Source organism: Callospermophilus lateralis, chromosome 4 (genome assembly GCF_048772815.1).
Source record: "Callospermophilus lateralis isolate mCalLat2 chromosome 4, mCalLat2.hap1, whole genome shotgun sequence".
NCBI classification, from domain to species: domain Eukaryota; kingdom Metazoa; phylum Chordata; class Mammalia; order Rodentia; family Sciuridae; genus Callospermophilus; species Callospermophilus lateralis.
This window is the reverse complement of record NC_135308.1, coordinates 126,631,233-126,919,590: the sequence shown is the minus strand read 5'-3', so window position 1 is coordinate 126,919,590 and position 288,358 is coordinate 126,631,233. Positions and strand designations below refer to the sequence as shown.

General features: G+C 35.4%; 2 protein-coding genes across 8 annotated transcripts; both read left to right on the top strand.

The window, feature by feature from the left end:
* The first annotated feature begins 65,270 nt into the window (after nucleotides 1-65,270).
* On the top strand, nucleotides 65,271-257,722 carry Osbpl8 (oxysterol binding protein like 8). 7 transcript variants are annotated; one of them, XM_076854889.1, is made up of 24 exons: nucleotides 65,271-65,669; nucleotides 128,131-128,239; nucleotides 153,059-153,095; nucleotides 158,799-158,936; nucleotides 199,591-199,661; nucleotides 207,516-207,593; nucleotides 209,418-209,519; nucleotides 211,920-212,123; nucleotides 213,365-213,449; nucleotides 223,235-223,406; nucleotides 225,253-225,490; nucleotides 226,170-226,354; nucleotides 226,965-227,046; nucleotides 227,320-227,418; nucleotides 229,777-229,873; nucleotides 234,810-234,908; nucleotides 237,471-237,568; nucleotides 239,391-239,480; nucleotides 240,934-241,070; nucleotides 242,889-243,074; nucleotides 243,377-243,464; nucleotides 249,210-249,315; nucleotides 251,506-251,608; nucleotides 253,541-257,722. In XM_076854889.1, exons 2-24 carry the CDS (start codon nucleotides 128,198-128,200, stop codon nucleotides 253,674-253,676), a joined length of 2,673 nt encoding a protein of 890 aa, XP_076711004.1. In that variant the 5' UTR covers nucleotides 65,271-65,669; nucleotides 128,131-128,197; the 3' UTR covers nucleotides 253,677-257,722. The 7 variants fall into 7 exon arrangements, with proteins under 7 accessions (XP_076711004.1, XP_076711010.1, XP_076711008.1 ...); XM_076854890.1 differs by lacking the exon at nucleotides 65,271-65,669 and adding an exon at nucleotides 86,518-86,578; XM_076854891.1 differs by lacking the exon at nucleotides 65,271-65,669 and adding an exon at nucleotides 122,031-122,108.
* A 1,968-nt stretch (nucleotides 257,723-259,690) lies between these two features.
* On the top strand, nucleotides 259,691-263,554 carry Bbs10 (Bardet-Biedl syndrome 10). The gene is made up of 2 exons (XM_076853134.1): nucleotides 259,691-259,937; nucleotides 260,242-263,554. The coding sequence occupies exons 1-2, from the start codon at nucleotides 259,753-259,755 to the stop codon at nucleotides 262,211-262,213; spliced, it is 2,157 nt and encodes a 718-aa protein (XP_076709249.1). The 5' UTR covers nucleotides 259,691-259,752; the 3' UTR covers nucleotides 262,214-263,554.
* Nucleotides 263,555-288,358: the final 24,804 nt, after the last annotated feature.

Below are 288,358 nucleotides of genomic sequence, written 5' to 3'. Positions count from 1 at the left end.
GATTAGAAAATTCCTGGTCACAACCACTGGAAACCGAAAGACAATTAAAAGTTCAAAATTCTAACACAAGGTGATTTCTAAGTCAAATCCTGCACCTGTCCACACTCTACATACAGAGCAAAAATAAATATTTTTCAGATAACCCAGGTCTCAAATAATTTGCCTCCCATACTTTCTTTTTTTTTAAAATTGGTTGTTCAAAACATTACAAAGCTCTTGACATATCATATTTCATACATTCGATTCAAGTGGGTTATGAACTCCCATTTTTACCCCAAATACAGATTGCAGAATCACATCGGTTACACATCCACATTTTTACATAATGCCCTATTAGTGACTGTTGTATTCTGCTACCTTTCCTAACTTTCTTCTCAGAAAGACATTGGGAGTTATTGGCCTCCACTGAAATAAGAGTAAACAAAGAAAGAGGGAAAGGGGGCCCAACACCAGAGAAAGACCAAGGATACACCATGATGGTGCAAAAGTATAGAACCTGATTAGCAGATTTTATAGGAGCCTCAGAAAGAAGCCATATCAGCAAGGAAAAATGGGATTGATAGACTATCAGATGTGATTGGCCATTTCAGAGAGGTTTCATAGAACATATTCCAGGAAGGGAGTGCAATGCCATACATAAGTGGATGAGATAAGATTCACATTTATGGTTATAATAATGTAATTATCTAACACTAATTTTAATCTAAAACAAGCTATATGACTGTGTTTGAAGCATGGAGATTAAAAAAGCTTCTCTGAGTGGGGTGGGGAGAGGACGGTTGGGTCTCATCTTTCCTAACAGAAGGTTGTTCACAATCATTGAGAGATGGATGTGAGAGTCAGATAGATGAAGATCAAAATATCAGCTTTATTACTGAGCACCTTGGGTGCACCAAGATTTGGGCGAAGTGATCCTAGGAAGTATAGTGAAGAAGGAGATCAGGGCAAAGGACAGGGAGCTGATTATCAAAGAAAAGGAAAAGGTAGATAGCACTTCCCTATTTATCAAAGAAAAGGAAAAGGTAGATAGCACTTCCCTATCACCAGGTTGCTAACAGCCTCCAGGGGAGGGGAAGGATTACCTTTCCAACACAAGCAATCACTTCCTGGATGGCTCTCCTCCTGCCTTTTGGTCACATAGACAGGAGAAGAAAGGAAACCTAACATCTAAAAGGGACAAGACACCCCACTGCCACAGGCACCAACTCTGGGCCCCTTTCTTTCTGGAGCTCTCTCTCTCTCTCTCTCTCTCTCTCTCTCTCTCTCTGTTCTGTTTCTTAAATAAAATTTACTTTCTTCTCTTGCCTTGGTGTTTCTCAGGTGTTTAATCTTCAAAACAGGGGGACAAGGACCCAATCCTGATTTTCAAGACCGATATCAGTGATCCTAGGAAGTATAATGAGGATGTAGGAAAAAGAAACAGAGAAGGGTGAAAAGCTAGTAAAGAATGTGTCAGTGAGATCAGTCCCACTGAGGACCTTCTGAGAAACTGTGTGAAACACAACTTAGAATGGCCCCACTGGAAGACAGGGAGATTGTCCCATTGGTTGAAGATGGTGTTTATTAACAGCGCCCCCTCCTTACTTTCCTTCTCCTCTTCCTCCTCCTCCTCCTCCTCCTCTCCCCCTCCCCCTCTTTCTTCTTCTCTTCTTCCTCCTCCTCTTCCTCCTCCTCCTTCTTTTTTGTACTAGGGAATTGAACTATTGAACCCGGGGGTGATTTTTCCATTGAGCTACACCCCCAGTCCTTTTTTTTTTTTTTTTCAATTTTGAGACTGGGTCTTGCTAAGTTGCTGAGACTGGCCTTGAACTTGTGATCCTCCTATCTCAGCCTTTGAGTTGCTGAGATTTACAGGAGTATGCCACCATGCCTAGTTTCCTCTGCTCTTCTGATTCTACTTGTACAACTAATAGCTTCTGTAGGACTGGAGAAAAGTCTTCTGCAGTGAAATAAAAAGATGCTAGTCCTCAACAGTGAGCTTAGAGATGTATGGAGGCATAGGTGGTGCATTAGTAGCTTGCTGTCAAACATGGGAGGGGAGGAGAAGGGGTGTGGGGATAAGAAAGGTAGTAGAATGAAACAGACATTATTACTGTATGTATATATGTGCTACACGACCAATATGATTCTGCAACATGAACACTCAGAAAAATGAGAAATTATATCCCATCTATATATGATATATTAAAGTGCATAAATTCATGTATAACTAATTAAAACAAATAATTTTTTTTAAAAAGCTGGATTGGAGCATGGAGGTTCCTAATATTCAACTATGAGCTAAGTGGGCTCAGTCCTTCCTTCACTGGCCTCTTGCACAGAGCTGACTCTACCCCTGTACATTCATTGAATGGAAGAAGAGCTCAACTGAAGGCACCTTTCCCAGGCAGGTGCATCCAAGAGAGAGAGGATGAGGTGGGCATTCTTACTACCTAGGTAAGTCACTCCTTGGAGAATGGAACAAAGGATGGAAAGAACGACTCGAAGTTATTATAACTGATGTCACTCCATGTGAAAGCATAAGGCCAGAGAAATGGAGAGCCCCACTAGAAACTGGCGAATGTAAGTAAATACTAAAATTAAACAAACAAACAACAACAAAAAAAAAACACAAAAGCAGCCTGGCACCGTAGCTATAATTCTTGTGGCTCTGGAGGCTGAGGCAGTAGGATTCCTTAACATTCAAGGCCAAACTCAACAATTTACGAAGACTGGTCTCAAAATAAAAAAATAAAAAGGGATAATGTAGCTTGGTGGTAGAGCACCCCTGGTTCAGTCCCCCAAAGGCTCAAGTGTGAGAAAATGTGAGGCTTAGAGGGGAAATAATTGGGTTATGAGAGCCTAGACCAACTAGGTGGTAACCACAGGCAGGTAGGTGTGGCTGGAGGAGGTGGGTACCTGAGGGTATGGGGTATATATTTTCTCCTTGTTGAGCAGAACTCACTCAGCCTTTCTCCTCCCTCCCCCTCTCTCCCCCTCCCTCCTTCTCTTCCCCTCCCTCCCTCTATCCTTCTCTCTCTCTCTCCTCTCCTCTCCTCTCCTTCCTGGTGCCATGTCCTGAACTGCTTTCCTCCACCATACTCTTCCTCCATGCCGTTCTGCCTTGTCTCAGGCCCTGAGGAATGGAGCCTTTGTGAAAGGTGGTGATCCTGGCAATCTTTTGTGATAGTCACCATCAAGTAGTCCTGCACAAGAATCCTCCCTTTACAACCTCCCATTTTCTTCCTCCCTCCCTCCCCCTCCCTCTCTCTCTCTTCCTTCCTTTCTTCCTCCCTTCCTTTCTCTGTGTGTTTGTGTGTGTTTGTGTGTGTGTGTGTGTTAGGGTTGACACAAGTGACTATATTTTGACCGTGAAAACTTTCACACTACCCACTAATTCTGTGAATTTGTGGTTCCTTAACATCTCTTAGCCTTGATTTCCCTCAGAAAAGGGGGAAACAAAAACCTCATGGGGTTATCGTCTAGATTAAATGAAATAAAGTAAAATGACTGTAAAACATATATATATGTTTTATAATATATATATTATAAAATATATATTACATATTATAACTTTATTATATATATTATAATATATATTTTATAAAATATATATATTTAAAATTCTTTAAATATTAGATTTTAAAACTAAAAAGCTCATTTTAGATAAGATGTTAAAATAAAAATTGTAAGGGAACAAAAAATGAAAATTTCATTAGAAGGAGACATTTTTAACTTAAGGTGTATCTGAAGATAAATATTACCATTAGTTATAAGTATGCCAACCATCATTGACTGGTGTGTTGGCATACTTAAAACAATATTATATTTTTCATGTATAATTTTTATCTGATTATAAAAGTAACACATATTTGTCATAAAAAAGTAGGAAAATAAAGGAACATATAAAGGAGAAAAATTCCTCCTTACAGAGATAAGCCCTTTTAATTTCTGAACATATTTCTTGTAGTTGGTATTCTAGTTCTCTCCTCTTTCTCTTCCTCTCAAAACATTTAAAGTATATTATTAATATATCCCCAGATATGTCTCCCCAAAATAACTTTCAACAGCCACAAAACATTTCAGTGAAGCAGCTGTGCAATAATCTATCACCTTCCTATTGCTAGTTAGATTGCTTCACTTCTCATTATTATGATTAAACTGGGTTCAGTAAACTCATACATACATGAATTAGTACATTCTGAATTATAATTGATGTTTACACATCTGCTTCCTACACTACACAATAAGCTTTGTGAGAGACTATTCCTTTTTGCCATTATTACTTAGAACCTAGTATTTTGCCTGGCAAATAGTATTATAAATATAAATATGTGCTATGTGTGAATGAACAAGGGAATGAGAGTGTGGGTGAGAGAATGAATGAAAAAAAATGAATGAATGAATTTTACAGGGAAGGCTAACAAAAGATAGCCTTTATGAAAGTTCTTTGTATTTTAATCTATTTTATTTACATTTTTCAGTGCTGGAGATCAAACCTAGAGTCTTGCATATGTTAGGCAAGCGCTCCACCCCTGACTTACACTCTTAATTATTTTAATCAGCATATTATTTTTATATGACCATAAACCAGAGCAGTAAGATAGACATTTGAGATGCAGGTGGCAGGCAGAGGGGAGGGCTAAGAAGTGGGGTTGCAAACTCTTGCTCTCTGGAGCCTCTTGTCTGTCCTTGGCAAGGACAAAGTTTTCATTTTAATAGAATCCTCTGTTGGCTGCATGGTAAGTGTTTCACAGTAGGAAGGAAAAAGAGAAACAGGAAGGGCGTGAGGTAGGGGAAATTATGGCAGGAAAACCTTTTTCTCATTTAACTACTCACAATACGAATTAGAAACATACAAGCGAAGTATATGGAAAGAAATGCCGAATGCGGCATTGACTATCTTTGTCTACCTACATTCTATGCTTAAGCCAATGAAAATGCACATTGGCTACAATCCGGATATGATGTGCTGTTCTCTGGTGGCACACTGAAACAACTCTAGAGGTGAGAAAGCCTAAAGGCCTCGTGTACAATACAGGAGGAGTGCTATCTTTGGGTACTTTCTGACTTAAAAGGGTACAAAGAAATCTTTCCGGTGATGGAAACATTTCATATTTTGTTTGGAGCAGTGGTTACACAGGTGTATACAACTGTCAAAGCTCTTCAAACTGAACACGTATGATCTCCCTGCATTTTACTGAATGTAAATTACACCTCAATTTAAAAAAATTGTTAATTAGCAAGAATTTTTTTCCCTATAGAGATAACATGCATTCGTTCTAGAAAGTTTAGAAAACACAGATAAGTGCCAAAAAGGAAATAAAAATTTCCAGAAGTTTTAACTGCCCAGAGATAATCACCCTTAACATTCAGGTTGTTGCTATCTGGGTTTTCATTAGCCTGACTGTCCAGTTATGTTACCAAAGAAAGCAAATAGTTATCATAATAGAGACACACTCACTAATGACCAGATCCAATTTGAAATCAGCACCCACCCAAACGCCCTCCAGCTGCTTGGCTTCCATCCCCACCCATCCTGTCAACATGCTCCAGGAAGCTGTTCCCAGAATATTGGAAGTAAACATGCACAAAGGTACTGACCATTGACTCTAAAATGGATTTTGAGTTTCTAAAAACAGTTATGTTTCATGAAGTCAGTGAACATAATGTTGGAAAATTACTGGGTCATAAAAAGCTGTTGACAAGTGAGGTATTAGACCCAGGAGCATCTAGTAAGAGAAACAGGGAAGATGATGGCCACTTCAGAAGAGAATGGTATGACTACCAAAGATGAAAAGAAACCCTCTGGAAAATAATAAAGCCCTCAAATGTCTTTTGTCACAAAAGTTATGATAGCACCACAGAAGTTGAAGGGAAAATGGTGAAGGGTGTCATTTCATACTGTGATACAATTTTGTCCAAAAGAAACTGCCAAAGTATCTTTTTAAAAATTAACTCCCAAACATTTTAAAGTTGTTTCCTGTAACCAAGCTTCTCGAATGTTAATGTGGATAGAGATCACCTTGAAATCTTGTTAAAATGCCCATTCTGATCCAATTAAGTCAGGGTGGGGAGCCTAGCTTCTGAATTTTCTAGCAGGCTCCCAGGAATGTTGATGCTCCCAGGAATGTTGGTCTCTGGACTTTGAGTAATAAGTCTGTAATATTGTAGTTTACGTGGATTTACTTCGAATGGTTTTTTAAAATATATATATATATATTTATTTTTTAGTTCTAGGTGGACACAATATCTTTATTTTGTTTTTATGTGGTGCTGAGAATCGAACCCAGTGCCTCACACATGCTAGGCAAGCACCCTACCACTTGAGCCACATCCCCAGCCCTACTTTGAATGGTCTTTAATCAATACTGATTATCTCTGAGTTTTAAAAAAGTCTGCCTATCATTATAATTATTTCTTATTTAACCATTGTAGATCAGGACAGTATGAGGTTACCAAATAAAAAGCAATATCAAACTTAGACTTAACTGACATATATAGATTATTTCATCCATTAACAAGTGAATACACTTTCTTCTCAGCAGCACATGGATCCTTCTCTAAAATAGACCATATATTATGCCACACAGCAACTTTTAGCAAATATAAAAAAGTAGAGATACTACCCTGCATTCTATCAGACCACAATGGAATGAAATTAGAAATCAATGATAACATAAAAAATAAAAGCTACTCCAACACCTGGAGACTAAATAATATACTATTGAATGAACAATGGGTTGCAAGAGACATCAAAGAGGAGATTAAAAAGTTCTTAGAGGTAAATGAGAACACAGATACAACATATTGAAATCTGTGGACACTATGAAGGTAGTACCAAGAGGAAAGTTCATTGCATGGAGTTCATTCCTTAAAAGAAGAAAAAGTCAACAAATGAATGACCTAACATTACATCTCAAAACCATAGAAAAAGAAGAACAAATAAACACCAAAAGCAGTAGAAGACAGGAAATAATTAAAATCAGAGCTGAAATTAATGAAATTGAAACAAAAGAAACAATTTTAAAAATTGACAAGACAAAATGATGGTTCTTTGAAAAAATAAATACAATTGATAAGCCCTTAGCCATGCTAACAAAGAGAAGGAGAGAAAAAACTCAAATCACTAACATCCATGATGAAAAATGAAATAGCATGTTGAACACTACATAAATACAGAAGATAATTAGAAATTATTTTGAAAATTTGCACTCCAATAAAATACAAAATATCAAAAGCATTGACAAATTCCTAGAGTCATATTATTTGCTCAAACTAAATCAGGATGATATACACAAGTTAAACAGATCAGTTTCAAGCAATGAAATAGAAGACGTCATCAGAAGCCTACCAACCAAAAAAAGCCCAGGACCGAATGGATACACAGCTGAGTTCCACAAGACCTTTAAAGAAGAACTAATACCAATACTCTTCAAACTATTTCATGAAATAGAAAAAAGAGGCAACACTTCCAAATTAATTCTATGAGGCAAATATCACCGATTCCAAAACCAGACAGAGACACAACAAAGAAAGAAAACTTCAGACCAATATTTCTAATGAACATAGATGCAAAAATTCTGGCAAATCAAATGCAAAAACATATCAAAAAGATAGTGCACCAAGATCAATTGGGGTTCATCCCAGGGATGCAAGTTTGGTTCAACATATAGAAATCAATTAATGTAATTCATCACATCAATAGATTTCAAGATAAGAGGCATATGATCATCTCAATAGATGCAGAAAAAGCATTGCACAAAATATAGCACTGCTTCATGTTCAAAACACTAGAAAAACTAGGAATATCAGGAACATATATCAACATTGTAGAATCTACCTATGTTAAGCCCCAGGCCAACATCATTCTAAACAGAGAAAAATTGAAAGCATTTCCTCTAAAAACTGGAACAAAACAGGGATGCCCTCTTTTACCTCTTCTATTTAACATAGTTCTTAAAACTCTAGCCAGAGCAATTCGGCAGATGAAAGAAATTAAAGGAATATGGATAGGAAAAGAAGAACTCAAATTTGCTGACAACATAATTCTATACCTAGAAGATCCAAAAAAATTCCACCAGAAAACTTCTAGAACTGATAAATGAATTCAGCAAAGTAGCAGGATATAAAATCAACACCCATAAATCAAAGGCATTTCTGTACATCAGTGACAAATCCTCTGAAAGAGAAACTAAAAAAACCACTCCATTTACAATAGCCTCAAAAACAAAACAAAACAAAACAAAAAAAAAAAAACTTGGGAATCAACTTAATGAAAGAGGTGAAAGAATTCTACAATGAAAACTACAGAATGCTAAAGAAAGAAATTAAAGAAGACCTTAGAAGATGGAAAGATCTACCTTGTTCTTGGATAGACAGAATTAATATTGTCAAAATGACCATACTACCAAAAGCACTAAACAGATTCAATGCAATCCCAAACAAAATCCCAATGACATTCCTCTTATAAATAGAAAAGGCAATCATGAAATTCATATGGAAAAATAAGAGTCTCAGAATAGCCAAAGCAATCCTTAGCAAGAAGAGTGAAACTGGTGGCATTACTATACCAGACCTTAAACTATACTACAGAGCAATAGTAACAAAAATGGCATATTATTGGTACCAAAATAGAGCTATAGACCAATGGTACATAATAAAGTATACAGAGAAAAACCCACATAATTACAGTTATCTCATATTAGACAAAGGCACCAAAAACATATATTGGAGAAAAGATAGCCTCTTCAACAAGTGGTGCTGGGAAAACTAGAAATCCATATGCAACAAAATGAAATTAAGCCCCTATCTCTCACCGTGCACAAAACTCAACTCAAAGTGGATCAAGGACCTAGGAATTAAACCAGAGACCCTGAGCCTAATAGAAGAAAAAGTAGGCCTAAATCTCCATCATGTCAGATTAGGCCCCAACTTCCTAATAAGACTCCTATAGTGCAGGAATTAAAACCAAGAATCAATAAATGAGATGGATTCAAACTAAAAAGCATCTTCTCATTAAAAAAAAAATTAGTGGGGTGAATAGAGAGCCCACAAAATGGGAGCATATTTTTACCACATGCACATAATATAGAGCACTAATCTCTAGGATATATAAAGCACTCAAAAATTTTAACACCAAAAAAAAAAAAATAACCCAATCAATAAATGGGCCAAGAAACAGACACTTCTCAGAAGAGAATATACAATCAATCAACAAATATTTGAAAAAATGCTCAACATATTTAGCAATTAGAGAAATGCAAATCAAACCTACCCTGAGATTTCATCTAACTCCAGTCAGAATAGCAGCTATCAAGAATACAAACAACAATAAGTGTGGGTGAGGATGCAGGGGGAAAAGGCACACTCATATGTGGCTGGTGGACTGCAAATTGATGCAACCACTATGGAAAGCAGTATGAATATTCCTTGGAAAACTTGGAATGGAACCACTATTTGATCCAGCTATTCCACTCCTTGGTTTATACCCAAAGGACTTAAAAACAGCATACTATAATACCCAAAGGACTTAAAAACAGCATACTATAGTGACGTATCCACATCAGTGTTTTTGGCAGTACAATTCACAATAGCTTAATTGTGGAACCAATCTAGATACCCTTCAGTAGATGAATGGATAAAGAAAATGTGGTATATATACACAATGGAATATTACTTAGTATTAAAAGAGAATAAAATCATGGCATTTGCAGGTAAATGGATGGAGTGGAAAATATTATGCTAAGTGAAGTAAGCCAATCCTAAAAAAAAACAAATGCAAATGTTTTCTTTGATATGAGGATGCTGATCCATAATAGGGACAGGGTGGGGGGAGCATGGGAGGAAACTTTAGATAGGTCAAAGGGGAGGGAGGGGAAGGTAGGGGGCAGTGGTGTAGGAAAGGCAGCCGAATGAGATGGACATCATTACCCTAAGTACATGTATGAAGACACGAATTGTGTAACTCTAGTTTGTGTACAACCAGACATTAAAATTGTGCTCTATATGTGTACTATGAATTGAAATGTATTCTGCTGTCCTATATACAAATTAGAATAAATAAATAAGTAAATTTTAAAAATAGGCATCAGTTTGAATTTGCCCTGGGGATTAAGAGTTTGCTGATCTCTAATCTAGCACAATGCGAGCACCTAGCAGATAATGCTAGCTAGATTAGACATATAAAACTGATTTACAGAGTTGTAAAAGTCATTAGATACACTTTTTGGGGAAACTTTCTTATTCTTCATTGTGCTTAAAGCCTACAGCTGTTTTCCCATGAGCACATCAGTCCCGCTGGATTTGTGGATTTAGAAACATCTAATGTTTTGAGTTGAACTCTTAATAAATATTTTGCCTATGTCAAATATTCCTCGTTTTTCAATAAAACAGTGTCTTTTTTAACTGAAAGAGTAGCCCTAACTCTAAAGATTTCAGAAAATAGAAAAAAGTGGAATTAATGAAGATCTCTCAAAATTACATAGTTCAGGCCAATTCCTGCTTAGTTATGTTTTCCACCTTTCACTCTGAAGGCCATTTTATTTATTTAAGAAGAAGAAGAGGGCCAGGGACATGGCTTAGTGGTAAAGCACTTGTCTATCTTGTGTAAAGCCACGAGTTCAATCCCAGCAAGGCTAGGCATAGGAGAAGAGCAGAGGAAGCAAAACAATAGTTAAGTAGTTAGACTTTCTCTGCCATCTGTCAGCATTACATCATATTCTTGCTCTAAACATGGTTTAAAAACAAAACAAACAAACAAAACCCTGCAATTGTTTTGTTATCCTTAACCACAGAGGATGCTCTGCTTCCTTGTTGTGCATTCTACTGTCTGTCATCCCTGTATATCTTGATAGAGCCCATTCTCTCCAACCACAGGTGTTTCTTTAGTATTTTCTTCCTCATTAGTGATTGGAATTTTGTATAACCCATGTTTCTCTAGTCACACCAACCTAAGGGTAAAATAGAACCATGTTAACAGCAATAAATGGTATGCTCTATGGTAGTACTTCTGGCTACCCTCAAAGTCTCCATATGTTGTCTCTAGAACACTTTCTCAGGTGGTATGATGCAGCTGTTCTGCATAAATAAGTCATAACAGCTACCACCTCTGTCTGCCATGATTCCCTCCTACTCTGGGCCCTTTGGTATGTCTGTGGTCCAGATCTATGTTTTCCATGGAGTCATTTGACAGTGTCTGACCACTGCCACTGCTGCTAGTGTCCACCATCACAGTGGAGTGTGCACACTAAGGAATCCTGAAGCTATTAACTATTAAAATCCCTCCCACTCTTAGAACTGGTTACCACCTCTTGCTACCAGCCACACAGGGCTGGTCTCCAGTGCAGTCCTGGGTATTGAAGTGATGGGTAGCGGGCAGTAGTTTTTGGACATATTTCAATGCACTTAGGCCATGCTGTTCCTAAGTGAGATCAAGGCATTTTTCCTTTTTGTGTTTGCATTAGCAGATGAGTAATATGATAGGATTGTTTTTTGAATCTAATATCTTACATAGTTAACTGGGACAGAAATTTTAGTTCTTGTATTTCCCTCTCCTTCACATCTTATTATGGGCGTGTGGAGGCTGGACCAAAGGCTAAATCTGAGAGTCAGGTGCCATGCTTACTGCTAGCTATACCCTCTGACCAGTTATTAGTTCAAACTTAGCAGGCCTACTCTCTTTTTCCTTGGAATGAATTCTCCACTAGGAGAATTCCACTTCTTAGGCTTTCTCATTCTTCTGAATCTGTTTTCCCTTTTTAGTGATGTTAGCCATTGGATAGTTATCTTTACTCTGGGCTCTTGGGAAATCCGGGGTTTCTAAAATTGCCCATATGTTTCTGAAGTAGACATCTGTTGTTTTTGCATGTCTCCTCAAGAACATTGTTCCGTTCTGCCTTCACTCTTCTGCATCAAAAGCTCCCCTCCCCTCTCCCTTGGATCAATCTATCTACAGTCAAATTTCTCCCATCAGAAAAAATATTTCTCTAGACCCAACTAACTAGCCAGCTAGCTTTCCTAGTTATTGCCCCATTTCTCTGCTCCCTTTTTTTTTTTTTTTGCAAAACACATACAAATAGACTGTGTGTTATTGTTTAACATTTTCAGTCTTCGAGTTCCTTTATTTTCTTTCTGGAGCGGACTCCAATGGGGCTTTCTTTACTGTCCACCACTTAAATTGCTCATGTTAAGGCCTCCACAGAGTTAAATGCAAAGGTCAGTTTGAGGTAGGATAGAAGACACAGGGATAGGTAGAAAGGAGACATGGAAAAAACAGGAGTGGACATGATTTAAAATCCACTTTCACGTGGATTAAAAATCCAGATATATGTGTGTGGCGGGGGGTGGGAATATATTTATTTAGAGGATTTGAGGATTGAACCTGGGAGTGCTTTACCACTGAGCTACTTCTCTAACTCTTTTTTTATTTTTTAATTTTGAGAACAGGGTCTTGCAAAGATGCCCAGGCTGGCCTTGAACTTGCCATCCTTCTGCCTCAGCCTCCTGAGTCACTGAGATTACAGGTGTATGCCACTGCACCTGGCTAAAATCCAGATTTAAACTCCACTTTCACATACTTTGTCACAAGCTGCACTACTGAGTCAATAGGTGAACCTTATCCATGGGTTTATAAATAACTTCTTTCCTGACATGGACCTAAATGAAAATCAGGTTCAAGAACACCTTTGCTCAACAAGTAGATGATTTTGATTTATATTTTTAGGATATGATTTCTTCATCCATGTGTCATACTTTTGATCAAACCCTCAGTGTTAATCCAGGGTGGTATTGTTGAAGTTCACAAAGTGGATTGATGAAATCCTCTGATGGGGAAATTATTAGGGATTTCTTTTTATCAAAAACAAAAAGAATAGAACCCCTAGTAAGTATGATTAATGTATTCAATCTCCAACACTAAGGAAGACTAAAATAACCTCTCAGATCATGACTCTATACTACAGATTTTACATATATAAATATGCCCAGATATGGTATAGCTAACATGTTGCTCTGCAGCACCCACCTTCTACCCTTTGTGTGTATTTCTTAGAGTGTATACTTTTTGTTTTCTCTCAATAAAATCAACCTGTGCCGCCCTTTGACCAATTCTTAAATTCCTTTCTGAGACAGTCAAGGATTCTCATTACCTCAGTTGAGGTCTACTTTCCTTTGGGGGCTTTCTTGTCACCTAGGTCCTGACAAGTTCTTATTTTTAATTGATCTCACTTCATTTGACCTTGATTGCCTTTGCTTCCAAGATATCTCATCCTCTTAGAATGCCTCCTGGTCACTGGTTACTTCTTCTCAGGATCCAATCTCATTCTTATAACTCTTATCTTCAACTATCTCCTTTAGTGATCTCATCCAGTTTCACTGCTTTAAATATATATAATATATATATATATATATATATTATATATATAATATATATATAAATATATATATTATATATATAATATATATATATATATATATATATATATATATATATATTGATAACTCTCCAGCCAAGGACACTTGCTTACATTTCAAATTCATATTCAGCTGCCTATCAACATCTCCATTTTTAGTTGTAACAGGAATCTCAAATTTAACAGGTCTAAAATTGATCTCTTATTCCCCTACAAAACTATTTTTTTTAAATATTCATTTTTTATTTGTAGTTAGACACAATATTATTTTATTTATTTCTATGTGGTGCTGAGGATCGAACCCAGGGCCACACACCTTAAATAAAATTGCAGCCTCCCTCCTCCCTAGCAATCTCTAATCCCTTCCCTGGGACATTTTCCATCATTGTGCATATCACCACTTGAAATATTAAATGTTAATGTAAATATTTATTCTCCACCCTCAACTAGAACAAAGCAATAAATCAAGGATGTTTTTCTATATTATTCACTATTAGATATTGGGAATCTAGAACAGGCCTACATATAGTAGGAACTCAGTAAATATCTGATGAGTGAATAAATGAATCTCTAGCATCTCTAAATCTTGTCGTAGCACTTCAATTTTTCCTCGTGGAATTATTTCTTCCTTTTCTTTCTCTATGGTTTGATTATTGCTGACTTCACTTCCTAAACTTTGGACCTGGTATATTCCTACTCCCACCATCACCCAGGTCACATAATTGGCCTAGGGGTGGTCCTGTAATACAAGCCTGTCTAATGTTTCTCAAATCCCAGACTTCTGTTGAAACTATTGAGAAATGGGTGCTCTCTTTCTAATGAGGGTACTAACTTTGTATTCAAGTCAGATTTTTCTGCTGTTATTATTGCAACAGAAGAGCTCTTTCAAAGCTTCACAGCAGGCCACACCTTCTAGTGTTACTACTTAGCAGCAGACACCAGCAATTCCTTTCTGGGTTCTTGTCTTGTGAACTCAAAGAATGAAATTCACATACAATAGAAAGTGAGAAAGGGGGGCTGGGGCTGTCCCTCAGTGGCCGAGGGCTTGCCTAGCACGTGTGAGGCACTGGGTCTGATCCTTAGCACCGCATAAAAAACTAAACAAATAAAGGCATGCTGTTCATCTACAACTGTAAAAAAAAAAAAAAAAAAAAAAAAAAAAATTAAAACGAAAGTGAGAAAGAGTAAGATTTTTTCAAGTGAAAAGAAACAGTTCTTACTGAGCGGGAGGGGTCCTAGGCCCTGATAGAGGGCCTAGGAAGGGTTTGGGCCTAGGAGTTTTTATCTACATGTTTAGGAGTTTTTATCTACATGGCTTCCAATTTTATAATAATTAGTTTTATGAAAGGTGACTTGTCATCGATTGAGCCAGTGACATTCTGGTTTGTTGTGCCCTTTTAGCTGTTGAGTTTGAAAGTTCTCTGTGGCTTCTGCTTAGGTCCATAATACCTTCCCTTTTCTCTCTTCTCTGGGCCAAAGGATTTTGGTGATTGGATTGTGTGGAATATTTCCACAGAACAATCGATTTGGGGCCCATTGCCCTAATTGCCTGCCTGTGTCTTACTATGTGACTATCCTACCTATTCAGTATGATATAAGGTCAGAGCTATTGGAAATTATTTTGCCACCAAGAGAGGTGATCTTGTCTTGAGAATGAAGCCAATACATAAGAAAGCAAATAGTACCAAGACATAGAGAAATAAATACCAGTTCCCAAGGACTTCGTTTGAGAACCTGGATCCAACTGTGGCTGAGCCAATTTGAACAGGATTTCTGCCTTTTACAACTAAAAGAATACTTACAAAATCAAACTTTACTCCCAATGTCTAACTCTAATTTGTCACTGTCTCTTTTTCTTAATGTTCTTGTAGCTTCTATTTCTTCCTAGCCAGCTTTTTCCTTATTAGCAAAAGTCAAGTCTCATTGCTTCTTCAGTCTTCTAAGAAATGAAGTTATCAGGGAGGTAAGTAAAGAATATTTCAAATTCTTTAAGTAGAATGAAACTTTCAACAGACAGTGCCATGATTGCAATTCCTCTTCTTTAACTTGCAGCTGTGCTGGTTTTATAATTGGATTTGGAAAAGCAGCATCTAGATCATCCATGTGGTTAGGTGCATGCAACATACTTCTACAATCAAATCACTAGCATATCCTTGCTGTAGCCTGACTTTCATTACTTCTGTCCTTGGGCTTCTAGTTAGTTATCCTTACAGGTGAAATTTATAAAGTCAGGAAACATTTTTTTTTTTCCACTCCAATTCCATGCCTGGCACTTTTCTAGAAGCTAGGAATGTAAAGATCAAATTTTATTTTGTTATCCAGTATTTTCTTGTCACATAATAGTTGAGTTACTAAGTAAGTGGATACATTGATATGTGGAACTACTTGATGTGTATTGGATCTGTTTCCTTTGAACAAGATGTATCTTTCTGTTGACATATTTTAGTCATACAACCAAGACTTGTTAGAATGATAATAACAATGATTCCAGTTTACAAAGTACTGATTGACGGTATATGCCATGACTAATTTATATTCACTATTACAGTCAGTGATCTTTAGGTGAATAGCCACAAAGACCAATTCAAGTAAATAAAGCAGAGTTATTGTATTCAGCAATAAAATCATTGTCATATCAGTGCAAGAATACGCACAAGTAACTGCTGTAACAAAGACTTCCAGGGAGGAGTTCTGAATTCATGGCATTTCTGGGTACCAGGAATTCATGAATCAGGACCTGTTTCCATTATCAGTACTCAGTAGTGTACCACTTGCCTGCACCTTTCCCTTGTCTCTGGCCAACCAGCCCCTCTTGGTTCAAGCAACTTAAGGCCAAACATGCATAATGATAAATATCAGTTGGCACCCAAAATGGGAAAGATTACTGGGAGTGTTAGAGACTGGAGATGGGGAGTCTAAGGGAAACTGCAGGCTCATCTAAATGAGCTACCAATTGTTGCTATGTGGGAAAACAAATCTGTTGTTGCCACATATCTGATTTTTATTTTTCACAAAAAAGCTAGAAATCCTGAGTAAAAATTCTAAATTTTTACAGGATGGCAAGTAAGCAATAAATAAATAAATAAATAGAACTTTTTAAAAACCTTCAAAGGGAAATCCCTGCATAGGTCCATGCAGAAAAGACTTAACTTAACAGTTATAATGTTCATCCTTAGAGAGGCTTGCTTGCCCCAGCTGGCATCTAGGAGGCTAGATTCCAGGATGGGTTCTACTATTCCCAGAACTGCTAAGAGTGTCTCCTTACCAGGCATGGTGGCGCACACCTGTAATCCCAGTGGCTTGGGAGGCTGAGGTAGGAGAATTGTGAGTTCAAAGCCAGCCTCAGCAAAAAAGTGAGGCATTAAGCAACTCAGTGAGACCTTGCCTCTAAATAAAATACAAACTAGGGCTGGGGATGTGGCTTAGTGGTGGAGTGCCCCTGAGTTCAATTCCCAGTACCGCCCCACCCCTCAAAAAGAGTGTCTTCTTGTGCCAAAGCTCTTTGTACAGACAATATGGTTTATTCTGACCTCCTCCTTCCTTCTGGGAATCTAGAATGTGGGAAGGTTCCTGACAGAGCCCACCTAAGTGCCTAGTCCTCAATAAAACTCTGGACACTGAGTCTCTAATGAGCTTCCTGGTTTGCAATATTTCTCACAAACTATCACAACTCATTGCTGGGGCAACTGAGCACATCCTGTGTGGCTCTGGGAGTGAACTCTTGGAAGTTTGCATCTGATTTACCCTGGTCTTTGCCTCAGGTGCCTTTTCCTTTGCTGGTTTGGCTTTGTATCCTTTTTCTCTGATAAATCATAACCATGAGTTTACATTCATTGGGGCCCCTTTAATAAAAAGCCCCCAAATAGTTTTTTTTTTCTTTCTTTCATTTATTGGTAACCTATATTTCTTCATCCCAGCTTCTTCATGCTAAAATTATTAACTGAGGAGCTGTCCCCCAACCCCTACAGCCAGGGTAGGTATGCATGAAACCACAATTATTACATCTCTGGCTAGCATAGCCTGGCTAAATCTACAAATGTATACTTCCTGGCTTTTGTTCCTATAAATTATAACAACATTTCTATAGAATGAACTGAGGCAGATTATCTGCCTTCCCAGTTTGGGCCAAATTTGCAATTCATTTTTCTTTTTTTTATGGTGTTTCCTCTTATTTCTGATGTGGGAAATAGAATCCAGTCCTAGACCCCAGCAGGGCCTCTGGCCCTGTATTACTATATGGAGTCCTACAAATCCTCCTAGTGAATCATGGAAACTGGGATGGTCTTGGGGACCCCCTGACACAAAGCCAAACAAAACATAGCTTTGAGGCACATTCAACCCACAGAATATTACTTTTCCACCTCTAATCTAAGGATTGACGTGGGCAGGACAGGCACCATCCATAAATGTGGCATTTACAACAATCCCTGCAAAATGGACATTGTTATAGCTACATTGTGTAGAAGAGGAAACAGACTCAGAGAGTTGAAGCTTGCACAAAGTCTATAACCTGTAAATTACGAAAGGCAGGATTCAGACAGCAAAATTCCAATTTTATTTCCATATTTCCACTATAGGAAATTATATTTCTTTTCTTCTGTTGAGATTTCAGAGTCACTTTATTTTCCATGTTCTATGCATTTATATTTCCAGAGCCAAAAACATTCACTCCTTTTCTTTCTAATATCTACTTTTCTCTATTCCATTTCAATCTTCCCTTCCTATTAGGCATGAATGAGATTTTCTGAACTAGTAGAAAATGAAAGGGAGGTGGAAATGGTCACGGGCAAGGGAAAGGTCCTTGGCCTGCTCCCCCTAAAATAGTATCGAAAGAGATCAATTTTAAAATTCAAAGTGACTTCCTGATAACTGCTTCTCTGCAATGTGGAGTGTTCTCCTGCTGTGGAAACTGAGCAGGAACCTTCTGGCTTAGTCGGTAGCCAGGGAAACTTGATTAGTAGGGCCTAACTGAATCTACATATGTATATTTCCTGCCTTTTGTCTCATTGTACTCCCCTCTTCTTTTATAAAAGCTGTTCATGCCCCTGAGCCCTGTCCCCTGCTCCCAAAATGGAGCTTGGAAACAGAAAAGATCTCTATATTCCTCAAGGTTAGCTTGAGTAACCTGTTTTCCTTCACCAACCTTTGTCTCGCGAATTGTAGTGGAGCCTAGTGATGGAACTTTCAATTCCTGGTTACAGTGGCACTGAAGCCAGATTTAAAATTAGGTAGTCAGTGTAGTTAGGTAAATTGGGTCTAATATGGAGTGAAATCTAAAATGGAGGCCATGCTGGGAATGACTCAGGGAAAAGGCAGGACAACTCATGGAATGTTAATGAAGTCCTGAAAAGGCCCTAGGCCAAAGTCCACCTCAAAGAAATGTTAATGGAGCCCGGAAAACAGCCCCAACAGACTTGGAGATAGCCCATCCCAAAAGGTGATAATTAAGCCCACCTGTAGGCCTCCAACCTACATTCCATCACTGAAAGAACTATAAAAAGGGGAAAGAACAGCCCTTCCACGGATTCCCACCTTTTGGGTCCCCTTCTTCCTCCGGGAGAAGTCTTTTCTGCTGTCCTTTAATAAATTTCTAATTTCTACTCTGACCTTGCCTCGGCGTGTGCTTTCTGGTGTTATTCTTCAACACTGGGGAAGCAAGAACTCGTCACCGGTCAACAGCGGTTTCAGCACCAGTAGTAAGTCTAAAGTGGTGTGAAGGATGCAGAATTAATCTGGTTTGGGGTTTACTTTCCAGAAATAATATAACAACTACTGTAGTACATAGGAGGTAATGATTGTTTTAGAAAATCTGTGTTTTGAAGCAGAATATCATTCAGTGCCTGAGGGACAGTGGGCTTCTTCAGATATCAGGATAATAGGGTAATAGATATGCAGATTGTCAAGGCTTTAGCTGGGGCCCAGGGCACAGCCACATTCTCAGGAAAAAAAAAAAAGGCATGAAAACCTTCAAGATAAGTGGAAATCCTACTCCAAGTTCAAACTTGCAGAGTCAAAAGTGGGAAGAGTGAGTTCGCTTGATGGCTGCAAGAGTACTCAAGAGCTCTCCTCTGGTCCACTAAATATTAAATTTAGATCAGCAAAACTAATTCCAGCCTCTCTCTCTCTTTTTTTTTTTTTTAACATTCTGCTCATCTTTAATGGACTTCTAGGTAATGACGGAATGGAGTTCATAAAACGGTAAGCCTTTATTACCTGTGTTTGGGCAGAGCTGAACATGATTTATACTGACACTTCTTAGCAGAGGCATAAACCAAAATAAGTTTGCCTAGTTTTTCAATATTTATTACTGTTTTAAGTTTATCTAACCAACTCATCCCTGGGAAGACTCAGTGAAATATACATAAACTCTAAATGAGATTCAGAGATGCAATAAACTCCTGAGGTTATATACTTATTAAAAACAAAGTGTTACATTATCAATGTAAATAATTATTCCTATACTAATCTGTTTTATGAATGTTTTAATAATGGGTAGTCTCTGAATTATAAACATTGGTCTTGTGAACATCCCATCCCATTAATATCTAGTCCATTTCTGCTACTTGTGCTTCATGAGCATTGTGCAGAGTCATGATGACTGATATTTATTGAGTGCTTACTCTGCAATTTGCATTGTTGCGTTCGCATGCATTAACTCACTATTGTTCATAATAACCCTATAAGGTGGGCATTATTATAATATTTATTTTTTAGGGAGGAGTCCAAGGCAGAGTGATTCAGTACAACTTATACTTGTACCTGGAAGTGTCCCTTACTTCAAGCAAAGAATAATTTAAAAAACCAGATGAGACATATTCAAATATAAGCAGCCCTGGTGCCTCCCTGCATTTTCACCCAAAGGTGGCTTGTTCCTTTTGACTTTTATTTCCTCCCTTTGTTCTATTTGGCATCCAAGCTACTCTAGTGCCACCTGTTGACCAGCATGGGGAACTTTCCAATTCCGGACTTCCCTATAATTTTATTTCTTCTAGTAGGATTCTGTTCAATATCTCATTTCATTTATGGTTTTAAAATGTCAACTTTATACAATAAACACCTAATATATATCATTTATATATGGGGGAGATATACCTATGAGACTAATAAATGACAAAACATTCTAATTTGTAGTATAATTTTATATATTTCTAACATCTCTAGATAAGGGTACCACTATACAAAATATGTGTACCACCACTACATTGTACATAAGAAAAACTATCAATAAGGGAACTATCAATAAATTTCAGAAAGTAGTGAATGAATCTTAGGTGTCTCAATCTCATCTCCAGTTTGCATTATATTCAGATGTAAAAGAATCCTGCATCATAACCTAGCTTCTCTTTTAGGTTACTTCAAGGGATATTCTTTCTGGTTGATGACTTTTGTGGGTGATATTCTTTGTGGGTAATGTGGACAAGGTTAGAACCCTTCCTAGTTAGAACTCTATAAACAGTTTCCTTTTCTACTTAGTTTCTTCAGTTTCTTCTAGTGGATATAGGAAGGGGAAGGACATTTTTTAAAAAATCTAAAAACATGCTCTACCACAACCTTTCCTATGCTTTCATCTGACAGATGAAGAAATTGAAGGATGGAGAATTATAATGATGTAGTTAGTCACACAGTCAGAGAGCAGCAGAGCAGAAGACTAAAACTTTATTTTTCTGTTTTATTTAAAAATTAACATAGCAGGGGCTGGGGTTGTGGCTCAAGCGGTAGCACACTCGCCTGGTGTGCGTGCGGCCCGGGTTCGATCCTCAGCACCACATACAAACAAAGATGTTGTGTCCGCCGAGAACTAAAAAAATAAATATTAAAAAATTCTCTCTCTCTCTCTCTCTCTCTCCCACTCAAAAAAAAAAAAAAAAAAATTAACATAGCATCAGGTTGGTTTTTTTAAAAAAACTGTCTTTTTATTTAAAAAAAACTTCACTTTTCAACTGCCTTATAGATTCAGTCAATAGATTTCAGCTCATAAGTGAATCAGTATTCAAATCTAGTTGTCTATGGGACAATGCATTTCTAAATCCAAATATTCGATTTCCTTATGAAATTATGGAATTGTGTATAATGCCTCACAAAGATTTCAAAAGACCAGTTGATGTGGTTAAATTTATGTGTGGAAGCAAAACAATCCGAGGCATCTTCTGGAAGCAAAGACCATTTACAACAGATGAGGGAATCTAGTGGTACCCATTTAGGCTGTATGGAGTATAGACTACTCCATCATTAGCCCATGGTCTTGGTTCAGTGTTCAGATTCATAATTGGGGTAACTCAAATTATTTATTTCCTTAATAGGCTCTTTAAAATATATTCTTCTCATTCCTGTTTTGCTGTAACACCTACCTTCTGACAGTAATGGTATTAAAATTAGAAACACATTCTTGACAAGACCATTTGGAACATTAAGTTATCTGAATGCTAATTAATAAAAACAAAGACAAAAGTTCCCAAGTTGGGAAACATTTCCCTAATGAATGTCTGTGGAGCTGAGGAAAAGACAATCCATCTTCACTTTACCTCAAGGCTTCTTCCACGGACATGAAAATAAGAACTACTACTACCACCAAGATAAATCTGGCATTTAAAAAATATTGTTAATAATAAGATATAACTAGTTTTTTTTTTTTTTTTGTTGTTGTTCCAGGGATTGAACCCGGGGTGCTTGACCACTGAGTCACATCCCATCCCTTTTTTGTTTGTTTGTTGGAGACAGGTTCTCTGGAAGTTGCTTAGGACCTCACTAAGTTGCTGAGGCTGTCTCTGAACTTGAGATTCTCCTGCCTCAGCCTCCTGAGCCACTGGCAAGATATAACTATTCTTAAATAACTGTTTAATAATAAGAACAACTACCATTTACTGAACACTTAACACTTACCTTTTGCTAGCTGCTGCACTGACTACTTTACAAACATGTTGTTTAATCATCTTCACAATGAGCACGGAGGGAGGCAGGTGAGGAAACAGAGTCTGAGAGGTTAGAGTATTCCTGAGGTCACACAGTTAGTGGGAAGAAGACCTGGGACTTAACAAAAAAAAAAAAAAAAAAGGTCAATCCAATGGCAGAGTAGGAACATTTAATCCTCATCCATCCTACAGTTTAGTGCTTTCTAATTCCTAATCCCCAGCCTGTGTTCCTTGCACGTCTTCCAAATCTGTTTCTCAGTTTTCTGAAAAGGTAGAAATTGGCTGTTGGGACGCTACCTCTCTTCCCCTTTCATAGCAGTATACCCTTTGGTGCCAGTTATTCCATTTCTTCACTTTCTGTTTTTCTTCCTTCCATTCTGAGTCTAGATCTCATGGTCCCTGAAGCACCCTTCTCCTATCCATCTCCATTCTCTCTCTCCAACTGAACCATGCTCAAGGGAAAGCTGAAAGGAAAGCTCTCTGTGGAAGAAAGCATACCACCCAGAAGAGGTTCCAGCATTTATTTATAGTGTGGAACTGTGCTCATCCGTTTCTTTGTGATATGTGTCACTCATCCAACCACCTACATCATCAACTCCTTAAACAAACTGTATTATTCAGTGTTTTGGGAAGTTTTGTCAAATGTATTTATCATTGTTAAAAATAAAGTGAACCCAAAGGGCTTAAAATCATACTACAGTAATGCAACCACGTCAATGTTTATAGCAGCTCCATTCACAAGAGCTAAACTATGGAACCAACCTAGGTATCCTTCAATAGAGGAATGGACAAAAAAATGTGGTATATATATTTAATGGAATATTACTCAGCTTTAAAGAAAAATGAAATTATGGCATTTGCCAGTAAATGGATGAAGTTGGAGAATATTATGCTAAGTGAAGTAAGCCAATCCCCAAAAAACAAAGACTGAATGTTTTCTCTAATATTCGGATGCTAATTCACAATAAGTGTGTATGCGGGCACTAGAGAAGAATAGTGTTACCTTAGATTAGGTAGAGAAAGTGAAGGGATGGAAGGAGAGGGGATATGGGGTTAGGAAAGAGAGTAGAACAAAACAGACATTATTACTTTGTATATATATATATATATATATATATATATATATATATATATATATATATAACTACATGACCAATGTGATTCTTTAAGATGTACACTCAGAAAAATGAGAAATTATATCCCAACTATGTATGATATATCAAAATGCATAAATGTATTCTACTGTCATTTATAACTAATTAAAACAAATAAAAATTAAAAAGGTAAAAAAATAAAGTGAAATGCAAAACTTGTTTGAATTCATTTTTTTTTTAATGGACTAAAATTTGAAAAGAACAACAATGTAAATAATGGAGATTTTTTTTAAAAGAGTAATTGGCCAGTGCATCAGACAGAGTTTTGAAGTAGGGGACTTTGAAGGTTCCTTTTGGAACTATGATTCCATCATCACTCTTATACCAATTGCGTGGTAGAATGTCCTGGGATCGCAGCAGGACTAAGAAGGGTGGATTCAAAGAACAATGAGACACATAAATAGTGAGAGACAGATGTTGAAATGTAAAACAAAGCAGAGATGGAAAGGTGAACAATAGCTATATTTCATCAAAATAACTAAACTCATGTCAAACACATACACATAGCACGAACTCTCCAGATCCAGAAGATCCAATATATTTTTCTTTTTAATGGAGGTCATCTCATTACTATATGTTTTTTTTTTTTTTAATAAGACCAAGGAACACTAATTCTTTTTAGATCTAAGAATCTTTTGAGGTTTTTGGTTTGGTTTGGTTTGGTTTAAAGATTAAAAGGAGAGTGTTTGTTGTTGCTTATTATTTTACTAGTGAGAACTACATCAAATAACCCTTATTAATAGACTTGAAAACAGGTCTTGTTGGCAGCAACGTGGAAGCATTCGTGTGAAGCACAGGACCAACACAATGAATCAGGAAGAGGCATTTCACTTGGTTCCACAAACATTTTGCTAGAGCAGATAGAACCAATTCAAATGATATTGGGAAGGAAAAGAAAGCTCTGGAGGAAAAAAGCAGACATTAACTGTTCAACAGAGTGTTAAGGAAGAAAAAGCACACTTTACCTTCTTCCCCCTGCCCCCCAGAAGTAACTAAAAACTCTGGGCAGATGCACAGAGCAGTTACCTGAGGCTTCTGGAAAGCATATAGTCATGGCAGACTGGGGTACCAAGAACCAAGCTGGTGCTGAGTTTTCTGTTGTCTCCCTGTACCATCCTTGAGGAAAAGGGGGACATAAAACACCAAGTTCCTGAATGTTCCCTTTTTATTTTCAAAAGCCTAGCCAAGGTAAGGGAGCAACGAGAGCAAGCCTGGGATGGAAAGTCCAAATACCTATTATCTTGAAAGACATTGGCTTTCTCTCTTGCATTCTGGGAACCAGGGCAGGTTGGTATTATCTGTATAAAGTACTTTACTGCATGTACACCAGGACAGATGCTTACTCCTTAGGATGCTGGTCATACAAGCAAACTAAGAAAATCAAGAAGCTAATGCTGATAATGTTAGTGCTTCTGTAGTATAGCATATAAAATCCCTCTCTGAGAGGGGATGAGTGCAGAACTGAAGGCTCTGTGGAAAAGATATGTCATTCATCCAGTCAACCACCACTGGACAAAATGTCATGAGGGAGAAGGTGCACTGATTGGTGGAACACCTTGAGGAACAGAGACGCTGTCTTATCTGTTCAGTCTGTCACTACTGAACTCTTCTTAATCTCTTGTCCTCTTTCCCCAATAAATCATTGGTTTAAATAAATGGTTTTGAATGCCATTTCTGGGCACTTTATTTGGCCTTTTTGCAACCTACCCCACTGCCCCTGGCACAACAGGGCAAGACATCGGGTGAGACACCCCTGTGGTCTTCTGTCCAGAACTTGAAGGCAGCCTAGAATCTAGGACTGCATAGTTAGTACAGACAGAAATGGTTCCTGGAGGAGTCCTATATTTTGGTCCAAGAACCAGGAAGGAAGACCTTTATGGATCAGAGAGACTAGAGAAATTTTCCTTGTTTTTTCTCTTTGTTTCATACTCTTTTGCACCAGCCCCCTAGGAATATTGTAACAGCAAAAGTAGCCAAGCTGGTGCCTAAAACTTCAAGGGAACTTTTTATTATGACACAAAAGATCTGTAGTCCCAAGAGTAGGAGTAATATATTAGAGATAAAGAAAATGATCCTATAAAATTATACAATCTCCTAGACTAACCTCCAGACCACACATACATGAATCTGACCCTAAATAGCAAACTAAGAAATCTTATAATGAACTAGACCATGACACAAGTCCAAGCCTAGTCTCCAGATGGCCTAAACCTGAAACAAATCTAAATAACACTACAAAGCCTATAAAAGTGAACTAAAACCATTGCCCATAGGTTCTAAAGAAGATCTAGAATGGTAGTAATAGATTATTTTTATTCTTAAGTTTAAAAAAAATATCTGGGATAATTGAAAACAAACAACATTATCCGATCCTCCTAGAGCTTTGTCGCATCAGTAGTTCAGATCTGGGCAGGCTTATGGCTTGCTTGTAACTAGTAGGATGCAATGTAAATAACCCTTGACTTCTGAGGCTGGTCATTAAAAAGGTGATGCAGTTTCTGTCTTTTTGGCTGGAACACTTTGTAAAACTGAACTGCCATACAAGAACCCTAAACATCCTGAGGCTGTCATGATGTGAAACTAATCAAACTAACTCATGGAGAAACGCTGAGCAGGGGAATGAGGGAGGGAAGGGAGAGAGAGAGAGAGACAGAGAGAGAGAGAGAGAGAGAGAGATGCCTATCCAGCCCCAGCTGCTTTAGTTCTCCCCATTCTCTGACAATCTGCTATTTTATCTTTAATCCCTGTCTGACTTCACCAGCACAGAGTCCCTGAGACTGATCCATAAAATACATAAGATATAAAAAAATTAGTGTCGTACTTTTACACCAATAAATTGGATGGTTTGTTGCAAAGCAGTTTTACGTAAAAGAGTTAACATTGGCATTACTGGAAGAAGTGAGCAGAGATTAGGCAGACCTGGGAGGGAAAGAACTGAAAACAAGAGTTTGCACCCTAGGGGATCCAACATGGCGGCCGGCGAGGAAACAGCACTCTCAATATCTCCACATTAACGGGATCAGAAACACTCATTAAAACAGCTACATTCTACCTACTGAGGATCATCTAGCAAAATTCCGTTGAAAGAAGACCTGCCGAGAATTAGTAAGTTTATTAGACGTGACAGTTTGCCCCAGACAAGTGAAACTTGACCCGCGGGCGCAGAGTCCAATCCCGCGGCCACCGGCCGCTTCTGCAAGCGGCAGGCGGCCCAGAGCAGTGCGGCAGAAGGGTCCCCGCCCGGCCAGCAGACAGCTTCCACCATCCCGGCTACCCTGGCGGCCCCGCTCTTGCCCTGCAAACAGCCACCCCGCCCGCCTGGTTCTTAGCCACGCGGCGGCAGCCACCCGGCTTTACAAGCGGCCACCGGCGGCCCTGCTTGGCGAGAAGGGTCCCCGCCTGGCCGGCAGACAGCTCCCGCCATTCCGCTCTTGCTCTGCAAACAGCCACCCCGCCCGCCTGGTTCTTAGCCACGAGGCTGCAGCCGCCCGGCTTTACAAGTGCCGCCGGCGGCCCTACTCGGCGAGAAGGGTCCCTGCCCGGCCGACAGACAGCTTCCGCCATCCCGGCTACCCTGGCGGCCCCGCTCTTGCCCTGCAAACAGCCACCCCGCCTGCCTGGTTCTTAGCCACGCGGCTGCAGCCACCCGGCTTTACAAGCGGCCACCGGCGGCCCTGCTTGGCGAGAAGGGTCCCTGCCCGGCCGACAGACAGCTCCCGCCATTCCGCTCTTGCTCTGCAAACAGCCACCCCGCCCGCCTGGTTCTTAGCCACGCGGCTGCAGCCACCCGGCTTTACAAGCGGCCCCCGGCGGCCCCGCTTGGCGAGAAGGGTCCCCGCCCGGCCGGCAGACAGCTCCCGCCATTCCCCTCTGGCTCTGCTAAGATAACAATGCAAAGATACAGCGCTACGGATTCTGCAGGCTCCCGCCAGCTGTGCAAATACTGTACTCAGAGCTGAATTCTGGGCTTGAGACGGGGAAGGAAGCCATCCAATTCGGTTCTCCACATCGGTCAGACCACAGAGGAAGCCAGCGGCCACCATCTTGGAGAGCTGACGTCATCATCTCTGTTTTTTTTTTTTTTTTTTGACTGATCACAGCTCTTTCAGCTATAGATCAGCGGGGAAAACTTAAGGGCCCCTCCCAGCTCTCCTGTGAGCGCAATAGCCAGACCGAGGGTGGCACGGGAGCCGGCGGCAGCCGCGGCTGCGGCGAGAGAGCCGGCGGCAGCTGGGGCAGCGGCACGGGAGCCGGCCGGAACCGGCGGGAGCCGCAGCAGCGGCGCGGGAGCCGGTGGGAGCCGCGGCGGCGCTGGCACAGGAGCCGGCAGGAACCGCGCGGCACGGGACTCCCAGCTACCGCTCCCACCAGTGCTGACAACTGAGGTCTCTTGCACCGACTCACCTTGGCGTGGGACTCACGGCTACCGCTCCCACCAGTGCTGACAACTGAGGTCTCTTGCATCAGATACGGGGGCGTGGCTACCAGAAGGTAAGCAAATTTGCTGGGGGTTCTCAGCCCCAAGCTCTACAAACTTAGGGCCTGAGGGAGGCAAACAAGGAGAGTGTGCCCAGGCACTAATGAAACAGCTGCTCCACGCGTGTGCAAGGTAGGCGGAACTGTGACCACCGACAAAACAGGCCCAGTGGACTGCCAGACACATCGCTCAGATTGGGGGAGGGGCAGAGCCGCCGGGCGCCTGCAAGTTACGCAGACCTGCGAATCACCAGCAGATCAGGCCCAGCAACCGCGGAGCGGCAGAGCCACCCCCGGGCCTGCAAGGTAGGCGCACTTGCCACACACCAGCAGGTCAGGCCCAACAAACTGCGGAGGGGCACAGCTGCCCCACGATCCTGCTAGGTAGGCAGTACCCTGACCACCAACAGAACAGGCTCAGAGGACGGCCAGACACATCGCCCGCCCCGGTTGGGGGAGGGGCAGAGCCGCCAGGCGCCTGCAAGGTAGGCAAACCTGCGTCTCACCAGCATATCAGGCCCAGCAACCTGCGGAGCAGCAGAGCCACCCCCGGGCCTGCAAGGTAGGCGCACTTGCCACCCACCGGCAGGTTAGGCCCAGCAACTCTCGGAGGGACACAGCTGCTCCACGCACGTGCAAGGTAGGCGGAACCGTGACCACTGACAAAACAGGCCCAGTGGCCCGCCAGATACATCGCCCCGGTTGGGGGAGGGGCAGAGCCGCCACCAGCGCCTTTTAGGTAGACAGACCTGCAACCGACAGACAGAACAGGCCTAGTGGCCAGCGGAGGGACAAAGCCGCTGCTCACGCCTGCAAGATAGGCGGACCTGTGACCACCGAAAGAACAGGCCCATCGAAAGTACAGGCACAGCGGCCTCCCGGCGTGGTAGACACATTGCCTCAATTGGAGGAGGGGCAGAACCACCGCCAAAGCCTGCGAGGGAGACTTTGCAGCTATACAAGAGCAATATAAATATATAGGGGGAAAAATCAATAACACAACAGTTTCACCAAGCAGAAAGAAACGCGATCAGTATGAAAAGACAAGGAAAGAAAGGACCACAAGCAATGCAGGTCAACTCAACTTTAGAAGAGGTAATATCTGCAGCAGATGGAATGTCAGATAAAGAATTCAGGATATACATGCTTCAGATGATCTGGAGTCTCAAGGAAGACATTAGACAGCAAAATCAGACAATGAAAGACCATCAAAAGACTACCAACTAAGAAAAGCCCAGGACCGGATGGGTATACAGCAGAGTTTTACAAAACCTTTAAAGAGGAACTAATACCAATACTTTTCAAGCTATTTCAGGAAATAGAAAAAGAGGGAGAACTTCCAAATTCATTCTATGAGGCCAACATCACCCTGATTCCTAAACCAGACAAAGACACTTCAAAGAAAGAAAACTACAGACCAATATCTCTAATGAACCTAGATGCAAAAATCCTCAATAAACTTCTGGCGAACCGGATACAAAAACATATCAAAAAAATTGTGCACCATGATCAGGTAGGATTTATCCCTGGGATGCAAGGCTGGTTCAATATACGGAAATCAATAAATGTTATTCACCACATCAATAGGCTTAAAAATAAGAACCATATGATCATCTCGATAGATGCGGAAAAAGCATTCGACAAAGTACAGCATCCCTTTATGTTCAAAACTCTAGAAAAAATAGGGATAACAGGAACATACCTCAATATTGTAAAAGCAATCTATGCCAAGCCTCAGGCTAGCATCATTCTGAATGGAGAAAAACTGAAGGCATTCCCTCTAAAATCTGGAACAAGACAGGGATGCCCTCTCTCACCACTTCTGTTCAACATAGTTCTCGAATCACTGACCAGAGCAATTAGACAGACGAAAGAAATTAAAGGCATAAAAATAGGAAAAGAAGAACTCAAATTATCACTATTTGCAGATGACATGATTCTATACCTAGCAGACCCAAAAGGGTCTACAAAGAAACTATTAGAGCTAATAAATGAATTCAGCAAAGTGGCAGGCTATAAAATCAACACGCATAAATCAAAGGCATTCCTGTGTATCAGCGACAAATCCTCTGAAATGGAAATGAGGACAACCACCCCATTCACAATATCCTCAAAAAAAATAAAATACTTGGGAATCAACCTAACAAAAGAGGTGAAAGACTTATACAATGAAAACTACAGAACCCTAAAGAGAGAAATAGAAGAAGATCTTAGAAGATGGAAAAATATACCCTGTTCATGGATAGGTAGAAGTAACATCATCAAAATGGCGATATTACCAAAAGTTCTCTATAGGTTTAATGCAATGCCAATCAAAATCCCAACGGCATTTCTTGTAGAAATAGAGAAAGCAATCATGAAATTCATATGGAAAAATAAAAGACCCAGAATAGCAAAAACAATGCTAAGCAGGAAGTGTGAATCAGGCGGTATAGCTATACCAGACTTCAAACTATACTACAGAGCAATAGTAACAAAAACAGCATGGTACTGGTACCAAAACAGGCGGGTGGACCAATGGTACAGAATAGAGGACACAGAAACCAATCCACAAAACTACAACTATCTTATATTCGATAAAGGGGCTAAAAGCATGCAATGGAAGAAGGATAGCATCTTCAACAAATGGTGTTGGGAAAACTGGAAATCCATTTGCAACAAAATGAAACTGAATCCCTTTCTCTCGCCATGCACAAAAGTTAACTCAAAGTGGATCAAGGAACTTGATATCAAATCAGAGACATGGCGTCTGATAGAAGAAAAAGTTGGCTATGATCTACATACTGTGGGGTCGGGCTCCAAATTCCTCAATAGGACACCCATAGCACAACAGTTAATAACTAGAATCAACAAATGGGACTTACTGAAACTAAAAAGTTTTTTCTCAGCAAAAGAAACAATAAGAGAGGTAAATAGGGAGCCTACGTCCTGGGAACAAATCTTTACTCCTCACACTTCAGACAGAGCCCTAATATCCAAAATATACAAAGAACTAAAAAAATTAGACAATGAGATAACGAATAACCCAATCAACAAATGGGCCAAGGACCTGAACAGAAATTTCTCAGAGGAGGACATACAATCAATCAACAAGTATATGAAAAAATGCTCACCATCTCTAGCAGTCAGAGAAATGCAAATCAAAACCACCCTAAGGTACCATCTCACTCCAGTAAGATTGGCAGCCATTAGGAAGTCAAACAGCAACAAGTGCTGGCGAGGATGTGGGGAAAAGGGTACTCTTGTACATTGCTGGTGGGACTGCAAATTGGTGCGGCCAATTTGGAAAGCAGTATGGAGATTTCTTGGAAAGCTCAGAATGGAACCACCATTTGATCCAGCTATTCCCCTACTCGGTCTATTCCCTAAAGACCTAAAAAGAGCACACTATAGGGACACTGCTACATCCATGTTCATAGCAGCACAATTCACAATAGCAAGACTGTGGAACCAACCTAGATGCCCTTCAATAGACGAATGGATAAAAAAAATGTGGCATTTATACACAATGGAGTATTACTCTGCATTAAGAAATGACAAAATCATAGAATTTGGAGGGAAATGGATGGCATTAGAGCAGATTATGCTAAGTGAAGCTAGCCAATCCCTTAAAAACAAATGCCAAATGTCTTCTTTGATATAAGGAGAGTAGCTAAGAACAGAGTAGGGACAAAGAGCATGAGAAGAAGATTAACATTAAACAGGGATGAGAGGTGGGAGGGAAAGGGAGAGAGAAGGGAAATTGCATGTAAATGGAAGGAGACCCTCAGGGGTATACAAAATTACATACAAGAGGAAGTGAGGGGAAAGGAGGAAAAATATAAGGGGGAGAAATGAATTACAGTAGAGGGGGTAGAGAGAGAAGAGGGGAGGGGAGGGGGGAGGGGGGATAGTAGAGGATAGGAAAGGCAGCAGAATACAACAGACACCAGAATGGCAATATGTAAATCAATGGTTGTGCAACTGATGTGATTCTGCAATCTGTATGTGGGGTAAAAATGGGAGCGCATATCCCACTTGAATCAAAGTGTGAAATATGATATATCAAGAACTATGTAATGTTTTGAATAACCTACAATAAAAATTAATTAAAAAAAAAAAAAAAAAGAGTTTGCACCCTGATAATTTTTGAAGAGGTAATTCCAGAATTTGTCACATAGAGAAGGGATTTGTGTGTGTGTGTGTGTGTTTGCATGTGTGCCTGGATGTATGTGCCATATTGGTGGGGAAGGACATAAGAATCTTCATACCCTAATTTGGGAACTGTGAAAAAAAACAGATTATCTAGGAATTCTATTTACATGAGAACCCAGAACTCTGTAAAAATACAGCATAAAGAAGATTTGGAATTGATAATAAGATTCAATGGTATACCATGATTAATGCCAAACCTAAGACAGTGATGAAACATAATCTATATCTACCCTACCCATTTTTTTTTTAAGCCAGCCTGACTGTATTACCCCACCAGCTCTCAAGAGAAGCCCTCAAATAGTGTTTGGGAAAACTGCATTGGAATCTCTTTTCTATCCTGATTCTCTGCCTCATCCCTATTGCATGTTCATTTTTAATATATATGTACTACAATAATTAGGATTCCAGCTCTAAAAACAATTGCCTAGTTTTGAATTCTGCTTTTCTTGCCCTCTACGTATACAACTACAGGGGACATGGTTTCCCCCTTTTTTTTAACCCTCCTCGCCCCCCCAAAAAAATCAAGGGAATTGCCCAGAGCTTACATGCCCAAGTGAAAGAGTGACCAGTTAAAAGAAGCTTCAATGGGCAAGAAACTGAAAGGATGAATATACAGGATGCCATAAGCTTTGACAAAATGAACTTCATTCTGAACTCAAAAGTTAACCTAGAAAACAAGGGAGAAAATACTCACTTCCATAGAAGTGAGAAGTAGGAGAGACTTTATATGGACTGGGAAAAAAAATCAAGGAAATTAGAGAATCAGATTACCTTGGTGTGTATAATGTGTGTATAAAGATTTTCCCATGTTTATTATAATAGCTTTGACCTTAATGGCCTGGATGGGTATTATGAGATATAAGATAACACAGATCAAGAGTAAAGACAAGGCAAGACCCATTCTTTTTGAAATAGTAACAGAAAAATGACCATCTGAGGAGTCCTAGGGAGGCTTCATTTAAAGAATACCCTGTACCAGTTTCATCAAAGACACAAGTTTCCCATTCACCAGATGGCCCACTTCCTCACTAGTATTGCTGAGTCCTGTAGTACCCACCAAAAAACCCCTAGAACCAGGCACATCTATAAAATCCAGAAGATACCATTTAAACATACCAGATAAGATGATTATTTGAACATGCACTCAAAAATGAGTTTGCTTTCTTCTCAGTATGATTTTGTAGAGAGTTTTCTGCTTCCCTAAGAGACCACAAAATCAAATTATTATTTCTTCAAGTTTCACTCATGCTTCACCTCAGCCTCTAAGGAGTCTGATAAGCAGCAAGCCTACCCTACAGAAATGAAAACCCTCATCTTTTAACTATTATTTGGAAAATAATAGGAAATAAAGACCCATGTGTTTCAAATACTTGTATTGGGGATCAGTTAATAAAAATAAATTGGGTAATGACAATAAGAATAGGTTTGGAATGGAAAGTAGTTGCAATTCTGACTGATTCCAGCTCGTGAATCAAAAAGCTCTCATTCATCTGTTTACATAAGAAAACCAAGAGTGTCATGAATGTGCAATTCATTGTGCATAAAGGAGGGGAAAGTTCTAAACCTCTTTTTCTGATTTAACAAAGAAACCTTGCAAACATTTAATTGCCTTTTAAAAAGTAGAGATGTTGCCTGGCTGGTGAGGCACTGCTTGTCATCCTAGTCACTAGAGAGCCTGAGGCAAGAAGATCACAAGTTAGAGGCCAGACTGAGAAACTAAGTGAGACCCTGTCTCAAAATCTAAAAATATTAAAAGGGCTGGAAATGTCGCTTAGTGGTGAAGTGCCCTGGGTTCTATTCTAGTAGCACCACAGAGAGAGAAAGAGAGAGCAGGAGAGAAAGACAGAGAGACAGAGAGAAAAAGAGAGTTGTCAGTTTTGCTCAAGAAAAGCAAGTTTATGAGAACCTTAGATGGCAAGTGATAGAGACCCACTTGAACTGGATTAAGGGAAGAAGACTCCCCTTAAGACTACCCTCCAAGTCTCCATTCTTCAGTCCCTCCACACTGTGTGTCTCTGTTTTCCAGGCCGTGGAACAGAAGATATTTACCACCAGCAACTTTCTCCTTGGGTTATATCTCTTGTGCTCAAAAAAGTTGAAATCTTTGGACTCATTTTCAATACTCCAGGGAAAGAGTCTCACTGACCTTTCTTGGTCCCTTGAATGAATGTCTATCCTTAATAAAGGGAATAAGTATCCTCTTTTGGAAGAACATCTTCATATGGCTTGGGGAAGTGAACCCCAAAGTCCCAGTAAATGAAGAAGGAACACAGATCTCAGGAAAATAGAGGTATGGAAACATCAAATATTCTCCAGATTTCCCTCCCATTCATAAGTAAATTCTCAAAAAATTATCCTATTCCAAATGATTGCATTTATACCTTTCCTAGATAAAGTCACCTTATTGTATTGGAAATATAATGTGCTTGCATCAGTACATTTCAGGCTTATTATTGGCACTAATGTGTGATGGTGTTTTCTAGGCAACGTTGATAGCTCCACTCAAATAAATTCATGTTCTCATTCCAATTAATTCATTTGGAAGGAACAGGCTCAAATGCTAATATATAATTCTGACTGACATGAACTCTCCACTAAAAAATGAAAAGTGTGAAGGAGGCGGGGAGAAAACCAAGAACTGTGTTTTCAAGCTAATAAGCACTGAGGAGCAATGACCTTATCTTGTTTTGTGAGAAAAACTAAAAGAGGGAACCAAGAGAAAATAAACATTTTTAAATTAAAGGTTTGAACATGCATGTTTGGTTTTTATAAAACCAGTGATCTATTTTTAAGCTATTTTGCCATAGTGATCTATTTTCTTGATTTTAAAAATAAGAAATAAAATCCAATTAGAAAACATTAAGTAAATAGTTGCCTATATTTTCCATATCTGGGGGAGTTTAGAATTTCTACCAGAATATAGAGAATGGGAAATTTTTTTATTACCCAAGCAAATATTTCATTAACAAAATATGCATTTACTCCGTGTTATTGCTTTGACATATACGATTAACAGAAGAGACAAATTCCCTGCCCCTCCAGAGACTACAATCTAGTAAGAGAGCTGGTCAATAAACAAATACAGAAAATTCTATCAAGTGGTGATACGCAGCAGAAAGGGAAATAAAAACAGGACAAAGGGAAAATGAAAGGGGTGCTAGTTTAAGCAGAGCCAGTGATCCAGGAAGACTCTTTGAAAAGGTGCTACATGAGCAAGAATTGAAGTGAAATGGAGTACACATGCTAATGTTTGGGAGACAGGGGATTTTGAGACTGAATTCTGGTTGCTTTCCCAGACAGGCTCCAAGGAGCTTTGAAAAGTCATCAGGTGGATTTTTCTATGGGACAATCTTGGTTCTAGGCAGTGAGTTCACTGGTTCCTGTGCCCCCCATGTCCTACCACTTGGGTTCTGGCTCTGTTCCATGATAATTCTCTTGTTCCTCGTTGGTGACAGTGACTCGGCTAAGTGCCTCAGTTCTTTATGAGAACTCATTATGTTCTAGTCAGAAACATTTGTCTTCGGATCTAACCAGCATCTTAAAGTTCTCTTCAAAATTGCTCCGAAGGGACTTTCAATATTTTGATATGAGATGTGCTTTTAATATTCCTCAGGTAGACAAGTAGGTTCTTGTGGTAGGTAGCATGCTGATTATGACGCTGCAGACTCTAGAGGTCACAACTTATTTTCTGTTGAGAATATCCGCACTGCACTTCAGAGCCAAGCAGCTGTGTACAGTGTTATAATACAGTTTATTGCTTTGCCTTTTTTCCCGGCTCATATTGACTGGTTCATTCTGAAACCTGCTATAATAAATAAAGTCAATAGTAAAATAGCTTTAAAGAAAAAAAGTCAATAGTAGAAGTTTTTTTTTTTATGATCAAAAGTTTTCTAAGTCCAGTTTTTCATGTGTGATTTAATTTTACAAATCCTTTGTGAGGGCAATAGTATGGGAAGGAGTTTGTATTTGAGCCAATCATTGTGCTAGATGCTGAGTATATTTGAGAACTTGATATGATCACTGAGCCGGAATGAGTAAGCAAGCGTGGCAGAAGATGAGTTTCCCTAGGTACAAAGAGGTCAGATCAAGCAGGGCCACTTTAAAGAGGCTAGATTTGATCCTAAATAAAAGGGAAACCATGGAAGTGGTTAGAGAACATAATATGTTCTAAATTACATTTTAAAAACAATGTAATGTTTTTACAATTTAATGTTTTTACTCTGTGGAGGCCAGAAAAAGAGAACTGAGTTGGGAGGCTTTTGCAGGCATCCTCTGAAAAGATTATCCATCAGAATCAGGATCTGAGCTTAGATTAGACATGGAAGATAAGAAAAATGAAATGATCAAGGATGATTTCCCATTTTCTGGGATGAGCATCTAGAAGGAAAGTCTGAAAAGAAGCAGAATTGAAGGGAAGGGAAAGATCAAAAGTTCTCCTTTAACCACGTTCAAATTCAAATGACTCCATGAATGAAAATGTTGGAAAGAGCATTAAGATACAGCCTCTTATACTCCCAAAGAGAGGTGTGGGCTGGAGGGGGGAAAGTCAGAGTGTAATACAAAGTTGCAAATGTGCTTCTGCATTTGTTATTTAATCAGAAGTGATTTAAAACATTCCAAAGATTATTTATTCAGCATTTGCTCATCTGTAATGTTGCTGTGAATTGTCTGCCATCTGGTGGACACATGGAGAACACTATAAATGGAAGATAACCTTACTGACAAATTGAGTATAACACAATTTTTTTTTTTTTTTTGTACCAGGGAATAAGAATTTAGGGGCTCAGAACCACCAAACCATATCCTCAGACCTTTTTATTTATTTATTTTTATTTTGAGACAGGGCCTCACTAAGTTGCTTAGGGCCTCACTAAGTTACTGAGGGTGGCTTTGAACTTGTGATCCTCCTGTCTCAGCCTCCTGAGCCGCTGGGATTACAGGAGAGTACCACTGAGCCTGGCTAGCACAAATCTCTTTAATATTATTGCATTACTAACAAATGTTTACATTTTTATCTATATTTCTCATTAGGGATAATTTATTGCCATGTTTATTCTTAAATCATATCATAGCATGCAGCTTACAAAAGATTTTTTATCAAAGGAAACTTAAGTTTTAAAAAGTATTGAAACCAAACAATTAAAAAAAATAAATATAATTCCTGATTCAGGATTTTCTGGAAGCTACACAAGTAGCTTCAAGTAGAAAATAGAAGATGTAATCTTCTGCATTCCTAGGAGAAAAATATGTTAATATTTCTTCCCCCTGGGTTATAGGCAGTGGGTGCTGGAGATGGCTTACACAGGCTCATGAAAGTCAAGGGTACACATCTCTTTCCAACTCTACATTCATTGGCGTTAGGTTGGTAGTGTGCTATTGGTTAGAATAGGAATATTCATACTACAAAATCAACAAACACTTAGAATTGGAGTTCTCCCACCTCTGAATATGGTTTATCAGCATATGTGCCTGTTTTCTCTCTTGACTTGGCCAATTAAGGTAAAGAGTGTTCCCTGTAACACCTATTACAAAGCTCAATTAATTATTTAAGTGCACATTTTCCAATTTGGAGAACAAGTACACATTTTAGGAAATGTTATTTGAGTTTTTTATTTTTCCATTCTTACAGTTCAAGGAGCCCAGAGTGAAGTTTTAGGTAATTTAGTATTAAAACCATTAAACAAAGGAAGTTTTCTCATAGTGTTGGTGTTACAAAAGAACCATTACCAATCCTGGCATTTGGGTTTCTTATAATACTGTGTCAGCTTATAAGTGCCTATACAGCTCCAAAATTAGAACCAGAGATCTAAAAACTCTATACAAACATCAATGGAGAAATACATGCCTTGCAACCTGTTTGGCAATGAAGAAATAGTCCCTCTGGTGTATTTGAGGGCAATATAATCAGTTCATCCTTGCATCCAGTTGCATTGCCTTAAAGGGACTTAAAATATAAATGTGAGGCAATTTATTTTTTTTTAAATCCAAATCTCTTATTAACACAAAAGGAAAAGTCCCAGACCTAAAGCCATTGAACAGAACCTTTATGTTCAGTTCTCTACTGTGCCATATTCTAAAACAGGATTTTCAGACCTTGTGGGGTTCATAAGCTTGCAGGTCTCTGCTTTCTGAAAACACAGCTCTCTGCTTTCTGAAACAGGAATGAATTTGCCTGTTTCATGTCAGCTAAGGCACAACATGGTGGGGAAATTCTCTTCAGTGGGAGGACTCACAGGTTGCTTTGATAGCCTTCCTGGTAAGAGGAGAGGATATGCTATAATTGGTGCAAGTGGAATGAGAGGCAGGGATGGTTGCTAAACAGAAAGTAGGTTCAGGTTGGATCACATCAGGAGCAAAGGAGACAAAGGGACAAAAGGGTAAAAATGGGAGGTTTTACTAAAGTAATATATTCACAGTCAAGTGGATCAAATTTTGACTTGAGAAAAGTCATTTTTGTATCTCCTACACCTAGCATAAGACCTCAAAAGATATTAGTTAATTTTTTTTTTGTAAGGTAAGTGCTTAGATGATATTTGCACAAAAGAAGTTTATTTTAAAAGTTACATAGGTAAAAATAAATGTAATTATTTATTTAATGCCTGTGTTCCCCAGGAGACTTCAAGTTCCATGAGGTCAGTGGTCATGTCTGGCTAATTCACGATTTTGCAATCGTGAATTAGATAATGTAGATATTAGATTAATGTAGATATTAGATGTGATGTAGATAATGAATCTAATACAGGTCTATTTAAGTTTGTTTCACAGGTATTTTGGCTTACCCAGAATGTCATTTTGTTTTTAATTTTTGTTTTATTTACTTATAAATAGTGGGGATTGAAACCAAGGGTGCTTTTACCACTGACCTACATCCCCAGTTCTTTTTCAAAATTACGTTTTTTTTTCTTTTGAGACAGGGTCTAAGTTGACCCTGTCTAAATTGCTGAAAATAACCCCTGAACTTGTGATCTTACTGCTGCAAACTTCCAAGTGGCTGGGATTACAAAATTGTACCACCACACTGTCCTTTTTTATTATTTATTTTTAATAGATGATTATATGAAGGAGATTAAAAGTATTTATTCAACTATCTCAAGATATAGTGTTATGCACTGAATATTTGTGTCCCACCTCCCCATTCATATGTTCAAGTTCTAACTTTCAATGTGAGAAAAGGCTTTGGGGAAGTAACTAGGGTTAGATCTGAAGTCCTCAGAATGGATTTAGTGCCATTAACAAGAAATGACACCTAAGAGCGCCCTCTGACCCTGTGTCTGAACAAAGGGAAAGTTATGTGAGCACATATGTAGGGGAGAAGGCAGCCTCTTGCAATCCAGCAAGACAGCCCTTTCCAGAAACAAATCATGCTGGCACCTTGATCTCAGAGTTCCAGCGTCCAGATTGGTGAGCAAATAAATTTCTATTGTTTAAGCCATTCAGTCTATGGCATTTTATTACAACAGCTTTAACAGCTTAATACATACAGCATTCTCCTTTTGACCTGTGAGATGCTGGTTGAGGGGAATACCTGCACAGTTTGGGGGGCTGTGTTCACTACTCTACTTTAGGGAATATGAGGCCTGTGGTTCTGCCGAGTTTTTAATCCTTTTCTCCTTTTCATAGAAGGAGGAACCTGAAATAAAGGTTTAAAAACAGGGCTTGACAAAAGTGATGTGGATTTACTTGTAAATATTTTTTTCCCTTTTTAATAAGCAAATGTTAAAAAAGGTTGGATCACATCAGGAGCAAAGGAGATAGGTCATAGGTCCTAAATAGGTCATAGTCAAAATTTATAATCTTTTTGGTCAACATCCTCCATCATCTGAACTTTGAAGATCCACTTAGCCTGATTTCCTTGCCGCTTTCCTTCACAGTGCTAGCCGACTGGTCTCCTTTGTATGACATGATCAACCATGCTTTTGCTTTTCTTCATATCTAACAAAACTTTAGAGCTTTTCTGGCTTTTATAAAGCTTACCTCATGTCTGAGATTTTCCAGGAGGCTTTCTTTGATAAATCTTGTCAAATGATACATTTCGTACATCTTTGTTTTGTAAGATGTCACCCACACAACCTTAAATAAAAAGGGATTAAGAGAAGTGTCCTTGGCTACTGCATGAGGGAAGTTTAACCGTATTACACAAGTAGTGATATGGACTTTTTCTTCTGTGGGGTCCAGGTTCAGTTTGAACTTCTAAGCAGGAAGTCCCCGCCTACCTAAAAGATCTTCCTTTGCCTTCAAGTTCAATAGTCAGAAGAATAGATGATCAATTCCTCCAGGGAGAGCACAACCCAGAACATTCAGGTTGGACAGACCAAGCTGCAGAATTATCCTGGTGTATTCAGCTTCAATGAGTCAAGGCTAGGTACCTCTAACAGCGGGGATATTATATTATTCCTCGGGTTTTTTTTTTTTCATATTGAAAGGAAATGAAATAAGATGTAGGGAAACATTTTTGGTAAAATGTAAAAGAAGAGGATAGGAACTTGCATGTGTGAAGCATTCACCAAGTACCAGGCAGGATACCCAAAGCATGTAGCACCCATGTGTCTTTCCTCTGTTCTGGAACATCCAACAGAAATGTGATCCTCCAAGACTTGTCAGCCTCTGTCTTCCCTCATGTGTACATAGAGTGCCACACTTAGGTTCTCAGATTTGATATTAAGAATATTCTCTGCTGTTTGTCTAAATTTAAAGTGGTTTCAAAGGGCCTTGCCTAGTGTTTTATTATTTTTTAAATACATTTTAGTTGTAGATGAACACAATACCTTTATTTAATTTATTTATTCATTTCTATGTGGTGCTGAGGATTGAACCCAGTGCCTCACAGGTGGTAGGCAATCATTCTACCACTGAACTACAACCCCAGTCCTTTTTAAATTATTTTTTAATGCCTTTACTATAGCTACATTTAAAAACTGTTATACCAGTTCTTTTTATGGGGTGATTTTTCAATTAAATGAATTTTATTTATTAATTTCTCACTCTCAGATAAAGTGTAGGAATTTTCAGTCCTCAGGGAAAGTAGTTGTCCCCAAAAGGAGCACAGCCTTTCCTAACATTTCCAGCTGGTCTGAAATGGATCCCTGGATATGATCATATAATAAAGACTGTGCTAAGAGGCACCATTTCTTTTTCATTCTGTGGAAAGCAATAAAGAGAGAAAAAAAATTAGAGGGGCTGGGGTTGTGGCTCAGTAGTAGAGTGCTCATTTCGCATGTGTAAGGCATTGCATTTAATCCTCAGCACCACATAAAAGTAAATAAAATAAAGATACTGTGTCTATCTACAACTAAAAAAATACTTTTTAAAAAATAGAAGGATTTTGAAACTTTACAGAACCTGCATTCAAATGTCATTCCATCCCTTCCTGCTTGATCTTGGGAAAATTGCGTACCCTCTTAGCACCTCAATTTCTCTTGTGAAAATCCAGATAATGTCTAGGAACTGATGTGAGGATTGACATGAAATATATAAAAGTAAGCATAAGTGATAATACAGTTAATCAAAAAATATATATTACTTTGTAAGAGCTATCTTTGTGATATACAGATCAAGAAGAGCTATACATCTCTGTTAGATTTGTGTAAAAATAAACTCGACAGGAAATTAAAATACCAACTTCACTTTTCATTTTCTCCTTACATTTGTATTGCAAAGAGCTTATAAAAGCCCGTGCAGCTATAACCATATTCTTCTATTAGGTTGTAGTTCTTGTAAATGTTATATTATTTTAGAATAGTTCTACTTTGAGTAAAGATATTTATGTGTCTAAGATGTAAAGAACTAAACTCATTCTCTTTTTTCCATATTTTGATTGGTGCTTTATAATTACACATAATGGTGAGATTTATGCACACAATATAACAATATAATTTGGCAAACATCATTCCCCAGTATTTCCCTTTTCCCTCCTCTTCACCCTCCTCCCTGTCATCCCTTTCCTCCACTGATCTCCATTAGATTTTCATGAGATTCAGCCTCCCTTCTTTTCCTCCTTCTTTTCTAGCTTTCACATATGAAAGAAAATACACAACTCTTGACTTTCAGAGTTTAGCTTATTTATTTAATATAATGCCCTCAAGTTTCATCCATTTTCCTGAAAATAACGTAATTTCATTCATTATGCCTTCATAAAACTCCATTTTGTATATATACCCCATTTTCTTTATCCATTTGTCCACTGATGAGACACCTAGGCTGATATCATAGTTTGGCTATTGTGAATTGTGCTGCTATAAACATAGCACGTATCATTATAGAATGGTGACTTTAATTCTTTAGAATAAATACCTAGAGGTGGTATATTTGAGTCATATGGTGGTTCCAGTCCTAGTCTTTTGGGGAACGCCATACTGATTTCTACAGTTATTATACAAATCCACAGTCCCATCAACAGTATAAAAGTGTTCCCCTTTCTCCACATCCTTTCTAGTGTTTATTATTCTTTATGCTCTTGAAGGCTGCCATTATAACTGGAGTGAGTTGAAATCTCAGTGTAGTTTTGATTTGCATTTCCTTAATTATCAAAGATGTTGACAGGACATTTATATTTCTTTTTAAAAGTGTCTGTTTAGTTCATCTGCCCATTTACTAATTAGGTTATTTATTTTCGGTGTCAAGTTTTTTGAGTTCTTTATATATTCTCGATATTAATCCTCTGTCAGAAGAGTAGCTAGCAAAGATTTTTCTCCCATTCTGTAAGCTCTTTCTTTACCTTCTTGTTCCCTTTGCTGTGCAGAAGCTTTTTAATTTGATGCCACCCCATTTCTTAATTCTTGGCATTATTTCCTGAGCTTTTGGGTCCTAATGAGAAAGTTGTTACCTAAGTCTACACATTGCAGTGTTTTCTTCCAGCGGTTGCAAGATTTCTGGTCTAATTCCTAGATTGATCCATTTTGAGTTGCCTTTAATGCAGGGTAAGAGATGCTGATCTAGTTTCATTCTGTTACATATGGATAACCAGTTTTCCCTAAGCTACTTGTTAAAAAGACTGCCTTTTCTCCAGTGTCTGTTTCTGACACCTTTGTCAAGGATCTGAATCTATGTGGGTTTGTCTCTAAATCTTCTATTCTTGAACTCATCCTCCTGATTCACACAAACTGTTCCTTTTTCTGACTTCTTGATTTCTTTTAATAGTATCACCATTCTCCCAGTAACCCATGCTTGCAACTGTAATCATTTCCTTCCAACAACTTTCCCCTTTACTGTCACATACTGATCTTACTCATCATTCTCAAAATTTATTTTTTCTGCATCTCTATGGCCACACCCTAGATCTGGACTTCTGGTTTTCTTGTTCTGAGTTTTCTTTCCCTCCATCAAATTCTCTGTATAGTTGCAAATAAATCTTAAGAAAACTGACTGAGCCTGTTCCATCCCACCCATTATTTCTGTCTCTACTCAAATGTCTACAGTAGCTCTCCATTGCTCACCAAATAAACTTAAAGCATTCAGCATCTTCCATGAGATGACCTTGTACTACCTCTCTGATCTTGTCTAAATCTACAACATGCATTCTCTTTGCCTTTCCCCAAGCAATCTGCCTGCTTTTTTAACCTTTGTAAATTCTGTAAATCGGATAATACTTCTTATGTTCTTTATAACTTATACATTTCACCTTTCCAAATAATGTCACCATTTAAGACCAAAGGCAAATGCCTTCTTGAAATGACAACAGATTTACAGAAAATGTTTCTTTAAATAAATAAATTAAAATTACTGCATGAATAAAAGAATAATGAATAACAAAAAATTCTACCAGTTCAAAGCCAGCCTCAGCAAAAGTGAGGTGCCAAGCAACTCAGTGAGATCTTGTCTCTAAATAAAATACAAAATAGAGCTGGGGATATGGTTCAGTGGTCGAGAGCCCCTGAGTTCAATACCTAGTACCAAAAAAAAAAAAAAAAAAAAAAAAAAAAAAAAAGAAGGACTACTTTGGTAGCAAGATTTAAAACAGAATCTTTAGTGTGAGATTTGATCACATAGATAAATGAGAGGCAAGTAATCTTTACTTTGGCAAGAAGAATGAATGATTAAAGATGGGGAACTGAGTAGAACCAAGGACAGAATGTGATCGGTCATAACATCAGCAAACAGAAAGTCAATAAGAAAGTAGTTATATTAGAACTGCTTATAATAGCACAATTTTCCCCCCCAAAAGGGAAAAATGGTGAAAAATGGGTGATTGCTATCACACAAGACTTTGGTTTTCCCTAGCCAGTGGTTCTCAAAATGTGGTTTGCAGACCCCAGGGAAACTTCAAGACCTTTTCAAGTGTCTGCAAGATCAAGACTATTCTTGCAATAATACATTGATATTGTCTGCCTTTCTCACTGTGTTGACATTTATATAATAAGACAAAGATAATAGTGGGTAAAGTTCCTGATGCCTTAATAGAAATCAAGGTAGTAGTACTAAACTATACCAATAGTCACTTCAGTTTTCACTGCTACATATTCACCAAGAATGAAGTGAGAGTGAGAAGATGAGAAAGAAAAAGATTCATTTAAGAATATTCTTGAAAAAATAATAATTATTAATTTTATTAAATCTCAACCCTTGATTATATCTTTTTAAAATTCTGTGATATAGAATGCAGAATGTATTTCTAATGCATACTAAAGTACAAACTTTGTCTCAAGGAAAAAATACTTGTGTGATTGGTGAGTCAAACAGGCCACTTCCTCTGTGGAACACCATACATCCTTAAAAGAATGGCAATTAGACAAAAACTATAGTTACTCAGATCAGACTTGGTTATTTGGCAGATATTTTCTAAAAAATGAATAAAGTAATAGCTTGGTGTGTTAGCACACACTTGTAATCTCAGTGACAGAGGCAGGGGAATTGCAAGGCCAGCCTCAGAAATTTAGTGAGACCCTGTCTCAAAAAATAAATTAAAAATAAACAGGACTGGGGATATAGCTAGTGGTAGGAGGACTATAACTTCAAGGAAAACTACTGACAGCATTTGTCACCAATGATAAGATTGGAACTTCCAAGCAAAGTTAGAATTTTGGAAAACCTACATCTCTGAGATGAGACAACTTCTTAATTCTTAAAGACTTTTTTGATAAAATCAGTCCTAATATTAAAGTGATTTTTTGATACTTCAAAATGAAATATGTCAGCAATTAGGAAACATCAATGAAGTTCTATTTTCCAAATGACCAAAAGTATGATGCTACAAAACAACACATGGGTAAAGGGTCCATTGGAAGTTCCAGATATACCAATGAATTTTAACGTAACAATGTACAATATGTACATGTGCATGATTCAATTCCATATTGATTCTTTTAGAAAACTATCACCTATATAGTTTTGGTGGCAATATAAAAAAAGAATAATCACAATTACCTTTTTTGAAAACAGTACTCCTTTCTCTTCCAGTTACGTATACACATAGGCTGGATTTTCTACACTTATATCAACCAAATCAATATATCACAACAGATTGAATACAGAAAGAGATACAAGAATCAAGCTGTCTTTTATCTAGCTAGTCATTAAAGAGATTTGCAAAAACATTCTTATCAGTAAAATATTTTGGAAAATACAACTAGTTTTCATGAAATACGTGTTCTGTTAAAATATAATGGATTTATTACTATTTTAAAGGAATTAATTAAAAATTTCTTTCAATTTCTATTATGATGAACATTAACAGATGTAAGCCACATAAATAAAAACCACTTGAAATACTTCATAACTTTTAAGATTGTCAACAGATCTTGAGACCAAAACTTTAAGAAATGTTGCTCTGAACAGCTTTCTTGGGTCCATCAGGAAATAGCCCTAGGAATAGGTAGCTCCCTGGGTGAGTGGCTAAACTTTCTTGATCCAGAAATTGTTCAATGCTATGTAGAGTAAAAGGAGCAAAGAATCTGAGAGTCGAATGAAGTTAAGATTATTTGTATCCCTTGGCTTAATGATGTTCAATCCAAACTTGAATTTCTTTTGGTCAGAGTTCTGATGTCCATACTGATGGCTGCGGCCTGAAATCAATGGCATGGAACCCCCAAACTAGTTGTAGTGGGGGTTGAGTGTAGTGGTAGGTTATTAGGTGTGGTCTGAATTACACCTCGTCTAGTTAATGCAAATACAATTCAGCTGCAGTAACTTAGTGAGGCCCTAAGCAATTTAGCACAAGCTGTCTCAAAACAAAACAAAACAAAAGGGCCAGGAGTGTGACTCAGTGGTTAAGTGCCTCTGAGTTTAACACCTGGTACAAAAAAAAAAAAAAAAAAAGGAAAAAGGAAAAAAGGAAGAAATATGGGATGGTTACTGAAAATAGAGAGAGCTATGTATGGTTCCATGAATTTGGTGATGGGGAGAAATCTTAAGGAGAGACTGGGTCATGTTTAGAACATTTTAGGAATGAACTCTTATGTAAATGTCCCAAATTTAGTCCCTTGTCTAAAATAATTTCCTTCATATAACTTGAGTTAAACTTGTGGGCCTGCTTCAATTTGATGAATGAGTATCTGTACATTAGTTTAAATGGTTTATAGTTCTCCAAACTAGTTGTGCTTGACTAAAGTATAGTGAGAGAGATGAAAAACCAATACTAAGGAAAATGGAAAACAGTTTATGTGGAGGGGAGGGTTTGACATTATAAAGTACAGTGCCATATTATTTTTATCAGAGAATTTGGTAATACAAGTAATGAGAGCCTCAGGAGTTTTTTTGGCTCACTGTCAGTCAGAAACTGCTCTCAGCTTCCCAAGGCTGTGTGAGTTCCTTGCTGTCTGACCATCACAAGCAGTTCACAACAGAGCAACTTGCTTCTTTTTTTTTTTTTTTTAATCTCATTTTAAAAAATTTGTTCTTTTTAGTTAAAGACGACAGTATAATGTGTTTTGACATATACAACTTGCTTCCTCAAGGCTAGTAAATAAGAGAGAGACAGAGGGAGGGAGGGAGCGAGGGAGAGAAGAAGGGAGGAAGGGAGAGTGTCAGCTTGAGGGTGTATTCTTATATACTGTGATGTCACCATGAGAGTGATATCACATCACATTTACCATAGACTGTAATGTAATCATGGGAGGAACACCTTGACACCTTCACTATATTCTTCTGTTTGCAAACAATTCAGATTCCCCCCAGACTCAGAGGGGAAGAACTTAATGAAGATCATTAATATCAGAAAGCAGGGATCATTGGGGGTTATTTTAAGATCTGTCTGTCACATTGACCAATGGAAGAAGGAAACTAATGAATACATTTCCCCCTCTTCTTCATTTAGGCACAGAATTCTTGGTGAATTCTAGATAGCTATTCTAAGGTCTAACAAAAGGAGCCCACATTGTTTACAGCAAGGCCCAGAGTGATAAAGTTCTCTTTTAATTACTTTCTTTCTCTGCTCTGGTTTTACCAGTCTGCACTCCAATTCACTTGAATCTTTTCCCAAAATCAACTATGTACACATAAGGTATTGTTTCAGACTCTGATTTCTGAGAGGGAACCAAAGATAGGAGTGAATCCATGTGTGTGAAGTGGTATGTTACAAGATAAGAGACATGGTAGACCAGAGATTCTCATTCCCACGGAAGAATTGCCCTCTTCCCCAGGTATTCCTCAGGGCTTTCTTTAATGATGCAGAAAGCATGCTAAATGTACTTTCCTTATATGTTTTCAATTTATAGCATCTTAACTCTTGCCTCCATACAGTTAGAATCAGTTCCAGATTGGCTAGTATGGGATAGGCTGGCAAGTGGAGCTAAAGTAGTTTCTGTTGTAGGGAGAAAACTTTATTAGGTATGAACTTGACAGAATGTGACAGTTCAAAAAGAGTAACAGCAATACTTAATATAAAGGAGAGAACCATTAAAAAATGTTTATTACAAAAAACACCAGTTTCTTATTTATCTCTATTTCCATGGTACCTGCCACCTTAATTGGCAATTATCATTCACTCTATTCTGGTTGAATTACTATCATTCCACTCTTCTTTGGCCACTATTGGTCAAATCACAAAGGTGAAATGAGATGACTATCAGGTCATAATGTTTGGGGGATGGGATTCTAAAGAAAGGGATATAGTGACAGTTAGGGAAAGGAGTTATGAGAAAAGAAGCCCAAAAGAGGTACTTAAGGACTTGAGTCAGAGTCAGCTGGATACCATGTTTCAAAATTGATCTACAAAAGTCCTCATGTAACATTTAAAATGATTGCCTTAAAATTAACAGAAGCTGTATGGTCAGGGTTTTTATTTCCTTTTCTCAGACTTGTGGGTGGTGCTCTGTGAAATGTCTACCATTGGTTGAGTACTTTGCTTGTACAGGCCCAGTCATGAGCTAAGTGCTTATATGCAATTTCACAACCTCCTTATGAGGACAGATGCTATTATTATCTATTTCCCTAAGTATGGGGAAACTACTAACCCCAGTTTGAATGTTGAGTAACTGGCTCAAAATCATGCCAATAAATAACAGAGCCAAGGTCCAGGCTCATGGCTGATGATTCAAAAGCTTGAGGCTTTAACTACTGTATCACATTGCTACCTCAGGTTTCAAGATAAGGAAACTCATTTTTTTTCTCCCCAGTCCTGGGGATTGAACCCAGGGTCTCATGTATGTAAGGCAAATACTCTATTAGTCTTGGGAAACTCAATGTTGTTGTTCTTAACATTTAAAAAGCATTTAAGTGTTTCTATATTTCATTTTGAGCATGGTACTGGTACCAAAACAGGCAGGTGGATCAATGGTACAGAATAGAGGACACAGAAACCAATCCACAAAATTACAACTATCTTATATTCGATAAAGGGGCTAAAAGCATGCAATGGAGGAAGGATAGCATCTTCAACAAATGGTGCTGGGAAAACTGGAAATCCATATGCAATAAAATGAAACTGAATCCCCTCCTCTCGCCATGCACAAAAGTTAACTCAAAATGAATCAAGGACCTTGATATCAAATCAGAGACTATGCGTCTGATAGATGAAAAGGTTGGCTCCGATCTACATATTGTGGGGTCGGGCTCCAAATTCCTTAATAGGACACCCATAGCACAAGAGTTAAAAACAAGAATCAACAAATGGGACTTACTTAAACTAAAAAGTTTTTTCTCAGCAAGAGAAACAATAAGAGAGGTAAATAGGGAGCCTACATCATGGGAACAAATTTTTACTCCTCACACTTCAGATAGAGCCCTAATATCCAGAGTATACAAAGAACTCAAAAAATTAAACAATAAGAAAACAAATAACCCAATCAACAAATGGGCCAAAGACCTGAACAGACACTTCTCAGAGGAGGACATACAATCAATCAACAAGTACATGAAAAAATGCTCACCATCTCTAGCAGTCAGAGAAATGCAAATCAAAACCACCCTAAGATACCATCTCACTCCAGTAAGATTGGCAGCCATTATGAAGTCGAACAATAACAAGTGCTGGCGAGGATGTGGGGAAAAGGGTACTCTTATACATTGCTGGTGGGACTGCAAAATGGTGAGGCCAATATGGAAAGCAGTATGGAGATTCCTGGGAAAGCTGGGAATGGAACCACCATTTGACCCAGCTATTGCCCTTCTCGGACTATTCCCTGAAGACCTCAAAAGAGCGTACTACAGGGATACTGCCACATCGATGTTCATAGCAGCACAATTCACAATAGCTAGACTGTGGAACCAACCCTGATGCCCCTCAATAGATGAATGGATAAAAAAAATGTGGCATTTATACACAATGGAGTACTACGCAGCACTAAGAAATGACAAAATCATGGAATTTGCAGGGAAATGGATGGCACTAGAGCAGATTATGCTAAGTGAAGCTAGCCAATCCCTAAAAAACAAATGCCAAATGTCTTCTTTGATATAATGAGAGCAACCAAGAACAGAGCAGGGAGGAAGAGCAGGAGGAAAAGATTAACATTAAGCAGAGTCATGAAGTGGGAGGGAAAGGGAGAGAAAAGGGAAATTGCTTGGAAATGGAAGGAGACCCTCATTGTTATACAAAATTACATATAAGAGTTTGTGAGGGGAATGGGAAAAAAATAAGGAGAGAAATGAATTACAGTAGATGGGGTAGAGAGAGAAGATGGGAGGGGAGGGGAAGGGGGATAGTAGAGGATAGGAAAGGTAGCAGAATACAACAGTTACTATTATGGTATTATGTAAAAATGTGGATGTGTAACCGATGTGATTCTGAAATCTTTGTATTGTTTTGAATAACCAATAAAAAAAATAAAATTAAATTAAAAAAAAAAAAAAAAAAAAAGAAAATGCAAACTATTTCACAGTGACAGACAGCAGATTAGTGGGTACTTGAGGATGGAAGGGTCCTGAGAGGGGCAGGGAAAGGATTACAAAATGGCATGTATAGGTTTTTGGAGAGATAAAAATATTCACTATATCTTGATTGTAGCGTTGGTTTCACAGTTGCATGCATATATCAAAATTTGCCAAATTATATACTTTATGTACAGTCTGTTTTATGTCGATTATACTTTATTATATGGACAAAGAAGAAAATATGAAGAAAAGGTAAAAAGTGTCTTGTCCAGGATTGGTCACAGAGATGGTAGCAGAGACAGGATAAATATATGATTTTTAAGATTCCTGAACAAGTCTTTTTCCCCCTCTTAATTTGGTAAATTATTTATGCATGGTTTCATAAAAGGATGTAAAGAGACATAAAATATGACATGTATATTATAAAAAGAACTTTGGATTAACTTACACATCTCAATTGAAGCACCAGACACCCATTAAGAATTTATTTGATGGGGCTAAAATTGTGGCTCAGTGGTAAAGCATTTGCCCAGCATGTGTGAGGGTTTGATTCTCAGCACCACATATAAATGAATAAAATAATGCCCATTAACAACTAAAAGTACATATAAAAAGAAAAATAATTTGTTTGATGAAAAAGTTGACTGTATCTCTTCCGAAGTTTATCACTATCATAAGCAAATGCAATCTAGGGAATTTTTCTTTTAGGAATTCTGTAATTGGGTGGCCAGCAGGGGGCACTTAAATACTTCAAAAAAAGTATCTTGTACAGGAAAACAACTTAAAATTGTGTTTATCAGTCAGCATTATGCTGTGTAGGAGAGGTGAATTCCTTCTAAAATGATAATTAAAATCTAGCAACACATTCTTACAATGTGAAAATAACTGAATTTGTGAAAATAATTGAAACACTCTTCAAAGTATACAGATTATAAAACCACATTCTGAGGTTAACATGTGGCAGATTATTTTATTTCCCCAGTGTCTTATATATTTTACAATTAATTTTAAATATTTCTTACATTATAGAAAAATAATAAACATGTGCTTTTTCTATAGTTTGTTATAGGATTCCACTCTTTTCCACTCAACATTCTGTGATCAAAATAGGGACTGCATTGTTTGCGTGTGCGTGAATGTGTGTGTGTGTGTGTGTGTGTGTGTGTGTGTGTGTGTGTGTGTTGCTGGGGATAAAACCCCAGGGCCTCACGCATCAAGTGAGCGACAACTGAGTTACAACCACACTCCCTTTTAAATTTTATTTTGACACAGGGTTTTGCTAAGTTGATGAAGTTGGTCTCAAACTTGCAATCCTCCTGTTTCAGCCTCCCAAGTTGCTGGAATTCTAAGCCTGCACCACCATGCCTGGCTTTTAGGGCTTGTTCTTAACCTATACAGATGATATTCCAATCAAAATAGTTCAACTTAATGATTTTTTAACTTTACAGTGGTGTAAAACTGGTACTATTCAATAAGAACTATACTTAAAATTTTGAAGTTTGATCTTTTCCTGGGCTAGTGATTTGTGGTATGATACTCCTTTGAAAGTTGCTGGGAAGCAGGCATAAAGTAAGAGTAAGCAACCAAAAGGCTTTAGTACTCTGTGTTGCCAAGTGACAATGGTTAGTAGGGTTACTGACCACTGAAAGTATTGTGCATTTTCAACTTAAGGTATTTTTGATAGTTTTGTTGGAATATAACTATCATAATTCAAAGAGCATCTGCATCATTTTCTAACCTTCTCTATGGAGGCTAAGTTTTAAGCTTAGATGTGTATGTCTTTATTTTAAAGAATTGCTATGGAGACTTAGGGAAGAGTTTCAGTTCAAGTCCAAAAGCAAGATATTGGCAGAATTACTTCTTGCTCTGGGGAGGTCAACCTTCCATCTATCAACGCCTTATTCAAAGCCCACTGATTTAATGTTAATCTCATCCAAAAACACCTTCACATAAGCATCCAGAATGTTTTTTTTTAAATATATTTATTTTTATGTGGTGCTGAGGATTGAACTCAGTGCCTTACACATGCCAGGCAAGCACTCTACCACTGAGCTACAGCCCCAGGCACAAAAAAAATGTTCAGCAAATTATTTGAATTGAATTAAGTTTATATGAGCTTATTTAAACATCCCTATTGGTAGCTATGTACCGCCAGGGTTCTACTTGGTGCTGGGAGGTCTTGTAGGATAGAGATTAAGCACAAACTCTGGAGTCATACTGCCCAAGTTTATCTAAAGGCTCCCCTTCTTATCTTGTATGTAGCCTTGGATGAATTCTTTAACTTCTAAGTTTCCATTTCCTCACCTATACGAAGAGAACAGTAATAATTGCTCTTTATGGTATATTTTACTATTGTTAAACAGCATTCCATTCTTTCCCTCTACTGTGTGTACAGTTGATTTACTGCATTTCTCAGAGATCCTGCAATTAGATGGAGCCATGTGACTCAGTGCATTATTAAGAATTGATATGTATCGCTTTCAGGATAAGGCAGTGAAAGGCTGGTATGAAATTTCCTATCGTTCTTCCCCTACTGTGGCAATCTGGAAAATAATTAATGTTAAAAGTGTAGTACCACAAGGTTGAAGCAGGCTTGATTATCATGTCATGACCTATGGGACAGTTGCCTGGAGAGTTGCCTGCATAGAGAGCCAACTTTTTGAGAATAAGAAATTAATCTGTTCAGTTAAACAGCTGACTTATTTTTTTAATTGTAACATAACCTAGACTTTCCTGATGTATTGTCTCATAGAGTTGTTTTGAAGACTTTATCCATTATTTTATAAAAACTTCTTGCCTGAGAAGTAGTAAACACTCAAATGTTATAATACTGATTGAATTCTATCAACTCTGAACAATATATTACTCTGCCTTTGATCATTATAATAATTCAAAAATCAAACAGTCAAATTAGAGTACTAAGTAACTTTTATTTAAAATACTCCAACTTTATAATCTTCTATTTGGAATACTACCTCACATATAGTAGGGATTCATGAAGAAATGAACAAATTCCTTTTTGCATATTTTGAGTGTGTGTGTGTGTTTGTTGACCCTCTGATATTTACGATCATTCTTTACTGGTATCTTTTATTCTTTTATTGTCAGAATGGCAATATTTCTTTTTCCGGTTATTTTGCTAGACTTAGGTTCTCATGTAACACTTTTGGATACAGTTGGGCACAAAAATTTAGTATTTTTCTATCATTAATGGGGCGTAGGCAGTGACAGCTGTTCTTGTCTTAACTCTTCTCTCAATTCAGAACCAGTTGATAGAAAGCCAGAAAGAAAGAGATAAAAAGAAAACCAATGTCTTACCAATAAAACTGCTTGAACATTATAAATTTAATGTGCAGCCACAACCAGGGTTTTCAATACTTCTTAAGTCCAAGTGGGATATGACTCACCACTGAAGAATTGGGGTCTTATAAGAAAGACAGGCAGAATCAGAATAAACATTCAGAACACAGCAAAGATTTACTTCTCAATGTTAAGGAGAGCCATTTTTGCCTTAGTTTTCCTACTTCGTAAAAAAGAAGTATGTTCTCTGGGCATGGTGGTGCACAACTGTAATCCCAGTGGCTCAGGAGGCTGAGAAAGGAAGATTGTGAGTTCAAAGCCAGCATTAGCAATATAGCAAGACTCTAAGCAACTCAGTGAGACCCTGTCTCAAAATGAAAATTAAAAAAGAGCTGGGGTATGTTGACACCAAAATCATATCTTCATACATGTATTTTGTATAATGATGACTGTCTCCTTCCACCGTCCTTGTTATGTCAACATACCTTATATACAGAGATATGATAAATTGTGATAAAAGGTGTATTAAGAATTGTAATGCAAAAAAAGAGAGCTCATGTATAATGACATAATTTGGCGTGAACATCCTTTTTATACAGAGTTACAAAAAATTGTGCTGTGAATGGATAATTATGAATGTAATGCATTCCACTTTGTCATATATGTAAGAAATAAATTAAAAAAATTTTTTTAAATTAAGAAATTAAAAAAAAAGGACTAGGGATGTGGCTCACTGTTAAGCATCCCTGGGTTCAATTCCCAGTACAAAACAATAATAATAGCAGATAGTTCCTTTGAGAACTATAGAGAAGAGTAGCTTCCATTTTTCTTTCTACCATCTTCCCCAAATAGGAGTATTTTGTCTAAATGGTAATTTGAGGAGAAGAAAATAAGACTCAACCCTTTTCTTGACATCTTTTTTTCAAATTTACCCACCAACAATGGATTATGTTCTTCTGTTCCCCATTATTTGTAATAAACTAAAACCACATGGGTAAGGGCCCAGCATTGACTTCTAGAGCAGGCCTCAGACTTAATTTTCTTTCTTTTTATTGTTGACCACTGAGCTAAAATCCTAGCCCATAATTATCCATTTTCTGCTTCTTCTTTTCAAACAGAAATTCAATCCTTTTTTTTTTTTTTAAATAGTACTAGGGATTGAACTCAGGACTTGGTACATACTAAAGCTATATTTCCAGCCAACTCCAATTTGGTTTTGGACGACAATATAAACAGTTTTAAAAGTGTTGTGTCTCCCTTGCAACTAAAGGTGATTATATAGGTAACACATTTCTTTTTATGAACATAATTCTCATAAAAGCAGTGCTCTACCCGGATTTTAGAGGAGATTTTGCCATATTATGTTTCCTTTTTGTTAATCAGCATGTGATAACATACTTCTATCAATTTCACTCCTTAGTACTCCCTTTGTTCTCTCTTTATCCCCTATTGGTCCGTCTTCTGTTTTCAAGAGATCCATTTTTTTCCCCCCTTTTCTCTCTAGTTTCCACATATGAGAGAAAACACAATCCTTGACTTTCTCAGTCTGGCTTATCTTGTTTAACAATATGCTTGGCTGTTCCATCCATTTTCCTGAAAACGATATTTTGTTATTCTTTATGACTGAATAAAACTAATCCTTACCCTAACCCTATATTTATATATGAATATACAACCAGTGTAACTCCACATCATGCACAACTGTAAGAATGAGATACTAATTAGAATAAGTTATATTCCATATATGTATATGTCAAAATACACAATACTATCATATATCTACAAAGAACAGATAATAAATGCTGTGTCAAATAGTATAAAATACACTATATAAAACTCTACTTTATTACCTATAATCTACTCATAAATGTTATCTTGAATTCTTCAGGTCTTTACATCAAGTTTATTTGCTTCAAAAAAAAAAAAAGGTTTCAAATAGCCATTTTAAAATCAGAGATAAGCCAAATATAGTAAGTAGTACATGCCTGTAATCCCAGCTACTCAGGAGGCTGAGTCAGGAGGATTGCAAGTTTGAGGTTGCCCTGAGAAATTTTGCCAGGCCCTGTTTAAAACAAACAAACAAACAAACAAACAGTCCTGGGTATGTAGCTTAGAGGTAGAATGTTTCTGGGTTCAACCCCAGGACTGTCCTCAGAACCCTAAATCATAGATAAGATATTCTGGGTTGCTAAGTGTACCTGTGAAGAAAGAAGCACAAGAATTAATAAGGAAATGTATATATTACTGCATTGTTCATAAATGTAAGCTCTGTTTTACTGTGATTTATTATACTAAGAAATAAATTTGGCAAGAGTGTTGACCCCATGTATTGTAAGAGCAAGTCTAGCTAGAGGTTTCCTTGAAGAAAAACAACTCTGTAATTGCTCTCTCCTGATTGCTGAGGAAGTGGATTTCATTTCATAGCACATGAGAAATCCTGATATTTACATATTAGGGGTTGTACAGATAATTAAATATATCTGCTTACATAGCCTGAGATTATGCCTGTTTAGGCATCCTCTATAATCCTTAGGCCAGTTGTTGCAAAAGGCTTGGTATCAGTGAAGGGTTGATGGAGTATATTATCTGTTTATAATTTTCTGCCACTTGAGTGAGGTGAAAATGTGCAGAATATTGCATTCCCAAAAGATGGTAATCATACTAGTTTCTATCTCTTGAGTTCTTTAGTTTTTATAACACTATGAAGTAGGTATTTTTTTAAAACTCCATTTTATAGATGAAGAAGATGGCTAGATGAGGTCACATAGCTAGTAAATGACAGGACTGGGATTATAACTGAGATCTGTCTCTGATCTTTTGTGTTGGAGATCAACTCTCTACACTATTACATTATAAAATATAAAATTCATATTAATGAACTTTATAACACCGGTTGAAGTTATTTTCAAATTTTCTTTGGACATAATATTATTAGTAACTCAGTTTCCGAGTTATCACTTAACCCACAAAGAACATCTATGCGTGGAATGAATGCACTTAGTTCTTGTCAAATATTAGCACTGAAGAAATAAAACATTAACAGAATTCTTTTGATTTTTTTTCCTTCAAACAACAGTCATTGCTATTCAAGGAGAAGTCTAAACTTTCACTTGACATTTTTTGCTACTTCTTATGAATTTGACAGTAGTGCATTTGGAATCTGTTCAAATCTATTTGTAGCTGAATCATGTGAAGGCCAAGGAGATCAGTACATCTGCTTCTTAGCATCTCTAGAGTGCTCTGTATTTGGAGATTGCTTTATATAAATTTGAACATGTTAGCATGTTCAATCAGAGATTTATGTACCACAAGTCACCATGTCAGGCCTTTCAGTGGTCTAATAGAGGTTTGGAGCAAATACCAGGTAAGTAGTATGGGTTGCTTTTGATTCAAATAGTTTATTCAAAGATCAAAGATGTGATAAGGAGGAAATTATTATTATATTTGTATATTGAATAAGGGTATAAAATTTCATATGCCAGTTACAAAGTACATTCCCATGACTCTCATCTATAGGTAAAGAAAATTATTTTTTCCACTAAAGGAAGGGCTTGCTGTCTTTAAGAAATGAGACATTAAAACAAAATAGAATCATGTATTATTATTACCCTTGAGACAAAATAATTTCTTAATATCAGTTAAAGTCCAGTCAGTATTAAAATTTTCTTGATTATTTTAAGGTCTTTTTATAAGTGATTTGCTTAAATCAAATCTAAAAAAGGTCCATACATTGTATTTAATTGATAGGTCTGATAAATCCATTTTAATCTACAACAGTGTCCCCACCCACCCTTGCCTTTATTTGTCTGTTTTCCTCCAAAATTTTCACTGCTCTTAGTTTAGATAATTATACTCATATGGTGTACTTTATTAATTCCTGGAAAGGGGGTGATGGTGGCTAGGATGCAAATGATGTCCAGTCAGACTTCTGGGTGACTGCAAAGTGAAGTTAGTGGGAAGTAAGCAAAAACATGAGATCACCAAAGGTGGAGTCTGTGCCCATCTCGGCAAAAGAGTTGACATTCAGAGATGGAGTTTTAAATAAAGGCGTTATCAACCACAGTCAATTTTCAGGAAGGTTTTATAGGGATTAATGGTTAAAAGAAATGATTAGGAGAGGGGATTAGAAATCTGGTCTCAGTGGTGTATGTAAGAATATCAGGCAAAAGTAAGACTTCCATATGAATTGACTGAAAATAACCAGGTAAGAATATGAATAGACCCAAGAACGGGATAGATGAGTGAATAAACAAACTTTATTGAACACAGGGTATATGCTTTCTTTCTCCACCTTGTTACTTTTGGGATACCTGTGTTCAGGAGGGACGACGAGGGGCACGTAGATGGCTGCTACTTATGAATGTTGCAAACAAGTATTATAACTCCTAGCAGAGAACAGCAGAAATTACAGTTTTGAAATACTAAGTGTATACAGTGAGGCTTTTACTATCTATGCATTTATTTAGTACAAAGGTGGAACAACATACAAATGCTTAAATATACAAATATATATATATTTGTAAACAGATGGGCTAGTACCCAGTGAAAATGTATAACTTATTAAATTGAAAAAATTAATGTACAACCTGGTTTACACAAATTGAAATACTGTGACCTCCCAGGAAGTTCACAGTGTTGTATAAATACAGGTTGTACAAAGTTAACTGAAATAATCTAATAATTAGCTAGTAATTTAGTAGCTAACTGGAATACCAGTGACACTTAAATTTGTGTGTGTGTGTGTATGTGTATGTGTGTGTGTGTGTTAAAAGATACAAACAAAAGTCACTTGGACACTTCCAGTGATTTATCAATTCAGTTTTATCAAAGTATTAAAGGAATATGTTTTGAATATTCTCATATATTTGTGTAGGAAAAAAGTAATGTTTTGGTTTAAGGAAAGCACAATTCCTTTGCATTATAGCTTTGGATAGCTAAGGAATTATGATGGGTCCCATAATTGTGATAAAGTGTGTTTTATAAACTCGCCTGAAGTTGAAATGAAAAACACACAATTGGGAATGTACAGTCCATGTACTTATCCCAAAGAGATGGGTTTTTATTCTCTGTAGAATTTATTTTGACTTTAGGATGTCCTCTGCGTTGAATTAAAACTGAGAAGTCAATCCTTATACCTAGAGCACAAATTTTCAGCTATTTCTAGAGAAGCTGTTAAAAATCACAGCACGCACCTAATTTTGAATAGGCAATGTGGGTGGAAAGAGTAGGTAGAGCTTTTCAATAAGACTAATTGTCCTTAACCTGTGAATACATAATTATATAATTTGTTATGATGAACCTTCACTTTTAGCCTTCTATGGTAGGAATCATTAATAGCTTCATAGTTTTGTGAGAATGGTATATAATTCTGCTTTTTTATTATTCTAAATCATGATCTCATAAATATATGCTAATTTATGACTATATAAAAATTATCTTCATTGGTACATTATACAAATTTGAAACAAGGAAGTCCTTATGAAGAAAAATGTTTAAAATTCTGCACCAGTACACTGATTTAAAAAGAAAATACAAATAAAATATTAGTGTAGAACTGTGGCTGTGGCTCAGTGGCACAGTGAGGCACTGGGTTCGACCTTAGCACTGCATACAAAAATAAGCAAATAAAATATCAGTATAATTTTTGCCTATATGGATGAGGAAAGAATAAAAAATAAATGGAGATATATACTGCTTTTGCTTTTAAAGGCATATTCCAGATGAAGATAATAGTACAGAAGGTCAAACACTTACCCTGATGGGGTTTGTTTAACAGCAGGTATAAAATGAGAAATTGGTTAGACTTATTCCTAATGTTAGTCATATGAATAAAATTATTTTTTCTTTTAAAAATATTAACTAATTTTAAGTTAATACTATTTTGTACAGTATTCAATTGAATTTTTTGGACTTGTGCAAATATTTACCACTTCCAGTGCTCTTATTAATGCTCAGATCTTTCACTGGGAATTGTTTCCTGTCTGGAAATTTCTTTAGTCTTTTCTTTAATGAAAATCTATTCGTTGCAAACTCTGCCTTTGCTTGCATTAAAGTACTTTAACTTTGACCTCATTCTTGAAAGAGCTTTGCAACAACCATAGAATTTTAGGCTGACAATCATTTTCTTTTAGCCAACAGAAGGCATTACTCTAGTCGTCTTGTTTCTATGGCTGCTAATGAGCTCAGTTACCTAACACGGAAGAAAACCTATGTTTTCTCTACTAATTTTAAGGTTTTCTCTTTGTATTTGGCATTCTGCATCTTTGTTATGATGTATATAAGTTGGGTTTATTATTCTTTAACATGTTTAGGATTTGAAGGGTTTCCTAAATCCGTAGGTTAGAGTCTTTCATCGGTTCTGTAAAGTTCTAAACCATTATCTTGTCAAGTATTGCCTCTGCCTCATTGTCTCTTTTTCTCCTAAAGCTATAATTAGATTTATTTTAAACCTTATCCTAGTGTCTTCCATGTCACTTAAAGTCTCTTTAATATTTCTTATACACATTTATTAAGAAGTTTTTTTTTTCTGTTACATTTGGGTCACCTTATCTCTATCTTCCATCACATTAACTATACTTCTGCTGTGTCAAGTAGACTTATGAAACTTGTCCACTGATTTTTTTTAAATGTCATTTAATGTTTAATGCTTCAAATTCTATGTTTTTCCTGAAATATCCTCATTGTTTATAGTTTCTCATTCTTTGTACATAATTTTAAGCTTGTCTTTTATTCTTTTGTTCATATTAAATATGGTTATTTTATAGTCTGCACCTGATAAATCCAGTATCTGAAGTCCTCCAGAATCTGTTTCTGTTGTCTTATATTAGCAGTATTTCTCAATAATAGTGTCCCATTCTCTTTTGTGCTTGTTCTTTTAAAAATACGAGCTGGCCATTTTCCTCAGAATTTTATTTATAGTCATTCCTGTGATGAATAAGGAATGTATAAGGCCTAAGATGAATATGGGTTCCTCCAGAGAGAACTGGCATTTGCTTTAGCCAGATGTTGAAGAGCACTATCGGTAAAAAATCATTACATTAAATGATCAGCTTGAGGTTTTTATTATCCAGGTCTATGAATTCAAGTAACATTTTGTGTGAGAATTGGATTGTGGCTTCAAATTCTAAAGTATGATTCTGCTTTTCCCCTGTTGAGCAGGTACCAAGATTTATTATTTTCTTTTGCAGGCTCTGGGAGAAGAGTATGTACATTAGTAGGGTCAGGTTTATTTCTAGTAGATACTCACACCAAATGAACAGTCCTTGAAAATGCAGTAGATTTCCCTGAGTGTGTGTAATGCAGGTCATGGGTTTGTCTCTCATTAGGCCATGAAAACCAAAGCTCACATTAACTGGATTTAGCAACTCTTGAGGTAAAAGGTTAGCTGTAGGCTCTTGTGAACTCTCTGGATTTCTGCCTTCATTTAGGTTTTTGACTTAAGAATCTCTTGCCTCATTGTCATTTAATTATTTAAGATGATTTCTTAACAATGTTTTTTTCAGGATTTTTGTTTTCAGTGTGACCACTGATTAAGGTAACTCATTCATGATATTGCCAGAAGAGAAGCCTATATTCCTTATATTCTATTATCCAAATTTTCCTTAAGAGATAGTTCTTTTAGACAAGTACTACTAAACAGAAATACTTAAAATCTATGAGAGCATTTTTGCATGCAAATCTGTAGATTTTAAAAATATACTTTTAATATAAATTTAGATGGATTTTTATCAACTATCTGATTGACTAGTTTGTAGATGTCTATTTTTTTTATTAAGTAGATGTTTATTATTGTTCTATAGTACACTTAACTTCTGAACCTCTAATTTGTTGGTATGAGATTATGCTACATATAACATACAATGTCATTCATCTCTGTGATTTACAACCATTTTTTTTTTGTTTTATTCTTGTTTCATGTCAGTAGCTGCATGTTAGTGCTGCTTCAGGGTGAATCAGTTTTATATTTTCTTATTCTTTTATTTGATTCTAGGGATTGAACCCAGGGACACTTTACCTGTAAGCTATAGCTCCAGTCCCCCCCTCCTTTTTTTCTTTTGAGGCAAGGTCTCACTAAGTTGCTTAGGACCTTGCTAAACTGCTGAGGCTGGCTTTGAACTTGTGATCTTCTTGCCTCAGCCTCCCAAGGTGCTCAGATTACAGCTCTTATATTTTCTTATTCTGAGATTTTATATGGAACACACCTTTCTCATGGCAGGTGGCAGAAGATACAAAAGACTGACCTGAATGTTGCATTCAAATTTAAAATTTCTTTGATTTAGTACGTGTCACATCTACTAAAAAATCACTGGCAAGTCATATGATCAGCAAGAATATTACTATCTACTGCAGTCTTCAAAGTTCTGTAAATGTTGCTTGAGGTTTTTCTATCCCAATTTTCTCCCAGAAAATGTGGATTTTAGTCTAGAATCCTGACTAGCAACATTTGGCAACATATGTGTCTAACTGGATAGTCTACAGGGATAAACAAATGAACTTCAAGCAGAGTCTCCTCATTCTAGGTCAGGGTGAAATATATTCCGTGGGAAAGATTATCATGCCTGTTAGTGCTTAAACTGATTTGGAAAAAAAGAACTCATTCTTAGAAATGTATAATTAATTAGGCAGTAGCAAAAGAGATGAGTTCCAATTAGAGTTAAAATTGGACATTTATAATGAAAAGTTTTATTTTAAAATGTTATTCTTAAAATCACTTAAAGAGCCTTGTAGTTTATCTCTTAACAGCAAATGGAATCATCCCACATTTATCAGTTACAATGCAGACTCATGTATTAAGTTTTTGTTGATGGTGTTGTAAAAGTGTGTATGCTGCCAAAATCAAAATGGAGTTGCTTGTGTCAACCCTAACACAAATAAATAAATCTAGGAGATTATGAAGGAAGGGTTCTTATATATGATGCCCTGATAACAACCATCATAAAAGACTATGCCAGAACCAAAAGCTTGTTCAGAGGCCACTCTGACCTTTTATAAACAGTACTTTTACAAGGACATCTATCCAGCAACTGTCAGTTTAACCTCAGAATGATGCCACTCTTGTTACTAATCATCAGGGCCAAGAATTATTGTTTCAAAATATCTTACGTAATTCTCAGTTTTGTCTTTAAAATCTTCCCCTTGCCTCATCTATTTAAATGTGACCTTTATTATGGTATGTGTATTACCATTACAATGGTCTTCTATGTCCACTATAATGTTTTTTCTACTCCCAAATAAATATAATTATTCTTTGGAGAATATTTTATTTAGCTTGATGTTGTTAATAAACTGAAAATGTTAGATGGAATGATAACACTTGGAATCACAGAAATTAGATTTCAAAGGATCTGCAAATTAGATATTTTTTCAACTGTATTATATTGATACATTATTGTGTTGTAAACATTTGTAACATGTGAAAATCATTAGCTATTCCTGACAAAAATCACTAGCCTTAATTAAAGTTTAGAAGATGATGAAATATATACAAATATATACTTACATTTGCTTTCCAGTAATATTTTTATTGTCAGTCACTTGTATTTTAATTTTTTTTGAGTGAGGCTGAAATGAGTTAGTTTGTTAAAAATCAGCATATTCCTTGTTATACTATAGCTGTTTCCTATGTGAATATCATCTGCTGGGGGAAAAAAAGGTTGAGTATCATTCCTTAAAAGAGTATGTAGTCTAACTCCCTACTTTTATCAGAACTTGAAATGCAGAGAGCAATTTATATAGTCACATATCTAATTAGCTATGTCTATAATGGAGGCTTCCTTGTTTCTAGTTCAATGCTTTTCACTCCAACAAATAACAAAAATTTTAAAAGCCTATATAGGATATTAGGGCTGAGGTAGGAAAGGATTAAGCAAAACAATTCACCTCCTTTTTCTAATCTTTAGTCTCAGTTTCAAAGTAAAAGAAAAGCACCATGGAAATAGAGTCTATGGTATATTTTGCATGTTATCTATGCTCTAGTAACAATCTTTTCCAAATATTTATTGACTGCAATTTACAGCAAGAAATAGTTTAAATCACAGCATAGAACACTCTTGCCCTTCCCTCCTCGAATAGGAGTTTTGCCAGGCACATCTTGCCCTTATTAGCTAGTAATGAACTCTGATCTTTTAAATTCTATTCCATTCTTGTCTACTTCATTAAAAAATAAAATTGTTTTTTTTTTTTTCAGTCACAGTTTGAGATAAACTGCTCCAGAAAATGAGTCAGGTTTCAATTTGTTGAGAAACTCCAAAGTTACTAGCTTCACAGAGCCATAAACTTCCCTCATGTTTATCAGAAGTACAAGTTCAATCTCAGATTTTAGAACAGAACCTGATAGAATCTTTTCCTCATTGGAACATCAGTTCATTACAATATCTCAGGGATTCTAAGACTCATTGTTTTTCACATTAACATCTCTGAATTCAAGATGTGTCTCAAAGATCAGTGGCATGGCATAGTTTAACTGGCAGCATTTTTTTTTTCTTTCTTGGATAACATAAAATAATGGTGAGTTTTAAAATCTATAGTTTTTTTTTTAACAACTACTATAAATTAAGATTTGTACGGTTTACTCATTTCAAAATATGCCATCTGACTCCCTATCAGGAAAATGTAATGAGAATGGTTTTAGGGAAAAAATACTTAGTTCTGGGCTAGAAGGGAAAAGAAGTAACTATGAGTTTAATTATTGCAGAAGGCTCCCTCATTTGCCATGTCAAATGGGTCTAAGTATGATTCTTCCACTTTTATTAATATATTGGGATTCCTTTTGACTAGCATTTTACCTTTTCCCTCTCGCCAAAAGTGTGGGAGGGAGGGAGAGTGGACTCCTGGGGTCATGGGTAAAAAGGAAGGTAAAAGGTTAAGTCCAAGAGTGCAGGTACTTAAAAAAATAAAGAATTGGGCATTATTTTAAAAATGAAAAGGAATTGTTAAAATCCCTGTTTAAACCTCCACCAACCTCACACACTGTAAAACGTAACGACTGTAAAACTGGCATGAAGGATCCTGAACATGACTAAGATCAAAAATTACTTTGCTAGGTTATTTTCATGCCAGCGTGATTGAAACACACCACCGTCTAACCAAAAATAAAAACCTCTAATGAGGAAAACAGTAAATTAAATGCCACAATTAACGTGCTAATAGAAACAAGAACAAGCAGCTACTGAAAGCTCTTCGAGCCAGATACTATACACCATGATGCCCTCTTTTTGCCTGTTTGCATGCAACTTTCCAAGCCCAGGGTTGGAGAGGTGGGGTCCGAAGTTCTGCGGAGCAGTATCTGCAGGGTGGGAAGGGCCCGGGAGGTTCAGTTTAGAAGGCCTCGCCTCCGCTGGCCCGCAGGCGCGGGCCCACGGCGGTGTCCCGAGTCCCGGGGCCGCCCTGGGGGGGTGCGGAAGCGATTTGGCTGCGACGACACTCTGGCACATCAAGGTGTTGTCAGATGCCACCGCTTGGTTAGCGCCAGCCCTGCTGGGGAAGCAACTCTACTGGCCGCCTCCGCGCGCAGTCACGTGACGGGAAGGGGGTGTGGCCGGAGCCCGCGAGCCGGGGGCGGGGCAGGGAGGGGGAGGGCGCTAGAATGTGAAGGATCGTGGCGGCTCTGGGTGCCCAGAAAGGCGGCGACGCGGCGGATGACAACATTAGGCCGCGACGTGTTCCCAGTAGGGCGGCGGTGGTAGCGGCAGCCGGAGCGGCTGTCGCGTTAGCCTTGGCAGTGGCTGTAGCCGCCGCCGATAGCGGGCAGACGGAGGGAAGCAGAGGGCCCGCCCTGGTTGGTGGACCGCGGGGCCGAGGTCCCTCCCGCTCGTGGGCCGTGCCCCCGCGGCAGCTACACAGGCAGCGCCCTCCATCCTGCCCGCGCCGCAGTTGCCGCCGGCGACCCCTACCGAAATAAGTTGGGGTCCGGCCAGACGCGTGTAGGGCCCCAGACCCCGGTGCTGCCCCGACGCGGGAGGAACCGGCACCCTGCGTGCCGCCTCTCCAGCGGCTACGCACCGGTGAGTGTCGCGCGGGTCCCGAGTCCGGGGGCGGCGGGCTAGCCCCCCCTCTGGGCGACTGCGCTCCCTTCTTCCCACGTTCTGAGCTCGCGCCGTCGGGGACTCCTGGCCACCTGGAGCAGAGGAGTTCCTCTTTGGCTCCTTTGTCCTTTTTGGAGTGGAGAATCGGAAAGGCGGGCGGGGGTTGAGTGTTTTGGGGCCCACAGTAGGTGCGTCTGCAGGCTTACTAAGCCGCGGCAGAGGGACGGGGTAAGGGGCACTTGGAGCATTTTGATCGCCCGGGTGTCTACTCCTCCCGAAGTTTGACAGGCGCTTGGCTTGGTCTTTCCGGAAGCCCCCGCGCCCCTGAGAGCTGGCGCTTTGTCGCTCCGCGCGGTTAAGGCGAGGCTCAGGTTTTCCGGTGACAGCCCCAAAGGCTGTGCCGCGCACCGCAGACCGCACCCGCCCTTGCACAGTGACACTATGCTGTTCTCTAAACCTCAGTTCCTGTGGCCTTGTAAGTAGGAGGAAAGGTGAAGCCTTTGCTGTACTTTTCAATTTAATATTTGTTTCTCAATTTTCTCCAGAGTGGAATCAGGTTCTAGGAGCTTCACGGGGAGCGTGCTTTTGGTTCATTCAGCCACCCACTCAAGACCAGCTGAGGCTAAGCAACAGTATATGCAGATTTTCCATTCACAAAAGACATTTAATACTTTACTTTATGAGAGACATCTGTGTTGCGGAACATAACCTAATTTCATTTTATCTGAATGCTCTCTCAAGTAATAAGTAACTTGGGCTCCTCCCTAAACATATGGGAAAACTTATCTGATAATATAAGCTTATTTGCTTTGAGTAATTTAATGAAGTTTTCGCCTTTCTGCTGCTGGAAGATACTTGACTTCTGAGTAGTATTAAAATATCCTGTGTAGGGCTGAGTTTTTAATTCACGTGAAACATAGCTCCCACTTAGTACTACTTTCGGTCTTTTCAGATAATCGTGTGTGTGTGTGTGTGTGTGTGTGTGTGTGTGTGTGTGTGTGTGTCACACTTAGGGTTCCAGAGAGAGCAAGAATTATTCAGGAACAGGTGATTTGCTCATTAGTTTGTGTCCATTCCATATACTATCATTTAAACTTGATTGTGTCTCTGCTCAGTTTCTATGCTTGCTAGAACCTGTTTTTCTGTGAGATTATTGAGATTATGCTAATTTTATAAAACAGGTTGGAGAATGAAAAGTTCATGCAAGTTAAAATATCCTCTATTAAAAGTACAACTAATATCAAATATGTTACTCTGTTTTTTTCTTTTGATAGCAATTATGTATGGAATGACTATAATATGCCAGTTCAAAGAGAATAGATGAAACATAAGAGCTACCTTTTAGATCTTTAATTATGGAGATTAAGTTGTTGTGGTCAAATTCCATGTGAACAGTTGGAGCCACAATGTTCAACACAGGTGTTTAGAAATACTTTTAATTAAAAAACGGTCATGGTTTATTTCTTTCATTGAATTATAATAGTTATTAGTTTATCTGTGGGAAGATGCTGCTCTGTTTTTTCAGTTAGAGTGTTACTGCATTTTAGAAGCAATGAAGTATGTATTTTTTATAACACACAGCACAAAGACATTTGGCAAACCTTATTTAGTTCCTGGATTCATTTTTAAATTTAGTCTTAAAATATACTTTGGGGATAGTTATCCAATTATATATAATGAAATTATGTTTCAATTTGCTTTGATTTAAGACAAGTGATAAAATTTTTGAATTTATAGAATGTGCATTACAAAAAAGGCCTTTTGTTAAAAGGATGAATTGCAGAATTTTAATTAGCGAGTGCTTAGTACATTTCAATTTGGTTTGTTTTATAAATAATCCACCAAGAGCACATTATTAAGAGCTTTTCCCCCATGCTCTAGTAACTTTACAGTTTTCAGTGTTACATTTGTTTTTAATCCATTTTTCATTTACTTAGGGGTATGGTGAAAAATAAAGGTCCATTTTCTTTTCTTAAAAAAAAAAAAAAAAAGAGCAGGTTACTTGAATTGAAACATGAAAGACAAAGAATTGATACTTACATGTAATTTTGTACCATCACTTGGGAACATTTTTGCCCTAATTGCAATACTTGAAGTTTTATACTTTAATATTTATTTTATATCCAAAGTTGAAGACAATTTATATCAGTCATTTGGAAAATCATGAAATTCAAAAGTAGAAGATATAGATCTTAACTTATTCTTATGAGTACGACTTAAAAATGAGACATAAGAACAACCTAAATAAAAACACCTCTGAGAAGTGTACTTCTTTTAATGAAGGTGGCCGAGCACAAGGAAATCAATAGAAGTGTTTTTTGATTGGAGCTGTTGTGACAGAGGTATGTATAGTTTCCTGTGGATGGGACACAGGAATAGATGTGTGGACTAATATGTGCATATTTCATGTCAGTATGTGGGAGTCTCCTGAGAGAATTCAGATCTTCTTTCCTCCCACTTTATTCCTCACCATTTATATCTCCTTGCAAAGTCATAAAGTTGAAAGTTTCGTCTGGAAGACATGATAAAAGGATTTTTTCTTCTTAAAAAGTGTTGCCAAGCTTGCAAGGCAGAGAGCTAGTAAGGAAGAAATCCTTGTTCTGGAACATCATACTCTTATACCCTGTTATTTTTCCCTTTGTTAAAGTTCCAGACAATGTAAGCTCTCACATGATAGTTAAAAACCTTGACTGTTTTGTTCACTCTTTTATCTCCAAGTGCTCAATAGTTGTAGAATGAAAAAAAATTCCTGATACATGATTGAAGAACAAAAGGAATATGTGGTAATGTAGTGTGAACTAGATGTAGACCAGTGAGATGAGGTTAGCTTGGGAACAGGGGAAAACGTCATTTAACCTGGGAAACTTTTTTATTGGGTCTTGGTGTATGCTGTGTATGTGAAGATAGCCTGGTGTCAAAGGGAATAGGAAATCTGTCCCTTTAGTTTTTTCTTTCCTACAGAATTTGTCTTTGAAGAAATTGTCTGCTTATTATGCCTTCTATTTATTGTCATGAAGAAACAAGAAGTTTTCCAGGTATTAAGAAAACTTTAGCTCTTAATATCTCTGGTTTTAGTGATAGGAGCGAGAGTGAACCATAAACATTTCTACCTTCTGTGTTTTATTATAGTATTCAGTATTTTAAAAGCAGAACAATTGACTTCTGTATCACTTCTTATCTAAATTTTTTTTTCCTCCAGTAGCTGTTCTTTTATGAATCTAAAAATTTCAATATATTTTGTCAACTCTTTGTATTGTTCCTGATGTGTGGAGCAACCTGTTCTTTGGATAATATTTGGAAGGAAAGTTTATTATAAAAAGAGTAGGAAGAGTTTTGAGTTTTCAAATGATAAAGAAGCCAGTTACATAAAGTCTTCTGTATTCACAAAGGACTGAATAAAAATGGAAATGGTTTTAAAGCTTGACTTTTTTTGAAATAAAAATGAGGAGCTTTTTGATTTAGGACTGTTAAAAATTGATAGGTTCAAAGGGAGAGTCTTGGAGTCTTAGAGGAATGTTTGGTCATGATGATAATAACTTTTGTGTGTTGACTTCTAACTATATATCAGGTACTACTCTAAAAGTACTTGACACATGCCATCGTATTTAATCCTCACAAGGACCCCAAATGTCAGGCTATTTTCTTCTTCTTTCTTAAACTGGAAGCACTGAGAAGTGGTAGGTAGTAGAGCCTACCAAAGAATTTAAACTTGAAGTTTAACTGCACTGCTGGCTTTGGAACCTTTTTAACAACCATTATTATATTGCCTTGAATAGTTCATTTGTAGTTGTTCCTTGTGACAGGTCTTGACCTTATGATGTTTCTAAATCTGTTTTTTTTTTCTGTGTGATTTGATTAAAAATACATTTCTGATGAAATATATAGTTTTTTTCATTTCACTTTTATTTGATAGATATCATTTTTTTGGGGTATTGGAGTTTGAACTTAGGGGCACTTGACCACTGAGCCACATCCTCAGCCCTATTTTGTATTGTATTTAGAGAGAGGGTCTCACAGAGATGCTTAGTGCCTTGTTTTTGTTGAGGCTGGCTTTGAATTTGAGATCCTCCTGCCCCAGCCTCCCAAGCTGCTTGGATTATAGACATTCTTTTTAAAAACCATAAAAATACTTGAAATAAAGCAAATATAGCAAACCTGCTGTTTTCTCACTGGGAGTAATCGTTGGACTAACCAGAAATAAAAAGAGCATAGTGTTTTAGGATGCTTTGTTAAAATTTTTTTTTTGTAAAGAATAAGATTGATTTGCAGAATTTATATGAATGGTTTTTATGTAGTCATATTTGAGGTACATGAATCTATATAATTGAAATCTATCTCATTGAAATGACCACCATTAAAAAAAACCTGTTTTTTTTTGGGGGGGGGGTGGTGTAGGTGCCAAATGTCTACATAATAGCAGTAGTTTTTCAGGTTGCAAAGCTTCTTACAAAGAAGGATTAGATCCCTGTGAAAATTATGAAGTTTTGTAGGTATGTGTTGGTGGAATGGGAGCCTACCAGATCTGGAAAGAGAGCAGTTAAGTAATATTGTTATTGGGCAGTAGTAATGAGGTGTGGGGCTGTTGACAAGAAGGAATAGGTACTTTGTTCAAGTGGGGAGTAGGGTGAAGGACTTCTTAGAGATTAGGCTTGTTTACTATTTAATTTTTGTGTATCATGACCATAATAACATTTAACATGAGCATTTAGAATTAAAGAAAAATAGTGCTGTGCCGTCATAGTATGCGGTTTGTAATCCTTCTTAGGCTGTTTTGTAAGATGTGAATGCTTTATAAAAATGTATTGATAGTAATGGAAGGACTCTGTTATCACCTATTATTTTAGAAATCTAGAGAGGCAGAACAGCATAATCTTGGAGTCAGATTGCTTGAGGTCAAAACCTGTAAGCCATTTAACCATTTATTACCCTGTGCCTATCCTTACACTGACAGGGGTGGCTGCAGGGGAAGATAGTTGTGTATTTAATCTGAGGGGGGACCAGAAATGGAACCCTGTGAGTTTCTCATCGTTCTAATGTGGTATGAAAGAAGATCTGGGGGTTCTCAGATACTCGTAGTGAAGGAAATAGAAGTTAGCAGTGAAGGCCAGCAAGCCTGTTTTGAGGTTCCCATTTTGGGGGTGAGACCATGCAGGAGAAATAGTGGGAATGGCGGGTGTAGCTCATGCACATCAAAATCTGTGCACCTTCTTGTTCGCAACTGAGTTTCACTAGTGCCATGTGAGTGAAAATGATAGTTACTCCAGGGTTGAAGCGGCAGAGAAATAGGTCTTCTTTCTTCATCTTTTCCAGTCTGAGGCCAGATGCGGAGTCTGGAGCTTTTACCTGGTGGTAGATTGGAAGGATCTAGAATCCCCAAATTACTGTGTAGAAGAAAGCTATGCAACAAATAGGAACACCTACAATAGAATGTAAATTTAATTGTGAAGCTACTAAAAACTTGGAGTTTATATGTTAAGAATCTAATGTTGTCTTAACTATAAGTCATGGTTGAATAGAGGAGGTAGTTGAGGTTCTAAGAATATCCATACTAATAGGAGCTGAGGTGATTGTGGCCAAGCGAGAAGATCTAGTGGATAAAGCATACTCATTGGCATATGTCATAGAATCTTTGAGGGCTTATAGCTAAACCTCAGAGGCCTGTGAGGTTCCAGAGGGCAGTCCATGAATCTGTTTAGACCAGTCACAACACTCCCTATGCTTGTGAAAGCTTTTTTGTATGTTCAGACACTATCATAGGAATGAGTGTTTCTCAATTTGTATTTAGTATTTTAGGCCGGGTTATTCTTTGTTGTCAGTTCCTGTACAATGAATAGTCCCATCCTTGGCCTCTGCCACCTTGAAGACTGAGTGAATCTGAAAGAAATTGAAAAAACCTCAATTATCTTTAAAGAACTTTTTTCCCTTTTAGAGGAATGATAGGGTTCATGAAGGTTGTTGATGTATATATAATAAAGGAAGTAATGCTGCTTTTATAAAACATCCTAGTTTAAATTGATTGTTGACCGTACTTATATTTCTGAACTTTAGACATTACCTGAATTTTTCATATTTTTCCTCCTTTTTTCTCTCCTCCTCCTAAATTTGTGGCTCTACCTTTTATTGTCTTTGTAACATGTTTTCTCCTCAATTCCCAACCCATACATTGTTTCTAAATGATGAAATGGTTGAGTATGGTGGTGCATGCCTGTAATCCTAGCAGCTCAGGAGGTTGAGGTAGGAGGATCCCAAATTGAAAGCCAGTCTCAGCAATTTAGCAAGGACCTAAGCAATTTAATGAGACTCAAAATAGGCTGAGGCTGTGGCTCAGTTGTTAAGTGTCCCTAGGTTCAATCCCTGGTACCAACACACAAACCAAACCAAAACAAAAAACCCAAAGCAACCCAATGTGGTTGATACTTTATTGGACTATGTACATATTTTTCAATGCTGGGCCAGGTAGTATGCTTAGATTATAATTCCTTATCTACAGATCTTTATTAAGCAGCCCCTGTGCTATCAGAAGAAAAATGCTGATATTATCAAGGTTCAGCAATTTTATTTGGATATGACCAAAATCTTACCACTGAATTAAAAAGTATTTGGATAGGACTTCCTGTTTTTCTTGGCTTTTCTAATTACCTTCTTTCTTATTCTATATGCCTGTGTTAAAGTCCTGGCTGCTTTCCCACACCCCAAACCTACATATTACCTATTGTACTGTGTGTTCTATCTGGAGTTGTCTGTAACCTAGACTCAGTTTGTACTGCTACCTTTTAGGTCTCTTTCTCTGACTTCCTTTCATTATATTCTTTTATATATAACATTCTATTATATATCTTTCTTTTCTTTTTCCTTTTTCTATCCCACGAAGTACATGCACAAGTAACTTCTGAAAAAGGTGTGTATGAAAGACAGACTTTACAATGCTCTTCTGTGCAAAAATGTCTTTATTTTTATTCTTATATTTGATTGATAGTTAGGCTGGATACAATATTGTTGGTTACAAATAATTTACCTTTAGAACTCCAAAAGATTGCTCTGAGTATCCAGACGCTGATAGAAACCATATATATCAATCTGGTTTACTATCCTTTTAAGGTGATTGGTTCTTTAGTCTGTCTATACATTTTTAGTATCATCTTTTTTTCTTTTAAGTTGTAATTAGGTGTAGAGGTTATTTTTGTTGTATTTGTTATGGACATTCAGTTCCCCTGAATTAAATTCTTTTTCAAACTCTACGAAGTTTCTCCTCTGTAGTGTCCTTGGTATTGTCTTTTCTTCATTTTCTTGTTTGCTTGTTGGTTCTTCATTAGATAAATGTTTTTTCTCTTAGATTGAGCCTACTTATCTTGTCTTTACATTTTGTGGTTCTTTTTGCTCTGTGTTCTGGGAATTTTTTTTTCCCCTCAGTTTTCTTTTGGCTGATTTTTTGGAGGGCAGTCAACAAATTTTCTTGCTCTCTTTTTCTGCATTCTTATACAATGTTGTAATACCATCTTGAGTCTCAGAATGTGTAAAGTAGATTTTTAAAATACATCTTTTGTCTCCTTAATTACCCTCCTTTCCCCTCTGGTCAGTTTTCTTGTTTGTTTTTGTAACCGTTTTTTTTTTTTTTTTTTTCAAGTTTACTTTTCTTGATAATGCTTGGTGATTCTTGCTTCACCATTCAATAGGATTGGGTTCCTATTCTGGGTCTCCCTCCCTCCTACGCTTTTCCTTGGACTGCTTTCTGTACTAGATTTTTCCTTTGAGTAGGAATTCTGGCTAGAGTACTTTGGGGGCAGGGCAGTACAGAATAGGGTCCGTCCCTTGGCAGGCCTTATTTTAGGGGAAGACGGAGGTGAGCTTGCTGCCAGGATGTGGGTTCTTTAAATGCCAGATGAGAAGGGTTTACTCTGTGCCAGCATTCCCACTTAGTCCCTAGACAGTTACTCACTTAGAAAGGATTTGCCTGGGGTATGTGTGTGGAGGTAAATGTCAGTTATTTAGGTTTTGCTTCGAGATAGGGATGGAAGATAACAGTTGTTCTTTATACAATCAAGTAACAGTTCTTCTATTTTTAGCTCTAGTATTTATTTTTACCCTCTGCTATATCCTTTACTCAGCAATCATACTTCTTTGGGATCTTGTTAGATACATTGATTTCCATCATTTCTGTATCACTCTTAAAGGATATAGCAAGGCTGTGGCTTTTTCTGCTTGTTAGGTATGTCAACTTTCATATATACTTTCATCTTTCAGAAATGCATTCCCTGTCTACACCTATCCCCGATTTTAAATCTTTGATCTTATGGTTTTATTTCTGTTTTTATGAATTGTTTTTATCTCAAGTCTAGTATCTGGAGTAACTGGGGAAAATTTATATTTAGTCCACCATTTTTTTTTTTTTAGAAGTCCATTTCTAGCTTCTTAAACAGGAGATACAAAACCTATTTTGAATGCAGATTTATCTGTAGAAGTTTTGGTCAAGATACAGTATTAAAATATAGTGATGTCCTTTCATTGTTGTTTTATATCGCTGTTTGTGTCTGAGACAATTGGTCCTAAAACTTGAACTTCTTTGAATTTTTGTTTGCTTAGTTTTTCTGTTTCCTCTTATCGTCTAACTTGAACATGTCACTATGATTCTCTTGCTGTTTCTCATTTACTATTTGAAAATTCAGACCATTTAGAATTATGTGTGAAATAGTAACTTTGCTCCAGAGATTGGCATTAGAGCTTTAAATGATTGACCCTGGTGACATTTTGATTATTTAGAACTTCTGTTTCTCAAATATCCAGTCAGTTGAGATATTATTATTCTTTTTTCACATGGGAGCCAGAGAAGTAAATGAAAAAGAATTTTCCCGTCTTCTATGATATTGCTGCATTTGCCCCTCAGTCCTGTTCAATTTTTGATTGTGAGACTTTGAAGTTCTTTTTTCTACAGTTGTGGTTTTGACCATTGGAATGTGTGTCTTTTATGATTGGAGTTAGAATTTCTGCTGCAATCAGAATTTTTTCAATCCATATTTTTAAAAATGTTGATTTCACTGAAGTTGAAATTCTAATCAGCTTGCGATTAGAAGGCTTAAACCCCAAGATTTGGTCTGATTATGTAAGGTATTATAGAACCTACATGGTAAATACTCCTTCCAAACTTAAAGTAGCTTAGAATATAAGTCAGCTCTTTTGCCATTTATTTGCTCATTGTGTAAAGGAAGTCAAAGCTGTAAATATTCCCTAATGCCATGGATTGATTTCTGATGATTTTTATGAACTTTCTCTATAATATGTTCTGTCAAACTCTTGATTTTAGAATCCAGAGATTGGATTAAATGTGGGCTATATGTCTTTTGCTTTACTTTTTCATGTGTTCTGATCATTTACCATTTCAAATGTCTGTTGTCATGATTAATTTTCTTCTCTATTGACTGAATCCTTTATTGTTTCTATTTTTAAAATTTTGGTACCTTTTCAAATATAAACTTGTATACTTTAAATATATCTACTTTTTATGTGTCAGTGATATCTCAATGATGCTATTAAAAATGGAATCTTTTTAGCATTATATAGATAACATTTCAAATATTTTCAAAGGCTTATTTGGGAAATTGTGGCTATTTATTTTCCCAAGAATTTATGATTAGGATATCTAAATTTTAAAAAAAAAACCACAAACCTGTCATTACTGAGGAAATATTACTCTATAAAAACAGAGATTAATTTAAGAGGTTGATTGCTTAACATATTTAGCATGTTAACTAGCAAGGTATTTTTTGTTTGGTTATTTTGAGGGTTTTCATAATTCATGATGGTAGTAATTAGCCTCTTCAAACTCTTTGTCTGAAATTAATCAGTGATGCATTTTGTGACTATAAAACAAATGTGATTTTAATTAATTGCAGAAAAAAATGCCTTCTAAAATATTCACTAAGAATTTCCTCTGTTATGTTGATTAGAGTTTTCTGTTAGAAGTAGGCTTTTAATATAAGAGTTATCTTCATTGTTTCTCATTTGATAATTATTCTTAAGTATTAAAAATTGTGTCCTCATAGATCCTTTTTGAATTGGCACACAGAAGTGTAATTACTTATATTATAAATTAAAAATGGTGAGTACTTTGGTTGTAGTAATTTATACCTAGAATTTAAAACCCAAGAACATCTAGGGCAGAATTAGGTTCTCAGATACTCATTTTTCTTTCATGCCCAAATTAGAAAGCCATTCTTAGTCTTTACTAGATATGAAGAAATTGCTTTTGGGATTGAATATCAGTAATAAAACTTCATAAGACTGTCTTGGATTAACTTTAAAGACTTTTTTTTGGAGGGGTGGGAGAGTGCTGGAGATTGAACCCCCAGGGCTTTCTGTCACTGAGCTTAATCCCCAGCCCTTGAATTAACTTTAGATCTTGTGTTTCAAACTTTTTGATCCTTAATAATGAACTCTCAGCCAAAGTATGAGTATTAATTTTTACTTGTGAGAAACTGGATAACTCTTCTGGTTTATTATAACCAGTTGCCATACTTAATAAATGAGAAACACATTTATTTTTTCTAGCACAATAATTAAAAACAAGGTTCATATTTTCTTTAGAAATAACCTTTCAGGGAGCGGGAATCTCATGAAAACCTAAGGGAGATCAGCAGAAAAGAAGAAGGGGATAAGGGTAGAGGGAGGGAAAATAGAAATATGGAAGAATGATATTGGCCAACTTTTATTGTTATATTGTGTACATGTAAGAATATATAACAAGTTTCACCATTATGTACAACTATAATGCACCAATAAAAAATGTGGGGAAGAAACAAAAGAAATACCTTTCAGCCAGGCATGGTGGCATAGGCCTATAATCTCAGCTACTGAGGAGGCTGCGACAATAGGGTCCCAAGTTCAAGTACAGCATTAGCAATTTAGTGAGACCTTGTTTCTAAATAAATAAATAAATAAGTAAACAAATAGGGCTGGGGATGTAGCTCAGTGGCAAAGGACCCCTAGTTCAGTCCTAATACTGGGGGGAAAATAAAAAATAATCTTCCAGGAAAACACCAAAAATTTATGTAGAATCCGGTGAATTTTAGGCATAATTTAAAATATAGAACTTTAAAAACAGACAATATGTATGACTAAATTATTAATATATATTTGCCAATATCATAATTGTAAACACTCTCCCTATAAGGACTTGAGTTGTAAGGGATCTCATAAAAATAGAAGGGAGACCAAAAGAGTAGAAGAAGGGATTCAAGAGGGAGCAGGTAGTAGGAGAGGGATGGGGAAGTACTGGAAAACAAAATCTACCAAATTACACTAAGTCCATGTATGAATATGCTGCAATGAATCCTGCACGTGCATGCTTTCTCACTATACATATAATTATACTCTAATTGAAAATAATAATAATGATAATAATAACAGTAGAAGGGAGATCAGTAGAGTAAACTAAGACGAGCAGGGAAAGGAGGAAGGGAGAAAAAGGGAACTTTCTTGGGAATGAGATTGATCAAATTATGTACATTTATGAATCTGGCATAATCCTGCTATTATGTATAATTATAATGCACCAATAAAAAATTAAAAGAGGACTTGAGTTACTCTTTGAGACCTCTGTCATAAGGCTGTGGAACCAAGCATTAAAAACACCAGCTGATTGAGTAAACAGATGCAATGGGAAAATAAGAAACCTGCCAGAAGTATTATCTTTCCTACTAAGTAAATGTATGACCTTGGCAAACCACTCTGTCTCTCTGGGTCTTAGTAAGATGGAGAGTTTGGAACAGAAAAGTCTTTAAGATTCTTTTGAAGGAGTCCTGGATGATTTGAGAGTCTAGAATTCTAATCAGGTAATATATTATGCAATATAATCCTTATAATAGCTCTGAAATAGATGGTATTATTATATTTTACAGATGAAGTTATACCAGTTTGACAAACTTCATTTTTAAGTAATGTGCTCAGTCATGTAGCTACTAAGGAGCTAAGTGAGAAGTTGAACCTTGCCCTAATTCATTCTATAGATATGTTCTTTTTAATATACCATACTGTTTCCCCAGCCATATTGTTAATAGTTGACCACCAAATTTTATTAAAACTTATTCCATTTTCATCTGTAGCTTATAATAAATCAGGAAGACTAGAAGTCAGATATCAGGTCTGCTATGAATTTTGCCTTGAGTAGAAATATAACCAGTTTTTAAATAGATATACCAAAACTTATGTGTCTAAAAGATGATTAGTGTGTTCAAAGTTATCTTGAATTTATTTCAGTAATATCATTATTCAAAATATATTTTCAGAACTATTCTTTTGCACTTCTTTAGTGCCTTTAACTGTATTCTCTTAACCTACATACTGTAGTGCAAATTCTGTCTTTTGAGAATGGATTTGATATTTGGAAAAGCAAGAAGTCATTCAGAACCAAGTCTCATACCTCAATTAGAGAACAAAAGGAGGAGTGTCATTTTAAAAATAAGCAGTGATGAGAGGGATGAAACCTATTCTTGTATCGTTTATAAGGTAGGTAAGGAAGTGATTAAAAAGAGGCATTCCAAAATTGTTTTGTGCAATGACAACTTAAAGTAGTCTCTAAAAGCAGATACTCTGAATAGCAATGACCTTTATTTGGATATAAATTCTGCTATATTAGTTAAAGTTACATCCTAGGATTGTTATTTTTATTAGTTCTGTTTCCCATTTAGGTTGGTGGTGTGCTGATTTAGCACTGTACTTTGGAGAAAGAAGTTGGTGAATGAGTTATTCTTTCCATTTTGAAGAAGATCAGAATCTATAGAACAATATTTGCAGAGGTTTGCCTGATATGTAATTATTGATTTTATTAATATTCATTAATTTGTGGTTATCTATGGCTCAGTTTAATGGCCATCAGCTACCCCATGTAATTATACTCTTTGATGCAGGCTTATGTGTAAACTTTTTGCAAAAATTACTTTAACTTATTTAATTATTGGTTATATTAGTATTTATATAGTTTGTGATTATCTGTGGCTAGGTTTAATTCCAGGAAGCTATCCCATTGGAGTGTATTCTTTCATTCATGCTTAGATCTAAGTTAAATTGTTTCTAAAAATTATCTTTTTTGTATTTTATGTAACTGAATAGCTTTTGGATATGAATGCTGTACTTGGTATAGATAACAAACAATAATATACCTATTTATCCTATTGCAGATGAACTTGTGATGTGAAGATTTCATTGTGTCTTTTGAAGGCATTAGTTTTCTTTTTTTTTTTTTTGAACTTCCAGAAGACTAAAGTTTAATAAAGTATCCTCATTAGTAATAGTTAAAAGGATTCCAGAAAACGCTTCTAGTTCTTTTTAAAAATACTACTTTCCCTTTGAAGTTTCAAAACAATTTAATATTGTAAGACCACTAATTTAACAGATTTGAGTGCAGGTTACTGTGCAAGGGGCTGGCAGTTCAGTAAGAACCAAACAGATATGCTCTCTGATTTAGTTTGTATGTGGGGACGGGGAGGGAACAGACAGTAAACTACTAATTGCACAACTTATTGTGTAACCTATTGTAGAAAGTGCTAAGAGGAAGAAACATAGGATGATATAAAAATTTGCTGACCCAGAGAGGAGGAAAGTCAAAGAAGGTGACAAAGCTGAGGGGGAAAAAAGAATATTTCTGGCAGAACATCTTGTTTAAAGATTCTGGAACAGCAAGGAACTTGGCCTTTGCTAGGAACTGAAAGAGTCCACTGTGACTGTGGAAAAAAATGTGTAAAATAAAAAAAAAAAAAATTGAGAGTTAGCAGTGAGGTACAGGAAACAGGAACTAGATCACCTGAGGCCCGAGACCACAGTAAGAGTTTGATTTTAATGTTAAGACCCTTGGAAGCCATTAGAGAATTTTTAACAAAGCACTGAAATGATCAGGTTTAGAATGGTTCTCTGGATGGTGTGTAAAGAATGATTTGAAGAGTAATTAGGGTAGATGCTGGGAGACCTTTTTGTTTGAAATTAAAGTACCTGTGGCTCATTCAAGGGGAGAATGCTGTAGGCCAGTGGTTCTTAAAGTGTTTGTCACCTGGGAACTTATTTAAAATGCAGGTTCTTGATTTCTACCCAGACACAGAATCAGAAACTTTGGAGGTGGGTTCTGTTTTGGAACAAGCTTTCCAGATAATTCCAACGCATCCTTATGGTTTTGAATTTCTACTGTAGATCATTAGTTTTTTTTTTTCTTCTTTTTTTTTTTTTTCCCCTTGTGGTTCTGGGGATCAGACCCAAGGCTTTGCATGTGCTAAGCAAGCATTCTCACCACTGAGCTACATCTGTAGCCTTAGATGTGTGGTTTACAAATGTGGGAGAAAGTTCTAGGCTGATGAGTTTGATAGAAAGTAATAATGTGAAGATGGTAGTTGAGAGCATTGTTCTACTGCAATGAAATGCTGAGGTATTTTTACACACTAGGCAGAATGAGGAGAGCTAGTGAAAAAATCAAAGGATTGACTAAAAAGGTAAAAGAAAGGACTAAAAGATCAGGAGAGTCTTTGAAGAAGGGAGTGGCAAAATAAGTATTAAATTTGGCATTGAATCTCTTTGAGAAGTTGCAGTGATATTACAGATATGGGTTCCTGCTTTCCACATGTTGAAAAGGTATTTAAAAAAGGAGTGACAAAAACATACTTTGCTCATTTAAGACACCCTTTACTCTTTAGACAGAAACTTAATAGTCCAATATTGTAAGAAATTAAATAACCTTGAGGAACAGTTACCAGCGTAAAATTCTATTGACAACTGATATGGTTTGATATGGTTTGTCTTCTCCAAAACTCATGTTGAAATTTGGTCCCTAGTGTAACAATGCTGAGAGGTGGTGGGACCTTTAAGAGATTGTTAGGAGCAGTTAATGTCTTTCTCATGGGGATTGAAAGCAGGTTGTTATGAAGTGAGGCTGCCCTTCAGTCTTGTCTCCGAAGTGTCCTCTTGCTCTTCATTTTTTCACCATAATGTAGCACAAGGCCCTCACCAGATGTGGTCACCTGATCTTGGACTTTCCAGACTACAGATACATAAGTGAAATAAACTTTCCTTTATAAATTACTCAGTTTCAAGTATTTTGTTATAGCATCTGAAAACAGTCAAAGACAACAGCTATATGATAAAATTTCATTGTTGGACTTACTGATTCTGAAACTCATAATTTACATAGAGATCTGAGCTTGTTTACTATTGTCTTTACTAGCTTGCAAGGAACACTATAACAGTTACACATACAGAGGGTTGGGTGTGGGAATGTTTAGTCTATCAACAATGCTATTTTTAACATGATTTAAACTGCTTTAGCAATATGTATTTACATCTAAATAATTATTAAATTACAAATATTCTTATTCAATTCAAATACATTTATTCACTGGTACTATTATGTATATAAAGGAAAATGCCTTCAAATTCATTTATAACTCAAATTCATTTATAACAAATTAAGATTATGCTATTCTTATGGGAAGACTGCTTTTTTTTTTTTTTTTTCCCCTTGTGGTACTGAGGATTGAATTCCGGGAGCACTGTACCATTGAGCTACATCCCCAGTCCTTTTTTAAAATTTTAAAAAATTTTTAAAAAATTTAAAAAAATTTTTTTAAAAATTTTGAGGGCTGGGATTGTGGCTCAGCGGTAGAGCACTGGACTAGCACTTGCCTAGCAAGGGTGGGACCCAGGTTCGATCCTCAGCACCACATAAAAATGAAGGCATTGTGTTGTGTCCATCTACACCTAAAAAATAAATATTAAAAAAAAAAAGAAAAAAATTTTGAGACAAAGTCTTGCGAAGTTCCTTAGACTGGCTTCTAACTGTTGATCCTCCTGTCTCAGCCTCCTGACTTACTAGGATTGCAAGTGTATATCACCACAGCTGGCCTCAGGAAAACTACATTTAATGTGATTTCAGGGTCAATCCCAGGTACAAAGTAGTTAATTCAGAGCCATTTTGGAATGGATTGGCTCAGGACATGGAATCAGAAAGCAGAAAGAAAGCCTACTCTCCTCACCACGGACAAAATATAAACCCCAAAGGCATGCCTCCAGTGACCCTCTTCCTCTAACCATATTCTACCTGCCTGAAGTTACCACCCAGTTAATCTCTGTCAGGGGATTAGTGCACAATTGGGTTAAGGTTCATAACCCAATCATTTTACCTCTAAACTACTTGCATTGTCTCATGCATGAGCTTTTGGAGACATCTCATGTCTAAACCATAACATTGGCAGATCTTACTAAACTTATTTAACTCATTTTTGTTTCTTAGAATAATAAATGCTTTGAAAATATTATAGGGGCTGGGATTGTGGCTCAGCTGTAGAGCGCTCGCCTAGCACGGACGGGACCTGGGTTCAATCCTCAGCACCACATAAAAATAAAATGCATTGTGTTGTGCCCATCTACACCAAAAAATAAATATTAAAAAAAAGAAAAGCTGCTTAAACTATTACTATGAGAAGAAAAATTTTTAAAAATCATTAATGGTTCTAAACAATGTATCTCATCAATAATTTTTTTTCTGTGTGTGTTTATAAATATTTCACCAATTACATGTGTAATAGATGGGCCCAAGAAAGAAAAAGTCGATAAGGTAATGCTTTAGCTTTTATGAGCTCTGCTAAGTCAAGGTCTCTAACTGATGTAGATGGATCAGTTAAAACCTCATTTGTTAGCTGGCTATCACTACATGATATCCTTTCTCAAAAAAAAGCAATCTTATAGTTTGTTTTCCTCAGCATAGCTCCATTGCTGCTACTGTTTAAAGGTCAGTATTAATTACCTTTACTATTTCATTTGTCATGTATCTCATACCCATACATTTCTATACATCACTCTCACCCTGAGAACTAAATTAGCTAAGTTATTTCTAGCCATCTTTTCGCCACAGTAAGACATTGAAAAGAACATTTTTCTGTTCTATATATAAAATACGGAAAGGAATTATCCTGTAACATATGTAAAACTCTTAATAAAGATTTAGTTAAGTACCCTGAGCATGCTAATCTGGTATTCATTCATCAAATATTTTTAAATGTATAAGTGTAAAAACACTTCAAAATTAGAAAGGCCTAAGAATTCTGATTTGGGTCATATTAGGTCTCTTGAAACAAAAATTTAGCATTCTGATGCCTTTTAAGTAAGCTCTGAGATAATTCTTGTAGCTGAATAGTTATCTGGGGAGATTTTTTTGTATCTTGTTTTCAGAAATAACTATCACAGAATTTAGATTTTGAAAAATGTAAAGGCTTTTTTAATTTAGGAGTACAGTGACAGTTGCACAGCCAGTCCATATGTTGTTTAGTTATTATATTTTAATGTGTTTTCTGATCAACCTCCAAGAGACTGAAGCTGGTGATTCTAAGCATTCACATTTTTTTTTTTCCAACAGAAAGAACTCCCTGCTGCCCCATTTTAAACAGTTTAATATATCTTTAGCTTAATATTAAGATATCTTCTGGATAAAGTTACAATTCTGGATCCTACTGTAAAACTTAAACAAATACTTGCATCAGATGGAAAGATTACCCGGATTTTTTTTTTTTTTTTTTTTTTGTTATTGCCACATATGGATTAGTTGCCACAGGCTAATTTTGCTGTCTCCTACACAGGACTTGCTCCTCTCCGCCTCCATTCTTCTGTATATTGCCATTCCCTCCACCTGCAGCATTCGCCTTTCTTTCCTTTTTTTTTGCTTCAAAATTTGCATCTATATGATTTCCTGTAGAAATTCTTTCATAATTTACTCCATGTAACTGTTGCTTATATTCTTTGCTTTACCTTAAGATTTAACGCTGATAGATACAGATTCAACTAACGTGAGATATATGGCTGTCATGTACAAACATCCATATAGTGTTAAGATTAACTGTCTCAGGGGCTGGTATTGTGGCTCAGCAGTAGAGTGCTCGCCAAACACAGGCAGGACCTGAGTTCGATCCTTAGCACCACATAAAAAAAAAAATAAAGGCATTCTCAGCACCATATAAAAAAAATAAAGGCATTGTGTTGTGTCCATCTATACCTAAAAAGAAAAATATTAAAAAAAGATTAATTGTCTCATCTAATTTTCATAGATGTCCTATGAGTTATTTCAGTTGTATAAATGAAATTAATAAATTTCCTCAGTTATAATTTTAGGTTTAGCTATTAAAATTTGAACTTTCTTCCAATTTTAAAATACCTTCTTATGGTATATCGTTCTGTCTTTCTCTATTCTGCAGTCATTCATGCTTTCTACCCTTCAACCCATTAATATTTCTTATGACATATATGTGCACACACAATCAACCCAAACTGCTTTATTCAGGTATAATTTACATAAAATAAAATGTACCCATTTAAAGTATTCAGTTGCATTTTGACAAATGTACACACTCATGCACCTACTACAATTTAGATGTAGAACATTTCCATTGTCCCCTAAATTCCTAAATGCCTCTTTGTACTTAATCTGTTCCTCTCTCACCCCTCCCCTAGATAATAACTGGTCTGGGTTCTGGCACTGAAAATTATTTTTGTTTAAGAAGTTGTACAGGTGAAATCATAGAATACGTATTGTTGTCTTACCTTTGCTCAGTATTATTTTCAAGATTGGTCCTTTTTCTGTTTTGAATTTTGTCTCTCTTTGTGGGAAGCCATTCTCACACGTGATTGGGCACCTCCCTGATTGGGTGTGAGGTGTTCTGGCTAAACTGTGTCAGAACGAATCCCCACCCTCTCTAGGTGCGAGAGCCCATCCGTGTGGGGGTGTGACTGACCATTGACCCTGAGACCAATCACTGACCCTGACCTTGGAATGCTGTCCCCCTCGACCTTCATTGGATGGAATTTTCCCCTGAATTTCTTGTTCCCCAATAAAAGGCCACTCCCTGGCTTGCTCGCTCTCTCTCTCCTGCTAGTCCTGAGTAAGCCTCGCTGCCCCACTGGTGGGGTGGCTGGAGGCAGGAGCCAGAGGGAGGGCCTTCTCAGACCTGGTCAAAGAAAAAGGTAAATTGAGTTTTGTGTGTTTATTTTGATCTCACTAGTTAACTTCTATGCTTCGAACCTCCTGTATGAAGCTAGCGTGCTGGTCGCGCAGTGGATCTCTTTTCTAGAAGTTTTATAGTGCTGGCTTTTGTATTTGGGTCTGTGGTTCATTTTGAGTTAATTTTTGAGTTTAATGCAAGAGCCAAGTTTTTATGTCTAGGTTTTTTTTGTTGTTGTTGTGCTGGGGAGTGAACCCAGGACCTTGTGCATATGAGGCAAGCATTCTACCAACTGAGCTATATACCCAGCCCCACAAAATATCTAGTTTTTATTGAAATATTTTTCTTTGCCATTTTGGTATCTTTGCACTTTTGTTGGATGTGAATTGATCACATGTGTATGGGTCCATTTCTGAACTTTCTTTTCTGTTCCGTTGGTATGGATGTATGTGATATGTCAATACTACACCTTTTTGATTATTTTTATAAGTTTTGGAGATGGAGTAAATCCTTCCAACCTATTAGTATTTTAAAAATAGAAAAAAAAGTCTTTGTATTTACCTAGTTGGCCGCATTGCTTTTTTATTTATATTGTGTTTATGTTATTGATTTTTATTTTCTGGATTTATTTACTATTTAGGTTTATTAGTATTTTTTTTAGTTTCTGCTTTCGTAGGCATTACCACCAACAGGAACTTTGCTTGTTATTTTCCAGGCCAGCTATTGTTTGTATTAAGGAAGAAACAAAATACTTTTAGCTGTTCAGAAGGGATTGTCAGCAGTTGGTATTCTTTCGCTGCACCATCATTGGTAGTATGCAATTTTTATTATGGCATAGTTAACTGATTATTTTTTAGCAGATCCTCAACTGGAGTTGCAACAATGAAATTATGTACCAGAAGTAGAAATCTGATATTTGACAGGAAATGAAACTGTAACCTTTTTATTTACTTTAAAATCACCTCTCCCCCGCCTCCATTTCCTGTCTTTGACAGAAACATCCAAGCCTTGCATAAAGGTTTGAGGAACCCTAATGGCTATTGCCATAGTGTGTACTTAGTGTGAATATGTTTAATGGAAGAAAAATGTTAGATACAAATTGCACTTAATTAAGTTTCTGACTACATATAAGTGAAAGTTAAAACAAAACAAAAAAAACCAATCTTGGATTAATACAATTCTTGATTTCCAAATAGCACCTGGATGCTCTTCTCTTTCTTCTTTTCTTAAACCACTTTAATTTATAGTAAAAATAATAGGAGAAAAGTGTTGCATATTATGGCTGTTTTTTTCCTGTGTATTTTTGATCCTCCTAGTTATATTGTGTGTTTTCCTAAGGAGAAGCTAGGAACTTTTCTTCTGCTTATTTTTTTGTCCTAATTCTTTACTTCCCATGTATTGGAAATGTTGATGAATCTTGTATGTGCATTTTAAATAATTTGCTCTGGTGAATAATAAGGCCTGGTCTATAATAAAAATTTGATATATATTTTTTTCCTACTGAAATTACATTACCCTTTGAAAAACATTTCTAAGCTTTGCACTTGATACAGCTTAGAACTTTAGAAAACACATAGGTGATGAGGTAGAGATGAAGTTAATTGTGTCATTTCTGAACACCTGAGTCTCTCCTTTTAAAGTTGTTGATGTAGGTTGATTGTGGTCAAGTATCTTTGGAGGGTGTGTCATCACTTATTTGTGTCCACTCCTGTATTTGCTTCATAAGAACTGAGTAGATTGTAATACTGGTCAGACAAATGGAAATGTCAGTCAGCTGCTCAAATAGATATTTTTAGAAATGTCTTTCCTCTTCGTACTAATTGTGTAGTTGACCACAAATTCTTCATTTGATAGTGGGTAAGAAGAACTGAAGTGGGAGCTCCAGAAGAAGAAAATACCTTGTACTATAGGATCCAAAATAAAACTGAGGTAGAGATTACATTGCTTATTAAGGATGATTTTTTTTCTCCTTATGATTCTAATGAAAACCTGATCTTAAAAAATGCATGTGACATTTATATGATAGATTTTATTTAATGGCTAAAACACCCCATTAACAAACATAAGTGAATATTATGGTATTGTATTTTTTCTTGTGATAGCATTTAGGGTATTTTATGTTCTAAGTTTGACAATGATTTTGCTTTTATAAGTTCATTTTAAAATACTTTGAAACTAACTTTCATTTTGTTTCCTTATTCAAAGATAGCCTATTTTGATTTAAAATGACTGAAATAGTATCTATATTTATTTAGAGTTCTTTAGAAAAAGCAATAGGAAGCTTTGACTGAGAAAATAATTTACAACTCTTCAAACTTGAAAAAGTGAATTTAAAAAAGTTTTTTTTTTTAGTTGTAGATAGACACATACCTTTATTTTTATGTGGTGCCAAGGATCAAACCCAGTGCCTCACATGTACCAGGCAAGCGCTCTGCCACTGTGCCATAAGCCCAGCCCTGAAAAAGTGAATTTTAGAAAGAAGAGATATTTGAGCAGCTCCAGGATTTAGAGAGCAGAAAGAATAGACAGCCTCCATAAAGGAGACTCTATTAAGAAAATTCTTTTCTGATTATTTTTGATTTAAGTGATCACTCTGCTCATTAATCAGATTTCTCAGGGTGAGATAGAAAGGGACTGGTTGGCCAACTTGGGTTTTTTGATTTTTTTTTTTTTTTTTGGTTAGGCGAGAGATTGTGGTATCAAGATTGCATAAGTTGGAGGAGGGATGCTTTCCTCAAAGTTCATGGTGCATGTTATCAGAGAAAGGGGAGGTAGATTTGGATAGGTTAAAACAGAAATCTGTGACTGCTGTAGTTTTTAAGTGCATGTGGTATTTCTTTAATCTCATAACACAATATTAACTATTTTTTTCTTTTTGGCTGAACTCAGATCTTGCAGCCTTTATACATTTGGCCTGATATGATATGGCATTTATTAAGTGTCCATGAAGCCTATTCTGCTTTACACTATAGTTGCTTTCTATCAGTCTTTCACTAATATTCTTAATTGAATAAATTATTTGAATATATAGACTTAATTACTTTTAAGGAAAATTTTTCTTTTTTCCTTTATCTATTTAATGAATTCTTTTTTTTCAGTGCCTGCTTTGGCCAGGTATTACATAAGATGTCAATGTTTCAAAATCCAGTAAGAACTAATAAGCTTTGTTGTTTATGGAAATTACAGGGCTGTTACAAAAGTTTATTGAAGGACATACGCTAAAAATATAAAGGAGAATCTAGACTTCCTCCCCACCCCCCTGAATAGTAAAAACTCGAGACAGTTGTGATTTGTGAAAAACTTTAGGATCAAGTACTTATTGGAACCTAGGGAAGGAGAATCTGTCTCATTCTGGAGGAGTCATCTTTTTACCAGAAAGGGGAATACTTGAGCAAAGTCTTGAATAAGAAGTAGGCATAGGAAAATGAAGAGTGGAGAATATTTTTATGGCATAGACAGTGGCATAGGAGCTGAGTACTAGAAGTAAGAGGGGGCTTCAAATAGTTTATCATGTCTGGGGATAAGAGCACAAAGTGGCTGGATGTGTCAGATCATGGAAAGGCTTAATGGAATAACTATGGTATGAGGAGGAGTCTTTGAATAATTTTGAGAAGGGAGCCACATAAGATTTATATATATTTCTGAAAGATAAGAGATGGTACAAACCAAGAAAGCTATTTGCTTTTTTTTTTTTTTTTTTTTTTTTTTTGCCAAGTTTTAAATTCTTGGGGCTTGAAGTAAAGAGTAGCAGTAAGAAAAGTGTTAAGAGTCCAGAAGGCTAATTGGGCTGTGGAGAATACAGATGAAGAAGCACCCTTTAGGATAAAGAAAATGAGAGTTTCTTTTGGGACAAGTCAAGTGGTATGTTTGAGAAGGACTTCCAATGTAGAACTGCTCAGGAGGCTGTTGGGTTTATGAGGCTAAACAGACAAAGGACTAGGAATAATCAACCTGTGATGGCAGTTGTAGCCATTGATGTCCAGTGAGAAGAGAGGAGAAGATGACCTATGGGGAAACATCTTTGGATGGCACAGAGGGGATAGGAGGCTGTGAAGTACTGACCAGAAAAGTGGAAGAAAAAACTGGAATATCTATTTTAGAAATCTAGGAGAAAGAATATTATAGAAGGATTTATTTAATACTGTCAATTCAGAATTTTCTAGCCCTTGAGATTTTTTTCAATGGATAGAATGCCTTTATTTTATTTGTTTTTTATGTGGTGCTGAGGATCGAATCCAGTGCATGCTAGGAAAGTGCTGAGCTACAGCCCCAGGCCTAGCCCTTGAGATCTGATGGATGATGAAATTACTAATGAAGATCTGTGTCACTGTTAATTTAATGACTTAAAAAAATTAAATACATCCTTTAAAACATTCAGTGTAACAATTTATTGTTTATACCCATGTTACTATCCTATAATATGACTTACAGGAATCTAATTAGTCAGAATAACTGAAAGTGACTGGAGTATAAACTAAAAGCTTTCCCTTTGTGAATTTTATAAAAAATTGATAATTTTAAAGGTTAAAAAAACCCTCTAAGAAGTGAAACATTTTAGTTTTCTGATTTTTAAAAACAAGTAATAATTTAATGAAGGGAAGAAAACAGAACATTGTAATACAAGAGAATATTGACCCAATCTTATTATATTTCTAGTACAATGATTCTATTTTTTTGTTTATTTTACTATTTTAGTTGTGACCTTTAAAAATGAGAAAGCTATTTTATATCTAAATATATCCACATGCTAAAGACCTGGTGATGCTTAAGATTTGGAATCAAGTAGAGGATTGCATGTAACATTAAAGAAATAAATTATAAACTTGCGAATGAATAAAGGATGTATGGAAAATTTGATGTCTGCTTTAACACAATCTCCTGATTTTATTTTTCAATATAAAAATGATTTTGTTGAATCCTACACTATTTCTCATGTATATTTTTTATAAGATAGGGTGTAAATATTGTCAGAAATACGTACATTATTCGTATCTATTGGATATAGGTAGATTATCTTTTATCCTTTTTGCTCAATTTGGACAGCTTTAACATAAAGGGACTGGTTAGGGAGAGAGGTTTCTCAGTTCAGCCCCTTACATATTTTATAGATAATTTATCTTCTGTTCTAGATTTATTATTGTGTGATGAAGGGAGTTACCTATTAACAAGTAAAAGTGAGAGTATCTAATTGCTATAATTGTTTTTAACAACATTGAATAGTTCTGCTTAAAATAGGTAATTTATAGTAACTTTCCCACCCAGCCTTGTGTTTTCTTAAATACATTTTTCTTCCTTTACTGATAGTACCTTGCTTAATTGGAGCAAATATCAGATAAATTAGAATGTTACCTCAATTTACTGCATTTCAATTCATTGTACACAAATGGAGCACAACTCTTCATATCTCTTGTTGTACACAGTGTGGGGTAATGATGTCTGTCTCATTCCACCATCTTTCCTACTGGCTTCACCTTTCCCTCCCCTACCTCCCCTTTGCCCAATCCAGAATTCCTCCACTCATCTCATCCCCCATCCTGCACCCATTATGGATCAGTATCCACTCATCAGAGAAAACATTCAGCCTTTGGTTTTTTTGGGACTGGCTTACTTCTCTTAGCATGATATTCTCCAACTCCATCCATTTACCTGCAAATGTCACAATTTTATTTTCTTTTAATGCTGAGTTATATTCCATTGTGTAGATATACCACAGTTTCTTTATGCATTCATCTATTGAGGGCATCTAGATTGGTTCCACAGTTTAGCTATTGTGAATTGGGCCAGCAAGTTACTTTACTTCTTAGAACCTCAGTGTCCTCATTTTGAAAATGAGGCTACAATGAAAAATTACTTGCCTTATAGTGCTATCCTAATGACTACATGAGGTGATGCTTTTGAAGATCTTATCGTCTCTTAGAATGTAAATTGATCGTGTTCCTGCCTTGAGTAGAACCTTTGTTGGCTTTCTCTTTCACACTGAGTAAAACTCAGACTCATTACTTGACAATCTCCACAGCCTCATCCAGGACCATTCTTCTTCACTGCTATGCTTTAGACATATTAGCCTTTGAGTAAAGAGCCTGTTTTCACCCTGAGCCTCAGTTATGCCTTTCCCCCACCAGCTTCTTCATTTCTTATCTTCACAGAGAGTCTTTATGTGATGTACAAGTTTAGATGTGGAACTGCTATTTTAACAGAGCCAAATGCATGATGTCTTAATTTTTTTTAACAGATTATATTTCCTTTTTAATGTAGTGGTAGGTAAGTAATAAAGAGCTGGAATGACACTGCTATTCTAAGGCAAGAACAAACGGCATCAGACAGTTTGAGCTGGTTTTTCCAATTTTACATATACTCTCAGAGTTTATTAGGTTTCTACATATCTGCTACAAATTGATTTGTTTTAGAAATAGTTCCTTAAGAGGGTAAAATTAGGTATTCACATTTAAAATTTTTAATTTTCACTTGTCGAAGATTCCCCATTATTTTTAGTGTTATGGTATGCGCCTTAATGTCTAGTTTTTGATTGTAGTTTGTAAATGCTTAAAAAAAATTTTGTCCTAGGTGGAAACAAGAAACAACTTGGAATCTTTTAAGATATTTATTAAATAATGAATTTCCTGATGATATTTGAGTTCAAGCATTATTTATTTTTATTTATTTTTTTTGGTACTGAGGATTGAATCCAGGGGTGCTTATTCAATGAACTATATTCCTCTGTCCTTTTATTTATTTTTTATTTTGAGGCAGGGTTTTGCTGAATTGCTGAGTTTTTCCGAGGCTTGCCTCAAGTTAGTGATCCTCCTGTCTCGGCCTTCTACATTGCTGGAATTATAAGGATATGCCGCCGTGCCTTGCCTGGCATTATTTACAAAAAACAACTAAGATTGAAATGAAGTAGTGATATAATAACTTCATACTGCTTTTTCAGAGAGGAAGACCACATTATTAACTTTTTAGACTTGGCCTTTTTTGTGGTTCTGGTATAAGATTGTGGCATAACTCAAGAAGGTTGGAGAGAAGAGAATATGTAGTGAAATTTAAAGTTACTATCAATTTTTAGGCCTATATCGGACTTTTATTGGCTGAGGTGACTTAAAGAATGGCATGTGGGGGATGTTTCTCTTACACTCTGTGTCTGTTGTGGCTTTCCAGGTTGATTTGACAAGTATCTATTACTTCAGGATGTACCTTTCTAAAGCAGCCTCTTGATTCATTTCATAATTCTGAAGCTTTTGTTTGATGGTTAACTACAGTGCAAAAAGCATTCAGGAATAAAGATGAGACTTTATGATGTATGATTTATGTACAAAGAGTTTCTTCAAATTGTTTAAAACCAGGTAGAAAAGATTCTGCTTATCATAATTCTCAGACATTTGTAAAAGTGAAGTCTCCTTAGGAATGTCCTGTGACTCACTGTTGATTTGATCTGTTTTTAACAACACTTAAATAGTACAGGTGAAATGTTACAGGGTGTACCATTGGGTAGGAGTGAAACGGAACAGGATGAATAGACTTTTAGAAGACAATTCTCTATTAATCTCTTGTATTTCTGCTTATCTTGCAAGTAAAGAATTGTCTGCTTGTTCTAGACTTTATTTTCAAGGATGTTTGTATAGTAAATATCTGATGGAGAGAGACAGTATCTTCCTGTGGAGGAAAAAGAAAGCATGCTTGTTGCCCATTGTAAAATGTTTTCTATTTTACTGCAACCCCCTGCTGTCTTCCTGCATTCACTTAAGTCTGTTTATATTACTTCTTTGGAACTCAGTATGAATAAGATAGATAACTAGAAAAGACAGGAAAAGTAATGGTGGAAATTTAGGATTTTCTGAACTGCTGACTTTGCAAGTGTTTTAGAAGTTTTGTTTCACTCTAAGGGAATAATAGCAGAGATCTCAGACCATGTGGTTTAAGCAAGGAAAATGATGTGAAACTCTAATCAGCAGATCCATACTCAATGAAAATGCCTTTCCATCAAAAGATTGGAAATATGTTTGCATTCTAGTTGTGATAAATATTTAAGATATAAATTTATTTATATATAAATACTACTTTGATTCCATATAAGAAACAGTTTTTCTTTAGGAGATATTTATGCTGATCATGCAGGATAAAAACATTTGCACTGAATTTGAAAGAAGCTGCAATATACTTTATTGATTTGCTGTGTTATCGTTGTTACCTTACATTCCCCTAACCCCCTGGCCAATATATTACTCAAAAGACAGGTCCTAGTATGGACTTTAAAGTTGAGGTAATATTTTACACCTTATTTTCTTTTGCATTGTGGTAATTGATGCAAGCAATATTTAGACAAGAGTTAAAACAGGCTCTTAGATTGTAGAATATTAGAGTTTTAGGGAAATCTCAGTAACTGTCATCTTAGTCTCATAATTTTACTTAGGAAATTTAGGTTCAGAAATATAAAATAGTATAGAGGTGTGGACCTCTAAATGATAGCAAGTGTGTAATATCATTTATATCTTATCATGCTACATTAGGATAGGGGAAAGTAAAATGCCTTGGGAATGGACATTTCATGGCATAGTACAGTTTTGTGGCAGGATCTTCTAATATTTGGTATGGTGGTGTACATTGATGAACATTTTTTATTTTTTAGAATTATTATATTAGAAAAATGAAACTTGGGGCTGGGTGTGGAAAAAAATGAAACTTTTGATTTAAACAAGGAAATGTGTGTATTTTATTAATTAAGCTAAAGTTAAAATAGAGAAGGAGTAAAAACAAGTAACTATATACTAGTGGTACATGGAAAACATTTTGAAATTGGTACTATAGAGAAACACTAATAGAGGGAGAAACAGTTGCTGGGCACAGTAGTACATGTCTATAATCCTAGCGGCTTGTGAGGCTGAGGCAGGAGAATCCCAAGTGCAAAGACAGCCTCAGCAATTTATCCAGACCCAGTTTCAAAATAAAAAGTAAAATGGGCTGGAGATGTGGCTCAGTGCCCCTGACTTCAAACCGTGATGTGTACACACACACACACACACACACACACACAGAAGGGGGAAATAGTTAAGTTGATATCTTGCAGAATAATTATGTGATTGATAGAACAATAAACACTTGAAAAAAGTTCAGTTATTTCTTTTGTGTTGTATATTGATGAGTAGATCCTACTGATTTAGTTGAGTATTTGTGTGTTAATGGGAGTGTCCTTATTTTTTTATAATGTATAACTTTATTTTTTTATGTGGTGCTGTGGATTGAACCCAGTGTCTCACATGTGTTAGGCAGGCACTCTACCACTCAGCCACAACCTCAGCTCCCCCCCCCCCCCCCCCAGAATGTTCTTAAAACATTTTCTCCTCTTGGACTATTTAAAATATTGGTCATCATAAAGAGACATGTAATACTCTTCAGTTATGCCAGCAATTTTTTTCAAAGGTTTTTGAATTAAAATGAAACAGTATATATAAAAACATTACAACAGTGTCAACTGTTTAAAAAAAATAGTCGTATTTAAAAAAAAGTAGTCGTACAATTTGTATACTCTAAAGTGCGTAACTCTTATAGGTCAATGAATTCTTACATGTGTATACACAAAAAACTACTGCTCAGGGCAAGATACAGATGATTTCAAGGTCCACAGTGGTCTCTGCCTTCCCACCTCTGGTCAGTGGTACAATGATAACCACTATTCTAATTGTTCTTAAGTTTCTAGAACAGTGGTTAGCACATAGTAGGTGTTCAGAAATGTTAAGTGAATGAATGTGGTCTTCAGATCTTATATGCTGTCATAGATTCTTTATACATTACAATTTTTGCCCTTATAGTTGTTTTCTCTTTATTTTTATTTTTATAAATGTTTAAAATGTGTTATATCTGGCCAATTTTTCTTTTATTTCTTATGCTTCTTCAAAGACAGGTATTTCTTCATGCACTAAACAAATATTCCATTTTCATTCTCCCCACCCTTGCCAAAAATTTGAAGTAAAATATTTGTCTTATTTGAACTGCAGTTAATTTTGTTGTGCTCATAAGTTTTTCATTTTAAAACATTTTAAAGTTCAAGTAAATCAGCTCTCAGTTGTTCAGTGCATATGGTGTTGTCATAAACCTGAAAAGATATCACACTTGTAAAATATTCAGAAAAAATTCTTTTTTTTCCTATTTTTTTATTGGTTGTTCAAAACATTACAAAGCTCTTGACATATCATATTTCATACATTTTATTCAAGTGGGTTATGAACTCCCATTTTTACCCCCAAAACAGATTGCAGAATCACATCAGTTACACATCCACGTTTTTACATAATGCCATATTAGTGACTGTTGTATTCTGCTACCTTTCCTATCCCCTACTATCCCCCCTCCCTTCCCCTCCCATTTTCTCTCTCTACCCCATCTTCTGTAGTTCAATTCTCTCCCTTTTTTTTCCCCTTTCCCCTCACGACCTCTTATATGTAATTTTGTGTAACAATGAGGGTCTCTTTCCATTTCCATGCAATTTCCCTTCTCTCTCCCTTTCCCCCCACCACTTGCCTCTATTTTATGTTAATCTTTTCCTCATGCTCTTCCTCCCTGCTCTGTTCTTAGTTGCTCTCCTTATATCAAAGAAGACATTTGGCATTTGTTTTTTAGGAATTGGCTAGCTTGACTTAGCATTATCTGCTCTAATGCCATCCGTTTCCCTGCAAATTCCATGATTTTGTCATTTTTTAGTGCTGCGTAATATTCCATTGTGTATATATGCCACATTTTTTTAATCCATTCATCTATTGAAGGGCATCTATGTTGGTTCCACAGTCTAGCTACTGTGAATTGTGCTGCTATGAACATTGATATGGCAGTATCCCTATAGTACGCTCTTTTAAGTTCTTCAGGGAATAGTCCGAGAAGGGCGATAGGTGGGTCAAATGGTGGTTCCATTCCCAGCTTTCCCAGGAATCTCCATACTGCTTTCCAAATTGGCCGCACCATTTTGCAGTCCCACCAGTAATGCACAAGTGTACACTTTTCCCCACATCCTCGCCAGCACTTATTGTTGTTTGACTTCATAATGGCTGCCAATCTTACTGGAGTGAGATGGTATCTTAGGGTGGTTTTGATTTGCATTTCTCTGACTGCTAGAGATGGTGAGCATTTTTTCATGTACTTGTTGATTGATTGTATGTCCTCCTCTGAGAAGTGTCTGTTCAGGTCCTTGGCCCATTTGTTGATTGGGTTATTTGTTATCTTATTGTTTAATTTTTTGAGTTCTTTGTATACTCTGGATATTAGGGCTTTATCTGAAGTGTGAGGAGTAAAAATTTGTTTCTAGGATGTAGACTCCCTATTTACCTCTCTTATTGTTTCTCTTGCTGAGAAAAAACTTTTTAGTTTAAGTAAGTCCCATTTGTTTATTCTTGTTATTAACTCTTGTGCTATGGGTGTCCTATTAAGGAATTTGGAGCCCGACCCCACAGTATGTAGATCGGAGCCAACTTTTTCTTCTATCAGATGCAGAGTCTCTGATTTAATATCAAGCTCTTTGATCCATTTTGAGTTAACTTTTGTGCATGGCGAGAGAAAAGGATTCAGTTTCATTTTGTTGCATATGGATTCCCAGTTTTCCCAGCACCATTTGTTGAAGATGCTATCCTTCCTCCATTGCATGCTTTTAGCCTTTTTATCAAATATAAGAAAATTGTAATTTTGTGGATTGGTCTCTGTGTCCTCTATTCTGTACCATTGGTCCACCCGCCTGTTTTGGTACCAGTACCATGCTGTTTTTGTAACTATTGCTCTGTAGTACAATTTGAAATCTGGTATCGCTATGCCGCCAGATTCACACTTCCTGCTTAGAATTGCTTTTGCTATTCTGGGTCTTTTGTTATTCCATATGAATTTCATGATTGCTTTATCTCTTTCTACAAGAAATGCTGTTGGGATTTTGATTGGCATTGCATTAAACCTATAGAGAACTTTGGGTAATATCGCCATTTTGATGATGTTAGTTCTGCCTATCCGTGAACAGGGTATATTATTCCATCTTCTAAGATCTTCTTCTATTTTTCTCTTCAGGGTTCTGTAGTTTTCATTGTATAAATCTTTCACCTCTTTTGTTAGGTTGATTCCCAAGTATTTTGTTTTTTTTTTTGAGGATATTGGGAATGGAGTGGTTTTCCTCATTTCCATTTCAGAAGATTTGTTGCTGATATACAGGAATGCCTTTGATTTATGTGTGTTGATTTTATATCCTGCTACTTTGCTGAATTCATTTATTAGCTCTAGTAGTTTCTTTGTAGACCCTTTTGGGTCTGTTAGATATAGTATCATATCTACCGCAAATAGTGATAATTTAAGTTCTTCTTTTCCTATTTTTATGCCTTTAATATCTTTTGTCTGTCTAATTGCTCTGGCTAGTATTTCAAGAACTAAATTGAATAGAAGTAGTGAGAGAGGGTATCCCTGTCTTGTTCCAGATTTTAGAGGGAATGCCTTCAGTTTTTCTCCATTTAGAATGATGCTAGCCTGAGGGTTAGCATATATAGCTTTTACAATGTTGAGGTAAGTTCCTGTTACCTCTAGTTTTTCTAGTGTTTTGAACATAAGGGGATGCTGTACTTTGTCGAATGCTTTTTCTGCATCTATCGAGATGATCATATGGTTCTTATCGTTAAGTCTATTGATGTGGTGAATAACATTTATTGATTTCCGTATATTGACCCAGCCTTGCATCCCAGGGATGAATCCTACTTGCTCATGGTGCACAATTTTTTTGATATGCTTTTGTATTTAATTCGCCAGGATTTTATTGAGGATTTTTGCATCTAAGTTCATTAGAGATATTGGTCTGTAGTTTTCTTTCTTTGCAGTGTCTTCATCTGGTTTCGGGATCAGGGTGATGTTGGCCTCATAGAATGAATTTGAAAGAGCTCCTTCTTTTTCTATTTCTTGAAATAAATTGAAAAGTATTGGTATTAATTCTTCTTTGAAGGTTTTGTAAAACTCTGCTGTATTCCCATCCGGTCCAGGGCTTTTATTGGTTGGTAGTCTTTTGATGGCTTCTTCTATTTCCTCCTTTGTTATTGGTTTGTTTAAATTGTGTGTGTCTTCCTGACTCAATCTGGGCAGATCATATGACTTAAGAAATTTATCGATATCTTCACTATCTTCTATTTTATTGGAATATAGGGTTTCAAAATACTTTCTAATTATCTTTTGTATTTCTGTAGTGTCTGTTGTGATATTGCCTTTTTCATCCCGTATATTAGTAATTTGAGTTCTCTCTCTTCTTCTCTTCATTAGCATGGCTAAGGGTATGTCAATCTTATTTATTTTTTTGAAGAACCAACTTTTAGTTTTATCAATTTTTTCAATGGTGTTTTTTGTTTCAATTTCGTTGATTTCCACGCTGATTTTAATTATTTCTTGTCTTCTACTACATTTGCTGTTGTTTTGCTCTTCCTTTTCTAGGGTTTTGAGATGAAGTGTGAGCTCATTTATTTGTTGGTTTTTTCTTTTTTTGAGGAATGAACTCCAGGCAATGAATTTAGCCTCTTAAAACTGCTTTCATTGTGTCCCATAGATTCCGATATGTTGTGTCTGTATTGTGATTTATCTCTAAGAATTTTTTGATTTCCTCCTTTATGTCTTCTGTAACCCATTGATCATTCAGTAACATACTGTTCATTTTCCAGGTGATGCAGGATTTTTCCTTCCTTCTTTTATCTTTGATTTCCAGTTTCATTCCATTATGATCAGATATGGTGCATGGTATTATCTCCACACCTTTATATTTACTAAGAGTTGCCCTATGGTATAATATATGGTCTATCTTTGAGTAGGATCCATGTTCTGCTGAGAAGAATGTGTATCCACTTGATGATGGTTGATATATTCTATATATGTCGGTTAAGTCTAGGTTATTGATTGTTTTATTGAGTTATATAGTTTCTTTATTCAGCTTTTGTCTGGAGGATCTGTCCAATGGAGAGAGCGGTGTGTTGAAATCACCCATAATTATTGTGTTGTGGTCTATTTGACTCTTGAACTTGAGGAGAGTTTGTTTTATGAACGTTGCAGCCCCATTATTTGGTGCATACATATTGATAATTGTTATGTCTTGTTGGTGGATGGTTCCTTTTAACAGTATATAGTGTCCTTCTTTATCCCTTTTGATTACCTTAGGTTTGAAGTTGATTTTATTCGATATGAGTATGGCCACTCCTGCTTGCTTCTGAGGACCATGTGAGTGGTATGATTTTTCCCAACCTTTCACCTTCAGCCTGTGTATGTCTTTTCCTATCATATGAGTCTCCTGAAGGCAGCATATTGTTGGATCTGTTTTTTTAATTCAGGTTACTAGCCTGTGTCTCTTGATTGGTGAATTTAAGTCATTAACATTTAGGGTTACTATTCATAAATGGTTTGTACCTCCAGTCATGCTTATTTATTTATTTATTTTAATTTGGCTAGTTTTTCCTCTTTGGTTATTTTTCCCTCTTTTACTGAGTTACCTCCCACTGTTAGTTTTGGGTGCTGTTTTTCATTCCTCTTCTTGTAGTGTTTTGCTCAAAATGCCTTGCAGTGCTGGTTTTCTGGCTGCGAATTCTTTTAACTTTTGTTTATCGTGAAATATTTTAATTTCATTGTCAAATCTGAAGCTTAATTTTGCTGGATACAGTATTCTTGGTTGGAATTTATTATTTTTCAGCGTTTGAAATACGTTGTTCTAGGATCTTCTTGCTTTCAACGTCTGTGATGAAAAATCATTCGTTAACCTAATTGGTTTACCCCTGAATGTAATCTGCCTCCTTTCTCTCGTAGCTTTTAATATTCTCTCCTTGTTCTGTATGTTGGATATCTTCATAATTATGTGTCTTGGAGTTGGTCTATTACGGTTTTGTATGCTTGGAGTAGGCTTCCAGGAGTTGGCAGTCCATTCCATCTTTCATATCTGCGAAGTTTTCTAAGATTATTTCATTCGACAGATTGTCCATTCCTTTAGTTTGAACCTCTATACCTTCTTCTATCCCAATGACTCTCAAGTTTGGTTTTTTTATGACATCCCATATCTCTTGGATGGATTGCTCGTGATTTCTTACCATCCTTTCTGCATTGACTATATTCTTTTTGAGTTGATAAACTTTGTCTTCATTATCTGATGTTCTGACTTCTATTTGATCTAGTCTATTTGTAATATTCTCATTTGAGTTTTTAATTTGGTTTATGGTTTCCTGCATTTCTAGGATTACTGTTTGATTTTTTAAAAAAAATCTCTATCTCCTGGTAGAGTTCATTCTTTGCAATTTGAATTTGGTTATGCAATTCGTTTTCAAAGTATTCTTTCATTGTTTCGACTTGCTGTCTAATGACTTCTCTAAGATTCCATTCCATCTGAGTCAGGTATGCCTTGAGTTCTTTCTCTGTCCATTTTTCTGATGCCTGTAGGTTCTCCTGTAGATTTAAGTTGTCCTGCATTTTTTTGTAATCCTTTTTTCCCCTTCTTTTTTCATGTTGTTCATGTTACTTTCCAACTCTGTTTAACTGCTGTGTTTCTGTTTTCTCCTATAAATTTGTTTTGGTTTTGTATATCTCTGTGGTCTCTCCTTTGTGGTGGGAGACTATGCCTAGAAATGTTGGGCTTTATTGTACTTCAAAGCTGATTCATTCAATTCATAAAAGGCTTCCTGATTCTGTATGCATATAGTGATTTGTTGTTTGGTCTTAGGACTTTATGTTTAGGTTAGGTGCTATGATGATATGAGGGTTGGTATGTCTTGGCTACTTTGGAAGATTGCTGTACTGAAGGGGGATATTAATAGGCGATTGGATCAGGGTGTTTGGTAATAGCTAGGTATTTAGGAGCCCTTTAGACAGCCTCGAAACATTCACCTATTTGCATTTAGACAATAACACATAATGGAAGACGTAATGCTTGGGATGAAAGTTGAGGGGAAGGGGAAGGTGCTCCTAAAAAGAAAGAGGGAGAGAGAGATAGAATAGAGGAGAAGTGAAAGAACAATAAAACTTGAAAAGGGAAAGAAAGAAAGGAGGAAACGGGGAGAGAAAAACTAATGAAATAGAAATTAAAAAAAAAAATGAAGTCTTAGAGATCCATTTTCTTCTCTTCCAGTAGGCGGAGCTGTGCCCTCTGAGCCGAGCTTCTGCCCTCTATGTGCCAACAGCAATCCCTGTAAGGCGGCTCCTGGGAGTCTCTCAATCCTGTTAGTCCAGAGCCGTTTCACTTCTCTGGCCCCTCCCCCCCCTCCTCCTGCCAGCCAGCCAGGCCCCGCTCACTGGAGGCATTCCCCAAGGATCTGGTTACACTTGCAGCCCCACTACGTGCCCTATTTCCCGAACGACTGAGTACTCTCTCTGTCATTCATCTAAGCCCCAGTGCTGTGGAGCAGTGATCTGGGAACCGACAGTTTAATTTTTCTGGACCCGTGGGCACGCCCTCGGAAACTGGCGGCTAAGACCGTGGGTTTCGCCACTGGTGGTTAGGGAGTTGGGGATCTAGAATTCCCTCTGCTTCCCTCCGCCCCTACATTCACGCCCACGCCACTGGCAGTAGGGGGAGTTGGGGGTCGGGAGTCTTCTCTGCTTCCCCTACAGACACGCCCACGCCGCTGGCAGCAGTGGGAGTTGGGGGTCGGAAGTCCCTCTGTCCCTACAGTCACGCCCACGGAGAGATTTTTGAGATTTCCCTGCTGTTTGTATCTGGTGGGGGTGGGAGTCACACACCTGCTAAAGCGGATTCTGCTGGGAAGGAATTCCGTCGGCCGAACTCTGGTGACATACGTCACCTCTCTGCTCTGATGGGCCCCAGGCTGAGGGAGGGGTGGGACTGGCCTGTCTCTGGTCTGACCCGGTCTCAGTTGTTTTCGGTTCCAGGTTTGCTATTTCACGAAGGCTTGGTTAGAGACCTCTTCATAGGGTCCCTGCTCTGCGCCTGCTGAGCCACCTCCGAGGCTGGTCACTGCGCAGCAGCGACAGGTGGTGGGTCTGGACCTCCGCACCGCGTGGCCCAGATTCACTCGTCTGTGGGGCAAACTGTCACCTCCAATAATCCTACTAATTCCCGGCAGGTCTCACTTCAGCGGAATTTTGCTAGAAGTTTCTCAGCAGGTAGAATCTGAGCTTATTAATGCGACTCTCTGACCCCGTTATTGAGGAGGTACTGAAAGCGGTGCCTCCCCGCCCGCCGCCATGTTGGGTCCTCCAGAAAAAATTCTTAACATCACATATCCATCCAGTGTTCAAATAATACTAATTGAGATTTTTTTAATACAGTTTATTTCTATCAGGATTCAAATAAGGTCCATCTAGTACAATGGTTTCACTATTTCTTATGAGTATCTTTTAATCCAGATATTTCTCCTACATCATTTTCCTTTGAAGTTTTATTTATTGAAGTCTGGTTGCTTTGTAGTTTACCTTGTCGGTTTTCAGATTGTATCCCCATGGTATCATTTAAAGTTGTAATCACTTCTAGAGGATTGATATAAATGTGTTTTATTTTTTATTTACTTTTACTGAGAATATTTCACAGTGATATATACTTCTATAAGGAGGCCCATACTATCTGGTTGTCCTCTGTTTTTTTTTTTTTTTTTTTTAAAACACCAGTTTCCAAATATTACACCCACTTTTCAGGATGTATGTAAAGATTAGTATGATGTATGGAAAGCAGTTAGCAAAGATGCATAGAAGGCACTTAGCGAAGCCCTGACCTTTTATGTTTTTTTGTGTTTAAATGTGCTTATTTGGTTTTCCACATTAAATTTGTAGTTGTGACATCAGTAGTTATAGGATGCTAAAAGATCATCAGAGTTGAATTAATAACTTTTAACAAATATTTATAATCTTTGAAAGGTTATTTATATTATTTTGTGCCTGCTTTATTCGATGTTGTCTGGGTTCATAGCCAGTTTTTAATTTCAGGTTATGACTCAATGTTTATGGACATTTTCCTTCTTCCCTAATTTTATTTCTCCGCAATGCCACTTTTCCCCATTTCATCTGTCCTTGTTGTTTATATGTATATTTTAAATGGTTGTAATTCACCATAATATCTAAATATTTTATTTTGTTTTCTTAAAAAAAGATAATATCCTAGCATAGTCTCTCTTCCATATTGCTTTATATTCATCATAACCTTTTTAAGTCGAATTGTCATGCTTTTCCAGTAAGATGATTTAGAATATTTGTAAATGTTACTTTGTTTTTGAATTGGACAAAGAGGTATAATATATTGGTCTTTAAAGCACACTATTTCAAACTTTCTTTTTCTTGAGAGTGAATGAGTGTGGGAATATCTTGTTCTCTTTGGGCTGCTGCACACAGCGCCATAGATCAGGTAGCTTAAACATAGGAATTTGTTTCTTAGTTCTGGAGGCTAGAAAATCTAAGATTAGGACACTAGTATGTCAAGTTCCTGTGAGGGCCTACTTCCTGGTTTTAAGACAGTGGTCTTCTAGCTGTTTCTTCACATGATAGAAACTTAGAGAAGCATCAAGCTCCCTGTGTATCTTCTTTTTTAAGAGCATTAATCCCATCAGAGTGCTTGGCCTTTAAAATCCAATTATGTCTCAAAGGCCCCATCTTGAGATATCACATCAAGGATTAAGGTTTTAACATATGAACTTTGGGGAGGACACAACTATTCAGTCATAGCATGGGGGAATCAATTGTTTATATAATGCATATTATTTAAGGTCCTAAATATACTATTGACTTAGGACCTTGTCTGTGTACTTTCACCATATCACATTTTATTGTTGGATTTTATGTAAACATCCTTTTTTTTCATTAAAATTTTGAATTCTAGAACTACTTAATTAATAGGCAGTCCTTAAGTAGCAAAATTATAGTGAAATTTACCTGAAAGACTTGAGATTTAACCCTATTAACAGGAAGGACAGATTTATTTTCTCACAAGTGAGAGAAAAGATCATTAAGATTAAGTGATACAGAGTTCAATAGTAGAGCACTTGCCTAGCATGTGTGAGACACTGGATTCGATCCTCAGCACCACATTAAAAATAAATAAATAAATACAACAAAGATATTGTGTCCATCTACAACTAAAAAAATATTTTAAAAAATTAAATGAGATTTTTTTTATTTTTTTTATTTTTTTAAAATATTTTTGTAGGCTTCTGTCCTGGATCCAGAGCCCAGGTGTCTGTGCTATGCAGAATCTGAAAACAAACCACAGGGAGAACACTGAGAACCCTGAAAGCCAGGAAATGGAACTGTTAACATTTATGGATATAGCCATTGATTTTACTGAAGAGGAGTGGGAATGCCTTCAGCCTGCTCAGAAAAATTTATATAGAGATGTGATGCTAGAGAACTATAGAAACTTGGCCTTCCTGGCCATGACTCCTGATCATATCCAAGAATATTCACCAGAAAAGGGCCTAAAACATATATTACATGAAGTGATAAGTGCAAAATATGGAAGTTGTGATCTTGACTATTTACCACAAAAGATAATATGGAAAACTACAAGTGAGAGTGAACACCAGAAAACATATAAAAAAATCGGGCCTTGTTCATCACCAGAAAATTTATACTGGAGAGAAGCCCTACGAATATAAAGAATGTTGCAAAGCTTTTAGTAAAAAAAAAGGTCTTATTTACCACAGAGGAACCCACACTGGAGAGAAGCCCTACAAATGTAAAGATTGTGGCAAAGCTTTTGGTCAAAAATCACACCTTATTTACCACAGCAGAACTCACACTGGAGAGAAGCCCTACAAATGTAAAGATTGTGGCAAAGCTTTTGGTCAAATATCACACCTTATTTGCCACAGCAGAACTCACACTGGAGAGAAGCCCTACAAATGTAAAGATTGTGGCAAAGCTTTTGGTCAAATATCACACCTTATTTGCCACAGCAGAACACACACTGGAGAGAAGCCCTACAGATGTAAAGAATGTGGCAAAGCTTTTGGTCAAAAATCACACCTTATTCGCCACAGCAGAACTCACACTGGAGAGAAGCCCTACAAATGTACACAATGTGGCAAAGCTTTTTGTCGAAAATCATACCTTATTTGCCACATCAGAACTCACACTGGAGAGAAGCCCTATTAATGTAAAGATTGTGGCAAAGCTTTTGGTTGAAAATCAGACCTTACTTGCCACATCAGAACTCACACTGGAGAGAAGCCTTACAAATGTAAAGAATGTGGCAAAACTTTTGGTCAAAAATCACTCCTAATTTGCCACAGCAGAACTCACACTGGAGAGAAACCCTACAAATGTAAAGATTGTGGCAAAGCTTTTGGTCGAAAATCAGACCTTATTTACCACAGCATAACTCACATTGGAGATAAGCCCTACAAATGTACAGAATGTGGCAAAGCTTTTGGTGACACATCAAACCTTATTTGCCAGAGCAGAAATCACAATGGAGAGATGCCCTACAAATGTAAAGAATGTGGCAAAGCTTTTGGTCAAAAATAGACCTTCTTCACCATAGCAGAACTCACTGGAGAAAAGCCCTACAAATGTAAAGAATGTGGCAAAGCTTTTACTCAAAAATCAGGCTTTATTTGCCACAGCAGAACTTACACTAGAGAGAGGCCTTACAAATGTAAAGAATGTGGCAATGCGTTCAGTCAAATATCACACCTTATTTGCCACAACAGAACTCACACTGGAGAGAAGCCTCACAAATGCAAAGTATGTGACAAAGATTTTACTCAAATATTACACCTTATTTGCCACAGAAGAATTTACACTGGAGAGAAACCTTACAAATATAAGGAATGTGGCAAAACTTTTAGCAATAAAACAGGCCTTATTCAGCACTGCAGAACTCACACTGGAGATTAGCCCTACAAAAGTGAATAATGTGGAAAAGCTTTTAATAAAAAATAAAACTTTTTTCACCACAGCAGAAGACATCCTGGTGAATTTAAAATGTGAATAAAGTAGTAATACTTTTAAAGAAAGACTAAACCTTGGGGCTGGGGTTGTGGTTCCGTGGTAGAGTGCTAGCCTTGCATATTTGAGATCCTGGGTTCGATCCTCAGCACCACATAAAAATAAATAAGTGAAATAAAGGTATTGTGTCCAACTACAACTAAAAAATAAGCATTAAAAAAAAAGAAAGACTAAACCTTATTAACAACAGAATTTATACAGAAAAGAACCCCTACAAATTGAAACAATGCAGCAAAGCTTTTAATAAGAAATCAATTCTTTTCACCACTAGGCTACTTATTCTGGAAAGAAGACATCTAAATGTAGAGAATGTAGAAACATTTTAAATTATATATTATATATTACTAGGCAACAGAGAAAACACACTGGAGAGAAGCTCTACAAATGAGACCATTGTACCATTACTCTTAAGAAAGGGACAACATTTAATCCTCACCACAATAACCATAGCGTAGAGAAAATTTTGAAATGTGAAAATTGACAATGTCAATTGTCAAAACTCATACTAGTAGTGAATGTTGAACAGATTTTGTCCAAAATGTATGCCTTATATAACAATGAAACATTTATAATAAATGTGTGAGTATAGAAAAGTTATTATCTATATATTGCACCCTGATGTATATAAGGATGAGTAAAATACAGAACTCATTTAAGTTTAGAAAACAAGTAGTTGTCTTTAAATTTTGCTTAAATTTATTAAGCATTATCAAGTTATTTTGTAGAAATATCAGTCATAAATATCATATATACATAGTGAAGAAACCTCATCTTTGAAAGAATGTAATTGTTTTTCTAAATCAAAAATTACTATTTTCACTTTTGAATACTGAGAAAAGAATTATATGAAATCTATTTTTGATGTTTAACACTCAAGTGTAATATTTTAAACTTTAATTTTATTTTTGTATTTCAGTTTAAGTTCAGGTATTTTTATACACTGAGCCACATTCCTAAGCCCTCTCTCCACTTTTTCAAATTTTGAGACTGTCTTGCTAAGTTGCTGAAACCACACTAAGTTGCTGAGGCTGAATTTAAATTTCTGAAATTACTCAGCTTCCCAATTTGCTTGGATTACAAGCATGGACCATCATTCCAGGTTTACAGTGCATTTTTTAACCTATATTTAACTTATGTAGGCAATATGTCTTTATAACTGAATATTTGTTTATGTGTTAACACTCATGTATTGCATCCTGTTGTTAAATGACAGATATCATAGTGTTCCACTTGACTAAATGTCCTATGTAACAGTAAAATATACTGTTGAGTGAATAATACTCTAGCATCTGTTAATACTTTTACACATTTTAATTAGACTTAATGTGGAATACAAAAAAAAATTAAATGATGCATTACGAATAACTACTTCATGGAAAGAGGTCATGTTATTATATTAAATTAATTATTGCTGTAATTAATTTCTTTTTAAATGGAACCAAACTAATTTGTTGTCTTTGAGACAAATTGGTGTGTGTTGAATCTGATCTTTAATTATGGTATTTCTAAATAGGAAAAATTTACACTTTATTTTTAGGTTTTTAATATTGGCAAAATGCATATAACATAAAATTTACCATCATAATAGTTTTTAATTGTGCGGTTCTGTGGTATTAAGACCAGTTGTCCATTAGTATCTGTAGGAGATTGGTTGTAGAACCCCCAGATGCTCAAGTCCTTTATATAAAATGGCATGGTATTTACATATGACTAATGCACATCCTCCTATATGATTTAAATCATCTCTAGATGACCTGAAAAGCCTAACATAATGTACATGCTATATAAATAATCATTGTAGTCTGTTGTTCAAAGAATAAGAGAAAATGTCTATACTTGCTTTCCCCTCCAAAATTTCAGTCTACATTTGGTTGAAACTGTAGATGTGGGACCTATAGATATGGAGGTCAACTACACACCCATGTTGTTGAACAATAATCAGCACCTTCCTTCTTCAAAACTCTTCTTATCTTGCAAAACTGAAACTCTGTACCCACTAAGCAATAACTTCCTACTCACCTCTCCCTCAAATTCCTGGCAACCACTATTATACTTTTTATCTTTTTGTATGTGGAATCATCTAGTACTTGTTTTTTTAAAATTAATTAATTAATTTTAATTAGGTATTTATGGCAGTAGAATGCATTTTGATTCACTGTACACAATTGCAGCACAACTTTACATTTCTATGGTTGTACACAATTTAGTGTCACACCATATGTGCAGTCAAACATGTACCTAAGGTAATGTTGTCCATCAGGAAAGTCCACCATATTTCCTGCCCCCGTGCACCCTCCCTTTCCTCCCTCTCCTTTGCCCAATCAAAGTTCCTCCAGTTTTCCCATGCCTCCCCACCTTCCCATAGTACTGGTTTTTTAATGACAAGCTAATTTTGTCCACAAGGTTCATATGTAGATAGGTTATAGCATGTCAGAATTTCCTTCCTTTTTAACACAATAATATTCTGTTGTAGGTATACTTTGCTTATCCATTCACCTGATGATGGGTTGCTTTCACATTTTACTTACTGTGAATCATGCTGCTGTGAATCTGAGTGTACAAATCTCTCTTTGAGACTCTGCTTTCAAGTCTTTTTGGATTTTTACCCAAGAGGTAGAATATGGTAATTCTATTTTTAATATTTTGAGGAACTGCTGTACTGTTTTCCACAGTGGCTGTGTACATTTACATTTACATTCCACTTATATAGTGCACAAGGTTTTCAATTTCTCTTCCTTCCTACCACATTTTTAAATGCACTTCTTTTTGTAGGGAGAAACATTAGTCTTGTTATTTATACCCCTTTATAGTTACAACATGTTTGCATAACTAGAAATTGAGTTTTGACTACTGTGAAAACCCAAGGTTTTTGTTGGGAATGTTAAGGATATTATCTTTCACACTATGCTAAGTGCTGATTTAGTGGCTTTAATGAACATTTGGACTCTGTTGTACAAGAAATGGTTTTAGAAAGAAAATGGCAGATAAGTAAGGCAATTGACAGACATGTTTTACTCTTTCTATCCAATATATTAATTTTTTTTTTTTTTGGTATCAGAGACTCAACCCATGGGTGCTTAACCACTAAGCCACATCTCTAACCCTTTTTATTTTTTGATTATGAGACATTCTTTCTACGTTGCTTAGGGCCTTGCTAAATTGTTGAGGCTGGCTTTGAACTTGTGATCCTCCAGCCACAGCTTCCTGAGCTGAGTTTTCAGGTGTGCGGCACTATGCCCAGCCATTATTCTTTTGAGAGCTTTCTTGTTCGAGAGCAGAGGAACATCAACATTTTACCTGTTGTAATTTCTTCTCTTCTTATACTAGCTGATAGTGACCAATGGAAGTAGCTACTGAATGGACCCCCATTGGGATTATTTTTCACTTTTTAAAAAAGCTCTAAGTGGTAAATTTAAATGTGAGTTGTCAAACCCCAAATAAACAAACTTGAATAAAATAGAGCTGCTCTTATATTGACTTAATTTTTTTGTATATTTCCCTCTTCTCACACTTTGTCCCCTGTCATCCCATTGTCACTGATGGAATATATGTGCCATGCAGTGTGAAACACTACTAGAAATACAGAAGAATATATGAGTGACCTGCCTGTGGTTCATTTGTATTTTCTGCTTAGGCTACATTTCTTGCCAGTCTTTGCTTAGCTAACTGCCTCTCATATTGTTTTGATCTCAACTTAAACATCACTTCCTGTGAGAAGCTGCCTATGACCTCATGTAAAGTTAATGAGATCATGTGTTTTATGCACTTTGATTCTCTAGAGCTAGGATAGTACTTGATGTCTGTCAGGCACTCAGTTGTTGTAAACTGTCACCATGGGGCTTTGGATCTAACAGAGGAGGCAGATTTATAAACCAGTGTTTAGAAATACTGTGTGATCAGTTCTGTACTAGAAGCATTTTGGGTGCACTGAAGAGGAAACAGCATTGCACTAGAGGGGAAATGGAGTCTACTTTCTCTTTTCCTTTTTTAGAACTAGTCTGCTAATTAGTATATATTTTCAAGTTTATTCATTTGTTTAAAAACATTTAAAGTATCTGTGCCAGATAAGTTTATAACAAAGCTTTTAAAACAATTAAATCATCCATATTTTGAGCCTCATTGTCTTTTTTTTTTTTTTTTTTTTTTTGTGTGTGTGTATACGTGTGTGTACACCAGGGATTGAATTCAGGGGCACTCAAAGATTGAGCCACATTCCCAACCCTATTTTGTATTTCATTTAGAGACAGGACCTTGCTGAGTTGCTTAGTGCCATGCTTTTGCTGAGGCTGGCTGGCTTTGAACTCTTGATCCTTCTGTCTCAGCCTCCAGAGCTGCTGGGAGTACAGGCATGTGCCACTGCACCTGACTTCTTATAGTCTTTTGTTCAAAGTTTTGACAGGGTCTGGTCTTAGAGATATTTTATAGGAGGAGATGTGGGAGGTAGGTGAGAGGGGAAACCACAAGTCTTATTTCTGGTGTGGTTTTTATTAAATAGGTTGCTTATATAGCAACTGGATTATTTAGATTCTTAGAGCCAAATATTTGTAATTTGTCATAGTTTAGCAAATATAGGCTGTTTATTGTATATATAATATCCACCCTCATCCTTGGGGGATATATTCCAAGACCCCCAGGGGATTCCTGAAATTGTGGATAATACCAAACCCAACATATACTATGTTTTTTCCTATAAATACATACCTATGATAAAATTTAATTTCTAAATTAGGCACAGTAAGAGATGAATAACAATATCTAATTATAAAATAAAACAAATTTTGAATAATGTAAAAAATGGTTGCTTGAACATAAAGCACTTTGATATCACGATAGTGAATCTGATAACTGAGCTATCTAAGAGACTATTGGATAGGTAGCTTATATACTGTGGGGATTCTGGGTAAAGGAATGATTCATGTCCTGGGTGGGCAGTGTGAGATTTCATCATACTATTCAGAGTACCACACAATATAAAATTTAAGAATTGTTTATTTCTATTTTTCCATTTATGTTTTTAGATCACAGTTGATTGAGGGTACCTGAAACCTTGGAAATTGAAACCATGGATAAAGGGGGTGCTACAATTTGAAATTCTAAAATTATATTTATTTGTGGGCCTGGTGTGTATTAAGTGCTGAAGTACTTCCCTAATATATGCAAGGTCCTGCATTTAGTTCCTAGTACTGCAAGAGAAAAAAATTATAATTATCTATAAACACGCTAAAAAGAATATTAAAAATTATTCTTCTGTCATCAGGAGGATTGCAAATTTGAGGCCAGTTTCAGCTATCATCTTGCATATTATAGTATATTGTATTAGATTTAGTAGGCCAATCAACGTTCTTCCTAAAAAGTGATTTTTATTATAAATTTAGATTTTGAGTTCTAACTGAACTCAAAATTGACCCACCATTGAACCCAGGACCTTGTTTGTGTCAGACAAGTACTCTACCATAGAGCTACACTTTCAGCACCAATTCTTTAAATTATTTTTTCCTTAGAATGGTTACATTTTTTATTGTGAAGATGAGACATTTACATTTATGTATGATACATTAATGTAGAGTTCAGTATACTGTTAAAAAGCCTGGCAGTTGACCTTGTATAATCAACCACTGGGTCAAGAAATGAAACACTGATAGTATTCAAGAAACCCTCTTGCATCCCATCTTAATTTTGAGACCATCCATTCTCCTTAAAGATAAAATTGAAATTTATCTGAGACTTTCTTTTTGGTCCAGCATATGGTCAGATTTGGAAATCTGTGTATTTGAAAGCAACATGTATTCTGTAGTTGTTGAGTGTGGTGAAATTTATAGGTTAGTTGATCAGCTGCATTATACCTTGCTTTACACCCCTGCCCCCAATCCTTGGCTAGTGGGAGCCCCTTCAATCTGGCACCTGAGTTATCCAAGATAACCTAGCCTGTCTTATTCCTTTGTTGTCTTGGACCTGAAATGTGCTATTTCTCTAAGATTCTCTGGTGTCTTTTAATGAAAAACTGCATTTAAAGATCACAGACTGCATGCCAGAGTTCTGCTATTACTGGATTGGTCATCATTGCAAGTACTCTTTTGACATTTCCTTTTGAAATACGTGAGCTCTGTGTTTTACTTGGAATGATTCTTTTCTTTTCTTTTTCTTTTTTTTTTTTTTTGAGGTTTTAAGAAGGGAAGTGTGAATGTGTAGTAAGAAGGGTCTTGGTGGTGCAGGTTTCCTTGACTTCAGGTAGATATTACTTCAAGTTATGTTCTACCATTCGCAAATACTTTCTTCTCTGTATCTAACCAAAATATATTTGATTTTCAAACTTGGAAATTACCTCTCTAATCTATACCCTTTCTACAAATATTTTGGATTTTTTGAAGTTATATACTCTGTAGTAATTTATCTGAGATTACGTTATCTTTTCAGGGCAGTATGTATCTACTGGGCAATGATGTGAACTAATTTTGCTTGTGGCTAAGTCTAAAACTAAATAAACAGATATCAAACAATATTACCTCCTTCCTCACTTTACCACCACCAAGGGGTGGGGGCAGTGGGGGGGAGAAGGAAAAGAAAAACCCAAAGGTTAAAATAGACTACATGAGTTAAGCCTATAAAGATTTATGAAAGGTTCTCTATTAATTAATCCTACTAAGGTTATTTCTATATTCTACTTTTGATAATTTGTTTTTAGTCAATATAGAGGGGCTTTGCAAATGTATTTTTTTTAACCCTCACTATACTCACTTAGAATTGTGGATTTAAAATCCGTATGTGCCGTCGTCTTAGCTATTCTCCAGGTTGCCTGAGGACAGGATTGATGTTTAATGGTTTTCTGTATGTCCAGATTTCAGACAGTATTTCCTATATCACCAGAGTTAAATAATACTTACTGAATGTGTTTTGAGTCCTATAAAGGAATGTATAAATGACAGTGAAGCAACAATAGGTATTTAGATTCGTGACCCACACATTTTATGAATTGTGTATACAAGCCATTGATTCAGAGTTAATGTTAAGTCATTTGTATTTTGTGAGAATTTTGGCCATAGAGATTTCTTATTTTTCATCGCACTTAAGCTGACATCTGTTTTCCTCTGGGCAAAGTGCTGACAACATAGTTTTGACTAGGCTCTGTATGAGGAGTGTGTATTTATAAAGCAACAGACAAGAAATTCTAGAGTACATTTTCCTTTGTGCTTTTTAAAAATAGCCATTGTCACTTGAATGAATGTTTTGTGAGAGTGTGTGTGTATAAAACACTGCATCTATTTTAAGTATTTAATGTATTTGTGAAATCTGGAGTTATAAAAAGTATTTGGACATTCTTCTAGTTCAGAATTTAAGTAACTTCTTGGGCTTTTTAATGTGTCATTATAGGAATGGAAACCAGATTATAATGAACTTATGAAGTAAATGTACCTGGATGCACAGTAATGTGTATGTATTTAGTGGTTTTGAAATAAGATGCGTTTTAATTTTATTGTTTTTGAGGAAGCAGTATATTTGGGGGGTAAAACTAGCAAAGTACATACTCAGTCGTAATCAAGATAAGGGGAGGCCCCCTTATCTCCTTGCATCTTATATCATCAGGTAATTTGCTACACTGTTTCCCTTTCTCTCTGAGAGCTGTGACTAGTTCACTCTATATCTTGTCTCCCTGGTTGCATGTCCCTAGTTGCATGTTTTTCTCATCCATCTTGGAAAAGTTGTACACAGTGTTTTCAGATAACTTGTATTGCATGCTGCTGCTGCTGCTGCTGCTGCTGCTGCTTTAAATATTTTTAGCAGTAAATGGACACTTACCTTTATTTTATTTGTTTATTTTTATGTGGTGTTGAGGATCAAGCCCAATGCCTCCCACATGCTAGGCAAGTGCTCTACTGCTGATCTAGAACCCCAGCCCTGCACTGCACACTTCTAAGCCAGCTTCTCCCTTGTCTATCATTGCCCAGTTTTTTGCCTGCTTGCTGCATTATCATCTACATTATTATTGTTTTTCTATTTTTATTTCCCTTACTATTAATATTAATAGAATGGAGTAATATAATTTATAGATGTCAGAATATTATAATCCCCAAAGCATATGTGCTATACTATTTCACAGTAATTTTGATGAAGTTCTTTGAGTAGGTTAATCAAATAATTCACTTTTTTCCCCCCATCAAAATGCTTATGAACAGGATGTTGGTGCTAGCTTAATATTTGCAAACTGTCAAATTTATGTGATTAATTTCTCATTAGGCTTTCTTTTAGGATTTAGATATAGTAGATTAGTTCAATCTAGCTAAACCAAGTTCATATTTGTAATCTGTCTCACTAATAAGTAAGAAGATAATGGTATAATTTTTTAGTGATAAAAAGATAATATGCTTTAAAATAAAGTATGTTGTATTCCATGATCAGCACTTTTGCTTTTGAGAATCTTCATTTTTGCTATGTATGTACTTAACACAAAACTGTGGGCTGTCCTGTAAGATAGGAAACCACAATATAGTTTGCTGCCTTCAGAGTCAACCATCATTCCAAATGGCCTCATAATGTGCTTATGATTAAATGGCTATGTGGTAAAACTATCAGCCTTGCTTATTAGGTGCTCCTTTTTCTTTTTTCTGTAACTGACATACAGTTTATTCCCAAACTAGAAAAGTCTTTTTATAAAAATTACTTTCTCTAGGAACTTTGCTGGGGAAAGTGTAGACAATGAGGCACCAGTTCTTCACATAGTGTCTAGAACACTGATAACAAAAGAGAGAACATAGCGTTTTTAAACTTTGAATTCAACTACTAATTAATGTTTAAATTAAGATACAAACCTAGCTTTAGCTTGGCAATTTTGAGAAATGAGTCTTCAGGGTTGTTGTATACAGTACTCTTCTACAGAAAAGTTATTGCACCTTTTTTTTTGTGTGTGTGTGGTTATAAAAGCAATATACTCCTTAAAAAGCTTAAAATGGCAGAGGAGACTACTTTGGTTTTTCTTAAGCCTATTCCTTAAACCCTACTGCCATCAAATTTATTTTTAATTACTATTTTAACTTTAAAAAACACATTTCATTTCTCCAGATTTATTATCATTTAAACTTTTATCATTATCATTTTGACTTTTCACCTCTGAAATATGGAGTGATTAGTGCAGTCAAACTTTAAGCTCCCAACCACCCTCTTCCTCCTTGTTAGCAGTGTTTCCTAACTCCCTTTTATCAAAGGTGAGGAATTTAAGGTACTTGTCTTAAATTTTATCCTCCCTTTCCTCTTCTTGCTGCCTTCTTTGGTGAGTCATGTTATAAATTTTACTTCCTGTATGTCGTCTTTGCTTTAAAAATAGTAATTCTGTCTTTACATAGAATGGTAATATAGACTAATTCTGAAAATGGAAACCCCCAAATCAGGATTCATTCATTCATTCATTCATTCATTCATTCATTTTATAAATATCAGCTCTTTAGTATTGGAGTAACACAGGGCCAAGAACTGAACTTGGGTCTCTTTTCTGTCAGCACAGGTTTTAAATTTCATCTGTTGACTCCCAGTTTACATTTCTAGCCTGATCTTTCTGTTTCATCCTCACATCTGCATGTTCAGCTGCTCTTTATGTTTTCATTAGATGTCTAACTGGCATCTCAAAGTGAACATGTCTCGTAGGAGACATATCCATATCCATCTCTTTCCTCTCCAAGTCTTCTCATGATATACTGCGTATCTGTTAATGGCAACTTCATTTTTTTCAGTTGCCCAGGTGCAGCTGCTGAATTTGGCAGGCTGGATCTGATAGGCAATGAAGACACTCTCTTTATACACAGTAATGTTTATTTTTGCAATACTGTGAAAGCAAAAGTGAAAGAAGAGATAGGAGAGGGAAAGAGAGAAGGGCGGGGCAAAGGAGGATGAGGTAAAAGGAAGGAGGAGGGGGAGTGGAGAGAAAAAGGGGAGAGGGTCGGGAGGGAGGGAGAGAGAGAATCTGGACATAAAGAGAATACATCACCAGATCTGGGAAACACCAACTCCTGAAGTCTTATAGCTGGGGAGTCCTGGGGCAACTTTTCAGAGTCCCCATGGGAAATCCTGGGCAGAGCACCTCTCCATGGGTGAGAACCCAAAGTCTTTCTTCCAGTGGGACTCCTTAAATACAAATTGGAACAAACATTGTACTGTTCTAGCAGCCTGCATGACTTAGTGCTGCACTTCATTCCCCAGAGGACTGGCCACATTGCAGAAGGGAGGATGTTCACCCTGAGAAAAGTAAAATAACTGAGTTCCCCTAAGTGAGCCAAATCAACAGAGAAGTCAGTATTCTTTAATGTTCTGTCAGGAACATTCAAAGGTCACTGCAGATACATGAAAGGGAAGATCTTTAATATTTTTCCTTAATCCTTTTTAGGGCAAAAATCTTGCTGAGTTCCTTTCTGGCTCACCAATAAATCAATTTGACTCTATAGTCAAAGTTTATAAAGAATTTGACATTGTTTACCACATCTGCTACTATTCTGCTGCAAGCTACCATTGTCTCTTTCCTGGATTATGGCAGTAGCCTTCTAATTTATAATCTGTTCTCAACTAGCATCCAGAGAGAACCTGCATAAATAAGATCCTTTCATTTCTTACTTTTCCCTTTCAGCAGTACCTTCCCATCTCATTCAGAGTAAAAGTCCAAGTCCTTGTCTTACCAAACTTTCTGTGATTTGGAACTTAAGTTATCTTTCTGTCCTCTTTTGCTCATTATTCTCTTCCTTGTTCTAGTTACCAAGGTAGTCTCTTGACTATTTTTCAAAAACTCCATATTCTTCTACCCCATGTCTTTGTGTTTGCTGATTAGCGTTCCGCCTGGACATTTGTGTGGCTCACCTCTTTGTTCTGAGTTCTTGTTTCAGCATCCTTTCAATGAGACCTAAAGGCCTTTCTAAGCAATGCTATCATCTAAAATTCTCCCTTATTCCTGCCCATGTAATGTAATTCCTCCCTGCCTAATTTTTATAATTGGCACTGATTGCTGTCCAAGTATTCTCTCTCTCTCTCTCTCTCTCTCTCTCTATATATATATATATATATATATATATATATATATATATAAACAATATACTTTAATTGTTAAAAAATGATCAGATCCAGTTAGTGGAGGAAAACAAACTATTGCAGATACTTCAAGCAAAAAGAAATTAGTAATTTATTGACAAAGTTGGAGATGTGGAAATAGAAGACTATTCCTTATCTTCAGGTTTATCTCTGCTGAATGTTATAGCTGCTTGATTGTTCCACCTGGCTACCTGACAGGAGAACATTTGTTGATCACTGTAAAAACCTCATGTTTATCAAAGTCCATGTGTCTGTTCACTGCCATCAGAAGAAAAGTTTGTTGTTTTTTTTTCCCTCTCTCACCTTCTAAATATTGTGTAGTACATTGCATTAGCCAGAGGCAAAAATGTATAACAAATATAATTCTCATCTAGTGCTTTTTAATCTTCTGTGATATAAAGGAGAGCACAGAAGGTACTGAGAATGAATGATGAAACAAATGTGTCTGTATATAGATAAGATATGAATACATACTTGCATGAAACTACTCAGGGTTCTCTAGAAAACACAGACAGTCTGTGTGCATTGTCTGCAGGGGAAGAGATTGATCAATTGCCTGATATTAAGGGATTGACTTATGTAGTTAGGGGGATTGGCAAGTATGGAATTTATAGGACAGGCTGTCAGGCTGTAAGCCCAGGGAGGAATTGGTATTGGAGTTTTGAGTCCAGAGGCACTCTGGGGATAGAATTCCTTCTTTAGAGGACCTAAATTTTCTTTTTAAAAAAGTCTTTGGCTGATTAAATGAGTCCCTTTACATTATGAAGTTAACTTGTTTTACTCTGTGCTGATTTAAGTATTAGTCATATCTAAAAAATACCTTCACGACAATATCTAGACTGGTGTTTGACCAAACATTTGGTACTCTAGCTTAACCAAGTTGACATATAAAACTAACCATCATGGTTCATCCTTTGCCAACTTGGCATCTGTATATATCTCCTTAAACCACGCTATTCTTCCCTCTCTCCAAATTCATAGTGATGTTATAATCCGTTTATAATGTGACTGTTTATAATGTGACTGTTTTTGGACACAGGGCCTTTTGAAGAGTTAAAGTTAAAATGAGATCTTTAGGGTATTCTCTAATTCAGTATTTCTGATGTCCTTATAAGCAGAGTAATTTGTATAACTGTGTCCAGAGGAAAGACCATGTGAAGACATAGAGAAAAGAAGGCCACTAACAAACCAGAGAGAGGCCTCAGAAGAAACAAACCTGCCAGTGCATTGATCTTGAACTTCTAGCCTCCAGACAAATGAGGAAGTATCTTATTTCTCTGTATCTTATCTATATACAGATACATTGCATTGTTGAAGCACCCCATCGGTGGCACTTTGTTAAGGAAGCCCTAGTAAATTAATATACTAGTTAATATCCAAATAAAGACAATAACAAGGTCATACTTCTACTTAATATGATACAACTATTCTGTCAATAATGTACTAAACCTTTTTGCAAAAGCAGATGTAAAATCTGTGGGTCATATTCATTCTCTGTATAAATCTACTATGATATAGAGTTAATAGTACCTCAAAAATACTAAGATATAAAGTCAGTACATCTTATAAGGGAATAGGAGAGGGAAGAAATAAAATATAATTGATACATTCATATACAAACATTCATAACAAAATTAGAAATTACAGATCTCATTTCTGTAACTATTCATGTAGTTGTATCAGGTGTTTGTAACTACCTTCTTCTAGTACATACTGTATTCCCTTCATTCTCAACAGTTAACCTCTTCTGACTTCTGACTGGTTTTAGATCTGATGCAGAGACATAAACCACCATTTTGGAAGAATCTGGGTGATTAGTAGTCTTACCTGGATTGGGTTGTTGTAGTTTTCCATTGATTTTAATCACAGTGTGTGGTAGTACTCAGAGATCCCTAAGGAATCTCCTAAATTTAGAATATCCTTCCTTACCTCCATTGGAGTAGCAGTCTAATTTCCCTGGGTGATTGGGACCAGTCACTTTAGCCACCACAGTAACTCTTTTTCTCCTTGTTGATTTGGAGGCATAGGGACCCTATAGTGGCTCGGTGGTAGTTTCAAACTACAGTTCATTGGGATCGTTGTGTCTCTTGGTGGAAGCATGCCTTTCCTTGAAACTAAGACCTGTAGAATAGCTGAGCATTAAGTTGTTGAGATAAGAAGCAAAAATTTTTCTCGTAGTAGGGATAATGGTGATGCTTATCACTCCCATTTTTTCCCTCTGATTCCTGGAGTTATAGATTCTGACTATGAAAGAAACAATACCTTTTATTAGATGTTTGTTCAGAGCATATATGGCTTCCTGGAGAACCATGTCCCAGCAAGATATTGCTATCTAGCTGGTTCTATAATTGAATCTTCAAAGGGCCAGTCCTCTCTTTTATCAAGCCAGTTGCTTCAAGACAGTAGAGAATGCTATAAGACCAGTGAATTCCATAAGCATGGGCTCATTGTTGTGCTTCATTTGCTGTGAAAGGAGTTCCTTATTCAGAAGCAATGCTATGTGGAATACCATGATAGTAGGTAGGAGTTTCTAAGTCCCCAGATGGTAGTTTTGACAGAAACATTGAATACAGGGATGGCAGATCTGAATCCACAATATCTATTATAGTGGGAACAAAATGCTGCTCCTTCCCTGTTGGAAACAGTTCAATTTGATCTGTTACGAACAGGTAATTTTATAATGACCCTGGTCAGTGGTGCCATATTGGGTACTCGTTGGTGGTTTCTGCTGCTGGCCAATTGGGTCCTTCGCAGTGGCTATAACCAGGTCAGCCTTATTGAATGGAAAGCCATGTTGCTGATTCCAAGCTCCAGTCCTACCACCATGGCTACTCTGTTCATGAACTCATTGGGTAATAGCAATAGTGACTGGAGAAAGGCTGCCTGGTATCATAGAATGAGCCATTTTGTCCATTTTATCATTAAAATCTTATGCTACCAGGATCACCCTTTGGTGAGCATTCCCATGGGACATAGATATCCTCCTTATCTATGACCAGTTAGAAAGTATTTCAGGCTTTGTGGACCACATAGTCTCTGTCATAACATGTTTTTTCTTCCATAGCCCCCCTTCTCCTTTTCCTTCTTTACAGTCTTTTACAAAAATAAAAATCATTCTTAAATTATGTGCTGTAGTTTGCTGACATGCCCAACCTAAAAAGTAAAAATAAAAAAGGTTCCTTAAGTGAAAATTTTATTGGAAAGGAATATATATTTCCAGACAATGAAGGTTAGGCAGGGTACTGCATTTATTTTAATCATAAATTGGAATGAACCCAGGAGAATATTAATAAGGCATACAAAACGCATGCTTATGTATATGTGTCCAACACATAATTAAGAAATACAGACAGTCCCCAATTTAATGATAGTTCTACTTAATGATTTTTTTTTCACTTTACGGTAATGTGAAGTTATAGTAAAATAACAATTCTGTTTTTCACTTTCAGTAAGTATTCAATAAATTATACAAGCTATTCATTAATTTATTATGAAATAGGCTTTGTCCACTTGTATGCTAATAGAAGTGTTCCAAGCTTGTTTAAGGTAGGCTAGGATAAGCTGTAATGTTCAGTAGGTAAGGTATATTAAATGCATTTTCAGATTAGGGTATTTGCAACTTAAGGGTTTATTGGTACATTATCCCATTTTAAATCAAGAAGCATTTGTAGTCACAAATCATCTGTTTTACAGCAAGTTAATTACCAAAGTTGAGGTAAAAAACTCAAAAATCTATAGGGACCTGATCAATAAAGAACCACTTTTAAAGTGTCTAAGTAAACAATAGTTGGTGAACTGTTTAGTAAGTCCAAACATTAGCCAAACTTTGTGAAGATTAAATAAAATATGTCTTCTGATTGTATCTGATCTTTGATGATCACCATTTAAAGTGCAGGCTTCTGTTCCTAACATCCATCCTTTTAGGTAATTTTTTAAATCTCTAGCTATGTAGTCCTTGAAAAAAGACTTGTGCTTTCAAGTCCATGGGTGTTAATCATTCAGGGCAAGAGGTTATAAAAGTATTATAAAAAGCATAAAATGGATGTTACAATTAATAATCTTATAGGGAAGAAAGGTACATAAACTGTTATATAGACAAATTTAAATAATTTAAAGTAGATAATAACATGTGACTTATGAACTTAAGAAGTTCAAAAAAAGAATACTTCCAGTTAGGGGAAGTAAAGGAAGGCTTTATGAAGAAGGTAATATGTGACCTGGCCTTCACAGGGTGGGTTAGATTTTGTTATGGAAAGGAAACATTCTCAATTCTCAAGAAGGAAGAAAGTGGGAGAAATATCAGAATATGAAAGCACTAGCATGTATGGAGAATAATGAATTGGCTGAGACAAAGGGTCGGGAAAAGCAAGAAATAACTGAGAAAGGCAAGTGTAAGCAAAATCATCATTACCGTCAAACACCAAGGGAAGATTTTAAATTCTTTAATGAGAACAACTTAAGTTTCCTGACATTAAATTGACATGCTCAGATCTATGCTTTTAATTTGGGGAGAGAACCAGTATAACATGTAGGTGTGAAGGCAGGGGAAGTACATGAATGCACGAACACTGTTGAGAAATCTTCCAGTGGAAGCAAAAAGTCATAAGAGGGTAGCTTTAAGACATGTCAGAGGATGGGAAGATCAGCAAACTATAACTTAAAATCTAGAAATGATTTTTTGTATTTTTAAATTTGTAAGGTACAAAAAGGTGGCAGGGTGGGAGAGGAGAATATATGACAAAGACCATATGAAGTGAGAAAGGGCCTATTACTAGGAAAGTTCAAGCATATGGACAATGGAAGAACTGACAGCATAAATCCTTACTATAAGAGTAAAGACTTATTAGATGAGCTCAGAAGCATAGGTAGAAAACATAGTCACAGAAAGGATGGTAACAGAATAAATTAAAATGGGATCATATAGAGTTGCTAAATTCAAAGCATTTGTGTATACTATTGAACATTTCTTTTAAAAAGGATTCTGTTACAGGTACTTTAAGTCAGTAATCAGAATATACTTACAGGATTCACACAAGTAGCAAAAATGAGTGCAGCAATGAAGGTACAGATACAAATACATTGTGAGAGGTGGGTGCAAACTAGAGAATACCTGCCCCTTGTAAAGTGGAAGGTTTCTGCTAATCTCTAGTTACTGCTCAATGTTTCCAGATCTTCCATAATTTCAAGACAAGTCCTAAATCCATATTGTTATATACAGTTTTTCATTTTTCATTTTTTTTTTGAGACTGTGAGAGTTTTAATACTTTTTTTTTTTTTTTTTTTTTTTTTTTTAGTTTTCGGCGGACACAACATCTTTGTTTGTGTGTGGTGCTGAGGATCGAACCCGGGCCGCACGCATGCCAGGCTAGCGCGCTACCGCTTGAGCCACATCCCCAGCCCATACAGTTTTTCATTTTTAAAATACTTAAAAAAATCATTTTCCTTCCTAACTATTTGGAATCAGATCCTGACCTTGCTCATGGTAGGCAAATACTCTACCATAATGCTAACTTTCCAGCCCTAAACCTTTTTTTAAAATCCAAATCAGAGCCAGTTGCCTCATATTTTGTGACTTTTGGTTTATATACTGAATTCCTTATATATGTGGTTTCAATACTATTTTGTTTATGTAAAACTTTTGAGAATGATCTGTTGATAAAATATAATGTGCTTATAATTACAGAAAATCATATATCCTCTTACGATTTTACTGTAAAATCAAACCCTTGCTTAAAAAAATCATTTGAGAAACATCTGTCTGGCATTCGGTGCCTAACATTTTATTGAACTTCTATCACATGTCCACCACTAAGAATATAATACATTCATGTCTTTAAAAATTAAATGTGCTCTCAACACTTCCCTCTTCATTCTGAGACTTTACTCTGCTATATTATTTGTATTCTGTCAACAAAAATAATTTAAATTCATATATTTTTCATATAAAAATAAATCATTCCTAATATATGCTACCATTTCTGCAAGTTATGGGGAGTGATATTGTATGAGATTTCTCTCCTGTTACTGGAGAATCAAAATATGACCTTGTCCTAACTGTACTTCTTGTATCCTGAGTCACAAAGGTACAATAAAAGTGATTTTGTGTGCCCAATTCCTTATGTAGCCTGGCTAGACTTTAAGAGAACAAAAAAGTCGGGGGGAAAAAATCATTCAAAGGCAATAATAATAATAAGATAGTCCTATGGAGAAGAATTCAGAAGCTAAGATCAAAAAGTACAGGGACATGCTGGTTCAGGAAAACAATAAAGAAAATAGACATATTGTGAGTAAAGGAAGAAGCTTACTTTAGGGTTCAGGCATATACCTAAAGGAACTAAACAGGAGAAAAAGTGTGATGGCAAGTGTTAGACTCACCAGGAAAGATTCCTTTAAAATGCCAGCAGATATATAGCTTACACCTACAATTCTAATCTGAAACATTACAACAGGATGACCAAAATGTGCTTTACTATTGTTTTTAAAAATATAGTTTCTCAGGCTCATTTGTTTACATGTTAGCTATGGCTACTTTCATGCTACAACAGCAGAGGTAAGTAGTTGGAGTAGAGATCCTGAGGCCTGCAGTCTAAAGTAAAACCTGTTTACTATCTGGCCCTTTATAAAAACAGTTTGCTCACCTATGTGCTACATGGATGTACTATATCTGTTTCCCCTTAATAAATGAAAAAAACCTAATAAAAGTATTTCCTGCTTAGTCATGTATTGTGGTACATGGGGAGCATACCACTGAAATGTACATGACTGACTAAAAGTCTTTTTTGGGTACCAGGAATTGAACCCAGGGGTGCTTAACCACTGAGACACATCCCCACCCCTTTTTTATTTTTTATTTTGAGACAGAGTCTCATCAAGTTGCTTAGGGCTTCAATAAGTTGTTGAGACTACTTTGAACTTGAGATCCTTCTGCCTCAACCACCTGAGCCTCTGTGATTACATGTGTGTGGCACTGCACCCAGCCGACTGTCTTTACATCAGGTACACATGCTTAAAAGTATCAAAGCCTGAATATTTATTAAAAAACATTAAAATGAAAGATGACCAAGGAGAAATTAATTCATTTATAATAATCCAACAGTCCTTTCCCATTGATACCTAAAAATAGAAGGGTACAATCTTGCTAGAGAAACACCTGGTAGGCTTATCTGCAGATTATTCATTTGTAAATATGAGTGGACACTAAGGATCACTAGACACTTGTGGAAAACAGCATAAAGGGGAAGAGTCAAGACAAAGGAACGAAAATGACTTCAGAGGAAATGGGATTTCCTGGACAGAAGAGCACTGAGCAGTAGCTACTTAAAAGAAAATCTGACTTATGTACTAAGTCTCAAAAGAAAAAACTGCAAACATGAAACAAGAATAGACAGACTAATGTTTAAACAGGGAATTAAGAGTTTTAGTTTAAGAAAAAAGTTAAAAGTCAGTGGGTGGACTGAGAAATGGAATGGTCTCAAGTTGGTAATTGGACCAGTTGGTGATCTAAGAAATAAAGTTGCTTTAGGATGTAGTACACAAAAATACAAATAAATGAGATCGGGAAATATCAAACTGAAACCCAGAAACATGGAGGCCCAACATATGCTTAATAAAAATTCCAGCAAGAAAGAAGAGAACATGGAAAGGAAGAAATAAGTGACCAAAGAAACTGAAGAAAACTTCCCCAAAGTGGAGAGAGAACTTTGAATTGAAAAGAAATCTTTGAGAACCAATAGGATTAATCAAGATGAAGCACCCATTATAAATCTCTGTAGTTTGATACTTAAAATTCTCCCCATTCTAAATGCTACAGTGTGGATGGAAAAGTAATAAATACCACAGTGTGGATGAAAGAGTAGTAACCATTTTTTTTTCTTGTTTAATACAGTAGGATAGGTGCACTTTGCTTTTTATGAATGATTCCACAAAGCACTGGAGAATAGAGATACATTGCCAGACTTATGTTTTGGTATTAAATGTTGGTTACAGTTCTGTATTCTAAAATATCAGTTACTTGGTAGTGGTGAACTTCCATACAGTGCATTTCCCCTAAGCATTTTGCTTTTCTCTGAGCTCCCATAGTACTTTCTTCAAATGTCTTTTTTAGTATTTGTATACTAATTTATTTCCATTTATATCTAATTTGTTTAACTGAATTTTTTTTTTTTGATAAATTCAGCAAAAATGGGTTAAATGTTAAGGTGAGATACATAAACCTAAGAAGTTCTGAAATCCATCCTTTGCTATTCATTCTCCACATGATCTAATCTAGTCTATGGCTTTAAATGCCAACTCCCAAATTTTCATCTCAATATAACAACTCCCAAATTTTTATCTCTAGTTTAGACACTTTTTTTCCTGAGCTCCCAACTCTTATATCCAACTGTTTGCTCAAAATATCCAGTTGAATGTGGAATAGATGTTTCAAACTTACTCTCTAAACTAAATTTCTAATCCAAGTCCTCAGCCTTAGCCCTTTAAAGAAAAAGCAGCCTTCCCTATGCCATTTTATGACCATTAGTCCTTCTAGTCATTCAAACCAAAACTCATGTTCATTCTCAATTCCTTTTTCTTTCATACTCTGAGTCTATCCTTCATAAAATCTTCAAAATACATGAAGAATTCTACTACTCTTCAGTATCTTTATTGCACTCATCTTCATGCTGTTAATACATTGTTTTTTCTGGAGTAGTGCAATAGTGTTTTAGCTGAACTTCCAATTTCTACTCTTCTCCCATTGTAGTTACTGTCAGCACATCTTCTGCTCTTCTCTTAGCTTACAATGTTCTGGTTACATTTCTCCCTTGATATTCCTCAAACCTACAAGTTATACTCCCGCCTTAGTACTTCTGCACTGGCAATTCCCTCTGAATTGAAAAAATTTCCCTTATTTCAAGTCTTTGATCAGAGGTCACCTTTTCAATGATCCACCATGACCATTTCTATTTAAAATTATAATCCTTTAATCTCTGGTTTGTTTTAGCCTGCTCCCCACCCCCCTTCTTTACTTTTCTTCCTCCACCTCTTTCTTCCTTCTTTTTTTGTCATGCTAGATTTAACCCAGGGCCTTACATATATTAGGCATAGGCAAGTACTCTGTTACTGAGCTACACTACCAACCACTTTTGGTATTTATGTATGTATGTATGGTTGTTTGTTTTGGAGTACTGGGGATTGAACTAAGGGGCACTTGGTCACTGAGCGGCATCCCCAGCCCTATTTTGTATTTTATTTAGAGACAGAGTTTCAACTGAGTTGTTAGTGCCTTATTTTTCCTGAGGCTGGCTTTGAACTTGCAATCCTCCTGTCTCAACCTCCCAAGCTACTAGGATTATAGGTGTGTGCCACAGTGCCCAGCTTATTTTATTTTGAGAGATTTCAATAACATGTCTAGGCTGGCCCCAAACTTGATCCTCCTGTCTCTGTCTCCTGAGTAGCCAGAATTACAGCTGTGCACTACAGCATCTGACTGCACTTACTATTTTCTCATATATTATATAATTTACTAATTTGTATATTCTTTGTCTTCCTCTCCTAGAATATAATTTCTATGAGAGTAGTATTTTGTTTTTTGTTCATTTTGCTCATTGATGTATTCTAAGTATAATACCTAGGGATGAATGAATTGCTAAAAGGAAATAGGATGAGAAAATTGGTAACAGTTTTTGAAGTAGAAACTTCCTGAGGAGGTTTGATTTTTGTTTTTAATACTGCAAATTTCTATAATGTGTCTCTCAGTATTCAATGCTAATTTCAGTGTGTATCCCATAAACATAAAGTTCGATTATCTGCTGTTTCGTATTTTATTTGCTCATCTAGATAATTGAGTTGATAGTATTGGCTCAGTGCAATAAAAGTTATTAAACATCTACCTGGAATTAAAACTGGATAAATTAATAAAATGCAGTCTCTCTCCTTAAGAGAATTGGTTCATGAGAAGTAATAATTACAATGTATTGGAATAGATACAATGAGGAAAGCCCTCTTTAAAATTTCTGAAACTGAAAGAGTAGTCTCTTGGGCTAATCTTTGTTTTTTAATTTTTTCTTTTAGTTGTCAATGGACCTTTATTTAATATATTTATTTATACGTGGTGCTGAGAATTGAACCTAGTGCCTCACATATGCTAGGCAAGCACTCTACCACTGAGCTACAACCCCAGCCCAATCTTACTGGTTCTATCAAAGCAACCTAGTGCCAGCCCTCCAAAGGGCTGCAGCTTTTCACATTTGCAGAAACTGCTCTTGGAACTCTTGACAAATGACTGAAAGTCTACTGATTAGATGGCTTGGCTTTTGTTAGGTGTTTTAAAGGAATAATTATGGAGAGGTTATTGGAGGTGTTTGCATCCATATAGTTACTACAGGTATTCAAGCTAGGAATTTTGTTAAAAAGTTGAAAAGAAAAAAAGACTTGGAAAGAGAGACTTCTAAGACTTTTGGAAATAAAAATAAGTGTGAAAGGAATATGTATGCATGGTAAACACAGAAACATGTGAAAACAAAAAGTATTTTATATGTTATGCTGTCATTTGCTTTTTCCACCTAACATGTCATAGTCTTCTTTATAGTTTGGTATAAGCACATCTACCTTCTTTTTTAAAACTGCTATTCCATTTTATTTCTGTAATATAACTTAAGGAAGTTCCTAGCAATCGACAATAAGATTGTTTCTATCTTTTTCTCATATTATCTATTACTTTGTTGAATGTGTTTATAAATCTCTGTACATTTATTTATCTGAGGGAAAATTTCTACTGAAATTACTGGAGGAAAGCATATATATAAAGCAAAAATATACAGAGGACCAGTAGAATAGAAGAGGAGGAATCAAGGGGAGAGAGCAGAAGAAAAGGGGAAGTGTTGGGGAATGAAATGGAGCAAATTATTATGTGCATATATAGATAAGTCACAGAGAACCCCACTATTATGTGTAATTATAACACATAATAAAACATTATAAAAATACCTACTTCCCAGGGAAATTTTATTAATGGGATGAGTGGGAGCATTGAATGTAGTACCTGGCATAGCATGTATGCTTAATAAACATGAGTTTCTTCATTCTTTCCTCCAAAAATCAAAATCAAACAGTTATCCTCCAAAAACGTCATTGTGATTCATATTCTCATCACAATAGTGTATGAGAATATCTTCCATGTTGGATTTTAGCATACTTTTTAGTTTTCACTAATGTAATCATGAAAAATTAATTTTATTTGATTACAAGTAGAGTCAAATGAAATGATTTAAGTATCTTTTCAAGTTTTAGACAGTTTCATTGGTTTGACATTCTTCTTAGTTTTTCCTGTTCACTTGGACTGCTTTTTTTTCTGTCATTTTTCTCTGAACCTTTACCATTCTTCAAGTACATATCCTTTTTTGTTGTTGTTGTCAAGAAATTTCCCATTAGCAGCCTTAAATAATTTCTCCCATTTTGTATACTTAATAGTTTATATTCTACTTAATAGTTTCGTACCTCTCCTAATCCATGTGATTTTCTTCTAGGATTTCCAGACTTATAGAATGGCTAAAGATTAATGGAAAGAGAAGCATAAATCTATCTTCTTCCATTATGGAGGCAGGTTTGACAGATGGAGAACCTGACCGAACTTCGGTGAGTAGTTCAAATATAGCATAATAAGTATACCTGTGGCTGTAAAGAATTTCATGTAAGCCTTGATTTTGTTCTTAAAATGTATTTTAAAAAAACTTTTAAAAAGTATTTTAAAAGTAATGGTTTAATTCCTCTGTTGATATGAGAATTAAGGATAGTTTAAAGCTTGTTGGAATGTAGTGTATTCAGTTCTCTGATATTTCTGCTCCATCTCCTATTTTCCCTACCTTCCCAGCCATGTAGTGCAGAATGCAGCCCATACTGATATAATAGTTTGTGTTATTTTCTTCAAAATATTTTTTGTCTTTAGTGAAATCGAGAGAAAGTTAACAGTTTAGGAAATAAAATACCTCTAATCTCAAGTTACATGGAGCTGTGAGCAAGCAGAGTGAATAAAACAGTTAAAATAAGAATTAAGGCAATTGCCATGTATATATTTTTTCAAAATATTTTTTCAGTTGTAGATTGACACAATACCTTTATTTCATTTATTTATTTAATTTTTAATTTACATATGATGGTGATGCATTACATATGCATTATATATGACGCATTACAATTCATATTATATAGAACACAATTTGTTCATATCTCTGGTTGTATGCAAAGTATATTCATACCAATTCATGTCTTAATATATGTATTTTGGATAATGTGTCCATCTCATTCCACCATAATTTCTAACCCTGTGCTCCCTCTCTTCTCCTTCCACTCCTCTGCCCTATCTAGAGTTCATCTAGAGTTCTTCCCTTGTTCCCCCTCCCTACCCAACTATGAATCAGCCTCTTAATATCAGAGAGAACATTTGGCATTTGGTTTTTTGGGACTGGCTAACTTCACTTATCATTATCTTCTCCAACTTCATCCATTTACCTGCAAATAGAGTCATATGATTTGCACAAATTGAATCAGGAGGATATACACAATTTAAACAGATCAGTTTCAAGCAATGAAATAGAAGACACCATCAGAAGTCTACCAACCAAGAAAAGCCCAGGACCAGATGGTTACACAGCCGAGTTCTTTAAGATCTTTAAAAAAGAACTAATACCAATACTCTTCAATTTAATTCAGGAAATAGAAAAAGAGGTAGCACTTCCAAATCATTCTATGAGGCCAACATCACCCTGATTCCAAAACCTGGCAAAGATACATCAAAAAAAGAAAACTTCAGACCAATATTTATTATTTTTTAATGTAGTGCTGAGTATTGAACCCAGTGCCTCATATGTGCAAGGCAAATGCTCTGCCACTGAGCCACAATCCCAGCCCACCATGTGTATTTTTTTTCTACAAAAGGATGAAAGTTTAATAAACATTGCTATTTGTGATCATGATTGAATTATATTCTGAAATTAAAATAAGCAGGGGTAGTGGATAAGTACATATTACCTATAAATTTTTAAAAATATACCATTAGGATAGATTAATCGATTGGTCATTGTACAAAATGATTTGACTACAGAATAATTTTGTTTTCAATTATCTTGTGAATTTTGAGTGATTACATTAAATATTGATTTATAGACTATTAGAAATATTTTTGTTACCTAGAGTAAAGTGCTTCTCAGTAGTCAACTGGTAGCTTTATTAATTTATTAGGTGACAGGTTCTTTGATAAATCTATGTTGTTGGAGTAAGGCAGAGGCCAACTTTCTGTCTTTCAGTTTGCTAGGGAGATGAGAGTTAATATACTGAGGTGTTTATAGATTTTGATGTAGTGGATGTGCTTTGTTCAGGCTCCAATGTACAAACAGTTTAATGAGTAATAGCAAAATGCAGGTTTGCTGACTTGTCTTGTTTCTAACCTTTTTGGAATTTCTGGTTCAGATGTTTTTTAGATGCTTAAGTAATCAAAAGAAAAGTTAAACTTTAAAGTAATCATTTGTTAGTAGAGAATAAAATGGGAGTGAAGATAACTTATGATGATTATTGTCAGAGTAACTATAAATGGAAAACTGATGGTAGATTATTTCATTTTTACTGTGATTTCAGAAAAGAGTTAAGAATAAACCTTTTCTTTAGAACATGATGTCTATTTTTTTGTTATAAACATCATCTTTTTTAAAGCAGATGGACTTTCTTTAGCTAAAATAGTTTGATCTGCTACTGATAATAAAAATGTCAATAATAGGGCTGGGGGTGCAGCTCAGAGATAGAGTGCTTGCCTATCATGTGTGAGTTCCTATGTTTGATCCCCAGCACTCAAAAAAAGAAAAAAGTCATTATTAATAAGAAGTTGGCATTTTCTAAGAGTATTATTTATTAGACTGTCTTCATAATAGCCATTAAAGGCAGATATTTGTTTATCCCCACTTTCAGAGATAGAGAACTAGGCTCAAGGATCTTCTCACAACTTAAGTGGCAAAATTGAAGTCAGTCTGTATTGAATAATATACCACCGAGATGATGACTATATGCCTGTCTTTCAGAATAGAATCACTTGGATGTTAGAAGCTTTCTCAGATTTGCATTCAGATTTTTCTTGACAAGAATATAGATGGTGCTTTGTATTAAATATATTCCTTATCTTAAGGAAAGTTGTTACCAGAGGAAAGTTAGCAAGTGATTAAATTAAATATCTTGATACAGGGGAGCTTATATTATAAAGCCTATTAGATGACAAATTTTTTATTGTATTAAAAATTTATTATACAAATGACTCCAGAAAAGAATGAAAGTTTTTAAAATATGTATGAATCTATAGTATTTTATAAAGGACTGAATTGAGGAAATATTTAAGATCCTAATTGCAACTGAGTGCTTTGAATCCGAGGTTTTTAAAAGTGTAATGAACTGCAAAGATGATTTAGTTCAGCAATTCCTAGAATGTCATCATTGAGTATCTTACTAATGAGCTTAGATGATCCAATCTCTTGAAACTTTGATTTTATATATATACTAGGTTATTGATGACTACTCAGATTTAGTGGTTATAAAGTAAGATTGATATATTATTAGTGTTTACTAAAAGCTTTAAATCATATTCTAAGGAATCTGGCTATAACGTTGGGCAAAATTGTGGAGCTTGTATGTGTGTACATGTAATTTAATGGAATTCTGTTGCTGTTTTTGTTTTCTTTTTATAAATACTATTAGTTTAGCTTCATCATTATTTTAGCATATATTTTGTTGTTAGTGATAGCACTTTTGTAGCAAAAGTATTTTTGGTGTACAATTTCCCAATAATTGATCTTTAAGACATTTATTCATTCAAGTCCAATTATAAATTATATGCTAATTACTAATCCTCTTTTAAATTTTACCATTGGTCATTGTACTAGTTTCCTATTGCTATTGTAGTTTAAAGCAACACAAATTTATTATCTTAACAGTACTTGAATTCAGAAGTCTAAAAGAAGGGGGTTGGCAGGATTGTGTTCCTTCTAAAGGCTTTGAGAGAGAATGTCTCCTTGCTTTTATCAGTGTTTAGAGGTTGATTTCATTCCTTGGCTAATGGCCCCTTCATATATCACTCTAGCTTCTGGCTTTTGTTTTCACATTTCCTACTTCTTTCTTTGACCCTTTGACCTCCCTTTTATAAGGACCCTTGTAATTACATTGGGCCCACTGAGATAGTGCACTCAGATAATCATACAGCCGCTCTATTTGGAGCTCCTTAATTTAATCATATCTGCAAAGTCCCTTTTTCCAGATAAGGTAACATTCACGATTCTAAGGATTAGGATGTGGATATCTTTGGGAGGCTATTTTTCTGCTTACAAGAGTCAGTACTAACCTCTGGAGCAACCCACTCTATTGGAATTGGGTCATATTGCTGGATAATTCAAAGTCTTGAATGGCATCTCGCCTTGATTGAAGTCATAAGTTATGAGAATTCTTAAGTTTAAGATATCTTCCTCAAGTAAAATAATAAAATGCAAAAATTTTAGTCACCAATTTATTACCTACATACTCATTCTCTCATATTAAAATAACTTCATCTTACTAATAGCTGCTTGCTAACGTTTTATATTAAATCACATGGTCAGCTAATTGAATAGAGACTAATTTTCTTGAAGTTTTTGTTATGGAAAATATTAATTTTAATTATACTGAATTAAGAAAATAAATGGTTTATTATAATGTAACCTCATATACCTGTCACCCATCTTCTTCAACAGTTTTCAACTCAGATAAGTTTTGTTTCATCTATGTTCTCATTCTCCCAAATCATAATTTTTTTTAGCAAATCTTAGATATGATTTTATTCATAAGTATTTTGACATATAGCTCTAAAATATAAGTACTTTTCTTCAAAAATTCAACCATAAATACATCATTATCCCTAAAAATTAAACTTCCCTGATTATCTCAAATATTCTCTTTATAGTATATTGTCATTTGACTTGGTTGATATGTCACTTAGGTCTTTATGAACCTTTTAAGTCTCCCTTTCATGTGTTTTAAATATTCCTTTTCAATTTATTGAGAAACAAAGTTGTTTGTTCTTTAGAGTTTTCTATAATATTGGTTTTCCTTCTATGGTTATTATTTAATATAATTCTTGGTTCCCTATATTTCTTGCAAATTAGAGTAGGATAGTAGAGGTTTGGCCACATTCAAATTCAGATTTTTCTAGGCAAGAATACTTTATAGATGGAATTGTGTATAGTTATCAGGTAGCATATAATGTTGTCTTCCTGTTATAAAAGCAATCACATATATTCATTGCCTAGATCTTTTAATTCAATAGGTGCGTAAATTAGTATCCTAACTGGCTTAGAAAAAATGAGGACTTAAGAGAATAACTGTGACTGCTATTTAAGCAAGAAAGCAAACCAACCAACCTACATTTTGTTAAGTATTTTGTTTTCTAGACTGTTATTCTTTCTGCCATTTTACAACTTTGTTGAAACTTCTACTAAAGGTGACATTTTAAAAAGATGAAAACAATTTGATGGATATACTTTATGTTGTATTTTGCATGTATCTTCCTTAACTTCTGAAAGTTAATAGTACTGCATTATTTGTTATTGAACTTTCCAAATAGGCACTAAAGATTCTGTTTTCTGGGCTGGGGATGTGGCTCAAGCGGTAGCGCGCTCGCCTGGCATGCGTGCGGCCCGGGTTCGATCCTTAGCACCACATACAAACAAAGATGTTGTGTCCGCCGATAACTAAAAAATAAATATTAAAATTTTCTCTCTCTCTCCCCCTCTCTCTCACTCTCTCTTTAAAAAAAAAAAGATTCTGTTTTCTTCTTCTTTTCCTTTTTCCTTTTTCTTTTCTATCTCCAACTTCCATTGTTCTTATTAGAAGCTTGAAAAATACAGTATACAAATCTGGCAGGTATATAATAGGACTCTTCAGTAAATTTGGGGAGCTTAGCTGGAGAAAAAGTTAGTTTTGAAAAAATAAGAGAAATGGCCAGTGGTTTACACAGTGTATTAGCAGAATTCCTAGCCAGAAATCTTATATTTCCAGTTGCTTGGGAATCTTCTTCAAGTATGTTTCTGGGACTCATAGACTTCCGAAAACTCTTTCAGAGAAATCTGTGAGGCCTGAAAGTATTATAATAGTCATACCTTGGTATTTTATATCATTTCCTTTGAAAAATTTCTCTTACAAGTGTAAAATACAGTTTTTCAGAAAATACATGAGTTGTGGTGATGTCATGATTTGGTTGGTATTGGATTGTGTCTTAAATTCTTAGTTTATCTTTTCTCCTAAGGGGTGTTTTTATTTTTAAAATAAGCTTTATTTTAGAACAGTTTTAGTTCTACTGAAAAATTGTAAAGGTAGTAAAGGGTTCCCATATACCTCATACGCACTTTCTCCTACTATTAGCTTGTATTGTTGTAGTACATTTGATACAATAATGAACTCATTTTATATTAACTGTAATTCAAACTTGATTCACATTTCCTTAGTTTTACCTAATCTCCTTTCTCCATTCCAGGCTTTGATCCAGGATGCTGTATTACCTTTAATGCATGTTAGGGTCATGTTAGGGTCTTCTTTTTTTTTAATTTAGTTTTTTTTAAATTTTAATTGTTGATGGACCTTATTATTATTTATTTATTTATGGTGCTGAGAATAGAGTCCAGTGCCTCACGCATGCTAGGCAAGTGCTCTACCACAGTGCCAAAACCCCAGCCCACAGGATATTCTTGGTTATGACAGTTTGTCAGACTCGTTTTTACTAAACCTTGATAGGTTTTGTTCTGTTGTGGTATAGGGATTGAACCTAGAGCATAGTGCCTGCTAGGCAAGGACTCTCCCGCTGAGCTATATTCCCCAACTCAGCCTTGACAGTTTTGAAGGGTACTGGTTAGGTATTTTGTACAGTGCTTGTCATCATGTATTTTTCTGATGTTTTTTTCATGATCAGACCAGGTGTAGTGGTTTTAGGTTGAGAATTGCTCATGTAAAACTTAAGCAATTAATGCTTTAAGAAAGAATAATGGACAGCTACTTTGTGTGAAAAATGGAACAGAAAATTAATGGACTTGGTGGGGGAGTGAGGAAGGGTGGAAGATGAGCAGTAAAAGGAAGAAATGACAGTGCCGTGGAGAATGAGAGTGTTGACCAAGATAAAGTTTGGTTACTTTGTGATTGTACCTTGAATTAAGATGTGATCTGTAACTTTAAAAAGTATTTTTTTAAAAACTTTTTTTCATTTTGGCATTTTAAAGATAGTTGTTAAATGCTTACTGACTTGTTTTCATAAGTTTTAATATTTTATCTGATTCATATCATCTATAATCATTTTTTATTTTTTTTAATTTTTTTTTATTGATTGTTCAAAACATTACAAAGCTCATGACATATCATCTTTCATACATTTGACTCAATTGGGTTATGAACTCCCATTTTTACCCCAAATACAAATTGCAGAATCACATCGGTTACACACTCACATTTTTACATAATGGCATATTAGTGACTGTTGTATTCTGCTACCTTTCCTATCCCCTACTATCCCCCCTCCCCTCCCCTCCCCTCCCCTCCCATCTTCCCTCTCTACCTCCTCTGCTGTTGTTCAATTCTCTCCCTTGTTTCCCTCCCCCTTTCCTCTCACAACCTCTTATATGTAATTTTGTGTAACATTGAAGGTCTCCTACCATTTCCATATGCTTTCCCTTCTCTCTCCCTTTCTCTCCCCCCACTCGTCTTTGTTTAATGTTAGTCTTTTCCTCATGCTCTTCCTTCCTGTTCTGTTCTTAGTTGCTCTCTTTATATCAAAGAAGACATTTGGCATTTGTTTTTTAAGGATTGGCTAGCCTCGCTTAGCATAATCTGCTCTAATGCCATCCATTTCCCTGCATATTCTATGATTTTGTCATTTTTAGTGCTGCATAATACTCCATTGTGTATAGATGCCACTTTTTTTTATGCATTCATCTATTGAAGGGCATCTAGGTTGGTTCCACAGTCTAGCTATTGTGAATTGTGCCACTATGATCATTGATGTGGCAGTATCCCTATAGTACGCTCTTTTAAGATCCTCAGGGAATAGTCCGAGAAGGGTGATAGCTGGGTCAAATGGTGGATCCATTCCCAGCTTTCCCAGGAATCTCCATACTGCTTTCCAAATTGGCCTCACCAATTTGCAGTCCCACCAGCAGTGTACAAGTGTACCCTTTTCCCCACATCCTCGCCAACACTTATTGTTGTTTCACTTCATAATGGCTGCCAATCTTACTGGAGTGAGATGGTATCTTAGGGTGGTTTTGATTTGCATTTCTCTGACTGCTAGAGATGGTGAGCATTTTTTCATGTACTTGTTGATTGATTCTATGTCCTCCTCTGTGAAGTGTCTGTTCAGGTCCTTGGCCCATTTGTTGATTGGGTTATTTGTTATCTTATTGTTTAATTTTTTTTTCTCCGTTCAGGATGATGCTAGCCTGAGGTTTAGCATAGATAGCTTTTACAATGTTGAGGTAAGTTCCTGTTATCCCTAGTTTTTCTAGTGTTTTGAACATAGAGGGATGCTGTACTTTGTCAAATGCTTTTTCTGCATCTATTGAGATGATCATATGGTTCTTGTCTTTAAGTCTATTGATGTGGTGAATAGCATTTATTGATTTCCGTATATTGAACCAGCCTTGCATCCCAGGGATGAATCCTACTTGATCATGGTGCACAATTTTTTTGATATGCTTTTGTATTCGATTCGCCAGAATTTTATTGAGAAGTTTTGCATCCAAGTTCATTAGAGATATTGGTCTGTAGTTTTCTTTCTTTGAAGTGTCTTTGTCTGGTTTTGGGATCAGGGTGATGTTGGCCTCATAGAATGAATTTGAAAGAGCGCCTTCTTTTTCTATTTCTTGAAATAGCTTGAAAAGTATTGGTATTAATTCTTCTTTGAAGGTTTTGTAGAACTCCGCTGTATACCCTTCGGGTCCAGGGCTTTTCTTGGTTGGTAGTTCTTTGATGGCTTCTTCTATTTCTTCCTTTGTTATTGGTCTGTTTAAATTGTGTGTGTCCTCCTGACTCAATCTGGGCAGATCGTATGACTTAAGAAATTTATTGATATCTTCACTATCTTCTATTTTATTGGAATATAGGGTTTCAAAATACTTTCTAATTATCTTCTGTATTTCTGTAGTGTCTGTTGTGATATTGCCTTTTTCATCCCGTATGTTAGTAATTTGAATTCTCTCTCTTCTTCTCTTCGTTAGCATGGCTAAGGGCCTGTCGATCTTATTTATTTTTTCAAAGAACCAACTTTTAGTTTTATCAATTTTTTCAATTTTTTTTTGTTTCAATTTCATTGATTTCTGCTCTAATTTTAATTATTTCTTGTCTTCTACTACATTTGCTGTTGTTTTGCTCTTCCTTTTCTAGGTTTTTGAGGTGTAGTGTGAGTTCATTTATTTGTTGGTTTTTTCTTTTTTTGAGGAAAGAACTCCAAGAAATGAATTTCCCTCTTAAAACTGCTTTTATTGTGTCCCATAGGTTCCGGTATGTTGTGTCTGTATTATCATTTGTCTCCAAGAATTTTTTTATCTCCTCCTTTATGTCTTCTGTAACCCATTGATCATTCAGTAACATATTGTTCATTTTCCATGTGATGTAGGATTTTTCCTTCCTTCTTTTATCATTGATTTCCAATTTCATTCCATTATGATCAGATATGGTGCATGGTATTATCTCCACGCCTTTATATTTACTAAGAGTTGCCCTATGGCATAATATATGTTCTATCTTTGAGCAGGATGCATGTTCTGCTGAGAAGAACGTGTATCCACTTGATGATGGTTGATATATTCTATGTATGTCGGTTAAGTCTAGGTTATTGATTGTGCTGTTGAGTTCTATAGTTTCTTTATTCAGTTTTTGTCTAGAGGATCTGTCTAATGGCAAGAGCGGTGTGTTGAAGTCACCCATAATTATTGTGTTGTAGTCTATTTGACTCTTGAAGTTGAGGAGAGTTTGTTTTATGAATGTTGCAGCTCCATTGTTTGGTGCATACAAATTGATAATTGTTATGTCTTGTTGGTGGATGATTCCTTTTAACAGTATATAGTGTCCTTCTTTATCCCTTTTGATTAACTTAGGTTTGAAGTTGATTTTATTCGATATGAGTATGGCCACTCCTGCTTGCTTCCGAGGGCGATGTGAGTGGTATGATTTTTCCCAACCTTTCACCTTCAGCCTGTGTATGTCTTTTCCTATCATTTGAGTCTCCTGAAGGCACCATATTGTTGGATTTGTTTTTTTGATCCAGGTTACTAGCCTATGTCTCTTGATTGGTGAGTTTAGGCCATTAACATTTAAGGTTACCATTGAAATATGATTTGTACTTCCAGTCATGTTTATTTATTTATTTATTTATTTTAGTTTGGCTAGTTTTACTTTTTGATTATTTTCCTCCCCCTTTACTGAGATACCTCCCGCTATTAGGTTTGGTCACTATTTTTTAATTCCTCTTCTTGTAGTATTTTGCTCAAAATGCTTTGCAGTGCTGGTTTTCTGGCTTTGAATTCTTTTAGCTTTTGTTTATCGTGAAATATTTTAATTTCATTGTCAAATCTGAAGCTTAATTTTGCTGGATACAATATTCTTGGTTGGGATCCATTATTTTTCAGTGTTTGAATTACGTTGTTCCAGGATCTTCTCGCTTTCAAAGTCTGTGATGAAAAATCAGTCATTAACCTAATTGGTTTACCCCTGAATGTAATCTGCCTCCTTTCTCTCGTAGCTTTTAATATTCTCTCCTTTTTTTTTGTTTTTTATGCTAGTACTTATATAGGTGAGCCATGATTTTTATATATATATATATATATATATGTATATGTATATGTATATGTATATAATATATATATTGGAGTTAAGAGTTGGGGAGTCTTTGTAGCATTTTATATTTTTCTAGATTTATCTATTTTGTATAGGTTTTCAAAATTATTTAAAATTTGATGTCCTGTTATTTTTAAAATCCATTATGTCTTCCTTTGGGATCTTCTATTTTGTGAATGTGACACTTTTTTTTCTTCCATATTGCTTAACTTTTTCTTTTTCTTTTTTTTGTTTAAAGAGAGAGTGAGAGAGGGAGAGAGAGAGAGAATTTTAATATTTATTTTTTAGTATTCAGCAGACACAACAATCTCTGTATGTGGTGCTGAGGATCGAACCTGGGCCGCACGCATGGCAGGCGAGCGCGCTACCGCTTGAGCCACATCCCCAGCCCCTTAACTTTTTCTTATATTCTTTTTTATTTTCCCAAGAGCTTCTTGTTGAATTTCTTAGTCTTCCATCTTATTAATTTATTGTTATACTATAGTCATTTTGCCATTTATTTCATTAAATATTTTTATACTCATTACAATCAGTTATTTTCTTTAATTACTTGTTCATGCTGCAGTTTTTAAAAAATCTTGGCATTTCTTTTTGAACATATTTATTATCATAAGTTTTTGAAGAGTTTGGTTCACTGTTTTCTCTCCTTTGACCAAGATTGTTCAGTTTGTCTTTCATAGCACCTGGGTACCTTAGGATATTGTGTGTGTGTTTGTGTTTGTGTGTGTGTGTGTGTGTGTGTGTATACTCTCTTGGAAATGATAGTTTCCTGAGAGTATTAACTGCTCTAATACTGTCCTGAATGGAAAGTAAAAGTTCAGGGACTTGTTTTTGACTATTTTGGTCAAGCTAGGAAATATGTATGTTAGGGTAGAATTTATTTTAATAAAATCATAGCTTCATTGTTCTTCATTTTTCCCTTTCACTTATATTTTTTATTTCTTAGGGATCTTTTCTGTATTTCTGCTCTAAGTACAGTTCTTTTTCATAAGCTGCCTCCTTCATTCTAAACACTTAGCTCATTTTGGAGAAAGGGCAATGACCAGCTTCTAACTTCTTCCTTTTTTTTTTTTTTTAAAGATGCATACAGCAATTGAAATATACACAGTTTTAAAAAGAACTGTCTCTGCTTGGTATTTAATCATTTTCTGCTCTAATAAACACAGAGTGGGCAATGATCTGTCTAGGGCAATATTGTAGGGGGAAAAAGCTTAGAAAGTTGGCTGGCTCCCAGGGCTCCTTCCCATCCCTGCTCCCTAGTCTTTCTTCCACTCTTTCTGTTCTAAGGTTGCTTCCCATCCATCCATCTCTTGGAATAGGTTGTGGGGTGTGTGTGTGCTGGGGGTGGGGGGGTGTTTACTTCATTAGTTATTTAGTTCATCCTTGCAAAAGTAATTGATTTCTTTGTTACTGCTTTTGTGGTCTCTGTGGAGACCACATAATGGGTGAAGTAGCATGTGTAAATAGATCACCATATATGAGGGAGGGGGAACCAGAGGGGTCAGTTATTTTAGATAAGGGGAGAAAATAATGTCAGGAAAGTTTTCATAAAGGAGGCTATACTTGACCAAGTGTTGAAAGGAATTTAAGTCTCTCCTGCCTTAGGAAGGTGAGAATGGAATTGTGGGCAGAGGGTACAATGAGAGTAAACAAAAGTCATGTTGTATCATAGTGTATTCAGAGAATTCCAAGTAATTTGCAGTTTGTTATGTTTGCAAGGTGCAGGATTGATGGGTTTGTGGAGGAATTCTTGATGTAAAGTAAGATTAGCAAAATTATGGAGAGACTTGAAGACAAGGCTAAAATGTTTTTCTCTCTAGTTTTGAAGGGCTAAGGGAGCCTACCACACGCAAAATCATTGAATTGCTTTTTCAAGACTTCATGATTCTAACTACAATATACATTTTAGAAGGATCTCTATGTCAGCAGAGTGGAAGGTAATTTGCTGAGGTTTAAGAACTTCATCGGATAGTAGCAGTAATGGTAGGCAAAGGAAATACAGGATAGATATGAGCGATGTGAAGTATGTAGAATCTTTAGGAGCTTGTTTTGGACTTATCTGTTTTAGAGATGGAGGCAAATGTATGTGAGGATTATAAAGGTAAAGAAATTCAGTAACTTCTGGGGTTTCTGTGTTTTGTGACTAGGTGGCAGATAGCATTTATTAAGGGAGAAAACAGAGCAGATCAAGCAGGGAAAGATGAATTCAGTTTTGGACATACTGAATTTGAGATAATTTTGTCTCAGTGGAGATGTATAATCTCTGTTGCAATTAATAAACTTTCGTATTATAGGAGAAGGAAATGTGGGATGAATCTGAAGAAATTAGCAAAATCATATTATGTACATATATAGATATACCACAGGGAATTCCACCTTTATGTATATGTAGAAAGTACTGATGCTAAGTATTTTTAATCACCTTAGTAGAATATAGAAGGCTAGTTCGTTTGATGAGATACAGGGTTGAAGATAAGAGAAGCAGAAAGACAGGTACTATGATGACTAATAGGAAACTGGCATCAGAGAATATAATTGTTAAGCGGCAGCATTTGACTCAACGAACACTGGACTGCATGTGTTCATTTTAAAAGAAAACAGTTTCTTTAGAGATCATTGAAATGACTGGCTATGAAGTTTGGGCTAGATATATGAGGAGAGTGAATTTAGCACTAGGAAATTGGCAGGCTAAGATAGAATTAAGAGACAAAAAAAGTACAAATTGAAGTCAATGAACAGGTTAAATAGAAGTTACAGAATAGGCGAATTAATAGTAGTGTGCCTGTGTTGTTAAGTTGTAGCTAGGATTTGACTGTATTTCTTGGAGTCCTCCATCATCTGTTGTTCTACTACTCTAGATGTTTTCAAGTCTTGATCTTACTTGCATTAGAACTTTTTAAACATAGGAAATAAGTTTATTATTGGTTTTTCTCAATTCAGAGATACTCACTCTTCATCATACTTTGTTTCTTTGGAGATATGAAATACATCTCAAAATTGTGTGCCATTTAAGTAGTAACATCAAAACTTGTGTATAGTAGGTGATATAGGAATTTCCAGCAATCAAAACAATTCCAGAACAAAGGAAGCATTTCCAGTGATGGGGGTAGGAATCCATAGATAAAATCTAACAGAATACATGCTGCATAATGAGATCAGAAAACTATAATCCACCCTTACTCTGAATATGTTTCATCATGGCACAAAGCATGGTCTATGACAGGGACTCAGAGATATGATTGTGAGAATTAAAGAATAGAGAAGGAATTGATTAAATACTTCACACTTTCTCCAGTAACTGTTATAATGCTTAATAATTTCATGTACCATTTTTCTTCTGGAGGTTGCTTTTTGCCCCTAGAATTGAGATGATCAATAATAAACTTATTTCCTATGTTAAAAAAAGTTCTGATCCAAGTAAGAATCAAAACTTGATAACACCTAGAGTAGTAGAGCAACAGTCTAATCTTTCTGTATTTGGGTTACTGTATTTATGTGAAGCGAAAAGAAAAGTTTGCACATTTACTGTGTGCTGTGCCCTAGGCTTAGTGTCTCACACATTTTCTCATTTAATGTCTCTATAATACTGAAAAAATAGATATTCTCTGTTTTTTAGAAATGAATAAACTGAGACTCTGAATTTGATTAAGTTCTCCCAGAGAGTGGACAGTGGTAGGGTTTAAATAAAGATACTCTTGATTCTGTTACTGCCATGTGAAAAGGCTAATATTTTTGTCACAAACTGATCTATATTATGCCTAGCCTTTTAGGCATCATTTTAAAGTTTTGATATTCATTATCTAATATAATGTATACTTTGAAAGTATGTGATACATGATCTATTTTATTTAATCCAAAGCTTTGTTCTTCTGAAACTAATTTTGACTTTTCTATCAGGGGATGATATTTTGGCATTTAGGCACCATGTAGTTGCCAAGACATGAAGACTTAAACTACATTCTTATGTGTGGTAGATTTATGGGTTGTTTTAGTCACCTTTTTTTGCTGCTGGGACCAAAAGACCTGATAACAGTTTTAGAGGAGAAAAAGTTAATTTGGGGCTCACAGTTTTCAATGTTTCAGTTCAAAGACAGTCAGCTCCATTATTCTAGGCCCAAGGTGAGGGAGAACATCATGGTAGAGGAAAGCAGCTCAGGACATAGAACTGGGAAGCAGAGAGACTTCCCCTCTCTCTAAGAACAAAATGTATAAGCCAAAGGCATGCCCCCAGTGACCCACTTCCTCCAGCCATACTCTGTCTGCCTATATTATACTATATCCGCCAGTTAATCTCTATCAGGGGATTAATATAATGATTAAGTCATACTGATTAACATAGGCCAATGTTGAGTTAAAACATAGGCCAATCATTTCACCTCTAAACTTTTTTGTATTGTCTCACACATGAATTTTTTTGGGGACACCTAGTATCTGAATGATAACATGGGTCATTGAAGCTAATATTTCCTTAATATTATTAACAGTCTTGCCTGTGACTTGATAGAATTCAGCATGGCCTACTTATCAGTGAATTATTAGAATATGATCTTACAAAAAGAGGGTAATTTTTAGGCAGTTCTTAGACCTTACCTGGTATGACTCTGATGTGATAATATGGTTTTTGTTGTGCTGTTATTTTATAAACTGTCTCAGGCAACTATGGGTCATATTTAGAGGAAAATGTTTTAGAGGACGAAAAGTTTATTTGATCTTTGGACATGAAGTCAAAGTTCAGGTTTAATTCTTTAGTGGACAGCTTTTTCTTTTTTTCATAGCCACAGATGTTTCCAGCAGTCTCACTACATGAATGCCATTAGTTACAAGTGAAAATCATATTCATATTGATTAAGCTGAGCTTCTCTTGTGTATGAAGGTCTTGAGGAAGAGGCTGGTTTAATCATGGCAAGAGACCACTAGTACCAGAGGAAATATAACTCAGACTACAAAAATTAATGTTGAATCAGTAACATTCTTATTTTATGAAGAACTGTGTTATTTTTTAAAAGTTGAGAGAATTACAAGCAATGTAATTAGTTCATATGATGGCCAAGGACTAATAGTGGAAGTAAATATGCATGTGCTATGGATTACTACTAAAAATTCTTAGGAGTGAGTCAACTTCCTATTTTGAATCGTTAGTAATAACAGAATTTTGGTACTGTAATGGACCTCATAAGCAAATTTAAAAAACTAAATTCAGTATTTATTCAACGCCACTTAGTAAATGGTGATGGTTAAGCTAATAACTTAGATTCACTGTTTTAATCCATATTAGTTCTATGTATATTATATTAGTCATGCAAAATGTTAGGTTTGTAAAGATGCACCATATTAAGTCTGTAGATACAAAGATGAGCAAGACTTGTTTTTTGAGAATTTAAATGATAAATAAGCAGAAGAACTCAAACTATATATAAGAAATTCTTCATTAGGTATCAGGATTATTAAGTCTTTTTTTCCCACTGATGTATTTATTAATTTAACATTGTTGAGAATGTCTGTAACGTGCCAGGTTCTCTTCTGGTTTTAAGGGGTTCATCAGTGAACAAAACCGGCAAAATTCTCACTCCATTGGAATTAATATTTGAGTGGATAAAAACAAAAACATATGTACTGTGTTAGGTGATTACTGATGTGATGACAAGTGAAGCAGGGTAGAAAGGATAAAGAGTAACAGAATAGGGATGGTGTTATTTTCTGGGAATATGAAAGTCATCTGGTGCTATAGCTTTTGAGCAGAGTCCTACAGAATTTTTTTTGAGGGGTGGGGTGGGATGGGATACTAGAATTGAACTCAGGGCCACTTAACCACTGAGCACATCCCCAGCCCTATTTAATATGTTATTTACAGACAGGGTCTCCCTGAGTTGCTTAGTGCCTTGCTTTTGCTGATGCTGGCTTTGAACTTGTGATCCTCCTGCCTCCACAAGCTGCTGGAATTATAGTTGTGCACCACTCTGCCCGGCTCTATAGAATGTTTTCTAAACAGAGATAAAGTCAAAGTGTAGAGCTTTCATGTCTGTCTGTTGGACAGACTAGGGAGGTTAGGCTTTCTGTGTTGGGTTAGGGTAAAGGTGAGTGAAGGGCCCTTCCACCTCCTCAGTTAGGAAGATGGAGGTACGTATTCAGTTTTACTAGGAACACTTGGAGCTCTGTGGGCTAAGAGAAGGATGTGTTGAAAACACAGGTGGAATATCTGTTTTTCATGCCTGGAGTAGGTCAGGAAAACCCTTACAAAGGATGTGATGCTTTTTATTTGAGATAAGAAGGATGAGTTTACCAGGAGGATAGTTGGGAAGACCCTGAGAAGGGTGTAGCTCAGTAGAGGTTGAAATGGGGAACCAATTTTAGGTAGTAAGAGGTGAATTGAGCACTTCAAAAAATCTATTCAATTGAATCATCTGTGAAGAGCATGTTGAATAGAGAAGAGATTCTAGGATGCATCCTTGGGGAATAACAGTCTAAAGTGAATATTAGGTGAAGGGATCCAAGCAGACAGAGGGAAAAAGAGAGAAAATAGCTTGAAAACAAAGGAAGGGCAGAAACTTGAGAAAATAATCGGTCAACAGTGGCAAAGAGAATGGTGATTTAGATTGAACTGGGGAAAGGTCAGGTTGTGCTAGACCTGAGTTGTTCAAAAGGTGGCTACTTACTACATGTGACTAAGTTAAATAACATTAAATTTAAAATTCCTTTCCTTGTTTTTTTTTTTTTGGGGGGGGGTGGTGGTGCTGGGGATCAAACCCAGGGCCTTGTGCATGCGAGGCAAGCTCTCTACCAATTGAGCTATATCCCCAGTAATTCCTTGATCTTACCAGCCACATTTTAAGAATTCAGTAACACATGTTGCTAGTAGCTAGAAGTGATCTGGACATGGCAGATATATAATATCCCATGGTTGCAGAAAGCTCTATTTATTTATGTTTTCTATTTATGATTACAATAGAGAAAAGAGTATGTGGTATCTAATTATTCATTGTCAGAGAACTCACATTAAGAAGTTGGATCCCAGCAGCTCAGGAGGCTGAGGCAGGAGGGTTGTGAGTTCAAAGCCAGCCTCAGCAACTTACCTTGTCTCTAAGTAAAATATAAAAAATGGCTGGGGATATGGCTTGGTGGTTAAGCACTTCTAGGGTTCAGTTCTTGTACCAAAAAAAAAAAAAAAAAAAAAAGATGTTAGAGTTGGGGAAAAGATAATTTCAGCTTGTACACTGGCAGAAAATTGTAAAATTACTGAACAGAGAACCAAAAAGAAAGTAAGAAGAAAACTGCAGGTCACTATCTACAATTAGTTTTACCAGAGAATTTAGTTAAGTGGAGTTTTAAGTATGTGAAGTTGCAAGACTATCTCTTAAGAAATCAAAATATTTCTGTGAAGTAAATAATTTGATTGAATTTTATAATGTTTTAATTGTATGCATTTAAGCTTAGTTTTTAAAAAACAAGATGCCAAGTGATTTTGAGTAGAAAAGCAACATGACCAAAGTGACCATTTAGTAAATTAGGTTGGTAAATTAATCGCTCCTTTCTGGAGCCTTTCTTCATCTTTTTCATGTTTTTTTTTTTCAATCTATAAGTACACTCATATAAAAATCAAGTCTCACAACAATTCTAGAAAGTTGTAAGGTTTAATAATTAATGTATTCACATAGGACAAAAATAAATGTCACAGAAATTAAGTGACTTGCTAATAATGAGCATGAGAATTTTGAATAGACTAGAAATAACTTATTTCAGTGTCAAATAAATTATACACTGCCTTTACTTTATCGTGATCTTCTTGGTAGTAGGAACCATGTCTGTGTTATTTTTTGAATCCTGATTCCTAACACAGTAAATGAATGAATGGGTGAAACTGAAATATGCAGAGATATACTTACTGAAAGGAAGAAGCAAAAGTTGAGAAATGAAGTAGCATGGGTCTGACCTAGCTGGTAGTCATGGGAAATAAAAGGACTGGGAGTGAGACAGACATTGTAGAACTAAAAATGATCAGAACTTAATGGCTTCGTCAGATGTTGGGAGAAAAATTGTTTTGGATGACTTAGGGTTTAGATCTGGATTAAACGAAGATGGACAAATTGTGAGTGCTGTTTTTGACATAAAATGCTTTCTACAACAGGTTTAAAGCCCTTACTTACTTTGTTAACAGAATTTTAGAACTAGAAGTTAAATTGCAGTAATACAGTTCGAAATGTTTTGGAGATAAGTCTGAAGAAGAAATGTAAAAATTATCTGAAAAAAGATAGTAAGTGAACCTTGATTGTGAATGGAACCTACAGACAAAGAGCATGTAGAGGAGAAAAAGTGGTTAAGGCTAACACTAGCTATGGCCATTCGCTTTTTGAATGAGAGGGCAAAGGAAGCAGGAAAATAGAAGAGACCAGAATAGTGGACTATTTTAGAAATAAAAGGAAGAGAGGGCTTGCATGGTGAAAAGACCGTTAGAATTAAATGCATACAAGGAGAATGAAAACTGTGAAAACCCTCCCAGAACCTTCTAGAGAGGACTTCACAGATTGGCAGATTGCTTAGGCCTTGGAAGGACAAAAAAAAGTAAGGGTTCAATTTCCAGTGTAAAAGTACTTTTGCAAACCTCTTCCTGTTTTCAAATGCCAACTCTTTTTTAAAAAAATTTTTTTTAGTTATAGATGGACACAATGCCTTTATTTAATTTATTTTTTTTATGTGGTGTTGGGGATTGAACCCAGTGCCTCACACTGCTAGGCAAGTGCTCTATCACTGAACCACAATCCTAGCTCCTCAAATGTCAACTCTTAAAATATCATTTCACTACTGAATTCATTTGATAGACTGTGGGTGCTCTTTATATCCATATTCAGGTATATGAGATTAAATCACTCCTGAGAAAATTTGTTTTGTTTTTAGATCTTGCCATATTCAGAAGTTGCTGAAGTTCAAGAGATAGTGAGTAATACGTGATGCTGTGTTTAGAATGTGAACATTCTTGTATTTTTCCCATATTTCAAGTTGGATACTTTCCACTGTACTTAATCATAGATGATTATGTCATCCAGAGAAATAGCAAATAGATGGAAAATATCATTTTTTTATTATTTTTCCAAAATGTAAATAGGTTTATTCTTTTTTTGATTATAAAAATAATGCATCCAAACATACTATATTTAAACAATATAGAAAGATATATTAAGTAAAACCTTACCTCCTGAATGTAGCCACTGTTAATATTTTGGTGGTATCTTTCATGAGTTTGTGTATGTCTTACACATGAGATTTTATAAAGGTGGAATCATCTCATACAACACTCTTTATAGCTTACTTCTAAAAACTAATACACAGTGGATATTTTTTAGTCAGTAAAAAAATTAATGACTACATAGTATTTCATTGTATGAAAGTATTATTATTAAATACCTGTTTAAAATAGATTACTTTTTTAGATTACTACAAATAGTGTTATGATCAACATATGTTTGGACACATTTTTTGGAACATTTTGAATGATGACCTTAGTGATCCTGGAAGTAGAACTACTTCATCAAAAGTGTGGATTAGGTTATTTCAAAATCACTGCTTAGCAGACCAGATCATATTCTCTTCCCAACAGTGACAAGCTGTAGTACCCAGAAAAATATTCCTTTAAAATTTCTTGTATAAAACTGAAGGATAAAATGTACACTTGAGTATTTTGCAGACGATTACAAGAATACAAAAAATTTGAGCTAAGTATAGAGTGATGACTCCTGTTCTAAGAACAAGCAGATCTGAGCTGCATTATATATCCTTCACTGAATTTTCTTATTTTAAGAACCAAAGTTGACACTAAATAGAGTGCCCTTGATATGTTCTGTATTATCCTTCCAAATTGTGGTTTCTGGGAAACAGCTGTAGCAGGATTGTTACCAAGAGAATAACTTTTGTCAATTTTATCAGGGAAAGAGGTGCCACCAGTTACATCAATGCTTGATTTGCTTTGTGCTTTCCCTTAAGCACATCAAATAATTTAAGGCAATAAGTGTATTAAGAGAGAAATTCCGTGCTAGAAGAAGTGCAATAAAAACTATAGATCTCATGAGAATTATTTCTTGGTTTAATTGAGACTGATGTGCTTCTCAGGATGAAGGGCTTGATTGACTTCTGCCTCTTCCTTTGCATTTTTTAAAGAATGCATGTTTTATGCTAAATATGGATAAGGTTGGCAAATACTTAGATGTGCAATAAAATAAGATCACTTTTTTCTACAACACTTTTTTTTCCTGTGATTGATAGCCTAATCAATAAAGATAGCTATAAATATTTTATGATTCTAATTAAAGTACTTTGGTAGTATGTTGTCTAATAATAAGTAAAAGTTCTAGGCGTATAACTATAATTTGACTATTTTCAGTACATACTTTATGTGTGTGTGCGGTCCTGGAGATTGAACCCAGGGCCTTGTGCATGTGAGGCAAGCACACTACCAACTGAGCTATATTCCCAGCCAGCACATACTTTTGCAAAAATGGATAATTTATGTATATAAAAAATATTGATATGACTGGATGACTGGGTGGACATTATCTATGGAGTAATGATCAATCTGATTAAGTTACTCAAACAATATTTTATCCTATGTTAATGTTCTTTTTCCTGAACAAATTGAGAAGAAATTTCATGATTCTTTAAGATGCTGTGAATAATTTGGTACTTTAGCAAGATCCAAAAAGAATGTTTAGCTTCTTATTAAAAAAAAATATTGTACAAGGTACTTGTGTAGAATGTTTCCATATCAGTAATTTCATATCATCTTTATTCATGTGGTACACAAAATGATACTGTACAGAGTAGACTATATCCTGAAAACAGTAAGAATAAGAAGTTAGTAATGTACCGTTTAGTCATGTGTAGAAGACTTCAGTGATGTAAATTACTTGGCAAAAATTGTGTATAATCATTTGCTTATAATCATGTGCTTATATAATCATGATGATTACTTATATCCTGTTTCTTACTACCATCACTTTTCAAACAGCTCTGGAAGAATGATTTAACTTGGACCCAGTTTAGTACCTCTATATCCATATCTTTCAGGGAAGGGTTTCTGAAGCCATGCTTTGATGATAATGATGGTGTTGATGATGTTGTAGTTTCAGTTTTGCTTTTGGAAAATTTCAGCTTGATTCTTAGTTTTCTTGTCTATTATAATATGTTTTTCTGGTGCCTGTTCTTTTATCCTATGCTAGTTTTCAATCTCCAGTGATTAATGCATTCTGGTGTATAACCTAACTCTGACATGTATCATAATTTATCCTTTTTATCTTACCAGCCTGAATCTTTCTCAGTACAAGCCTGTCTTTCCAACTGTTTACTTGACATTTCCACCTTGATGTCTCACAAACATTTCAAACTGAGATACTGATACTTCTTCCTAAAACCTAGCTGTTCTCACTGTCTTTTCCATCTCAGGTAATGGCATTTCCATCCTTCTAGGTGCTCAGTCCCCAACACTTGGCATCTTTTTGATTCCTATTTCCTCTTAACTCACACTTGGCCTATTTGGAAATCCTGCTGCTGTACCTTTAAAATGTTGAGAACTCAACAACCTCTCATCATCGTCATTGCTACCATCTTGTTCCAAATCTCCTTTCTCTCTCCCCTAGCTCATTGTAGTAAACGCCTAACCTTGTTTCTGTAGTCTATTCTTAACACAGTATAATCCTATTGAAACATAATCATACTGTATCAATACTTTCCTCAAAATTATCCAATATTATTTAAAATAAAAACAAGCCCTAACAAGGTCCTGTAGAATCCTGCATAGTTTGTCATCCATTTACCTCTTTAACCTCATCTCCTAATACTCTTTCTCATTGCATTCCAGCCTCAATGGCTTTTTAAATCTTCCTTGAATCCAGTGGACTTCCATCTCAATCCACGACACTTGCTTTTCTTTTTGCCTAGAATACTTTTCCATCACATGTCTTTTTGGCAAGTTTCTTCATTTTATCTATAGCGGAGCATTCTTAAGCTACCCAATCTAAAAATTTAACTCCTTTCCCCTAGTTTTCTTTATGCCTCCTATCTCTATTTTTCTCCTTAGTTTTCATAGAATATAATGAGCTTATTAATCTTTTACCCCAAATACAAGATCAGCTTTAGAACCTTCAAGCATGACTGGTTTTGTGAGATTAAATATTCCCAACTATGTATATATATGATTAGAAGCACTGGTTTCTAGGAATTTATTCATATCAATACATGAAGACATTTTTAGAAGGTGTCTGTGAAGTCTTTAAGTTTGCCACAGTTGTCTGTGTCAGCTTCCTAACTTCTTTCAGTTTTCCAATATTATTTATTGGTGTAAAACAAATGATTCCAAAATTAAGTGGTGTAAAACAACATGCATTTATTACCTCAAATTCTCTGGGTCAGGAGTAGCTTATTAGCTAGATGTCTCTGACTCAGTCTGTCATGTGGTTGCAGTCAAGATATGGGGGAGGAGATACTGCTGCAATCTCTACTGAAAACTCAGTAAGCTGGGGGCCTTGGTGCATGCCTGTAATCCCAGTGTCTCCGGAGGCTGAGGCAAGAATGTGGCAAGTTCAAAGCTAGTCTCAGCAACTAACGAGTTCCTGAGCAACTTGGGAAGATCCAGTCTCTAAACAAAAAGGGCTAGGGATGTGGTTAAGTGCCCCTGGGTACAATCCCCAGTACCAAAACAAACAAACAAAAAACAATCTAGAGTGGTAGGAGGTGGAAGCTGGAGATTCTCTTCTAAGTTTACGTAGTGGTTTGTTGGCAGGCCTTAGCTCCTTTGCATAGTAGTCCTCTTACAAGATTACCTCCTGAAGTGGTAGCTGGCCTTTCCCAGAGTGATTTATCTTAGAGCAAAAGCCTGTGAACAAGATGGAAGTCATAGTCATTTTACCAGTCTATAATCTTGGAGGAGCTATTCCATCACTTCTGCCATATTCCCTTGTGTTGGAAATGATTTTAGTAGGTCAAGCACACCCTCAAATAGAGGGAATTATGTACCAAGATATGAGAATCGCTGGGGGTTGTTTCAGAGATAGCCTCACAAATACTTTAATTTCTTTCCCCAAGCTTGCTAGTTGTGGTAATGTAGCCATCAGAAGGACTTGAGCACAATTAGTTCATTCTCCGTAAAACTGTATTCTAGGCACAGCTCAGTGGTAGAGTGCTTGCCTTACACATGTGGGGCACTGGTTTTGATCCTCATTGCCACATAAAAATAAGTAAAATAAAAGTATTGTGTCCATCTACAACTAAAAATATTTTTTTAAAAAAATCTGCATTCTTTGAATTTTCTGTGAAATAAATCACAGAATAATGAGCTTAAATGGGCAGCTGCAGAAAGGCAAATAGAACAAACATCTTTAAGGCATTAGAATACAATTTCAAGCATTATGCCATCACTTTAAGGAAGTAATAAGATTTTCGCCAAGGAGATGACATATAAACCCCAAGTAAATAGCTACCTTCTTTTGTCACAGTCAGTTAAGCTTTCCTTACTCTCTTTAAATCAGACCAAGGAACAGTGTCATTAGTGGGAATTTTTTGTTTTTGTTGTCATTTTAGTTTTCTTTTTTTTTTTATTTTTTTAATTGTAGTTAGACACAATACCTCTATTTTATTTATTTATTTTCATGTGGTTCTGAGGATCAAACCCAGGGCCTTGCATGTGCTTGGCGAGCTCTCTACCGTTGAGCCACAACCCCAGTCCACATTAGTTTTAATGTTACTATATTTGGTATCTGAAGTGAGGGAGAGCTGAAAATTCTTTCTACCAAGCCTGACCCAAACACCTGTCTGTAAGCAATGTTTCGAGTAATGTTACATGTTAAAGTACTGGACAGATTAGCAGTTTTTTTTCCTGTTTCTGTTAGTTGTTAGTAAATTCATTCAACAACTAAGGCTTCCGATTTCCTAAAAGATGAGATAATATGCTTGATATTTAGTGGGTTCTAAAGTCTGTCTGATTTAATAAAATTTTTCTTTCTAATGAATATTTCTGTTTGGGTTATTTTGGCATTTGATAAAAAGTTTGTTCTAGTTTGTTAATGTCTTTGTAGAAGTTCTTTTCAACTTGCTTGGCATATAAGTACTCAGTAAATGCTCCTTTCTTTTTTTGCAGAAGAAACAGACTAAACTCTGTGTAGTGTCCAGTGCATTGATGGCATGCAGAACTAATATTTTATAGTGCATGAGTGTTATATTTTTGAACCATGTTTTAGAAATGAAAGATTTTTGGCTCTCCATTATATTTCTAAATAGTAATTTTTACTACATCTAATCCATATCTTGAATTGTCATTGATTTTCAAAACGAAATGCTTGGTGATTTGTTTTTCTCTCCTACCTTCATTTTCCAAAATTAAAAACAAATATTTAGTAATGCCTAAGCCAATTTTTTTTTGGTATGGAAAAGAAAATTTCTTATAATTATTAGGTTTGGTGTGCATGTGCTTTCTACTTATAAACTAATGCTATTTTCCTTGTCCTTTTGTTTCACTGCTGCTTCCATCCTGATGCATTTTGCTTCTTCCTGGTTTGGACTCTATTTATTTGCTGCTCAATTACTCTGCATTAAAAGCTTCTTGGTGATAGCAAAGATATCCTTGGGCCATCAAGTAAGTAGCTAAAGTTTGAATATCATGTTTGGGGACATAATATTTTGATGTGTATTTATTAAAGGCAAATGACATTTCAATTTTGGCTTATTAAGCCTTAAGCTTTTCTTTCTAGGCATTGAAATGCAAAGTGAAGAATAGAAGTGGTCAGTCATGGCCCGTCTGTTCCCATTGTTCATCTGAAATCGATAGGCAGTGTTTGTATATTTGCACCTTGATTATCTGGAGATTCACTATTTACTTAAACAGTTGTCTAATTCATGATTTAGTACCTCTTATTTATAATATTCCTTTCTATAATTTTCACAAGACATATAACAGACTGCTTTAAGCTAGAGGTGACACAAGTAATTTATTGCTGTGTCAAAATGAGAAATACTATTTTATTTTGTCAGAATTTTTGTTAGATAATTTGGATATGAAATTTTTTATACTTGGAAAATTTTACAAGTGAAACAAGTTTCACCTTAGGCATTCAGAAGGTACACCCTTTAAGATTATAACCAATTAACCTTAACAGTTTTTTGTTTGTTTGTTTGTTTTTGTACTGGGGATTGAACCCAGGAGTGCTTTACCACTGAGATACATCCCCAGATCTTTTTATTTTTTTTTGAGATAGGGTCTTGCTAAGTTGTTGAGGCCCTTGCTAAGGTGCCCTGACTGGCCTCAAATTTGTGATCCTCCTGACTCACACTCCCCAGTCACTGAAATTATAGATGTGTACCTTCTGGGATTATAGGTATGCATCACCTTGCTTAGCTTCATCTCAACAAATTTTACTGAGATTTGAGGTGTGGGGGGCAGTGGCTGGGGATAGACACTGCTAGCTCTGGGATATATATACAATGAATAAAACATACTGCCTGCCCCTGTAAAGATTTTTATAGTCTAACTGGAGAATGACAGGGACAATTTTTATATTAAAAAATCATAGAATTATTGAGATATAGGAGCTTCATAGATAATATAAAAAACATTTATTTTACAGATGAAGAACCTGAATAGAGTTTAAATATCTAAGAAACTAGTTGTGTGTGGTGGTGCACACATGTAATTCCAACTATTCAAGAGACTAAGACAGGAGGATCACAAGTTTGAAGTCAACTTGTGTGATTGAGTCTCAAAAATAAAAAATAAAAAGGGCTGGGGATGTAGTTCAATAGTAGAGCACCCTTGGATTCAATCCCCAGCATCAAGAGGGAAAAAAATCCCAAAAGCTAGAATTAGTTGCTAGTACGCCACATCTTTCTTCTACTGTTACTCAAAAATCAGAATAAAACTCTTAATTTGGTGAAGTCAATATATAATCGAATAATTAATTTTACTACATCATTACTTAGACAAACATTTTCATTTTATTGAAGATCAATATAGAAAATTATATTGATTTAGGAAGTTTTAGTCTATTTCCAGGTAATTATCTACCTATTGCAAGTTGTTTCACTGCTCTGGGTTCATTTTCTTCATTGAACAAAAGGAGGGAGGGAATAAGGTAATGGCAGTGGTTTCTTTTGGCTATAAACTTCTTTGGTCTAGATCAGTTTCTATTTCTCCCTCATACTGATTAGTGTAGGTATGTAATTTTTGTTCTAAAAATAAGTGATTTAAAATAATAATACTAAATTTTTTTTTCATTCTTAATTGCAATAATTCTCAATGTTTTATTATTATTTTTAATATTTATTTTTAGTTGTAGGTGGACATAATATCTTTATTTAATTTTTATGTGGTGCTGAGGTTTGAACCCAGTGCTTCACATGTGCTAGGTAAGCACTCTACCACTGAGCCGCAACCCCAGCACTCAATTTTTTATTATTTATCCTACAACCTGTATTATGAGGATAGTAGAGATTTTAAAAGTAGAAGATAGAACACATCTCAAGGGAAGTCTTAAGTTTTACATACAGATTATTTATTATTTCAAACAGCTACTTTATCTTAGCTGGGTGCAATGGTGCATACCTATAATCCCAGCAATTGGAAGTCAGAGGCAAGAGGATCACAAGGTTAAGGCCCAGGTACTTTAGGGAGGCCCTGTTTAAAACAAAAACAAAAGGTCTGGTTATCTGGGTATGTAGTTTAGTGGTAGAGAGTGCCCATGGGTTCAGTTCTCAGTATGGCAAAAAATAAATAAATGAATAAATGATCTCATTGCATTTAGATTATGGGCAAAAGCAAGATTTTTGAAGCTTGTAAGATTCTTCAAACTTTTATATCGATGAGTTGAATTTGTAAAGTAAAGGTGTTATTTTCCCTAGAATGTGTAGCTTGTATGTTAATTAGTCCAGTATATTGTCTACTAAAGATGTGTAAAATAATGTGAATACAAGGTAGATTTCTTTACTTCCATTCTAAGTAGAACCAGCAGAGGGCACTGCAGTGTTATGTTTAGTAGCTGAGTCAGTTGCATCAGAAACTGCATGGAATCCTGCAGTGATTCATTTGACAAATATTTTTTCAGTAATGCTAGCAAGTATTCATCAATTACGTGCAAGGACCCAGACAAAAAAAAAAAAAAAGCAAAGTCACTGCCATTCTTAAGATTCTATTCAAATAATCTATTATTGTGCAAATAATGTAAGCAAATATTCTAGTGACTTATGTTATGCAGAGCCTGGGTTACTAATGCTTGTGAACTGGACTGAGAGAAAACAAATACTAAGGTGGGCTTTCTGTTATCTTATAAAGTACACTCTGTACACTAATATTTTCATGTACTCTTTTACTTCAAGGTTATCAAAATCACACATACCATCTCAATTATATATGCATTATAAAGGAGTGAATAGAACTAAATTTGCATTTCTAAAACCCTTTCTTTTTTTGTACAGTGAAATTATTTAAGACATAGATACCTTTGTCTTACTAATGGAATACTAAAGCATATTTAATTCCTTTAGTGGTTTTTCTTATATTTTAAATTATTCTTAAAATATACTATTTGATACATTCAAAAGAATATGTGTATCATATATAAGGGTTAAAGCATAATCAAATAACAGTCATATAGTAAATCTACAGCTCAACCTAAGAACTAGAAACTTAAAAATATCTTACAGGTTTCTTTCTGCTGCTTCTTCCCTCTGTCCCCAGAAGTGATGACTAAGTTGTATGTTTTGTTTACCATTATGTATTTCATATTGTCAATTTGATTTGTATCATGTGGAAATATCATTAGTTTTATATCTGTACTGGGATGAACCCAGCGGAATTTCAGTAATTTTCTTTAAAAAGCAAACAGATCTTGGTTTTTGTAACTTAAGGAACCATTCTATGCATTATGATAATGGAGCTTCATAAAAACATAAAGTTAATTTGTTGATTCAATAAAGTTTCATTGGACTCTTTTAGTATACCAGGAAGCAATACTTTTATTGTGCCAAGAAGAATAATGGGTATGAGAATATTCAGGAAAATAAGGTAGACAAAACTCTTTGCTTTCATGGAATTTAGGGTCTAGTGTAGGAATGCAGACAATAAACAAATGATATGTCAGGCAGTGATAAGAATTACAATGAAAATCATTTAGATAAGGTGATAGACTAAAACTGTGGAGTGGTAGAAAAAATTAAGAATTTCTTTACGTGAAAACACCTTGGGGAAACTAAAGGGATTTTCTGAAGAGATAACACTTGAGTACAGTAATCAAATGAGAGGAACTAATAAAGTGAAGATCTGGGGTGGGAGTATTCCAGGTAGATATAAGAAAGATATAATGGTCCCAAGACTGGCAAGATGACATTTTTGGGTAATACCTAGAAAGCTATTAGAGCAGAAGCCTAGTGAGTGAGAGAGTAGGGGAGAGTCGGATTGGAAAGATAAGCAGGTCTCAGACTCTGTTGACTCTTAAAGCCATGGATTTTATTGTAAGTATGATGAAAACTAATGATATTTTCAAATGATACAAATCAAATTGACAATATGAAAAAGATTACTTGGGCTTTTGTGTAGAAAATGAACTCTATTAGCAAGAAGCAAATTAGTAAGCTGGTAGGAATCCGCTGTTGTGGGCAGTAAGAAGGTTCTGGTGGCTGGGATTAGAGTGGTAATTGGGAGAAGTTGGGAGAAGTAGCAGGATTCCAGATAAATTTTGAAGATAGAGTGAAGATTTCACAGATAACTGAATATGAAGCATGAGAGAAAGTGAGGGGAGAAGAATAGTAATGCCACTACCTGAGATGGAGGAGAGGCAAGTTTAGAGGATATAGAGAATCAAGAATTTTGCTCCAGATAAATTTGAGATGCCTTTTAAATTACAGAGATGATTATAAGACAGGCAGTTGCACATGTGAGTTTTTGTTTAGGGGGAAGACAGCATTGCTGGAGTTATAAACTTAGGAGTCATCAGTCTGCAGTTTTTTTTTATTGACTTGGTAAAATATTGTTTTATATCTGTACTGGGATGAAAATTGTTTTGTATTTTTACTTTGAAGAAAGGCGCTAAAATATAATTTGGAAAACTTTGGCATAATGGAAAGTATGTTAAAGCAATTTGATTTAAAATATCAGTGATAAAGACTGGGGGATATAGCTCAGTTAGTAGATTGCTTGCCTTGCATGCACAAGGCCCTGGGTTCAATCCCCAGAACCACACAAAAAAGAAAAAAAAATCAGTGATAATATGAATGCGAAATTCTGATTAAGTTGAAAATTTAAACCTAGAGTGAGGACCAAATCTTTTTGGTACTGGGGATTTAACCCAGGGGTGCTGTGCCATTGAAAGATATCCACAACCCTTTTTATTTTTTATTTTGAGACAGAGTCCTGCTAAGTTGCCATTGCTGGCCTCCAACTTGCAATCCTCCTGCTTCAGCCTTTTGAGTCTCAGGGATTACAGGCATGTACCTCTGCACCAGGCCCTAATTAAGATGAAACTAAATATACTAAAAGCACAGAAACATGAAATGAAAGAATGTGGAGATCCTAGGACCCTGTGGACTTAAAATTGCCCTATTCCTTCACTGACTATTTTCTTTGTTCCACTTCTCTTCTTTTTCATCTTTTCTTATTGCTCTCTGGTAATGGTATCTTGGCCAGATGAGTGAGAAGTACCCTCAAAACACTATTTAAATGGATTATTGAATCAACAGGTTTTTCAAAGAAAGAGTTTCAGAACAAAGTGGTCCCGAGTTAGAATTTTGCCTCTATTATTTAATAACTAGTCTTATGTAAGGCAGTCTCTGTACATTGTTTCCCCATCTTTAAAATAGGACTCATGCCTACTTTCCATAAAAATTAGAAATTGAAGTAGAAAGTCTGTGACTGTGAAATATTATTTGATACTAATAATTTCATTCTTTCTGGTTACTGATTAGATTGAATATATTTTCATATGCTTGTTGACCATTTGTGTTTCTTATGTGAAATAACTTTGCTTTTGCTTATTGTTCTAATTGCAAATATAACTAATAGTACCATGAAAGATACACAGAAAAATTTGGGGATGCCACTTATTATTAGTTGGATATGCATTTTCATTTTTACAATGTCTATAATTTCTATTTTTGACTCTTGCATACCTGTCAATTTCTCTTGGATTGATACAACAGAAAAACAAAATGGTTTTGTGAATTTAGTTAAGCATTAATTTGGTAAAATGAATATAATTGCTAAGACTATTTCAGTCATAATCGTATTCCATGTTATGAACGATATATAAGTCTGTAACTTTAGGGCTGATTATATTTCTCTTCTTTTCTTGAGCTGTTGTAGCAAACAGTGACGAATCTCAACTTCTGACACCAGGAAAGATGAGTCAACGCCAAGGGAAAGAAGCTTATCCTACACCAACTAAAGATTTGCATCAGCCATCTCTTAGTCCGGCAAGTCCTCACAGCCAGGGTAAGAAGTTGTGGTTTGGGGTTTTTATTTAGTTGGTTGAGGGAATAAGGGAGATTCACATTTTTGGGTCTATTATAATTTTTTCTTTTTAATTATTTGGTTTTATAGAGGTTTTGTTTGAGTCATTTATAATAGTCTTAAAGATTTAAGAAGTTTTAAATGCTTATTATTAATGCACTTAAATAATAAACCCATTACATGTTAATATGAATAACAGTTTGCTTCCCATTACTTAAAACACTTACTTCTTTGTTTGGAACATTTAAAATCATCACTACTAGCTATTTCGAAGCTTACAGTTGTTATCAATCATAGTTATTCCTCCTATCCAGTTGACCTCTGTAACCATTCACCATCATCTCCTCATCCCCCACTCCTTTTCCAGCCACTGGTAACCACTATTTTACACTCTACTTCTGTGAGGTCAGTCTTTTTAGCTTCCATATACAAGTGAAAAGTGTGGTATTTGTCTTTTTGTGCCTCACTGACTTCACTTAATATAATATCCTCCAGTTCCATTTATTTTGCTGCAAATGACAGGATTTCAGTCTTTTTATGACTGAATAATATTACATTGTGTATGCATAAATCACATTTTCTTTATCCAATCATAGACATACAGGTTGATTCCATATTGTGGCTATTATGAATACTGCTGTAGTAAACAGAAGTAGAAATATTGCTTCACCTACCAATTTCCTTTCCTTTGGATATATAACAAGTAAGGAAATTGCTGGATCATGAATAACATATTTTTAAAAAAATATTATGGCTCTCTATGGTTTGATAATTATTGTAGATCTCTTTGATGTCTGGCTTAATGAAAGACCTGTATATTCCTGTCTGCTTCTGTAGTCAATCTGTAGTAATATGATTATTCGATAAAGGTATAAAAATTTTGGCGTCACATATAAATGTAACTTTTATATGTAATTATAAATGCTTTTCATTGATAGTACACCAATACTTGACAAATAGTAGTTTCTTAAATGTTGGTTGCAATATAGTATACTTTCCATATTCTGTAAAATGAAAATCCATTGATCTGTCTTGGATATTGAATGGCTGTTTACTCATGCATGGTTTTGTAACATCATATCCTTTGGAAAGCATTTATTCATTGAATTATGCAGATTTTCCCAGTATTGGAAAATTTAAAGATATATCACAAAGAAGTGCTTTATGCATATTTCTCAATAATTTTTACTGCTTCAAGGACATTTGTGAGACACATTCTTTTCATGTGAGTGCATGACCACAAGAATTCAGTGACTACTACTCCATTTGGTTTCTCTGCCTTGATGTGTGCCAAGGTGCCAGCAGTTATACCTAACATAGGGACAAAAGGGTGGATAAACTCTCAGGCCTTTATCCATAACTTATTACCTGTTATTACATGTGTATCTCCTAAAATCTTTCCCTATTGTCCCTCTTGAAAATATATGGGTATGCCTTTTGCCACCATCCTATTTTTTTCATATTTTTAAAATTATAGTTGTACATAATGGTGGGATTTGTTATGAAACATTTGTACATCCATACAATATAAGTTGGCCAGTATCATTCCCTAGTATTTCCTTTTTCCCTCCCCTTTTCTCCCCCTTCATTTCTTTGCTCCCTTCTACTGATCTTTCTTCGATTTTCATAAGACCCCCTCTTCTTTCTCTTTTTTTCTGTAGCTTCCATATAGAAAAATATGACCTTTGACCTTCTGAATTTGACTTATTTTGTTTAATATATTCTCAAGTTCTGTTTTCCTGTAAATGACATTTCATTCTTTATGGCTGAGTAAAACTCCATTGTGTATACATATCATTTTCTTAATCCATTAATCTATTGACAGAAATGTGAATTGGTTCCATTGGTTCCCATTGGCTATTGTGAACTGGTCTGCTATAAACATGGATGTGGCTGTATCACTATAGTGTAGTATGATGACTTTAATTCTTTAGGATGAATACTGAGGAATGGTATAGTTTAGTCATAGGTTGTTTCATTCCTAGTCTTTTCAGGAATCTTCATATTGATTTCCCTCATATTCTCAATTAAATTGACCATGGAGACCTGGTGTAAGATGACACCTGGATGTCATGCAGAATCTTTTTTTTTTAAATACTTAAAAAAATTTTTTTATATGATGTTGAGGATTGAACTTGGTGCCTCACATGTGCAAGGCAAGTGCTCTACCACTGAGCCACAACCCCAGCCCCATGAAGGATCTTTGAGAAGGAAGAAATTCCCATACTCATGATGAGTAGAAAAATACCAGAAGCTAGCCTACCTCAGGTGCTTGATAAAAGGTTAGCTTACCCTTTTTTTTATTGGGGGGCCAGCCTGAATTTTTTGTCAATTAGGGCTGTTCCCTTTGATGTGAAGCTCATATACACTTTTCCTAATTAAAACCTTTCCTGTGTGTTCCTACTCTTTGGTCCAATTTCACTTCTACTGTCATTAGATCAAAAGTTCCCATCTCTAGTGTCACAATGAAAAAGTATTATGAAACTAGTTTTTACCTTGCAGATCTCTAAAAGGGTCTTGGAGATTCCCATAGGTTCATGGATCAGACTTTTTTATTCATAGTTGATTGGTTTTATGTAGATTCTGATATCAGCTAAAGTTTATTTAATCACATGTTCTGAACTCTTCTGTGGTGTGATTGGTAGTTGCAGTAGGAGAATTCCTTTTAAAACTAAGAACTTGAATTTGGTGTTTTAAAGTTAATATGTGCCTTCCTTATCTGTATTTTCACTTTCTGCTCTCAAATATGGAGTGAAATTATTAAATGGAAAGTTCCAGAAATGAATAATTCATAAGTTTAAGTTGCATTTCATTCTGAGTAGTAAGATGAAATCTCATGACATCCTGCTGTGTCCCATCAGGAAGATGAATCATCCCTTTGTCTAGTGTATCCATGCTGAGTATAGTACCCACCCTATGACAGTTGAGAGAGAAGCAGGGAAAGAAACCACATTCACATAGCTTTTATTACTACATATTGTTATAATGGTGCTATTTATTTTATTGTTGTTATCTCTTATTGTGCTTAGTTTATAAATTAAACTTTATTAGATATGTATATACAGAAAAAAACATTTTATGTGTGATGTGAGTATGTATGGTTTTTTGAGGCATTCAGTGGGGCAATCTTAGAATGTATCTACTGTGGTTGGAGGAGGAACTTTTGTACTTGATTATAATGTATTTTTAAAATTAAATTTAGAGTTAACTATCATATTTTACTGGATGTGTAATTATTCTGATTTAACATTGTAACTTCAGAAATCATATTTTGAGATTAGGCTTGTGTGACTGTTTTTAAAGTGAATATTGACCATTAAGTACAGATCCAGCACCCCTAAATCCACAGAAACTGAAATCTAAAATGCTTTAAAATTTGAAACTTTTTGAGCACTGTCAGGACACTGTAAGTGGAAAATCCCATTTCTGACCTCACGAATGGGTCACAATCAAAACAAAGGTACAGTAAAAATATTGTTGTGTATAAAGTATATCTGAAACAATTGAATTTTGTATTTGAACTCTGATCCCATCCCCAAGATATCTTATCGTATGCAAATATTGCAAAATCCAAAAAATCTGAAGTCCAAAACACTCTGAGGTTTCAAGCACTCCAGATAAGTGATACTCAGATGGTAGTTGTTACTTTTATTTCAATGAAAAATGTTTAATCATGTGTTAGATGGAAACACTTTTGGAAACTATAAAAATATTATTTAACAAGATGAAAATAAAAATAATCACAATGTTAACATTTATTGTTGAATATAGTTTTGGACAGTTAGCATATCTATTGCCATAATGCTTTTTTGAAGGCGTGACAATGGATATGTACATGCTCTGATATAAAAAAGCTTTATTAAGATAAATCCTAAAAGAATGCAACTGACCTGGTTTTTCCTCATTCCCAGAACCAGAATTTTGACTGTAATAGACAGGGTTCATCTGATATATGTATCTGTATCATAGAATGTTGAGAAGAATTCTTTAAACTTGGAACTTAGGGAAGCAATAAAATGGTTAATTAATAATTAAACCTGTCTTCATTTATATCTGTCATGACTATTTCTAAAAATTTATTAACCTATTGTTGTATTTGTTTTATTTATTTGGGGTGAAGTGGAATATTTAGAACAAGTTACAGACCTCATGATACTGCACTCTTAAATAATCTTTCGTAACCAAATAGCCTTTATTATATGTAACAAAATTCACAATAATAATTTCCTAATGCCTAATTTATATTTGTACCTAAATGTTCCTGGGTAAGGTATAATTATTTCCTAATGCCCAGTTCATATTCAGATTTCCCTAGTTATTTTATCTACTGAAATTCCATATTACATTTTTTGGGTGTCAGAGGTTTGTTCAAAATAGGATATACCTGTTAACTCTTGGTAATGATGAAAATAAACAGCTGGAGGAGATAAACAATTGTCTGGGAAACTCCCTAAACATGTATCACAAATACTTGTGAGTAATATTTCAACTTCTTAGTAGAAATTGTTCCAAAAACGTATTGATATTAATAATTACTAACATATAAAGCTCCTCATGTCTCTAAATGCTTTTTTATGTATTAGTTCATGGAATTCTTATAAAAACCTCATGGTATATAAATAATTATTTTCCCTGTTTTACAAATGAGGAAACCAAGCAATTGGTAAGGGTCATTTCCTTGCCCAAGTTTACACACATTAGTATATAACAGAGCTAGAATTTTTTTTCCCATTTTCTTTTTTTTAAAGTTAATTCATTAATTAATTAACTAATATTTTTGCATTACAATTCTTAATACACGTTTCAGAGCTGGAATTTGAACCTAGATATAACTAGAGTTTGTTTTTAAGTTTTAGTCAACTTAGTCTATATTTTTTGAGACTTAATTATTCCAAACTTTGTCTCCTGTGTCTTTTGATATAATTCTATTATGTATAGAATGCTTTTTTGTGTGTTTAAGAGTTTTAACTCTCCAAATGTAATACAATTCTTCAGCTAAAAGAAGAATAATGAGACAAAATGGTTTTCAAAAATACCATAGAAAAATATTGTCCACTGATTTGTTTTTCCAAATGAGCCATAGGCTATTTACAAATAAGCAGATCTCCTGTGATATGTATTAAAATGGCAAGCCTATCGACTGTTTGAAATCTAAATGAAAAAAAATATATATTAAGGCACATTTGATCTGCGAGTTAAAAACAAACAGATCATGGTGTAATGACAGAGTCATTTTACTTTTGCCTTCAAAACGTATGAATACCAAAATTGTTCAAGAACACTTGGGAATGTAAAAATTAAGGAGGGGGAAAAGTGTCTTCAAAAGGAAATCTTTAGAGATCAGTTTACTGCAAATAAAACATACTAACCACACTCCTGTTATACATATATAATACTAATACTAACAGGTACTCAAAGAAATGGCAGAACTCAAAACAATAGGTATTGAATAAGTTAAAAGTATTCAGATGCCAAGGATAAAATAAACAGTAATTAAAGAATGAAGTAATCATCTCCATAATACAGATAGGATGAAGTGAATGAACCAAATACACTTACTTCCTCCAATGTTTGGATTAGGGTGTTTTTGTTTGTTAGCTTGCATACATTAGAATGTTTATAGTAATTCTTCTTTATCATTATAAATATTAATATTTTGCCTTCCAAAGAGAAGGATCAGCAAGAGAGAAAACACCAAATGCTTCTTATAATGTGGTGCCAGGTCTGTTTAGGTCAAGGAATGACAGGACCCACCCCAGCTCTGGCTGTGCTGGCCTCATTCCCCTTGACCATTCCCCTTGACACATTTAGTACAATGTGGGGGCAATAATCAACTTTGGAAAGCTTTGCTAAAGATAAAGATGATACAGATATTATCACACTTCTTTATTTTACAACTGGAACTTAAGATGGCTTTCTTTTTTTAAGTTGTCAGTGGATCTTTATTTTTCATTTATTTATATTTGGTGTTAAGGATCAAACCCAGTGCCTCACACATGTTAGGCAAGTACTCTACCACTGAGCTACAACCACAGCCCTTGAGATGGCTTAAAAAAAAAAAAAAAAACCTTGTTAAAAAAAAAGACAAAAGGTAGACTCTGTGCAAGATTAACAGTCACAATAGAACAGAACAGGAAAAAAATAGTTTTTTTTTTTTGTTGTTGTTATTGTTGTTGTTGTTTTGTTACAATAATACTACATAGGAATGTTCATGTTTTCTGCCATAGGACTGTAGAGAAGAGGCCTGGAAAGGAGATGTTTAAAAAAAAAATTAAAGGTTTTGTTCATGAGGGACATTTCAAGTCAGAATTAAGGAGGTCTGCTACTTAATGTTCAGCAAGATGTGTTCAGAGGCAAAGATTGATCAGATTTTTGTTCAAAAAGCTCAATCTTAAAGGAGTCCTCTGTGAGAAAATCACTTGAAAAATATATCCTTGTATGGACTTCAAAAACAGATCATAGAAAAATATCTTGAAAAGTAAATTAGATAATTAAAAATGTCTTTTCCAACAGAGCTGGACGTCAGGCTGTCCATGAAGAGCCATTATTATTGCTGCTTTTTCTATAACTTAGATTATTTTTCTCCAGCCACATTTCAGCTAACTGCTGCATAGACAAGTATGTTGATGCCTTGGACCCCAAGTACATTTGTATTGTTTGGGATCTAGACTAGAGTCACAGAAGACAGGGTGGTAGATGTGGATTACTCCTACCTCCTGGCTTCTTCTGAACGTCTTCAAATCTGTCTGAATAACCTTGTTTAGAATGCTTTGTTTGGAGATACTGTTTCGTTTCTTTTGGGTAGTACCTTGGAGTGCAATTACTAGATCATATCGTAAGTGTATATATTTTACTTAATAAGAAATGGCCAAACTGTATTTCCAAAGTAGTTATACCATTTTTACATTCACGTTAGCAGCGTGAATAGTCCAGTTGCTCTATATCCTTGATATTTTTAATTTTAGCCCTTCTAATAGATGTGTAGCAGTATCACATTACAGTTTTATTTACATTTCTCTGAATACTAAGGGTGTTGAGCATGTTTTCATACGTTCATTGGCTACCATTGTATCTTCTTTTGTGAAATAATCTTTATTTTGCTCATTTAAAAATTGACTTTAGTATTATTGAGTTTTACACCTTTAATATCTTGGTGTCTTTTTTTTTTTTTTTTTGGTGGGGGTGCCAGGGATTGAACTCAGGGGCACTTGGCCACTAAGCCACATCCCCAGCCCTATTTTGTATTTTATTTAGAGACAAGGTCTCACTGAGTTGCTTAGTGCCTCACTTTTGCTGAGGCTGGGTTTGAACTCGCAATCCTCCTGCCTTAGCTTCCTGAGCCACTGGGATTACAAGTATGCGCCACTGTGCTTGGCTTAGTGTCATTTTTTGATAGCTGTGTGTATTGCATTTTTTTCTAGTCTTGGTATATTTTTTTACAGTCTTAATGATTTTCTTTCCACAGAGCACATGTTTTTAATTTAGGTGAGGCCCAATTTATTATTTTCTCCTATGATTCAACCTCCCTCTATCTTTGTCTACTCTAAAGTTACAAAGAATATTTTCTGTAATTTCTTCTAGAAGTCTTATGGTGTCAAGACTGATTTTTAAAAAATATTTATTTTTTAGTTGTAGTTGGACACAATACCTTTGTTTTATTTATTTATTTTTATATGGTGCTATGGATCGAACCCAGGACCTCCCACATGCTAGGTGAGCACTCTTCCGCTGAGCCACAACCCCAGCTCTCAAAACTGATTTTTTCCTTTTGTTTTTATTCTTATTATCATGGTCATAGATCAGGTCTTTGTCATTTTATACCTACGTTACTTGGTATCACAACCTTCTAACTTCTATGAGGACCATGCCCTCCAGTATATGAGGTCATCTTTCTTTAAAAAAACTAAACAAAAAAATATTTTTAATATTAAGGTGAGATTATGATGAGAGAGAAGTTTTTATAGATATATATGGCCAGAGAACACATGGATCCTCTGAAGGAGTTATCTGAGGGAATAACATGAATAAAGAGAAATAGAGAATTATAAACAAAAATAACACTTTTTGTTATTCAAGCTTGCAACTGAAAAACTAGCTAGATGTCACATTTGTCTCTCCCTTAAGGTAATAGCTTACTGTTGCCTCAGGCAACAGTCTAGCTGTGTCTGAGAATCACTTGGGAGCTTTGCTTAGATACAGACTCTAGTCCATCCTTTTAAAACCTCTAGGGTGAGGCTCCCTAATGTATGTTTATACAGTTGTCCAAGTGTATCAGATGTAATGACATTCGGACAGCAGCAATTGAGATCATAAGTTGCAACTTCAATAATCTGGTAGTTGGGCCTCTTCATATGCCTGGTTTTATTGTACTCTCCCAGTTTCATTCCCCATCTCCCCCTCCAGTGAATCCAACTGGGTGGTTTCCTTCACTGTTCCTCAGCCACTGTGTTTTTGTTTATCCTGGTCTTTCACTGTGGAGTGTTCTTTTCCCTTTCAGATGCTGCTTATCCAGACACTGGTCATTCCAATATATACTGTTAGACTCTTTTCTTTCTTTAGATGATCCTATTATCCTAATTTTCAAAATTCCCTTATCATTGCTTTTGGGATTTCGTGATGTACTCCTTTTTATGATTATTATAGTAGGGATACATGATCTCCCCGACAAGTAGATTTGCAAAGGGAGTTAAATGCCTTAAATTACATGCTTACCCAAATAAGTGACTATTTACCATTAATTCAAAAATTTTGTCCATTCTCTTTTTTCTTATTTTCCTGGCTTTATCTCTTTTATTTTTTTTCCTTTTTTTTATTGTTGGTTATTCAAAACATTACATAGTTCTTGATATATCATATTTCACACTTTGATTCAAGTTATCTCTTTTATGCATATTGACTCATACCAATTTAATGTAGGCCGTCATCACTTAGAAACAAAACAATTCTTAAGTGTTCTTCAGTATAGCAGTATAGTTTTTAGATTTTTTTTTTTTTTTTTTTTTTTTGGAAGAGCAGGGAGACTCTGACTTTGATTATTTTACAAATTGGGTGTTTCCCAGATTTTTTTGTTGTTGTTGTTCAAGGACAAAGTATTGTTTTACTTCATAATAGTTTGAATTTAAGTACTGTCATGGTCTCAGATAGGATGGGATTGTTTTATACTGACTTGTTTGAGCATAGTATATTTCAATTGTTTTTTTAAGAAAGAGAGAAAGACAGTCATAGATTATTAATGAGGCTTGTTTTCTCCCTTTCCTCTTCTACTTTTAAATAAGGATAATGTCAAAGAGGCCTAGAGACTAAGTTATAATTCATCTCATGACTGGGTACTCTTCCCTGTGTATCATGTTTGAGATTCTTATCAGGCTTGATAACATACTATAACTTGTAATTAACCTTTCATTCGTGGTTGTACAAAGCCATTTTTCTATGCTTTTATTTTTATGAAACCATCTTTCAGTTGTAGTGCTTTATGAGAGAATATATGATGTTGCTTTGCTAAAACTTAAGTCCATTTAAGAATTAGAAATGTTTAAATAAATTTTGAAACTTTCAAAACAAAATGTTTTGCCTGCTTAAACAGTTTTATCTTAACTCAGACCATTTAAGTAGTGTTTCTCTTATCCTTTAAAAAGTTCTATTAAGCCTGCAAAATCCCTTCACTTTGGTGCTCTGGCAGTGTTAAAAATGACAGTCTGTCTGTATCCACAACTTAATAGAAAACTTCAAAGTAAAGGGAGATTGTTTCTGAAGCTGAGTTTACTAACATGAAGATGTTGTATCAGATTCCCCAGGGTGACAGCATTAAGACACTGCTGGTATAATCTCAGATGACTAACACAGTGTACCTTCATTTAAGTGGTTCACATACAAAAGGAGACTTAGAAGCCACTTTCTTCCATGAATCGAAGCAATTCGTCCTTTCTTGGTAAGACAGTTCTGAACATATTTGGGACTGTACACACATAACAAATATGTTTTTTAATCTCTGTATTATATTTCAAGAAAATTGTTTTGCCAAAAGAGGATTTGCATTTTTTCTTACCCAACCCCCACTAACAACAACAACAACATCATCATCATCATCATCATCATCATCATCATTATTATTGTTATTTTACCTTAAATTAAATGCTGTGCTTTTGGTTTGCAGCCATAGCTTATGTTAGCAGTAGAATAGAGGTTTGGATAATTTTCTTCTGAAATTATCAGTCTTTAATGCATTTGATTTCTGAAGTTATTTCTTGAGACACAGTTGTTTTGAAATTCCTTGTGTTTGGTAGTTGGATCATGTAACTGTGAAAGCATATTAAATAATGAAAGAATAATAGTTTGCAAAAATTAATAAGAATAAAATATTTTTAAAAACTCTCTTGTAAAATGTTACAGTATGTGTGTTGAACTGTTTCTAGGCTTTTACAGGGGAAACTAAAATATTTTGAAAGCATTTGTTGGAAAGTGTAAAAGCATTTGCACAATAATGAGGGGAGTATGCCTCATTCTTGCCAGGCTTTATGAATTGCTTCTGTAGCATAACAGAAAGATGAACATAAATAAAAATACAGGACATTTGTTTTTCCTGAAAAATTTCTACCAGATATTAACTGGACTAGTTTCTTAGCTTGTTTCTGTTGGGATTTAATTTCTTTTGTTTTGAAAGTCTGAGAGATTGAGATCTCTTTCTTACAAGAGTGATAAAGAGTTTTATCTATAGAGTTGTTTGCCAAAATTTTCGTTTTCTTATTTGAGGAATATAGAGGCAGACTTTCTGTATTTTTAATTAATATATAACAAAGTCAATATCATATAATTTGCCAAGTAATATTTGCATAATTTCTGAGAGAAGGTAAACAGTACCTTCATAGATTTTTGTTCTCACTTCCTTTGGTGGTTGTACATGGAACATATGTAAGTTTAATTTCAGAATGAAACAGTGAAATTTCAGCAAAATTCATCTCTTTTCTGGTGAAGGAAGAATGTTCATGACAGATGAACAAATATCCCTTGTTGTGGAAGACAGGGTTTTCTAGGCATCTCCTAGAACAAGCTGATTTTTATTTAGCCTGCTTGATACAAGGTTTTGTACCAGAGAGCAAGACAGGGTTTTCTAGGCATCTCCTTGAACAAGCTGATTTTTATTTAGCCTGCTTGATATACAAGGTTTTGTACCAGAGAGCAAAAACAAACCAGTGATATTTTTAGCCCCTGCCGTCATGTGTTAAATTTGTAATTTGGTAGTGTAGGGAAAAGAAGTTGGGAAACTTTATAAGGAAACCTGAAAATCTACAAGTGAATCTTCAGTTCCAGTAAATGGCTGAGTCGATATTCAGAGAAAAGCCTCATAGTAAGAACATCAATATACTGGATAAAAAATATTTTAAAACTTTATCTTACTGGCAGGTCAGATGTGACTTAACACTAAAGGAATTAGTAGAAGGAGTGGATTTTATTGAGAAACTGTGACCCTAGAGATAGTGAGTTCTAGAGCTAGCTGTTGTTCGGACTGGTGTCTGCTAATTCTCAAAGGTCTAATAGCTTGGATTTTAACAAGAGAAAGGAGTAAAAGACTAGTCCATTCATGATAGAAATATGGGTTGAAGAGGCTTGTCTCATGAAATTGTAAGTCCTAAAGGACATCATTCTTAATTAATTAGAAAATATGCCACTGAGGATGGCTGTGAAGTACTTGCCTATCTTGGCCTTGATTCTGGGCAGAGAATGAGGGGAGAGGGAAATCTTCTTTGAGAAATCTTTTTTTTTTTAATATTTATTTTTTTAGTTATAGGTGGACATAATATTTTTATTTTTTTTTATGTGGTGCTGGAGATTGGACCCATTGCCTCATGTAAGCACTCTACCTCTGAGCCACAACCCCAGGCCCTCCTTGAGAAATGTAAGCATAAGTTTACATCAATTTGGACTTAGGGACAGAATTCATATTATATTGTAGTATATAAACAACCCCAAGTTTAGTTAAAGATGATCTTGCGTTTAGTCTGAACAGATAATTAGAAGAATCAACACAAATCCTTTTTTAGAAGAGAATATTGAAATCTGGGCCTCAAAAGAATTGCATATGAGCTCACAATTAAAATCAGTTAACAATTAAAATAAGAAGATACCATCTCTATTAGAATGACTAAGAGTCAGAACACTGACAACACTCAATGCTGAAAAGTATGTGGAAAAGTTAATAACAAACATGAGGTAACAAGCCCCCATCAGAGATTCCCACACCAACTCCTGCTCTCCAGATGTATGAAGTTTGCATAAACTATAATTGTCAGTTATAGAATGTGTCTTGATGAGAGACAATATGAAAAGGGACAGTGCCAGGACCCTTTTAGAATTTATGAAAGACAACAAACCTCTGATTAAGGCAGCCCCACAATTCCCGAGTAGTGGATTAATTTTTAGATTTAATTAATTTATAGAATTAATTTTTAGATTTAAAATTAATAGTCTCAATGCTTGTATTTGATAGGAAGAATAAAAAGTGATGAATTAAGTACTTAGAATAATAGAATAACAAAGTAGACAGAAGGAAATAATAAATATAAGAGAATAATTTATTTAAACAAAATAGGTAAGAGTTATCAGAAAGGATGACATTTGTTGTTACAAAGCTAATAAAATTATCAAACTTTTGTTAAGATTAAGGGGCAAAAAGGAAACATCAGGAATGAAAAGGGGAACACAACAAAAAAATACAAGTGGATGTTTTAAAAGATATTTTAAACTGCTTTAAGCCAATGAATTTGAAAAAGTTGGATGAAATGAACAAAGTCTTAAAAGAGATTACATCCCCAAACTGGTGATATTTAGGTCTTTAAAGTTATCTAATTAGTAATATAATTATATTTACAGAGATAATATGAGGGCTGGTTAGGTTTACAAACAAGTTTTACCAAACATTTAAGGAAAACATTACAATCTTAACATTAATGGTGTATTTTCTTAATTCTAAAAATAACTCCTCCCAACACACACACATTTTATTTCTCTGAAGTTGAATTGGATCTTTAATTGATGGTGTTTATAATCTCTCTTGGTTATTGTTGTACACCTTTTGTAGTTTATGACTTCTCTGAAGTCAGGAATGTAGCCAGTGGGTGATGACATCTTAAAATTAATGAAATAGAGAAAGAAATGTTCCCCAAATGAGGTTTGCATGTGAAAAACAGATAAGGGCATTGCAAGAGAGAAAAATTATAAGACATTATTAGTCATGAACCTAGATGCAGAAAAATCTAACAAATTATTACCAAACTGAATCTGGCAAGATAAACATTGTACCATGTGGGCATTATTCCAGGAATGCAGGGTTGGGTTTGCTATTAGAATATCTGTAATTTTCACTTAACACTTTAGCAAATAAAAGAGAAGCCATGTCATCATCCTACTAATAAAGAAAATGTATTTGAAGCTTTTAATGTCCTTTCATGATAAAAACTCTAAGCAAACTAAAAATAGAAAAGAACTTTTAACCTTGTGAAGTTACAATCAGGAAAGTTTAAAAGGTTTGTAGTATGTACATGTCTTTTCAACATTGTGCTTAAAATTTATCCAGTAAACATGGTAAGAAAATAAAAGTAAAAATAAAAATAAGTTTTTCTTTTTTGTAGCCAGTATAATTGTTTATATAGACCTTTCCAATTGTCAGAAAAATTCTCAAAATTATGAAGATGTTATCATATATGTTAAGTGCATATATAAGTGTGTACCAATAACAGATGGCTAGAAAATGAAATTCAAAAATTACTATTTAGAGGTTGTGGTTGTGGCTCAGCCATAGAATGCTCGTCTGGCATGTGTGAGACCCTGGGTTCGATCCTCAGCACCACATAAAAATAAATAAAATAAAGGTATTGTGTCCAGCTACCACTAAAAATATATTTTAAAACTACTACTTAAAGTAACAGAAAATGAGGTACACAGCAATCAATCTAACAAGAGATATGAAATATGTTTAGTAGGAAAGTATAACACTAAGATTATGTATTCTAAATAAAAAGGGAAAGATCATTTTTATAATAGGAAAATTTAATATTATTTGGATGTCACTTCTCAAATTGATTTTTTTAGATTCAGTGTATTTTGAATCCTTATGTCAACAGGATATTGTTTCAAATTATTTGATAAGAACATCTTTAAATCTCTAGGGAAAGCAAAGGGCAAAGAAGAGTTAAGACACACTTGAAGAAGCAGAACCAGGCAAGGGTTGGGGTAAAGACTTTCTTTTATCAATTATTTAGTACTTACTCTACTGCTTTAGTAAATAAGTCAGCAAACATTGCTAATGAAATAGACAAAGGAAGGTCAACAGAGACTTAGAAACAGATTTAAGCATGTACACATGTAAATGGCAGCTTCAGAGCTACTTCAAATTCTTTTTCTTAAGTTGGTGGCAAGTATATAGGTGTAATGTCCCTTAAGAAGATTGTGTTAACAGATTTTTAAAAAAATGTTATGTTTTTATCAAACTGAAAACTCTGATAACAGTGTAACAATTTTTTATCTGATTGATCTAGGAATTACAGGTTTATATAATTTACCACTTGAGGGGATTGTGGGTATAGTAAAGACAAAAAAAATCCTTGTGCTTCAGGTGAAGTGATGATGTGAAGTTAGTTGGATATGTGGTTACAACTGTGAAATCTTTTTTAGACTTGTTATCAGGAAATTTCTGGAGTGTGGCACCTGCTAATTTGTATTCTCCAAACTCTAAAGCGCCTAAGGTTGAATGGATTCTCTGGTGGATAAGTAAAAAGATGCAAGCATTGGTATCAACTGGGAAAGGGAATGGAGAGATCAGTAGATACTTGAAATCCTAGTATAAGCAAAATTGTCTTACAACTTTATTTCCATACTTGGAGAAAAAAGGCTGTAAGTTTTCTTTGGTGCATTTGAATGGGTACTATGAAGAATGGGATTTTCTTATTTTGTGTTTTTGAGAAATAGTTCCTGGAAAGAGTAGCAGTTTTGTTATTTTTCCTAATACAGTATTTGCACAGATTTCAAGTATTCCATCTTGAAACACAGATGTTTGTATAAGTTTTGTGTTTGAGTTCCTTATTTACAAACCATGCTTTGAGCCAATTGGTGGTTAGGTTTTTTAGGCTCCCCTTTCTTCATTATCCTTGAGATGTTGCTCATTATCTCCCTTCTCAGTACCCTATTGCTGCCTGGAATAATCTCTTTACTTTTTAATATTTTTTCGGCTTTACTGTGGTATAATTGACAAATAGAAATTATATAGATATTGTTGTACAACTTGGTGTTTTGATGTATATCTCCAATTGTGAAGTTACCACCAAATCAAGTCAGTTAACATTTATGTCACCTGAAAGTTACCTTTTAGGTTTTTTTTTTTTTTTTTTTTTTTTTGTGTGTGTGTGTGTATGTGCTGTGTATGATGAGAACATACATCTCCTCACAGAAAATTGCAAGTGTACAATGTAGTATTGTTAACTACAATTGTCATGCTCTATGTAGATATCCAGAACTTATTCATTTTGTAAGATTTAAACTTTTTACACTTTGATGACTGTTTCCTCAACTCATTAACCTCTAGACACCATTCTAACTCTATGCTTCTTGAATTCAATTGTTGTAGATTCTACATATAAGAAAGATTAGGCAGTATTTGTCTTTCTCTGTCAGGCTTATTTTGTTTTGCATGATGTCCTCTATGTTCATCCTTTTCTTGTACTGAATAATAATGTAGTATACATGTGTACCACAGTTTTCTTATCCACTTTCTCTCAGTAGACATTTTAGTTGTTTCTGTGTCTTGGCTATTGTAAATAATGTTGTAGTGAACATGGGAGTGAAAATTTATCTGTTCAAACTATGGATTTTTTTTCTTTTGGATCTATACCCAGAAGTGAGATTCCTGGATCATATTGTTGTTCTATTTTTAATTTTTCAAGGAATTTCCAATAATGGCTTTAGTAATTTGCATTCCTATCAGCTGTTTGCAAGGGTCCTCTATTGTACACATTCTAGCCAAAAGTTCTCTCTTGTCTTAGATAATATATAAACTTAGACAAATAGCTTAGATTTATAGCTATTCTAACAAGTGGTGGTTTTGATTTGCATTTCCCTGACAATTAGTGATGTTGGACATTGTTTTCATGTACTTCTTGGCCATTTGTATATCTTTCTTTTTGAGAAGTTCCTGTTTTGGTCCTTTGCATATTTTAAAATCAGGTTATTAATTAATTTGCTGTTGAGTTCCTTATATAATATATTAGATCATATATGGGTATTAAATTCCTTTATCAGATACATATTTTGTAAATATTTTTTCTATTCTTTCAGTTGCCTTTATACTTTTTTGATTGTTTCCTTTGTTATGCAGAAGCTTTTTAGTTGGATATAATATTACCTCTTTTTTTTGACTGTACTTTTGATGTCATATCTGAAAAGTCTATGACCAATATCAAGAGCTTTTCCCCTGTCTTCTTGTAGTAATCTTATGGTTTTGACTCTTACATTTAGGTCTTTATTTTGAGTTGAATTCTGCAGATGGTATGAGGTAAGGGTACAGTTTTAATCTTCTGCATGTTGGTTGTCCGTTTTCCAACCACTATTTATTGATGAGAATATCCTCTTTATGTGTTATTGGTACCCTTATTGAAGATCAGTTGACCTTAAATGTGTGGATTTTTTTTCTGGGCTCTCTGTTCTGTTCCATTGATCTCTATGTCTGTCTTTATGCTGATACTATATTGCTTTTGTTACTGTACCTTTTTTTAAAAAAATTGATGGTACTAGGAATTGAACCCAGGGCCTCTCCATAATTATGCTATAGGCTCAGCTCTTTTATTATTTTTTAATTTAAGATAGTCTTGCTAAGTTGCCCAGGCAGGCCTTGAACTTGGGATTCTTGTGCCTTTGAAATAAGGAACTGTGGTACCTCCAGCTTTGCTCTTTGTTATTCTTGTTCATAATTACTGTGACTGTTCTTTTTTTTTAATTATTAAATGTCTACTGTGACTATTCTGACTTTTTGTGATTTCATATGAATTTTTGATTCTTTTTTGTATTTCTTTAAAGAACACCTTTGGGATTTAAATAAAAAAATATTTAAATTTAAATAAAAAATTATTTAAATAAAAAAATTGTTAAATTTTTTTTCTTTTTATTGCTGTTGTATATGAAGTGATTTTTATGATTTATTTTTGTATAGTTCATTGTTTATGTAGAGAAACACTACTGATTTTTGTATCCTGCAACTTTATGAATTTTTTAGTTCTAACAAAGTTTTTTGTTGTGGTGGTGGTAGTTATTGAGTCTTGATTTTTCTACATATATGATCTTGTCATCTGCAAACAGATAATTCTGTTTCTTTCTTTACAATTTGAATGCCTTTTATTTGTTTTTCTTGTCCAATTGTTCCTGCTAGGACTTCTGGTACTGTGTTGAATTGGAATGGTGAGAATGGGTATTGTTACCTTGTACTGAATTTTAGAGAAAATGCTTTCAGTTTTTTCTTCATCATTTATGATGTTACCAGTGGAAATTTTATATATGTCTTTGTTGAGGTAAGTTCTTCCAGCACCTATTTTGTTGAGTGTTTATCATGAATGAATGCTGTGTTTTATCAATGCTTCTTCACTTATTTGGATGATTATGTGGTTTCTATATTTAACTTTATTAATGTGGTATATCATATCTGCTGCTTTGTATATGTTGAACCATCTTTACTTCCCAGGGAAAAACCCACTTGATTATGTCGAATGATCCTTTTAATATGCTGTTGAGTTCAGTTCAAAAGTATTAAGGATTTTTGCATCTGCATTCAACATGATGTTGGCCTGTAGAGTGTGTAGAGTCTTTGTCTGGTTTTGGTATTAGGGTGATGCTTGCCTCATAACAAATGTTAGAAACTATTCCTTCTTCTGATTTTTGGAAGAATTTAATAAAGATTGATACTAATTTTTCTTGGAATTTCTGGTAGAATTCATCTGGGAAGCCATCTGTTCTCCCCTTTCTTCTTGGGAGGCATTTGATTACTGATTCAGTCTCCTTATGTATTGGTCTGTTTAGACTTTGAATTTCTTCTTGACTCAGTTTGGTAGGTGTATATTTCTAAGATTTTGTCTTTTTCTTCTATATTATATAGTTTCTTGGTGTATAATTGTTCATAATGATCCCTTATACCTTTTATTTCTGAGGTGTGAGAAATAAAATGTCTCCATTCATTTTGGATTTTTGAGTCCTTTCTCTTTAAACTGAGCTTTTATTAAATTTTACTTTAAAATAATCTGAACTCATGGTTTTGATTTCTGTCTGTTGTTTTACTGTTCTCTACTTCATTTATTTGTGCTTTAGTTGTTATTATTTCCTTGCTCTTGCTAATTCTGAATTTTGTTTTTTTCCTAGTTTCTTGAGGTATAAAGATGTGCCATTTATCTAGATTTTTAAAATTACTAACATCTCTCATACTATTGGCTTTTACTAAATCCCACAAGTTTTGGTAGGTTGTGTTTTTGTGTTTCTTAAATTCCCCTTTAAGTTTCTCTTTGATCATTGATTCAGGAATATGCTATTTAGTTTATACATACTTTGGATTTTCCGGGTTTTACTCCTTTGAGGTCACAAAATACTCCTGATATGATTTTACTCTTAAATTTTTTAGAACTCTTTTTGTTACCCAATGTATGATCCATTCTGAAGAATGTTCTGTGTACATTTGGGAAGAATGCATATTTTTTCCACTATTGGGTAGAAAATTCTGCAGATGTTGGTTAGGTCTATTAGGTCAAAAATGTTTAATTTTGCTGTTTCCTTTTGATGTTCTGTCTGGATGACCTGTCCACTACAGATAGTAACAAATTGAAGTTTCCTAATATTATTGTACTACCTGTTCTCTCTTTTGATTTGCCTTTCTTTACTTTGTATATTTATCTGCTTTGATGTCGGGTACATAGATATGTATAATTTTTCTCTTTTCCTTTTGAATTGACCATTTTATAATTATATAATGACATTCTTTGCCTCAAGTGTACTCACTGTTGTTCTCTTTTGGTTACTGTTTGCATAGACTATCTTTCTCCATCCCTTCACTTTGAGCATATGCATGCTCTTAAGTTTAAAGTGAGTTTCTTGTAGGCAGCATATAGTTGGGTCTTGTTTTTAACCCATTCAGCCACTGTTTCTTTTGATTAGGGAGTTTGGTCCATTTACCATTTTTCTTGATTGATGTCTATGTGTTTTGTATTTCTGTTATTCCTCTCATCTTGTATTTCTCTGTGGTTTGATTTTTTTTTTTTTTTAGGTGATGTGGTTTGATTCTTTTATTGTTAATTTTAATTTTATTTATTTTTAAAATGTTTTTACTAAATTATAGTTATGCATAATAGTGGGTTCATTTTGACATAATCATACATGCATTGAATATAATTTGCCGCATTGCAGTTTGTGGTATTTCCTCTTTCCCTTCTCCCTCCCCCTCTTAGCCTTCTTCTACTCTACTGGTCTTCTATTTATTTTTAGTTTTTTTCTGTTGGTGATATACATAAATGTGGAATTCACTTTGGTATATTTATTTATTATGCATATAACATAGTTTAGTCATATTCATTCTGTGCTTCCTGTTTTTTCTCATTCATCTTTCCTCCCACTCCAATCCCTTCCTCTCCTCCACTGATCTCCCTTATATTTTCATTGAAATTGCCCCCACCCCCCTTTTCCCCTTATTTTACTCTAGCTTTGGTACATGAAAGAAGACATTTAACCTTTGACTGGCTTATTTCACTTAGCATGATGTTCTCCAGTTCTATCCATTTGGCAGTAAATGCCATAATTTCATGATTCTTTTATCTGTTATATGTGTACTGAACATTATTTTTGTGACTATTGTTGAGTTCACATAAACAAAACAGTCTCTGTATCAAGTTGGTTACAGGTATTCCGCACTTCATTCTCTGCCATACTGTACGTAATTGATGCCTGATTTTACTTCTTTTGATATTTTTATTAACAAATTTATATGATTATAATTGTTTGAATTCTCTTCTAATGTGCATACTAGTTTTAAAAAATTATTTATATACTATCATTATAGTATAAAATGATATATATAAATGTTTGTCTTAATATTTGCTTTTACCATTCAGATTGATATTTTCATATGCTTTCATGCTGTTTTGGTGTGTATTTTTATTTTAACTTGAACAACTCCTTTTAGCAAGTCTTATAAGGCAGATATATTGATGATGAACTCCCATGTTTGTTTTTCTGTGAAAGTATTTATCTTTTCTTCATTCTTACAGCACAGTTTTGGTTGGCAGATTTTCCTTTAGTATTTTGAACGTAGCACTGTAATTTCTACTGGTCTGCAAATTTCTGTTGAAAAATCTGCTTATAATTCATATAGAAACCCCATTGTGTATGACAAGTTGCTTTCTCTTACTGCTTTCAAAATTTCTTTAACTCTTAATAACCTAATACATTGTGTCTCAAGGAAGCTTTCTTTATATTTAGTGTAGTTAGAGTTCTTTGGACTATGGATCTCCATTCTTCAGAATGGAAAGTTTTCTACTTTTTTTTTACAAAGCCTTTCTTCCTATTTCTCTTTCAGCGCACTTTCTGAGCCTCTCATAAGCCTTATGATTATCCAGAAGTCCTCTATGCTTTCTTTACTCTTTTTCATTATTTTATTATTGTTATTCTTCTCTCTGGCTGATTTCAGATGACCTGTTCATAAGTTCACTGTATTATCAAATCTGTTGTTGAGGCTCTCTTGAATTTTTCATTTCAGTTATTATATTCTTTAGCTCTATAATTTCTGAGTCTCTTTAATGTTTTGTCTTTTAAAAAATTCTCATTTTGTTCATGTATTATTTTTCAGATTTTGTTAGGTTTTCTATCTGTGTTTTTATACAGTTCATTGAGTTTAAGAAGATCATTTTGAATTCCTTGCCAAGCAGTTCATGTGTATCACTTCTTCAGGATTAGTTCCTATAGTTTTGTTTGTTTCCTTTGTGTTGTCATGTTTCTCTGATTCTTTGTGACCCATGTAGATTCATATTGGTGTCTCCATTTGAAGGAGCAAATTTCTTGCTGTATTTATAGGCTGGATTTGTCAGGTAAAGACTTTCTCTTGCCATTTTCCTTGACTTTTGGGACTGTCCCTGCCATGTGATCAAACAAGTTTGGAGCTAAGTCATTTTGCTGCTGCTGGATCCACAGTTAAGTCTGCATTTGGCAGGCCTGTTACCTGGGACACAGGTGGGCATGATTCCTACCAATTTCCTGTTTGGCAAGACTGCCACTGGAACTGTGATTGAGCCAGACTGGAGGCATGTCACAGGACTGCTTCCAGGGTTTCGGTTGGTTCTGCAGTTGGTTGATATTTTACCAGGGGTAAGATGGGTTTAGTTCTGAATCTCCAGGTGAGTGACTAGGCAGACTGACTGTGGTAGAGAGGGACTGGAGGTGGTTCACAGGACAGTTTCAGGATCTGCAGTTGGGTCTAAGATCAGTGAACCTCTTACCAAGAGTGCCAGTGGGCTTAGGTTCTTCCAAGTGTATCCTTGGGAAGACAGAACTGCCTGGAGAGGCTAGAACCAGGTCACAAACAGGTCTTTCCTGTTGCATTCCTGGGAAGACAGGATTGCCTAGTGAGGCTAGAACCAAGTCACAAGCAGGTACCCTCTTTTTAAATTCTTTATCTTTTAGTCTCACCTTACCAAACAAAATGCTTGATGTTAGCATCATGTTGTCTGGCTTTGAAAGGAGAGGGAAAGGGGCTGGGGTGGTGCCTCAGTGGTAGAGTGCTTGCCTCACATGTGTGAGGCACTGGGTTCAGTTCTCAGCACTACATATAAATAAATGAATAAAATACAGGTCCATCAACACTAAAAAATATTTAAAAAAAAAAGAAAGGAGAGGGAAAGTAAAGATTATTTCTATGGCTAGAGTTTTACTCTTGACTCTTACTCGTTTACTATATGATCTTGACCATGTGTCTGTCAGCCTTATTAACCAGAATACTACTCCTTTTGTATATCACATTGTTGTTTGAATCTATTGAGAACACATGTGAAAAGACTTATGAAATAATTACTATATAATTGTGAGACAGTATTTTGCTGGTTACATTTATAGGTTCCATTTGTTTAGCACATTTTCAGTTAAGTAGATTTTTTTGTGAACAGTTTTAGAAACCTTTAGCATCTCATTTAATGTTTACTTTATGGGAATAGAATCTCTTAAGTTTCATTTAACTTTTAATAAGCATGTATTCACATATATTAGAAATGCAATGAGAGCAGAAACTAAGGACTAGTATGTTCATAGCTCTCATTTTTGTGTAACATAGTTCCTAATTATGTTATTAGCACATAGTAGATACTCATTTTATTGAATTAATTACTTTATGTATGGATAAATGAAATTATAATGAACTTATCATCCAGAATAATGTACTGGCTTATACTTCTTATAATGAATACAGATATGTGGACAAGAATGCTACCTACTCTAAAATTATTTTAAGCCATTATTTTTATTTTATATGTGCATTTGCATGGGCTTTTATGTTAACATAGAGAACATATTTAAGTGCTGATAATGGAGAAGACAGAACAGAGATATTTTCTGAGAAAATATAGGATAGTAAGATTGTTTTCTATGATTTTCAGTATTGATATTCATCAATGAGATTTTACTAACCATAGCTAAGAAACTACTTAGCTCTATTAGAGGATGGAATTTGATAGAAGGCTTTATTGGTGCTTTGAGTTGTATAAAATATTTTTGAAGCCTACACTTATTTTCTTATGTACATGAATCAAAATGCACTCTGTTGCCATGTGTAATTAATTAGAAGAAATAAAAAAGAGAAAAGATAACATATATGACTCTAATAATCTTTTAATTCTATTTTAATCTAATATATTTTCTCATGAGCATGCCTTTGGTACTTCATAGAATTTAAATGGGGTTTCCACCTACCAAATTAGATTATTTCAAGATATCAGCCATTCATTCTTTTTTAAAATAGAAGTGGTCTAGAATTTGCCAACCAACCCATTATTGCTCTAAAATACAGAGAGATGCCTTTTCTCTAAGAGATGCCTAACTTTAGCTATCTAGCAAGAGAAATTAAGGGATAGGCGCTTTTTCTGGGTCTGTAGCAGAGTCTAGAGTATCTTTTAAATATGACCTTTCATCGTATTTTTCTCTGTGCAAATGTCTACCATTTTAATATGGAAGGAGCTAGTAGACCAGAGATAATATATGTAGTTGTTCTCATCAGTAGCATAGTAGAAATAAAATTTTATAATTTTTTTAAATATCAGGGAATTCAAAAGAAACTTATTGTTTAGTAGGCTTTTCCAACATGTATTGTTTGAGTCAGCTTTTTCATCACTGTGACCAAAAGACTTGCCGAACAACTTTAGAGAAGGAAAAGTTTATTTAGTGTTTATAGTTACAGAGATCTCAGGCCATAAATGGCTAGCTTCATTGCTCTGGGCCCTGAGTGGGGGAAGAAAGAGAAAGAAGAGGGAGGGAGGAAGGCTGGGGCGGGGTGGAGGGAAAGAGAGACAGGCAGACACACAGAGAACATGCATGTGAGTGCAGCCAGGGACAAACCAAAGGTATACAACTAGTTATCTACTCCTTCAGTCACACCCTACCTGTATATAGTTAATACCCAGTTAATCCACTCAAGTGGATTAATGTACTGATTAGGTTAAGGCTCTTGTAACCCAATTATTTCACCTCTAAACTTTCTTGCATGGTCTCTCACATGTACTTTCAGGGCATACTGCATAGCTAAACTGTAACATGAGTTAAACAGTCTTGACCATCAATTTTCCAATCTTGACTATTATTCCCTGTAAGAAATATACTTCATATTAGTACCTTTAACAAATCCATGATTATCTTAAAAAACCTAAAAAAGAAATAATTCATGAAAACTTATTTTATATCTATATCTTTTCTATTATATTTTAAAAACACAATATTTGTGACCTATCAAATTGATTTTTCAATTTACTAATGGGATGACTTACCTTTTGAAAAATACTTAAACAAATATGTTTATTCACAGATAAAAATCTGCTTCTAACATAAGTACATCACATAATTTTGAATACTATTGTGATGATCTTGCGCCACACCTCTTTTATAACTTTCACTTTTTTCATGCATAGGTAGTATACTGTGAAGCTTTGTTATAAATTTTACAGTGGTTGAATCCAGCAAGCATGGCATAGCCAAATATGATTATACTATAGGTTTCCAAAAAAATTAAATCAGGCTTTGAGCATAGTTTGGCCCTTAGTCTGACATTAAAATTAATACAAATCTGTAGTGATTATAAGTAATTCTAAAATTAATTTGAAATCACAAGATAAATAAAATGTTAAAAGATACATCATTGGTTCTTGAGTAACAAGTTTAGATTTTGTTTTTGAATTAATAGTACCTTTAAAAATAATTTTTTTAATTTAAAAACAATAGCTGTTTTTTCATATTGAAGAAAATAGTATATGTATTTCCTTTGTGACATTAATGTCCAACACTTATGTTAACTGTCTTGTGATTGTCTTGGGAGAAGAGCTGTCTTTGGAGAAGGGTTCGAAAAGTTCCCAGAAGATAAGGGGAACTCCACTTGGGACCAGCGGGGTTCTTGGCATAGGTGAAGGAAAAGAATCACAGCAGAACCCAGACAAAGGCAGATGCCAGAGGTTTATTTAGAAAGGTAGATACACATTCAAGGGAGAATGAGAACTGTCTCAAGAGTGAGTGCGAGAAAAACCTGACTTGGGCTTGGGGTCCAATATTCATAGGAGGACTGTATCAGGGACCAGACTGGAGGTGGATTCAAGGGTGGAACTGCACAATTTCACACCAGTTTTCCCTGGGCTTATGAATTTTTCTCATTTTACAAGGGCATGTTGCTCAAGATTTACAACTATGCTTTTTACATCTCAGTGGCCTATGGATATTTCCTTTAAGATTCAGTATTTCTTTCTTTTTATCCTGAATCTTTATATTGTGATTACCATAATATAGTTTTCTTTGAATTAAATTAGCTATTCAAGAATGTAATTTACTACTTCATTGCTATTTTACATTTTTAAGACATTTTATATTGATCAAAACAATATATATATGTATATATACATAAACATATTTTTTTTATGTGTGTGTGTGTGTGTGTATACACACACTTATAATTTTAACCTGATAATGTTATGGCATATAGGCGGGACAGGTAGTAGATAACAATTAAAAAAGACTTAGGACTGAGAACTTTTCTAACTTATAATGTTATTTTCACTGGTTATATGAAAGTGATGCCTTTTGAGTTTACCAAGTTGTTTCACCAAATATTTTGAGTTTATCAAATATTTTTAAGTCTTTAACTAAAGAATATTAATGGAAGCTTTGTGAAAATTTTATAAATATGGATTCCTCTTTGACTTAAATCACATTTACTTAACTATCATTCAGACAAAGAAGGAAAGATAAAAGTTCTTTGAATTTTCAGCCAGTAATCCCATCTTAGAGAAGAGTACAGATAATTGGTTTGAGTTAGGTTTACATTAGGAATGGAAGAAAGGAGGTGGAAACAGGTGGCTAATGGAGATGGCAAAATAAATCCTGCTTATTATGTCATATTATTTAGTAATATTTTGTTTTTCCTGTCTGCCTTCTTTCTTTGAACTATTGAATTAAGAACCTAGACATAGTAATATCATGTACATGTTGAGTGTTTTCTATGCATCAGGCACCTATTTAACAATTTTGTTTTAAGAAAAAGAAATTTACATCTGTATATACTGTGAAGTGAAATGTTTTATACATATTGAAGAGTGCATAAAATATATTTGTGGTATATAAAATAATAAAACCAATACTTATATACCCCCACATTCCCCAGGTTAGGAAGAGATCATTGCTAGTACTTTAGAAGTCCTCATAGGTATCTACTGTTCCCCATTCTATTATGTGTAGCCACAGTTCTCACTTTTTTGTGAATTTTCTTGCCTTTTTTTCTAATAATGTTATTGTATATGCATGTTTAAACTATTTGTATTTATTTTGAAAAACAGAATAGTGTTCAAAGAAAAACTAGCAAATTTAACAGCTTAATTGAGCAAGAATAATTTATACATTGTGCAGCACTCAGAACCAGGAGATTCAGAGATCTCTGCACTATAAAAAGGGCAGTGAATGTTTAAAAACACAACTTGGAAGTAAAGCACAAAATAGCTTCATTGGTTACAGCTAGGTTTTTTCCTTATTTGACCATAGTCTGATCAGTTCATTCACTTGTTATTGATTGAAGCTTAGCTGCTTTTATCATCTTGTCTGAGATCTGGCTGTTAGAAAAATTAGATTCCTGGTCAGGTTTCCATTCATTTACAAACTAAGGTTGTAATTCATTATGTAGGAGTTCAAAGCTTATTTAATTTAACTGTAAAAAGTACAAACCTAGTTGAGTGAGGAAAAGGGAATAATACTGCCTGAAGGTAAGCAGAATGTAATCTCTGAGTTCTAGTGTGGCTTTTTCTTTGAGAGTTTAAGAAAACCTTTGTTGAAATGGTTGAGCACGATCATTACTAATGAGTTCTGGGAAACAGGGTTTATCATTAATTGTGGTGTAGGTATGACAAGAATATGGTTAGAAGGGGTATTTTCTGCTTTTAAGTTCAGTGTCTTATGAGGAATAGGTGAAAAGTAGGACGCTTCATTGTATTGGAAGTATTCCCAGCTGATCCAAACACAAGGACAAGGGGAAAGAGAAGAAACTCAGCATACAGTCAGACAAGCCAAGGTCAGAGAAGAACCTGGGCAAAGCTGACCCAAGCAGTTTGTGTGAAAAACATTGTGCAGTGGCAGGGAGTTTTTGGTGATAACAGATTTTTTTTTTTTTTTTTTTTATATTGGGTGTCCTATTGCTATATCCCCTGCATTTTTGACTTACTGTCATTTTTTTGACAGGCTCTATCTCATCTGGAGTCCTGTGACAGAAGTAAGCCCTATAGGAGATTATTTAAGTAAATATTTTCGCTTTTCTTCCAACAAGATTGAATATGGTTGAAGACATCACATATCATAGATATATGGGAGATAGTTAATTCATCTTGAACAATGAATGTCTAGTACATTAGGCTTAATCCTACTTTAGAATCCTATGTGAGAAGAGTGTTCTAGTAAATTTTTAAAAAATATACATGGAAAGTAAAATTTTGATATTGGAGGTATCTGAAATATCTGTTTTATCCTAGGAATGTAATTGATGGCTTCATTGGGTTGGGAATTCTAAGTTAGAAATTATTCTTCTTCAGATTTTGAGGGCATTGTTTATATTTTTGAACTTCTAAAGTATTATTGTTCACACCAATAATCTGACTTAAGATCCAGAGGAATTTGATGCTCTGAATTATGTGCAGAAGGATTATTTGGGACAAATAGGATTGGTTCTCAATTTTTGTCACCACTAATTTGTAATTTGGTATTCTGGTAACCACAAGACCATGACTATTTGTTAATCAGGTCTTCAGTGTCTATTTGTGTTGCTGGTGTATTCTTTTTCTGGGTAAATATTTTTGTGCTATATACCCATTATGTTATATTCCTTTCCTATGGCATTAACATTAGGAGAGAACATATTAGTAGAATATCTTCATTTTGCCATTTTAACTTGCAGCATTTCTGAATACACTTTATGTGTATCCTTTGACTTAATCATCATAATACTCCTAAACTATAGGTAATGTTATTAGCATTTTAAATAAGGAAACAGATTGACAGAAATAAATAAATAGCTATAATGCATCCAGCTAGAATTGAATATTGACAGTTTAATTTCAAATCCCACTCAGCCATTATTCAATAAGGCCTTTTATGTTGTTATACACTTTATTCCTTGAAAGGCAAACACCACTGTGTATATTAATTATAATTATTTCTATGATGTAATTTATATTTTATGACATGAAAAAAGCAAAAACAAAACTCAAACCTGTCTCAGTTATGGGTATTAACCATGAATGTAATTTTCACTTTGTTTTTTAAATACTTTGGTCAAGAAAACAAATATCATTGCACAAAAACATTGAGTTGTTGTTGTTTATTTACTTTAGTCCATTATAGTAAAGAGAAATAGTCTTAGATTATTTGAGATCATATTAAGTGGAGTATGAGTAGAGAACCAGACTTGAAGTAAATGCACAGTATGGAAGAAAGTGAGATTTTTCTGGTTAAGTTCCTATAAAAATAAATGAGTAAGTTGTAACTGAATACATTGTTTTCCAGCTGAGTGGGTGGATTTCCAGATTGAAAGTAAGAATTATGATCTGAAAAATAAATTCAAAACATATAAAGAGAACAGTTGTCTAAAGCTTTTAAAATTAAAAATAAGGTAGGATAAGGTAAATGGATTTTAATAAAATTAGAAAAGATTTTCTTGGAATTTTTAGAATCAAGTGAAACTTGAAACTTCAGCATATAGTCTTTATCATTAGAGAGTATAGGGTATTGTGGAAATAGGAAAGTGTTAGATTTAATGACTTTGGGGGAGGAGGTGTCATTACTAATCAGTGTTTTTTTGTTTGTTTGTTTTGCAGTAGATAAGAATAAATGATGCCAGAGTGGACATCAATTAATTTTTAAAAAATGTGTTTATTTTCTAATTAGTTTTAACGGTGGTAAAGAAAGGTATTTCCATTTGTTACTGTGATGATAAAGGTGTTCCTCTTTTAATTGAGAGTTTTAAATGGAAAAAAAACCCACCTCTTTGGTAGACTATATATTTTGAAAAATTTGAATATAATTAATTAAAGAGGAACTGTAGCAGCCCTGGTCTGTTTCAAGGGAACAAGTATTGGAGCACACAGCATTATTATGGTGTCATTTTTAATCTTCTGTGTTGATTGGTTTGCATTAACACTGTCTCAGTGATTCATATGTCCCTGCCAGAGGTAAAACTTACATGTTTATTCTCTGCTTTAAGCTGCTGGAATTCATCAAAATTGTTCTTGAAAGAATATCTTTCCTTATGAATTCTTAATCATGGCTGAGGCATACAGCGGATTAGATATAAATCTAGAGGCTTTGGGAAAAATAAAAAGTGTTATGTTGATATCCATTTTTGAAATAAGTAAAAACTGGAAAGGAAAGAGTCTGAAGAGGAGGGAAGTGTGGCTGGATACTACAAAAACATAATAGAAGGGATAAAAGACTTGTCTTTTTGAGAAAAGAAGAGAAACTGTCTTTATTACTTCATCCTGAATCACTGAGTATTGATCTTGCTTTGTTTTTCTAAAGCAGCAATTCAGTGCAGGGCGTTACTCTTTTGATAAAAAGGTAAAACATTAGTGGAATAACCTACTTAAAAATCAGTTTATTTTTTAAAAATCAGCAACATGGCTTAATGCCTTTCCTGTCGTCTCATTCTCTGTTTATTGCTGATTTGACAGTCTCTAGTCCTTCTCCTTTGCTGTTAAATGTGTGTGTCCTTTGTTTGTGCTGGTGGGTTTTGCTATATTTGAATGTGAGAGAAAAGCCTGTCTTTGCCATATTGATCTAATTAGCCTTCTGGTTGAGCACATATACATTAAGTAGACCTTCTAAACCATGAAAGAAGAGAACTCACAACAACGTAGATTTTCTTCATGTACTGGGGTTTCACCCGTTTTATTTCCTCCTCGAATTGATGGCCGAAAGCTTGTCCGGAATGCTTCATTTGGAGGATACAATGAACTTTCTCCTTCGTTGCCAGGTTTGTTTGTTTAATCTTGCATTCTTGTCTTAATTTCTTGCAGACTTTTCATTGAAATGAACCAGGCATTTTAACATCTTAAAGCTGTTTCATTTAAACAAAACAATTCTATAGCACAAGATCAGATTTCAGTAATTGCTTCTATATGGCTTTGCTTTTCCATATTTTCTCCTATAGTCAGTCTCTTCAGTTAAAACTTGAGAACTAATGATTCAGTAAAGTAGGCATCTTGAGTGTTTATAGCATATTTTTTTTGCTTTAATTACAGAAGCAAATATTATGACCCTTTTTGAATTTGAGATAAATGAAAAATTCTATAAATAAACAAATTGCACTGACGTATGTTAAATGATATTTAACATTGATGTTTGACCATTCTTTTTTTGCAGTATAGTAACTATAATTGACATTTAGGATAAGCTTTAATCTTACTTCTTTATTACTTTAATCTTTTATTTCAATTCCTTGATTAAAGGGAAATTTTACCCAAGTACAATTTTCAAAATATATTATTTTCTTCTTGTTGTTAGACGTTTTTGTGTCTTACTAGTTTTTAAAGAAAATATTCCTATTTTTAGGGTAATATTAATTTTGGGTAATATTTATGAGGTATATGACAGCTATGTTTAAATATTAAATAATTGATCAGTGAGATGTAGACATAAATCTTTTATTTGAAAAAGATTTATTGTTAATAGTATTTCCATTTAATTTTAAATGTAAATAATCTTATGTTTTTCTTTCAGATTTTTAAACTGCTACATAACTATATCTACTATTTTAAGATATTTTTCTTTTAAAATGAAAATATTTTTAATATTCATAGAAATATTGGCTAAAACCATGCCTTCTTAACCATTTTATGTCTTTTTTCTGATACACATTTTTAAATTTGAATTAAATTTCATGTTTTCACATTAGTCTTTATTCTTGGCCTTTTATGAATATTCATGCCCATAGGTAGTATACACATTCTTTTGAGATAGTGAAACATCTAATACAGTGTTCACCTGGCTATTAAATAAATTATTGTAAATTCATTGATTTCATTTTCTAATAGTGTTTTCCAAAAAAATTAGAAACCATAGTACTGAACTGTAGTAAGTAGCATAATCTTTAAGCAGCATTCATAATCCCTATTGAATCTTCTTAGCGTAACATGGTTACTATCATACTTCATTCTTATGTTCTCAAATGGAGTAAAATTTAGAATTCGCCTTTATTTAGAAATGGACTTAAAAACTTAAGGTATTGAAATTCTTAAATTTGTTAAATACTGCCTTTTTTACACTGAGGCTTAGTTCAGTTCTGTATTTGTCCCTGTCTTCTTGATTGTATTTTTTAAGCCAACAAGCTTGCTAGGACTTCTTGTTTGCTGACCTTCATGCTACAAATCTACTTAAGTATCGAGAAATAATCATATGACATTGATAGACAATATAAAACTTTGCTTTTTCAAAGTTTGATGTTTATTTATTTAGATAATTAAGAATTATCAGTTTATCTTGACAAAGAATATATTTAAGATCATTTTAATGGGTTTACTTTGTTTTAATAGAAGGCAAAATGTTTTTTCCTAATTCTTTGTACATTTTTTGTTAAAAAAAAATTTTTTTTGTAGTTCTAGGTGGAACAATACCTTCATTTTATTTATTTATCTTTATGTGGTGTTGAGGATGGAATCCAGGGCCTCACATGTGCTAGGCAAGCGTTCTATCACTGAGTTATATAGACCCCAACCCCCTAGTTCTTAAAATAGAGAAAATCAGATTGATAGGAATGATTCCATTTTATCTATAAAACAACTGTGATTGAAAGCTCTTTAACATAGCTCTTTACTTTATCAGGTAAGCAGATTGAAATTAAGTACTTCAGAAAAGTGATTTTTTGTTATGCATTTAGTTAGTTAAAAGTAAAAGAAAAATTCTCAGATTTCATTGTTGTTGAAAGTTTTTAGATGCCTTTCTTTTTATCTGAGGTCACTAGAGAAAGAAAAGAGGGTGATTCTACATTAGTGAAATTTAAAGATAAATTTGTCTTATCACATTGAGCACAGTGCTTTTTTGTATTTTAGTTTTCATAGGAAAGTTTCTTTCTTTCCATCTCTTACTTCTTCCTCAAGAAATATATTGGTTTAGCCTTTATAAAGAGCTGTAATATACAAATGGCACTCCTACCCAAGTACTCATAATGGTGCTGTGATGCCATGTGTTTTGTGTTTTGTTTATTTAGTTCATGTCTGTCTCTTCTTTCATTAATCTCAGCTGTTATTTCTAGATATGCTCATTGTGCCAGTCTCTAGAATAGTACCTAAGAATTAGAATAAATAAACTTTGAGCAAAGAAATCAACTATAAACAAATGCAGAGATTTTTTTTACTGTAAATTCTTTCTTTTTTTAGTGTAGCTTGACTTCTTAGAGACATTTTTTGTACAATTTTCTTGTTTCTGAGTTCAGTATAGTTAATATTAATATAGCAGTTCTGCATTTATTTTGTGGATATCCATTCTGCATTTGTAGATATCTAATATAAAGTCTCATTTTAATAAGACTGATAAAATTTGCTTTATTATATCTCAATATTAGTGAACCAGATTTAATTGAGATATTTAAAAAGTACTTGTATTATGTGACTAAATTAAAAGAGCAGAATTCTAATTTATTTAGGAATAATATTAGATTGTATTAGCAAGGGAAAGTAAGCCCTGTGTATTAGAATTTTTTTTCTTATAGTGCATACAAGACTCTTTCTTTAGAGTCTAATTGATTTTCCCCTAACAACAGGGCTGAACCACTGGGAGTTAAATCACTTGCCCCAAATCATACAGCTAGTGAATGGTGGTTTCAGAGTTTTTGACTGAGGTAATTTGATTCCATAGCTTATTCTTTTGACTATCCCATTGCTTTCAGTATAAGCAATTATCTTATGTATTTTTGTTTGAACACCTGGCTTCTCTCTAGACAGTAAAGAAGGGAATGATAGGGAACTATATATTTTCATGTTATTAGAAACATCTAGTGCAATGAATGACACATTGTAGGTACACAGTGTTTTGTTTAGTTGAATATTTATAAGGGATAAATTCATTATTTCTTACAAAACTGTACTATTTTTGAAAAGCATTGACAAAATTTCAAAATAGTAACTTGAAAAATAGGAAATTATATTTTTAAAGCCTACAAATTTGAGAAATAATAGGACAGAAGTTTTAGAAATCAAGTGAAAACAATAACTAAAATATTAAAAAATTACTGGAGATGCAGATGAATAATTAGTGAAGAGAAAGGTAGGCCTAAAGAAGTTACTTAGGATACAACAGAGGGAGGAAAAATATAGAAGAAAAGCTGAGACATGGAGAAAAAAAAAGGGGAAAAATCTGTCATGCATTTAAAAATTTTTCAATCAGAAAAGAAGCCAGGAAAATAATCTTTGAATATAATGGCTAATACTCTTCTACAGCTGATCAGTGACACCAGTCCACATCTTCCACCAAAGCAAAGCAGGATAAGCAGAAAAAAAAAATTATACCTAAATATGTCATAGTAAAATCAGAGGGAGAAGAATAGACATTAAACTAACTCTTATCTGACTTCTTAACCTTCTTAACTGAAATAGTAGAAACCAGAAAGAGCTTGGAAGGATATTTTCTTTTTTTCTTCCTTCCTTCCTCCCTCCCTCCCTCCCTCCCTTCCTCCCCCCCTTCCTCCCCCTTCCTCCCCCTTCCTCCCCCTTCCTCTTCCTTCCTTTTTTGGATTGAACTCAGGGGACTTGACCACTGAGCTACATCCCCAACCCTATTTTGTATTTTATTTAGGGACAGGGTCTCACTGAGTTGCTTAGTGCCTTGCCAGTCCTGAGGCGGGCTTTGAACTCAGGATCCTCATGCCTCAGCCTCCCAATGGAAGGATATTTTCAATAGGCTAAAAATAAGTAATTGCCAATGTAAAATTCTATGCCTCTTAAAAACAACAACAACAACCTGTAACAGTGAAGGTCAAGTAAATACTTTAGACATAGACAAGCTGGGATAAAGGTAAGAATAGAAATTAATGGACTAGCCAGATGCGGTGGTGCAGGCCTGTAATCCAGTAGCTCCTGAGGCTGAGGCAAGAGGATCCAGGAGTTCAGACCCAGTCTTAGCAACTTAGTGAGGCCCTAATGAGATGTGTCTCTAAATAAAATATAAAAAAGGGTTGGGGATGTCGCTCACTGGTTAAGTGTCCAATCCCTTGTGCCAGGAAAAAAAAAAAAAAAAAAAGTTCAATCCCTTGCGCCAGAAAAAAAAAAAAAAAAAAAGGAAAAGAAAAAGAAATTAATGGAATAGAGAATCCATATATTGTAGAAAGGATCAATAAAACCCAAAATTGATTCTTTGAAAAAGATTACTAAGGTAGATAATACTTTGGTAAGACTGATAAGGAAAAAGAAAAGAGACAGGTAACCGGAATCAGAGATAAAAAAGGAGGAAACAAGTAATCTCTATATGCTGGTCTGTTCTAAAGTCTATTTCAAGTAGTCAGATTCAATAAAGAAGAAAATACATTATGACTAATTTGAATGAGAACCTAAGAATACAGAATTGACTTAACATTAGAAATTAATATTGTTTACTACAGTCACAGATTAAAGGCAGAAAAAATCATATGCTTTTCTCAATAGATACGGGGAAACTTTTTGGTAAAATTCAAGTTTTATTTAAAAAAAAAACTGTCATTATTTTTTGGTACTGGAAATGGAACCCAGGGCCTTGTACATGCTGAGCAAATTGTATCTAGTGCTGATTTATACCCCTAGTCCTTATTTTACTTTCTTTTGAGACTCGGCCTCATGAGTAGTTGGGATTACAGGCATGCAGCATTGTACTAGCTCAAATTTCAGTCTTGAAAACTCTTAGAAAACTAGAAGGAATGAACTTTTTTACAATTTCTGTATCAATATGTATACCTAAATCATGTATATATCAATATTCATATGGAAAATATACAGAAAATAAGATTAAATATAATGGTGAAATGCTGATCAGTTTCCTTTTTGATACAAGACAAGAATGCTAGTGATCACCATATCTAGTCAATATTGTACTTGAGGTTCTCAGTGAAACAGAATAGAAAAACCAGAAATTAACCTACATACATAAGAATACTTAACACATGAAAAGATAGCACTGCAGACCAGTGAATAAAAGACATTCTTTTTAATAAATGGGAGAGGGTCAATTTGCTATCTAAATGGGAAGAAAGTGAAATTTTACCTCTGTATTACACCATACTCAAGTGTTAGTTCCAGGTGAATCAAAGACATAAATGTAAACCAAAACTACATTATTGGAAAATGTCTTATTGAACACAGACTTAGGAAAGAATTTCTTAAAACACCAAGGCATTACCCATTAAAGAAAGAGATGGCTGAATTTATCAATAGTAAAATTAAGAGCTCTTTGCAAAAGAAACCATAGAGCATATAGAGAGACAAGCCATAGAGAGATTTTTGCAACAAATAAAGTTAGCCAAGGACCAGTATTGATAATATATTTTTTAAAAAATTCCATGTAATCAGTAACAGACAGACATCCAGGTTTTTTTTTTTTTTTTAAGAATGATAGATCTGAGAGTTCTTCTCAGTTGTAAAATTAAAATAGCCAGTTAATATTTTAGAAAATGTTCAATACCATTAATAATCAGGAACATGGAAATTGATTGTTGATAAATTACACATCCATCATATTGGCAAAAAAATATTAAAAATTTGTAGCATACTGATGTTATCATGAATGTGTAGAAAGGAGAACTTTTGTACATTTAAATAATTTGAAATCATTAAAATTGAAGATATACCAGTAAATAATTCAGAAATTCTGCTTTTAGGTTTAAATCTTAAAAAGAAACTCATGAATATGTGTACTTGTTACATTTCCAAGAATATTCAGCCCTGTTGTTCATAAAAGGGAAAAACTAGCAACAACCCTAGCATCTATTAATGTTTGAATGGATAAATAGCAGGATAGCTATGTAGTACAATTTGCAATTAGCAGTGAAAATGAATTAAATACCTGCTGTGACATGCTAGCAAATAACTGCGAAAGCCATGATACTTTTGAGGAGAATGGACTGTGATCAAGAATTGATCTGGGGAATATCTTATGGGATGTTAGCAGTTCTGTATTTTTTTGATTTGGGTGGTGGTTATATAAGTATTCCTTCTATTTGTTTAATTATACATTTTTGTCTTATTCATTTTTCTAAAGGTGTGCTATATTTTCAATAAAAAAACTTTTGGAAGAAAACTGGAGTTCATTTTTATTAATTTTTTTTATCAACTGGTTAAATTTTTGAATTTGAAAAGATAAATAATATTGAAACTCTCTCTTTTTTTAAAATTTGCATACAGCATATAATGCAGTAAATACTGGAGTACAAATATGTGGGAAGTGTGGTGTATCTCAGAGAAGAGAAAGCTGACTGTGCATATGTAATAAGCAGGACCTTCCAGAAGTGACTTTGGGTTTTGAGAGGCATCATGACATTGTGGAAACATCGTGAATTTTAAAGTTAGACCTAAGTTGAATCAACTCTTGCTATTGTCACTTGTTGACAGTAGTCAGCTTGCTTAATTTCTGTGAGCTTTAGGTTTTTAACTTTTTTTTTCCAGCTATATAATATGGTTAATTTTTTTTCATGTGATGTTATGGTATAGATTAGAAGAAAGAGGCTGGAATGTAGTTTAGTGGTAGATTGCTTGCCTGTCATACATGAGACTCTGAGTTCAATCCCAAACACTACGAAAGGGATTGCAGGGAATATAAGAAAAAAGTGTAAGTAAGGCATCTAGCATAGTATCTTATAAGAGTTCCCACAAGCGGATATTGGCTACTTTATTGTTTTCATTAATATTATAGTGTTAATTATCACTATACTTGTCCTTATTATTAATAAACTATTCAGAAATTAGCCAGGTATTAATGATCACTATAGTTACTATAATACATTAATCAGAAATTAGCCAGGTGTAGAATAAGTTAAAGGGATATAAACTAAGTGGGAATGGATATCAAAGAAGGGAAAGTGTAATTAACTAGAAGATTAGGGAAGGTATATATTTCATGTTTATTTTTTTATTTCCACATAAAATATGGTTAAATGCATGCTTTTAAAATTTTCAGTCGTGCATAGACATGTATAATTACTTAGAGATTCTCGGAAAGTTCCCTCATGTCCCTTCCAGTCAGTATCTCCTGCAACAAAGGTGAATCTCTTTCTCTATGCCACAGATTAGGCTTGTAAATGGAATCATAGGGTACTTTTTTTTTTCATGGTGATAAGTGGCTTCTTTCACTCAATGTTATGTCTGGTTTTTTTTTTCTTTTTCATTACTGTGTAGTATCTTATTGTGTGAACATACTGTAATGTATTCATTTATTCTACTATTAATAACCATTTGAATCAGTTCCAGATTTTGAATAGTATAAAAAAAAGCAGCTGTTAACCTTCTTGTACTTCTCTCTTGATGGACATACATGCTAATTTCTGTTGGCTGTATCTAGGATTTGAATTTCTATGTGTTAAAATATATGAACACTCAGCTTTAGTGAAGGGAAAGTGAGGAACGAGAAACAGGTAAGCGAGATGGAGGCCAGGCAGAGATACACAAGAGAATTTATTTGTCAGAGCTGACAAATAAAGGTCATCTCTCTATAGTGGAGAGAGAGGCAAAACAGGCTTGAGTTCCAGGACTTTTACAAGGCAGGCTCAGGAATCAGATCCTGGCGGGATTGGGTTGGTATAAGGGAGTGGAGCCTTTCTCAGAAACACCCTTGGGCAGGAAAGCAAAACTTTTTCCTCAAAATGGTGGTTTTCACTTATGATGGCTGTTCAGATGCTAAGCAAAGATCTTACATTTAGTAGATACTGTCAGGTAGTTTTCCAGAGTGATTTATGCCACTTTATACTCCTGCCATTTATGAATATGATTCCAGTTACTCCACATTCTCATCCATACTTGAATGGCTTTAGTTCTTTTAATTTTAATTTTGATAGGAATGTTGTTTCTGTCTCATTCGTGGGAAGGGAGAGAATACTTAGAAAAGAATTTGCCACCCCAAATCATTAAAAGTAAATTTGGTAAAACTTGTAATCCTAAACTGTTCTTCATTATTGATAGTGTTCAATAATACATACTTCAGGATTTTGTCCACAAATGTAACTACTCTAAAGGAGTAAAGTAATACTTTAAAATATATTTTAAACAAATTCTGAATTCTCACACATAGTAGAAAATAAATAAAAGCTCAAGATATATTTTGACAGCTCCTTTGGGCGTCTTATAAATGTATTTTCATGACTGACTTAAAGTAAAGATATTTTACACACTTATAGGAAACCAGCTTTATTCAGCCTAATGGAAGAGTCCCTAGTATGATATTTTTCTCTTTGCTTCTTGGAATTTCCCTTGGGAACTGTTATGATTTGAATAGGAAGTATTCTCCTGAAAGCTCCTATGTTAATAGGGGAAGAATTGAAAGGAATTTGTTAGAATGTGAAGGCTGTAACCTAATCTGTCCATCCTAGTTTGAATAGACTAATTGGGTGGTAACTCTAGGCTGATGGGGAGTGACTGGAGGAGGTGAGTCACTGGGGTGTGGCATGGGGTGGGCCTGGAAGGGGTTATTTCTCCCCTGCCCCTTTTCTCTGTTTCTCTGATTCCTATGAATGGAGCACCACTCTCCCACCACCTTTTTGCCAAGATGTTTGTCTTACCTTGGGCCCAGAGCTATGGAATCGGCCCACCGTGGACTGAACCTCTGAACCATGAGCCAAAATAAATTTTTCCTCTCCTAAGTTGTCACAGCAACACAAATTTGACTAAAATAAATTTAACGTACAGCTTTGCAGTATTTTCATTTTAACACTTCCATTTTTATATGTTCTTTGCATTTTACACTGATGAACTACGTTTTTTACCTTTAGTTGAAACTCAAGGCACTTGACCAAACTTGGATATTTTAGGAAGCATTTTGCTTTACTCTTCTATAATTAAAGTAACTTGGAAGTCATCAGAACCTGATTATAAGTTAGATAATCGTGATTTGTAAGTCTAAGCTATATAGACTTTTAGAATGAGATTAATTTATTGAGTGTGACAGATAATATATAACCTAGGTTTATGGATGTCCTTTTCCAACACTTGAAACTTTCTGTAGACATATTTGTACTTTTAAAAAGTTTATTCTGACTTCCAACTTTGTTTCATTTGCTGTCCTATTTATTAAAAATTTGTGAGCTGGACATAGCGGTGCATACCTATAATTCCAGAGATTTGGGAGGCTAGGGCAGGGTCTAGGTTAGCCCCAGCAATTTAGCAAGATCCTGTGTCCCCCCACACCTCACAAAAAAAGAAAGAAAAAGAAAAAGAAAGAAAAGGAAGGAAGGACTGGAAATGTAGCTCAGTGGTAAAGCACCCCTGGGTTCAATTCCTATTACCAAAAAGTAAATAAGTAAATAAAATAAATAAATGATAGAAATAATATGTGAATATAGATAAATGAACTAGGCATTTTTCTTAATCTAATAAATGGATCTAGATTCAGGTAAAACTAAAATAACACTAGATTAATTGAAGTATGTTTCTGTGAGATTTTTTTCATTTACAATATATATTTAAAGAAAACATGAGTTCTTTTGCACATATGTTTAGATCTTGGAAGTAACTTAGGTTAGTCATTAGTATTAAAAATTACTTTGGAGCTAAAGAGAAATTAAGGAACATTCTGGTCTGGAAGCATTTCCCCTACCTACATTGTATATGCCAAGTTGTGTACTCATTCCAGGGAATAAATATCATTAAACTCTAAAAAAAATTACTTATAACTGTTTATTGCTTTGAATAAATACTTCAAAAATTTTTAATTGAATTGTGTAACTCTTTGGTTTACCTTATACTGAATTTTCAAATTTCTTTTGAGTTTTCATTTAAAATTTCATGTAATATTTATGGAAGTTTTTTCCCCTAGTATTAGAATTGAGTGATCCTTCTTTCCAGAGGAGCGGGGAAAAGGCTCTTTTTCATACTATAGAAATAACTTAATAAAACATCTGAATTTAAAAAAATAATGGATGGTCTTAGCTATTATGAATCAAATAGAAACAATAAGTGGTATCATTGATATACTAGAAATAATTTTCAAATGCTTCAAGTACTGGTACTATAATTATACATTTATTTTTTAATAAAGGCTTCTTTGGAACTAGAATAAATAATTATAGGGAGGGATTAATATTACCTGTCCTCAAAAATAGAATGATTCTTACTAAAATGTGTACTTTTTTTAATGCTTGTCATATATAATTTTCAGTAGTAACATTTCTTATTTGAGCCCTCCTGAGCTGGAATGTTCATCCTGCCTCAGACTCTCAAGAAACTGGGAGTGCATGCTATTGTACTCAGCTTCGATTTTTAAAAAAGTATATGTATCTCTCACTCCAGATTTATATTCCAATCTTCTTTTATCACCTATTTGTAATATTTTTATTGTTTGACAAGAGATTAAAAGTATGTTGGGTTTATTCTTTCAGTTTAGGATTCTTTGTTGGAAATGGGCACACTACAATAAAGGCTCTATGAGGGCTGATTTCATATATAGTGCTCTAGGTGTACAGAAAAGAGCTATTTAGTTTAATGTTGGAGGGTTTTAGGAAATATTTCATCATCTCTCTGAAACTGAATTAATTTATGTGTACAGTCTAGGCCTCCTGTACTGATGTTATAAAAGATAACGTATACTTGAAATTGAATGACATATATGTATATTTAATTTTTAATGTTAATGACTATATATGTTCAAAAGTAGTAATACTGAGATATTGACCTTTTTTTTCCCAAAGGTTTTGAAAGGGGGAAGGAAGATAATTCTCAAAATAAAGATGACTCTTCACTTTCTATATCAAAGAGCAAGGTAAGTATCTTGTTATCCCCAAATATATAATTACGACATTTTTATAATATTTAAGATGAGGGGATTTCAACTAAAATCCTGTCAAACTTTTATGAGATATTTTTATTTTGGTATGTCTAAGCCATATAGTATGTATGAAAAAAAATATTCTACTGGGTCTGATTTAAGCACTCTTGGTTAATGAAAAATATGTAATATTTCTGGTATGTGTAATACAACAGTACTTCTCAAACTGGAGACTTGGGGTTCCATTTAGAGATAGTCTCAGGGATATTGTCTTTTTAAAAAAAATTCTGTAGTGTTCAGAGTTTATTTACATGAAAAGAACACACATACACACACATACACATACACACACACACACACACACACACACGTACGTTACTGTTTCCCCCAGTTAATGGCCAATAATCTTAACATTAATACCTTACAATAAAAATATATTTTCTTAAAATATGGCATAGTTTTCTAAATAAATATTGCTCAAACTAAGATATTTATACATATTCTTAGGTCTATTGGGAGTTTTTTCTTGAAGAGTACATACCCAAATTTGAGAAACACTATAATGACGCCATGGTTTCCCTGTGTGTTTGCTGTTCATTGAATTTTCTAAAATTTGTCAAGAAATTTGACTTTTGATTGCCCTTTCTGATCAAATTTAGTATTAGCAGGAACAGCTTTTATGTTGTGGAAATAAATCTTAGTGACTGTAAGAAACTATTTCATAAGGCAGTGAATTCTCTGCTATTCTCAGCAGCAGGTTTTGCACTTACTGCCTTATATTTTCAGCCCTTAATTTTGGGAGTGATTGAGAGGATTGCACAATATCTTTTTATGTATGATTTTATATGAATGCTATTCACACTTTTCAAGTATTCATTACATAAAGTCCATCTATCAATGTATGTAAAGTATTTAAGATGGAAGTTTTAACACTACATTGTATTTATATAATATTCATGAGAAATGCCATGATAAGATATGGAAGATTTCTTTTCCTACCCATTGCTAGGTTCATGGCTGAGACCCCTTTAACAAAAGACAGATGAACAAGAGAAAAGAAACTTTATTTAATCTCAGTTCTATTTAATACCGGAACCTTCAGAAATGAATACCCATAGAAATGGGGAAATCTGTGTGTTTCTGCTTTGTTTTGATGAAAAGTATATGGTCATATTATAATTGGACAAAGAGGGTTATGATCTAGTGGCAGCAAACTGGGGAAACTCAGGAAGGCTGTTTATTCATATTCTTCTTGGGTCTCTACGTCTTTGAATCCTTTCTTCTGATCGTAGGGAAAGCATCTGTCTCAGAGGAGTATTAGAGAAAGTTTTTGTGACCTACTTCAGGGGAAAAAGGAAAGAGAAGGTCAGAGAGTAATTTTCTGCCTTTACAGTTTTCTCAGTTTCCTTCATGCTAAATACACAATATCCCAAGATGCCATTTTTTTTGAGTAGTGTCATCTGAGCCCTTTCAGTCATTTTACATGATCTGTGTAATTAAAGAAAATAAGAGAAGAAGTCATGTGTTTTGACTGCCACAACTAGAAATAGTGGAATTTATAGTATTTTTAAAAACTTTATTTTCAAGCAATTAATTCCTAAATTGGTGAACGTATAGTATAATGATATTCCTACTCAGAAACTTTAAACACTTAAACGCAAAAACCTACATACTATAGCCACCTATTTGTCACTCATATGTAGGTTTTGAAGGGTAGGGTAGGGTTGGGACCCGAATAGAAACATTGCATATCTTAATGAAAGCAATGTGTATTGATGAGAACAAAACAAACAGTAACAAATGAAAATTCATTACAGGAATTCAGCAACAGATTTGAGCAGGCACAAGACAGAATAAACAATTGAAATTATCACATCTGAGGAGGATAATTCTCTCAGAGAATTATGCTTTGTGTAAAAGATAGCCTAGTCATATGTGGATCTTTAAATTTGATTAAAATAAAATAAATTTCAAAATTCAGTTTCTCAGTTAATCTGGTCATATTTCTCATGCTCAGTAACCACATATAGAACATCTATAATTTAGGAAGTTCTACTAGATAGTGCTGCTTTCACATCAAGAGAGTGTTTCAGTCTTTAATCCATTATCTATGAGTTTTTAGGTGCTCATTACAATGATATTAATAGTTACTTTTTGTTAAGTTTATTGCAATACCATTTTAACTCATAACAATCCTAGTAGTCAGGTTTCATTTGGCCCAATTTTATAAGTGAGCCAGCTCACTTTTAAGTGAGCTCAGAGAAATTAAGTACCTCTCCAAAGGTCAGAGTAACTTCTAAGTGGTAAAACTAGAATCCAGAGTGGCTTCATGAAAAGGAGATAGGATCTACCTTTCAGATTGTTATGTGGAAAGTTCCTGGCAAAGTACCTGGTTAATAATTGGTGTTTAAGAATTCATTTTATTATTCTGAATAAAGGATTACAGTGAATCAGTGATATTCTTAGCATGGTAACTATTTGGTGTAAGTAAAATTATACTCATCGTGTCACTTTTCAAGAGCCGAAACTTACTAATTCTCTCCTAACTTGGATTTAATCTTAGTTTATCCTGGAGATCTATATTAGCTAGTTTGTTCCTAAATATTTTAACATGTAACTCACTCTATTGTTTTTTGCAACAACAGTAAAATTTATACATTCATAACTGGACCTTATTTTCATGGCATTCTTAAGATTCTTATTTGTACTTAAGTAATTTTGGGTAGCAAAATTTCACAGTTTTTCCTATGATCTATATAACTGATATCAACAAACAATTTTAACTTTATGCTTTTATGAACCTTATGCAAAAAGTATAAAAACTGTCAAAAGACGTGGGTTTTAATGTTATTTCTTAAAATGCATAATTAGAACATTAAGCACAATGAAATATACCCTCCTCATCCCCAAAACATTTTTAAAATGAAGGCAATTCCTTTTTCTCATGTATCTTTGCCTAGGTCTTTTCATCATATGAATGAGTGAATTTAAAAAGTTGAGTTAATCAGATTATCCCAAAGTATCATTTTAAAATAAATTTTTAATTGTCTATCTCAATGAAAGTTAAGAGCCAGCATAATTAAAGTGTCTAGTGAGATAAAAGGAATCCTGTTACAAGGATGAGGAGTTTCTGAGCCTAGATCTTTTTAACTTGAGTCTCCAAACATCTATCTACTTGCCTGGAGGTATCATAAGTTATCTATTACTTACTTTAAAAAAAATCTTAACTTGAATATTAAAAAAAAATCATTCCAGTCTGAAATATCTTTGTAATAACAGTAATTAATCATTGTTGTTCCTTATAAGTATAGTAAGTCATAGTTTCCAGGGGGAAATCTTAAGAACCTTCATACATTAATGCCCTATTTATCTTGAACTCAGGGGCACTTGACCACTGAGCCACATCCCCAGCCCTATTTTGTATTTTATTTAGAGACAGACTCTCACTGAGTTGCTTAGTGCCTCGCTTTTGCTGAGGCTGACTTTGAACTCGCAATCCTCCTGCCTCAGCCTCCCAAGCCATTGGGATTACAGGCCATTTAATATAGAGATAAAAATTTTTATACATTAAACCCTATGGTCATCATTAAGCTAGTGGTCCATAAAGGTTATGATGAAAAATAAGCTTAGTTTAGTAAAATAGTTTCAAAAAAGATGGTTTTTGGTTGATTGATTGTATTTCTTCTGTGATACAGTCAACCGATAAACATGAAAAAATGTTCATCTCTAGCGACTAGAGAAATGCAAATCAAAGCTACTCTTAAGATTTCATCTCACTCCAATCAGAATGGCAATTATCAAGAATACAAGTGTTGGTGAGGATGTGGGAGAAAGGTACACTAATACTTTGCTGGTAGGACTGCAAATTTGTGCAACCACTATGGAAAGCAGTGCATAGATGCCTCAGAAAACTTGAAATGGAACCACCAGTTGACCTAGTTATCCCACTCCTCAATCCATACCCAAAGAACTTAAAATCAGTGTATTATAGTGACTCAGCCACATCAATGTTCATAGCAGCTCAATTCACAATAGCTAAACTGTGGAACCAACCTAGATGCCCTTCAGTAGATGAATGGATAAAGAAACTGGTGTATATATATACAATGGAATATTACTCAACTTTAAAGAAAAATGAAATTATGGCATTTGCAGGTAAATGGATGGATTTGGAGAATATCATGCTAAGCAAAATAAGCCATTTTCCCAAAACCAAAGGCCAAATGTTCTCTCTTGTAAGTGGACACTGATCTATAATGGTACAGGGTGTGTAGGAAGAATGGAGGAAATTTGATTGGGCAAAGGTGGGGGGAGAAAAGGGGAAATGGGGACAGGAAAGATGGTTGAATAAGATGACATCATTACCCTAGGTACATGTATGACTGCACATATGGTGTGACTCTACATCATATACAATCAGAAAAATGAAAAGTTGTGCTCCATTTGTGTACAATGAATCGAAATACATTCTGCTGTCATATGTAACTAATTAGAACAAATTTTAAAAAGTTAAAAAACAAAGTGTTGGTGAGGATGTGGGAAGATATACTCATACATTGCTGGTAGGACTGGAAATTGGTGCAACCACTAAGGAAAGCAGTATGGAGATTCTTCAGAAAACCTGGAATAGAACCACCATTTGACCCCGCTATTCCACTCCTTGGTTTATAATCAGCATACTGCAGTGACACAGTGCTTATAGCAGCTCAATTCATAATAGCTAAACTGTGGACTCAACCTAGATGCCCTTCCACAAATGAATGGATAAAGAAAATATGGTACATTATACACAATGGAATATTACTCAGCCTTAAAGAAGAATGAAATTGTGGCATTTGCAGGTAAATGGATGGAGTTGGAGAAGATCAGGCTGAGCGAAATAAGCCAAACCCAAAAAACCAAAGGCCGAATGTTTTCTTGATAAGTAGATACTAATCTACTGGGGCGGAGCCGGTGAAGGAACTTTGGATTGTGCAGAAGGGAGTGAGGGGAGGGGAGCGGATATATGGATGGGAAGGACTATGGAATGAGACAGATATTATTACCCTGTATACATGTATGATTACATTACCTGTGTGACTTTACACTATGTTCAGCTAGAGGAAGGAGAAATTGTGCTCCATTTCTGTACAGTGTGTCAAAATGCATTCTAGTGTCATGTGCAACTAATTAGGACAAATAAAAAAATAGATTTTTTTTTTAGATTTTGTTTTTTTAAAGGTGTGTTGATTCAGAAAATGAGGTAATGATGTATGGGTGATAGAACTTGGTCACTGGGTCATTGTTTTGTCAGAAGTGGACTGTACATATGGCATGACTCCTGGATGTCTATGTACTCTGATTTACCTTGCTCCTGTGATGTCCTTCTGGCCTGCTTGTTCCTGTTGTAGTAGAATCTTTTAGAAATAATCAAGTCAGAGCTTGTCATTTGCAGTTGTTGGGAAAACATTTCCTCTTATTCATAAAGATAAATTTTATATTTAAGTCTGGTTGAGATATTTTTGAATAGTTTTAAATGTGAGAAATCAATGTAGTGTAATTACAAGAGCATGAGACTAGGAGTTAGTCCAGGGTAAACGTTCGTGTTTGTCTATTGGTGGCTGGATGACTCTGGGAAGATAATTCAATCGTTGGTCTTCGTTTACTTATTAGTAAAGGTGGGGATATTACTACTATCTCATGGGGTTGCTTTTGAATATTAAAACAGCGCATAGAAAAGTGTTTAAAATAGTATTTGGTAAATAGTAAACAACTATTAACTTTTATTAACTTTTAAGGTAATCTTCATTTAATATTAATTAAGAACTACCTTACAGTACACATAATTTTCCTGTTAAGTTGTGGGAAATTAAATTTCATGAACATTTTAAGCCATCATATTCCTCTGACAGCAGCCATACCATCTTTGGGTTCCCAAGGCCAATAAGAAGACAGAGACCTGCTTAACTGAAGGAATTTGTACAATTCTTTCGTATCACAATGCATGCCATCATTATCATGGTAATAAGCAATGTGATGTTTCAAGCCCAGTTTTTAAATCAATAATTTTAACAAAAGTTCAGCCAGGTTGGTCCCCCACTTTTATGTTAGAATTATTTGTAGTTCCCTTTTGATGCATCAGTTACTCCTACCATAATCATAACCTATATTATATTTCACATTTTTATTTAATTTTTATTTTTTAGTGTCACATTTGTTTTCATTTTATTAGTTGATTAAAATTTATTTCTTCAGGTAACTGGATGTCATTAATCAGTAAACATGGTATCTGTCTTCATGGGTCTTAAAATTGAGAGTTTGCACCCAACAGTTTTCATCCTTGATTTTATCTAGTGATATGATGCAGATTTGACCATTCAACATTTGAAAACCAAGTAGCCAGCATTTTTAGCAGATGAGAGAAATACCTAGATTATTTTAATTTATATAGTGTTTAAACACCAGTATTCTTAGACTCTGTTTCTTCCTACCTATACAGTGAACCTAGATTGTTTGAATATCTTAAATTTACTTCCACACTTTTAGTTTATATTTCACATTTTTATTAAATTTTTAAGTGTCACATTTGTTTTCATTTTATTGATTAAAATTTATTTCTTCAGGTGACTGGATGTCATTAATGAGTAAACATGATGTCTGCCTTCATGGGTCTTAAAATTGAGCGTTTGCATCCAACAGTTTTCATCCTTGATTTTATCTAGTGATATGATGCAGATTTGACCCTTTGACATTTCAAAACCATATTTGGATTAAGTCCCTTGTAATGTCCTTGCTGTATGAATATTGCTAAGAACATCAAGTACTTTCTCCTATGTTGAATAATAAATAAAAATAACAATTAGAGGACATGAAAGGAGTATGTTTAATTTTGTTGTTCCATGATTAATAGACACAGCTTGTAGGTTTATGCTTTCCTACTGTGGTGAAAGATTAGTGGTACTGGATTAGGAGACCCAAGTTCTGATCACTGCTATGTTAATGATGATAAGTTTGCAAAAACAATCTCCCTGAACCTCCCTTTCATAACTTATAAAACAGAGATAAAACTGCTCTTATTCTCATTTTTCAAGGTTATTATGAAGATTAAATAAGAATGTGAAAAATCAACTGAAAGTCTGGAAGCAAATTTAAGACACTAGGTCCCTGGATAGGTAGGAAGAAGTAGACCCTAGGAATATTGGTGTGTAAACACTGTCTGAATTACCATAGTCTAATACTAATTTCTGAAGACTATTTCTTCTCACTGGAGGAAGACTAGTTATAGGGTAGTGTATGCAGCATCATGATAAAATATTCAAGGTATGTTTTTTATTTAGAATACTTTAATTGTTTAAAAAAGCATTGTTTTGGCTTACTTTATCCTAATAATAATTACACAATTGTGTGTATTCTTAGAAATACTCTGAATAATAGAATGGAAAAATTTGGAAATGCTCTTTACTTAGCTTCACATTTCAGGTTAATTTTTGACAAGTTTTTACTTTTGAGTATTTGTAGGTTTAACATTTAAAAAATATATTTTTAGTTGTAGATGGACACAATATTTTTATTTTAATTATTTATTCTTATGTGGTGCTGAGGATCGAATGCAGTGCTTCTTTATACATGCTAGGCAAGCACTCTACCACTGAGCTCCACCTGCAGCTCCCGACATGTTTAAAAACAAAACAAAACAAAACAAAACACAAATACTATATAGGGAAAACCAGTACTTGAAAATCTACTTTTATTTATGATAGCAGTAAATGGGAAGAATGTGAGAAGCATAACTTTAAGTTCTATATGACATGTGTAGATTATATGAAGGTTTTAATTATTTCTCTTCTTTTCAATTCTGTGTGATTTTAGTCTGAATCTAAACTTTATAATGGCTCAGAAAAGGACAGTTCAACTTCAAGCAAGCTCACAAAAAAAGAATCTCTTAAGGTTAGTTTCCATAATTATTTCTGGAAAATAACTTACATTATGCTTAGTATGTGCTTTTGAAAGCAAGCTATTAAGAAATATTCATGTGCATTCCTAAAAGAGGATTTAAAATACCTCAAGGGACAGTTGAACAGGCACACAAAGAAAATGTTATTTGTATGGTCACGGAAGTCAGATGATGATACTGCTTGATAATTGTCCAGAGCAGCCTGCTTTAAGGACCTGGTATCTCTTCACGGGTGAGTGGGCATATCACCGTGTTCTGAAACACCTGTTAGGAATCACTGGTACCCATGAAATTACATTTTGCTAACTTCCTGGTCATTTGCTAAATTTGACCCATGGGTGGATGGATATATTTTGTTTGACCTGAATAACATTTTAAAATTTTGAGCCAACAATTTAAAGTCCAGATTTCCTATTTCTCTTAAGAAATATGTAATGTTAGACCTGTCTTACTCAATGGTCTTAGAAGCTGAAGTTTAAGGAATATGTGATTTTAACTGTCTCCTGTCCTTATTTAGTATGTTTTACCTATTGTATTCCATACCTAGCTAGTCCTGTATACATTTGCATTTGCATATTAAATCTGTTAATTTAGATACACATATTTAAAAAGACCAAAAGTCTAATGCTTTGGGGGTATAAAATTATTAAAATTTTATTCTGCATGTGTAGTCTCTTTCCATTAAATGGAACTTTTCTGGTAAAAGATTTTATATTGTAATTTTTGAAAAATGTAGTCACCAATAGGTTGTCATTACTCTTCCTATATCCAAATGTAAAGAAAGCAATAATACTTTATTAATTTACTGCTGCTTTCCCATATTATCTCGTAAGTAACTTAATTATGAAGGTAAAACTTTGATCTTCTGAATGCGTTAATTTCATCCATGGTTTTTTAATTGTTTATATCTTACATTTTAGTATTAGGAAAGAAAACAAGGCTTCATTTGCAAATAATTGCAGCATTGTTTCTAATAAACAAAAACTAGTAGCAAAGTAGATTGCTATCCTTAAGAGAATTCATTAAAAAACAAATGGTACAATATAACCTAAAAGTACACAGAGTAGCTTTGAGAGTCAGTCTGCCTCTGTTTGAATCCTGACTCCACAATTTCCTGTGTTCCTGGACAAGGTACTCTCTCTGCCTCAGTTTTTTCATTTGTGCAATAAGGTTAATAATAGTTCTACTTCAAAAAGTTATTGTGATGTTTAAATGAAGTAATTGGAATACAGGTGAAGAAACCCTTGATTGGTTCATAGATTGTCATCAATGATAGCTCTCTCATTTTTTTTACCTACTAGGAATTCTATGGAGTAATTAAAAAAAAAATAAGATAGTCATGCAGTCTCCAAAAAAATATTAAATGGGAGAAATTTTTATGTGTTAAAAAAAGAACTACAAAGGCTATGTATTTCTATAGATTGTATACATAGAAATAAGTCTGAAAGTATGGTTTTCCAGAAGGTTAACTGGGGCTAGTTCTGGGGATTGGACGAAGATGGAATGTAATAAAGAGTTTAGCTTTGTGCTGTTTGAAATTTTTGCCATGAGATTGTATTCATGTATGTTTTAATTAAAAAGAGATAAAATTATTTTTAAAGCCATAGAAAACTGAACCAGTAATCAGAAAAGCTAGTTTTAAGCAATGTAGGTTTTCTAAAAATTTCTCCCAGATATAAAACAGCCATCCAAATACATGATAACTTTTTTATGCTCATGAGGCTTAGCAGTTCATAGACTACATTCTCTAGACCTAAAAAATTGAAAAAAAATGCTTCCATTGAGTTTTTAATTTTTCCATTATTTATATAAAATAGGTGCAAAAGAAAAATTACCGAGAAGAAAAGAAAAGAGCCACGAAGGAGTTGCTCAGTACCATCACAGATCCTTCTGTTATTGTTATGGCTGACTGGTTAAAGGTCAGTGAGTTTGCATCTTGAGTTCAGCTTGCTGTATATTTACCTACTAGAATGGAAAAACCCAGAGTGTACTGAAAACCCAAAGACACTTGCTAGGTGATCCTTGTTCACTGGTGAGGAAATTATTAAGTGTATCTCAGAGGTTTTATGTTCCGATCTTAATGGGGAGAAGGAACTTTAATATCTCTCTTAACAATAAGATCAAATATGCATAGCATTTCTTTTAAAAAGAGTTTTGTGTGATGTTATGTATGATGTTAAGTATTTTGCTTACTACTCAAATTATTGTTGTATACTTGGCATATGCATTATTGAGGAAAAAATGAGGCAAAGTTAATATAAAAGTTACCATTTGAAAAGTATTAGTTAGACATACATACTGCTACTTCCATATGTTATTCTTTTGACCTCTGGTTATTTTTATTTTTATTTCCTTTTCTCTCATCTCAGTCACTCTACCCTCTTCCTCATTTTTATCTGAGGGATATCTGGTAAGAATCTTTCAAACTACTCTTCGTAGGGCTGGGGATATCTCAATGGTAGAGTGCTTATCTAGCATGCATGAGGCCCTGGGTTCAAACCCCAGCACTGCAAAAGAAAAGCAAAAAAAGAGAATAAACTTATAAGATTTTAATTCCCAGAAATTTGTTATACCTAGCAGTACCTAGCATTCACCTAAGATTCACCACATCCTTGAAGGCTTTCCAGTTTGCTCAAGAGTTGGTAAGACCTCCAACCTAATAACCCTTATGAAACCTATTATGTAAGTTCTCACTAAATTGGCAATCTAATGGTAGTTTCCCTGACAATTTAAGTAACACCAAGATTGTCTTCAATCTTACACTGAAAACACCTTCTGGTTTAATTTGGCTCTACTTAGAGATGTTTTAACTCCAGATCTCACTCCCTACCCCCGAGTCAAGCCTATCTTCTTTACTGGCTTTTTAAAACACTTCACTGGCTTTTAAAACCTACATTCTGGTAATTTGTCCTCTGTGACATATTGTCAAATCTTTACCATCGAGAATTTTATCTGAGGGTAATTCCTTTCCTTTTGCTTCTTTTGTCTTACCATCTCTTTTACATGTATATCTACCTTTTTCTTAAAATTTTTCACTTTTCTTAATACGTGGCTCCAAATTACCCCCTTTTCAATTTTTCTCATTTAGAATTACTGCAGTATATCTATTTGGGAGTTAGGAAATTCTACGTTTATTTCATAATTTATGTAAGTACCTCAAGAGAACAGATGCTTTAAAGTAAATAAAAGTGAGGATAATTCCTATTTTTAAAATTTCTAAATTTTAACATTCTTTTCAATATTGTGAATTCAGTAAGTTGCCTAGAAACAATTTCAATAGATTTTAGAAATAGAGAATTATTGAAAATAAGTATAGGCTTATTAACATAGCATTAAATCTTAGGATAAGGAACATTTTATGAGAAGATTCATGTAATTTGTGTTTTAAAATTTCCTCCAAGAAATTTACATATCATGCTTTATGTAATCACTAAAAACAAAGTAATTTTGGAAGACTTTAAGGGTCAAGGAAGAGGTTCGTTCTCATTCCTACCATTCATCCACTAGAGAATTCCTGGTATGTGCCAGCAGTGTTTTCAGCACTATTGATGCAGTGATAAGGGGGAAAAGGTAGAAAAGGCAAAAATAACCATTTATTCACATAAAGTTACAGCTTTATAAATGCTACAAAAAGAACTGCAGTACTAGTAAAGAGAGAGAGAGAGAGAATTTTTTTTTAATATTTATTTTTTTTAGTTTTTCGGTGGACACAACATCTTTGTTTGTATGTGGTGCTGAGGATCGAACCTGGGCCACACACATGCCAGGCGAGCGCGCTACCGCTTGAGCCACATCCCCAGCCCAGTACTGGTATATTTTAATGGCTTCTCACTCTGGAAACTCTTCTACTTGGTACATTTTCTTTAACTGTTGAACTAGTCTTCTACTGAAACTTAAGTTGCTGCTGGGCATGTGGCACATGCCTACAATCCCAGCTGTTCCGGAGGCTGAGACAGGAGGCTTGCAATTTCAAGGTCAGCTTTAGCAACTTAGCAAGATCTTGTCTCAAAAGATCTTACAAAGTTAAGATCTCTTAATTCTTATTCTACCACTAGGACCAGTGGTAGAATACTTGCCCAGGAAGTTCAAGGCTCGGGGTTTGATCCCCAGCACTCTCCTGCCCATAAAGTCCTTACAAGTAGGAGCCATATTATTTCACATCTATATTCAGTGCTTGCTATGTGGTATCTTTTTAAAGAAATATAAAAAAAATGTACATGCTAAGGATACTTTGAAATCCTATTTGCAATTATTCAGTTTGTATCTTATGGACAAGAAGAACAAATATTTATTCCTTAAATGAACTTATCTTTCTCCAGATTCGTGGTACTTTAAAGAGCTGGACCAAGTTGTGGTGTGTGTTGAAACCTGGGGTGCTACTGATATATAAAACACAAAAAAATGGTCAGTGGGTTGGAACAGTCCTTCTGAATGCCTGTGAAATCATTGAGCGTCCATCAAAAAAAGATGGCTTTTGTTTCAAACTTTTCCATCCATTGGAGCAGTCTATTTGGGCAGTAAAGGTAAGCACTTTTCAAGGTAAAAAGTAAAGATGAAAATCTGAGTAGAATTACGATAAATCAGTCAGTTGATTTCTGTCTTCCCAGAATTCAAAGTTGTTCCTGTTTTTGAGAGCATTATTTCCTGTCTGTAATCACAATGTAACATGCACCAAAAGACTGTTTATCTTTAAGAACAATTTTTCCAGAAAATGTGAACAATTTTTCCAGAAAATATTTCCCAAATTTATATTGCATTTTATTTCTCTTGTCCTTGGGGATTCAATTTATACTGTTTAGGTAAATTTTTAATTACTCTCTTTATAACATTGCATTATATTTACTTTTTCTTCTTCATCAGAATGGTAAGAACTCCTAAAACAGAAACTGCCATTTATTTTGTGATTTTCCCTGTAGTGATGTCAATGTGAGATGGGGAGTCTAGAAGCAGAAGCTGTCCTCAGCATTTTTATAACTAAAGAGCACTACTGAGGTCACTAATGTGCTGTAAAAGCAGAAGTAAACGGGGAGGTAGAAGTGCCTTAGGTGATTAACTTTCAAGGCATTCTACAAGCAGTCGCCATGCAATACATACTAAATCAGGATCTAGTTTAAATTTTTATAAAGTGATCTTTATTTTCTAAGAAGGTCAATTACCCTTGAATAAGGGTTTGAAGTTCTCTTTTAAGGAAAACCACCTGAGATTAGTGCTAAGTTCAAGTAGCTTTACTTTGTGTGTGTGTGTGTGCACGCATGTTCAGTTAGACAATATCCATACACATAAAAAAAGACCTGAACTTTTAATCTTTAGTTCAGTAGTCATTGTAGCAATAAATTTAGTATTTCAGAGTTAGTTCCATTCTGGGCTTAGGTAATTCTGTTTTACTTGTGAACTATATTTACAGCTGTTTTCACTAGACTTCTAGAAATTTAGTGTTTCTTATCTAGTGGTATTTGTGGAATGGAAATTCTCTGGGTTTATTATGGTAAATTTTAGGTCTCTTTAATATGTAGGCAATATGTAGAGATAATATTTAAGTGATGCTAATTATCATTTGTTTAGTTTTCTGTTAAGGAGGTGAATTTTTTGGAGAAAAAATCTTGCCTTAATATTTAACCTTTGCATTCTCAGGAAGAATGAGATTAAAGCTGGTTTGCTTTTAAATTAGAATCTATGCCTGCTTTAGATTATTGTAAATAATGATAGATAAAACAAAGTTAAGATTTCTTAATTCTTATTATACACAATTTATTTTATTACTAAGGGTCCAAAAGGTGAAGCAGTTGGGTCCATAACTCAGCCCTTACCTAGCAGTTATTTGATCATCCGAGCTACTTCAGAGTCAGATGGTAAGTATAATTTTTGATGGACAGGATTTTGGTTTTCATTTTTAAGAGCTTTTTTATGTATCACTTTGTATTGTTTCTGGAGGAAGTCTGTGTTTAGTAGGACTTGAAGTAGAAATATTGGAACCATAAGTTACTTAGAATATTTTATGTGTTGTAAACTTGGTAGACAGAAATCTGACAGGAAAGAAACATCTTATAATTGAGCCATGTGTTAGTTTAGTTTCCTTCTTCATCCTCCACTTACCCATTAATCCCTTTTTGACTTCTTAGTGTTCTTCTTGGTAAATCATAAAGTTTTATCATTTTTGGAGATACATTTGTTTATATTTCATCACTAAATAGTAACATTTATGAGACACATATATACTGTTGGTTTTATTTTATGTAAAAAAATATTAAAGTACACAGTCTTTATTTTATACTTTATAACTTGATACCTCATTCATGAAGCAAATATGGGGAGAGCAAAACTTATTTATATGAAAGCAAGGTAACTTTAAAAGCTTAATAATTGATAATGGCTCTGTGCTTTTATGTTGCATAGTTTTTATTAGCTTGAAGTAGGGAATCTTCTAAGCTTTCAAAGCTGATTTTTACCAGAAGATTATTTTTAATTAAAATATGGACCTGAACTTTTGATATGAAACTGTTTTGTGTAGCAGATATTGCTATCAGATTTTATTTTTTTTTAATTTTTTAATTTTTTATTTTTATTATTATTTTTTTTAGTTCTTGATATATCATATTTCACACTTTGATTCAAGTGGGATATGAACTCCCATTTTTACCCCGTATACAGATTGCAGAATCACATCAGTTGCACAACCATTGATTTACATATTGCCATTCTGGTGTCTGTTGTATTCTGCTGCCTTTCCTATCCTCTACTATCCCCCCTCCCCCCTCCCCTCCCCTCTTCTCTCTCTACCCCCTCTACTGTAATTCATTTCTCCCCCTTATATTTTTCCTCCTTTCCCCTCACTTCCTCTTGTATGTAATTTTGTATACCCCTGAGGGTCTCCTTCCATTTACATGCAATTTCCCTTCTCTCTCCCTTTCCCTCCCACCTCTCATCCCTGTTTAATGTTAATCTTCTTCTCATGCTCTTTGTCCCTACTCTGTTCTTAGCTACTCTCCTTATATCAAAGAAGACATTTGGCATTTGTTTTTAAGGGATTGGCTAGCTTCACTAAGCATAATCTGCTCTAATGCCATCCATTTCCCTCCAAATTCTATGATTTTGTCATTTCTTAATGCAGAGTAATACTCCATTGTGTATAAATGCCACATTTTTTTTATCCATTCGTCTATTGAAGGGCATCTAGGTTGGTTCCACAGTCTTGCTATTGTGAATTGTGCTGCTATGAACATGGATGTAGCAGTGTCCCTATAGTGTGCTCTTTTTAGGTCTTTAGGGAATAGACCGAGTAGGGGAATAGCTGGATCAAATGGTGGTTCCATTCCGAGCTTTCCAAGAAATCTCCATACTGCTTTCCAAATTGGCCTCACCAATTTGCAGTCCCACCAGCAATGTACAAGAGTACCCTTTTCCCCACATCCTCGCCAGCACTTGTTGCTGTTTGACTTCCTAATGGCTGCCAATCTTACTGGAGTGAGATGGTACCTTAGGGTGGTTTTGATTTGCATTTCTCTGACTGCTAGAGATGGTGAGCATTTTTTCATATACTTGTTGATTGATTGTATGTCCTCCTCTGAGAAATTTCTGTTCAGGTCCTTGGCCCATTTGTTGATTGGGTTATTCGTTATCTCATTGTCTAATTTTTTTAGTTCTTTGTATATTCTGGATATTAGGACTCTGTCTGAAGTGTGAGGAGTAAAGATTTGTTCCCAGGACGTAGGCTCCCTATTTACCTCTCTTATTGTTTCTTTTGCTGAGAAAAAACTTTTTAGTTTGAGTAAGTCCCATTTGTTGATTCTAGTTATTAACTCTTGTGCTATGGGTGTCCTATTGAGGAATTTGGAGCCCGACCCCACAGTATGTAGATCATAGCCAACTTTTTCTTCTATCAGACGCCATGTCTCTGATTTGATATCAAGTTCCTTGATCCACTTTGAGTTAACTTTTGTGCATGGCGAGAGAAAGGGATTCAGTTTCATTTTGTTGCAAATGGATTTCCAGTTTTCCCAACACCATTTGTTGAAGATGCTATCCTTCTTCCATTGCATGCTTTTAGCCCCTTTATCGAATATAAGATAGTTGTAGTTTTGTGGGTTGGTTTCTGTGTCCTCTATTCTGTACCATTGGTCCACCCGCCTGTTTTGGTACCAGTACCATGCTGTTTTTGTTACTATTGCTCTGTAGTATAGTTTGAAGTCTGGTATAGCTATACCGCCTGATTCACACTTCCTGCTTAGCATTGTTTTTGCTAATCTGGGTCTTTTATTTTTCCATATGAATTTCATGATTGCTTTCTCTATTTCTACAAGAAATGCCGTTGGGATTTTGATTGGCATTGCATTAAACCTATAGAGAACTTTTGGTAATATCGCCATTTTGATGATGTTACTTCTACCTATCCATGAACAGGGTATATTTTTCCATCTTCTAAGATCTTCTTCTATTTCTCTCTTTAGGGTTCTGTAGTTTTCATTGTATAAGTCTTTCACCTCTTTTGTTAGGTTGATTCCCAAGTATTTTATTTTTTTTGAGGATATTGTGAATGGAGTGGTTATCCTCATTTCCATTTCAGAGGATTTGTCACTGATATACAGGAATGCCTTTGATTTATGCGTGTTGATTTTATAGCCTGCCACTTTGCTGAATTCATTTATTAGCTCTAATAGTTTCTTTGTAGACCCTTTTGGGTCTGCTAGGTATAGAATCATGTCATCTGCAAATAGTGATAATTTGAGTTCTTCTTTTCCTATTTTTATGCCTTTAATTTCTTTCATCTGTCTAATTGCTCTGGCCAGTGATTCGAGAACTATGTTGAACAGAAGTGGTGAGAGAGGGCATCCCTGTCTTGTTCCAGATTTTAGAGGGAATGCCTTCAGTTTTTCTCCATTCAGAATGATGCTAGCCTGAGGCTTGGCATAGATTGCTTTTACAATATTGAGGTATGTTCCTGTTATCCCTATTTTTTCTAGAGTTTTGAACATAAAGGGATGCTGTACTTTGTCGAATGCTTTTTCCGCATCTATCGAGATGATCATATGGTTCTTATTTTTAAGCCTAGTGATGTGGTGAATAACATTTATTGATTTCCGTATATTGAACCAGCCTTGCATCCCAGGGATAAATCCTACCTGATCATGGTGCACAATTTTTTTGATATGTTTTTGTATCCGGTTCGCCAGAAGTTTATTGAGGATTTTTGCATCTAGGTTCATTAGATATATTGGTCTGTAGTTTTCTTTCTTTGAAGTGTCTTTGTCTGGTTTAGGAATCAGGGTGATGTTGGCCTCATAGAATGAATTTGGAAGTTCTCCCTCTTTTTCTATTTCCTGAAATAGCTTGAAAAGTATTGGTATTAGTTCCTCTTTAAAGGTTTTGTAAAACTCTGCTGTATACCCATCCGGTCCTGGGCTTTTCTTAGTTGGTAGTCTTTTGATGGTATCTTCTATTTCCTCAATTGATATTGGTCTGTTTAGGTTGTCAATATCCTCCTGACTCAATCTGGGCAAATCATATGACTTAAGAAATTTATCGATGCCTTCACTATCTTCTATTTTATTGGAGTATAAGGATTCAAAATAGTTTCTGATAATCTTCTGTATTTCTGAAGTGTCTGTTGTGATATTGCCTTTTTCATCCCGTATGCTGGTAATTTGAGTTCTCTCTCTTCTTCTCTTCGTTAGCGTGGCTAAGGGTCTGTCGATTTTATTTATTTTTTCAAAGAACCAACTTTTAGTTTTGTCAATTTTTTCAATTGTTTCTTTCGTTTCGATTTCATTAATTTCAGCTCTGATTTTAATTATTTCTTGTCTTCTACTTCTTTTGCTGTTGTTTTGCTCTTCTTTTTCTAGGATTTTGAGTTGAAGTATTAGATCATTTATTTGTTGGTTTTTTCTTTTTCTAAGGAATGAACTCCAAGCAATAAATTTTCCTCTTAGAACTGCTTTCAATGTGTCCCATAGATTTCGATATGTTGTGTCTGTGTTTTCATTTATCTCTAAGAATTTTTTAATTTCCTCCTTGATGTCTTCTATAACCCATTGATCATTCAGTAACCTATTGTTCATTCTCCAAGTGATGCATGATTTTTCCTTACTTCTTTTATCGTTAATTTTCAATTTCATTCCATTATGGTCAGATAAGATGCATGGTATTATCTCTACTCCTTTATATTGTCTAAGAGTTGCCCTGTGACATAATATATGATCTATTTTTGAGAAGGATCCATGTGCTGCTGAGAAAAAAGTGTAACTGCTTGATGTTGGGTGGTATATTCTATATATGTCAATTAAGTCTAGGTTATTAATTGTGTTATTGAGCTCTATAGTTTCCTTATTCAACTTTTGTTTGGAAGATCTGTCCAGTGGTGAGAGAGGTGTGTTGAAGTCTCCCATGATTATTGTATGGTGGTCTATTAGACTCTTGAACTTGAGAAGAGTTTGTTTGATGAACATAGCTGCACCATTGTTTGGGGCATATATATTTATGATTGTTATGTCTTGTTGGTGTATGGTTCCCTTGAGAAGTATGTAGTGTCCCTCTTCATCCCTTTTGATTAACTTTGGCTTGAAATCTATTTTATTTGATATGAGTATGGACACTCCTGCTTGTTTCCGAAGTCCATATGAGTGATATGATTTTTCCCAACCTTTCACCTTCAGTCTATGTATGTCTTTTCCTATCAAATGCGTCTCCTGAAGGCAGCATATTGTTGGGTCTTGTTTTGTGATCCATTCTACTAGCCTGTGTCTCTTAATTGGTGAGTTTAAGCCATTAACATTTAGGGTTATTATTGAGATATGGGTTGTTCTTCCAGCCATATTTGTTTATTTATGTTACTAAACATGGTTTGTTTTCCTCTTTGATTATCCCCCCCCCTTTACTGTACTACCTCCCGCTGTTGGATTTCATTGATATTTTCCATTTCCTCTTCCTGTAATATTTTGCCGAGGATGTTTTGAAGAGATGGTTTTCTAGCTGCAAATTCTTTTAACTTTTGTTTATCATGGAAGGTTTTAATTTCATCTTCCATCCTGAAGCTTAATTTCGCGGGATACACGATTCTTGGTTGGAACCCATTTTCTTTCAGTGTTTGAAATATGTTATTCCAGGATCTTCTAGCTTTGAGAGTCTGTGTTGAAAGATCAGCTGTTATCCTGATTGGTTTACCCCTAAATGTAACCTGCTTCCTTTCTCTTGTAGCTTTTAAATTCTCTCCTTATTCTGTATGTTGGGCATCTTCATTATAATGTGTCTAGGTGTGGATCTCTTATGATTTTGCACATTCGGCGTCCTGTAGGCTTCTAGGATTTGGGATTCTGTCTCATTCTTCAAGTCTGGGAAGTTTTCTCGTATTATTTCGTTGAATAGATTGCTCATTCCTTTGGTTTGGACCTCAGTACCTTCCTGTATCCCAATGACTCTTAAGTTTGGTCTCTTTATGTTATCCCATATTTCTTGAATGTTCTGCTCATGGTTTCTTAACAGCTTTGCTGAGCTGTCTATGTTCTTCTCCAGTTGAAATACTTTGTCTTCATTGTCTGATGTTCTATCTTCTAAGTGTTCTACTCTGCTGGTAGTATTCTCAATTGAGTTTTTAAGTTGGTTTATTGTTTCCTGCATTTCCAGGATTTCTGTTTGTTTGTTTTTTATAACCTCTATCTCCCTGTATAATTGATCTTTTGCTTCTTGGATTTGTTTATGTAATTTATTGTCAAAGTGGTCAAAGTGGTCTTTCATTGTCTGATTTTGCTGTCTAATGTCTTCCTTGAGACTCCAGATCATCTGAAGCATGTATATCCTGAATTCTTTATCTGACATTCCATCTGCTGCAGATATTACCTCTTCTAAAGTTGAGTTGACCTGCATTGCTTGTGGTCCTTTCTTTCCTTGTCTTTTCATATTGATCGCGTTTCTTTCTGCTTGGTGAAACTGTTGTGTTATTGATTTTTCCCCCTATATATTTATATTGCTCTTGTATAGCTGCAAAGTCTCCCTCGCAGGCTTTGGCGGTGGTTCTGCCCCTCCTCCAATTAAGGCAATGTGCCTACCACGCCGGGAAGCCGCTGTGCCTGTACTTTCGATGGGCCTGTTCTTTCGGTGGTCACAGGTCCGCCTACCTTGCAGGCGTGAGCAGCGGCTTTGCCCCTCCGCTGGCCACTAGGCCTGTTCTGTCTGTCGGTTGCAGGTCTGTCTACCTAAAAGGCGCTGGTGCGGCTCTGCCCCTCCCCCAACCGGGGCGATGTATCTGGCGGGCCACTGGGCCTGTTTTGTCAGTGGTCACGGTTCCGCCTACCTTGCACGTGCGTGGAGCAGCTGTGTCCCTCCGAGAGTTGCTGGGCCTAACCTGCCGGTGGGTGGCAAGTGCGCCTACCTTGCAGGCCCGGGGGTGGCTCTGCCGCTCCGCGGGTTGCTGGGCCTGATATGCTGGTGAGACGCAGGTTTGCCTACCTTGCAGGCGCCTGGCGGCTCTGCCCCTCCCCCAACCGGGGCGGGGCGATGTGTCTGGCCGTCCTCTGAGCCTGTTCTGTTGGTGGTCAGGGTACTGCCTACCTAGCAGGCTCGTGGGGCAGCTGTGCCCCTCCGCAGTTTGTTGGGCCTGACCTGCTGGTGTGTGGCAAGTGCGCCTACCTTGCAGGCCCGGGGGTGGCTCTGCCGCTCCGCGGTTGCTGGGCCTGATCTGTTGGTGAGTCGCAGGTCTGTGTAACTTGCAGGCGCCCGGCGACTCTGCCCCTCCCCCCAACTGGGGCGGGGCGATGTGTCTGGCTGGCCTCTGGGCCTGTTCTGTCGGTAGTCAGGGTTCTGCCTACCTAGCAGGCTCGTGGGGCAGCTGTGCCCCTCCGCAGTTTGTTGGGCCTGACCTGCCGGTGGGTGGCAAGTGCACCTATCTTGCAGGCCCAGGGGTGGCTCTGCCGCTCCGTGGTTGCTGGGCCTGATCTGCTGGTGAGTCGCAGGTCTGCCTAACTTGCAGGCGCCCGGCGGCTCTGCCCCTCCCCCAACCGGGGCGGGGCGATGTGTCTGGCCGGCCTCTGGGCCTGTTCTGTCGGTGGTCAGGGTTCTGCCTACCTAGCAGGCTCGTGGGGCAGCTGTGCCCCTCCACAGTTTGTTGGGCCTGACCTGCCAGTGGGTGGCAAGTGCCCCTACCTTGCAGGCCCGGGGGTGGCTCTGCCGCTCCGCGGTTGCTGGGTCTGATCAGCTGGTGATTCGCAGGTCTGCCTAACTTGCAGGCGCCCGGCAGCTCTGCCCCTCCCCTAACCGGGGCGGGGCGATGTGTCTGGCCGGCCGCTGGGCCTGTTCTGTCGATGGTCAGGTTCTGCCTACCTAGCAAGCTCGTGGGGCAGCTGTGCCCCTCCGCAGTTTGTTGGGCCTGACCTGCCGGTGGGTGGCAAATGGACCTAGCTTGCAGGCCCAGGGGTGGCTCTGCTGCTCCGTGGTTGCTGGGCCTGATCTGCTGGTGAGTCGCAGGTCTGCCTGCCTTGCAGGCGCCCGGCAGCTCTGCCCCTCCCCCAACCGGGGCGGGGCGATGTGTTTGGCTGGCCTCTGGGCCTGCTCTGTCGGTGGTCAGGGTTCTGCCTACCTAGCAGGCTCGTGGGGCAGCTGTGCCCCTCGGCAGATTGTTGGGCCTGACCTGCCGGTGGGTGGCAAGTGCCCCTACCTTGCAGGCCCGGGGGTGGCTCTGCCGCTCCGCGGTTGCTGGGCCTGATCTGCTGGTGATTCGCAGGTCTGCATAACTTGCAGGCGCCCGGCGGCTCTGCCCCTCTCCCAATCTGAGCGATGTGTCTGGCAGTCCACTGGGCCTGTTTTGTCGGTGGTCACAGTTCCGCCTACCTTGCACACACGTGGAGCAGCTGTTTCATTAGTGCCTGGGCACACTCTCCTTGTTTGCCTCCCTCAGGCCCTAAGTTTGTAGAGCTTGGGGCTGAGAACCCCCAGCAAATTTGCTTACCTTCTGGTAGCCACGCCCCCGTATCTGATGCAAGAGACCTCAGTTGTCAGCACTGGTGGGAGCGGTAGCCGTGAGTCCCACGCCAAGGCGAGTCGGTGCAAGAGACCTCAGTTGTCAGCACTGGTGGGAGCGGTAGCTGGGAGTCCCGCGCCGCGCGGATCCTGCCGGCTCCTGTGCCAGCGCCGCCGCGGCTCCCACCGGCTCCCGCGCCGCTGCTGCGGCTCCCGCAGGTTCCGGCCGGGTCCCGTGCCGCTGCCCCGGCTGCCGCAGGCTCCCTCGCCGCAGCCGCGGCTGCCGCTGGCTCCCTCGCCGCCGGCTTCCTCGCCGCAGCCGCGGCTGCCGCCGGCTCCCGTGCCGCCCTCGGTCTGGCTATTGCGCTCACAGGAGAGCTGGGAGGGGCCCTTAAGTTTTCCCCGCTGATCTATAGCTGAAAGAGCTGTGATCAGTCAAAAAAAAAAAAAAAAAAACAGAGATGATGACGTCAGCTCTCCAAGATGGTGGCCGCTGGCTTCCTCTGTGGTCTGACCGATGTGGAGAACCGAATTGGGTGGCTTCCTTCCCCATCTCAAGCCCAGAATTCAGCTCTGAGTACAGTATTTGCACAGCTGGCGGGAGCCTGCAGAATCCGTAGTGCTGTATCTTTGCATTGTTATCTTACAGTCGTTTCCCAGCGAGCGCCGTAGACTCTGGCCTCGGGGCGATTTGCTGCATATGCAGCGTGACCCTCCGTGCGGACAAATCTCTCGCGTTTGAGCTCCAGTAGCAGGTCCTTATGCAATGGAAATCCTTCCTCTAGGTTTCGGAGCACCCCAATTTTGCTGGAAATTCCTAACAAGCTAGCTTTTATCCATTCTACCTTGTCTTTTTCCTGCTCAGTGATGCAGTACACGGGAGTGCTGCACTCCTTTCGCAGCCATCTTGTTACTCTAGCTATCAGATTTTAAAACAAATATATTTGAATTTTGAGAGCACTTAAAGATATATAAACATTTTTCTGCTAATGCAGTTCTGATTTAAAAAATAAATCTATTTATTTTCTCTTAACAAGTATGGCAGTTAGTGATAGAATTATATAGGCTTTTTCCTGACTTAAAATTTTTCTTTTTTTTTTTAAAGAGAGAGAGAGAGAATTTTTCAATATTTATTTTTTAGTTCTCGGCAGACACAACATCTTTACTTTATTTTATTTTTTTATGTGGTGCTGAGGATCGAACCCAGCGCCCCGCGCATGCCAGGTGAGCGTGCTACCACTTGAGCCACATCCCCAGCCCCCCAAATTTTCATATATATATAAGCATGATGGATGTTAAGCCTGGGAGCAGACCTCCTATTAATGACAAAACATTATTTCAGATAGCTTATTTACTAGTTGAAACATAACCCCTTCAATATATATTTGTACTTTGCTTGGTACCTTCAAATTATGCTACATCTTAATGTTTGGAAAATAAAGTTTATTCATTTTACTAGGTATTCTTGCTAATTCATGTTATGTGCTATTAATTTATCAGTAGTTTATAGATGCTTATTGTGTAAAAAGCTTTTGTAAAACAGATATTGCATTAGAAAATCTTAGCAAATTTTATGTTCATGTTAACTTTTCCAGTGTTTCTCAAAGAAATTATGGTATGTTTAAAGGTAATGAGACTATAAGATGGATGCTTTTAATTTAATTGTACTGCTTATAAATTTGTGTTCTTCTAGGAAGGTGCTGGATGGATGCTTTAGAGTTGGCTTTGAAATGTTCTAGTCTTCTTAAACGCACAATGATCAGAGAAGGAAAGGAACATGACTTTAGCATTTCATCAGATAATACACATGTGACATTGTATGGCTTATTACGTGCAAATAATCTCCACAGTGGTGACAACTTCCAGTAAGTCAATAGTAATTTGTATTGATTTCAGAGAGTATGATGTCCACTAGGTTATTTGGCAATCCTAGTATTTTAGTAATGTATGTAGATTAAAATCTGCCTGTCTTCTTCTCATGATGTGGCCTAAAGCCTTTAAAATTTGTCTGCTAGGATCAGGTATAGAAATGTATTTCCTTTATTCTATCCAATACTCTGTATTCCCCAGTTAGAGCTATGCTAACTATTCAACTTTGGGCATAGGGTTCCTCTCATGAATTCTAGCCAGGCTCAGTGGCACGTGCCTGTAATCCCAGCAGTTCGTGAGGCTGAGACAGGAGGATTGTGAGTTCAAAGCCAACCTCAGCAAAAGCGAGGTGCTTAGCAACTCAGTGAAACCCTATCTCTAAATAAAATACAAAATAGGGCTGGGGATGTGGTTCAGTAGTCGAGTACCCCTGAGTTCAATCCCCAGTTACCACCTCCCCAAAAAAGAATTCTACTTCTTACTCTTTTTTCCTGCCATAATTCTATGTATTATTTAACAATCAGTTTCAATAGCATCGTTTGTGAAACTTTTTCTGCCTCATAACAATGACATGTAATTTGTTGTTTTGTTGCTCTTCTATAGCGCTTTTTTTTTTTTTGGTAATGGCAGAGGACTTCCTCTACATAGTATTTGTGGAATTTTCTCATATTGTTAAGCATTTTGAGCTGAAACTTTTTCCAGTTGGTGGTTTTAACCCCTGGACCAATTCATTGTAGTTAATACTAATAAATATTTCTCCAAGGAAACTGGGCATCAGTGTAAAGGCTTTATTCAAGTGCTGATTTCTTTTGTTGCTTAGGAGGGAAAACATTAGCCCTTCCCTTTTCCTCCCCACATATTAGCTTCTACTCTGCAGCTTTTATTCCATTCCCATCAGAATTAAGGTTCTTTTTCTCAAGGTTAGACTGATGCTCTCCCCTCCCTGTGGTCTGAGCTGAACATTTTTCTCCTAGACTTTTGCTTAACACTTTTTAAAACTTTAAAGCTTCTATTACCTAACCTTTAACCACCCTTTTCTGCAGACCCATAGTCTGAGGTTTAGTTAATCCAAAACCTGGAATCTGAATGAGATAGGACAGGAGTGAAGTAGGACCACTATAATATAGGAATGGGTGCCTGTTGACCTCTTTTGAAGATTTCTCGCCTTTGGTACAGATTATTTACCCCTGTTCACTTTAAGTGAGAATAGGATGAATATAGCAGATTTTTCAATTTTATGCCAATAAATTGATTTCCTTAAGCTGAAGCTTACATTTCCTATTCTTCCTGGAAGATTAAGCCTATCAGACAAATATTAAATAGAATTCAATACAAATACTTAATCTTTTCCATTTTTTCTTTCTTATTAGACTCATTGTGAGTAGCTTTGTAGACTTTTACAGGTGGAAAGTCATAAAACATTTGAGTTCACTTGATAACCTGATGAACTTTTCTGACAGTTTTAAGACCAGAAGTGACAGAGAGCTTACTTGAAGTGATGATGCTTGCAAAACTATGGGAAAAAAATCTAGCAAGGGGTAGTCTAAGATCTTGCTTTTGGAAGATTTTAGCCAAAAGAGTAGAAAGGTAAAAAGCTCAGAGTGTCATCTTTTAACATCTCCCTAGATTTTTAGTTAACTTCTTTGTGCCTCTATATACTAATCTGTAAAATAATAATAGTACCTATCTCCTAAGGTAATTTTGAGGATTAAATGAACTAAACTATATAAAATACAACAGTGACTAGTACATAGTAAATTCAAAATAAGTGTTACATTTTATTCTAATTTATACATTAAGTATTCCTAACTTCTTTTATTCTTCCTAAATAATTCTCTTAAGGTTAAATGATAGTGAAATTGAACGACAGCATTTTAAGGACCAAGATATGTACTCTGACAAATCTGATAAAGAAAATGATCAAGAGCATGATGAGTCAGACAATGAGGTGATGGGGAAAAGTGAAGAAAGTGACACAGATACATCAGAAAGGCAGGATGACTCATACATTGAACCTGAGCCTGTTGAGCCTTTAAAGGAGACCACCTACACAGAACAGAGCCATGAGGAACTTGGAGAGGTAAAGGTCTATTTTTTTTTTTTTTTTGAGAAATTCTGGCTTCCTAAAGCCATTGCAGTTTCCAAATGATATTGTAGATATTATTTGCTTGACCTATTGTATATTTTCCTGAAAGAGAATATTTGCATTGTGCCTATGGTTATATACATATAAAATATATCAGGATTTATAAACAAACATACACACTTATACAAATACCAATATAGTCTATTAAATTTTAAAGTGTATACGAGTTGGATATACAGCTGAGTGGCAGTGTTGTCTAGCAAGCATGAGGCCCTGGGCTTGATCTCCAGTACCTTAAAAAGATTATATTTTTCTTAAGGTTTGCATTTGAAGTAGGATACTGCCTAAGGTCATTTTCAGATGCAAACTAAATTTCGAGGAAACATGAGTTTGTAATTTTCTTAACTATTCCAAGTGCTGAGAAGTAAATGTAGTATCAAACAATAGGATAAAGTGTTTAGAGTGGATCTTCCATATATATTGCTCATTTTGATGTCTCTCACAGCTCCCTTTTTTAAGGTTTGATAGTGTAGACTTTATTTATTATTTGAATTGTTTCCACCTTTTAAGAGTGCTTGGAGTAGTCCTGGAAAAAAATCATATATTTAATATTAGTTGTCTTGTCTATATATCTGTGTGTGTGAAATAAATGTTTTAATATGTTTTGTTAAAGGCAGGTGAGGCTTCTCAAACAGAAACTGTGTCTGAAGAAAACAAGAGCCTTATCTGGACACTGCTGAAACAGGTCCGTCCTGGCATGGACCTGTCCAGGGTAGTTCTGCCTACTTTCATTTTAGAACCCCGTTCTTTTCTGGATAAACTTTCAGATTACTACTATCATGCGGATTTCCTGTCTGAGTAAGTATATTCTTAATTCTTAAAATAGAAGATGCTTCATGATTTTAGAGATTCTCAAGAATGCTTCTTTCACTAATTATACCTTTCCAAAGTTAGGCTGTAATAAATGATATACTTTTTTCTCTCTCTCTCCCACTTCTATAGTCAACTTTAATAACAAGCATATTTAATACTTTGCTGTAATGTTTCCATTTAGGAAGCTGAATGGAAAGATAACCAAATGAACATTGGGCCTTCACTGACTGTGGGGCTGAGGACCTCTAACAAAATTGTTCATGGGGCTCTTTGGCCACTGTTCAATACTGTAAATGCTAGGTGTTGTGCAGTGCAGAAATTTCAAAATGTGTGTGTGTGTGTGTGTTTATCCCAATTTCTCACAGAACCCCTGGGCAGTTTATCAAAGAATGGGAGAAATGTGGGGTGGGGGAAGTGACTAGATTAAGAAAAATGATTCTCAGGAATTAATTTACATGGTTGTTCTTGCTGTTTATTAAATATGAATTATGTTTTTCCAATCATATCTCTTATTTAGTTATTGACTGATATATTTGAGGGAGAATTTGTGACCTAGCCTTTAAACTTTTCTGTTTAACACTTTGGTTTTTTTTAGGGCTGCTCTGGAAGAAAATCCTTATTTCCGTTTAAAGAAAGTAGTGAAATGGTATTTGTCAGGATTCTATAAAAAGCCAAAGGTAATATTTATATTTTACTTTATTTAGCTTTTTTAGTTACTTATTTTCCGTGTGCAATATTTAGATTATTTATTGGCAATTACTAGTAAAATGCTCGATTATTTAGACCTATATTTTGATTGAAATTGTCTTATTTCAGGTAGATTTCATTTGCTATGAAATTTTATAAGAACGTCTTCCAGCTGATAGTCAATCCTGTTTTGACTGGTTTAAACTACTTTGAATCTTTTCTATTTGTAATTTAAAACTTCTGTTTTTTTTTTTTTTAACTAGGGACTGAAGAAACCTTACAATCCCATACTTGGGGAGACTTTCCGTTGTCTATGGATTCATCCCAGAACAAATAGCAAAACATTTTATATTGCTGAACAGGTATTGGAAATGCATGTTACAGAAACAAAATTGTTCTGGAAGTTATTTGGACATTTTTTATAGAAAATATTATCTCAGGGTTGGGGATGTAGCTCAGTTGGTAGAGTGCTTGCCTCTCACGCACCACCAAAAAAAAAAAGAAAGAAAATATTATCTCAGTAAACTCATGATGGTTGTTTAACCTTTCTAATAAGTAAATGCTTAGTAAACATCTAAGTTTTTAGTACTATATGCTACTAAATACCATACTCCTAAGCATTACTGTTACAGTCATGAAATCCTTTGACCAAAAATTAATTTTTATTTTTTACTCCCTACCTTTCTGCAAACACTTATTATTTATTAATTTTGACCAAGTTTATATTTCCAAAACACTTTATTGATCATGTGCAGAATTCTTAAGTTCTGAAATTAGAATTATACCAATTTTTGTGGTGTTCAGGGTCCTACAGTTTTTTCCTAAATTTATCTCAGATTAAATGCTTTTCCAAGTAGTTAGAACCCTATGTATTCACAACTAGGTAACGTTATCTTATTCTTTCTTGCTTCATTATTTTTATACTTACTTCTCCCACCAATGTTTCTTCTTAGCTATTCTTCTTCTAAACAAACTCTGACCTGATCATTATTCAATAACTACAACTCTCAGTGATTTTTCCCTTCTCAAATGTCTGTATTTTGTGTGTGTGTGTGTGTGTGTGATTTTTGTTATTGTTAAGCTCGTTACTTTAACACTGGTATTGTTTACCTTATTACAGAATATTTATGTCCCTGGTTAGGAATGGTGACAATTCTTTTTGTTGTATACATAGTAGGTAGTAAGAAAATATTTCAGTTTTGGGGGGTTTTTAGTTTGTTTTCTGGTGCTGGAGACAGAACTCAGACCTTAATTTTATTTATTTACTTATTTATTCTCATTTTATTTTTAGCAAGCACACAGCAGGTTTATTGCAAAAGTGACAAGACACAGACTTCACCAAAGAGAAGGGGCCTTAGAGCCAAGTCTCTGTTGTTTTGAAATGGGGTATTGCTATACTGCCTATGCTTGATTCTAGCTCCTATACTGAAGGGATTCTATTGCCTTGGCCTCCCAAATAATTTGGACTACAGGTGCACATCACCAGTCCCAGATTTTCTTAGTTTTTAAACTTTAATTATGTGCATCTGTTTTCATGATTTTCCATATTCTCCCTTGTCTGCACTTATCTGAGTAATATGATTTCTCTCTCAGTAACAATCACTCCTTATAATAATTCTCTCCCTAAATGTAGGGAGGATGAGACCCTGTGTCTTTTGGAAGTCTTCCTCTTCCCTTAAAGATTCTTTCTGATAACCCCTCAGGTTGAAACTAATTGTCTACATTAATTTTTTAAAATATAATGATGACACCACCTTGCATTTTAATTTACTATAATCCTTCAAAAGTTGAGAAGTTTGAGAAGAGTTTAAATTTTAGCTTTATCTCATTTCAGAAATTAGAAGATATAAGTATATTGAAAACAGTAATTATTAATATATTTGTCAAACTTTAGTTTCCTACAGCCAGGTCAGTAATCCATATGGAGAATAACCAAGAATAACTAAGAATATTACTTAGACACTGCAGTGTCACAGATTATTGTCCAAAATGAATGAGTTAAAATGATATGTAATATATGATGAAGTTCAGGAATCTGGGATCCACTTAACTCAGTGGTTCTGGGTCAGGATCTCTCATGCATTTGCAATCAAGATGTGAGTCATGGGGCTGGGGTTGTGGCTCAGTGGCAGAGTGCTTGCCTGGCACATGCGAAGCCCTGGGTTCAATCCTCAGCACTACATAAAATAAATAAATAAATAAAGGTATTGTGTCCAACTACAACTAAAAAAATAATTAAAAAAAAAAAGATGTTAGTCAGTTGTGCAGTCATCTGCAGCCTTGACTGAGCTGGAAGATTCACTTCCAGGTTCCTCCCTTCACTATGAACAAGAGAATTCAGTTCTTCAGCACATGGACTTCTCCATGGAGTTTTTCACAGCATGGAAACTGGCTTCTCAGAGTTAATGAAAAAGAGAGAGAGAGAGATCCAGAAAAACTCCCAAATGGAAACTACCTTATAACCTAATGTCAGAAATTATATACTAACATTTCCATACAAACCATCTTTGGTTCAATATAAGAGAGTCCTACCTTATGGTATGAATGCCAGGAGGTAGATTTCCTTGGGTAACAGGGAAAGCTAGTTACTATAACAACCAATATTTAATTTTTTTAATAACCAAATGTTTCTTTTCACTTATTGTAAGACTTGAACCTTTGATAATAGTAATATAATATGCTTATTTTATTACATCTTATGTTTCTCCTGTTTTCAATAGGTGTCCCACCATCCACCAATATCTGCCTTTTATGTTAGTAACCGAAAAGATGGATTTTGCCTTAGTGGCAGTATCCTGGCTAAGTCCAAGTTTTATGGTAAGTTCCCCCCATCCCAATCTGTGCACTTTCCAGAGAAGTAATATTTTCTGGTAGATTTTTGTTTACAAAAAAAAAAAAAGATTTGTTTTCAGCAATGAATGTATATGTCATTTTAAATATCATCTTTACTTGAATAGTGACCATTCATAAATAGAGATATGGCTCATTTCATATAACTATTCAACACATGTCTGTAAATTCATCACAAACATCACTTAGGAAAAGATAGAATGAATACCCATTATAGCCTTCTAATGCATAATGAATTTCTTTTGCCTTTAGCTCTACCAAGTTTTGTTTTGTTTTGTTTCAGTGTACCCAAGGGATCAATCTTTTTGTTTTAGTTTTTTAGTATAGAGAGAAAATCCACGTATGGTCAGATTACTTAATCCAGTGTCACCTGGTAATGATATTTAACCTTGGGCCAAATAATATACCAATAAAATTTTTTGCAAGTACGAGGGAGAACATAATAGGGAACCTTAATATAAAAATTTTGACAATTCAGACAAATCATTGTCAATAATATATACTAGTAGGAAATATATACCTTTAAATGCTGTTTTTTAAACATTTTTGAATGGAAAAAGATCAGAGAATTCTATTTCAACTGAAGAATTTTAAACCTAAGTGAAAATAAATATAAAATATGATAAATAAAACATGAAGACAGAAATCTAAGGTCTGGTTTCCTAAGAGGGTAGAGAACCAGAGCTAAGTCCATGTTAGGCAAATCTCAATGTAAGTGTTTTTTGTTTTTTTTTTAATGGTGCTGAGGATTGAACCCAGGCCTTGTGCATGAGAGGCAAGCACTCTACCAACTGAGCTATACCCCCCACCCCAAGAGTAATTTTTGATCAGAAACATTGTGTATATCTTTATATTTGGTTCCTTTAATGTTTGGTTTGGTATTTTTGCCTTTTTTTTTTTTTAAACTTCAGAAGGTGACTGCTTATTTTCTTCTAAAAAAATAAGTCAACGTATTCTTTTTGGGGGTGCTAGGGATTGATCCCAGGGACTCAAACATGCTAGGCAAGGGTTCTACCACTGAACTACATTCCCAGCCCAGGTTAAACACATTTCATATTTAGATTATTCTTTTCCCACTGCACTTGCCATCTTCCCACCCCCTATCCTGGCTACAATACAAATGACTTTTATGAGTATTGCGTGTGTTTTACTCTCAGAAATTATTATTATTATTATTACTGTTGTATTATTATACTGTGTATATATATGTGACTGCATGACCAATGTGATTCTGCAACCTGTATACTCAAAAAAGGAGAAATTATATTACATCTGATTCAAATGTATGATATGTCAAGTTCATTGTATTGTTATATGTAACTAACTAAAAAAAAATTAAAAAATAAAAAGAGAAAATATTGGATTCACAAAAAATAAATAAAAATAAATTTCCATTTTCTTTCAAACAATCTCATTTTTTTATTTGTTCTTTTTAGTTATACATGAGAGTAGAATGTATTTTAACATATTACGCAAACATGGAGTATAATTTCTCATTCTTGTGATTGTATATGACGTGGAGTTACATTGCTCATGTATTCATATATGAACATTCTACTGTCTTTCCCATTCCCATTCTCTCTCCCTGCCCTCCATTCTCCCCTGTCCAATCTGGTGAACCTATACTCCCCACCCTCCTATTGTGAGTCAGCAGCCACATATCAGAGAACATTTGATCTTTGGTTTTTTGAATTGGCTTATTTTACTTAGCATGATTGCCTCCAGTTCCACTCATATACTGGCAAATGCCATAATTTCACTCTTCTTTATGGCTGAGTAATATTCCATTGTATATAAGTACCACTCAGCAATTTTTATTAATTCAAGATTCTAGCTCACTTGTGATATTATTTCCACACTTGGCTTTCTTAGTCCTGTTATGATACAATTTATATTTGAGAGCTATCTGTTCCTTTATAATCTGAAAGAAATATAGCCTTTATTGGGTACTTTTTTTTTTTAATAACCCTTATTTCTTCTTTGCTATTGGCTTGCTCATACAAAAGCCTCGTAAGGAGGTTTTTGTGGAAGTTATATTGATTGAGGAATTAGTTCATTTTCTTAGTCTAAATTAAAATAAACTTAAGACATCTCTGTAGAATATCACTTAATAAGTCAGCTTTATTAGGTGCATAACACATGATCTTGCTCTTGTGGAATCTAAAAAAGTTAACCTAGAAATATATACAGAAATAGAGAATAGAATGCTGGTTACCAGAGGCTGGGATAGTTATGGGGGCAGGGCTGTGGGGTTAGGATGTCGGGCAAAGGGTACAAACAGGAAGAAGTAGTACAGGAACTTTCTTGTAGGTATGGTCATAGTTAAGGATGATATATTGTATTCTTGAAAAACACTACAAGAGTAGATATCGTTTCTTACACAAAAATGATAACTGTGTGTGATAGATATTAAATAGACTGAAACATTCCACAGTGTACATACTACTAAATGTCATTTATATGCAATTATTTTTATCTGTATAATTTTAATTAGTTAATTTGAGAAGTGAAAAAAGCAATAATCTTTCTTGATATTTTGCAATAAATGATCAGTTTTTTCTTTTATGGTTCTCGTTTTGATATCATGGCTAGAAAACCCTTTCTTAACTTGAACTTAGGTAATTATTTACTTATGTGAACTCATACTTTTATGTTTTGTTGTTTAATTTACCTGGCATTTATTCCTATGTATATAATGTGTATGAAATGAAGAAGATTATAACTTTCTCAAAAGCCAAATACTACTTATTTTCACTTGTTTCATATTACTACTATATAGTGTTAGCAACATCACCAGAGGATTTTAAAGAAGTTATAAGTGTTCTCAGTTGGTAATATAAAACATGTTCATAGTAAATGGAAAGATAGGACAGGATAGCTCAGCAGAAAAATACAAATTATTTCAAAAACTAAATATTAAGAACTGAATCTGAAATTAAAAAGCTATAGAATGAACTGTACATTAGAATAGAGATGACAAAGGAAAGAATAAGTGAATTTGATCAATAGAAATTATCCCTTATGAAAAGTAGAAAAAAGTTGAAAACCTAATGGCCAAAAATTTCCCAAACTTAACTAAATATTTTAATTTATTCAACGTGATCAAAAACATCAACTAGTATAAATACAAAGAAGGCCAACCACAACATAGTTAAATTATGGAAAGCCAAATATTAAAAGCAAATCTTGTAGAGGTGAAGAATACTGGGGATTGAACTCAGGGGCACTCACCCACTGAGCCACCTCCCCAGCCCTATTTTGTATTTTATTTAGAGACAGGGTCTCACTGAATTGCTAAGTGCCTCGCCATTGCTGAGGCTGGCTTTGAACTCGCATCCTCCTGTTTCAGCCTCCCAAGCCACTGGGCTTACAGGCATGTGCAACCATGCCTGGAAAGAATAAAGTCACTTTTAGACAAAGTGAGACTGAAAAACTTTGTTACCAGAAGATTTGTACTATAAGAAATACAAGAAAGAAAGAAAGGGAGGGAGGGAAGGAGGGAGGGAGGGGGGGAGGGAGAGAAAGAGAGAGAGAGAGAGAGAAATGCTAAATAAAGTTCTTCAGGCTGAAAGGAGATACTAGATAGAAATTCAGATCCTCAGAATGAACATAAGATTGTCCAAAATGGTAAATATCTGGGTAAATACAAGAATACCTTTTTTTTCTGTTTTTTTCCTTTCAGTGTTTTATGATCCATGTTACTATTCTAAAAATTAGCATTGTCTTTTGACTTTTATTAACATATGCAGATATAACACATAAAATTATAGCACAAAGATCTGAAGGAGAATGCACCTAAGCAGTGCATACTTTTCTACTTTGCAGAAAGTGATATAATAGCAACTATAACTGGACTGTGAAATTTTAATGATGAGTATTTGTAATACCCAAGCAGTGGCCCTCAGTTTGGGAGCAATTTTGCAAATTTGGCAATGTCTGTAGACATTTTTGGACATAATTGAAAGACTTAGTAGACATAGACCAAGGATACTACTTACTAAATATCCTATGGTGCATTAAATAGACTCCACCACAAGGAATTATTCAGCCTTCAGTGTCAGTTGTGCTACTGTTGGAAGCCCTGCTCTAGGAAAAAAAACCAAAAAACATATGCACAAGATTATACCTAGAAGTAAAGGTCACAAAGCAATAAGAAAATTAAAATGAACTTTCCAAGGTTAAAATTCCAGGATAGATAAAACTACAGTGATAGAAAACAGAGCAGTGGTTTCCTGGGGCTGGTGGAAAGGATCGACTGCTAAGAAGCAAAGGGGGACTTTCTGGGGTGACAGGAAGTTTTATATGTTGATTGTGGTGATAATTGCATGACTCCATGCCATCACCAGAACTGTCAAGCTTTACATTTACAAATGGGTTACTCACTGTATACTTTACTTACTTCTGTAGTAACTCTGATAAAGTTGGGCATATGAGGAGAGAAAAAATGGAAGAAATTAGCATGACATTTTTATCCTCCATTGCATTTTGGTGATTTATGCATATTTTAAAAAATTGTCCATAGAATTATTATGTTGATTATAAGTGTTTAAAGCTTGTGACTTTATGTGACTTATCAGTAAGAAATATTTTTATTCAAAAGAGACAAAGTAAGCTCTACATGAAGTAGTTTTATTGAATATTATACATATTTGAGATTTTTCCTATGACCTTCTAAAATAACAGACATAGTAACTATTCCTTTCGAAGTTATCATTTTTAAAAAATAAGAATATGAATCAATGTTTTAGATGTAAGATAATAAATACACATTATTTGGACACATTGAGATCAAGAGGTTTTTAAGATATTCCACTATAATGGGTAGTTGTTCCAGATATATTTTGTTCATTTTGAATTAGTTGAATTAGTTGTTTGAAATTTAATAAATAAATATTTGTTTCAGGAAACTCATTATCTGCAATATTAGAGGGAGAAGCACGGTTAACATTCTTGAATAGAGGTGAAGATTATGTAATGACAATGCCATATGCTCATTGTAAAGGTAAATATTTTCCCTACTTAACTTAGATCTTAAACCTTCTTTGTAGGTAAATGTATGGGACCACATTTGTTGTTTTGAGATTGATGGAGTCATACTGATTTTGCTTGAAAGCATCCTTGGTTCACAAATACTTAAAATTATTGTTTCCTGTAGAATATTTCTGCAGTGACTTAAATTCACTCATAATGGACTTTTGTGATATATACATCAGTTGTAAGAGATTGGTTTATAATAATGGGCACTTGAATTATATATAGGTTTTGAAATTTGATTAAAGTTCCCATTATTTAAAATTTTTAGGAAGTGATTTTAAAATATTTTTTCGTTATTGATAGACCTTATTTTATTCATTTATTGATATGTGGTGCTGAGAATAGAACCCAGTGCTTCACACATGTGAGGCAAGTGCTCTATCCCTGAGCCATAACCCCAGCCCTTAGAAAGTGATTCTAAGTAAACTTTTTATATCACCACCCTTGTTTAAAATTTATTTTGCTAATTTTCAGTACACCAGGTTCTTTAAAATGTTTTTCTCATCCTATTTGGTAATTTCTTAAAAGTTAATGTATTCTGTTTCCCTCCTCGCATTATTGAGACTGTAGATAGGATATTAATTAATAACTATCATTTACAACAGGCAAACTACCCAATTAACTGTTGTATGTTACTTCACATTTATAAACTCATTTAATTATTTCAGCAGCCCTGTAAAGTAGAAATATTATAATACCTGTTGTATAAATAAGGAAAATGAGATGCAAAGAAGTCAGTTTCTCTATTATCATCCAGCTAAAATGTGGCAAAATCAAGATCTGAATGCAGGCAATCTATCTTTTTGGTCTTAACTTTTTACTACATTGTACCAGCTTAAATACTCAGCTTGGACATTTTCTGTACCATCCCTTCCAACACATTTCTTCAAAGTGACTTTTTTGTTAATTATCCTTCATTTTCGGAACTTATTCACAAAACCATAGAAATTCTTTACTGTTACTTTATTTTGTGGATGAGAAACTCAGAAAGGTTAAGAATCTTATTCAGGATCAACACAGGCTTAGATAATTCTTAGAGCTTTGTCTTTTCTGTTTTTTGTTGTTGTTGTTGTTTGTTTGTTTATTTATTTATTGGTACTGGAGATTGAACCCAGGGATGCTTTATCACTGAACTGCATCTCCAGTCCTTTTTAATTTTGAGACAGTGTCTCTTTAAGTTACTGAGGCTGGCCTTGAACTTGCAGATCCTCCTTCCTCAGCCTCCCAAGGCACTGGAATTATAGTTTTACACCACTGCACCAGGCCCATGTATAGTTCTTAAATATGAAATATCTGCAATTGTGAATAAGAATGACTATTTTAGAATTTTTTCATCATTTATTTTATATAGCTGCCCATGATGTACCTAACTAGCAGTAGGGAATTTTTTTTTCATGGTGAAGTTTTTATTTTATGGAAAAAGAAAGATTATAACTTCTTGAGATAAGCATAAGAAATAATGATAACTTTTGTAAGACTTTCCATGTGTCTTTTCTAAGTTGTATTCCCCAAATTTCTAGTTTCACAAATTGTTTTATAAAATAAGAGTTCCTTGGACAAATAAATATAAGAAGGATTGCTTAGTTTGTTCTTACAAATAAATGTTCTGCATTTGCATTTTAAAAGCTGCTTTCACTGCTTATTGCATTAACAGATACATAGGTAACGCATTGACTTAGCATTTTCCCAGTTTTTAGCCACAGAACTTATTTTGTAGGTTTTTGTTTTTGTTGTTGTTTACCTCACTTACAGAGAAGATTCTTATATTTGCAGGAGTTAATATTCTATAAAAGTCACCAGAAACACTGAATTAACAAATACTGAATCATTGCCCTATAGGGGAAATATGAGGTTAAGTTCTTGTAAGCCTCTTTTCACAATATTTCAATCAGCCAATAAGTACATGACTTTGTTTCATGTGTGTTTCTGCTTAAAGATATTTAATTTAATTATAACATTATCATTGAACTAACAGCCAATAGCACAGTAACGATTGCCTGAAGGAAGCTTTAATATACATGATATCCTCTGTAAAGTACATCACAGGCTTCTTTGTACATGGGTCCTTTAAACTGCAAAATCCTTAGCAGAAAAACACACAAATTTAAAACACATGGCACTAAATATCCTTCAGTAGAATACTTCAACAGTATGAGAACTGGATCAAGGGCAGTGTTACCTAATTTTCTCTCATCTGGGAATGTGCACATCTGGTGACTCCAATTTTTCTACCCCATGCATGTCTACAAATAACTGCAAAAACACTGGGGATATTGATTTTGGGATCACCAATATATTTTAGAGAGTGGGCAAAGTTAGAGATGTAGATTCTGTACATGTTGTGGTTAAAACTATTATCTATTTATATTCTACAGAACAAGCTTTATGTCTGTATTGTAGATATCTATTAAGCAGGACAGAATGCCCCTGAATTATAAATTTCTCCTAAAAGGAAACTAGATTACAGAATGCTGCTTATTATAGGCCAGTATGTCTCTCTCTTCAATATTTTATCAATTTTTTTCTTTAGGAATTCTTTATGGTACAATGACACTGGAGCTTGGTGGAACAGTTAATATTACATGTCAAAAGACTGGATACAGTGCAATACTTGAATTTAAACTAAAGGTTAGTAGAGAATGATAGGCAATATTATCTAACTAAAGGGAAGCTGTGCTATGAATATTGAACATAGGAAAACAGTTTAGTTCCTAATTAAGAACTAAATTAATTCTCAAGCTGGATGTGATGGTGCACACCTGTAATCCCAGCAGTTCATGAGGCTGAGACAGAAGGATCATGAGTTCAAAGCCAGCCTCAGCAAAAGTGAGGTGCTTAGCAACTCACTGAAACCCTGTCTCTGAATAAAATACAAAATAGGGCTGGGGATGTGGCTCAGTGGTTGAGTGCCCCTGAGTTCAATCCCGGTACCAAAAAAAAAAACCCCAAAAACAAGAACAAACACACACACACACACACACACACCACACACACACATATTTCATGTCAGGTTAAAGAGGTGCCTCTGAGGGATAAGGGCAAGGCTAAATTAAAAAGAACAGATCTAAATTAACATAAAGCCATAATTTTTTGTCTTTAATTTTAATTAGTAAAACTTTAATTATATAGGAGACAAGACTTAAGTGATTAGATAGAAATTTCTCTGTAAAGCATGGCGTTACAAAATACCAGAATTTATATATCAGCTTGCATTCTTGCTCTGTACACTTAAGACAGAGTTATATTGTTCAATGTTTTGCACAACAAATTACCATAAACTTACAGCTTAAAAACAACCATGTTCTGATCCTCATGGGGTAAGTGGGTCATGAATTTGGACAGGGCATATTAGAGATCACTTAGTGTAACCCCCTTCCTGGGGTCCAGGAATATACTTCAGAATACGTGAGACTCAATAGTTGGGAACTAAACACTTATCATTTCTGTGTCTGATACCTCTGATGGGATGATTGATGGACTAGAGCTGTCAATCCAGATACCTATATACATGGTTTTTCCAGGTATATAGCTGTCAATCCAGATACCTATATACATGGTTTTTCCATGTGACTTGGCTTCTTCACAGCACAATAGCTTCAAAACAGAATTCTTACTTTAGGATTTCCAAATTGCAAGTGTTCCAGTGAGCAAGGCAGAAACTGCATTTCCCTTCCATGGCCTGGCCTCAGAAGCCAAATTGTACCACTAACACCGTCTTCTGTTGAAGAGTTATAAGACTGCCTGAACTCAGGGGGAAGAGATGTTGACCCTGATTCTTAATGGGAGGGTGACAAGGTCTCATTGAGGAAGGGCATGTGGGCTAGAGGGGAGAATAGTAGATATTGTTGAGGAGCTCTTTCAAAAATTTGGTCTGCCTCAATGTGAAAGGAAAATTTAAGACCTTTCACAATGTTAGTTGTAGGACAGTATATTATATTCTTTGAGTGTTGGAGCATCAAGATTTTGTCTGTAAGGAAAGATATTAGCAAGGCAGTACAGTCCCAGAGTATATTTCTTCTAATTTTAGTTTTGGGGCGATTTTTTGGTTATGTATTTATGGGTTTTTTTTTTAAAGGGGGTTATTTCTTTTAATAGGTCATTAAAGCTCTTTGGTTTACTGAGTTATTATGCTTAATGCATTGCCAGTTGAATAGGGCAGAGTCTTGAGAGTTAGGGAGAACTTAGCGCTGGAGAGAACACAGGACATGAGTCAGTGATGTCAGTGTGATCTTTCTTAATGTATATGGATTTCACAGTCTGTTTTTACCCAAATTCTCCACAGCAACAATTCAAATTGTATTAAAATTTTGTAACTAAAATTTGAGTCAGGATTTTACTATTTAATCTTCAGTAGTGTGTAACTATATATATAATTACTTTTTGTTGTTTGTCTACATTGTATGTAAATATAATTTAAAATTAAAATGTCCAACATTTTATCTTTTGAAAGCCATTTCTAGGGAGTAGTGATTCTGTTAATCAAATATCAGGGAAACTTAAATTGGGAAAAGAAGTCCTAGCTACCTTGGAAGGCCATTGGGTAAGTATTTTTATATATTAGCCTTAAAAAAAATTCTATTCCATGTAAAAAAAATTAACAATCATATTAAAATTAAAAGCTTCAGCTTAAAAGCAGATATTTTGATATGGCTCTGTTATCAGTGATATTTAGTTTTATGTAAATTTAGTCTTTCCAAAATGTTTAAATCAGTAGAAGTAGCTAACACATATATAACTTACTGTGTGTTGCATTAAGAATGTAACTCGAGAGCCGGGCCTGGTGGCACATGCCTGTAATCCCAACCTGTAATGAGAAAGGGAATAAAGAAAAATATACCCTTCAAAGGCACAACCTTGTGACTTACTTGCCCCAACCAGACTCCACCTCCTAAAGTTTCAGCTACCTTCAATAGTGTTACTAGCTGAGGACTAAGCCTTTAACACTTTGGAAGACATTCCATATTCAAACTATAACATTCTGCCCCTGACCCTCAAAGGTTTATTCCTATCTCATAATGCAAAATGCATTTAGTTCATCTCTGAGAGTTCTCATAGTCTTAACAGTTTCAGCATTGTTCACAAGTCCAAGTCCAAAGTCTCCTAAGGGTCAAGGCAAACTCTTAGCTGTGAGCCCCTCTAACAGTAAAAAACAAGCTAAATACAGTGTCACAGGGTTAACATTCCTAAAGGGAAAAATGTGAGGCTTAGAGAGAGAGCAGAGCAAACATTAAATTCTATAGCTATATGTCCAGCATCTAAGACACACAGTGGCATGATGTGAACTTCAAAGTGCATGTGGAGTCCCCACCTGATGACCTTAGCTCTTGATTTTTTTTTATTGGCAGTAATCTCTTCAGCAACCAACCTTCCTTGGCTGCAACTTTACGTGTACTTCTTTTCTGGCCTAACTAAAAGTAAAAGTTTTCCAAATCTTTCCTCTCGGCCTTTTGCTCCCAGTTCTAACCATTAATCTAGCCAAAATCCAGCAATACCTGAATGCTAAGCTACTTGAAATTTCCTCCACCAGATTAATTAGTTCATTGCCTTTAATAGTCATAACAGTGACCCCACTTCTCTAATAGATTTCTGTGTTAGTCAGCTTTTCATCTTGTGACAAAATACCTGAGGTAAACAACTTAGGAAAGATCTGATTTGGCTCATGGTTTCAGAGATTTCAGCCATGGTCACTTGGCTCTATTGTTTCCAGGCCTGTGGTAAAGGAAGAGAGGAGTAAAGCAAAGTTGCTTACCTCACAGCAGCCAAAGGCAAGGAAGGAGAGTGAGGAAGACTCTGAGGAAAAATATACCCTTCATAGGCACAGCCCCTAGTAACCTACTTCTATCAACTAGGCCTACCTACCTCCAAATTTCCTACCACCTTCCAATTGGGAAGTACCACCAGCCAGGCACCAAGCCTTTAACACCTTTGGAGGACATTCCAGAACCTTCTAAATAAAAATTCTTAACATTAATGTTTAATTTCTTTAAATATAGGATAGTGAAGTTTTTATTAATGACAAAAAGACTGATAATTCCGAGGTTTTCTGGAATCCAACACCTGACATTAAGCAATGGAGATTAATAAGACACACTGTAAAATTTGAAGAGCAGGATGATTTTGAATCAGAAAAGTAAGTATACCATTTCTTAGCTAGCTTTATGAAGATCAAAGAGTGTTTTTTTATTCATCTTCTCCTATTTATATATATATAAAACATATATGTATATATAATATATTTATTTATTTATTTTTATGTGGTGCTAAGGATCAAACCCAGTGCCTCACATGTGCCAGGAAAACGCTCTATTACTGAGCCACAACCACAGCCTCTCAAAGAGTTTATTTTAATCCCTTAATACTGTGGTCACTATTCACTCTGTCTGCTGTCATATTTTATTTCAGTGAAATAGTTTTTATCATTTCATATGTGTGAATATCAAATACAATACAAATGATCTTGTTTCACTGCAGCTCAGAACTAAAATTTCTTATTGTTTCCTTTCTCATCTGCTTCAGCACTTTAAAATTTTTTTGTTTGCATAAAATTATAGAACCCATTAGTGAGTCTTAGTTCCTACTTGGAAACTATTTTTTTTTCAAAGAGAGAGAGAGAGAATTTTTAAATTTATTTTTTTAGTTTTCAGTGGACACAACATCTTTGTTTGTTTGTGGCGCTGAGGATCGAACCTGGACCGCACGCATGCCAGGCGAGCGCGCTACCGCTTGAGCCACATCCCCAGCCCAACTATTTTCTAATCTATTTAGGCATTTCTCTTAGAAATGGTCAGATTCTATTTTTCTTCCATTCTGTTTTGCCTTTCAAAAGAGGGCAAAAATTAGTGTCATACTTTCAGTTCTTCGGTCATGAAATTCTTGTAAGATCACTTAACACTTTTGAATCAAAAATGTGTGCACTTTATATTTCTTTGTGTTAAGAGGGCTATTGTATTCAAGAGACTTTGCCAAGTACCTTATACACATTAGTCCTCACTACATGTTCTACATGCTTATCATTTTCTTTCATGGGTATTCATGTCTATGTGTACTTTCTCTTCTATACTCAAAATTGAGGGTTGTAAAAAATGGAAAATATGTAAGTTCTTAAAAATTCCATTTCAGCTACAACCATAGGATGTTTCTCCATCTAAAGCTGTTTTTTCAAGACATAATAGTCTGTGAGGTGTAAATATAATTCAGCATATGCTATAGGTGAAGAAACAAAACTTGGACAAATAGGAAACTAAGATCAACAGCTGAGAAATGGCAGATGTAGGATTCACTTCAAGTCTGACTGATTCCTAAGGCTTTTGTCTTTCAGCTTCAACATGTTGCCTTCTCACAGGGTAGGATAGAGATCTTACACTTTCACTTAACTAATGAAAAAACTAAATTTTAATAGCTAAAATTATTTTCTTCAAAGTATTTTTTCTTAAATAAGTGGTTCTCAACACTGACAGCACATTAAAATAATCTAGGAAGTGTAAAAATATATTAATACTTCAGCCCACTCCTAGAGATTCTGATTTTAAGTTTTCTGATAAGTACTGCATCTAGAGTTGAGAAGCACTGTACTACACCAGTGTTATCTTTATGAGGCCAGTGAATTTTATACAAAATGTGTAAGAATCATCTGGGGAACTTATTAAAAATAGAGATTCTTTTGATTCCTCACCTTCACTACATTCCTATTGTCTTTGGTTGATGACATTAACTACCATATGCGTATTACCAAATATAATAAATTTAATAAACTTCTCCCCCATCCCCATTAGTTTCTCTTCTTAGGGCACAGGACTTTGTATCTTGACTCATTCCTAAGCATATGAGTGTAAGTTTTGTCATAGTTGGAGCTCATGAGCATTATTTTGTCTCAGCAGGATTCAAACCTGTTCTGTATAGATTTTGCTTTTGTTGCCTTCTTTAAATTTCATTTTTGCACTTGTATTAGGCTCTGGCAGCGAGTAACTCGAGCCATAAATGCCAAAGACCAAACAGAAGCTACTCAAGAGAAGTATGTTTTGGAAGAAGCTCAAAGACAATCTGCCAGAGATCGGAAAACAAAAAATGAAGAATGGACTTGCAAGTTATTTGAACTTGATCCTCTCATAGGAGAATGGCATTACAAATTTGCAGAGTAAGTAATTAAAAAGAGTGTATTTCAAATATATTAGCATAATTTGTTGCCTTTAATTCTAGGTTATTTATTATTGGTCACCATATACATGAGCATGAGATTTTAAACCTGATATTCCATTTATTTATAAACTCAATGGTAGTAGTTATCCTACAAAATAAGCCAAAGATTAGATTAGAAATGGGCAAATTTTAATATTAGAACCATGTTTATAATTAATGAAAAACTAATCATAGAATAGAAACTTTCTTAAGTTCTTTGGTTATTAAGCAAATGGTTTTTTTTTTTTTACATTTATCTAGTACCCGACCATGGGACCCACTTAATGATATGATACAATTTGAGAAAGATGGTGTTATCCAGACCAAAGTGAAACATCGAACTCCAATGGTATGTAATAAAAAAGTAACTAGGCCTATCTGCTAGCATTATAAATTTGTGAAATCTTTAGTATCTAAAGATTTAAAATTTAAAATTGTGTTTCAAAATTTAAAATTTAAGTTGTTAGAAAATGCAAGAAAGTTCAGAGGTGAAATGATTGGGTTATAAGAGCCTTAACCTAATCAGTCAGTGCATTAATCTACTTGAATAGATTACTGGGTGGTGACTGTAGGCAGGTAGAGTGTGGCTGGAGGAGGTAGGTCACTGGGGTTTAACTTTGGGGGTATGTGCTTTGTCCCTGATGAGTGGAATTCTCTCTGATTCCTGTTTGCCATATTTAGAGCTGCTTTCTTCCTCTATACCCTTCCACCTTGATGTTCTGCCTCACCTCTGGCCAAGAGCAATGGAGTTGACTATCTCGGGACAAGACTCCTAAAACTATGAGCACCAAATAAACTTTTCCTTCTATAAAATTGTTCTTGTCAGATCTTTTGGTCATGGTGGCAAAAAAGCCGAGTAAAGAATGGGGTAAACAAAATGGCAGAGTAGGCAGCTCGAAGCTCATGTCATCCCAAAGAACCATCAAAAAACAAGCAAAAACTATCTGAAAAATGTACCAGAAACCTGGAAAAGTCAAAGTTTTATAGCAGTCAAGGGGATGCTGAATCAAGAAAAGTGTAACTTCAAAGCAGCAGGAAAACTTTATAGTATTTTACTTGCCCTTGTCCCACCCCTTCCTTGGTGCAGTAGCAGTGTTGTAGGATCCCTGCATTCCCAGAGTGAGTCCCTGGTTCCAGACGGAGCACAGCAGACCATAAAAATAAACTGTGAAAATGTATTTTTAATCTGTCAGGGTACATACTAAAGGACCCAGGTGGGACAATCATCTTTATAAGCAGAGATTATGCGAAAGAAGTAAACATTCTACAGCTGAAAAGCACAGTAACAAATGAAAAATTCACTATAGGAATTCAGCAGAAGATTTGAGCAGGCACAAGACAGAATCTGCAAACGTAAAAATAAAACAATTGAAATTATCACATCTAAGGAGGAGAAAGAAAAATGAAGAAAAGTGAACAGAGTCCAAGGGACTTGTGGAGCACTATCAGGTGGGTCCTCACATGCACTTTGGGAGTCCACAGGAGAAGAAAGAAAATGGGGTGAAGACTATTTGAGGAAAGAAGACCCCCAAATTTCCAAATTTGATGAAATATGTCACTCTGTAAATCCAAGGAGCTCAACAAGAACAAACTCAGACCTATACACAAACCATCAGGCCAAATAAAGAACCTTGGGAAGCAACAAGAGAGAAGCAACTTGTCATGCAAAATTATTAACAGATAACATGATATATATATAAAGCACAGGAAAGCAACCAGAGCTAATGAACAACTGAGCAAATTTGCATGTATAAGATCAATACACAAATATCATTTGTGGTTATATATACCTGCAGTGACAAATCCCAAAAGGAAATTAAGAAAGCAACTCAATTTATAATAGAATTTAAAAGAATAAATTGCTAGGAATAAATGTACAGTGAAATAGTAAAACATTGCTAGAAACAAAGAATAACTGGAAAGTTACCCTGTTTTCTAAGGTAGGAAAAGTTTATGTTAAGATAACAATATTACCCAAAGCACTCTACAGTGTCAATACAATCTGTATCAGTCTTCTGGCAGTCTTATTTGTAGAAGTGGAAAATTGATCTCAAATTCATATGGAATTTCCAGGGACCCTTCATAGCCAAAACAATCTTGAAAAAGAACAACAATTTTGGAGGACTCACACTGTCTGGATTACAGAATTGACTACAAACTCACAGTAGTGAAAACAGTAGTAATGGTTCCCTGCTTTCTAGTTGCCTTGTCTTGAACTGATTTTCTCTGCCATGCTCTTCTACTATGATGTTCTGCCTCACTCAGGGCCCAGAGCTTTGGAATTGGTCAACCATGGACTGAACCCCTGAAACCTTCTGGATTTTGGCAAGTCCAACACCAAGGGGGATTTCATCTGGCAAAGTCTTTTATATTGCATCATCCCATGGCAGAAGGCATGTCGAAGAGCAAGAGAGGGAGTGAGAGAACTTCTGCCTACATCTCTGCAACTGTCCTCCTGAGATGTTGGTGGGGCAATTTTACTCTCATTTTCTCCTACTACTGCCACTTTACACAAGCCAATAGGCACTACTGACATAGAATACCGCATGCTCATTAATTCAGAGCTGTACTGCATTAGCCATGGATCCACCATTGTCCTTCGGAGATTGCTTTATTCCCTGGGAGATGTATTCCCCAAGCCTTAACCCTATATCTTCTGTATTTGAGTGTGCTGAAACTAAACTCCATGTTTAAATGCCCTATGAATCAAAGAAGGAAAAAAAAAAACCAATGTACTGATATAAGTATAGGCTGGCATATAGGCCAATGAAGGAGAACAGAAGGAAAGAAAGAGAAAAGGAAGGAAAAAAATTGAATTTCCTAAAAATTAAGAGTTGTGTGCATCAAAGGGTGTTATGAAGAAAGTAAAGAGACAACCTACAGAATTGTGACAAGGGTTTAATATCCAGGATATATAAAGAATTCCTAACTTAACAGAAATACATAATCAGACATTTTTCCAAAGAAGGTATAAATATGACCAACAAACATGAAAAGATATTTAATATCATCAATCATAAAGGAAATGCAAATCAAAACCACTAGGTACTATTTCACACTAGAAACATAACAAAAAATGGGAAGTGAGTTTTGATGAGGATGTGGAGAAATCGGAACCCTTGTACATTGCTGGTGGAAATGTAAAATGTTGCAGCTACTGTGAAAAACAGTTCCTCAAAGGCTAAATATAGAATTATCACATGACACAGCAGTTCTACTCCAAAAGAACTGAAAACAGGGATTCTACATACTTGGACAGCAATGTTTATTGCGGGATTATGCGCAATAGCCCAAACAAGGAAACAATCCAAGTGACTATTAACAGATGAAAGTATAAGAAACTGTGCTATTGCCATACAGTAGAATACTATTCAGACATAAAAATTAAATCCTGCTATATGCTATAACATGGATGAACCTTGAAAATGTTAGCTAAATGAAATAAGCCAAATTCACATGGACAAATATATTACTTTTGAGTAGGCAAATTCATATAGACAGAAAGTAGATTAGAAGTTACCAGCAATAGGAATGAGGAAATTAGTTATTGTTTAATTGTTAGAATCTTGAAGATGACAAAAATGTTTTGGAAATAGTGGTGATGTTTATATAACACTGTGAAATAATGCCCATGAATTGTACACAGTTGTTAAAAATGGCAAAATTTATCCTGTATACGCTATCACAGCAAATTCAGCAAAGTAGCAGGACACAAAATTAACAACCATAAGTAAGTCACATTCCTATACTCCAATGATGAATCTGCTGAAAAAGAAGTTAGGAAAACTATCCCATTCACAGTAACCTCAAAAAAAAACCCCAACAACTTGGGAATCAGTCTTTAATAAAATATGTGAAGGACTTCTGCAATGAAAATTATAGAACTCTAAGACAAAATATTTGATAAATACCTTAGAAGATGGAAAGACTTCCTGTATTCTTGCATAGGTAGAATTAATATTGTCAAAATGGCCATACTACCAAAAATGGTATACAGATTCAATGCAGTTCCCATCAAAATTCCAATGATGTTCTTCATATAAATAGAAAAAGCAATCATAAAAATCATTTGAAAAAATAAGAGACCCAAAATAACCAAAGCAATTCTTATCAAGAAAAGTGAAGGAGGAGGTATCACAATATCTGACCTTAAATTATACTACAGATGATAGTAACACAAACAGCATGGTATTGGTACCAAAGCAGGCATTAAGACCAGTGGAATAGAATAGAAGACACAGAGACAAACCCACACAAATACAATTACCTCATTCTGAAAAAGTGCCAAAAATATACATTGGAGAAAAAAATAGCCCTTTAACAAGTGGTGCTGGGAAAACTGGAAATCCAAATGTAGCAGTATGAAATTTAACCCCTATCTCTCACCCTGCACAAAACTCAAAGTGGATCAAAGACATAGGACTTACACCAGAAACCCTGCACCTGCTAGAAGAAAATGTAGGCCCAACATACCAACATATCAGCTCAGGAACTGACTTCCTTCACAAGACTCCTAAAGCACAAAAAGTAAAATCAAAATCAATAAATAGGATGGTATCATATTAAAAAGTTTCTTCACAGCAAAGGAAATAATCAAGCACATGAGGAGACAGAGCCTACCAAATGGAAGAAAATCTTTGCCACCTGCACCTCAGATAGAGCATTAATCTCCAGAATATACAAAGAACTCAAAAATCTAACACCAAAAAACCAAAGAACCCAAACAATAAATGGGCAAAGGAACTAAACAGACATTTGTTAAAAGAGGAAATACAAATGGTCAACAGATATATGAAAAACATGTTCAACATCTCTAGCAATTAGAGAAATGCAAATTAAAACTACACTGAGATTTCATCTTACTCAAGTCAGAATGGTAGTTATCAAGAATACAAGTAACAATAAGTATTGGTGAGGATGTGGGGAAAAGGGTACACACATACATTGCCAGTGAGGCTGCAAATTGGTACAACCACTCTGAAAGGCAATATGGAGATTCCTTAGAAAAGGAACCACCATTTGACCCAGCTGTCCCACTCCTTAGAATACATCCAAATGATTTAAAATCAGCATACAGTGACACAGTCACATCAATATTTATAGCAGTTCAATTCACAATAGCTAAACTACAAAGCCAACCTAAGTGCCCTTCAACAGATGGCTGGATAAATTAGGGATAATGTTATTAGAATGATGAACAAGTAAGAAGAGAGTTAAAAACTCATGACCACTGGCTTCCTATATTTCTAAGTATATTCATTTCTTGCCTTTCTAAATCTAGTTTCCTCTGTTGCATTTGGGTTTTTAAATTTAGGACTGATATTCAGAATTATAAACCTATTAATATGTCTAAGAGCTGGGGTTGTAACTCAATGTTAGAGTGCTTGCCTGTTTGCCTATCATGCTTGAGGCCCTGGGTCTGATTTCTAGCACTGTAACAGGAAAAATAAAAAGAAAGAGAGAAAGAGAATCTAAAGTTTTATTAGTCTAAGAAAAAATTTGTCCTGGTCGACAGTTTGATATACTTTCAGATCTTATGCATGTACTTAAATACTTTCATTAAGTTTCAATAAACTTAATGAAAATATTAGTATCATTTTTATTACAAAATGCTTTCTTCTCTGTATCACTCAGAAATTATTAAAAGTAAATAATCTAAATTTTATTAAAAATCGAACATTATCCATTGGAAATATTTCTAACAATGGGAATAAAATAAGTATTACTTTTTAAACTCTATTATTTAATATGCAGATACTATTGGTCTAGTTATAGCAGTTGGGGAGCTATAAATTCACTTTTCTTTATGTGTGCTTAAAATATCTCTTGAGAGGACATTCAAACTAATTATTGTATATTTTACTTTTTAATGTTTGTACCAAATTGTTTCATGTTAAAAGCAAAGAAGATAATTTGATTTCATAAATGAAATAAATTTGTTAAATTTTCATTAGACTCTTTGTTCTTGGTCTTTATTTTGAATGTCATGCCCAAGAACAATTTTAACAGTTATTTAACAGTTATTCAGCAATGGTCTTTACTTACAAATTACAGTGCAAACTCTCATAATGGCATGATTTTTTTTTTTTTTTAGGTTAGTGTCCCAAAAATGAAACATAAGCCAACCAGACAACAGAAGAAAGTAGCAAAAGGGTATTCCTCCCCAGAGCCTGATATCCAAGATTCATCTGGTAGTGAAGGTAAAGCTATTTATTGCATGCTATTCACTATGAGTATTTAATTTTTAAAAAAAATATATACTATTATACAATGATGATATACGAAAATAGTTTTTCAAATTAACTCAGGAAGGGCTGGGATTTTAGCTCAGCGGTAGAGCTCTTGCGTAGCACGTGCAGGGCCCTGGGTTTGATCCTCAGCACCACATAAAAATAAATAAATAAAAATAAAGGCATTGTGTCAAACTACAACTAAAAAAATATTAAAAAAATAACCTTATAGTCTTAAAAAAAACAAATTAACTCAGGAAGATAATGTAGATAATGTAAGAGTTTTGGTAGATGCAGGATAGTGTCTAAAAGCTATTCTAGATCATGAAGAGGCCACAAGGCAAAGGCATGGGAAATGTAAAAAGGGAAGTCATATGAATAAGAACCACACTATAATGGTAGCTCCTAGGCCTTGTTAGCTTCTTAAAAATTATTGATAGTTTCCTAAATTGGATTCAGAAAGCATTGTTTTTGAGCTTTAAGCTCAATTCTATGCTTCAAAAACCTTTCTCATTCCTTGAGTAAGTTAGTGTTTAAAAAGTAACATACAAGTAAAAACACAACTCTATAAAAAGTTATGAACTATGAGATTAAATTGTCTGATATTTTTTCCCAATCAGACAATGTGTAAATTGTCTTCAACGACATTAAGATACAATTAAGAAAGGATCAAGGTAATACCCTAGATATTATGGTAAAATTAAACTTTAAGCAATAATCTCTCATGAATTTACACTAAGCTGAAGAACTTATTTTTACCAACAGAAATAACACTAGAGGTAAATAACAATACATATCAGGAAATTGGATGGTAAGTGAGAGTGTCTAAAGGAGCTTAATTCAATTGAGGGAAGGTTCTTCAAAAACCCTGATGAACTATTAGGGTTTCTAATGGATTATAGCAAACTAAACTTGGAGCATGGAATAGGAGCAACATACTGAAATAATAGAGGAATAAAATGCAAAAAGTTATATAAGCAGGAGTCATGGTACCACTGTGCTAAGTAAAAGGTACTATTAGTTACAGTGTTTGTTATTCATAGTTAATAAGAAAAGAAACTGAGTCACAGACAGGTTAACCTACTCAAAGTCATATATCTACCCTATAAGTGGGGGGTGGGGCACGTGGAGAGTTATTTGCAGACATTTGGCTTCTTTTTTTTTTTTTTCCCTTTTTGGAACTGAGGCACCACCAAGCTACATCCCCACTCCGTTCTTTAAATTTTGAGACAGGGTCTCCTTAAGTTGCTGAGGGCCTCACTAAATTGCTGAGGTTAGCCTTGAACTTGCAATGCTCCTTCCTCAGCCTTTGAAGTCATTGGGATTACAGTCCTGCTCCACCACACCCAGCTATTTAGACTTCTTAATGGGCTCTCTTATCCACATTATATTACCTGTAATATGTTAGCTGGCATTTATTGAATAAACACACGTTGCAAAAACCATGTGAAGTTTAGGTCTTATTATTGCTATGTGATAAATGAGAAAGCTGAGACATAGAGGTTAAGATCTTTACAAAAATGGAAAGGAAGGAATGGGTATGAGAAGGAATTGGAAATGACAAAATACAGCTTGCTGATTGGCAACAGATATGTGTAGAAGAGGTATCAAAACTGACTAAAGAGGTTAAAGTTTGGGTAACTAGGACAATGAAGATAACATTAACAATAAAATATTGGAAAGGGCCTCAAAAAGCTGACTTCTTTAGATGTAGGCAAATGGGTAAGGGACACAAGAGTAATACCTTCCCAAAATTAATACACATGAGTGAATTATTTTTGCCAGTTTTTAATTTAAATATTTTTTGAGTTATCAATGGACAACTCAATGTGGTGCTGAGAATCAAACACAGTGCCTCACACATGCTAGGCAAGTGCCCTACCACTGAGCCACAACCCCAGCCCTATTTTTGCCAGTTTTAATGAGTTAAAAAATAAAACTGATGCTATTGAAAAATTTAATTTGTGGTTACTTTAAATTTGGTTGTTGTACTCTAATAAAATAATGTGCTTGAGACTTCAAAATGCAGAATATTAGTTTTATTATGCTCATGTCTAAACTACAAAACTAATGCCTAGGAAAATGTTTATTACGTCAGAATCATTAAATTTAACTATAGATTGTACTTATGATTACAACTTCATTCTAAATGTCTTTTAGCTCAATCTGTAAAACCAAGTACACGAAGAAAGAAAGGGATAGAACTGGGAGACATTCAAAGTTCCATCGAATCTATAAAACAAACACAGGAAGAAATTAAAAGGTAATACATGGACAGTGGCTGGTCATTTGAGTCCACAAGAATAAAGAACTCTGGGCTGGGAATGTGGCTCAAGCAGTAGCTCGCTCGCCTGGCATGCGTGCGGCCCGGGTTCGATCCTTAGCACCACATACAAACAAAGATGTTGTGTACACCGAGACTAAAAAATAAATATTAAAAAATTCTCTCTCTCTCTCTCTGTCTCTCTCTCTCTCTCACTCTCTCTTTAAAAAAAAAAAGAATAAAGAACTCTGTTACATAGGAAATCAGATGCAAACTATATTTTTATAACTTTGCTAAGCTAGAATAGAACTTTGGGCTCTAATTACCTGGTGTCTGAACCTATGAAATTCCTTCAGCATTAAATACTAGATGATAAGGAAACCCTCTTTTCCCCCCACTCTGTGAATGTAAAATTGGAATCACTTCATTTTACTACTGTAGCATGCTAGATTGTTTCTGAGAAAGTTATCAAAGGCTTTCTTCTCTAGACTCCTTTGTGCATGGCTAATATTTAATTGGTATGCACCACTTGTTACAAGATAGAAATACTTACATGGCAGTTGGTAAACAGTCACTGCCCTGAGATCTTTTGAGTGTTCCTCTTGTAGTCGCAGACTCCTCCTCTACGTTCTACCCCATGATCCAGTAAGGCTAACATGCATTCATGCTATATCAGTTTTTAAAATGTTTAATATTAATTATCTCATCTGTGTTTGTGTATTCAGAACTCTGTGCTAGATGCATGTTCTGGATAAAAAAACATTTTCTCTGTTCTTGGAGATCTTATGGCTTGTGTTAGCATTTTCATCTACAGCTCACCCTCTGCACTTAACCCATGCTCTCGTTCTACAAAGCTTCTCACATCTCCCAGAATGTACTGTGCTTTCTCATCTTTGGACCTTTCCCCCCACTGAGTCCACATCTGAGATTGCTCTTCTTCCCACCTTGCTCATCAAGAAAATCTCTTTTTATCCTTCAGAATTAAATTCTAATCACTCACCCTTCCCTGTAGAGTTAATAAATCCCATTAGCTCAGCTTGTATAGCTCCCTCTACATATTCTTTTGAGCATCTAAGTGCATGCATTGAACTATGAGCTCCTTTAGAGCAGGGAGCATATCTTATGCATCTTGGGTATTAGCCCTTATATGAAATGTTAACATTTCCTAATTTAATTTTAATCTTTTTTAGCTATAGATGGAAAACAATATCTTTAATTTTATTTATTTTTATGTGGTGCTAAGGATCCAACCGAGTGCCTTACATGTACTTGTCAAGTACTCTACCACAGGGCTACAACTCCAACCCCCCATCCTTTCATTATTTACACTGGTAAAACACTTTGATAGCAGAAGTCCAATAAACAAAAGGTGTTTCACTAATTGGGTGTTTTTATCCAGAAGCATTTAAGGTGGTACGAGGATATTGTGAACACATTTCATGACTAAATTAACATTTTATTTTGTTAGCATACAAAAAGCATATAAAGAGTTCTTTATTTGGAAAGTATTATGAAATCTGGTGTATTATTTTCTTCTGTGGAATTTAGGAATTTTTTTCTGCCCTCACCCCCGTTTCCCTAAAATAAAGATAAAAAAAAAAAAAAAAAAAAAAAACCTTAGTGAGGCAACTGTTAGCAAAATTTTTGTTTTAAAATCACTATCGAAACAGAGAAGGTGATTATGTTTCCATATCATCAAAACTTGACAGGTTTAATGTATCATTAGGTTATGTGTTTGGTACAATGTGGAATTTAGATTTAGACAGAGTCTAATAAAGGCTTCACATAGCATCATCAAGTCCTTGTTCTGTAGTAATTGGTTACTTTAGATCATGTAATTAAATGTTTTGACATTGTATAATACCAAATTTGAGTTTTGTGCTGACATATCTGGAAAATCCTTATAAAATTTACTGTTGCTTCTTTTTGTAGAAATATTATGGCTCTTCGAAATCATTTAGTTTCAAGCACACCTGCCGCGGATTATTTTCTGCAACAAAAAGAATACTTCATCATCATTTTCCTCCTGATTTTGCTTCAAGTCATAATAAACTTCATGTTTAAGTAGAAGTTCTCTACAGTTGAATCAGTGAACTAGAAAGATCAAATTTGGCCTGGGACCAGTGTTCAAGTTGCTTCGGTCTTTAATTAAACATCACAATATTTCTAAGACAAAAAATCTAGGAGAAAAATGTAGAGGTGTCTACCTTTCGTATCTTTTATCCTTAACCTGAAACAAGAGCTATCCTGTTTGGTTATTATAGTGAGCTATATGTTAAGTGCCAGGACATTTCTAGCTTTTGTGAGAATGTGTCTACATGTGAGTATATTAAATCACATGTATACATAGCTGTCTCTTATGTACTCTTACCTGACAGTAGTCTTTGTGTTCTATAGTATGTTTTGAGATATAATGTTAACATTGTTCATAACAAAAATGTTATCAAGCTTAAAAATGTATGTATAGTAATCTATTTTCTTCATTAAACAGGCACAAAATTTTATCAAGTAATTAGACTGGGGAATGATGGAATAATAGACATAAGTAATTCAGTACACAATACTGTTAAAATTATTTCCAAAGTACCCAGTTCAATTATCTCCTTACAAACAGCAAGAAAAAAAGTATGAATCGTCAAAATTAACATATTGAGACAGGTGGCAAATTTTTTAAGTTTACACAATATTTTTTAATCCTTAGAATTTAATATTTGTAGATACAGGTATATAGTACTTGTGTGTATATCAATATAAAAAAACTGGTATAAAACTACTATTAATTGTAATACCATCTTGCACACTTGCTGAAAAAGTGTGATCAAAATTTATTGCTTTTCTTTTTATTTTTTAAGTCACCTGGTCCATAACATAGGACCAGGCAAATACTAGATACAAATACTAGACATGTTCATAGGGCATATGAAATGCTGATAATTCATGTTTTTTCCTTATGAAAAACATTCTAGCTTTCATTTACAACCTAGTGTGTTCAATGAATAAATAGAATAGAAAAAAATAGAATTTTTATTTTATTTCAAAAGCCAAAAAGAAAGACAATAAGGTGGTGGTCTTTAATGTGTACATTAAAATTGGTTTCCTTAAAATGTGCAATAAGTTGAGCATCTAAGAATACCAATTTCTAAGTTTAATTGTTTATTATTACCCTCACAACCCTGTTCTTAGTAACTTCATTCTGTGGCAAAACCATAGTTCATTAAGATTCCTCCTTGTTCAGGCTCAGGCAAATTTTTTTTTTAAGTTTCTTTGCATATTTCTTCAGTTCAATATTTTGACTTTGTGTGTTCAGATAAATATTTATAGTCCTCAAAAACAATTTTTGCAAAGGCAGTTCAGTTTAGGAACTTGTTGTCCTAAAATATATCTTAGAATCCTAAAAGTATAGACTTTTAAATGGTTATTAAAATGAAAATAAAAATCAAACTGAACAACTGTTTGGTTATAAATAAGAGATGGAAAGACACTAGTAAAATTACAATTTTTGTTATGCATAAATATAAAGTCAAGGGATGATTGCTAAATTACAGAAATTAAAAATAATAAAATCTACTTTTTTCCCTCTAATCAATATAACCAGGTATCTTAAGTATTAGGTTTCTGCGAAGAGCTATTTTCCATGTAATGTTGGTAAAACAATGTTGTATTCTGTATGTACTCATGAAAATATTTTTAAATTGATAACATCATAAATAAGATGCACCTGTATCCAGTATTTTCATGACTATAAGAACAAGTGGATTTGGGGTTATATTTCATATTTGTTGATATTTTTATATTCATATTCTATTACCAATATTATGCTCAACTGCCTATTCATCAACATGTAACATTTTGTAAATATTGTACAATTCGATTTTTTAAGGTTTAAATTAGTATTAATTTATATTATATATAATTGATTGGCTGATCATGAAAGTCATTTCATCATTTAAACCTGAAAACTGAAAAATTTTTATTGGTGACCTGCCTTAGGGTCTTATCCACTTGCATGTTATTTTCATTTGGTCTAAATAGTGTTTTATTTATATATCTTCTAAGACTGGAAAGGTAACTATTTTATTTTTTTAATTTCTCTTTAGGGCAGATATTGTGAGTTCATACCCAAGGAGTCAAAAATTAAAGAACAGGGTTATTCATGACTGTTTCTTGTATACTAAAAGCATATATCTAATCTAATTGTCCTGTTATGCTTTTAGTTCTGTGAGTTCTTTTCTATGAACTGAACACAAAACTCAGGAATTGGTGGCTTAATTTTAGATCAGTACTTATACTAGACTTAGTATGTGAATTCTTTGAACTCCATAATTTACTCTGTATTTAGCCATAATATGTAATTGACTTTGAATGTTCTTACCTAAGAGTACTCTTTCTTCACACATGAATTCATGGATTTAGTTTGCAATTGTCTGAGAGCCTCATGATGATTTCCAGGATATATGACTTTATAACCAGTTTTATTATAAAAAATTTTCTCAAATGAAATTTAGATGAATAATAATTATTGACATACACATTTTTAGTTGTTAAATGTACTATATCTTCAGTTATCTACCATTTAGTGACATGTTGTTGGGTAGGAAAAGACACAAAACAGGGCATCTGAAGTGTTGTTACAGTAGATATTTTACTTATATTTCATATCAGCACTTTTTTTGTATCACTTATAAAGGTACAGTGTAATCTTTGTTACAGCTCAGTTGACAACTGCATTCCATTGAAAAGTTGGCCTTGTAAAATACAATCCTCATTTAATATTCATGCTTTTGTGCCTTTAAGAAAATATTTTTTGTCATTTTTGTGTTACAGAACTATTATATGATTCAAAGTGTTTATAGGCTTACTTGTCATAAAAGGGTCATTTTCTGTCATTTTATTTCCTTTTATATAGGTGAAGTATATTTAAACAGTAATGCTGTACTTTTATAAGGGTTTGTCTACTTACCTATTTCAAAATATTCTTATTCTCAGACATCATTGAAGTAGACTTGTCAGATTATTCTGAGTAGAAAACAGTGCCTTTTTGATGGAATTCACACTGTTTTGGGTATCAACTTGTGCCATATACACAGAATTTTGTGGAAGGCAGTTTTAACTTTTTGAAGAATATCTTAGTCTAAATTTAAGAAAATGTATAAAATTCCATTTTTTCCAATGCTTATCATTTCTAACGGGCAATGAAGTTTTGTTCTTTTGTTGAAATATAGTGATGACACTACTGATGAGCCATACATGAGACAGATTGTTTTGAATTATGTTAAATATATAGAAATAAAATATTAGCATTTATGTCAGTTTTTCCAATTTGAACTAATGGGAGAATTCCCACAAAAATCAGTGAGTTTACAATTCAACATCTGTTGTATTTGACTTAAGTGTAAGAGATTCTTTAAATTGTATAACCTGCCACTATTATGTAATTTGTCTTCATTTTATTCTACCTATTGTCTGAGTTTAACATATTTAATTTACTTTTTGTTACTCTTAACATACTATTTTTGTTACAGTTTTTAACTGAAGATGGACTGTTAAAATTGTATAGGACCAGTGTCTTATTAATGTGATTAACATATTTAGAAAAGCCACAAGAAACCCATGACAAAATGAATGTGAATATGCTTTCTAAAATATTTGGGAAAATTTCTTTCTGCATTTATCATGAAAAATTATTTTAGTATTACAATATTGAAATTCTTCATTTAAAGAAAAATGCCATGATACATTTGAACTGATAGGCCACAAAATTTAATTTTTTTTCCACTTTTTAGCATGGTAAATGTACATTTAAGTTAAAAATCCTGTTTTATGGCCATTTATAAATTTAAGCACTACCACTGGTCAGTTTTGTATGATAGAATAACAGTATGTTATCTGCAGTGTAAGTATAGCACACTGTCAAATTCTTTTCCTTAAGGTGCATAGTAAATGTACAGATAGTCATAGGCTACCGTTTTGTAATGTATTACATTTCTAATCTATTATTCCTAACCTGTTATACATGTTTGCTGAGAGAAAATAATTGAATTTTTCTAATGATCTGTAAAATTATGCTAACTTCTACAAGTAGGTATTCTAAATAAAATTTTTAAAAAGAGCAAACTGGTCAAATGACTTTTAGTATGTAATGAATAAATTTTTCCTAATTTATTTTGTGGAAGTAGTTGCAGGAGATGGGGAAAGGATTGAACAGGGAATGAATGAAGGATTCAATTAAGATTGAATACCTAATATATGCTTTACTTGGTACTTTATACTCCTTCTTTTTCAATCCTCTTAACAACCCTAAGTGGAAGTTAGCCAGATTTTATACAGAAGACTCAAGAAAAGTTAAATGACTCTAAAAACTACACAACAAATTGAGTGATAGCATATTCTTACTGTAAGGAAAAAAAATCACAAGTTTGTATCAATGTCTATAGGGTAAACTTAAATAGGACTCTGGTTTTAATACTTGTTTGAAATAGTCCACTATTTGAAAGTATATTGAGTAATATAACCAACCCCTTTTTGATGACTAGAACCAGGAAGAGACAAAAAATGAATTTTACTGTTTAATATATATATAAAATTTAGTTGTAGATGGACACAATACCTTTGAGTTTTTGTTGTTGTTGTTGTTTGATAGAGAGAATTTTTAAATTTTTTTTTAGTTTTCGGTGGACACAACATCTTTATTTTATTTGTATGTGGTGCTGAGGATGGAACCCAGCCGGGCGTGCCAGGCAAGCAGCTACCGCTTGAGCCACATCTCCAGCCCCCTTTGTTTGTTTGTATGTGGTGCTGAGGATCAAACCCAGTGCCTCCCAAGTGCAAGGCTTGCTCTCTACTGCTGAGCCATGACCCCAGCCTTGAATCTTACTATTAAGTACATGAACTAAGCCTATATAACAATAATTGTCTCAAATCATCTACTAGTCCATAATGAATTAATAATGACTTCCTCTCTGATTTTCCTCCCCTTTCTCCCACTCCTCTCCCAATTCTCTCCTATTTAAGGATCCAATTGCTGCTTGCTGTCATTGGTCTATATTAACTGTGGGGTTAGGATGCATAGTTTTCCATTCTGTGCGCAGCATCAAAGGGAGAGGGAAACAACTCCTCCATATTCAATGAAACATCTACAAGATTATTTTCCTCATAGTATTGACGTTTTGAATCTAATAGTGTTGTGCTATTATGCTAATTGTATTTTCTGTGTCTTACAAACCCTTTCTGTGGGAATACTGGGCCAGAAAAAGTGGTGATCCCACATGGGAATTTGTGGGTATACTGTATTAGTTGAGCACTTACTCTACGCTAGGAACTATGCAAAGTGCTTTCTATTCTCCACCTCCGTAAAACCTTATGAGATTTTTCTTTTATGTCTCTCCATTTTATGACGGGAAAAGCAAGGATTCAAAATGTTACTTGCTGAATGTCACAACTGAGTAAATGACAGAGCAAACCCAGATCTGAACCCAAACAAATCCCTATGTTAATATCTAAAACAGTACACTGTTCTGCCTTTGGTTTGTATCCAAAAGGCCAATGTGTGTTGAAACGATGTAATAAATCTGAATCTATCACTTCTGGGAAAAAAAAGAAAAAGAAAAAAGGTTAAATTGTAGTTAGTGGCTGGGTTTTGTGATGCCTGACACGAAATGTGGAAAGCCCCGGGGAAGACATAAAACCTAAAACTCTTGGCCCAAACCAGGCCTTCCCCATCTGTCCTGCATGGCGAAGCAGCCTTCGCAATGGGAAGCAGAGCAAATAATGCATGTGGACAGAATATGCGTGAATTCCAGGCACAGGTTTTGCCAGGGCACAGACAGTATATGGCGGGAGAGTGCGAGAGAATCAAAGGAGTTGAACTTGCAGCGCCTGTTCTCTCACTCAGCCCTTCTGCCGAGTAGATTTTCGGAAGGAAGGTTCCTGGTGACCCAACTACGTAGGACGTAAAACTTTCCGCCTAGCGAGAAACTGCAGCCGATTCGCTCATCCGAAAAGCCGACCTGCCGCGGCTTCCGACTCGAGCGCCTGGTTTCCTGTTTTCTTCCCGCCTTTTCCGTTTCCGGCCGCGCCTCAAGTTCTTTGGTCCGACCCGCTGTTCCTCCTGCTGGCCAGGGAAAGCCCTTCAGACTCTAAGTTCTATGGCTGCGGCGGGGTCTGTGAAGGTGGCGTTACAGGTGGTGGAGGTGCTGGAAACCATCGTGAGCCGCTGCGTAGGGCCCGAGGGCCGGCAGGTTTTGTGTACGAAGCCCACCGGCGAGGTAATGCTCAGCCGGGATGGAGGCCGCCTCCTGGGGGCGCTGCACCTAGAGCATCCCATAGCCAGGTATCGGCGTCCCGCCCTCCTGCCCAAAGTTAGGCCCTCCAGAGGGTCTCCTTGACTCAGGTCCCATCCTAAGGCTGTGTACCTAGAAAAATGAACTCGATTGAGACCAGCGGGGTTTGGGCGCTGCCCAGAGGAGTATTTGTTAACCTCCAAGAATCTGGAGTTGGGAGTATAACGAAATAACTTTTAATCAAAGGGACAGTATTCTTTTGTCTATAACAATGAAAACACAACTTACAACTTGATTCCAAAGTAGGAAGCCAGTGATCTGAAAATCTGATTTTCTTTCTTTTCATTTGTGCAGGATTGTATTGACATGTGTCTCCAGTCATCTCAAAAAAACAGGAGATGGTGCTAAAACATTCATTATCTTTCTTTGCCATTTACTCAGAGGACTTCATGCAATCTCAGAAAAAGAGAAGAATTCTTTGATTTCTGAAAATATTCAGACCCATGAAAGGCATTGGAAAAATTGTTGTCAGTGGAAATGTATTTCCCAAGCTCTGCTAATGTTTCAGACACAAATATTAGACTGTATTATGGACCAATACTTAAGTAGACACTTTCTTTCCATCTTTTCTTCATCTGCGAAAGAGAGAACATTGTGTAGGAGCTCTTTAGAATTATTGTTAGAAGCGTATTTTTGTGGAAGAGTGGGAAGAAATAACCACAGATTTATTTCACAGTTGATGTGTGACTACTTTTTCAAGTGTATGACTTGTACAAGTGAGACTGAAGTATTCGAGTTAGTGGATGACTGTTTTGTAGAGCTGAACGTTGGGGTCACTGGCCTTCCTGTTTCAGATTCTAGGATCATAGATGGGCTTTTGCTTCACAGAGATTTTTCTATTTACTGCCCAGTAGATGGTGACATAAGAATGGTGATAGTAACAGAAATCATTCAGCCTCTTTTTTCAACTTCTGGATCAGAATTTATTCTAAGTTCAGAAGCACAATTTCAGACATCTCAGTTTTGGATTATGGAAAGGACAAAAGCAATAATGAAACATTTGCATAGTCAGAATGTAAAATTGCTCCTATCTAGTGTGAAGCAACCAGATTTAGTTATATATTATGCAGGCCTGAGTGGCATATCAGTGGTGGAGTGTTTATCAGAAGAAGAAGTTTCTCTTATCCAAAGGATCATTGGTATCTCTCCATTTGTATTACCACAAGCCTCTTCATGGTACGAAATTTCTAACACTGCTTTGGTGAAATTTTGTAAACCTTTTATTCTTAGATCCAAAAGGTATGTTCATCTTGGCTTGATTAGCACATGTACATTTATACCACACTGTATAGTTCTTTGTGGACCAGTGCAGGGTTTGGTTGAACAACACCAGAGTGCTTTACATGGAGCATTCAAAATGCTTCGGCAGTTATTTAAAGACCTTGATCTAAATTATGTAATAGGAGCCAGTGACCAAAATGACACATCAAGTCCTCTTATTCACAAAAATAGTAGAGAAATTAATAAGTTACCTGAAATTAGTAATCACTCCATACAAAGGCCATATCAAGATATAGTTGTAAAGAATGGAGATGAATTGGAAAAAACTCAGGCATATTTAAACGTATATTCAGATTTGGTAATTTCAAGTAGAGTATTAGAAACACATATTCCATATTCAACACCAAAACTGACACCAACAAATACTTTCCAAATAGATGATACACTAAAGTGTTTGTCTCCAGAAAAAAACAGAATAATTGATGACTATGAGCTATTAGCTGATAATAATTTAACTGGTAATCCTACAACCGAAAACACTAGAATAGAAATTTCTTATGAAAATTTACAAGTTGATAGAACAGGGAGCAAGTTACCAGTGAGATATAAGTCATTGGATTTGTGTACTTCCCAGAGTTACCATTCCTCATCTGTGCCAGCAGGTAGTGTTTTGCCAGTGGGTGGTAATTTTGAGATTTTGTTACATTACTATCTTCTCAACTATGCCAAAACATGCCAGCCATCAGAAGAGGCCATGGTTAGTACATTAATTGCTAATGCACTGTTAGGCATTCCAAAAATCCTTTATAAGACTAAGAAAGTAAATTACAGCTTCCCACAAATATATTTGAGAACTCTTCATGCACTGCAAACCAATCAACTCACGGTAAGCAGTCAGGCGGGTTTGGAATCAGTAATTGGTAAATACCAGTTGCTAACTTCAGTTCTTCGGTGTTTGACAAAAATATTAACCATTGATCTGGTGATCAATATCAAGAGGCAACCTCAGAAAATTTATCATCAAGATTCAGAAGATGAACTTTAATATTGGACTTTTTTGTTAATCAACTTTTAATCCAGCTCAAGGCATAAAGTAAAGCAGGCATGTAACTACTCATTCTCATTCAATTCACTCTATTAGGAAAACAGAATAACTTCATAAGTTTTTTAAAGAAATATACTAAAGTCATCAGACCATTCAGATGCAAATATTAAATTACTTTGTGGAACTAAACTAAGGCAGAAGTGGAGTTCCAGCTAAATGTGTCTCTTTCCCCTTACATTTCTCTGTATCTCAGCTCTATATTATTCTTTTTAAATGAGTGTGTTTCTTTAGAGTTTTCATTTCTGAATTTTTTTCTCTATTCTCTTTCCCCTTCCTATATTTATTTCATAGAATCAATTTCAAATTTAGAAGGGATCTTCAAATGCTACCTTACTTTAATTTTTTGTGAACAACTAAACATGTAAACATGTTATTTACTGCAGTTAAAATAATTTTATGTACTCATAATTTGTAAAGCAGTAAATAAAAGTCACAGTTATCCTTTTAAAAGGATACAAATAAAATTAGGTTTAATTTCATGTGCCACTTGATTAATTTCTATTTTATTTGGAGAAACTTGGGTTTTCACCACTCATGCACCTTTAACGTTAGCAGGAATAGAATCATGCAGTGAAAATGTGGTTTTCTTTATGTTATTAAAAATTATGGCTAGAGATGTAACTCAGTGGTAAAGCCCTTGTCTGCCATGGGTGAGGCCGTAGACTTAATCCCCATCACTACAAAAAAAATTATTACCAAAAAGATATGAAATCCATACTGTGGTTTTCTTCTGCCTCTTAAGAACTTGGGTTTTCTTGTATTTGCTGTATACATGGAGTTAAATAGTAATAAATAATTCTATAGTTATTCCTAGTTCAAATATACAAATCTTTAATTTTATTGTAAAAGCTTTTGAATAAAAACAGTACTATGAAGTAGCTGTGTATATATATAGTATCCTTTTACTAGTTCTTTGTGACACCCAAAAGACAGTGGTTTATTCTGAGTATTCAGAAGTACTTATGAAATAGAACAATGTTAATTTGTTCCCCTAAGTACATGTTTCTGATGTATTTATTCAGAAAATTCTTACTAAGTGCTTACTATATGCCAAATGTTATGCTAACTACTGAATGAACTGTGCCATCACGTAGTTTTCATCAAAGGTTAATGGATAATGTGACACTATTTTGGGGGGGATTAATTGTAGGAAAAATGAAGAGAAGACTTTATAGTTGAGTAAAGGATGACTAATAATACATTTAAAAACTGTAGCATCCCACCATGTGGTATTTGTAATCTTTCTGATCTTTCATATTAAATATAGTTGTGTTTTTCAAAGGGTTATGCTATGTGATTTGTTTCATTTCTGTGATTATGGAGAGAATAATCTATTTATTATATTGTGTTTGTAGATGAATGAATGTTAAAACTGCTGCATGATTTTTTTCATGCATATTTTTAAATTGCCTGTTAGGTCATTTTGCTTTGTTTTATTGTTTTAAATACTCTTAAGTCATCGAAGGCATTCAAAGACTGTTCCAGGCATGCCCAGTGCTTTACATATGGTAGATATTTAATAGTTATAAATGTCAATAGCTTAGGAGCCCTTTGGTAAGCTGTAACTGGCTCTTCATATGATTGGTATCTGGTCTAATATTTTACACATAGTAACTATCCAGTAAATGTCTGTTAAGGAGGACCTATTTATTGGATGAATTCATCAATTTATTGGATGAATTATATTATGTTTATAAACTTTCATGGGCAAAAGGGAGAGAAACAGAAAATGTTGGTGAGATCTACTATGCCGCAGTCTGGCTGGGCAAAATAACCAGGGGGCGAGTGACAAGGAACTTGTGAAGGTTGATACAGAAGGAGTGGGAGCCACTTTATTGTCAGACAGTAGAGGTATATATACACTTAACTGATTATACACAGCTTAACTAAACATAAACTAGATATTTTATGGATCATTTTCTGTTTTCTATTGCTGCATAATGAATAACCCCCAAACTTGGTAGGTTTGAGTCATCCTATTACCTCTCATAGTTCTGAGTCCACCAAGCTTAACCTGACTGCTTGCATTGTATTCTGTTGGCTGAGCAGTCCAAAAGGTTAGCTGAGGTTCAGGGAGAATGCAGGCCTCAGCACTCAATGGGAAGAGTGTCCATGTCACATAAGAGCATATGAGCTGAGATATATTGAGGTAGCTATGTTTGGAAAATACAATCTTATATACCATGGGAGGGAAAAAAGAACAAATATGCATTAACTTCTCAGCTGAGATTTTTAGTTTTTTGAAGTAACGTGTCAGTCCACTTTCCTCAAATACATTTTCCCCAATAACCTTTATGAACTTTATTTTTTCTCACTGATCCAGTATGAGCCACCATTATCTTCAAAACAATAGGCATTGAACTTGAATATCCTTAAGCTGCTTTAGTCAGAAGACCTATTTAATCATGTCACACAGAAAATGCCGTGGTATCTATGTGTCAGATTAAAAAGGAAGGGAAAATGGAATAATGCATCTTTTTTTTCCAATAAAACTTCATTTATTTATGGACACTGATAGACTTTAAAGTACATGAGTCACAAATATAATTCTCCATTTTATTTTTTCAACCATTGAAAAATGTTAAAAAAAAACAAACTATTCTTAGCTTGAAAGCCCCATGAAAACAGGCAGAGGGCCAGATTTGGCCCTCTGGTGATAGTTTGCTGACTCCTCATTTATTTAGCTCTATTAATGAGCATTTAAATTGTTTCTAGTCTTTTGCTGCAATGTATAATATATATGTCATTTCACGTGTGTTCAATTGTATCTACTTGTGGGGAAAGCTCCAAGAAGTGGGAATGTTGGGCCAGAAGCCATATGCAATTGTTATTCTGATAAATATTACTAAATTGCCTTCCTATGGGCTGTGCTAGTTGATACACCCACCAGGAATAATGCATCTTGACCCTGAACTTTTACCAGAAATTGAATATCCTCTCCCAAAAGGAGTATGTTTTATCTGTGAATGGGGACGTATCTGCAGCTCAGCTTTGATGGCAGTTAAGGACAGGTCCCTATAAGAAGACAAAGAAACAAGTTGGTAGGAGTTTGGATCACTACATGACCTTGTGAAATCATCTCACCCATGTAGGCTACTGCTTTAAAGATTGTTGTGTGAAAGTGGAATTTATGTGTCATTAGTCTCTATATTTTGGAGATTATGCTATGGCAGTTCTATCTTTATTCCAAAAGAAAAAAACTCTTATATGGCCACATGACTTAATGTTGTGTTTTAAACTATTATTGCAGAAACTTTTTATAAATAAAACTTCTTAAATAAAAGTAGTAAAATAATTAATTCTGTATACCATATTTACTTTTTATTGTTGTTGTTCACAAAGTCAGATGTTTAATATTTTGTTAAAATGGGAGGTTTTTACTTATTGGTGAAAATAGCACGTTTTTTATTGATTTTTTAAAAAAATAAATGATAGCAGAATGCATTACAATTCTTATTACACATATACAGCACAATTTTTCATATCTCTGGTTGTATATAAAGTATGTTGACACCAATTTGTGTCTTCATACATGTACTTTGGATAATGATGTCCATCACATTCTACCTTCCTTGCTAACCATCTGCCCCCTCCATTTCCTTCCCACCCCTCTGCCCTATCTAGAGTTCATCTATTCCTCCCATGCCTCTGCTCCCTATCCCACTATGAATCAGCCTCCTTATATCAGAGAAAATATTTGGCATTTGTTTTTTGGGGATTGGCTAACTTCACTTAGCATTATCTTCTCCAACGCCATCCATTTACCTGCAAATGCCATGATTTATTCTCTTTTATTGCTGAGTAGAATTCCAATGTGTATATATGCCACATTTCTTATCCAGTCATCTACTGAAGGGCATCTAAGGTTGTTTCCACAGTTTATCTATTGTGAATTGTTTTACCTTTCCCACCATATTTGCTTTACTTTTTCCAAAGGGGTTTTAAAAGACTTGTTTTATTTTAAATTATTACCTGTACTGTTTGTCATGGTGAAATAATATGTTATTTCAAATCTCAGTGAATGTTTACTACACATGTACTTTTTGATTTAGTTAGGAAATCAGAGGAAAATGGTGCTGTTTCCCCCTTCTAAGATGACAATAAATGGAAAGAAGAGAGCCATAGAAAGCAGTATGGAGATTCTTAAGAAAACTTGGAATGGAACCACCATTTGACCAGTTATCTCACTCCTCAGTATACACTCAAAGGACTTAAAATCAGCATATGATAGTGATGCAGCCACATCTCAATAGCAAAGAGTCAAGGACAAGATCCTGTGGGGAGACCCAGAAAGAAGATGGAAGGAGCATGGATCCCTATATGACCATGTGAAGCCATCTCACCTACAACAATGGAAGAACTTTGGGGCTCATAGAAATATTGGGAAAGGTACTGAACTCCACAAAATGTCAGATAAGGACTTGAGCCATTTTTATTTCAATGTTACATGTATAACCAGGTGTGGTGGTCCATGCCTATAATCCCAGTTGCTCAAGAGTCTGAGGCAGAAGTATCAAGAGTTCAAAGCCATGTTCTGCAACTTAGTGAGACCTTGTCTCAAAATTTAAAAAAATGGACTGGAAATGTGGTTCAGTGGTTAAGTACCCCTAGGTTCAATCTCCAATACCCACCCCCATATATGTATGTATTTGTAGTTATATATATATCACTATATATATATATATATATATATATATATATATATATATAGAGAGAGAGAGAGAGAGAGAGAGAGAGAGAGAGAGAGTTATATAAGACCAGAAAACTTGGGGATAACCAAGATAATAGTTCCTGTTTAGTATTTATGTGAATAAAGAAATAGATGACAGAATGAGCCTAGTACTGTACAACTTGGTTCAATACCAACATGGGGAAAACCCCAGATGACCAACCCAGACCATGCAGAATAAATGGGGCAAAATTGTATGATTTCTCTGTCTATAGACCCTTATTATAGAATTTGCTCATATTGGATCATCATTTAGGTCTTGCAAATACTAACTCTCAGCTTCTGTCTCCACCCTCTTTCACAGCTACAAAAGGAGCTAAGAAGATGATTTTACCCATCTGCTTGTGAAGTGTTCAATTTGCTTTATTTGACCATTTTTTCAAAAGCAAGGAAATCTTCCATGAGCTTTGAGGAGCCATCCCTCCAGACTGATGAGTAATTTTATTTCTTGAATCCTTACCTAAGAACCTGAGTGCATGTCGCTTTCTGACATAAAAAGTCAGGATGAGGGCTGGGAAATAGTTCAGTTGGCAAAAATGCTTGCCTCACATGCACAAAGCCCTGGGTTCAATTCTCAGCATCACACACACACACAAATTAGCATGGTGTATCCAAATGTGACAACATGGCCAAGAAGTAGGTGGGGCTAAATAACAGGGATGCTGATTTTTAAAGTTTTTCTTAATGATTTTTAGGTTTCCCGATTTGGGCTACATGTCCACATTCGGATGTTCTGTTTTACTTTTTTTTTTTTTTTTTTTTTTGGTACCAGGGATTGAACCTAAGTGCACTTAACCCTTGAGCTACATCTCAGGCCCTATTTTATTTTTTATTTTGAGACAGGATCACACTAGTTTACTTACTACCTCACTAAGTTACTGAGGCTGACTTTGAATGACCCTCCTATTTCAGCCTCCTGAGCCTCTGGAATTACAGGCATGTACCACCACAGCTGGCTATTTTGCCTAATTTTTAAATCTGTGTGTCCATTTTCCCCCCTTACGTAAACCTTAGTTTTCGAGATAGCTGTCCATCTACACATGCATCTCAAGGTGGGTATTGAGGGCTTATGATGAGATTTCTGAATGTGCTTAGCTAGCCTGTCATAATTAAAATTTATGGAGAAAACTAGAAATCTATGTGGTCATTGTATTGTCACAATGACCATGGGTTGGGTTGGGGGACTCTACAAGAATAGAATACTTTTAGTTTTATAGCTATTTATAGTGTCATATTTAGCAGGAAGTTTCTCAAATTTTGTTATTTAAATCTCATGTCTCTTTAAGCCAGTCTTAGATCCTGTGTAGGAGATTAAACTGCAAAGATTAAATTCTTGGCAGAATTTCTGGAGAAAGGACCCTCTCAAGGTCATCTGATTTTATAGGAATTTGTGTCTTTCATTGTCCTTGACTAATTTTCATTATTTATAGAAATTGAAGCTAACTTGGGGAAGGCTGATAATGATGCACATGATTCTTCTAAGAACGTGTTCTTAGAAGTACAGATGAATTTTGTCCAATGAAGGTAAATCAGTTTTTATTCTATGGAAGAGGCTAGTTTTACAAATCTATCAGCAAAATCATTCCAGTCTCCCTGATTGCCTCTATACATGGTTTTCCTTTGGATTCTCTGTTTTGAACCTGCTTAATACTGGTTTCTTCATTACATAATGTATAAAATAAAAATCTTCAATATATCTTCATTTTATATTTATAAAATTTTATTACTCTTTAGCACTCTGTTCTCCAGTAACAGTCCATCCCCAGAATCAGGGGTGGCATTTAGTGAGGGGAGAATCCTGAGTCTGACTGACCATTTAATTTCAGTATAGAGTTATAAAAACATTATATAGCTGTATAGCCAGATTTTGGGACTGCTATAGTTCTTTTTTCAAATCTTAACATTAATTAAAAATTAGTTCACTTATATAACCAAAAAAAAAAAATTAGGAAGAACAGATGTGCCAGTCTTGGAGAAACAGAATGGAAAATTAAACACGATTGGATCTCTGTCTCTTTCTCCTTTTTCCTTTCCCCTTTCCCCTTTCCTTTCCCTCTCCTCCCACCCTTTCCCCTTTCCTCATCACTATATTTATCTCAGGTCCTTATCTCTTCACCTGTTCACAAGTCATTTTCATTCTCCTAGAAGGACTTTTCCCCCGGACTATGGATCTGCTGCTAACATCTGAACTTCTTATTACTCATATCCCTGTTGAAAACATGAAGAGCACCATTGGTGTAAACCTCTTTTCAAAAATGCTGGGCAAGATATGGAGTACTCTAACTTGGAAAGGAGTGTGGAATTATTTTATAACTTTTAGCAGACAAGGTCAGCTGAAGTTCATCTAGTTTCAAGAGTATTTGTTCAAAGATGGTTCTCAGAAAAGAGAGGAATTATTCCTATCAACTAGCAGTCACTGTTTGGACAATGTGGATTTTACCAAGATGAGTGGGAGGAACAAGGAGGGGTTAAGTCCAGGTGCAAGTAGAGGTGAAAAGGAACAGCCACAATGGACAAGGACTTGTGTTGGACCACCGTGGAAAATTCTTGGTTCTCGGTGTCTCTTACACCTTACTGTCTTCCCCCACATTCAATTGGCCAAATGCTAGAGAAGGGTTTGGTTGATCTAATTTGAAGTGTACCCCCATTCCTGAACTGCTCACTGGTCAAAGAGGCAGAGTCAAGAAGAGGCTGATCCCAGTGAGATGCAAAGGCTAGTGCATCAGGAGGACCAGCCTTCTAACCAGAGGGAGGAGCCCAGACCAGCAGGACATCATCAAGCAGGATGGCCCTCCTCCCTGTTGCTTCCTCTTTCTGGGTCAGTGGCTCCAGTTTGCCCATAGATGATGCTGCTTAGGGAAGGACTATGCAGAAACCTTAGACTAAGGTGTAGGGAGAAAACCCAATTGAGGAGGAAGGTCTTTCTGGTACAAACTGCTGAAAGGCTAGAAGAGCCCTACTGTCTGGAGTTTCTGTCTGAAGTTTCTGGTCAACTTTGTCACTCTGTTTACAAGTTTGGCTTCATCCCAATATTGGCTTGGCAGTGCTCTGATGCCACTTCATTCTTTTTTTCCTTTCTGCTCTTGGACAGCGGAATCCTTTTTAAGAATCCAGCCCCCATTAGCCCTTTATTTAAAAATCTCCCCTTTATTAAAAAAAAAGATATCTGCCCTATGAACATAGTTACTGGTGAAAATAATAAGAATTAGGGAAAGGGGATATATGTGCTCATCATTTTACACTTTGCTGAAAGAATGAAGAGGTTAAATTGTGGACTTTAAAATCAAAATTCATACAATTAGAATCCTAGCTTCCCACTTACTTGCTCTGTGACCTTGGGCAAATACTTAACCTCAGTACACCCCAGTATCTCATTTAGGAAATGAATAACATGCACCTCAAAATTTAGAGAGATTATGCATGTAAAGAACATACCATTGTGCCAAAATGATATATTAAATCTAAAATTACAGGGGATTTTTGTTATTATGAGGATTATGACACTTATGAAGGTAACTAATTAACATAAAGTTAAATAAAAATATTTATGCTTTTGCACCCCACCCCATTACTATTTTAAAAATAAAATTGTCAGAAGGGAGCTCCAATTACCTCAGCTGGTAGTGAAGCTGTCTCTTCTTTAGAGGTCTCTATCTCTCCAGAGCTAAAAAGAAGGGGAATTGGGGCACAGGAAACTCTGCCCTGAAAAGGGAGTAAATAGAGCAAGGGAACAGAGAACCCTTGTTTCAGAGTTGGACCCAGGTTATCTCTTGTCTTTTAGTGTGTGCACACATGTCCCCATGTGGGTGCACATGTGAGTATATATGAATGTGTATCCATATGTGTCTGTGGACCTGGATGTGTGTATGTTCATGGGATATGATCATTAAACAGGATGTAACATTGGGAAATTATCAATATTGACACTGATACAGAAACTGGCAACTTAGCAATGTAGAAAGGAAAAATGAAATTTGGCTTAGTTGTGAAAAAGTTAAGACAGGCATTTACATGAACCCCTTACCACTATGCTTAATTATCACGCACCATAATCATAATCATGTGTGTAATTAAATATGTACCCAGTTAACTTTCATGTAAGTTGTCTTGATTAGAATGATCAACTCTGTTCTTAGTCGCTCTACTTAGATTTCAGTTTAGTATTTGGCAACTGCAGCATGGACACCTATTCACAGACACATTGCTTAAAGTCCCTGCTACTTCAGAGACCACAGAAGGAACCTCATTCCCCAGAGTTACAGAACTGCCTATCAAGTTGCATTGACAGTAATTTTAGTTTGAGGAAACAACCTTCTCAACCATATCACAATTCAAGGGGAAGCAGAAAAGATCTGATTCCTTCTCATTTCTCTCCCTACTCTCCAGAGGATCTTCAGAGGAGCCCAGGGAGCTTACTTCCCACAGCTGAAGAGATGTATACAGTTAAGGAGACAGACATGGACTCACAGCTCAGTAGATAGCAACAGAAAGAAATGAAGAAAAACATGCAGCCCAAGAGACAAGGAGAGAGAGTCAGAAAGAGATGTAAGAGACTTTAAGAGAGAGTCAGAGACAAGAAGAGAGACAGGGAGAAGAGGGGGAATGGAAAGTGGGGTCGAGACCCAGACAAGTATAAATTTAGTGAAGACAGCGAATTCAGGGCCCTTCATTGGGGTGTTGCTTTTCTCTGATAATTCATGAGACAAAACAGTTCCCACAGGCAAACTCAGCCAAGTGTAGAGTTCTTCACTGCCCTGAATATTGAGGAAAAGGGAAGAAGGGAATGAAAAGAAAAGGGAAGGAGAGAGAAGGGAGAGTAAGAGAGTAACAGAAGACAGGAGAAGGCAGAGTGGTCCAGAGAAAAGGGACTTGACCAGATAAGTGTATCTGTGGGACACTAGTTAAAGGCTGTGGAGACAGAGAAAAGAAAATGGTGACACATTCAGGTCCTCTTTTTATTACGATAAAACTTCCAGAACTTTGTGGATTGTGTAGATATGAAAATTTACTGGGCACTTACTATGTTCCTGAAACCAGTGCGTGCTTTTGCATATATTGACTTATTTAATCTTCAAAATAATCCTAACTTGCAGATACTACCATGATATCCATTTTTTGGAAAAGGAAACTGAGACAAGTAATATGCCCAAACTCATCCAGGTATTAAATGAGGTCCAAATCCTACAATCTGACTCCAGATCCTGTACTCTCAACCCCACTATATCACCAGCAAATCCAATTAGTAATAGTAGTTCAGGGATCCATGATTTAGAAGCATTCTTAATTATAATTTGTTTCAAATTAACTTAATATGTAATTCAATCAGTATTCCCAGAATAAATAATTTCCATTTCAATCAAGATCTCAACATCAGTTTAGTGAGCAAGGGAGTGGCACAATTCTAGTGCTGTGGACCACAGCTGAGAGAGAGAAGACTGAAGGGGGTTAGTTGCTTTATGACCATCACACCCACCACTCTGAGATACACTTAGACTCCATTTTTCTACCACTGTGGCTCCCACTTGCTGCTCTGAGTTTGGATTCTGTTGCTTTTTAGTTGAGAGACATTGAAGGGATTGGAATTTGGTTCCTCAGTGACTTTAATTTTCCCTGTGGAATCTCATGCAAAATCTCTTCATCAGTTTTCTAATCTGATTTCTAATAAATAATGATAGGTTTAAAAAGAAGTCATTTTGTTATCCTTGGAGATTAATTAGATAATTAATTTGGGTAAATGCTTTTGAAATATAAAGTATTTAACTGAGTCCTAATGATTTATGATTCAATGTTCTCATTAGGCTGTAGGACAAAAATTCTCCACTGTTTCTCTTCCTTGTTTTTCTTCTGTAAATATAAGTAGATTTTATAAAGATTATTCAATATGGATCATAGACATAAAATGCAATACTATTAAATTTCTCAAATAAAACAAGAAAATATGTGTCTTAGGTTTGGTGATGAGTTTTTAGATATATTGAAAGAATAATCCATAAAAAAAATGCTGAATATTCTCTCTGATACAAAGAGGCTGATTCATAGTGGAGCAGGAAGGGGGAACAAGGGAGGAATAGATGAATTCTAGATAGGGCAGAGGGTGAGAGGGGAAGGGAGGAGGCATGGAGTTAGAAATGATGGTGGAATGTGATGGACATCATTATCCAAAGTACATGTAGGAAGATAAGAATTGATATGAATATACTTTGTATATAACCAGAGATATGAACAATTATGTTCTAAATGTGTAATGTGAGTTGTAATGCATTCCTCTGTCATATGTAAATAAAAATAAATAATTTGTTTTAAATTTATTTAAAATAAGATTCCATTAAGATTAAAAACTTCTGCTTGCCAAAGACACTGATAAGAGAATCAAAGAAAGCTGCATACTGAAAGTATCTGTAGAATATATCTTATTAAAAGACTTGTACCCAAGAGTTCTTTTTTTAAAAAAATTTTATTGTTGGTTGTTCAAAACATTACATAGTTCTTGATATGTCATATTTCACACTTTGATTCAAATGGGTTATGAACTCCCATTTTTACCCCGTACACAGATTGCAGAATCACATCGGTTACACATCCACTGATTTACATATTGCCATACTAGTGTCTGTTGTATTCTGCTGCCTTTCCTATCCTCTGCCCCAACAGTTCTTTATAGTAACTCTTGATACTCAACAACAAGAAAACAAAGGATTTGATTAAAAAGTAGGGTGTATACATATTGACCCATCTTGAAGCTTCTTCAGGGTTCCTAGGCTTTCTCACTCAGTCCCTCTACTTTCTCTCTTCCAGCTCCTCCATGTCTGTCTCTGTCTTCTGTGTCTGTTTCTTTCATGACTGGTCCTCTGAAGATCTTTTCCTAGTCTCCAGTAAATTTCAAGTGCTGTTAACTTATTATTTTTAAATTATTTCTGTCATTTCAATGGGATATTGGGATATAGGGTAGGTCAACATATACCCTCTCTGACATCTTGAACAGGAAACCTGTTATATTTTGGCTGTAATTCAGAGGAGCTCCAAGTTTTTGACTTGAAGAACAACAGATACAACTTTACAAGAATCAAGGAACAACTGCCCGGAATATAAATAAAATCACAGAAAGGAAAAAAATCTAAACAAAACAAAACAAACAAAAAACAACTGATCACACGGGGAGGTCCATATTGCATTGCGAATTTCTCAGGTGCACTTCCAGGGTGTTTCACCAACCAAGATTAGTTCCAGACACCTGGCTACTAAATTAAAAAGCTGCAGTGTAAGTGAAGAAAGGGAGGGGAGTGGGGAGAGGATGTTCATTGTGGTGAATTGGGTTTGTGGCTCAGTGGCAGAGTGTATGCCTAGCATGCGTGAGGCCCTGGGTTCAATTCTCAACACCCATATAAATAAATGAATCAAATAAAGGTTCATTAACATCTAAAAATATTTTTAATTTTTTTTTAAAAAAAGTAATAACTACTATCACTACTGTACAAGAAGGGAGGTTGTGCAGCTGTCCTAAGATCACTGAGCTGTTATTGGAACCCAGGACTGTCTGATATTAGGTCCTCTGTTCTGCCTCCTCTTTCTTCATCATCTTTCTTTTGGCAAAATGAGAAGCTGATTATGAATTTCCCTTATCAGTGCTGATTCTCACTAGATTGCAGTACCCCACCCTTAGAGAACTGACTGGAAAAGCAGATGATTATCATGGGCATTTTTACTCCCCAGGCTTGAATTCTAGACACTGAACTACAAATCCAAAGAACTAACTAGAAAGGGAATTCAGTTCTATGGTTACTGATTGTAGGTCATCCATGTATCACATTGGTTTTCAGCATGGGGAATCTCTGTGTGACAGTGAGGGTGCAAAGGGTTCAACCCAAAGACTTAGAGGATATTTGTGACTTAAGTCTGTGCTTCCTTTCTATAGATGCTGATTTTTAAAAACATTGACAATTAATATTTAATAAGGTATAAAGTTTGAACACATGAACTTTTGGGTTACATAGCCTGGGTTTGAATCTGGCATAGCTGTTCACTAGCTACAGTGTGACATCGGTTACTTCACCTTGTCAAGCCCCAGGTTCCTACAGTCGCACTGATATATCCTTCATAGGTCTTATTGCTTACTTAAATGAGATCATGTTTGATAAGTGCCTGTTACAGACACTCGGTAAATTTTCTTTGTCTCTGTTTCTCTCACTCTCTCACCCTGTCGTATGGTCTGTTTATTCATCATTGTCATCATGAGCAGCAGCAACAGCATTGTCATTGCTGTTTTTAACATCAGGTACACTTTTTGCTGTCCAGTTTTTAATTCGATTGCTCCTGAGAGTACTCAAGTTCAATCCTGCAAGTAGTGGGAACATCATTGTTCCTACCCTTCTCATAAAATCGCCACAGTCAACTTGCCTATTAATGCAGCATGTTTCAAGCTTTGGATCAGTTACTTTTTGGTCATAACCATGCATAACCAAGAAACCACAGCTCTGAAAATTGTGCTTTTGTTTATGTGTCCTAGCCATGATGCATAGGTTCTGTCTTTTATATCTACCTTGTGTTTCCTTGCTTACCCCATCCTAGTCTTGCTTTGTTCCTCTGCCTATCCACCTCCCACTCTATGTACTTCATGCTTGTCCAAATCTCCTTTCACAGCTGTTGAAGCTGTTGAACCCCCAAAATTATTTCTATATACTGGGTCCTAGGTAGTTCCCATCTGACCTGCCACCCGAGCTTCAAACATTAAGGACTTAGTATTCCCCACTTTCTGGAGAAAACACCAAATTCATTGACTCACTCACTCACATACTCAACAAATACATTGAGAGGCCACCATGTCCTCAAAAGTAGGCTGCTGGATTGTGAATAAGACAGTAGGAAAATGATGTGGTTTTTTTTCTTATAAAAATCTGAATTTGAATCCTTCTGTCACTTATTACCAGAATAACTTTGAAAACTTCTTGCCCTCTGTGAACATGAGTTTCATCATGTATAAAATAGGGATAAAACACCTCCTGTACAGGAATTGTGTGATTATTTTTAAAAAGTGTATGAGAACACTTAGCTCCATAAATAATAGTTCCTTCTTTTCTCCTTCCTGAATTAAGACTCATCTATTTTCACAGCTTTAATCATTGCTTCTGTGCAGATAACTCCTAAATTTGACTTCTATTTATTGTATAAAATGACTATGCTGGAACTTTTAGAGAATTTGATGGCTGTAGTCAACTGGTGGCGCCCAAAGACATCTATATCCTAATCCTCAGAACCTGTCAATATTATCTTATATGACAAATAATGTGATTAAATTGTGAACTTTTGTGAGGAGGAGCTTATCTTTCATTAACCATGTGGTTTCTAAATACAATGACAAATGCCCTTATAAGAGTGAGGCCAAGGGAGAGTTGACAGAAGAGGAGGAGGAGGAGGAAGTGATGTGACCATGGAGAAAGAGATGAGAGTAATGTGATCACAAACTAAGAAACTCCTAGAGCCACCAGAAGATAGAAGAGGCAAAAAACCAGATTCTCCTCAAGAGGATTTTTAGTGAGCCCAGCCTCCAATAGCATAATTTCTGACTTGTGATCCTCAGTATAGGAGAGAATAAATTTCTGTTGTTTTATTTTTTTTTATCTCTTTCAATTTTATTTTATTTTTTATTTATTTATTTATTTATTTATTTTTGACATCTCATATTACATATATTAGATTCAAGTGGATTATGAACTTAAATTTTCTGTTGTTTTAAACCATCAAATTGTTTGTTATGGCAGATACAAGACACAAATACAGGAAGTAACTGGATGAGGGGAGTAAGCAACAGGAAGGACCCTGACGTAGCTGCCAGTTTCTGGTTTGGCTTAGGGTAGAAGATGGTACCCTTCACTAAGATTGGAAACAGAAGAGCAGATTTAAGGAAGAAGTTGTTGAGCTCAGCTTTGGACATGCTGAGTATTGGAATAGATAATCTTCCATGGGTCACCCACACTCCTATGCCTATTATTGAATATGCTAAGAAGGCAAGGCCTTGGCCATTCTTTGCCTAGACCATTTTTCAGGATTTTTTTTTTCAGTGACTGAGGGACTCCTTCCAGGACAAATAACAGACTTGCTCACTGCTTGCTATACAATAATATGTTCCTTAAGCTCCATGTCTCTTTTCTATAATGCAATCCACTGGCCCTCTATGGCACCCTCATGGGATCTGGGGTGCAAGCATAATTGATATCAACATGCTGACACCCATGCTGTTTGCTGTGCTGTGAGCAATATGAACCTTTGTCTCTGAACCAGGAGTCTTGTTTCTTCTGTCTGAATCTGTAAAACAGCAAGTCTAAGGTATTTATAAGTAAAATTACACCTCTCTTGGACCCAGGAAATCTTTTTTTATATAATGAGGATTGAACCCAGGGGCATTCTATTACTAAACTACATCACAGCCCTTTTATTGTATTTTGAGACAGTCTCATTAAGTTGCTGAGGCTGACCTTGAACTTGTGATACTCCTGCCTCAGGAAAGAGTTGCTGGGGTTAGAGGTGTGCACCACTGCACCCAACCTATGCTTTTAATATTTTTTATTCACTTGTCCTACCTCTAGTATTGGGGATTGGACCCAGCTCCCCGTACATGTGAGGTTAATGCTCTACCACTGAGTTATATCCCCAACCCTCAACCAGGAAATTTTTATGAAGTAAGAAGGGAATGGAAGGGGAGTGGGAAGAGAAGAAGGGAAAAAGAGGGGGAAATGGATATCACCAACTTTTAAAGGCCAAAGAGAACTAAAAAACTAGACAAAATAATTCAAGTATTTTCTGATTTACCCTCTGTGTGCCAGTGAAATTTTACTTACCATCTTTGACCACTTTCCTGCCTTCTTCCTCTCCATCAAATCACTGTCACTTCCAGCTAATTCTGGAGTCATTTTGTCCAACACCCATCACTTCTTTCTATTCTTATCTGACATTACAGTTTAGAATTCACATCTATTGCATAAATTCTTTGCAATGATGTCTTAATCAGTCTCTGTCCTTTTGTTGATACGCATACAATCCATCCTACTCTGTGCCACCAGATTAATTTTCTTAAAATATCACTTCGGTTGACTCACTCTCACTGGTTAGAAATAGTCAATAGCTCCCCAGTATATCTGGGATCCTTGTTCTGTCTTTCTATACCCATTGACCCTGATTCTTAACACAAAACAGGAATTGACATCATAATACAATTTAGTAGTGAGAGAAAAGAAGAAGAATGACAGGGGAAAGGATATAAAAGAAAAAGACACACTTAGGTTGTGAGGAGTGGTCAACTTGGTGGGGTTTGTATGAATCTTGTTCAAGGGCAAGCAATCCATGATCTGTGAACCAAAGATACCCTGCCACCTGTTATTATTGGCAAAGTTTTATTGAAATACAGCCATGCCCATCATTTACATATTGTTAATGCATGCTTTGTGCTACAACTGCAGAGTTGAGTGATTGTAACAGAGACCATCTGGCCTGCAAAGACTAAAATATTTACTCTCTGACTCTTTACAGAAAGCTTGCCAACCTCTGGTCTAGTTACAGCTGCAATATGTGAGGAATATTAGACCTCAACGAATGTAGAAAGAGGTATTTTAAGAAATGATGCTTGGGAACACCAATTGGATGGATCTCTGTGGACAGCCTTTGGAAGACCCAAGAAATTATTTTAAATTGCTGGTCTGTTTCTTTGAATATTTCTTTTTAGGCTTGGAGCCACAAGCAATCCCAATTAAATCCCCTTTGTGTATTGATCCTTAGCATCTCTGTTTACACTGTTTTTCTCTCTGTGTGTCATTTCTACTCATATTTCCATGTCTACCTTATTATTCCTTCTTTCAAATTCTAACTCAAGTCCATTCCCCCCCACACACTTTTTTTTGGATTAAACTCTCCCATCCTTTACCACCTGCATTAGCTCTCACTGGACTACCAAAATCTTTCATGGCTGCTTCTCCACTCTACCCTTATGTGATGTTGTGAAATTTTAAAAATCTTTTCATATTGTAGGGTTATCTCCCTATAAATCACAAACTTATTGAAGTCAAGGTCTGTGTCTTACATATCTTTATGTCTCCCATAGCTTCTAGCAAAGGGACTTTTATAAAATTGTGCTTAATTTGCTTGAAAGCAGGAGAAATACAAGGAAACAGATCTTCCAACTTCTAAGCCCTGTAAATTCTGTGCCCAAACTTTTCACACATTAATGTCTGGGTCAGTTTTCATATAGCTTGATTTAGTAAAATCTCAAATCTTAACAAGAACATGAAGGTGATTGGGCTATGTGTCACCTTGCTAATTGTTAGGCTTGATTTGAAGTCCTCTTGTTTTTTAACCTCTTCTGGAGCCATCTGCTCCAAGAGGGGGAACTTTCATACAAATAGCTGAATGATATGTGAAAGGATGCTCAACATTGCTAATCTTTGGGGAAATACAAATTAAAACCACAACATGATATTATCTCATACTTGTTAGTATGGCTATTACTTTAAAAAGTTAAAAACTATTGACAAGAATGTGGCGGAAGGGGAAGCCTCTTCATTGTTGGTGAGAATGTACATTATTAGTAAGCCACTATGGAAAACAATATGGAAGTTCCTCAAAAATTAAAAATAGAACTACTGAATGATCCATCATTCCCAATGCTGGGTATGTATCCAAAGAAAACAAAATCAGTATGTTGGAGAGATATCAGCATTATCATGTTGATTACATCATTATTCACAATATCTAGATATGGAATTAACCTAAGTGTCCATTAGTGGATGGCTAGATAAAAAAAAACAAGTAGTGTCAATACACAGCAGAATATTATTTAGCTACTATTAGAATACTATTAGGAAATTCTGTCATTTGAAACAATATGGATGAACTTAGAGGACATTTGTTAAGTGAAATAAGCCAAGGACATCAAGACAAATATCACATGACCTCACTCATTTGTGGAATCTAAAAAACTTGATCTAATGGAAGTGGAAGATCTTTCCATCTTCTAAAGTCTTCTTCAGTTTCTTTCTTTAGTGTTCTGTAGTTTTCATTGTAGAGGTCTTTTACCTCTTTTGTTAGATTGATTCCCAAGTATTTTTTTTCTTTTTGAGGCATTTTGAATGGGGTAGTTTTCCTAATTTCTCTTTCAGATGATTCATCACTGATGTATAGAAATGCATTTGATTTATGGGTATTGATTTTATATCCTGCTACTTTGCTGAATTCAATAATTGATTCTAGAAGTTTTCTGGTAGAGTTTTTTGAATCCTCTAAGTATAGAATCATGTCATCAGCAAATAATGATAGTTTGAGTTCTTATTTTCCTATTTGTATCCTTAAATTTCTTTCATCTGTCTAATTGCTCTGGCTAAAGTTTCAAGGACTATGTTGAAAGAAGTGGTGAAAGAGGGCATCCCTGTCTTGTTCCAGTTTTTAGAGGAAATGCTTCCATTTTTTCTCCATTTAGAATGAAGTTGACTTTGGGTTTAGCATAGATAGCTTTTACAGTGTCAAGCTATTTCTCTACTGTCTCTAGTTTTGGAAGTGGAAAGTAAAATAGTGGTTACCAGGGACTGGAATGGGAGTTTGGGCAGGTAATTTGAGGGATATTGGGAGAAGTTTATCAGAGGACACAAAATCTCAGTGAGATAGGAGGAATAAGTTCAAGAGATCTCTTGTATGACAGGGTGACTATAGTTAAGAATGTTTGGGTTCTTGAAAAATGCTAAAGAAGTAGATGTAAGAAAAACCTTACCACAAAAATGATGACTATGTGAAGTAATGCAGATGTTAATTGGCTAGATTTAACCATGCCAAAAAGTATGTATGTATGTATATATCTACATAATGTTGTACATGACAAATATGTAGTATAATTTTATCTGTCAATTTAATTTTTTTAAAGAATGAAAATAATGGGTATCTTTTTAGGTAGAAAGATGAGTATGGGGTCAGATATGTAGCAGCCTTTTATTAGATCAATCTGTGATCATGGTGAAAGTTAGGACAAATGTCCTAATTTTCTATTTTAGGGCACAGGTCTTTTGCACTTGTTCCATATGTTTGTTTTTTATCTTTAAAAAACTTATTGAACTATAACATGTGTACATAAGCGTACAGCTCAACAAATAATGCAAATTGAATATATTTGTGTAGCCAGCTCCTGGGTCAAGAAATAGAACATCCTGGGCATGGTGGCACATGCCTGTAATCCTAGCAGCTTGGGAGGCTGAAGCAGAGGATTGCAAGTTCAAAGCCACCCTCAGCAACAGTGAGGCACTAAGCAACTCAGTGAGACTCTGTTTCTAAATAAAATACAAAATTGGGCTGGGGATGTGGCTCAGTGGTTGAGTGCCCCTGAGTTCAATCCCCGATACTCTTCACCCCACCAAAAAACAAAACAAAACAAGATAAAACAAAACACATTATCTGTATCAAGAAATTCCTGTCATGCCCTTCCAGCTGCTAGCAACCCCAGACACTCTCTCTCCAAGGGGACTATTACATTGGCTTGTAACAACATCAACCAATTTTGTACTTTATATAGATGGGAACATACACTGTGCACTTTGGTACCTGGCTCCTTTTGTTTGTGAGAATCATTCACAGAGTTGTGTACAGTTGTAAAGTATTCTTTCCCATTGCTTTGTAATGAATGAATAAATTGTATTAATTTTATTTATAGAATGGAAGACTATCAATTTCATTTTCAGTAACAAATTATATTGAGAACTCCATGAGCTCAGCTGTTGAAAGTTAAGTCCAATGCTGAAGAACCATTGTTATTCTCAAATCTTTAATTTCACAAAAGCTTAATAGCATCAGTGTCTTGCCTAAAGAGGATATCACAGGCATTATATCAGCTTATGAGCCAGGAAAACCTGCTTTACTTCATATCTGTAATTGGTTTTGTAACAAAACAATGATCTCTTAAATTCAATTGTTAAGCATCATTGTTGATTTTAGAACTGTATCTATAGAATAGCATCTTTTCAGAATAAAAACAGAGCAACCCAAAAAGCCAGGTTTTACATTAAATAATTTGATTTAATACTTTGAAAATTTTCCTTCCCTTTATGCTTTTACACAGTTATGAAAGCATGTTATTTTTAATACAGGAAAACTGTACTACATTTATTTTACTTTGCTGGGCTTGTTCCCCATCACCAGCAAAACACACACATGAGCACACGTGTTCACACACACACACCTCACTGCAGAGTTTATTGACTGCAGAGTTTAGCAGCAGATAAACAAATAGATGGGTTTAATTTCATTATTGCAGTCTCTTTGTTTTTTGAGTGTAATAAATTAATCCTGTTTAGATGAAATGGAAAAGCCTTTATTATTGAAAAATTAACTGTTATCCATACCCCTTCATTAAAATGCCTATATGCAAAGTGCTACAGTTTGGATATGGAATGACCCCAAATATCCATATGCTAATAGATTAGTCCCCAGCTTGGTATTATCAGGAGATGATGGGACCTTCAAGAGGTGAGGACTATGGGAAGGTCTTAGGTCATTAGGGATGAACCCTCATCAAAGGGGACCCCAACCCTTTCCTATTCCTCTGTTTGTTTCCCAGCTATCATGAAGTAAGTAGCTTTCTCTGTCATGTGTACCTGCTATGATGTAACAACTCACCACAGGCCCAGAAGCAACAGGGTCAGTGCCTATGGACTGAAACCTCCAACACTGTGAGCTAGAAGAATCCTTTTCTTATTTTTAAGTTTATTATCTCAGATGTTTTGTTACATTAACAGAAAATTGACTAATACCAAAAGTATATTTTAAAAAGTAATTTTACTGAGACACAATTTACATATAGTAGTAAAATTCACCTTCTCTAGTACATAGTTCTATAGGTTTTGACAAACATGTAGAGTTTTGTAACCACCACAATCGAGATACATAACAGTCCATTCTCCAAAAAAGTTCTTTCATGACCCTTCTCTACTCTGTGGCAACCACTGATTTCATATATAAATATATAAAAATTTCCCCTCCATTGTTAGAGGCAGATGAGCAGCACTAGGACTGGCTCCTTGTTTTCTCTCCTACATTCACATGCAGACTTGCCGATCTTTTTGTCACCTTTTCCTTTCCATACTTCTACCTGTGTCACAAATTTTATCTAGAACAATCTTCTCTTCTGCACCTACTCAATTCCTACTCATCCTTGAAATCTCACCATTGGCATCATCTCTCTCCTTAGAGAAGCTTTTTCTGACCTCTATAAAGCATTGTACATATATCAAAACAGCACCTTCCATATATTATGTGTCATTTGATTAATGTCTATCTATCTCCTCCATTAAACTGTGACTTTCATGAAAGCAAGGACTCTGCCAGGTTTGGCTCATGGTTATACCCTGAAAATACTTCACAGCAGTAGGTACTCAATAAAGACCAGGTAAATGAATAGATACTTCTAAGCCAGCACTGTTCTAGATATTTGCCTTTGATTCTTTCAAGGGTTTAATAGGTTGATGTTGTTATTTCTGTTTTACTGTTGTGATTATCTTGAACTAATTACAAAAATTATTTACAATATTCCCTCCAAAAGAGGAGCCTAATTCCCCTTCTATTGAATGCTAGCTGATTCAGTTTCTCATTTCTGATTAATAGAAAGCAGCAGAAATGACACTACTATAAAAGACGTTTTGCTTTCTCTTTGCTATCTCTTGGGCCACTCCCTCTGGGGGAAGCCAGCTGCACATGGACACATCTGCAGCCACATGGTGAGGAACTGAAGCCTCTCGCCAAGTGAGTGATTGAGTGAGTGAGTGAAGTGGTTCTCCATTCTGTCAGGTCTTCACATGACTGCAGCCCTGGCCAACATCTTGATTGCAATTTTGTGATAGAGTCTGAGCTACTCCCAGATTCCTGACCCACAGAAACTATGTGAGAAAATAATGTTTACTGCTTCTGAGAATTAAGCTTAGGGATAATTTGTTACACAATAATGGAGGACTGAAAAACTGATGAGGGAAGAACAGCAAATTTAAGTAGCTTGTTTAAGGCCACAGAACTGGTAAATGGAATATCCAAGATCCAAATACAGGTCGTGTGGTTCTGTAAAGCCCATGTTCTCTGTGCCATGCCAGGCTTAGTAAAGTTACTTATATCTTCACCCCATAAACCTGAAATAACCCATTTGCCTTTTCTCCCATTTTCTTAATCTTCTTTCATTTTCCTAATCTAATTAATAAAACATTACTTTCATCAAATCACTCCAATACTTTTAATATTCTTGACTGAAACATTTTCATTGGTTTCTTTCCTTATGAGCAGTAATCTCTTTGAAGTTGCTTAAGTAGATTAATCTCATAGATCCAAGAGCAAGAACATTTCTAGACCTTGGTAAGTTCTGGGACTATGAACTGGAGAGATCTCTCTTTCTCTATTTCATCTATGTTTTCATCATAATATCTGTGAAGTGGGGTTAAATGGAGTCTTTATTCAGTGGCAGAGAACATGGAACATTGGTTTTGTCCATAAGGTTGCTTTGTAGGGCCTCAGTCTATTCTGGACCTGAAAAAAAAATTTAGTAAGTCCAAGTAATTGTACTTGGGGCTCTTTGGCTAAATTAATGAATTGATCAAAGCTGATCATTAACATTTTGGTCTCTCATACAGTTCACAGCCTCTACCGCTAACAGGCTTCTCAGCTATTGTGATATGGATATTATCTCTCTTCCATTCTGTTTTCTGGGCCTGCTTCTGAGTTGTGAGGAAGAGTGGAGACTGGAGAGATTCGGCCATGTGGACATATGAGTGTGAGCACACTGAGGAGGATGGTGAGGATGCTGTCCAGTTTCAGTTCATCCCTGCGGCTACTTTACCTGCCACTGGCAGCTTAAAGCTGGTGATGTCTGTGTCAAGGGGTTTTAGGGACCTTATTCAATAACTATAGTCCCCCTGGGAGGCAGACAGGGTGATCAGGCTAAAGAATATGCAAGCATCTTAGTTACTCTTGATAATGTGTAACTAGACCAGGCAGACTAATGCTCCTCTGAATCAGAATGAATTTGCCACATTTCCCAACACCACTGTTATAGGCCTACTGGGGGTGAAGCTGACCATCACATTTCCTTTCTTTTAACTAAGACAAAGAAAAGGAGTGTTGAGCTAAGCATGTGTAACTTCTCTACCCAAACTCACCAACTAGATGTGTCTTTTTCCCTCCCCTGGAGGAGTAGTGAGTAAGTCAAGAGCCAAGAGGAATCTCATCTAGGTAGGACAAAAAATCCTAATGAACATATATGACTATGTATGTACATGTTGGTATATGACTTATAATCAACATAACCAAAAATGTGCAAGGACACCTGATAGATAGCTCACAAAATTATCTGGTTTGAAGTGATGGCTGGAGTACAACGTGAAGGGAGAAGAGAGAATGAGGAGATAAGCAAATAGGAAAAGAAAGCACTAAAAATCAGTATGTATGGTATAATTTAATGTATGTAATATACATGTGTGTTTGTGTGTGTATATATATACAAATTGAATTAAGAAGTTATGTTCAAAATACTTAAAGCTACTTGGCACAGATAATATTTCACCAATTATAGTAAACATCAAAGAGTTGGGGCAGAATTCCTAAAAGCGCCTGCTATTGAGTGATGCATTTGTCTGCAAGGTGGGATAGCTCAAATGGTCCCAGGAAAGGGGCTGGGAGTCCAGGGTGCCAGGATGGGGGACAAAGGAGGAGGTGGCTTTTGGGATGCTTAAGACAGTATCTATTTACTAAACTAATTCAAAAATATTTCAATATTGGAACCATATTAACAGTTTTATTAGTATACTCCAGTTGAATAACCTATTTGTTGACTTACTCATAAGCTAAGATCAAATTCTTAAAATATAATAGGAAAGATTTCTTTCTATACTAACATTATTTTAGTGATAACAGACACAACTCACATGAAGAAACACTATAAGTTCTGGGTGCTGGAGGACCCAGAGCTCCCCCAAATGGCCAAAAAGTTGATGCTTGGGTATTGGCTGGAAACTTTGCCATGACTATGGTCTGGGGCCTTGGTTCCTCTCCACATGGCCTTCTCCTTGGGCAGCTTGTGCTTCCTTATAGTTTGGTGGTAGGGGTTCAAGTGAAAGAGTTCCAAGAAATCCAGGAGTTTCAGCATTGCATTTTATAATTTCAGACAGTGTAGCATTTTCATTTTCATTATAGTCTATTGGGCAAGGCTACGTTACCCAGGTTTAAGGGGAGGAAACATAGACACCACCTCTCCATGGGAGGAATTTGAAGGTTGCTATTTTCAGCCAATGTAGCAAGGGAAACAAGGAAAAAATACAATCTGCCACGACACATTTCTGCTGCTACTGTGACATCCATCATCTATTCTGGCATGTGTTGCAAAAGTCTCACTTAGGACACAGATTAGCTTGTATAACTGAAAGATTAGAGGACAGGTAGGGAGAGGATTAAAATTTTATAGTCAACCAAAGGAAGAAATAAAGCTGATATATGTTAAGCTTCTACTTAATGATGTGTCAGGCATGTGCTGTGCTCTTCTTCCAAGATAACTTTATTAAATCTTCACCATACCTGGGTAAGTAGTCACTATAATTACCATTTCACAGATGAGGAAATTAAGGCAGAAGAAGTATATAGTAATTGTCTAAAGTTACACAAGTCTATACTTGTAGAACAAGGATGGTACAAATACTGTGCTCTTTCTACTGCACTCTGCTTCAAAATCATTAACACAATATGTAAAATGTCCTTATTTTGTTTTTACTACACAGTTCATTCTATTTCCTCTAATACATGTATAAAAGATTTATTTAATACTTCTCAAAAGAGAAAAGTATTGCAAATAGTAGAAATGGACAGATTTTCTGTTTACATAACCAACAAAATCTTCTCAAAGAGCACATTAGATGTCTCCTTTCTCAACTAATGACCAAGTAATCATTTGTTAATCCATGATCACATAGGAATTGACCATCTGGGGTATTGGAAAGGAACCCTGGATAATTCCTAAGACTAAAATTGTAAGTTAATGTCCATTGTAAGATGTGTAATGGAAGTTAAAGGAATTCAGTATAGGGGTTTGTTGAGTACAAAAAGGGTGTGTAAATCGTGACGGAGACACAAGTCAAGTCCCAAGAAGCTTTTCATAAATGTACTTTCCAGAAATGTATTGTGTTAAATATACCATGAGTGTTTCCTGTTTAAAGAAAATGGACATTTCTGTGTAGCAGGAATTCCCCTATAGTAGGGGCACAGATAATGGAGTTCACCGAAACACCCTGAGTGGTTCACGGAGCATGCCCTATATTATGGTTTAGATATGGGGTGTCCCCAAAAGCTCATGGGTGAGACAAAGCAAGAAAGTTCAGAGGTGAAATGATTAGATTATGAGAGCTGTAACCTAATTGGTAAATTAACCCACTGATATGGATCAATTGGGCAGAAACTGCAGGCGTAGGGTGTGGCTGGAGGCAATAGGTTGCTGGGGCTGTGCCTTTAGACTTTACATTTTGTCCTGGTGATGGAGCACTCTGATTCCAGTTGCCATGACCTCAGCTGCTTTCCTTTGCCGTGCCCTTCTGCTATGCTGTTCTGCCTCATCTCAGGCCCAGAGCTATATAGATTCAGTTGATTATGAACTGAAACAGTGAGCTAAAATTAACTTTTCCTTCTCTATGTTGCTCTTGTGAGGTATATTTTACAGCAAGGAAACCCCGAGTAAAACATTATATGAATAGTTGTGTTTAATTTGGACACAAAAGCCTTGCTGTAATAATCAATGGGGTTCTTCCCCAAACGTTTCTTTAAAGAACTCAAAAAAATTTAACACCAAAAAAACCAAATAACCCAATCAATAAGTGGGCCAAGGAACTGAACAGACACTTCTCAGAAGAAGATACACAATTAGTCAACAAATACATGAAAAAAGTTCAACATCTTTAGCAATTAGAGAAATGCAAACCAAAACTACCCTAAGATTTTCTCTCACTCCAGTCAGAATGGCAGCTATTAAGAACACAAACAACAATAAGTGTTGGTGAGGATGTGGGGAAAAGGCACACTCATACATTGCTGGTGGGACTGTGAATTGGTGCAGCCAATATGGAAATCAGTATGGAGATTCCTTGGAAAACTGGAAATGGAACCACCATTTGATCCAGCTATCCCATTCCTTGGTTTATACCCAAAGGACTTAAAAATAGCATAGTATAGTGATGCTGTCACATCAATGTTTATAGCAGCACAATTCACAATAGCTAAATTGTGGAACCAACCTAGATGCCCTTCAGTAGATGAATGGATAAAGAAACTGTGGTATATATACACAGTGGAATATTACTCAACATTATAAGAGAACA

Excerpts from the sequence above, each read along its gene's own strand:
- Bbs10 (XM_076853134.1), top strand. The coding sequence starts at position 259,753 with ATGGCTGCGGCGGGGTCTGTGAAGGTGGCGTTACAGGTGGTGGAGGTG. Across the intron at positions 259,938-260,241 it reads CTAGAGCATCCCATAGCCAG|GATTGTATTGACATGTGTCT; the intron begins GTATCGGCGTCC and ends TCATTTGTGCAG.
- Osbpl8 (XM_076854889.1), top strand. The coding sequence starts at position 128,198 with ATGGAGGCAGGTTTGACAGATGGAGAACCTGACCGAACTTCG. Across the intron at positions 227,419-229,776 it reads CATTTTATATTGCTGAACAG|GTGTCCCACCATCCACCAAT; the intron begins GTATTGGAAATG and ends TGTTTTCAATAG. Across the intron at positions 243,075-243,376 it reads TGGCATTACAAATTTGCAGA|TACCCGACCATGGGACCCAC; the intron begins GTAAGTAATTAA and ends ACATTTATCTAG.